The 277,270-nt window shown below is 47.5% G+C and overlaps 6 protein-coding genes across 10 annotated transcripts; 1 reads left to right on the top strand and 5 right to left on the bottom strand.

The window, feature by feature from the left end:
- Positions 1–14,204: 14,204 nt before the first annotated feature.
- On the bottom strand, positions 14,205–53,914 carry LOC144119610 (uncharacterized). The gene is made up of 15 exons (XM_077652185.1): positions 53,745–53,914; positions 41,776–42,097; positions 40,310–40,466; positions 38,589–38,762; positions 37,495–37,680; positions 34,727–34,911; positions 32,667–32,862; positions 31,034–31,037; positions 29,961–30,027; positions 24,761–24,964; positions 22,493–22,646; positions 21,379–21,552; positions 20,366–20,557; positions 17,832–18,016; positions 14,205–14,515 (listed from the first exon to the last, which is right to left on the bottom strand). The coding sequence occupies exons 2-15, from the start codon at positions 41,934–41,936 to the stop codon at positions 14,371–14,373; spliced, it is 2,184 nt and encodes a 727-aa protein (XP_077508311.1). The 5' UTR covers positions 41,937–42,097; positions 53,745–53,914; the 3' UTR covers positions 14,205–14,370.
- A 3,751-nt stretch (positions 53,915–57,665) lies between these two features.
- Positions 57,666–74,389, bottom strand: LOC144120958 (sn-1-specific diacylglycerol lipase ABHD11-like). Of its 3 annotated transcripts, none has more exons than XM_077653791.1 (6): positions 74,189–74,385; positions 73,935–74,085; positions 72,627–72,800; positions 71,317–71,505; positions 71,021–71,205; positions 57,666–57,922 (listed from the first exon to the last, which is right to left on the bottom strand). In XM_077653791.1, the coding sequence occupies exons 1-6, from the start codon at positions 74,314–74,316 to the stop codon at positions 57,778–57,780; spliced, it is 972 nt and encodes a 323-aa protein (XP_077509917.1). In that variant the 5' UTR covers positions 74,317–74,385; the 3' UTR covers positions 57,666–57,777. The 3 variants fall into 3 exon arrangements, with proteins under 3 accessions (XP_077509917.1, XP_077509918.1, XP_077509919.1); XM_077653792.1 differs by lacking the exon at positions 57,666–57,922 and adding an exon at positions 60,434–60,578 and having other exon boundaries at positions 74,189–74,389; XM_077653793.1 differs by lacking the exon at positions 57,666–57,922 and adding an exon at positions 68,981–69,080 and having other exon boundaries at positions 74,189–74,388.
- Positions 74,390–74,733: 344 nt separating this feature from the next.
- Positions 74,734–96,487, top strand: Arc42 (Activator-recruited cofactor subunit 42). 2 transcript variants are annotated; one of them, XM_077653787.1, is made up of 10 exons: positions 74,734–74,901; positions 75,415–75,557; positions 76,817–76,966; positions 80,766–80,877; positions 84,512–84,627; positions 85,900–86,106; positions 88,662–88,799; positions 94,421–94,516; positions 94,757–94,813; positions 95,951–96,487. In XM_077653787.1, exons 1-10 carry the CDS (start codon positions 74,847–74,849, stop codon positions 96,104–96,106), a joined length of 1,230 nt encoding a protein of 409 aa, XP_077509913.1. In that variant the 5' UTR covers positions 74,734–74,846; the 3' UTR covers positions 96,107–96,487. The 2 variants fall into 2 exon arrangements, with proteins under 2 accessions (XP_077509913.1, XP_077509914.1); XM_077653788.1 differs by lacking the exon at positions 75,415–75,557.
- Positions 96,488–100,232: 3,745 nt separating this feature from the next.
- On the bottom strand, positions 100,233–167,411 carry Traf4 (TNF receptor associated factor 4). Of its 2 annotated transcripts, none has more exons than XM_077653789.1 (4): positions 167,221–167,411; positions 103,309–103,467; positions 102,170–102,322; positions 100,233–101,402 (listed from the first exon to the last, which is right to left on the bottom strand). In XM_077653789.1, the coding sequence occupies exons 1-4, from the start codon at positions 167,332–167,334 to the stop codon at positions 100,785–100,787; spliced, it is 1,044 nt and encodes a 347-aa protein (XP_077509915.1). In that variant the 5' UTR covers positions 167,335–167,411; the 3' UTR covers positions 100,233–100,784. The 2 variants fall into 2 exon arrangements, with proteins under 2 accessions (XP_077509915.1, XP_077509916.1); XM_077653790.1 differs by having other exon boundaries at positions 102,209–102,322.
- Positions 167,412–184,349: 16,938 nt separating this feature from the next.
- LOC144119609 (uncharacterized) lies at positions 184,350–232,426 on the bottom strand. The gene is made up of 16 exons (XM_077652184.1): positions 232,051–232,426; positions 226,159–226,484; positions 223,898–224,054; positions 222,541–222,712; positions 221,422–221,534; positions 220,613–220,937; positions 219,891–220,170; positions 218,783–218,862; positions 201,935–202,226; positions 196,509–196,665; positions 195,633–195,804; positions 194,082–194,194; positions 190,047–190,338; positions 189,237–189,507; positions 188,275–188,390; positions 184,350–185,423 (listed from the first exon to the last, which is right to left on the bottom strand). The coding sequence occupies exons 2-15, from the start codon at positions 226,446–226,448 to the stop codon at positions 188,321–188,323; spliced, it is 2,784 nt and encodes a 927-aa protein (XP_077508310.1). The 5' UTR covers positions 226,449–226,484; positions 232,051–232,426; the 3' UTR covers positions 184,350–185,423; positions 188,275–188,320.
- Positions 232,427–234,570: 2,144 nt separating this feature from the next.
- On the bottom strand, positions 234,571–273,480 carry LOC144120955 (uncharacterized). The gene is made up of 14 exons (XM_077653786.1): positions 273,202–273,480; positions 262,950–263,238; positions 260,226–260,382; positions 258,294–258,468; positions 254,890–254,999; positions 253,022–253,581; positions 252,414–252,514; positions 247,741–247,999; positions 242,517–242,673; positions 241,782–241,953; positions 240,729–240,841; positions 238,438–238,738; positions 237,522–237,801; positions 234,571–235,557 (listed from the first exon to the last, which is right to left on the bottom strand). Exons 1-14 carry the CDS (start codon positions 273,245–273,247, stop codon positions 235,356–235,358), a joined length of 2,922 nt encoding a protein of 973 aa, XP_077509912.1. The 5' UTR covers positions 273,248–273,480; the 3' UTR covers positions 234,571–235,355.
- Positions 273,481–277,270: the final 3,790 nt, after the last annotated feature.

The raw sequence follows: 277,270 nt of genomic DNA, 5'->3' as shown, positions 1-277,270 counted from the left end.
GTGTTTTCCTTTCGTCGAATGGCGTCTGCTCTCGTTGGGAGTACGGCCAAGCATCGGGTGAGGAGATATGAGCTAACGAAGTGAAGGAAGAGAGGAGAGAATACGGGACACACCTCTAACCTTCCTTGTCCTTTTATCTATCTATTCAACACGCACCTTATTCTTTGAAAGTGACTAGTGCGTATGTAAAGTGCGCCTGATTTCGTGATTTTTTCCATTTCCTCTCCACGTTCGAAGAAATTTTTCTGGAACAAATGTTCGCTCACCACGCAACCGCAAGCATATTCTTATCTCTTATGTACCTTAAAATTGCCTGAAATTATAAAATTGCAGTCTACAGAATCTGCATCCCGAACTATCTCATGCTGTTGCACTGCTTTATTTTTATTTGACATTGATTTTTTCAAACCTCATTAATTCACCGAACTAAGATTCATTAGCTGCAATGAACGAATAAGTAATGAACGACTTGAGATGTGCCAGCTCATCACAGCTGTACATCTTTGATGATTTAAATCTAGATGGGCGGATTCTACTTCTCTCAAACAGAATAAAATTGATATTTGGTAAGACCAGCGTGGCGGATGGCCCCGGAATGAAAAGCTATGCCCCATAAAGAATGACCGTGCATAGATGTTTGAAATTTTATTTGCATTATGGGGCACTGGACTTTGGAGGGGAGGGGTTTGGTTTGGTTAGGTTTATGGGGTTTAACGGTCAGCAGCAGAGCATCATGTGGTAACCACTGAGCCACAGCGGCAGCAAGAAGCGGTCTTTTCCGGAAGATCAACAAGAGCTTCGCGACATTGGCTTACGGTGCAACTCCAAGCGACTGCGCGAAGTCAGACGTTTAAGGCACTTGATGGCGAATAAAATAACCTCATCAGAGACTGAAGCACATGGCCGGCGCACTTTCGGGGGGGCGCCAGCCATCTCTAGCCTCCCCTTGCCGTCTTCACTAGCGTCTTCACTGGTCTCCGCCTGAAAATTCCCATCTATTCGTGGCGCAATCCAGTCTGAACTGAAATACATGTTTTCTCCTGCAGAAGCCATTTGCAGTGCTTTCTTGATAAACACTGGGAGTTGGCGTGGTTATAATTAGAAACAACATATAATCATTTATTGGTCGCAACTGTGTCCCGGCAGGGTCCTGTTTCGCTTCAGTGGCTTAATTTTCATTGTTTGAGTACAAACCTATTAGCAACATAATACTCATATTCGTCCCTAACATTTGCTCTCTAGCCATGTTCTATTCACATATTAGTTTGGTTTGTAAAGGCAGTAAATGCACTGACAGCACAAATTGTCTGCGAACCTTGCGTGGCAAGCATCAGCAGATTTACTAGAAGTTCGAGTGGCATTCTTGAGGTCACGCAGACATCATTGTGCGCTCAAGATATACGCTTATAAGCCAGTATCTAGGTGTCAAGAGACGAACCATTTTCATAGTGCACTCCGTAAAGTTATCATAATTTACTCATTCCTGCTTAACGACATTCAGCATGAAATGTATCGTATGGCATATTGGGTTTAAATGCACGTGGGTTACGAGAGAGTCCATATTGGAGTTTGACTTCGACCATCTGTTTTTTTTTTTTTTAACGTGCACTGGCGTCACACAGTACACGGGAGTCTTTGCATTTTGCCTTCATCGAAATGCGGCTTCGGAAGCCTGGTTGACCCCGCGAATTCGGGCACAGCAGCTGAGCGTCAAAGCCTCTGCGTCAGCCCGCCTTCACTTCATATTTCCCTCTCAAAGCCTATATCTCCTGTCTTGTCATCTTGCCCAGATCAGCACAAATGAAGTTGTTGACCGAAATAAAACCACCAATCAAGTCTTTCGGGGCGTCGAAATCTTCCTGCACGCTCAAGGCGAGAATTTATCAAGAACGGCAGCTCGCATCCTGCACGGATACGTGCGTGAAAACGAGAATCATGCATGTTTGCTTGGGATCGCAATCTTTGGAATGTGTGCCCCTTCTGAGTTCGTACCGTGAATCGCTTATCTAGATATAGCGTCCACTCGACAGATAGGGTCGTAGAGATGAGGAGAAAAATGGATGGCGCACGGGGTAGTCAGAGCCACTGGAGCCCTGTAAACACGTCTGTCGCCACTCTTCCGGTGATAAGATTCTTTATGGGAGCGAAATATAGGCATCAAACAATGCGCGGGTTTATCAGGCCTTCAACCCAGAGGTCCTTGAACTAAAGCAGCCCTTCATTCATGTTCCTCAGAAACAAATGGAGACAATAAGAAGAATGTATAAAGCACGCGCCACTGAAGAACACATTACTCTGATATTGTATATGACGCCAGTCCTGCTCAGAATTCCAGCACTGCGTAATGAAGTATCTCGTACGAGTTCAGCTGACTGCAGTTCAGTTTATTAGCTTAAACGAACCCGCAGGAGTTTACAAAAGGGGCAAAATTCACAGAAAAATTGAAAACAAAGGTTGGCAAGTGATGTCAACGTTAACGATGATTGATTGAAAAGCATTTATTTCGTCAGAAAAGGCAAAATGCAGATGAACCGTGCTGGGTGGCTATCAGTTCACGGCTGACAGCGACCTGAGTATAGCCCATTCAATGGCCCGGGTTTGCACGCCAAGGTTTGAGCTGACCAAAACGGCCTCCCATTGTACGAGAGTATGAACTTGTGTTAGAGACTCCGGTGGGCGGTGGCAGCTCCTTTCTATGGTTACATAATATGTGATCGCAAGTGGCTATTTCGCCGCATAGTGTACATTCCGGGTATAGTAATCACCGGAATAGAATTCTGATGGTAAGTAAAGCGTCATGAAAGATCGCGCATGGAGTCGCCTCCAGGTGATCTCCTGCTCTTTATTTAATAAAAAAAATCACAAGATGGTTACGGGTATGTATGTTTGAGTTAGCTGTGGTGTGACAGCAAATGATTGTTCCACAGACATCTACCGTTTTTTGCTTTTTTTTCTTCTCGCGAATTCAGACAACCGGAGGTGAATCAGGACGTGTCCAGGAATGCAGCGATACTCTGAAGTGAACTTCTTTCGACAGATCCTGTGCGTCTGTTTAGACACGCTGGTTATCGCGTGCGCACTTGAACTTTAAAAGGTAAAAGAACCGCGACTTGAGGACAGGACGTAAGACGAGGAGGACAGGACAAGCGGTAACTAGCAACTGACGTTTATTAATTATGAAGAAACACGTAGCAGCAAAAAGTTGCGTCTGCGCGTGGAATGCCATGAAATAATAAAACACAAGATCAAATACAAACAATAAGATAAGATAAAATCCAAACAATAAATCACACAAGATGACAATGTAAAAACGACTGCAAAGGCTTGACACAACTGTCACTTGTTAATCAAAAAACGGGTCTCTTTATCTAGGAGAGCCAGAGAAGGCTCACTTACACAGGTGTCAAGGCCAAGTTTGCGCATGTGTGCTGCTTCTAAAATATCGCGCTCAATTCTAGACTTTCCCCTTCCTACGATAATTGTTTGATTAAGCTTGGGCTAACAACAATTACATTCCCTGTAATGTCTGGGGAGATTAGCGCCAATTTCACCTTTCAAAGAGCGGAAATGCTGCCGCAGTCTATCATTAATACATTGGCCAGTTTGGCCAACGTAAACTCTGCCACATTGCGGCTTAAACTGGTACACCACATCAGTGGAATAATGCACGTACTGCTGCTGCTCGTGCTTAGTGGTGCAAGCGGCGCTGCACAGACCATCCACCACACGCCTGCAAAGTTGAAACAACTTTGAGGGGGCAAAGAACACAAGACGGATTCCTTGCTTAGCAGCCACCTTCTTCAGGTAAAGTGCCATTTTATGCACATAAGGCATAACCTCTACCTGGCGCGGTCGGAAGCAAGATGCCCCCCTTGACAAAGGCCATAAGGTCGAATTTATGGTCTTACAGCGTGTATGCCATCAGTCACGCGATGGCTGAATCTTTGGCGCATGCGCCCGTGAAACGTGATATACTCCTTGCATGACATTGAACGGTTGTCTCGTGTGTAGGAATCCTGGGCAGCAGTATGCATGCCGGATGCACAAATTAAAAATTTCTTCTTCCAACTAAGGCCTATAAGCTGCTAAGTGGCTGTGGCGTTAGGCTGGCCGGGCCTAAGGTGGCGGTATCAAATTCTGGTCGCGGCGGCCGCGTCTTAATCGGGGCGAAGCGCAAAAAAAGTCGTGTGCTGTGCGATGTCACTGCAAGTTAAAGAATCCTCAAGCGGGCAAAATTATTTCGAAGACCTGCCTATAACTTAGGAGGGCATGATTGCGGGTCTGTTGAGTCCTTCAAGAAGTGAAGGATCGATCCCTCAATTCGGCTTCAGTTCGGCGCCTTCAATAAATGTTCAGTTGTTAGTACCGCCCTGCGTTGTCGACCGCCCCTGTTCCGTCTTTTTGCGGTTTTTATTCTTCATAACTGCACTATAAGGTGCTTCTCAAAGCCCAAATGCTGCGTATGGACGTCAAGTTGCACGTACCACTACGAATACTGTGACAATGTTTTGCCACAAATTTCCGCTGAGAATATAGACGGCTTTGAAATTTGCTAAAGGGCATTTATTCATGGTCCATAAGAAAAAAACCCACACCTTTTCCATTTTTCTGCCTTTCCATTACAACTTCTAAAAAATTGTGCTGAGAAGCAGGTTTCCGTGTTCTCTTCAAGGGTTCTTGAAAGCTTCCGTTGGGCTCTTTCACGCAGAATTTCCGCTCCAAAGTGACCGCAATTAAAATATAACGGAATTCAAGTCGCAGAGCTGAAGCCGGCTGGGCGCGCGGCAGCTCCACTGATCACATTTCGTCAACCGGCCCGAAGAAATCTCCTTCATCTGTAAGAATCGGGACTTTTGGGGAAGGCGGCGAAGGCACTCGCCAGTCTGTTACTGAAGAATGCATCAGCAAGCTTGGAACATGACATCGGGGCGGACAAAAATTTTAAGCAACTCACAGGGAGTTAAACCTGAAAAAAATCAGCGTTTTGCATTGGCACAAAGTCCCTAATGTAATGATGGTACGATACTGTCAAGATTAAGCTCAGAGATTTCCTGATCGTCGTCCGCATGAAATTGCGTCACAACATAGCAAGGTCACGTGACCAGTAGTTATCGTTCACATGACCGATGTGGCCAAAAGGTGTCACGTGACCCAAGAAACGAATCGCAGCAAGCTTGCATCTGAATTCCCGGACATACTTTCTTGTAACATTCCCTCCTCAACGGCCCGGGGCGTATAGAGGAGAGAATATGATTTTGAAGCTTGCTGACTTTGATGCTTGCGCCACATTAAGTAAATGCCCTTTCAACTTCTCTTTTTTTGAGAGAGGTCAACAGTCAACAGTTAGTTGGCTTTAAACTTTTTCGCCGAACCTAAACAGCATAGGTTCGACGTCACTTGCTGCCTCTGAGAAGGGGCTTCAAGCTGTTCTCTTTGTTGATCGTTCTTTTTGCGCGAGCACATGTAAAGTCATTTGCGGGCATGACGTAGTCATGAGTAATGACCGCACGCTTAGATGCGAGAGACCTTGCATATCCCGCGTCTCCTTCCCCGGTTCTGGGCGTCGCTCTGCCGACGTCGCGAACAAAGCGCCCCCTGGGGAAGACCCCGACGCGCAGCGAGCGCATGCTGGCGTGTGCTGTTCCCATTTCCCGGTCCGTGGCACCCCGCTGTTGCGTGGGGTTACCACGCCTCTTGACGCAAGACGCGTTCTGCTGTGAGTCACTCGATCGGCAAGTTTGCTGGTGCATGACGCGTCCGCCGTCTTAGGATACTATTTCGATGGATCTGACAAAAATCACACTATTCGTCGCTGCAGTGCTACGTACCCTTTGAACAGAGCCGGAATATGGTTTTATGTGGACAGCACCTATGTTATGGGGTTGATGTTCACCTCGGTCACGCTTTGCGTAAACTATAGAGCACATGAGGACGAGCGTACGATTTAGAACAAAAGCCCCTGACGTATCAACAAATGATTTTTCTTTGCCAATAGCATTTGCTAAATGCAGTTCTTTCTGAGCTTTAGAAGACTGGTTGTCGACTGCGTAATAATACTGCAAGGACATCACTGCTGCCTGTCACGTAAATAAATAAATAGCACTGTCCAGTCAAGTGTTGGTAACTTAAACTGTTTCTTTGTTCTTGTTTACTGTTGGCAATAAGGTTACTCTCAATTGCTTATTATGTCATGGCTGTCTTTCAATATCTTCGTCATTCACCGACTGCTGGCTACTGCCCTACAAGCCTTTGTGGCTTGGGCAGACCTGTAAACATGTTTTCTGGAAAATAAAGGCATTTATTATTATTATTATTATTATTATTATTAATATTATTATTATTATTATTATTATTATTATTATTATTATTATTATTATTATTATTATTATTATTATTATTATTATTATTATTATTATTATTATTATTATTATTTAAACTCGACTTCACACCCGGTCGCCCTTCGCCCAATGCTTCGACCCTTGCGAAGACTGAAAGCAAACCCATACAAAACAGTTAAAAAATTCCTCAAGTATGCTTCGTTCGTAGCATGCGCTCGACATACAGCAGTGTAGGCTTACACGTTTATTTTCGGAATTGGCCCACTTTCAATAAGAGTGGAGCTCGCAAATGCTACAGTGAAGATGTATAGTGACAGCCGCATCAAGAAACGTTCCGCAGTCATCGCATGTGGGTTACACTGTTCAAAGCCTGACTCCCGATATAAGAAAGTGATCGCATACAGCTGCCGCCACGATCAGACTCAACGCGAGCGCGCGAGGCTTTTCTAACTGCGCCACAAAGACAGCAAGAAATAACCGTCAACATTTCAAGAAAGAGGCTGATCTGGCTAACACGGCACCGATACTAACAGACTTGTTGTAAACTAAAGGGCATACAGTGCATACGGGCTCCAGGCGTGAAGGCGACTGCACACACAGACACACTGAAAAAGCTAGCTAGATATGAGGCTGCCTGTTTGCACTGATAACCGATAACGAGAGGAGCATCAGCGTAGGCAGTGTGTCCGTAGAATTCCATGCCCAGTGACGCAGCAGAAACTGCGCCTGAGCCTTTTTGAAGGCCTCAAGCTCCGAGAACGTATAAAGAAAAGCAAGCAATAGAACGGCCGTATGCTTGTGCATGTTCGCGTGCACGTTTGTGTGAATATCAGTGACTGTCAGTGACTGTGAGCACACTGTCCCACACGCAAGAAGAACTGCGCGAACTAAAGGTTTAGTTCAAATCAAATAAAATCAAATTTTATTTCCCATCTAACAATACAGATGGAGAAATCGTAGAAACAAACTGTCCTTGGGCAGCTTGACGCGCCTACAATCCTAATGGTCGGCAGGGAGGCAGCATAAGAGTTTATACAATTTTAAAAACAAGCCCATCAAGGAAACACCAAAGAATACACGAAACAGCAATAATAATACATAAGGAAACTTAAACCACGTTATTCAAAAACAAATTATGAAGTTCTCGACGTGAACAGGAAAACAAATCGAAATTAATGTGGATATATGCCTGTTTAGAAGAGATGAAAGTGGGTATTGAAAGCATTCTTTATCAAGATTTAGTCGGGGTGTCGGCACTGTCCATTCTTCGCCATGTCTTGTTGGATACACCGATTCTTTTTTCTTTAGTTCTGCTAATTTCTTAAGAATTGTTACATTATTCTTGATTTCTGTTTTGAAAGTGACACTAAGGCGATATTTATAAAGATTATATAAAGATTATTTATAAATATTAGTGCTCGATCACTTGGTTAGCATTACTATAATATACGCGAGTGTCACTAGCTCGTAGCTGTGCCAACCAAACTTCCTGCGACTGCTAACTCGTAATCAAGACGGCACTGCTCTTGTCACACGTCAAGAAAAAAAAAACATGTGCCACACCTTAGCGTAGCACTCGAGCAATTTGCCGGCGTGCACTAAAGCCATTGCTGCTGATGATGATGATGACGACGACGATGATGATGATGGTCTAAAGCATTTATTCGGTACAATAAGAAGTGTATCCCGCCAGGGAGGGGCCATCAGTCATGGGCTCCTACAGCGGCTGCTGTGCTCTATAGTTTTGGTTTGGGCTTATTGGTCTGTTTACATAGCGAGGGGAGGCAGTGCCGATCAAGCGACGAGACCGAACAGGAAAGGCAGACAGGACTGGCGCTGACGGGCATTAAGGACGCAGATTAATTATTCGTAAGATCCACCTGTGACGACGCAGTATACACTCAAGGTTTCATTTTTTCTGCTTTTTTTTCTTTATCTGTCATATCTAACCGATCGCGCTTTTCCAACATATCCACGATCCAATGTATATAGCTTGACATCGACAATCCGGGATGTGCCGCGCGTATGCGTTTCAATAACGCGCGCTCGTGTATTAGCGAGCTGTTAACCAATGACAGGTATCCTGCTAGTGAAGCTATTGACTGTTTTCGTTGTCGTATGTCGAAGCCGGGCAATAAAGGGAAAAAAAATGAAACTATTGACTATCGATTTGGCATCGGCTGGATGTGGCCAGTGTGGCAGGCCTTACTGCAAGGCTGACTGAACCTGTTTTTCCCTCTTTCTAAATAACCTTTTATCGACATAATTGTCAATCATCACCGCTATCGACTCATGCGCGGTTATTATTAAACCATGACGCTTGTTATTAGTCGCAGCCATCCGTCAAAAAAAAAAAAAAGAACTTGGCTGTTAGCGCACTAGTTACCGCCTTTCTGAGGAGTGCTGACTTTACGTTTTTGATGGCGCATTCTGAAGAAAAAGTGCGTATCTGAGCCCAGTACTTGTGGACATTTTCCCATTGCCGCCACCTGGAGCTGGTTAGTGGCGGTCATTGCGTAACGTTTAAAGAGCGGGCGTTTGAAGAGGGATCAATAAAAAAACTTTCCGACTCATTTGTATTTGAGGAAATCGCAGTCTGACATACGATGGTCCAAGCTCACTTTGCACAACGTACAGAAGTAATAATTCATCAAAATGCGCAAGTTCAAGAAGCGGTTTTCACCACTACGAGGAAACGCAAGGCACATCTTTCATTTTTTTTTTTTACTGAATCGCATTATTACCTCCGCAAAACGCGCATTTTCTTCTTATAGCTGAACTGTAGAGGAAAATCGTAACCCTCCGAACCATCTGCGTGTCGATGAAAGAAGAGTGGAATACGCGGGTTCGATCCCGGCCGCAGCGGTCGAATTTCGATGGAGGCGAAATTCTAGAGGCCCCCGTACTGTGCTATGTCAGTGCACGTTAAAGAACCCCAGGTGGCCGAAATTTCCGGAGCCCTTCACTACGGCGTCCCTCATAGCCTGAGTCGCTTTGGGACGTTAAACCTCCATAAACTATAAACTATAAAGAGTGAACTAACTATGTGTCCATATGGTGCCTCTGAAAGATGTCAATAATTTATTTTTCCCGTTTTTTAGAATTAATTTACATGACTGGAAGAAACTTCGGTGCCCGTTTCCGTCCAGCTGTTGGTTGGGTGTTGTAACCTGAACGGTTGAGTTTCAAGCTGCAGCGCTTGCGCTGGCTGACGTCACGTGTATGTTGCTCAGGCCGAGCGAAATACATAGACGCCCGTCTGTTGCCGTTGCACGGCATGTGTATGAAACTCTATCGTGCACTCATGCAAGCGAATTCAATGAGTCTCTTAGTCTCTTTTTTCCTTTCTTTCTTTCTTGTTTGCTTGCTTCCTTCCTACTTTAATTTCATTTTTTTTCCTTTGTTCGGTGCAACCTCACTGTGAAAAGTACACATCGATGTGCAACACTGCTCTGATGTGCGGTGGCAGCGGCAGTCAGAACAATCGGCTGACCGCGATCCCAGTTTTTTTTTTTTTTTTTTTGCCTCATAACGCACTTCCTAGATCTGGCCCGCACTATCTCGGAGAGAGCGGGCTGTTGACCTACTGCAGAGTATCCGGGTTCTCTCATATCACTGATATACAGGCGGACGTTGTAGGGTTTGATTTTTACTCCACAACCGTATAGAGTCGCCGTCGACGGGTGCGAGCAGCCCTTCTTGAAGACGACGGTATCGTAATTACTAAAAAGGGACAGCAGTGCTGCGCACAAATGTACCAATAAGTGTTTATTTAATCCGTGCAGCAACTTAGGAAAGCTCCAGGGGATGAAAGAAAAAAGAAGCATTTGAACGTACATTTTTGCTGCCAGCACATTAACATTGACGCCTTCGTGCACCGACTAAGTGACGGAGATAATCCTACGGAGTCTATGCTCAGCGGCTGTCAGACATCGTCACCGTTGGTCGTTTTATGGGGATATAAAATACACCTCGGGAGGAGGAGGAGGAGGAGGAGGAGGAGGAGGAGGAGGAGGAGGAGGAGGAGGAGGAGGAGGAGGAGGAGGAGGAATGATGCTCTATAGTAACTTTGCCTCTTAGCTACCCCTCTGTGTACATTCTTACCAAAGGGAATAGTAAAAATTCAAGCAAGCGCACGCCCTCAGCGTATGCAGTTCGCCTTCCTTAACTAGATGATAAATAATAAATTTTAACGCGCTACAGCTAAACTGTGCAGTAGGAAGAGCGCCGCCGAAGACCCGGCCGCTACAGCCCGGAATTCAAACTCGCGAACGTGTGTCCAGCAACCGTTAAAGGGACACTGAGGAGAAATTGAAGTTGGTTTGTATCGATAGAATAGCAGCTCCTGATCACAAAAACGCCACTCTTACTGAAAACAAAGCTCTTGTAATGTAGAAAATAGCAAGAACCAAAATACAGGTGTCGCCGCCACAGGCCAATCTCGCAAGTAGAAGCGTGATGACTTCCTAGGACAAGACCTTACTTCATGGAAGCCACGAACCTCTGAGGCTGGTAAAGGAAGGTTGCGCACCGCACCGCTAGCCGTCAAAAATCACGGAGTCTGCGTTTACGTCACGTATCACGTCACTCCGTTCTGAGACGTCATAAGAGTTGCCGTGGCGTCATAAGAGTTCCCTGAGTTTGAATCAGAGCGGCGGGAAAAACTTTTTCATCTTCGAATCCAAATTTCTTTGAAATAAATGCATCTTTCGCGCCCGGACAGCGGCAACAAAGCCATGAAATGCCGAACTATCAGATTTTGCTAACAAAAGAAAATGATAGAGTTCTCCTCAGTGTCCCTTTAACTAAAACATAGACGACATCTAGTCGAAGTGGCAACATCTAAGACGCGAGTGGGGCAGTGGGGGCTGAGCTATAGACGAAACGTTGGGCAGAAGGTTGGCTGTGGTATATTTGTAGCTTGCTTGCGCAGGGTTAGCTTGAGTTGAGGTCCTCTGAAGACAGCAGCAGCGTTTACATGACTGCGACTGTAGCGCATCCACGTCTTGCGTCAGGTCTCGCACTCTAACTGCAACGCCTCTTGATATAAAGTGAAACCTCGTTATATCGAGATATTGGATATAACGAAGGAATGACGATTCCATTTGGAAGCTGGTCAACACTGGCTATAACGAAGTAGTCACCGGGCCCTTTCGGCTTCGTTATAACGAGGTAAAACTGTATGTCCGAAATGCAGCTTGGTGTTACCGCTGGCGTTATGAGGAGGAGGGGGGGGGGGGAGAAGAGGACACGTGCTGTAGCCTTCACGCAGTATCCTTCTCTCCCCTGAGTGCAATGTTTTATGGCCGTATACTGCGTGAGGCGGCTCATCCGAATCTACCACACAGTCCTTGCTCGCAAAAGTAGATGACATCCAGTGCTGTCTCATGCATGCATGTCGATGCTGCTACTGCGAACGACTACTGCAGCATCGCCTTCTAGAATTGTAATCCTTTTTCAGCGCCAAACAACTCGCTCTTTCCGCGACAGACTTGCTCACGGCGTGCCTTGAACGACTGACTCGCGAAGCTTGGGGCAGTACATCCGGAGCGCTCGCGAGTCGAACAAACATTAATTGACAACGATGGGGCAGGCGAGCCAACAAGTTTCACTTGTGTCTCTGCACCTTCTCTTTCACTCGTTGCGTATTTCTTCGTAGCTCGTAGATTGCGCGAGCAAGACAGAAACAAAAAAACCGCCTCCAGCGACTTCCCGCTGACCATATCTCGTTGCAACGCTTCTTCGTGCATTCGCAGAGGCGCATTATCGCCACGCTGCCGCGTAGCCCCCGGCGACCGTGACGTGTAGCCGGCCTTTTGAAGTCCCCGCACGTGTCGCTGTGATGTGGCGCGACCTTAAGAAAGAAAAACAAGTACAAAACTTGCACCGCTCGACGTGAAAGAACTTGAGTGTGCTCTATAGCCTAGTCGAAACGGATAAGAAGGCATGCAAGAAGTAGTAACACCGGATCGGATAAAAAAATAATAAGGCACACCAGAACGTTCGGGGCATCCTGCTTTGGTAATGAGCTTTCAGTGAACCGCTCCAGTACGGAGGCTATAGTCGGGAAAGTCTAGCCCCTTTTAACAGTCCGAGACGGAGCAGCGTCCATAGAGCACAGAAGTAGCCAAGAAAACGCAAAAACGTCCTGAGTGTGACCTCAGGATGCCCACGTCACGATGTTCAGACGTCCTGAGGTTGTCCCTAGCTGGTCCACAAGCAGTCCAACTGGGATTCATTTGTCCGTCCGTTGCGATACTAAGAATGTCTTGAGGATCATGCTTGGTGGGCGTTGTTGGTTCGACTTCAGAATTTGTATTAAAGGTTTTTTTTTTTTTACATACGAGTGCCGTATTCAAAGCTAATATAAAAGAAGCTAACCAAAAAAAAAGCAAGAAGAAGAGGCACAGCACTGGTTTACCATGCCCAGGGCCGCAGAGAGTTATATTTCTCTCTGGAGTTGAATTCTGCTGCCTGAATGGAAGAGACGAGTAGCCCAAAAGTCTAAAAAAATTCCAATCAAATCAGAAGCACGTCACACTTAAGTCCAGGTTTAAAAGCAAAACTAGCTCACATTTCCTCAAGGTATATCCTTTTTTGAGTCGCAATGGTTTATATCCCTAGTGAAAAAAAAGAACTGTATGATGCAATAACATCATACATGTTTGTCATGCATATGTCATAGAATTACCATTCAACTGTCATACATTCTTACTAAATAATGCAGTTGTCATACAAATGTCATTAAATACTATTCGGGCCGCCGCGGTGGCTGAGTGGTTACGGCGCTCGGCTGCTCGCCCGAAAGACGCGGGTTCAATCCCGGCCGCGGCGGTCGAATTTCGATGGAGGCGAAATTCTAGAGGCCCGAGCACTGTGGGATGTCAGTGCACGTTAAAGATCCCCAGGTGGTCGAAATTTCCGGAGCCCTTCACTACGGCGTCCCTCACAGCCTGGGTACCTTTGGGACGTTAAACCCCCATGAACTAAACCAAATCAAATACCATTCGGATTGTAGACACTTGCAGGACATAGCCTGTAGGAGGTTATTGCATCATACAGCTGTGTTCAGTAAGGTTCCTCCATGATATCATTATTGTATATACATACCTTTTAATAAACCTGGAGTTTTTAAATGGTGAACGCCGAGTGCGCGAGGTAAAGCTGGTTCGATCTCAGCTCAATTCCACACTATTGTTTTGCGATAGGATGACTGCAGGACAGCGGTTATCTGTTCCCGATATTGCCGTGATTTCCGGCATACAGCCTGCACCCAGTTCATAGTCAGCAGGGTTCCAACATGGCTTTTTTTTTACTAGATTCTCCTCACCCGGTGCATTGTACTCAGAATAGCTTCAGGTATTTCATGGTACATCGGGCGATATTGAAAACAAAATGCTGTGTAGTCCGCACCTATAGATAGACCCTAAATCCCATCATTTAAACTTCTAAAGTATAACCCGAGGACTGTAGATCAGTTTTTACGGTACTCTCCTTTCAGTAATTTACGGTAAATGTCTTGCCCATGTCCATCTCCTAACTTTCGCTAAGATACCCGTAACTCGAGTTTATTCTTCGTGTAATGCACGCTGCCATCTTGGCGCCCTGTGATGGAATCCGCAACCACATATGATCAGCGAGTAAGCTAGCAATGGTGTCTTCAGAGATTTTCTCAAACGCCCATGTCATTTCGCCAGACAGTGCAAATATGTTGGCGGCAAAAATGACCTGAAATGACGTGGAGATTTCTCAATACATTTCCAAGCATTGGCGTAGCAGGCTGAAGCTATTATGCGCGATCTATAATGTAAGCACTGCGCGAAGGTTAACAGTTTTGATCCGGATGATGCCTCGGAGGCCCCTCCCACCTTTATTCCGCAGAATAAAGGAGTCACCGTTGTTGCTTCAGACTACTCATTAACGGCTCGAACGAGTCAAACCTTGTCACTTGTTAATTTGACTCGGTAATTTTCTTCACTGTGTGCACCGACAAGCAGCGCACCGACAACGACAAGGCAAGCGTGGACGTCGGCTACATAGGTGGTTGCGCCATGAAATCCCTGACCATCTCCAAGAACACAGCGGGCTTGTCTTTGTGGACCCAATGCCCTGCACCTTCCACGGGCATGATGCGAGCTTTGGGAAACGCCCGCCGGATGGCGCCATGCTCTGCGATCCTGCAAACGATGTCGAAAAGGGGGAGATTGGAGGGTGGGGGAGAGATACGCTTGGTAAACGTACTGTGCCGGGTACGGGTCCGGAGTTCGAAATGGTATGACGATATAACTGCTGTTACAGATGCGTGAACGCCTTTTGATAACTGCGTGTGAAGAGGGACCCGATATTTTTTAATGGCACCTGCGGTGACGTTTGAAACAATGGTAAACCAATATGTTGCGTTTTATTGAAGAATAATAGCGCTCAGTGTTAATGCTGTACCTTGCGCTGTATTATTGTATTGTTATCTACGCCGCTAAATGGGTGATGTGTAGTCTTTAGTATGATGTAGTTTTCAAGCTTATCATTCGTGTATGTATGAATCATTAAGTGTCATATCTTTTCGTATCGAAAGAGCAACAAGGCTATATTTTTTTACGTTGCCACTCCTGAATCTTGTTCTCGAGCAGCCGCCTTTGTTTAGACAGCAATTCATATTTCATTTTATAGTTTCCTACCACATACTTTAATCGCTAAATATGCGCCGGAAAGCCAGCGAATACATTTTTGAAGGTCACGGAGAGACATATACTGCTCAGTTGATTGAAGTCTATTTCTCTCTTTCAAAATAATCTCTCCCTCAACTCTGTTTACCGTCGGCGTCTAAGTACCTGCGGGGTAAGATTTTAAGCTTGATTACTCAGCCGCGAGCGCACTTCTGGCGCATATCTTTGGCCTTTCCACGGCCGTGAAAACCCCGGAGACGAGGCCATACTGACCAGGACACCATCTTGGAAAACATCGATTCCTTTGTAGTTAGCGCCTCTACCCATCAAAAAGCTCGAGTTTCCCTACAAGGTGCCACATCTTCAATCTCCGTTTCGAGTATTCGTTGCAGCACCGGTTTTTCTAATGCGGGAGTAATGGTTTTGCCTGTTAGCATGCTAATCGTACACTCGTTTTTTTTCTTTACTTCTGACGATGGTAGTACTGCTTGAGTTTCGATAGGCCATCGTGCGCAGTCTAAAGGCCCAACTCTGATGCAAAGCTATCTTTGACAGAACGTCAAGGGGGTGACCTCTCTTACTTAGCTTTGCACATCGTGGAAAAGTTTCCTTGTGCGGAAGCCTTTGCACCCTGTCTTTTCTATACCCGTGGTCCTTGACTTTTGCATCTCACATACAAGAACAGTCGCGAGCCTTCTCTAGCTTGCTATTCCGCACCGCCAACACCAACACCACATTTACTTCGGATGCCGATGGTTACAAGCGATAAGTCATTTCGAGTAGACTCCGCCTCACGCAGTACAAGGCTCTTGAGTCGGCCGTAATTTATGCTACCAGCATGCTTGGCTTTCCTCGATGAACTCGTCTAGCATACGCAAACCTTTCCTCCTTTCTTTTTTTCTCTTTATCGGTATCTTGACTGCTAACTTGGCTGAAGCACTGGAGTAGTTCAAGAGACGGGTGAAAAAAGGGACGGCAGGATAATTTGATGCGAGGTGCTGGAAGTAGTAAAGGTTTACTTAGGGCAGGTAGTGACAGCTGATCAGAATCATGAGAGGGAAGTAACTAGAAGGATAAGAATGGGGTGGAGCGCATATGACAGGTTCTCTCAGGTCATGAACGGCAGTTTACCAATATCCCTCAAGAGGAAAGTGTACAACAGCTGTTTCTTACCGGTACTCACCTACGGGGCAGAAACGTGGAGGCTAACGAAAAGGGTTCAGCTTAAGTTAAGGACAACGCAGCGAGCTATGGAAAGAAAAATGATAGGTGCAACGTTAAGAGATCGGAAGCGGGCAGAGTGGGTGAGGGAACAAACGCGGGTTAATGACATCCTGGTCGAAATCAAGAGGAAGAAATGGGCTTGGGCAGGGCATGTAATGCGAAGGACAGATAACCGTTGGTCCCTAAGGGTAACGGAGTAGATTCCAAGAGAAGGCAAGCGTAGCAGGGGCGGCAGAAGGTTAGGTGAGCAGATGAGATTAGGAAGTTTGCAGGCATAGGGTGGGCGCAGCTTGCAAAGGACAGGGTTAATTGGAAGACATGGGAGATGCATTTGCCCTGCAGTGGGCGTATTCAGGCTGATGATGATGATGAAACGTGTATCCTATAGTCGTATAAAGCGGCTGTTTGGGCGTGTTGGTAACACATGAATTCAATAATAGCTCAACTTCACACAAAAGCGGGAGAGAAGAACACACACGAGCGCTAACTTGCAAACTATTGCGAAACGTGGGGCGCTAAGTATACACGAAGCCACTAACACGTACGCGCCGGCTTTTCGCCTCTATAGTCGTTAGCAACGAGACGCCGTCACTGGACAGTATTCGGTTCCTTAATATAAGGCTTTTACATTTTGTAGCGATAGCTACATTACGGTAGCATTTCGGGCCTTGGGCGTGGCGGCGCCGCCACGCTGTCACGTGGTTGGTCACGCGGTGCGGAGCAGCTGCCGGTGGTGCGGCGCCGTGGCTGATCACGTGGTTCGTCACGTGGTTGATCACGTGACCAGCCACGTGGTGTGGAGCAGCTGCTGCTGTTGGCGCGGCGCGCCGGTGAAACCGAGCTGCAACAGCTGTGCGCATGCGCCGTGTCAAGTGGGACGAAGCTGAAGAAGGAACGCCCAGCGAAACGGAGCGGCGAAAGACTGACTTTGCAGTTAAACTGAACAAGTTCCACCCGGCCAGCTGTAGCTATCGCGACACTCCAGGTTTAACCAGGGCTATTTTTTTAGGACAACCAGATTTACTGGAAGTATGGACCACGTTAATCCATTGACGTTAACCACGTTAACCCGTTAACCCATTAACGCTATTGCGTCATGCCTGAAGAAGTGTTTCAGGTCCGCTTTAAGACGAAGCTCAAGTGTACCCTCCTTTTTTTTTACTAATAAAATCTGCTTCTTCATTGAAAGTACCGTTTTTGCAGCTAGAATTTGGTAATCTACCGGTGCAGGCCTTCTGTCCTCAGTTTCCCTGTGAAGGACCCAAAGTGGTTGGAAATAATACCTCAGTCTCCACAAATACGTCCATCCATGTGTTGCCCACGTACAGCGCATAACATAAGATGACGTAACATGACGTAACATAACACCGAAGTTGTCAACTGTGGACGGGCCGGCACCTTCGACCGCCCAGCGACTGTGTCGTCCTGCTGCTGAGCGTAAGGTCGTCGACCCAGCTATAGCAGACCGCACTGAAAAGCTGGACTATCTATTTTTTGTGTTCTTTTGTCAGAGTCATGCTTGGGAGTCTGCAGCTCAGTAATGTACGCTTCCATCCAAGTGCGAACCCCAGAGATTCGATGTACAGCAGCCAGTGTGAAGACTCACGTCACGTATGGGGAGAGTTTTCCGCAGACGAACAGTGCGGTGACGTCAGAGCTGCGACCCTTCAGCTGCTCGGCGTGAATCAGCTTGGGGAGGTCCTTCCTGACGGTCTGCACGTTCACCTTCCAGCCGTACTTGTTGTCGCTCTTGTGCAAGTTGGCCAGAATGAGCTCTCGGATGGACGGGTTCTGCCAGAAGGGGCGAACAACACCGTCAGCGCATTTTTTATGCAGGCGCGTTTCAGGTACTTCACGAAGGCATGTCGCCGGGCTAGTTGGCTTCGCAGGTTAACTTGTGAAAGAAGGCGCTACATTGACACATACAAAAAGACAGGCCGACAACCACGTAACACTGTCAGTGACGTTACAAAAATAGTCTTTTTGATTTAGAACGCTTTTTTGGGATGACAATGTCAGCGGTGCAGTGCATCAGAACACAGCTAAGACGGGCTAACTTTGTCCGCAACCTCCTCCCCATCAGCAGTTCAGAGGGGCTGTAGCTATTTTTCAGTGCAGTTGACCTGTAGGACAATAGGGTCAGGTACGTGTCTTGGGTCTTCTTCACTGAAGTTTTGGTGATTTATTTGCAACTGGCTTTTTAAACTAAATTTCATCTTTAGCCAATTTGGCCCTGTTCTTTTATTTTAGATTTGTTTTAAGCCTGCTGATGCTTAGCAGGTGCAGGCTGCTTCTTATTCCACTTTATTTTGCTGCTATTTTCCTCTTTTTGGCCGGGAATAAGACTTCCATTGGGGCTAACTAGCAAGCCGCTCAACTAATATTGAATAGTTAGCTTTTTAACTATTATTGTTAGGCACTTTATTGAGACGCTTGTAGCCCACCGTAAGTAAACAACCATATCTGTCAATGTATTTTCAAAATATCATTCTCGTCAACGCTGCAGCGTTAGCAGTTTCGGGGGCCATGTACCGGCGAACGCGAAACCGCGAGACTAGAAAGAGAAGAGCTCTAGCCACGCCCACGAGCGCGCCTCACGTGCGCAAGCCCTCTGTCCGCTCGCCGCTCCCAGTCACGCTGTCAAAAACGTGGGGAATTCCGAGAAAAATCTAGGGAAAATGTGTCTCTCCTCAACCAAACATGATGTCAATAAAAGTCACGTGATCGTGACGTTCTAAACGTGACGTCATTTTTTTTTGACCAATCAGCGTTTCCAGCCTACCTACCCGCAAACGCTTGTGACACTGACACTGCTGTGCGACCCGCGCTCGTAGGCGTGGTTAGGGCTCTTTCCAGGCGCATTTTTGCTTTCGGCCGTCCGCGATCCCCAAATTGAGTGCGCTGCAGAATGGCATTCTTGAAAATCTAAAGACTGAGATACGTATAGTACTGGCGGTGCGCTACAAGCCTCGCGATAAATACAGTAATAGCTCAGAAGTTGGCTATTCAACGTGCTAAAACGTGCTAGTTAGCACGTTTTAGCTCTATTCAGATGCGCTGCGAGGCTGACATTGTTATATAGGACAGAAAAAGCGCTCTTCCAACTCACAAAGCATATTTTGAAAAAAAATTCTGATATTCTTAGGGGAAGCCCCTTGTACGTCTATAACAAGACGTCGTTTATTTATTTTTGCCATTTCCAACGGCAGACGATTTTATCGGGTGCATTTTCTGGAAGAAAGTATGTCCAACGTGGATTTTCTGGAAGAAAGTATGTCCGACGGTTTTATGTGTGAAACCACGTATTCGTCAACGCAAGTGCAGGTTCTCCAATCTGAAGGTGGACTCAAGGCTCAGCTGTAAAGCATGTAAATAGGCGGCAAAAATTAAACAAAAGGTGATTGTACACCACGTTTAAAAACACGCCGATGTTGGGAAAGATTTCATGCACACGAACAATTATTACATACACCGGAGTACAGTCAAGTCTTTCCTATGAACGACAATTAGACAGTCATATGCGCAAACATAAAACCGACCAGGAGGACAGCTGAACACAAGGTTTGTTATATCAGTAGAACTCGATCGTACGGCTCTTTCTGGCTATGTCGATGTTTGTTTGGCAGCTTTATATAACTTAAACATAATTAGAACACCTTCTTATGACGAGAAACTCATAACGACGAGACCGAAAGGGACACCGTGATTACCAACGGGAACGAGTACATCCTGGCCTCAGGGACCCTCGTTAGTGGGCTTAGCGTCCGACCAGTTTGCTTGCGAAAATGGTCGATGGTGGCGACATCTGCATTTCATTCTTTCGCCTTTCCTTGCCTATAAATGCTCCGTTTTCAGTTGGGTAATCTACCGATACAGGCCAACATCCATTATCTTCAGAGTTAAACATGCGCCCAACCTGTGAGAGTAGGCCTGAAGATGAATATGAAAAGAATAAAGGGTGTAAACGGCTCAGCTTTCTGCCGCAGCCAGAACTGCTGCAGTAGAAATACAACTAAGCGGATGTGCCTGGCGCAAGACAACTATTGATTACTTCGAAAACACCTTCGCCCTGCAGTGCGAAGCAGGACCTCTGTTTCGAGGTCCTGTTGAAGATGGTGTACCACTTCAGGACAACTATACCTCGAGGGCTGTCCTACTGGCAAGGAAGCGATCGGCTTCTCTGCGAGCGTCCTGGAAGCTCATATGCGGAGAGAGCCGTGGGAGGACGGCGTCCATCGCGTCCAGCTGCAGCGGGACCAGGTAGTTGCCCACCACAGCCGGTATCGTAGACGGGCCCACGTCCACCACGACCAGTCGCTCGACAAGGGAGGGCTGCAGAAGCGACGGGGAACGAGATTGCGAGTATACTCATCGGAGCGTACGCTCCGACGAGTGCGATATGCGACCGCACTCGCAGAGCCTTAAGAACTCCTCTCTGAGAGTTCTTGTCCTCATTTTATCGAATAGAATTTCCGAAAGGTGTCTGTATACTTGTGTAACCCTCATATAGAAAAGAAGGGAAGAAATGCTCACTGGATCAGCATCCACTAATCGTAAGTGCGTAATTACACTTGCATTACTTTGACGATATAATTAAGACGAGGTGGTAATAGCAAAATAATATGCATTACAGTGCCGTTATATTGGTGATTTAATTACATTAATCAGCTCATCCAACATTATCCCTACTGTCATCGTCATTGGCACGTCGCAACGAAATGCAGCACGAAGTGAAAAGTATGCAGAGAAAAAGACGTTCCAGGCAATAGAGAGATTTAGAAGAGCGCAGACGTAACAGCGTAGACTTATTCCCGATTACCAGACGCCAACTGCGCATGCGCAATGACCCCACCTGGCACCGCCCATGCGCAGCCGGCATCCGGTAATTCCGCTGCACGTCTACATTAGTACGTCTACGCTATGCTAAGTCTCTCTATTGTAGCATCCTTCGCATCTGATCCTGTTTTGTCCGGAATACCTGAAGGACACCACCGCGCAGTGGTGAAGCTGCCTCGACGCCCTGTACGCCGGCATTGCCGCACCGGAAAGTAGCTACACCAGGTACAGTAGTACTGAAGGCCACTGCGCGCCTTCGCCATATAGCTGTTCCATATAAGGAAGTCGTGTCGAAGAGGGGACGCGGTTATGCTCACCGCGTAGAAGGCGAGCTGCATGGCCGTCCTTCCGCCCATGCTGTGGCCGATGAAGGCCGCCCTGGGCAGGCCCTGGTCGCGCATGAACTGCTCCACATCAGCGGCCATGAGCGCGTAGTCCAAGTCGGGGGTGTGCGGGCTGTCGCCGTGGTTGCGCGCATCCACCGCATAGACCTGGAAATGCAGGTGGGGTTCTTTGAGAGCTCGATTCTCTCTCTCTCACTCTCTCACACGCGCTCACACGCGCGCACACACGCACACACTCAGGCGCACGCACGCACACACACATACACACATGCAGGCAGGCACACACACACACACACACACACACACACACACACACACACACACACACACACACACACACACACACACACACACACACACACACACACACACACACACACACACACACACACACACACACACACACACACACAGAGAGAGATAGAATTAAGCAGCCTGTTAAGAACAACAATGGAACTACAAGCTAATAAGTAGCGTGAAAAGCGAGCAGTGAATTTGCGCCGGGTATAGTTACACTTTGCAGAAATAAAACCAGAGCAAAAGACGGAGACACAGAACAGGAACACAGGACGTCGCTGGACTATCGACTCGTCGTCCTGTGTTCCTGTTCTGTGTCTCCGTCTTTTGCGCTGGTTTTCTTTCTGCAATCATGTACCGACTCGCCCAGCTCTCCACTCTACTGAAAAGTCACACTTTGTTCCACATGATTCCGACGCCACATTTGCGGGCAAACTGAGTGCATGAATGCATGTTGAGTTACTAGCGAATATTGGCTAATGAAATGAAAATAAGAATTTCATTAACACCCATGCTTCGTTCCAGATTAGGGCCGCCTTGTAGCTCGATCGAGCTGCCTACCACCTTGGTTCACGGCGAAGAACTCGTTTCAATAAAGGTTGCTTCGCAGCAAAAAGTCTTTCCGTCATGCACAACCGGAATGGCTGCACTGGTGCCCGCACACATGCGTCAAGTTACTTCCGTAATCGACTGCCTCAAGAAATGAGGAACAATTTACAAAAATATACGAGAAGTAGATAACGTAAAGAAAACGCGTTTGGCGGCCTCGGTCGAAGCAAACAGAGCTCACCTTCCTTCCCGTGAGACGTGCCATTCCCTCGGAAAGTTCGCGCCAGTTGTCCCTGTTGCCGAACAGTCCGTCCAGAACTATTATCGGTGGTGCTTCAGACAAGGTGGCATTCCTCGGTTCATACAGCGTGTAAGCCAGCGGCACACTTTTTGATCTGCAAGACCAAAGCTCAGATCAGAAGCTCAGAAAGATCAGGTATACTCAGACTTGTTTAGCAGCGACTTTCAATTTTTGGTCAAGCCCAGGCCAGTATAGTATGCTTCTAGAAACGAAAACATATTATCCACGGCAGGTGCTCCAATGCGCTATACATTACATTCAAAGCTTTCTCCGAACATTTGTGAAGTTTATATGATCCCCCAGTTCCGAGCCGATGCGGCGCGATAACCTTTTCAGGCCTATTTCTGCTGGCGAACTGGGTTTTGGTGCACTGCTATGTGAGGTCGAGGGGGTGCTGGTGAGCACTCTTCAAGGTTAGGATACATGCAAAATAAATACCCTCGAAAGTAGAAGATTGGACAGCCGCCGCCGTAGCTCAGTTGGTAGAACACCGCACGCGACATGTGGAGGTCGTGGGTTAGGATCCCAACGGTGGTATGTGGCTGCGTTTTTCTTCTACTTTCTAATAAATTTCCTTTCCGGTATAAGACGCTTACACTAGAAATTTCCCATACATCAATACCATAAATTTAAAAAAAATAGAAATATTATCCTATTCTTTGCTTTTTGAGTGAATGTTGGCTACGACCATATATATATGTCAGACGGTTAGTTGCACGTCTCTTCTTATTCCGTGACAGCTCCGATCCAATTATAACAGTATTCTTCCAAGTTAAGTTCGTGCACCTTCCTTCCAAATTAGTGGTGTCTTCTAGCTTTACCGAAAGCCCCTCTTTACCTGGTTTGATACAAGAGCTTTATGCTTCGGTCCGTTTTTGGCATTTCGCTTTTGTAATAAGAAATTAAACTCTGTTTCGCGTAAAAATCTACGCAATGCATTGATATCAATGCTGTTTCCACCGCCACTGCATATTGGTGTCTGTTCGATAAACTGTCGTGCATGTGATTCACTGGAAACTATCGAACAATTGTTTACTGGCTGCAAAAATGCAATTTTATTGTGGCAGTTAAGAAATGCTGTTTTGAATTGCCGCCGCGTGCGGTACCTCATTACCACTCAACACGACTACGAACCCTAGAACATGATTTCTCCTCTTGGACTGCACAGCCTGAGGAAAACAACGCATGTTTGACAGGAATGATCAGCCTGTCGTTTATGCAAGAACACATTTTGGCCAGATGATGCTCCAGTTGAAGGACACTTACAATGAAAGAAACTTTCCGCCGGATTGGTTTTTGTTGTTGATGTGCTATCGTTCCCTTTCTTCCTTTTAGCTGCAGGTGTTTTTTTTGTGTTCAGTTCTGGATTTGTGTTTATTTATCTTTTGAGTTATCGCAGCCACTGGCTGGTTAAACTCTTAATAATCTCTGTATATAGCTCCTTCCTCTACCTAAACGCGTGTAATAAATATTGTGTTTAAAAAAGTTTTGGGGCGCAGCGGATTATAGTTGTGTTTCTGAACAAACTAGACAGCGGTTCAAATATCCTTTCTAGTGTCAGACTTTTTCTTTTTTATATATATATAAAGAAAGCATTAACAACAATCAAATCAATCATCATTTTGCCCTACGTGTAGATTGCCTTCTAGGCGGCATTCTGAAATGCTCTTTAGCCTATTTAGCCAAAGTAGCCTATTAAACCCCTCATCTGAAAGTTATTTTATATTCACAAAGCATGAAACTTGTACAGAGGGATCAGGAAATTATTTGTATATAATTACGTCACTTCAATACCGCTGTACCGAGAAAGAAAGTTGAAAATTTTATTTCATACGCAGCAAAACGCTGGGTGCGCCATCAGATGCTTGGACAATAACTACAAGGACATTGATACAAGAATGCCCGCAAAGGCGCTATCTACTGTTTCGTACACTACTTTTTCCTCCTCTTCTTCATCCTCTTCTTCCACGATAATCCGGATAACATGGATAACCCACTCTTCTACCTATGCGGCTCTGCAAACCGTTAACGATCTATACAAGACATGGCTGGCCTCTACTTTCTATCCGGGTGAGCCTTCAGTGCGGACGAAATAGGTTTAGAACAAAGCAAAAGTGTGTCTGCAACGATTTGGAATGCAAGCCCCAGAACACATTCCTGTCTAAAAAAAAGGCCCCACATAATGGCTTGCCCAGCGCAGGTACTTACAACGAAGCAGATGCCTCGCACGGCTTCGGCGAGACACAAGGCAAAGGCCCTGCAGAGCAAGCGGGCGCCAACATATCCAGGCCTGCACCACCGGAGTCCTCTTCAGCGAATCTCCCGTCTCGCACTTCGCTGCAAGATTTTGCTGCTCCTGGTGGTGCACGGTGCAGCCGGCAGGCGGAGCAATCTCGCAGCACGGGGCAACGTCTATCACAGAGTTGCGGTGTGTATATCTCAGCTGCAGGGCATACAGTGTCCTCATAGAAGGGCCCAGGTGTCACGTTGCCGCATGTTGTCGGGAGGGTCTAAATCTGGCTAAACGATACGGCAGCCCTTTTCAGCAGCAATCATCACGCACAACCAGAATTAGCCTAGACTTGAATAATGAACTGCGAAACCTAATGAGGTAGAGAAGCACGCAAACAAGTTAGCTGTACTGAGACAGAAAATGTACAGGGCTTCGCCAAATGTAGCTTCGTCGTTTTAATTAACTCTGACTTCTACCCCAGGCTGCCCGAATAGCCGATATGATAACGAATGATGAGAAAGCGACGTACATAGCAGGGTTTTAGGCTCACGTGACCTGAAGTCCAAGTGACTTGATATGCATCGTTGGGTGGTTGACACCAAAACAGCGCGAGGCAAGAAATTAGGTGATACGTTATGCATATACGGGGTATCGGTAAATTCCGGTGGGTGATTAATGTTAACTAATGACGCGCATCATGAGAGCTGACAAAAAAATCTATCGGGGACACTTAAGGCTACTTGCGTGCTATTAATGCGAAAGCACTGTGCACTGCCGCTTTTCGGCTGGTGCTTTTGTGCATGGTTTGTGTAATTTGCGTTGGTCACCAAACCGCACGCCATTCGGAGCTGAGTGGGTTAATGCCCATACATGCAGATTTGGTCATTCTCTACTTAACATTCACAGATGGCGGCGAGTCCTCACACCACCACCTGCGCAGTGGCGCAGCGGTTAAGAGATGCGCCACTGCACTGGCAGGTGGCTGTTCCTGTCACCTCCACCCGTAGGGATTGTGTGATCCATGTGGCTCCTCCCGAGCAATTTCTTGCGCAGGTAGCGCAACGCTCCTCCGAGCTTACCCGAGTTAGTACCCGAACGTATACTGGAGCTTCCTCCCATTGGCTGCACCTTGCGCGCCGCTCCTCCGAACTTACCCGAGCTTCCTCCCATTGGCTGCAGCTTGCGCGCCGCTCCTCCGAACTTACCCGAGGTTAGCCTATTCAGTACCCGAGCTTCCTCCTATTGGCTGCAGCTTGCGCGCCGCTCCTCCGAACTTACCAGAGCTTAGCCTATTCAGTACCCGAGCTTCCTCCCATTGGCTGCAGCTTGCGCGCCGCTCCTCCGAACTTACCTGAGCTTACCCTATTCAGTACCCGAGCTTCCTCCCATTGGTTGCACCTTGCGCGCCGCTCCGAACTTACCCGAGCTTAGCCTATTCAGTACCCGAGCTTCCTCCCATTGGCTGCAGCTTGCGCGCCGCTCCTCTGAACTTACCCGAGCTTAGCCTCTTCAGTACCCGAGCTTCCTCCCATTGGCTGCAGCTTGCGCGCCGCTCCTCCGAACATACCTGAGCTTACCCTATTCAGTACCCGAGCTTCCTCCCATTGGCTTCACCTTGCGCGCCGCTCCTCCGAACTTACCCGAGCTTACCCTATTCAGTACCGGAGCTTCCTCCCATTGGCTGCACCTTGCGCGCCACTCCTCCGAACTTACCCGAGTTAGTACCCGAGTTACTACCGAGTAACCTGGGTAAGCTCGGGTAAGTGTCCACATTTTCTGTTAGCACTTTCTGTGCACACTTTCTGTGGACGCCACGCTTGAGCAAATTAATGCTTACGCCTTACAATTTTGGTGTCTGCATTCCTTTAAACGAGGAAGACGAACCTAGCGTGCAGGCGATGAATGACACCTTGCTATTGTAATCAGGCCGTGCGCCAGGGAGGGGGGTCGGGTGGATAGGATGGATACTATAACAAGCTCTCCCAGAAAAAAAAGGTTCTGATTAAGAAACGTCAAAGCATGCAGCTAATGCATTTCATAGGGGCAGCCAACAGAACAGGAAGGGCAATGAGTGAAATATAAGCGACTTAAATAAATATAATACCGAGAGGACCGGATAAGCTCTAAAGAACTGATGAAACCAGAAAGCGGCGAAGAGAAAAACTACGGAAGGCACTTGAGACTTCTTAGGTGCTTTGCCTGCGAAAGTATTTTTTCATTATTTTCTTTCCCTTTCTGTTTTTTATTTTTCCTTTATTTTTTAAATATTTTCTCTTTCTTTCTGATGACACATCTGCTCATCAGCATACAGTCTTAAGGCATACAACGCATATACTAGGCCCCTCTTTATTCGACAAGATGCAACGCGGTATTGTGGCCTATGTGTTGCGTGCTCGCATCGCACTCTGAAAGTCCTGGGTTCAATTCCCCGCACCTTTGAAGGCAATTTTATGTTTCTTTGGTACCGCGGTGATGTCATCTGGGAGCTTGGGGTCCACAGCTGCTGATCAACGCCGACGCCAGGTTTCGTTGACGATAAGCCATGTAATGCTTTCGCATTAAAATAACAGCCTTAAGAGACAACGGAAGCAATGCCATTAGCAATATCGATAAAATCGTTAAAGTAGTCGAAATGTTATACACGGATTTGTACAGTAGCCGAAAAATCATGAAGTGGTGCCGAGGAAATGGATATCTCTCGGCTAACGAAGGAGGGAGTAAAGAAAGGCTTTTAAGCCGTGCAGAGGGAAAAAGCGACCGGAGAGAATCAAGTAACTGCACAGCTCTTGAAGGATGGCGGAGAAAATCTGGCAGAAAAACCTGTCAGACTGTACACACAGTGCTTCATGGCCTCGAGCGCATCGGAAGCATGGAAGAATGCTAACATTGTCCTGTTCCATAAGAAAGGGGACTTTAAAAGCTTGTAAACTCAACGACGAATTGCACGGAATGATGGAAAACTCAAGGCATAATTCCAACCGTGTTTTAGGCGCATTATTTCGAAACTTCGCTGGTTTCTAAATTCACTGCTGCCTAGAGTGTGGGCATTCTGATCTTCGACGTCCGCCGGGGCGCACTTGCTGTTATCACCCTCGTCGGTTTTTCTAATCTCTGTAGATACATATTCGCCTCAATAAAGTTTCCGTAAATAGTGCTCTGCTATCTTCGTGCCGGCCAGGTTGCTGTCACCATCCTGTGATAAAGTGTTAAATTGAGAAAATTATCGCCGCTTCACCCTTTTAACAGGCTCCCAATGAACCGGAATGGCAGCGAGTTAAAGAATAGCTACTGCAGTTTTTGGATGCCTCAAGTGACCTCAACTTTACCTTTGACGTTATAGTCACCGTTATAACTGCCGCATCTTAAACCTTAACCGAAACTGTATGGAATGCAACATATAAATAATTAGTTTCCGTGACATCAGCACAGAAATAGACACAAACACACGAAAGACGAAGCAAAACGCTGCTTCTTCGTGTGTTGACGCCTTTCCAGCAGCTATGTATCAAGCAGTTCAGGTGCAACCAGTTTTAAACAGTTATTTATTGGACGCAGGCGAATTTCATGTGGTTATCCAAAGTTAGTCATGTTTGGCGTACAATTCCAAAAAAAGAACCCAAAACAAAAGTTTTGTCTCCACCTTTCAGAACACAATTAGTATCAGCCCTTGCATCAACAGATTTTCCTGGTTCAAACACAGTGTGATTTGATGCATGCATCTTGCACGTACTCGCTAAATGTGTTCACTAAGTGTGTTCAGCCTGCATGAGCGCCCTGCTTTGTTGTTATCGGTCTATGGTACGGTACGTTATGTGTGGTTTAACACGCCAAGGCGCGCGTAGGCTAAAGGGGACGCCGAAAGTGAGGACTCTAGAAATGCGTGCCGTTGACTCCGAAGAACGCGAAAGGCCACCGCACAGACCTCCATCAGTAACGAAGAGTTCGCCCATTCCTGGTGAGCAGACTAAGCAACATTGTGTGTCTATTTGCATTTTGGTCATCGCGCAGACTTTCCCGCTTCGCAGGAGAAACCACCAGGAGCACGGAAAGCTCCAGAAACGCCAAGCTGAGAAACTAATTTCCTCGCATTAGTGCTTATCGCATTCAGAACGCTTTTATTTATTCGTTCGTCTTTGTTGACATCTGCAGCAGCTCTGTCACGTCAACAACGCAGAACCCACATGATAAGGCCACGCCCAAGTGGCAGATAATTCCACGAGACGACAGCGACCGTTGCCAGAAAGCAGTGCAGGCCGCTTGGAAGCTATGTTCTTTCGGTCAGTCGCTCCGCCTAATCTCGCAGCGAAAAGTGACCCCCTTCTCCGATGACCGACGCCGCCGACCGACGCCGCTGATAACGAGAACTTCTCAAGCTACGCACACAGAGACTTTAACTTTCTGAGCGAAAAAAAAAAAAAGAGCACGAAACCGCGGCGTGTGTGCTGGGGCTTCTGGCCTCATCTTTCACTCGGTGTTGACAGATATCTTGTGAGAACATGAAACAGCTTTCTCAGTGTATGTGTATGCAGAAAGGGGCGGAGGTGTGTCACGGGAAAAGGTCGAAGGGCAATGGTCGCATTGGTAGGAGTTGTTTAGATTAACAGCCCCCATATACTGAACTGGCGTCTACATCCTGTTGCCAGTGTCAAAAATACGTGAATTGCGCTACTCTCCGCACAGACACAGACTGGCGACAGTTCGCCGACGAAGTGCACGCTACGCACTACAAAAACATCTTAGGTGTCCCCTTACCCGTACCGAAAGTCGTTAAGATAACCACTCTGAGGATGTTCTGCGCGCCAAGATGCCGGCGAACGCTTTGAACAAGCTTTGATTCCATCACGGGTGCCTTAGCAGCAGCCCTTGATGGGTTGATAACGCTGGGTGCTTACGCAGGATGTCTCACGTAACGAGACCTAAAACTAATAAACCCAGTACATCCGCTAAAACAGTACTGTTCAAGCTTCACGGAGGTAATTAAACTGGAGCATACGCTTACCTACAACCCCTTTTTTCAATAGTTAATATTAAATTTTAAAAGCTAGAATGCGCAATTTTTTTTTGAACGCCAGAAGAAAGTAGCGATAAAGCGCTTCCTAAAAAAAAGCGTTTTCGTATTCTTTTTTAATGCCGCAGATTGCACGTCGAACCTCGTAGGAGCTGAAGACAGCTTGCCTGTGCTGATAGCTCAGGTGGTTGCGAGAGCTTGGGAGAGCCTCGTCGCCGGTCATGCATGGGAACGCTGCAGTTAAGTGGGGTACAGCAGGTCGATCGTTGCCACCTTATTGCGTACAGGAATAACTCCAATGCGATTTTTATGTGGGTTTAACGCCCCAAAGCGACTAAGGCTATGAGGGACGCTGTAGTGAAGGGCTCCAGAAATTTTGACCACCTGGGGTCTTAAACGTGCACTGAGATATCGCACAAAACAAGGGCCTCTAGAATTTGGCCTCCATCGAAATTCGACCGCCACGGCGGGGATCGAACCCGCGTGTTACGGGTCAGCAGACGAGCGCCATAACCACCGAGCGACAGCGGTGGCAGCTCCAGTATGAAAAGGACCAGTCTGTTTGACCCGCCGCTGTGGCTTAGTGGTTAATGTGCTCGGCTACTGATCCGGAGTTCCCGGGTTCGAACCCGACCGCGGCGGCAGCGTTTCTATGGAGGCGAAACGCAAAAGGCGCCCGTGTGCTGTTCGATGTCAGTGCACGTTAAAGATCTCCAGGTGGTCGAAATTATTCCGGACCCCTCCATTACGGCACCTCTTCCTTTCTTCTTTAACTCCCTCCTTTATCCCTTCCCTTACGGCGCGGTTCAGGTGTCCAACGATATATGAGACAGATACTTCTCCATTTCCTTTTCCCCAAAACCAATTATTTTTATTATTATCATGCAAGAACGAATTATGTTGTTAATTCTGCACTGCAGTTGAAAATGTCTCTTGAGCATATAATCTTTCCAGAGGAAAGCTACACAGGACAATAGAAAAAGGGTTGTTTTCACTCACTCTATCGGACGAAGGCGGATAATGTGCTCCCTTTCACATAGGACTCACTCGGTAAAGGCGAAATGAATAGAAGCATTTTTTTTCCTTTCTTGAGAAACATGGCACTTTGTTCTTGCCATAACACGTTCCACTTCCAGGTGGTTTCACTATATAGGCCTTTTTTTATCTTTTACGAATGCTTCTTTTTGTTTTGTTTCCTGCTCTTCTTCTTCCTATCGGTGTTTCGTGTCCCCAAACCCACTCCCCTGCACGCAGAATAGCACATCGGTGGTGTTCATGCATCAGCTAAAGGGATCTATAGCATTCATTAAAGAGCGCTATTTCTTTATGCGTGCCTTGCGTAGTGGTGGATGTGGGCGCAGCAATTTTAATCTAAATGTTTCTCTATGGGAAGTTTGCCTAGTACCCTCCCTGACCACCTAGAAAACCATTACTCGTTAATGTTTTTTTTTTTCTGTTTGTTTGCACCAGTCGACGCAAGAAAAGACGACGCTAGCAAAACTGCTGCGTTCGGGATGCGCGTAGTGTACGGAAGACAGCTTGCTGAGTCTTGGTGTCTTACAAATTATTTGCTGACTACCAACGAATACCACTCGTCAGTGTCGTCACTTCCGTCTTTTGCGGCAAAACTTCGATGCGGAGAAAAAGGACCACAATTTTTCTGGCTTGATTTATTCCCACACGCAAACAAAGCATTATGCCAAAGCACATGACAAGTAAAGAATTAGTACGCTTGAACAACCTTTAATAGCGTGCGATAAAAATTCAGACTGGTTGATTTATTGATTGATTGACCGGTTGGTTGGCTGACTGACTGACTGATTGATTGATTGATTGATTGATTGATTGATTGATTGATTGATTGATTGATTGATTGATTGATTGGTAGAAAACACTCCGTCAGATACCCTGGTTTTGCTGTCAACGATAATTCTAGGCCTAATCATAAATGCCCACATCAATTGCTGTGCATTTCCAGCGTACTAGAGAGATCGATAATGACACCTATGTTTGAAGGCGTCCCCTCGTAGCAGCCCCACTTTATGCGTTGTCCACTTGTACCGCATCATCAGCAAGTTTTGCTTTGTAAAATGTCATTGTGATATTAATAATATTGATATTACAGTGACATTTTCAATGAATGGTAGCTTAAACGGCAGTTGGGCGGTAGATTAAAAGGCAACTGCAACTGTCGTTGAGGGCTCAACGGCAGTTCAGTTCAGCCTATACGGACAGTCCCAGTTGCACGGGTCAACTGATGAGATGGCGGTTGACGGTCCCGCCATATCGGGAGAGTCGGCAAAATTTCCTGCGGCCACATGAGTTCTCAAACCTTATTACGTAAGGTTGCTACCGTGGATATAAAACTTGCATTAAACTCAAGAGACTAAAGGCATAAACGCGTGGGTAGGCATAGCAAGAAAAAAATTGATGCTAAGCCTTCAGTTTTTTTTTCTCCTATTTACATAATCAACGGTACAAATTTTTGTCACACCTACATCTACTGGATAGTCTCGGGTCCGTGGGGTATTCAGCCTCGGCATACCCAAAGCACAAAGCTTGGACAGAAGTGAAAATTTGAAATAATAACATGAAATTTGCGTTTAAGCTAGAAAAATAACAGAATACAAACCTGTTTTGGTTCATAACGGGTACCATGTGGCGTGATCACTTGATCGAGAGGTTGAGCTGAACTAAGTTTCTTGGAGAGTGCCATGTAAATGCGTCCGACTGCCGATATGTTAAATGGTAATCGAAACTGCATGCCCGTGTAATGAGACGTTAGATGCCTGCCGATTAAATCTTAAGCCTCTCCAGACCTGCCGACAAGACAGAAAATTCTCCCGTCTCTTTCCTTGACGCATTCAAGGTACGTGTCTTATCTTCGGCTCCTCAGCACGAAATTCCTCCTTTTCTTCGAATACTCCGCTTGAGGCTTCGGACATGAAGTCTCTGACCAAGTTCACGAACTCTTCGGGCTTGTCCTTGTAGACGAAGTGGCTGGTACCCTTTATGGCGACGACGCGAGCGTTGGGGAATGACTGCTTGAGGGCTTCGTGGCCTTCGGCACTGTCAGAAAGAATTGGGAGTGATATTTCGTCTCAGAGTAGATACAATGTATAACATGTCATCGACCGAAGCGAACATAAGAGTACAATTTTCGTATTTGCACAGACTCTCACTCGCACACCAAGTTGATCGCATATCCCAAACCGATCAAGACCAGATAAGGGAAGAATATTACGAGCCCAGTTAAGTAACGTCCATTTTGGTTACCAGAGAATATTGTCACGTGAGCGCTGGACATTTATGTAGACATCGTTGCCTTTCCTGCATTAATTTTCAGTAATAAATACCGTACATCATCTTGTGGAAACTGATCGCCCCCAAAGTATGGTTGGTGAAGAGTCAGCACTGAGTTTACTCGTTAATTGCATCAGACAGCGATAGAATGTCCATAGGTCCAGACTTTCGCAATACATTCTATCGTGCGAACGCGCTCTAAAACAGACACTAGTCAGCTGGGCGATGTGTAAGTGGTGACTGTCACAACGCCTCCTAGTTCTAGAGCTTCTGGTTTTTATTATCGCGTTTTCTGTTTGTGTACCACATGTGAAGTATTTGTAGATGTGTAGGTTGTACCAAATATGGGTGTCTCAGAAAGGCTGACGACGGTGCAACAGACGGCCTACCTTTGCCCATGCGGCCGTGACGCCTAATCCAAATATATACCAGTCCTTTTCAAGTACAGTCGAAACCAAAAGTCTCTGACCTCCGTTACAAACTCCGAACACTGCCGCGCTGCACGTGGGCGCCACCTATCGATGCACTCCTGAAGTCGAGCCCAGCGCATTGCGCCGGACTTTTGATCCTGGCTGTACTTCTACTTGCGTCAGCCCTACATACCTTCTGCGTTTCCTATTCTTTAGCTTTCTGCGAGGACCTTTCATGCGTTTCGACCTTTCATGCGAATATTGATCAGTAGCAAAGATATCATCAGAATTATCCGAGTACTGAGTTCGCAATGCGGTTGTTGGCAATGTTTTTTTTTTTGTTTCTGAATAGGAAAATTGTTTTAAAAAATCATGCTCTGATCATGTTCGCTTCCTCTAAATAAATGATTTTGTTATCAACTGTCAACAATTTGTAATCGTTAATAATAACACTTGCTCTCTATCTAACATTCTATCTATTGTACCGCAAGGTACCGTCTCTGGGCCACCTCCTCATCTTGATTTACATTAACGGCTTCCAAATATTATTTCATAAAGCATCAGTTTAATCGGTGACAATTGTGTCATTTACTTTACTGTTAGCAACGTTGCTGATATTAATAGGCTTCAACCTAAATTTTTAAAACTAGGTGGGTGTTGTCGCAGCTGGCTGCCGATCCTAAACGCTAACAACACATCGCTCGTTTCCTTTCGTAAGTGGTAAAATTAGCTTACAACCAATTAGTTAACTATCACATAGCTCGCTTATGTTAGGTATTTATGTATGTATGAACCCCTCCAATGATCCCACTTTATTAACACGCACAGCGCAGATGTTGAACAACTCTAATCAAGATCTTACCCCTAATATCATCCTCACTGCAAGCCGGGTTTGCTTCGAAACAACCATCGAATCGCTTGTATTAACATCTTTTTTAATCAGTACACTCCTCATGTAAAGCACTGAGCACAATTGTTATTGATATTCTGTAAATAAACAAATATGAAGGCATTCCTTTGTTACCACAAAAAAATTTCTTTGAATAGTCTGTTGACTCCGTTGAAAGTTTCGCCAGGATTCTGCGGGGAATCTTGGATAAACTGGCCTGCACTGTAAGCAGCCTGGCTCCTCGGTTCTTATCGGCCTTCGGAGAAACCTCACAGGTTTTCCCTATCACAACAGGATGGCGCATAAAAAGCAGCAGCCAACGTGGTCTTACTGTATGTAAATAGAATCCTCGCCGCTGATGAACAGTGTGTCGACGTCGGAACCTCCGTTGTCTAGATAGTCAAGGGCAGTCACTGTTTTCAAGTTTTGTTTGATGGCCTTAAGGTTGAGCTGCCATTCGAACATACGAGGTCCCTTCCGCAGATTTGTCAGCAGGAACTCCCGAACGTATGGTTTCTGTTCGGAAAATTGAAATAATGAGTAAAACCCAGACTGTACCTCCAATACAACCGAATCCCGACCGTATCCGCAACAGCCTCAGGCGCCCAGGAAACACGGCGGATATCGAGCACTTTGTAGCTATCAGGCTGCGATTTAAACACACGGGAAAGTTTGAAGCTACATCTCTTGAATCAAACCAAATGGGAACCGTCAGGTCACACTGGCTGTCCTTCTATTCAACAGCAACCATAATGTTTTGCCCCTCCAGCCGCACTCGTGGGGTACTACAACTTTCCTTTACAGTGCAGTTTCTATGTTGACGAGATTTTATTTCCCCTAAGGTCACTTTGTAAAGCACTAAATATCCCAAGATACGACTCTCGCACTTTTCATTGCTGTTATCAAGACAACAGAAGCCGCCGGTGATTAGGTCTTTGACCTGAGCGCATTACAGATGACGCCACACTTTAGCGATAAAGCAGTGTCTGCGCTCGGTACGGTACCCGTTAAGTTTTCAGGGCATAAAAGATAGCAAAGAAGACGGTTCTCGAAACACAAACTTTAACCGAAAGAGGGGGGGGGGGTGAGCTGTAGTCCATTAACCAACGTTTCGACAAGAGAAATAGTCTTGTCGGACTTGTCTTCGCCCAGACGAAGATAAGTTCACGTGCCGAAACGTTGGTCGGCGGAGTGAGGCTTCCCGTCTTTCTGCGTTTCTTCTGCGTTTCTGGTAAACATGTTCTGTTCGTCTCCAGGCCATCTCGACAACCGAAAGGCGAGAGCAAAACGAGATGGCCAACCCAATTGCTTACGGCGCTCTCCCTGTCTGCAAGACATCTGCACGTGCAGATAATTAAGTGCAGTGGAATATCGCTGCTTCGAACTCACTTTATTCTAGCACCCGGTTAATTCGAACTGATGTTTTGGTACCGTCAATGTAACGCGTATTAACCCCCTCCCTGATCAATTATTTCCTAAAAACCGATCAAAAATACCAGTTTTTTTAGTTGCTTTAATGGATTCTATAAAGAAGATAAAGACCCGAAACAGCAAGAAATCGAATTTCATTTCTGCATAAAATACTAAAATAAATTAATCCAAAAACAATTAAACATTCGGCTTCACTGCAAAACATCTGCGGCAGTTGGTCTTCACTGCGCATTATTTTCGGTAGTTCGCTGTTGTGCCTAAAGAGTTCGCCCGGAAAGTTCACTTTCACGGTTCGTTACGTATTCAAGAAAAGCGGTTGGAAGCGATAACTTCTTTGAAAGAGCTGGTTTGGTAGCTATGGGGCTGGATTTTGTACAGCACATCTCAAAGAAGGGTAAAGAGCACTCTGCCACAGCACGGTCCTCACACCACATCCGGGTTTCTTTTTCGGTTCCTCTTCTCGTCCTCGGACCGGTCAGAGAAAATGAAGCAACGACATGTATATCGGTGTACTCTAAATTAGACGGGACGCCAAATTGTCGGACACCCTTCTTTTCTAATTTTGGTTGCGAGACTGATTGTTTTCAGCACCCAGAATCTCCACTGCATTCGGCCTGAAGTCCGGACGCGTCTTTTCCGCCTCTTTCTTCCTCGTGCAGAACAAAGACAATGAAGGTTTCGGTGTCAGCAAGCTGGTTGAAGGTTTTTTCTTCTCTTGTTGTAGAAAACACTCTGCTGGTCCCGCAGATATAAAGTAGGAGGGATTCTGGACATATTTCACCAATTATGTGGCTGTAATCGGATACTAGCGGATACTGGAAGCACTGGGATCACCAAGCTTGTCCTCGGTAGGGGGTGTACGAACCTGCGCGAGCAACGACATGCCTGGCTCGTCTTCGGCTGCAGTGGTATATACAAGCCACGTGGACGAACTCAGCTCGTCTTCTGTAGCTAAAGTAATTAAAGGGACCCCAATCAGGCACCCCTTATTTTCAAATCTTCTAATTCATTCGAATGAGAAGAGTTGAAATAAAGGGGTGCCTGATTGGGGTCCCTTTAATTACTTTAGCTACAGAAGACGAGCTGAGTTCGTCCACGTGGTTTGTATATACCACTGCAGCCGAAGACGAGCCAGGTTAGAATGAGAAGAGTTGAACATAAGGGGTGCCTGATTGGGGTCCCCTTAACCACTTTAGCTACAGAAGACGAGCTAAGTTCGTCCACGCGGTTTGTATATACCACTGCAGCCGAAGACGAGCCAGGCATGTCGTCACTCGCGCAGGTTCGTACAAAGTGTACGAACTCCAAAGTGTTTTCGATTTAGAGTTCAGTCGCGGTGGCTCAGTGGTTAGCGCGCTCGGCTACTGATCCGGAGTACCCGAATTCGAACCCGACCGCGGCGGCTGTGTCTCGATGGAGGCAAAACGCTAAGGCGCCCGTGCGCTGTACGATGTCAGTGCTCGTCAAAGATCCCCAGGTGGTCGAAATTATTCCTGAGCCCTCCATTACGGCACCTTTTTCTTCCTTTCTTCTCTCAGTTTCTCCTTTATCCCTTCCCATACGGCGCGGTTCAGGTGTCCACCGATATGTGAGAGATACTGCGTCATTTCTTTTCCCCAACAGCCAGTTCAGTTCTATACTGCTTTGCTCTCATAAGCGAACACTCACTGTTATCTGGCTGCTGAGAAACTGGTCGGCCACCTGGCGAGCCTGGTCCAGGCTCATGTGCGGCGAGAGAAGCCACAAGATGGTCTCCATGGCCTGTATCTGCCAGGGAAGCCACTGCGTAGTGAGCGCTGGTGGCAGATAGCTCGGCGCGATGTCCACCACTACCAAGCGCTCCACCACGTCGGGCTGCACGAAAAGAGGCAATGCGTCGCGTTATTCTACGGGACCAACAAATAGCTCCGGGAACACAGGCGGCTCCTACTGGACACCCAAGCGAGGAGGACTTGATTCGGTCTCCAGGTCCATACAGAGCATAGATCTTATCAAAGCAGCCCAGAGGGCAAAAGGACGCCACCGGAATGTCAGCAAGGTTTGAGTTGCGGTGGTTTGAACCAAGTATTCGGTTCTACTTGTTTTGGGACAGAAATGCTGATTAAACTGCGAAATTGTGGCTGCACCGCATTTCCGGCTATTATATATCCTGAATAATGTTAACATGAAAACACTTTGGCTGCAGTTCTTAAAGCCTTCAGGATATTCGTGAATTTCTGAACGATACTCGAAGGTTCGCTTGAGGAAAAAGCATTTCTCAAGCTGAATCCATGTTTTTGATTAATTAGTAGACAATCCAGCACGAAGTTCATAACGCCCGGTATTCCCGCAGTGAATGTACAATCGCAGCGCCGATTTTTTTTAATTCCTTGGCAACTGTGTGAACTACGGACGTGAATGGCATTACGTTTTAATGCAGAACTGCATTCGCGACCACTAACTAGCAGTTTTTGAATCCGCAGAAAAGCATCCGGATGGCTGTCGCTCTAACTGATAACACTGTCTCTGCATGGTAACATGACGGGTTTGTATCAAGTGACATGACAGGTGGCCAATAAAATCTGCTGAAGAGAGGCAGCATATTTCTCTAATTACGAGAATAAGTGTTCCTTCATTCTGGTATAGCACTAAAAGACAAACTGCGTGTGACGCAAGAGCACTAGCTAGCACGTCAGCTCATGCGTTACTGAAACTGGTTGCTGAGAGGAACATCTCGCATGCATATTTTTCGGGGACTTCTCAGGCGTGTCGATTTCTCTGACCGTGTTGACGGCGAAACTCATGGCGACCCGGCCGCCCATGCTGTGTCCTACGAAGGATACCCTGCTGAATCCCCGGTCGCGGAAGAACAGCTCCAGGTCGGCGCGCATCAGCGGGTAGTCCATGTGGTCCGAGTGAGGGCTGTCCCCGTGGTTGCGCAGGTCCACCGCGAACACCTGCGCATGCGCGCCCACGCGCGAAGAAATTTCGATCTTGAAAGCCGGCACGAGGGCTACAAGATTTATATAACGCAGAATGAGTTACGCAAGTACCACGCCCCTCGTTTCTGGAACTGTAAGTGAGCGATGCAGTCTGTTCTATATACAACAGTTGATCATCATCATCACCATCATGTCTGATCAGATGTTTGACCGTCCCGTAATTCTTTCTCTCATCCGGCAACATGCTCTAATCTCACCATGTAAATAAATACTTGTACAAAACGGTTCTTTGTTCTCCTTCCTGAACGCGCGTACCTCCCCTGCCCCTATTGCCTTTTCATCGTCCTACTGCGAAACCTGGCTAACAAATAATAATAATTGGTTTTGAGGGAAAGTAAAGAGCGCAGTACCTGTCTCATATATCGTTGGACACCTGAACCGCGCTGTAAAGGAAGGGATAAAGGAGGGAGTGAAAGAAGAAAAGAAGAATGAGGTGCCGTAGTGCAGGACTCCGAATCCCGACCTCAGCCATAAGGAAAGTAAAGGCGCGGTAGCAGTCTCACGCTCTGTGGACAACTCCACCGTGTAAATTGGTTACGAGGAAAGGAAAGGGCGAAGTAACTGTGAACACATCAATCTAGACACAATATGTGGACACATCAATCTAGAAGGGATGAAGGATGGAGTGAGATAAGGAACAGGGTGCGTCCATGGTGCAGAAGCCAGTGAATGACAACTTCATTTACCCCAAAGGGAACGGGGTAGCGGGAGAGGGAGAGAGGTCTATACCACATCATGTGGGGCTGTGTTCGTTCGTTCCCCCCCCCCCTCCAAAAAAAATTCCTGAATATTAAATCAAAAGGAGCAGTGGGAGTCTGCCCTAGGCAGCCCAACGCCTGATCTCCAGGACTAGATCCTAAATTGGGTTCAGACCGAGGACCTCTCCATGATGCATTACGATGCTTTGAATCAGGCGTGCGTGTCTAGTCGTGCAGACTGCTTTCTTTTTACGCTTTATTATAGCATTGCTTGAGTGGGTGGACACCTGGAAGGCGCCGTGAAGAAAGGGATTCCGCAGAGGTTTAAAAAAAAACTACTTTTGCGCTAACTTTCGCTGATTTTCGTGATTTATACAACAAGCGTGAAAGCTGTCAATTTTTTTTATGCGCCGCGGGCGCCTGCTGCTGTCTTATCACGTAGCTTTGAGGAAGGCGTGTAATTTGGCCCCAACAAACTTCAAGGAAAAAGGCTGTACGTGGCCTTCAGTAGGGAGCGCAACGCCACCTGGTCACCCGCCAGGTGTCACAGCCGCGGACGCAAGCGCAAAAGGGCTGGTGTTCTCTGAACATAACGTTCTTCCTTCTTTTCCCTCCACCTTGCACTCCTATCCTACATGTTGCGGTTGAGGTGTGGACCCCGAGTGAGACAACTGTTATCATTGTTGTTGTTTACTTCTTGCTTAGTTACTGTTAAATCATTTGCAAGCAGTGCCGCATTCTTTAGCCCTCTTTCTACTGCGTCTCAAAGACACGAAAATAAGTGCACTTTTGGTGCAAAATTACATTCCGTCCGGTCGCCCTGGCTACCGCTGGCGACACTGCGTCCCAATTCCTGCGGCATCCGAACAGACCGTGCAGCACGATGATCGGCGGTAACGTGGTCGACTTCGCCGTGTCATCCGGTTTGTAATGTGTATAAGCAAGGCGCACGGCTTCATCTCTGAAAGGAAAGAATACAACACGATGTGGCAAAGCCGAAAATAATGCGCTGAAGCGGAATTCAGTGGACCACCCAATATACCATAGAAAGCTATCTATACCGAATAGATAGATAGATAAAGAGAAAGGGGTATGTTAACCAGAAAGGCTTCCGGTTGGCTAACCTCCACTGGGGAAGGAAATGAGGGGAATTATAGATAAAGACGAGGAGGGAAAGGCAGGGGTGTTAACCAGAAAGGGGTTCCGGTTGGCTACCCTGCACTGGGGAAGAGGGATTAGGGGACTAAAAGGAGGAAGAGAGAAGGGGAAAAAGGCATAACACACACACACACACGCACAACGCTGTCACAATTTGTCACTCAATCCAGTCGCTCTCAAGTAGGCAAAGAGTGCCTTGTATGCCTTGAGGGCAGTCGACTGCTGTGGCCACGGACCGAGGATCTTTTGCTCTGTTAATGGGCGAGGATCGAGGCGGTCCAGGGCACAACACTGTGTATGTCTTGCACTCGCAAATGCAGGGCACTCACAGAGAAATTAGGGGAATTAAAGCAAATATAAGCACCAGGCGTGGTGGCTTATAGTAGATGGCTAACGCTTTCAGCTGCTGAGCCCATGGTAGCGGGGTCAAATCCCTGCCTCGGCGGGCGCATTTCGATGGCGCTGAAATGCAAGAACGCCACGGTGCTGTGCGATGTCAGTGCACGTTAAAGAAGCCCAGGTGGCCGAAATTTATCCGCAGACCACCACAACGGTGCCTCTCGAAGCTCATATGCACGACTCCAGGACGTGAAACCCCAACCCCACATACCAAGTAGGTTCCCAACCCCCGTCTTCAGTTTACATTGATTGATTTATTATTTTCAAAGAATGAAGCGGAATAGTGCTTACGTTCGCGGGCAACTTCGCCAGCTTCCCGCAATTTAAGCATTTGTGCACAATTATCGAGTCGTCACAGTAGAAATAGATGATCTGAGGCATACAGGCGCATATAAGCTAGCGGATAGCTTTTCGTTGTCATGGTATATGGGAAGCCCGCTAATAATAATTGGTTTTGGGGGAAAGGAAATGGCGCAGCATCTGTCTCATATATCGTTGGACACCTGAACCGCGCCGTAAGGGAAGGGATGAAGGAGGGAGCGAAAGGAGAAAGGAAGAAGTGCCGTAGTGGAGGGCTCCGGAATAATTTCGACCACCTGGAGTTCTTTAACGGGCACTCACATCGCACAGCCCACGGGCGCTTGGGTTTCGCCTGCGTCGAAACGCTGCCGCCGCGCCGCGGTCGCGCGCTAATCGCTGAGCGGGTTACATACCTGCCATGGCAGCGCCGACGTACGGACGAATGACGATGGCATGACTCGGACGTTGTCGTCTTCCCAATGTCCGCTCTAGATGCAGCCGGGATGAACTCGGGGAGGAGACTTCGTGACTTCCATAGAACCCGCGACAGCAGGAAGCCTCGCGTTGCCGCCATGAGCGCACAGTCGATAGCAGCTCTCCCCTTATGGTTTGAAGGAGAGACAAGTGTGCCGCTTTCGAACCTTCCGTTTCAGTGTACGGTGTACTAGTGGAGGCAGCAAACGCGAATGCTCAGGTGGCACTGTGCAGTGTTGCTCCGGCCGCCGCTTACTCCGCCTGCATGCGAGAATGATTGAAAACGTTGTACTGCTCCGCCCGCAAGCGAAATGACGCTGGTTACTTCATTAATTAAACCGGGGAAGGAAACAGGTACGTACGCCCGACCAGACCGCTAACGGCATGAGCATCGAACAAACCGCTCTTCAGCGGGATATGATGACGTCAGGAGTGAAAACAGATGGGGATACGCACATGCCAACAAAGTTCTTGTCGTTTACAGCCTGTTTCGATGCTCGGCTTTGTCACAGAGCGGCGTATACACATCCGTTTTTGTCCGATGTTTGCGCGATGCTGTTGAAGAATTAGCCGGGTTTACAAAGCAGCTGCGAAAAAACAGTGACACACCGGTCTCCGACAAGGACGCCTTCGAAATGGGCATGAAGGGGGGGGATTTTACATCGGAAAACGAGGCTTAACCCTATTTTTTTAAGATGAAAAAAGTCGAAGAAATAGATGGTTGGAATGGGACCTCCAGCCCTCCTCCTAAGAACCTTTATCAAAAGTGACCCAAACATCCGCCCCTGGCTCGCGGAAAGGTTTGAACACGCTGCATCGCAAAGTTGTCAGAATTACCTCCACAGAGGCAAGCACAAGACTCGGTCCTTCTCCCTCTTGTTTATTCTTTCCTCGAGTGCGTGTTCATGCGAAAGAAACTTGGGAAAGAACAAACAACACTGGCGTCGCTAGCCAGTTCCTAAGCCGAAAATATGAAGCAAATCAGGCGCGTGATGTAATCGCCAGAAACATCTCAATTAGAGGAATAAACGGATCCCAGGGTTTGCTCCCTTGTTGGATTTTTCTTGGACGCGGTGCATTCGTACTGTTTTGGCTTTGTAGCGAACACTTGAAATGAACTAAAAGCAGTTCTTCTTTCCTGAGCTTCTTTCGTATAAAAATAGTCTATAGACTTCTGACAGACTCTATTTTATTCCTATAGATGTATATTTTGTCTATTCATAGTCTATGAACTGTCTATAAACAAAAGTCGACTAAAAGCGTATAGCCATAAATCTATAGATTGTCTATAGACTCTCCATACGATTTGTATTGCCTCTTGACTATACACTAGGATTCGTCTGTAGACAGTCTAGAAACTTCATAAACAGAAGTCTGTGGACAGTCTATAGGCTGTCTAAAGAAATTTTTGCAAGGGCTGTATTCCTTTTTTTCCTAAGCTTTCACCCTGAAGCTTGTGGCTGAAATGAAGGGCTTTGGATTTCATATGCAGTCGGGCAAGTCGGATTAAGTACGGGCGTCCTTGAAACTTGCAGTATGGCGCCCACTTCTGGCTGAAGAATAAGAAGCGAATTGCCTTCACTGTCCGCTATGGAAGAATTTTTAAGTAATTTCGTAATAAATGTGGAGGCAATGAAGTGTATGGTGAAGAGAAGAAAGGCGCTAATAAAAAAAATCCCGTGGCACCTTTCATTTCATTTTTCGTTATATTCCAATATCAACATTACAGATGATGAGCACCGTGAACAAAAAGCTCTAACTGGGATTGATCGGCTCCACAGCCCCTAAACATGGGACCAAAAACAACGTATCAGACATGAGGATCTGGTACAAAATCAAGACATAAGCAAGGATAAGCACAAGATAGACGAAGAGTTTAATGACTTGGCTTATGGTTTATTGGGGTTTAACGTCACAAATCAACTCAGGCTATGAGGGACGCCGTCGTGAAGGGCTCCGGAAATTTCAACCACCTGGGGTTCTATAACGTGCACTGAATCGCACAGTACACAGGCCTCTAGAATTTCGCCTCCATCGAAATTCGACCGCAGAGGCTGGTATCGAACCTGCGTCTTTCGGATCAGCAGCCGAGCCCCATAACCACTGAGCCACCGCGGCGGCTGAAAAGCCTAATGAGGTATAGAGTGTACGGTGAAATGCAGACAAAGGGATAAAGAGTGCAGGCATCGTGGCTACGACGTATTTATCAAAAAGAGTATTGTGGCTGTGAAACATTTCTCATGTTTAGAATTGATGGGAGCATAATGTGTAGCTTGTCGCAGCCATAGTCAGTGCGTGCTCGAGGTATTTTTCAGAGTTCACTACTGCGAGTATTACGTGCATATCTTTTACGAGTCAGGTTTGCTATGTCACCTGAAATGTTCCTGTTCTGTTTAATTCCATTAGTATAACGCTCAATGAGCCTTGTTTTATAAATGTTAGGAAGTGTGATAATATTCATTTCCTTGAAAAGAGGTCCAGTTTGGTTATCGTAAGCAGCGCTTTTAACTATACGAATAGCCTTTTTTTGTATGATGTAAAGTTTAGTAATGTTTGACAAAATAGTTGTATCCCACACTAGGTGGCAGTAGTTGATAAGTAAGTTAACAAGGCACTAGAAATTAGGCGGTTAATGCTAAAAGATGCGCAATATCAGAATTCGCTCATGATACCAGTAATGCGCGAAATTTTATGTGCAGCTACGTCTATGTGAGCATTCCAGGACATATTTTTTTCAGCACAACACCTTTAACTTCAGGCACTGTTTGAATATTTGCAGTGCCGGGATCAAGTATGGATTGTGTGTCCACGTTACAATTTTTTTGCCTGAAGAAAACAGCTTTTGTTTTAGTATTGTTTGTGGAGAGCGAGTTAAATGTAGTTTATATTTAGCAGCTGATTCGCGCTTGAAATACGAAGCTCGATATCACTGTTAAACGTATGTTGGTGTCATCAGCGTATGTTACAAATCTTGCTGTGGTATCAATGTTATCCAAATCAGATCTTTGTCTGTACCTACGGTTTTCAGGACAGTAGGCAGATTCTTATTTTCGGTAGCTGCAGGAATGCCTTTGATTTCCAGGTTCATGTTCCTTGAGTATTGTTCAAGCTTTGTCATTTTTTCTTCCTGCTCGAGTCTCTGCTTCCTCGCCGTGCGCACTCAGCGGACAGAGAAGCGTTCTCCGCCTTGAATCCAGCTTTGTCTTTCTCAAACACTTTCATTTTGTTGGCCATGTCCTCAAAGGTTTTGCTAAATAAATCAAGGCTAGCTTTCACCTCCCTGTATTCTTGTCTGAATTCTCCCTCAAGAACAGCGCCCATGTCTTGCATATCTTTTTCGCATTCTTTATGAGCTTATAGTTACATCAGGTGTCATAGCAGAACAACAAAAATGGTTCGATAACGCATCAAAACACAAGTCAGTATCTGGCAGCAGCAACAGCTGGCAACTAAACTGAGCACAAAGTGTTAACCTGTAAGTTGGAACAGTAAACGCTTGAGCCGGAGCTTCTCGGTCGCTGTCGCCGCTGCCAGTTATGACTCTGGGTGCCCGTTTCTTGCAGGACTGCACCTAACGGACCACTTTGGCTTGCCAGTTACGCAGGTTGTGAGGTCCAGATGGAGCCTATCCACCTCCAGTACGGTGGTCAGCGCTAATCTTGATGATGTGGCCAGCAGGTGATACGTTCTGCAAGTTCATAGAAGAAACGCTTGAGCTGGAGCTGTTTGGTCGCTACCGAATAATCCGAATAATGTTTTTCAGAGTAATCAAAATATTTGTTTCTGGTGTTTTCTTTTTTTTTCAGATTTAAAGCTTTTCGGGGAAAATCCCGCGTTGAGCGGTTACGCAAAGAAATGTGGAGGATCAGGCACAGAGGTCTTTAGCGCCGTGCATATGACAATGAATTAAGCTCTAGATTGCATCATGGCCAGTGCAGCGCTATCTCCATGAGCGCGCCTGGGTAGATCTGGCCTTTAGGTTGCTTCGGCCCTCCCCATGATAGAGCTTTGCGGAGGTTTCGTTTAACCTCCCTGCCTTTCCTCCTCCTCCTCCTCCTCCTCCTCCTCCTCCTCCTTTACGGAGGTTTCGTAGTGGTGGAAACGGACTGTGTAGAAATGGAGAGGAGGAGCCGTGGCCAGCTGTGCGGCCGCGCATAGTCGAGCCACTGCCTGTCGTGATATATAGTTGGAGTCGCTGCAGGTATAAATTTGCTGAGTATGCCGCATTCCTTTCCCGCGCTCCGCGAGTGGCTGACGCAGATCGCGTGCTCCTTTCCCCTCGTAATTTCAAAAGCAGCACGGTCCACGTGCCGCTGGAGGGCGCTTCGTTCCGTTTGCCCTGTCACTCTTTTCTTATGCTCAGTGTGATGCAGCGATGCGGCTGCATTGATAGTACGAACGGCGTGCATACGAACGGGAACGAACGAAATTCTTGCTAGGTTCCGATAGATGTCGCTGCTTTGAACAAACAATTTTCCCGCTGAAAACTTAACTCCATCGAATGCCGGAAGGCGCGCCGCGGATGATTTGTGAAGCATGAAAATATGCGAGGGGTGTAATTGTTCGTTACCGCATACAGGGCGTTTAATTAAAGGAGCGCGAACGCACAAGCGTCTGCTTGCACAAGTACCAAGGATGGCGTATCGCCGTTCTACTTCTTTGGTTCGAGCGCCACGTGACCACGCTGGCTTCCAACTCGGCGTATATGCAGCCGAAGTCTCAATACCGGTCCGGAGGACTCCGCTCGCGCAAGGGCCTGGCTGTCGCTACCCTATTGAAAAATGTGTACAGGTTTGAATAGGAGACAAATAGGATTATGCCACATTTCGGTTAACATTATAAGATGCAGCTTCCAAAACGATTCAGCCTTTGAGTGACTCCTTAGTGGAGGGCTCCGTGTAACTTCGATTACCCGTGGTTAATTACCGTTCACTTACTTCACACAGTGCATGCAAGTCGTGGGTTCGAACCCGCCCACTACGGTAGCACTTCGATGGAGGAAAATTGTGAAAATTCCGTGTACTGTGCATTGTTAGTGCTCGTTAAGAACCCCAGGTGGTAGAAATTATCCGAAGCCCTCCACTACGGCGTCCCTCATAGACTGAGCCGCTTTGGGATGTCCATCCTATAAAGCCAAACCAAATGTGCCATAATCCTATTTGCTGACCCGTTCAAACCTATATACGTTTTTCAGTAGGGTAGAGATAAATCGGACTGTTGAAGAGACAAGAACGGCACAGACGTCCATATATACGCAACAAGATGTTAAATTAGCATTGCATCCCGAGCGGCACTGTACATATTACACGGCCCGTCCGCACATTGTTATCGACACTGCTGCATGTGATAATAATAATAATAATAATAATAATAATAATAATAATAATAATAATAATAATAATAATAATAATAATAATAATTGGTTTTGGGGGGAAACGAAATGGCGCAGTATCTGTCTCATATATCGTTGGACACTTGAACCGCGCCGTATGGGAAGGAATAAAGGAGGGAGTGAAAGAAGAAAGGAAGAGAGAGGTGCCGTAGTGGAGGGCTCCGGAATAATTTCGACCACCTGGGGATCTTTACTTGCACTGACATCGCACAGCACACGGGAGCCTTAGCGTTTTTCCTCCATAAAAACGCAGCCGCCGCGGTCGGGTTCGAACCCGGGAACTCCGGATCAGTAGTCGAGCGCCCTAACCACTGAGCCACCGCGGCGGGGAGCTACATGTGAGGAGAATCAAGTTTAGCTGCATCTTGTTCCGCGCGGGTTACCTTTGTACTAAAGGTTCCAAAAACCACTTCGCGCATAATAATGCCACCAATAAACTACGCTCTAAACCCGAATACGCCTATATGGGAGTAAAAAGGGAGTAAACTGGCCTCTAGCGCGCTCCGTTTTCGGGGCAGGGCATGCTGCCCAAACCCAGGGGTAGATTCTGCGTCACGCAAAAGTACAGGATACTTTCGGTTGGCAAAGGAAACAAATTTCCTCTTCAAAACATGAGAAGTTCTAGCGCTTAGGAATATTTTAGCCGAAGTTTCAATCCTCTCTATTTGCTAACCTCAAGACCTCAAGGTGCCGCGTTTAAAAGCCTAGCTCCCATTGCTAACTGCATCACGATACCATGCTGTGCAGCGGGAATATCCCTCCGCTGCCACGAGCTAGCTTTCCGCATAAATAGTGATCTAAATCTACTCTGGAATTTGGGTAGAATACCGTGCCCCTAACTCGCTTTTCACTCCCATATAGCCTTATTCGTGTTTAGAGTGTAGGAATCTCCGGTAGGAGGAGGGCAAACTTTTCGGCCGCGACATCCTTCCCTTTTCCTTCAATTTTTGGGGCAGAACCCACAAAGGAAACTAGGATGGGCATGGAATGGCCCAAGAAATTTATTTTCAAGCGAAAAGCTTCACTACGCTAGTTACTAAAGCAGCTGTCGCGTAGGCCGGAGAATGACCTTGAACGACCTTCAGCCCAACCACGTTAGCCGTGTATGACCATATGTGCATGGCACAGTTATGGTGTACAACCAATGACCCCTGACCTGGACCCATGACCTTTAGCTTAACTTTGACCTTGGGTGACTTTTCGGTTGACCTTTGACCTTAAGAACATCCGATGAGGTGAAGCCACGTGATGACAACCGTTGGGGGTGTCGAACACCATGTGATACCCCGTCATAGCCACGTGGTCGTGTCGGTATGTATAGAACGGCTGTCGCGAGCGTGTAGCGGAGCTGCCACGGACGAGTCTCAGACGCTTAGCAAGCGTGCTTGCTTTTCGCTGAATTCCAGGGTTAGCCAAGTTAAGCCAGAGCCATTTTTTTACACCCGGGTAGCGAGCTAGTCGCGTTGGTTTCAATTAACTGAAAAATCGGCGACTTTCACAGAGTTGACAAGTTGAAGAACTGAATGCGAACGCGGAGACGAGACACACACGAGAAACCAGTGCTTGAGTGCGTGACCTGTAATGCTATACAGCGCACATTATTTCCCCTCTAGTCCCAACACGTCCGGCTGTCATCCACGAGGTCCGCCGCTCGATTCGCAGTTGGGTGGCAATTTTCTTTTCCGTGCGTCTATCAACGTCACACAGGGCAATGGAGGGCATCCACCTGCAAAGTTCTACGGCCGTTGGCTTTGGAATTTATAAACACGCGAACCGGCGTTCAAGAACGCGGACTTGGCCGACAGGTGGTGTAATGAATCACTCTATCCTGCGTCGTGTCCGTTACGAGGCCGCTGCCCCTCCGCCGAGCTCGGCGGTCCACCAGTGTGTTTACCGCTACTCTTCCAGAACGTCCAGAAGAAAAATGTGGAACTCACGGTACAGCGTGATAGCCACGCTCTTTAAGACGGCTGTTATTGAAATGAAACCTGTAAGAGATGCAGCATTCTGTTCCTCTGGAATGTGTAACAGCTGAGCGACACGAAACAGGCCTTCTGTGTTCGAAAAATGTATAATTTTGAAAATGCCTGTCGTGCTGTTTAAACATTTTTTGTGTGCCAGAAGTATCCGAAAAATTGGCTTCGATATCACATGCATGAAGAAAATTACTATTTGCTTCCAATTCACTTCTAACCAGAAAACCACTATTCGCACATGCGTACTAACAATCTGTGCCAATTAACCGCGGCCACGAGAAATCAGAACTATTCAATACTGCCCTTTGCTGTCATCCGTGTAGTATGCGTTGTGTCTCTACATGGAAAATCTGTACACCGCCTTCTTGATACAGCACAGAAAAGAGATAGGTGATCTCTGATATCGATAGCAAGGACATCAGCCATTGTGTTAACGTGTTCGTAACCTGTCAAACAAATCTATTAATGATTCAGAATGGCTGGTGATGTGGGTAGGGGTATTGATAAGATTCCAGAAACCATTAGAATTAGTGTGTCATTAAATATGCTAGACACGTGGGAAGATCGAAGCAGGTTGATGTTGAAGTCACCCATAATTTTAACTAAGTTTCAATGCAGAAAGTTTGTCTGACTTCTATTCAACAATCTTGTAGAATTCTTCGTGACAACCTGAGGGTGGTCGGTAAATGACTCCATACAAGCAGGCCGAGTCCTCACAAAAAGTGACTCAGTATTTGGGTTTAGAACTATGTAGTCAGATGCGGCCTCACAGCGAAGATTTTATTAATTGTAAATAGCAACGTCACTGCCTTTTTCAACCTTTCTGCATACAGTTTCAAATTTTTAGCTTTCAAAATGCACCATATCATCTGAATTATTGAAACACGTTTCTGGAAAACTGAGTACATCAAACTCGTGTTTCAAACAAGAGAAAAAGCTGTAAACTTATTCGTCCTTGTTACGCAAGCTGTACGCATTTAGGCGATAAAAAGAAAACTACCTCGACTGCGTTTTGTCCAACAAAGGAATGCTACGAAGAGATTATGTATCGTGGTAAACGAAAAGACCTTTGAGAACTGACATTCTACTGGAAAACAGGCAGCAGCAGAGGATGCATGCCACTTACCACGAATTTTTTTGTCCGGATCATGCTCGTTGTATATCCAAAGGGCTTTTCGCCCTCTGCTTCTTGAGAAAAAAAGCGCCTGTCTTTATCGCTCACAAAGCGCTAGTTCATTTCGGTTCCTTTGGAGCGGACTAGACAGAGCAACTGTTTGTTTTTGTGAGGGTTAAATTGTCGAGAAACTGCACATCTAGTTCCTTGGTCTTGAGAAGGGAGAGACATGACACCCATTTCTCTTTTAACGATGCCAAACGAAATGTGGCAGTAATGACCGGTTCCTTTCCAACTTTCGCTGGTAATCGATGCAGTGCTTCAAGATTTGAGTATTCCAGGGTTGAGAGTTTGAGCGAAACCTCTATGTCGTTCATTTCTTTTTCAAGCAGGTTTTCGTGCTGGTCGTGAGCGACGCCATGCACTTCCTATAGTTCACTCTGCAGCTGTATTGCTCTAATTCGTTCATTTGAAAGCTTTATTTCCCTGGTTTTCTAGCATTTTCCTGTTTCAATGTTTTCCACCCTTGTCTTTAGGGCAGTCGCTCTTCTGTTTTTCAAGACTATCTAGTACGTAGTGCAATCCCATGCTGGTCTGAAACTAACTGAATTGATTTTTCAATTCCATTAACTTTACAAAAAGTTAGCCAAGGGCGTCGACCTTTGCAACAAGTGGAAGAAGAGATTTTTTTTCGTTCAGGTTCCGTACGTGACGCTCTATTTTGCATTATCAGTTTTTGCTGGAGCCGAAGCACTTTTCCTTTGTGCCGAATCACAAGTTGCGCAATTGCAGGTCGACCTAAAAAAGTCATCCTTGTTGAGGAAGCTCATGGCAGACCAAGTATTTCGACATTGTTCGAAAAACAAGGGTCCACTGGAGACTATACAGCAGCAGCAGTAGTAGCAGCGGAGCGCAATACAGCGATTAGAAAAGGCACACAAAAATCAGCCCACCTGCAAGAATACTGCGTAGCGGCTAGAATGGGCTGATGTGTGTGTGGCCGCTGCCACTGCTGTGTGCAGGTTCCAGTGTATAGCTTGTGGCACCTGCACTACTAGGCACGGTCGCCGTCCCTCGATGCTCCGAGAGGCGACACACGTGCAGTGAAGTTAGCAGTACTTATCAAGAAGGAGACGTCACGGTGGAGACGAGAGAAAAGCACGCGTTTCTGCCAGAATAATTGCATAGCGGTCAGTACGGACTGCCGCGTGTGTGCCCGCTGCCACTGCTGTGTGCACATGTTAACCACGTTGGCCACAAGCATGTCTCTTGTGCTAGCCAACGTTATATTCCAATGACTGATTTGAATTTATTTGTCAGTGGTACACCCACAAACCAGTTCAGCCTCAGTTCGTCGATGCGGTCGTCTCATTGCTTCACTTGGCTGCATTAAATACTTAACGCGCACGCCCTGATCAAACAGGTATCAAAAAATGCTAGTCTGAAAGCAGACTGGCGGTAACGTTATACGCTGGGTGAGGCCTCAATTCCAATCGACAGCCTCATGCAAAGAAACTTGTGACACTGGGAAAAAATTTGCACCCTTAAGGGTGCATTGCCGTGTCTATAACTCGCACCCTTGCAGCCTCCCAAAAGGGTGTAAAGTCACACCGGTTGTAAGGGTGGGATCGCTACAGTTGCACCCTTTATTCGACTTCTTTAAAGTAGTTTCATAGGTATTGATTCCTTTAAAAGACGCTGATCGATTTTTTAAGGGGGGAGGGGGGGGGGGGGGGTTGCGCTTTTGGAGGGAAGCTAAACATTCCCTACAAAAATCTGCCGACGACCTGTCTAACTTTGCACTGCAGTTAAGGCATCCCCGACTATAATTATAATACCCAGATGGGTATTTCACGTTGTTTCTGCACCTGTTTGCTGTAAAGTCACATTTGTGATGTCTACACGATGTTCACGGCGTGATTTTTCTATTCAAAAAAAGAAAAAAGAGCTTGCTAAAGAAGGCCAATCTTCAGCAAACCAGCTCGCACAGTAACACGATGCTATAATGTGCCACATGTTTGCCAAAGTAACCAACACAGGAGTAAACATGGCTAGAACTCGTCATACAAAGCTACTGAGGTGACAGTTGAACACAGAAGACACCACTGCTGCGCGCAATACTTGCCATGACACGCATACTTTCTCCAAGTTTATATATGCCTTTTCAGCGAGCCCCTATTTGGAGTCAGTGATGCTTAGCACTTCAGCTAAAATAATTCAGTTAATTATTACATACGGGGTGCGCAAATCGCAGTCATAACTGCTCGCATCAAGGCTGCAGCTGTCATTTAATGGAAAGCTCGAATAGCTCACAACATTTTAAACACACGCACGATTGATTGAACTAATGCAATATTGTACAAGTCAAACACCCGTACACCCTTATGCACCCCTGCACCTTAAGGAACTACAATACCCGTGCACCTTTGAAGGGTGCATCAGTGCATTAAAGGTGCTAACGTGCTCATCGCACAAAAAACAATGAGGGTGTAGAAAGTGTGCCGACTTTAGCGTTACACCTTTAAGGGTGCATATTTTTCTACTGCGTGGTTTCTGGATAATTGTATGCGTTTGTAGATTTCTTCTGAATAAAAACCCCAGGCATTTGTTTGCTATCTCTCTGGCGGTTAGTGGTGATTCTTGCATAACTGAATATGGCTCAGTATGCGGTGATGAATTAAACTCTTGTATATGGGACGTATGTGAAATTCGCACTTATCATGATGGCATCAACATAGCCAGCTAGACGCACAATGAGTACCATTTTACACCATCAGGGCTAGTTTAATTGTGGTGTCTACAACTCGCACCCTTACACCACCCAAGAAGGTTATTTATAAACAAGAAAATCCCTGTACAATAAGCGCTTTAAACACAATTACACTCTCTTTTTAAAAGGTAATCGAACGGGCCACCACCCTGCAAAAAAGGTGTAGCAACATGAGTTTGCTTGGACGCTTGTCATGCGTCATTTCCGGCGGCATTATAAACCTGCAACATTAAGCAGCACATAAGCACATGGCACATATCTACTCTACGTTCATAGATCCAGGGTATCCTCATACCCATCCTGGCGCACTGGTGCAGCGGTTAAGCGATGCGCCAGGTTTGCTCATATCATGAGCGACCAGTCATCAACTGCCACGTGCCACGTTGGGCAGTTTGCTCACTGTCCGATGGGAAGGTTGTGATGACGCCCCAAGGTCACGTAACCTAGGTTGTCCACCTGCCTCCTAGGTTGCTCTGTGGTCACTACCTGCCAGAGCCATGCTCGTGATCTTTCGCTCATAACGCTGACACCGGATTTTCTGGTGAACGGCCGGGGCCTTTAACGCTATCGCGTTACTAAGCGCGATGCAGTTAAGCTCAGAGCTAGCAATATGTATAGGAGAGACGTAATGACGCAATGCATGCAAAACTACGCACCTGGTAAAGACTGCAGAGACTCTGCGAGCAAGCAACAGTACCTACGTCCAGTGCGACCAACCTCCCAGCACACGTCGATCGGAACAGGGAAGAGAAATTAAAAACGCCCTGGAGTACGTGTAAGGCACGTCCTATATGATCCAGTGTCCGCAGCAGATGTTTGCTTCCAGCGGATGATTGAACAGCGTGCCGCTTCTCGCAGCTGATGTCTCTCTGATATGCCGACAGTTATTTCACGCCACTCTCGCTGGGAAGCGGCCCCTTGCAACCTGCACTGGAATGCCAGCGGGAAGTTCGGAATGTCGCAGCGCGCGGCCGCTACGCAGCTGCCTTTGTGAGTTCCGAAAACCGCAGAACCAGAATCGTAAACGTTTTAACATTTCCCAGGTACACTTCAAAAGTCAGCACATCGCTAATCGTTGCTAGCGCACTGCTCAGCATTTTGGAGTATTTTACCTCAACAATCGGCGTTGCCCTCTGTGCATTTAGCTGTGTCCGCAATTCCTGTACGTCCGGTTCGACTAACGCCGTTTTCAACTTCATCTCTTCGGTTTGCTCTAACATTGTTTCAAACTGTTCAGTTTCCTTATTTCCTCACTCATCCCCCCAATAATTAATGCTTGGCTCCATTTCTGAAATGAGCTGCTCTTTCTTTGACCGCATTAATGTAATACGAAAAAGCGACAGCAGCGCGCTTCGCACATTAGCATGCCCCTGTTTGAGTCTCAGGTGCATGGCGTACACACATACCTCGTTTCCTCCGCCAGCCAGCAGCGAGATTGCGAACGCCGCAAGGCGGCGCGCGCGTGCCACCCGCGTACCCGGGAGCGGTGGAGGACACACGCGTTTCTCCACCCGTTTCTGGATGCCACCGCGGCGCCTCGGTGGCACTCTGGGCGCTCACGTGACGTAAGAGGAAAGGGGGCAAACACTGCACGGTGGCGAGAGCAAATGATTGCCACCTAGAGCAGATATCGGTGAGGTGTATTAAATACGCCGACTGCGCTGGAAGACCTCTCTCGCCATGGACTACCAAGAACCCGCTTCGCTTGCCCCTTGGCCACCACCCCTAGCCAGGAGTCGTGGGACGACCGACGGCTTCGGTAAGCCTCCTGCCTCCTTTTCTTGGTACCGAACTTTCATCTGCGTAGTGCCTTTCCTTTTATATTTGAGATTAATACATAGTTTCTAACGAGCACTGCCTAGCTCTGCTTATGTCGCCCCACGTGCAAACTTGTTGCTCCATGGGTTTGGGTCACACGGGTTGAGTACAAGTAACGCCCACGCGTGGTTGGCTTGCAGGCTCGTCTTCCCCGTCGGCTGCGCACAGAGGGACCCCCCGAATCTGGCGCCAAATGTGGGGCCTGCCCCTGGAACATTGGACGACTGCCTGATCGGTTAGAGCATTGTAATGGTTAGATGAACGTTCCTGTGTCTGGACTTGACAAGAGTTAGGCCTAACGTCAACACTGATCGCTAAGACCGGCGGTACGCTTCCTTGATTGCGAGATTAGTTTTATTTTCGCATTTTTGAAATCTTCGACATGCTCATTACATTTTATTTTAATTTGTGGAGAGATTCTTCAACACGGGAACCACGTGGTCAGAATCGAGGCATCGTGAGGCCAAGGACCGGCGGAATTGCCAAGCCCGAAGCGAGTGAGCACGGAAGCCTTGTTGGGGTCCGAGTTTCTTCTCTACATATTTTTTCTCCTGTCTAACTCGTCTGTCTCTGGGAGTCGAGGCTCTGGGATCCGAGTGGCTGCGGGCCGCGAGCGCCGCAGCGAGCTTCTGGAATTTCACCAGACGCTCCGACACCGTCCGGTACGTACGGTTTTCGCCGATCGCTCGGAAGCTGTTCATGCAGTGAACGGCGTACGACTATCCCACAGATTTGATGTTTCCTCGCGGCATCATGTATATGTCCTTTCTGTAATTTTGCTTTCACCAGTCATTGTCACTGTGGCTGTCGGATAACTTTTCGGAGCTGCCTGTTATATGTAGATGAAACACGGTATGTAGCACCGTGGTGAAGAGGGGGCGGGCATTGCTCCCCACTCGTTTTGTAGCGATAACCACATTAAGGTAGCATTTCGAGCCTTCAACGTGGCGGCGCGCCAACCTGTGGCTGCGCCGCCACGCTGTCACGTGGTTGGTCACGTGATGCGGAGCAACTGCCAGCGGCGCGGCGCCATAGCTGATCACGTGGTTGGTCACGTGACCAAGTTCCACTCGGCCAGCTGCAGCTATCGCGTCACTCCAGGTTTAACCAGAGCTAAACCACCGCCAATTTTTTGTAACCTCGCACGAGCTCAGCAGTCTCGTTCAACTAAGAATGGCCTGGTTCTCTTGCGAACTCTGCGCTTGCGCAGCCGCCCGTCACTTTGCCAGTGAGTTCAGCATTGCACCACGCGGCCGATGCGGACGCCGTTGCCCTCGATCCCGTGACCTAAATTAAAGGCATGCGAACAGCTTTTCGACAATCATGCAGATTCGATGAAGTCACCCAGGCTTGCTGACCTGCGCACCTCTTCTTTCTGCGGCCTGCTCCAGCGGAGCCGACTGCCAGGCGCATCCATTCGGGTCAGCCGTGGACAGACCAGCCATATATATTAGTCACCTCGGCTGCTGCTATAGTTTTGCTGTAAGGCATGCCGACTGACGTGCGACTGCTGCAGAGTACTGGCCTGCTGCTTTAAACTGACCTCACATAGTGGGGCCCACGGACACACTGTTAGCGGACAATGCAGTGAAGCCTGCGGTGGCCTTCACGCAATCTTCAGCGCGGACTCGCCGCCTGCCGTCAGCACCGGCGCATTGGACCTGACAGCGTGGACAGCTCATCGGCGCGACTTCCGCCATAAGCCCTGCATCATGTTCATGGAGAAGACCTGCAGAACATATAGCATGTTCCCACAGGAGACGTGGGAGATTTTAGGCTGGGGAGGATGTAGGGACTCATCAGGCGACCGACCCCTGGAGCTCAGCTTCTCCGCACAACCCTCTCGCGGCACCCTCGTCAGTTCATTGCTTAGTTATATAGCTAAGCAATTCTAGCTAGCAATCGAAGGCGCCTACCGAGAAGGCCTGGACTGGGACCTAAACGATGAATATAATTTTCCCTCTCTCTCGCCCTGTCATGTAGTGAGCGCCCTGTACGGTGCGAGAACCACGCCGGCACAGGAGAAGGGTGATCTTTGTTTGGTCTTCACGCTCTGCACCGCTCTCCGCCAGTGGAATGTAAAATGTAAAGCAGGGCCCGCCATAGTCGGCATGCAATCACAGGGCGGGGTGGCGACCTGACTGTCAGCCACGGACGAACGCGAAACACGCCCATATATTCCTCCTCCTAATTTCTAAAACCTCCCATCTAAGCAAAGCCAGTGCTGGTTTAGGAGCACCAGCGCTCCAGACAGCCCCCAGGACGAAATCCACCCCGGCGGGCCACAGGACCAGCTGAAAAGTCCGTTACAGTACCGGGCCCTTTCCATTGCAAGTCTAACCCCTTGTGCCTTATCAAAGTCTCCCACTCAATAATATTCGTCCACTTATATATTTGTACCATTGTCTTCTTGAATGCACGGCAATCTTCAACCATTCGTTTCTCTCTTCCAACGGGTGGCAACTTCAACTTACCCCATTCACAGCTCTCCGCGCAGCATGCAACTTCTGTCCCTTAGCTCTTCAGAGTAATGTTCTACAGGTTTGCATATTCTCTGCCATGAAAGGCGTTTTTTCTTCCAAGTTGGCATGTTCGATGCCTTTTCACATATTGTAGCTCCGCTTTCACCTCGCAAGCCAAGTCTCTTCAACATCTTAATCCTGTCGGCAGCGCCAGACAATAATATTTTAAGAGGCAAGAAAAACTTTTTTTTGTCTGTTCTCATTGAAGCTTGTAACCACACACACACATACAGACACTTTTTCAGTTTGTAGATAATATTTATTGAGCAATTTTTTTCGTTCAGGGAAACAGGGAAAGGAATCTATACATTTAACAAGCTAAAAATACAACCGCGGCAACGTAACACTACTACGTTGCAGTGTCCGCAAGAAACTTTTTGACCAGGTCCAAGAACTCTGCAGGCTTGTCAGCGTGAACCCAGTGCCCAGCACCTTTCACGTAAACGATCTCGGCTTTAGGAAACTGCTCCCTGATGGCGCTGTGATCCCGCTTGCTGAAAAAGTATAAGGCCGAAGTAAAATGTTGACGACAGACAGCAAGTCTTTCCAATCCTTGGTTGTGGACAGAGAGCTTCAATCCAAAGGGCTTCGATATGCAATAAGCGAAACTAGCTGCTACCTAGGGTCTTACATACAAGCATGAACGTACAAGCGCAAAAAGAAATGGGCAGGAAGCAAGGCGTAATTGAAAATTTGATTATGTATGCTACATATACACAGGATGTTTGAGCGAAGCATGCCACAAGTTTTTAAAACAAGCTTTTTGAATTATATAGATGGCCTCTGCGGCGTGGTAATACCAATGCTAGCGGCTTCAGAAAGCCCGTGAGTCATGTCAGCTGCTAAACTGGTAAACAAAAGTGCAATAATTAACTTGCTGCCGTTACAGTTAGGTTGTTGGGTGAAATCATTTGTGGCTGGCCATTAGCAATAATCACATCCCTACTTAGAATTTCGAAAATGCGGTTATGATTGGCGCTGTAACGCAACGAAGCCTGGCCGCACAGTGTGTCATTCGAAAACAGCATGGCTTTGGGGCACACATGAAATTTTACATAGGAAAACCACCCCGAACCCCATTTTCGACAAAAAAAAAAATCGAATAGATGGCTCAAATGAGGCTGCTCCCCCCCAACCGCCTTCCAAAGAGTGACTCAAAAATTCTCCTCTGCTTTTTTCTGATATCCGCCGCCACTGGTACTCGCAGCTGTCAAGAAAGCATAGCAGCCACGCGGTTACCTATGACACCACCAGAGAGATGATACCTGCGAACAGCGTCTCCCACCCAGCATCCTTTCAGTCAGTTCACTTGAGCAGCACCATTAGTGTATTATTGTGTTATGGGTTGCTTTTTACACATAGCCAAGGCAACAACTTAATATAATATCTATGTGCACATGTAAACCACACAGTATGGGCAGAAAACATGAAAGTAATCGCATTACCTGTCTGCCACGGTGCTCTAACAGTGTGGATAAAGGCGGGATATTCCCCTTTTACTTATGCCTTCCTTCTCGATCCTAGGCTCAATAAAAAATTTGTGCAAGCCATCGGTTACTCATTATGATAATTTACATCAGTGCAAAAAAAGACAAACGCCTTGACACGTTTTGACGCGTTTCCTTAAATTTTCAGCACAATGAAGATTTGTATTTAAAAGCCTATGACCAAAGCTATGACAGCGTGCAGTGTACATTTCAGCCCGGTGGTTTGTTTTGGAACACCACCGGTGAGCAATAATTTTGACCAGCGCAAACTGTCAACCAGCCTTGAAGTAAATTTTTTTCTGTGGTGACCACTTGACAGTATACAAATTTTTTGAGAAATGAAAAGAAAATTGGCTTCCGATTTGCCTGGTTAAGCTAAATGCGGCTTGGGTGTGCTAACAGGTTTGCCCTTGTTTAGCTCTGTTATATCTTTGTTTAGCCACTTTCGCGTAACAATTCGCCTTGGTTCTGCTTACATGACCATATATGCGGAATCGGTCATTCTCTACATTCACACAATGCGGGGAGTCCTCATACCATTCCTGAAGCAGTGGTGCAGCGGCTAAGCGATGCGCCACCGGCGGGGCTTGTGAGACCCAGGTTGCTCTACCCGAGCAACCTCTCGCGACCAATCATTAACTGCCACCTAGGTCACGTGACCGAGGTGGCAGGGTGGCCTCCTGCTTGTTCCTCAGGCTTCACCCACAGACAGGACGGCTTTTTCGCAAACGAGACATCTAGTGCTAGCACACTAAAACATCCGTTTCCAGCACAATGCTTGCAACCAGTAGTTGCCGGGCTCGCACAAAATCCGAGAGTGCAGACCATTACGGAGACGTGGAGCTGCCTCCTCAGCCAGTACCGGCAGCTAGCACATGTGGCATGGGAGGAAGTAGCAGTCGCAGCTTTTCTTTCAAGCTGTAGCCACTTTGCTTGTCAAGCGATCGAGGCAATTACAGCCAACTGAGCTGCCTCGGTGCATGTCACACCTGCTGCTCCTCACTGTCAGCAGCCCAGCGTTTTGCCCACCAAACCAGCCACACCTGTGTCGTGCAGTTTCTATCAGACACGCGACATCTGTGCCAAGGGCCTTTTCAATTTTCAATTAGTTTTATTTCCCAGAAATATTGTGACAGTTTGACAGTGCCCACAAACGACAGACAAGGTAGCAGGTAATGAGCCATGCAGAGTAGGACTTCAACATCCCAAAGCAACACATGGGCTATGAGGGTCGCCGTAGTGGAGGGTTTTGGATTAATTTACACCACATGGGGTGCTTTAAAAGAGTGGAGGCACCACATTTTTCGGAGTGCATTTCTGCTCTGGAATGATGTGCACGCCATTAGTAAGAATAGATCACAATGTGAAATTCGTCAGCGCTGAATAAATAATTTGTAATCAAATTTTTTTCCTCTGTAGTTTCAGCTGCCTGACGACAGCTGCGACATTACAAAGAAGTACGAGATCACGTGAGACAAACAAAAACCACAATATAACAGCTTATTGTCGTTTTCATTCACTCCAACCCTCGCGCTAAGCTGCTCCAAAAGCCGGAATGCCAGCAAGTAAACAAAAAGATATTATACTGTAGTTTACGCATGCTTCACGTGATCTATTACTCACCTGTGACGTCGCAACCACCTTTCGATTGCTGAAACCGAAACTGGATGGATGAATAAATTAAATGATAGGTTAGGAGACACTCAGCACAAGCGAATTTCACATGGTGATTCACATTTAATAACATCTTATGCATGATTCAAAACCAAAAAACACCACCTACGAAAATTCTGGTCTCTCTCAATTTAATGTGCGCCGACCACATAACATACAAGCGTCTTCTTATTTAGCCTTGATCAAAATATGACCACCGCAGCCTGGATAGAACCCGCCACCTCAGAATCAATAGCTTAACGCCAAAGCCACTGAACCATCGCGGTGGGTGCTCATGCAAAATAATTTTAAAAAATGACATAAGAAGAAATGCACCTGCTCATGCCACAGCACACAGTATGGCCCACACTGAGTTCTTTCTCGCCTTTAGCAAGGCAGTGCACTCTCATCTTAGTTGCACCATTGCTTTCAGTGTGAATGTACTCCAGTGCTAGAGGGCAAGTAAGCTACACAGACATTTTAATGCATTGCTGCGCAACACAACCTGCTGCGCAACACAAGCTGCCTGATCATCTCTCAGGCAGCCATTTTAGACTTTCAGTGGTGCCCCCTATAGCCCAAGAAAGCTGCAAGTTGCCACACCACAAAAGCTATCTCTGTACCTCAAAAAGCCATATTTGTTTTAAGTTACTTGCAGGCTTCACTGAAACACCCCGTACCTGTATGCTCAGTGTCTCCAACGCAAAACTATGCAATATTCCTAACTTCTCCTCCTTCGGCCCCATAAAATGTACTTACTCCTAGGCCCACCTGTATCACATGACCCCACAGTTAAAGTGACACTGAGGAGAAATTGAAGTTGGCTTGTATCGATAGAATAGCAGCTCCTGATCACAAAAACGCCACTCTTACTGAAAACAAAGCTCTTGTAATGTAGAAAATAGCAAGAACCAAAATACAGGTATCACTGCCACAGGCCAATCTCGCAAGTACAAGCGTAATGACTTCCTAGGACAAGAGGCGCCACCTTGGAGGAATTATCCTTACTTCATGGGAACACAAATCTTTGAGGCTGGCTAAAAAAAAGTTGCGCACTGCACAGCTAGCCGTCAGAAATCACGGAGTCTGCGTTTACGTCACGTTTTACGTCACTCCGTTCTGTGACGTCATAAGAGTTGCCGTGCCGTCACAAGAGTTCCCCGAGTTTGAATCAGTGTGGCGGGAAAAACTTTTTCATCTTCGAATCCAAATTTATTTGAAATAAATGCATCTTTCGCGCCCGGACAAGCGGCAACAAAGCTATAAAGTGCCGAACTATCAGATTTTGCTAACAAAAAAAAATTGATAGAGTTCTCCTCAGTGTCCCTTTAATGCTTACGACATATTACACCGACAACGCTGCCACTTATCCAACGAAATTGCTTCGTAAAGCCCTGTGAATGACAAAAACTCATTCCTTGATTATGGTAATGTGATGTTAAGATAAGCGACAGCTGAAGCCATTGAGGGTGTCATGATTGTGCAGCAAAATTTCTATAACCTCCATCTTTCCCCTATGTATCTGAGAAAGGGAAGGAACACCATGCAGCAGGTTTATTCTGAAGTACTGAGGTTATCCCACCTTACACCACACAATGTTGATGGTGCTGGATTACCTCTCTCCAACATCAACTACAGCAGGCTTCTGTATTCGTCACCCCTCTCTCCAAAAACCCTGCTTAGACCTACAGCTAAGATCAAATACAGTCTACTGCATTTCAAAATAAAATGCCCAACTAAACAAATTCCACACCTGTCGTGACCAGAGGTGGGCAAATGCCCTCATTTTCACTTTTCTTCACTCACCCTCACTTTTGAATCCATGGACCTCCTTCACCCTCGCCTTCATTTTGAAACGTTAACCGGCCCTCCCTCATCCTCACTTTGAAAAATTTGCTCGCCCTCACATCATGTGCACTCCCTCACTCTCACCCTCAGTAACAGTCGCTTTAAAACTCGAGTTATTTTTGTAGTCGGAAAATTCTGGCTATATTACCGAGTAATAAACATACAAGACAAGCCCTAAAAGCACTATTGGACGAGAGGCTAAATGCTTATATTGTTGTGTGCGTGTGTGTGTTGTTTAAGCTAAAACGTGAGACAAAACCGAGACAGTTACGAGTTGAACCCCAAAATATCACTCTCCCTTTACTTTTGGCCCGCACTGAATGCATACATGTGCCATGCAGACACTTATAACATTTCATTGTTATCTATATGGACTGCTAAAATGAGTCAAAGGGTTGATATGAGTGTGTACAAAAACCAGTGTACGCCAAGAATATTTAGAAAACAATGCAGTAGCGTTTACCACAATTACAATAAGTGCTAAACATATAATAAACTCAGAACAAAGAAATTTTGTAGGTCACTTAATTACCACAACCCGATGACATTTCACAGCATTGGGTCTTCTGAATTTGAGTGCTTCTAATCTCCCGCCATTTCGTGCGGTTTGCTGCATGCTCGTCTGATTACGCTTTCACGCACATGGATTAAAGATCACAAAGACCACGCTTTCAAACTGCAGCGTGAGAGACAGGCAGTTTAACAAGCATGAAAGCGGGTACGTGATGAAGACGGCGACATTACAAGCACAGCTCGTGAGCTCGGCAGCGCGTTAAGGCAGGATAAGATTTGATTTCTCCCAACTGATTGTTCATCTCAGGGAAGTGTATGAACTGACCGACTTCAAACCGGAGTGGCACTCCCTTTTGATGTGCTCAGCCATACCTTGTTCTGTCTTTCAGAGCGTTAAGTTCTACTTCTCGCATTTCGGGTCTCAGCGTTATGCGTTATAACGCCAACCGTAACCCAGTGGCTGCCATAGTAACCGAGGTGGCTACATAACGGAATAAAATAATAACAGGCGGCAGCGTGATGCCCAACCACCACAACTCAATAGGGGTGTGCGAATAGCACTTTTTCCAAACCAAACCATCCCAAACCAAACCAAACCACATACGAGTAGTGTAGCGTTGCTACCGAATCTAATACGGTTAGCTTGGCTGAAAACCGAATCGAATACGAATCGAATAATAAGGAAACCGAATCGAATACGAATATTTTGAATAATATTCGCTACTGGTATGAATATTTAATGACCAATCGTGAAAACTGCGACGCGCTGCCTTCGCAGTTATAGCTTATCTTTTAAAATTCTAAGCAACATTAATCTCAATCTCATCATCAGCCTTACTACACCCACTGCAGGGCAAAGGCCTCTCCCATGTCTCTCCAATTAACCCTGTCCTTTGCCAGCTGCATCCACCCTTTGCATGCAAACTTCTTAATCTCACCCGCCCGCCTAACCTTCTGCCACCCCCTGCTACTCTTACTTTCTCTTGGAATCCACTCCGTTACCCTCAAGGACCAGCGGTTATCTTGCTTTCACATTACATGCCCTGCCCAAGCCCATTTCTTCCTCTTGATTTCGACTAGGATGTCATTAACCCGCGTCTGTTCCCTCACCCACTCTGCCCGCTTCCGGTCTCTTAACGTTACACCTACCATTTTTCTTTCCATGGCTCGCTGCGTTGTCCTTAACTTAAGCTCAACTCTTTTTGTTAGCCTCCACGTTTCTGCCCCGTAGGTGAGTACCGGTAAGATACAGCTGTTGTACACTTTTCTCTTGAGGGATATTGGTAAAATGCCATTCATGATCTGGGAGAACCTGCCATATGCACTCCACCCCATTCTTATCCTTTTAGTTATCTCCCTCTCATGATCCGGATCAGCTGTCACTACCTGCCCTAAGTAGACATATTCCGTCACAACTTCTAGGCTCTCGCTGCCAATTGTGAACTGCTGCTCCCTTGCTAGACTGTTGAACATTACTTTGGTTTTCTGCAATGTTAATTTTTAGACCCAGCATTCTGCTCTGCCTGTCTAACTCATTGATCATGATTTGCAGTTCACCTCCTGAGTGACTCAGCAAGGCAATGTCATCAGCGAATCACAGATTATTTAGGTATTCTCCATTTACTTTTATTCCCAACTGTTCGCAATTCAGGCCTCAGAAAACCTCCTGTAAACAGGCGGTGAATAGCATTGGCAAGATCGTGTCTCCTTACCCGACGCCCTTCCTCATTGGAATTTTATTGCTGACTTTAAGGAGGACTATGGTACCTGTGCAGTTGCTATATATATCTTCCAGTATTTTGACATAATTAAAGGCTCTTCTACACCCTGATTACGCAATGCCTGTATGACTGCTGAGGTTTCCACTGAGTCGAATGCTTTCTCGTAATCAATGAAGGCTGTATCTCGAGGTTGGTTATATTCTGCGCATTTCTCTATCACCTGATTGATAGTGTGAATATGATCTATTGTGGAATATCCTTTACGAAAGCCTGCCTGATCATTTGGTTGATTAAAGTCTAAGGTTGCCCTGACTCTATTAGCAATTACCTTAGTAAATACCTAGTAGGCAACAGATAGTAAGCTGATCGGTCTGTAATTTTTCAAGTCCTTGGCGCCTCCCTTCTTATTAATTAAAATAATGTTTGCATTCTTCCAAGCTTCTGGTACAGTCGAGGTCATAAGGCATTGTGTATACAGGGTGGCTAGTTTTTCTAGTACGATCTCCCCTCCATCCTTCAACAGATCTGCTGTTACCTGATCCTCACCAGCTGCTTTTCCCCTTTCCATTGCTCCTAAGGCTTTCTTTACTTCCTTTTTCGTTACTGGCGGGATGATGCAATGCTCTGGGCTACTGTCTCTCTCATTAACATTACAATTACATTGGCTACTGTACAGATTTGTGTAGAACTCTTCGGCTACTTTAACTATCTAATCCATATTGCTAATGACATTGCCCTCCTTGTCTCTTGACACATACATCTGGTTTTGACCTATGCCTAGTTTCCTCTTCATAGCTTATAGGCTACCTCCATTCTTTAGAGCATGCTCGATTCTCTCCATATTAAACTTCCTTATGTCGGCTACCTTGCACTTATTTATTAATTTTGATAGCTCTGTCAGTTCTATTCTGTCGGTAGGGTTAGACGCGACGTTTCTTAATCAGATCTTTTGTCCCCTGAGATAGCTTTCCGGTATCCTGCCGAACTTCCCTACCGCCTACTTCTACTGCGCACTCCGTAATGATGGCTGTCAGATAATCGTTCATTGTATGAACATCAAGATCGTCTTCCTCAGTTAAAGCTGAATATCTGTTTTGCAGTGATATCATGAATTCCTGTACTTTCCCTCTTACCGCTAACTCGCTAATGGACTTCCTTTTCACTAGCTTCTTCCGTTCCCTCTAAGCTAATTCTAAGTGTAAGTCTAAGCTAATTCGCGACCTTACCATTCTGTGGTCACTACAGCGCACCTTTCCGAGGAAGGCCACATCCTGAACGATGCCGGGTTGAGCGCATAGTATGAAGTCGATTTCATTTTTAGTCTCACCATTAGGGCTCTTCCAGGTCCACTTCCTGTTCTCTCATTTGCGGAAGAAGGTATTCATGATCTATAAATTATTTCTATCTGCAAATTGTACTAATAACTCTCCCCTGCTATTTCTAGAGCCTATCCCGTGGTCGCCAGCATGCTTCTTGCCCACCTTCGCATTGAAGTCGCCCATCAGTACAGTGTAGTGTGATTTTACTTTATTCGTTGCCGATTCCACATCTTCATAGAAATTTTCAACGGTCTGGTCATCATGGCTGGATGTAGGCACGTAGGCCTGCACCACTTTCAGCTTGTACCTCCTGTTGAGCCTAATTATAATAGCTGCTAACCTCTCGTTAATACTATAGAACTCCTCTACGTTGCCAGCTATATCCTGATTAATGAGGAATCCCACACTTAGTTCTCGTCTATCTGCGATAGCACAGTATGTGTCCGTCCTTTAGTACTGTATACACCTCACCTGTCCTCCTAACTTCACTAAGCCCTATGACATCCCATTTAATTCATGCTAGTTCCTCGAGCAGCACTGCTAGGCTAGCCTCACTAGATAAAGTTCTAGCATTAAACGTTGCCAGGTTCAGAATGCAATGGCGGCCTGTCCGGAGCCAGAAATTCTTAGCACCCTCCGCTGCGTCACAGGTCTGACCGCTGCCGTGGTCAGTTGCTCCGCAGCCGCTGGGGACTGAGGGCCGAGAGTAAATTGGTTTGTTCATAGAAGTTTGTGGCAAAGTACTACACCTGGATGGCCAAATCCTGTTCTGGTGAGGGAGTGCATTGTCGGTTCTGGTCACCGAGATCAGGCCGCACCCCAGGCCTGGTTATGAAATTCCATCGACATGCGGATTTCTTTTTTTTTTTCAAACCCGGTGGAAAATAGCGCAGCACCAGGATTCGAACCCCAGTCCTCTTGCACGCGAGGCAGATGCTCTACCTCTATGCCATCACTGCGAACCCCCAGATCTCAATCTGGGGATTCGCAACAGAAAGTGTATTAACTTTGTCACTGACATGTTATGCGCATAGAAAAAGTACCTTTTGCTCTTCTTAACGGAAGATAATAAACTAGTGCCACATCGTAAGGCATGAGATGGGTGAGCCCGGGCTTAGGTATGAGGCATGGTCTCCGAGGTCAGGCATTAAGGCTGGATTTGCTGAATCTGCCTGGGCCCTGCTGTGTCGTCTAATCTCTGAGGCCATGTATAAGGATTACGAACACCGCCACGCGAACTGACCGCACCGTGGAGGTGAACCCTCCATCCCAAGCATACCAATCGTGGAAGCACAGTAATGCGGCGTGTATAGTCCCTGTTTTTCGTTCGAATAACCGAACCTAAGGATATTCGATTCGGTATTCCAAATTTCCGAATATTCGCATACCCCTCCAACTCAAAACTCAACTATGTCGATCCCGTATATATACCCCGTTCGGCTTTTCCTTCGTCTTCCGTGCCATCTTCGTTGCGCTGTGAGCAATATGAATATGCGTCAGGTCGGGCCACTTGATCCCGACATTCGTGTAAAGTTTGTGGGCCAACCGTTAGCCGCAGAATGTTCCGGGTGGTGTCATACGATTCAGCGTTTCGTACAACATAAAGTGACTAGTTAAGTTAGAACCTAACTAGCGGCAGGGATTCAAACCGGCAACCTAGGTACCCCTAATTCCACATCTTTAGGAATTTTCATATGACCATTGCGGCTCAACTGTTTGTCAGAGAGTTTTTGGAGTGGCATACGATTTGGCGTTTCGTGCAGCATAAATTTACTGGGTAAGTTAGTGTCTAGCTGGCGGCAGGGATTCGAACCGGGGACCTATGTTAGGTGTCTTAACACAAGATATTCGATCGCTGCCTCAGTATCGGCTCATTTATTTGCGATGTGTTTCGTGTACTCTCTTAAAACCTTAGTAAATAATTTAGTGTAAATAGGTAATATTTTCAATGTAATAAATACCGTGCTTTAAAAAAAGCTGCGGCGATGGCATAGTGGTCAGAAGCAGCGGTAAGCGGAACTGATTTTTTTAGCGCTGCCGAGGGTTCAGATCCCGCTCCCTCAGCTATCAAGGTTTTTTTATTTCTTTAGTGTCGTCACCCATTGCGACGCCGGCCTATCGCTGCAGTGAAGCTCTTATGCTTCTGCGTAAAATAAAACATTATTCAGGCCACTTTAAAATAAAAAGGGTCGCTAAAATGCAGAATTTGGGCTGATTAGTGGTAATTACTAACTCCCCGAGTCTGGGGTAAATGAGTCCTGTGGTTGCCATTGTAGTGCCCTAGCGCTTCCACTCCGTCGAAAAGCGGTTGCCTGTATGTCAGAAGCCTGCTTCTACCACGTGGGCCACCTTGGTCACGTGACGTTGTGACGTCATCACAAGCTGCCCACCATATTGTGAGCAAGCTGCCCACTGTGGCAGTTCAATTAATGATTAGTCGCGAGAGATTCCTCAGGGTCAACATGGGTCTCACGAGCCCCACTAATGGCAGCACCTGCCATCGAAGGGCAGTAGCGCATAGCACCTCTGCTCAGGAGCGAAATCAGGTCTCCAAGAGATCTGTGAATGCAGAGAATGACCAATTCTACCACAGTACACGTCTAAAATGATGCAATATCACGCAAACTTACATAATATGATATATCAACAAAAGTAAGCCAGTCCAGGTCAAGCAAAAGCATAGAAAGTCAGGACAAACCATGAGAAACCAGATGTTATGGTGCTAGCGCACGATAATTCATGGTTAACCCCAGGCTAAAGTGCCCATGATTTTTTTGCTTGCCCGTCTACGCATTACCCAAACGCTGAGTGTCAATTCCCTACCACGTCTCACCATGGACAGAAATAAACCAAGAAATGTTCCAGTTATTTGGAGAGCAGTACAACTTTTTCTTTTTTAGCACATCATACAATGCAAGGCCATGCGAGCGATGATTGAGACCATGGTTGTTAACCCGCTGCTTTATTTCCATGAAAATGATATCTATAGTGGTTGGCTTTGCCCACCACATTGCGGCACCACTTTCCTATACCCAAATTCCAGAGAAAATAGAAAGAAGATACGACTGTACTGAAATACTCACAGTGTGAATGAAAAAAGGCCGCCACCGTCTGGAAGACGTTCAAGTGACGAGCGTTAGCTGTTCAGTTTACTAGATGAAGAAAGCGAAGAAGAATGCGCCGCTCATCTCAAAAAGCGGAATGTAATACCCTTTGAAACAGGGTGGATTGCAACCATGCTCAGCTACGCGTGCACGCACGCCGCCTAGCACCACCTATCAGAGAAATTACAATGCACGTCTACCCGCTGTCGAGTTGCACCCCATCAAAATATGTCCCAAACGAAAATTGCTCTGTTTGGGGGGTCAGGGTGGGCCTAGAATTCGGCTTGCGGTGCGATAAGATAACACTTAAATTAGTAATTGCATGTATACAATGTTTACTTATTATTTAATTGTGGTTTTATTTCTATACCAAAACCCACAGGGTTTAATTTGCCTCCCAAATTCGGTAGACAACTGTCCCCGGATGGGTGCTCCTTGTTGTCGGAGTATATATCACGGAACGAATGTATACATGTACAGCGGTCCCATAATGGGACTGTTTTCCTACCCCCTTTAGGATATTTTTTGGTGAGGGGTGGAAGGAATGGGAAGGCACAACCAATTTTAATGGCCGCCATCTTGGATTCGAAAAACCGAAACTATGCCGCCATTTCGTCCCCTGACATCATACTCACATAGTCCCGCCTCTATCCACCATATTTGATCGTGACGTCATCATTGGCACGCGGCAGGTGGTTGTTTCTATAATGCTATTGTAGGTAGCGCTACAAGTCTCAGTGCAAGATGCGCTGTTTTCTAGTTGCTGTCACAGATGGTGCAGTGATCTCAGGGTGGTAGCAGACCCCACGAAATCTCAAAACGTAATGAGTAAGAGCTAACACTCTTAAAATTCGACACCCACGCCGCCAACTGGCTTTGATTTTACAGTGGAATTTCATAGGAGCATTTTTTTGCGCTGCAGCCAATTCCTTGAAACCTCACTGAGCCAAAATCGGACTTTGTTCCGGGAAACAAGGCTTAGAACTTCGGAATTCAACAGCCTTACTAGGTATAAATTTTACATGTTTTACTCTACACTCTGAAAATCTGACAGACTCAGGACAGATAATGAAAATGTTTGCTGCGGTACCATGGTTCGCATCGGACCGGCAGCCACCCGCACGGCACGGCCAGTGCCCCCTTGTTAGCGCACTATGACGGGTGTTTCACTAAGTCTTTACAGTTTCTAAAAAAACAAGCTTTCTCAGTTAGAAGAGCATTTTTTGCGGCAGAGTATTCACAGCAGTGTAGTACATCACGGTGACGGAGAAGACTTGCAGGTGAGGGTGAGGGCTCGCCATCGTGAGGATGCCCATCTCTGGTCGTGACGCACCCTCAGTTCCTGGTTTTCATGAGACAACCTTCTCCCTACATTGTGCTTGCTCAACGACACCCAAAAAACACAGAGAAGGAGTGCGCTGCATAGGAGCACATTACTTTCTAATATACTCCCCAGCAGTGGTGATGTGCTTCCGCCACTGGTGTGCTAGTTTGTGCACGCAGCAGCAGAAGAATGAGAGCAGTTTTTGACCGCACCAACTATCCTATGGCACAAAGCTAGGGCTGTAAAATGAGCGAGACAAACCCTCGTTTTTCTGTGACAGCATGAAAAGACAAGTGCACCCATAGTGGCATAGGTCTATACCAAAAGTGATGTGCTTCAGGGGAAAAGTACATTTAAGCTTTTATTTCAGTGAGCAACCTTCAATTCTATTCCAAATAAAAAAAGTCTGTATAGAAGGCCAGTCCTAATGAGCACCGTCGTACACTGCTCTTGATTTAACACATGTAGAATCACTGCACTAAGCTTGGACAATAACTAGAAGAACCCCAAGAAAACATGGAAAGAATATGCCTGAGCTAATCTCATTTTAACATGCCTAACAGTGTTGTATGACTGTGTGACATGGAAGCACGTAATGACAAACACATGTCAGCAGGCCTCACCTCACATACGGAGAGTCTCCACCGCAGATGAACAAGGTGTTCCCATCATAGCTCAGCCCCTTCAAGTCATGCATCTGAATGATCTTAGGAAGGTTCTGCTTGAGTGCCTTCAAGTTGAACTGCCATTCATAAAGGCGCTCTCCTTTCTGCAGGTTCGCCAACAGGAACTGACGTACACCAGCCTCCTGCACAACATGGGTTGTTTGCCTCTCAGGCATTCTTTTATCTGAATGACGGAAGGTGCCATTCAAACAGCTGCACTACATGCATCAGAATGTGACAAGCTGAACACTCACAGGTATGTCACTCGTTAGGATACGATCAGCCTCCTTGCGAGCTGCTGGTGACGACATGTCTGGCGATAGCTGAGGCAGAACAGTGTCCATGGCGTTCATATGGCTGACCAAGACATTGTCAGTGGTGACAATTGACGGCATGGTGACAGGGGAGACGTCTACCACCACCAGTCGTTCTACCATTGATGGCTGCATGAAAAGAGGTAAGACCAATAGTCTTCCAAAGGGAATTAATTAAAGAGATAAAAACAAGCTAGGGAAAAGGCCCTCAAGGAACAAAAAGCGTTGAAAATGTGCTGAGAAAAAAAGTTGTGCCTGTGGGGCTCAGAAAACTGTGTGACAGCTATAAGAATCATCAGACAAGATGACAGCAAAAAAAAGAAGGCCAATATATGGATAAAAAAATAAAAATAATATTCTTTGTACTGATTGTGCAAAGCGTTTGAGCCTGCTATCAATCAAGTTAAAGTAAGATTCTGGCTAAAAAAAGCTGCCTTTTAAATAGCAAGTACATGACCCAAACCAATATAGTCTTAAAGCAACAACAAACATTTTGTAAGATTACACGACACAAGAACAAAAGGCAAGTTCCCTAACCTAGCTGAAATGGTGAAAAAGCATGCTAGTCACTGAATAATGTCCAGGAAGGTTTCGGCATCACAAACCACAAATCCAATTTATTCCCAACTTAGCCTATACCCTGTGTCCTCAATCTTAAATGCGTGCGATGCATCCATACAGTTCTTGTTTTTTTATTTATCACCAATACTTAGCGTTAAATATTTAGGTTAGAGGTGATAACATGCTGAAAAATATGGCTTTGTTTGCACATTTATTAAAATCTGGGTTCAAAATCCAGGCACATAAGTAACGGTGAGCTACCATGCACCTCCAAGTGGTGTCATGGCAAAAAGCTAGCTGTGCCACTCTTTCACCTCATTTTCAAGCAGTGAAATTTTATTGCTTAAACACTGCATTTCAAATTTGTTCTCTTGAACAAAAAAAACGAGGGCAACGCTCTCTTCACTCAGAGAACAATGTGAATGGATAGAACATTTTTAAATATGGTTCTGAAAACCTTGTCATAGAAGAGTGTCTTGAATAATTCGCTGAGTGCAGATGCGAGAAATACTAATACAGTTTCAGCTTGCTGTAACTTGCTTGTACTAGATTCTTTGAATGCATACCACCAGCCTGTTATGCTGGACACTCAAATGCATTGGAGCAATAATTTTCTGTTTAAATGAAAATAAAACTGAAGAAAAAGGAATTCAATTTTCAGCAGTGCAACAAGAAGCTTGAGTCCTTACTCGCGTCAGTGCAAAAGTCATGGCTGTCCGACCGCCCATACTGTGTCCAATGAGGGCAATCTTCTGAAGACTTCGCTCCTTGCAGAAAAGGTCTACATCATTGGCCATTAGTATGTAATCCATGTCGTCCGTGTGTGGGCTTTCTCCATGATTGCGGGCATCGAGAGTGTACACCTGCATTCATTTACAAATATAGCCATGTACATGCACTAAGCAACGCTGACTCATATTTAGCACGAAGAAAACTATTTAGACCAACATCAACAAGTGGCGCTTGAACTTAATAATGAACAGTAAATGTTGGTTTGAAGCTAATTAAACGTTTCATTTCATGTTGTATAACACTGTACTATCAGGTTGAAATAAATTATGAACAGTTCATGTGAGCGCAAACTTCAGTTTTATGTTTAACAGTGAGATCGACAGGAAACATGAAGGATCACACATAACTGCACGTTAAACAACCTGTTATGCATTTGCACTACATCACAGGCTCAAAAATGTTCCCAAAGAGGTGTTTGTGGTTCAATAAAACCTGAATGCCCATATGCACCAAACAACCTCTCGAATTAGTTGAGGCACAGCACAGAAGAACTGATTCATTCACACAGAATGGCATATGCAAAGCGTATCATTCTTGCTAACTCAATGCATTTTCTCAGTAAATTAAATTCACTGTATATTTAGGGACATGCACAGTTTTATGTAGCCACGAAGTAATATGCACAGGCGTAAACAAGGAAATCTGCATGCATATAAAGCGTTATTGTTTCAGATATTGTGTGTTACAAACAGAGCATGGAAATACGTACAGCAATCCATGATACAATACAGCATGACAAACTTCAGCGCACATGCTTTGAAGTACTCAGGAAACAATAAAATGTGTTATGCAGTTATAATAGATATTTCATAAATTGCTTCAAGAGATCCAGCTCAAATACTCTATATTGAGCGACATTATTTGGACCCGGACCCACTACTGACGACCAGCTGTGCATTCGGGTTTAGAAAGTAAATGCGCATGCGGTATGCTGTTTTAAGGTTTCGAAGTCCAAGCAAACCTTCCGGATTTAATAAAGCACGAAAAAAAATTATGAATCCCTGCTTGACCAAATGGCGGTATCTAGCTCTGCGTCGACCCTTTCCGCGAAGTCGAGGCAGCGCAGCGGACCAAGCAGCGTGTGATGACAGCGGCTGCATAAATTTGGACACTCGAAGCAACGTGTTTACTTTGCGCTAAAAAGATTACTTTTCACCGCAAGTGCCGATAGCAGTCATAACCTCAAGCCGAACCGACCTTATTACCTTACGTTTCGTGGCGTTGACCATCGCTTTGGAGAGACTTTTCCAGTTGTTCTTGCTGCCAAAAAGTCCGTGGAGAATTACGATAGGCGGCTTGTGATCTTCGGCTTGTGTTGATTCGAATGATGCGAAAGAGAGGGAAACATCCTTTGACCTGAAACGATATCGGCATGGAGAGCAATGAGTGCGATGTGCCCTTTTTCGTCTGCTGCGAAAGCGAATAGTTCTACTTTCGCAGCACCAAAGTGAAGTCATACCCTGGCTGATTGCCGCAACTCGCAGCAGATGCCCTCACGAGTGCTTCTAAGCACCCACAGACTCGGATTCGCGGTTGAAGTGACAGACGTTTAGTAAGTAACCTACCGCACGACGCCAATGCATGCATTTCGTCGGGGGAGCCGGACTGAAAAGTTACCGTGCGTCACATCCTTTTTACTTCAGAAGCGAAACTGGATTGGCCAGTAAAAACAGTAAAGGTATGGCATGGCATAAACAACATAAACTACGTAAAACTTGTAAACTACTCGTACAAAGTGAATGAGCTTTAATTTTTTCAAAAAACCTAATAAAATGTGTTTGATGTAAATTTTATATTATATCAAAATTCATAGGTATATATTATTTTGCACAAGTGTACAAATGCAGTTCACTAAAACAGCACATCAAAAAAACTCTTTAACATTATACTTTAAAATCGCGTGTCGAAAATTTTTATTGTTGAGTTTATTAAATAGTTTGTTTCGTGGTTCAGTAGCAGCAAGAAGCATAACAGTTATGGCAGGAGCTCAACTTCAGTTCGCCACACTGTGTGCTGCAAGCTTTGAGGTGAAGCGCTCTTTCTGCGTTTGGACGGTTGAATTTTCGACATCGGATCTTGCTGGCTGCTTTTCATTCACCGACGAAGAGAAGTCAGCAATGTCAGCGACTATGCTTCGCAGGGCACTATCTAGGCCCCTCATACGATGCAACCGTGAGTTTTTATTACTTTTCTCTTCGTTGAAGCTGCGCGTCGCAGTTCGGTGCTAGCTCATGTAAACGAGCTGTTGCGATGGTTGCGATAACATATGATCGCTTTCTTGCATCTGTCGCTTGTTCAAAACTTTATTTTTCGTAACGTTTTTTTCTTCCTTTTCCTTTCTTTTGCGGGCATGAAATTTCTCATGGTGGATTATGTTAAATGAAGGCAGCCTTTTACCTGTCGCCGGGTAAAGGAAATTTGCGCAGGCATTGAATGCGTTGGCCTTGAGACGTATGTTTTGCTTTTTAGTTTGCGATAGTTGTGCCTGTTCGCAAAAATTGTTTTTATTCTGGTGTTGAGGCGGACGTCCGTACAAGTCTAATTGTGATTGACTCCCGTCCTTTGCGCGCACTTTGCTCTTTTCACATGTGCTGTCTGTCTGGTGAAATTTCCCAAAGTGACGGGCGTCCTTTTTGGCATTGCTACGCACAGTCAGTTTCTCTCTTACTCTCCCCCGCTTTGCAGGATGGCAGTGTGTCAGAAACCTTTTCGTTCAGCTACCGGAAACGCACGAAATGCTTCGGAAAACCTGCAGAGAATTTGCTGAAAAAGAACTAAAGCCCATCGCCGGAACTTTCGACAAAGAGCACCAATACCCTCGCGAGCAGGTTAGAATTAGATTGGCTTCGATTAAGATCTGTTCTTCTGCTGCCTGGAGGTCTACACGTAAACTGAAGAGAAAGAACTAACTTTTCTGGGACATGTGCCAGAATGTGAGTGAGATTTTGTTGCAATACACTCTCAAGGTGTACCACAGTCATCAGGCAGTAATACTAAAGAGTCGTGATATTCAACATTCTAATTTGTATGGTTCGGTTTACTCACCTAAAAAGTTCAGCAAAAAGGATTTTTCTTTTTTTTTTTCATATATGCTCAGTGTTCATAGCCTCCTCCTATGCAGAAACCAGTAACCATTTGTTAGTTACACAAATTTCCTTGCAGTTAAAAGTTAACTAATGTTCAGGAAATGATACTGGTGGTGTAGTGATCATAACATGCTATGGGATAGTTATTTAAGATAAACTATTTTTCTTCTATTGGGAGAATTAGGCATGGGATGACCAGTTGCACAAGGAAGATTAATCTTAATTCGGCACCAAAAAAACACTGCTAAAATCCAGATGGCAACATGTGATGGTGTCACTGCACCTTAGCATGTGACCACACATTGGTTATGTATGAGCTGGCAGTTGGTAAATGTGACAGTTATCTTGTTTTGAACGGTTTTTTTTTTAGTAATTTCAATGCCCTTTGGGCCTTTATCAGTATATCTGAGAGTTAAAGAAAGTTTGCGCTGAAGAGTAGTACTGCGTTCAGAATCAGCGAGGAGCACAGCAGAACATTGGCAGCATGCAGCTGTGCATTTGTGTGCATGTGTGCACAAAAATGCACAAATGTATGGGTAGCTTTCATTGACGTAATGCAACAGCCCTGAAGTTATGTGCCAAGGTTATGGCTGCATTCTTTCACGATTGATTGTGTTCTTTTGGCTGGAGCTGCATTTTATCTCCGATTCATAAGCCCTACCATTGCACTCACTGGTCAGAACATTTTTAAGAATCATTTATGGCATTTCTAATGCAGTCGTTGCAGGGTCAGACACATTAGAACTCAAGCTTATTGCTCTGGAAAAAATATCTGGATCTATCAGTACTCAAGCTTATTGTTCTGGAAAAAATATCTGGGTCTTTTAAGATGAGTTGTTGGTCACTTTAAAGCATTGAAATTGCATTGCAATGTTACATGCCTCAGCAGAGGCATGTAACAGCAAAGGCATGTACATGGACCTTGAGCAGAGCTGGTTCTATAGAGTGCAGTGCATCATTCATTTTTAATCTGGTTTTCTTCCCTCTTACTTTTTTTTTAGATTCGGAAGTTGGGTGAGATGGGCCTCATGGCTGTTGCTGTGCCACAGGAGCTTGGCGGTGCTGGCTTAGATTACCTTGCTTATGCTATTGGCATGGAAGAAATCAGTCGTGGTTGTGCGTCCACGGGTGTTGTTATGAGTGTCAACAATGTGAGCATTCTGATCAACTTTTCAATGTTACAATACCCTGCATCTAAAATTTCAGTCATGAACTGGTGTGGCAAAAAATATAATTGACGTTGCATACATGGGCATGCCCTTGCACATACCTGGCGCTGTTTTTATTGTTCTATAACTGTGACTATGTAGCACGATACCTTAAGTTTCAGTTTCTTAATATTCAACATCCACAATATTGACTGACTCCCTGATAAAAAGCTGTGAGGACAGCTTGTCGAGGTCAGGGAGCCGGTGACAGGTAGCAGTGACTGCAGTGCAGTAATTTTACACAAACATATGTTGGTAATAAAGGAACTAAAGTAGTTTTCAGCAGAGATTAAAAAATAAGTGAAGCAATTGTAACTTCATTGTGTGATATACCGTAAATAACATAACTACCATTCTAATACATGCAGCAATACAGTAAACCATCAGCGAATATACGAAATGCAGAAAAGAGCATCATTTTTAGGTTAAATACACATAATAGAACTCCAAGATGAAAACTGCAATAGAGCTCAGGTCAGTCTAGAGAAATTTAGTGCAAAATTTTACTTGTTAATGTACCATTGCTAAGATTGGAATGGTGCAGCTTATTTAAAGGACGGGTACATTATAGGTTAAAGACTGCAAGTGGTAATATTTTTGGTGGCATGGAATTGCCCATTTTTCAGAGGCACGTGTTATAGAGTTATTAGAACGTAATGTTGCACCCAATGGATACATTAAAAATTCTTGGTATTCGTAATTCAGAAAGTGTATGTGGTAGAGGAGAAAGTAGTTCTAAAAAGACTTAATATTAGTTATTTGATGGTTTTTTAGCTATTTGTTCAACATAGCTAACCCACGTCGTCTGGCTTGACAATGCTACACCTAATATTTTGTCCTCTTCTACGATATTGAGGTGATGATGACCTAATGTTAACTCGAGGCTAAGAGCCACACATTTGTTCTTAGGAGTGAGTGAAACTCCCTTTTTTGCATTTGTTTTTAGGCTATTTACTTGGGGCATATTCGATAGTTTTGACAACACGCTATCAGATGTCCTAAAGAAATCGGCTTTATTATCTGAACTAAAGAACAGTTTGGAGTCATCAGTATACATTGCAGAAATGGTCCAATGTTTTAGGTTAATGGCTTTACAGAAATGGCATTATCGATAAACATAAAGTATTTACATAGACATTCGATTAAAACGGCCCAAGGATGCTTTCCTCTGGGACACCACATCTGATCTGTTGGAAAGCGGAACGGTAGCCATTAATATCAATGCATTGGGAATCGGCCAGTTAGGCAAGTCTGCAAAAGCACATGTGTTGATCCATGAACATAATAAAGATCTTATTTATTAAGGAGAGTTTCCTGACAAATAGAATCAGATGCTTTACTAAAGTCTACGTAAACTCCCATGGTGAGCTTGTTAGCCCCTATATTTTAATAATAATTTCTTTCTACAATATAATAGCAGATTCAGTAGACCTGCCCTTTCAAAAACCATGCTGACTTTCAGATAAAATGTGCTTGGCAAAGAAGCTATTCAGTTGGGCCAGCGTAATCTTCTCGAAGCCCTTAGAAAAGGCAGGGATAATAGATATGAGTTCTGTAGTTGCTCAAGTTGCTTTTGTTTCCTTCTTTATATATTAGAGAAACATTATCTACATTTCATGTTATCTGTTAAGCTGCCTGGTGCTAGCAGAAAGTTGAGGATAGGCACTAGGTATGGACATATATGATCATGGACATGCTTTACAAGTCTAATCTGTATACTATCGATGTTTAGGGCTTTACTATTTTTGAGGCACCGAAATATGGCTTGCAATTCCGATTCATCCATCTGTTTCAAAAACATGGTCTCAGGGGAATTATACTGTACGGAGCTGGAAGCTTTACCAAGCAACGAGTCTTTCTTTGGTCTGTTGACAAAGCGGGAGTTGAAGCAGCCTGATAATGCAGACCCGGAAAGCGTTTCACCTTGAACAAGTTCGAGCATATCAGTACTAGTAGGGCACTTTCCAAGTGCGTCATTTTGAGCTTGGCGCATGATAGCCTTAGTTGCTAATGCGCCGTTAAACCCAACACAACACAACACACACCAAGTGCGTCATTTATGTGTTGCCGTGTTGACCCTGGTTGAGACATAGATATGTTACTGAACAGTGTTGATTGTACTGTACTTTCACTTTCCTTGTCTCGTTTGTCATCTGGTTGTGAATCCTTCTAAATGCTGCCAATGTTAATAGATTCTTATTTCTTAAAAATGTGCCATACGGGCTTTTCTTCTGACGAATTACTTGTATGTGGTTGGGATGAATCCAAGGTTTTCGTGCACGACTTTTAAGTTTCAGGGCTTTTACTGTAAAGCAACGAGCATAACTTTTCTGAAACATAGTCATAAAAATATTGTAGGCACCGTGGGCCATGACTTCCTTAAGGAGCGAAGTCTAGCCATTGTTCTTGATCTTATTACAAAACAACTCCAGGTTAGAACTACTTAATGCTTTGATACGGGATCACAGGCAGATGTGGTCTCACTCGGAGAGTGGAGCAAGGATAAGCTTATACGTGGGGCAGTGATCGCTGATATTGTAGCCAATGGTTTAAACTGCAACTACGAGTGTATCGGCTTTAGGGATGAAGAGGTCCAAAGTACTAGAAGTCATTGGGGTTACACTGGTAGGTGTATTAATTACATTTTGGAAACAACAGGATGTTTTTATGCTCATTAGTTCTTTAAACATAACACTCTCAGGAAGGTTTTGATCACCACCTAAAATGAGCCTTAAGCCATTAATAGGAGCAAAATCAAGAAAAGAGTTGATAAAATCTAAAGAACCACTAGTGTTAGCCAACGAGGGATGATGCACAGCACAGAAAGGGTGTTACTGTTTTGCAAAGAAAAGGCTTCATGCTGTGGGCTTATTACTGTAAATAGAGGCATCTCATCACAACAAATTGTCTCAGAAACATAGACTGCTACACCGCCTCTGCATTTGCCAGTTAGGTGTGTAGAAAAAAGTTCTTATCCATCCAGACTAGGCGTAATATTAGGTGTAGGGAACCATGTTTCGGTTAGCATAATGACGTTAAGCCTGGAGGTAAGCTTCTAAAGAAACAGTGGGAATTAATAATTCTTGTTGCAAGAGAACAAGCATTAACATGCATAAATAACGGCGCGACAGACGGGACAATAAGGAAGAGACACAAACACGAGCGCTGACTATCAAAGAAAATTTATTGCACTGACACAATTTATACTCAAGGGTCGCGCCCACAGCATAAAACATAAAAACTTAAAAACAAACAGCAAGATTCTCTGCGTTCTTAGCAATCAAGGAAACTAACCTTTTTTCTTTCAAAAGTGATAGAAGGTGGTGTAGGAACAGCGCTAAGAACAGGACAGAAGTCAAACATGGAAGCACAGGGACAGCGCCCGTCCCTGTGCTTCCATGTTTCACTTCTGTCCTGTTCTTAGCGCTGTTCCTACACCATGCAATACCAACTAGCCCGTCAACTCGCTCTGATAGAAGGTGTGCTCACGCACTTCACTCGTCTTTTATGAATGACATGCGCTTCGAATAATTCGTGCACAAGCTGTTCCTTATATCTCCTGAGGATTTTGCTATTGTCAAGATTTGCAGTGCACTTTGCCCTGCAGTGGGCGTAGTCAGGGTGATAATGATGATGATGAACTGCGCTTTTGGTGCTTGGTTTTCATTTTGGCACTCGCTTTGTCATGTGCCAGACAACTGTTAGAATGGTGCTTTCACTGTCGTTCCCACTTCACCGGCAGTCTTTGTACTTGGGTGGCATCCTCAAGTATGGCACGGAAGAGCAGAAGCAGAAGTTCATTCCACCTTTCACCACTGGCGAGAAGGTTGGGTGTTTTGCCCTCTCCGAGCCTGGTGAGTACAAACTCCTTCCTTATGTGGTTCGTTTACACAAATGAAAAGGTATTATTTCACAGTTATGTTATGTCATCGTCTTCTCAAAGATGCACTGCACTTTACTTGCACTCAGCATGGACCATATTCTAACTTCAGTCTCACAAGAAATTGATCCTTTGAAGCTCTGACTGATTGACTAAAGAAGCAAGAGTGCGATGTGCTGCTGAACTGTTCTGCAAGGTGTTGTTGCACCAGCTGTGAAGATAGTGATGTTGTTGCCGAAACATTCTTGATCTGGCAACCATTTTTCTTGTTTCATGGTTTCCAATACTTCAGATGGAGCTATAGTGTAGATAGTCTCGGAGGCATGCCAGTCACTCATTGCGTCTAAGTGACTTGGATGTTACGTAGTTGCGCAGGAGCTGCAGTTTTAAGCAGTGCCCACAAATTTTATTCTTTTTGCTAACAAGGAGAATTTCCAGGGGTATTTTATCAGGATGGTAATGTTTTCATCTACGTAGGAAAGTTTTTTTTTTTTTTAGTGCATCGTGCTTCTGATTTGAAAAAGCAATTTTGCTTAACTGCGGCACTATTCGGGCTTTTGAATCCACATGGACGCAGACGATCTAGCTGCCGCACTACATTTTTTTTGCTAGTGAGGCCCACAACTACTTCCACTGCTTCAACCAATAGGTGAGTGCTTGGGGGCCCTTGACGTGCTGGTCTCTCGAGGGGCTCAAAGTTAGAATGGGGACACAGGTTAGACACACTGGTGTTCATTTGGATTTGGACAGTAGATGTAAAGAGCAACTAAAAGAATTGCCCAATTCATGCTGACTTGATTGTAACTTCTTGTGCTTATCATTATAGTCTGATGGGCCAACACACAATAGTTAGCTTCTAACTCAGTACACGAGGGGTCCTTATCTCCTCATGCAGTGCTTCGATCTCTGTTTAAAGCTTTGTTTCGAAATCTCGGGAGTCGTGGTAGTTATGATCCTTCTGCTCTGCCTCTAAGCAGATATCTTTTTCACTGCATTGGAATGAGTGCTGATAAATGGAAATTCGCCTACACTCACTTCTGTAATCATATTGATGATTGTGCTGCTATTACAAGGGAGCAGTTTTCTTGCTCCAGGCATCTTTAACCAGGCCTTTTTTTTTGGGGACATTGTTGCATAACAACGTTGTTGTGGTACTGCTGCCTAATATATTAGCACATGACATTTTGCTCCAACTGCAAGGAATGGGCTGTTCTTTCTCATTTTTTATTCAGTGTTGTTTATGCACACCATTTAACCCAGTTCTAACCCGCCACAGTGGGTCAGTCAGTGACTTTGACATTCAACTGCTCATCCCATGATCATGAGTTTGATTCCAGCTGCAGCAGCTGTAGTCTAATGGAGGTGAAAAACAAAAGCACCCGTGTGCTATGCGGTTTCAGTGCATGTTAAAGAACCCCAGATGGTCTAAATTAATCTGGAACCCTTCAGCGTTGCATCCCCATAGCCCATATAGAGCTTTGGGATGTTAAACCCCCTCAATTCAGTTTTCTAACCCAGTTCTAGGCATGGTTATGCTGACAGTACTGTAAGAAACGAAATCGCAGTGCTGGGAATCCTGCACCAGTTGCACCAACCTGCATCATTGCATTAAACCTGGTACATACTGCTACAGATTAGTGGTTCTTGACGAAATTGTGCCAAGGTTCCACCAGAATACCATTACAGCAAAAGGCTGAGGCTACTGCCCAATGTGCACAGCTGCTACCTCCTGATGTGTAGAGTTATGACTGGTTCTTTCTCACAATATGTGACGAGAAAAGGGGCCGACGGAATCCAACCCCTTCCCGTTCCACGGTGAATGCACATGCAAAAAAAAGAAATTGCTTTTAAGACGTTCAAATAATGCTAAATTTTGGTCCTGCTGGATTTATAGGGCTTTTGTGCAGCACCATCACATGTCCGGTAAGGTCAGTGTAAGGCCACGATAAAGGTTTTGGACTCGCTTCAGCTGATCTAGCTCGAATCCACAGACCTCATTCGCTCTCACTATACTCAATTTCATGCATGGCAGGCAACACTGGAGGCTGTGGAAGTAGTGCATCTGCAAAACCATATTACTCCACCACATATCATTTGTTGTTCTTGAAGCCTCCGTGAGTGTTTGGAAGAAAACAGACAGCAGTGTGAAACGAAGTGGTATCACTGAAAATCGCGGTCGAAGCTGTGAGGCACTCGGCGTTCGGACCATCTGGCTATAATTTTTATTGGGTGTGAACTACTTTTTAGGCCTGGATGGAGTAAGAGTGATTCGCCCTACTAGCCGCATATCATACCGCCATTCTTACTTCTCGAAGTCTTGATGACTCGCAAGAGGAACTATGTACAGTTAAGTGTGTACAATCATTGTACTTAAGATTTGCCGTAACGAAATATGCCTGTGTTCGCTTCGGTTGTACGGCAAACTACTTTTTGAGCGCAGACTTAACCTGCACGTACAGGCACGCTAGCTTTGGCAGTGTTGACTGCTTTGCTTGAAATGGAGCATAAACAGTGCTGTCATCATCCGAGCTTCCGATTTGTTTTTTTGTACAATTCATTCAAAACTCCAGCGCAGAGAGTTCCCTCATATAAATAGGAGTTGTAACTAAATTGAGCCACTTCCAATGGTGGGATGGCATGCGGTGACCACATTGTGCACGCATGATCTCGATCTTTTGTTGTTGCTAGATGCCTTCGTCCACACGAGCCTGAATTGCATGTTATGGTTTGAGGAAGTCCGAACTGAGTCTCTTTATCGTAGATGCTGGAGGAAGCAGCGAAGTGCATGGTACGCACAAGGCAACACCGAACCCATCAACAGTGGAAAATAGCAGTGCTCCTTGACATGAGGACCGCACAAGCATGATAAAACGCTTCATCGCGAGAGCCGCAGCAATGTTGGGCTGTGAGAAACCTGTCATGGCCTTCTATGAGCCTGTGCGGGGCCCAGGCACTGACCTGTGCTGTACTGTGCTATGAAATGGGGACGGTGTGGCCGCGCTCATCTCGGTATAATTGCTTTGGCTGTGGTGTCCTCTTTATTCATTCGGCCTTTTCTTAACCGAGCTGGTTTAGTTGGAGCTCGTTTTGGAGTGCTAACATCATGTTGTAGTAGGAGCGCATTCACATGCTTATTTTCAAAATCTCGTAGACTTTCTTTTTTTTTACATTTTTAAGAAAGAAACTACACTGAAGTGACGTAATAGAAAACAAATAAAATGGGAGTTTCTCAACGTTCTCTGCAGCTTTGGCACAGAAATATTTTCATTAATGTTAAGAGTACAAAATACACTCATTTTCATTTGTTACACAATAAGTGAATTTCGGCTGATTTATAAAAATGCAGTGCTGGCCAAGATGGCTGCCTACATCCCTGCACCACTCAGATCTTCGTGCCGCGTGTTGCCATCTTTTAAACTGTGGCGTTCTGTCTATAGGGCTCATGCGACAAAACACGAGAAATCTACTCCAAATTGAATTTTCACCTGCTCCAAAGCCTGCTTCAAAATGCTGTCGGCCATTCCCACCACTGAGATTGGTTTACAATGTGATTTGGGCAAAATTGTATGTAGCATGCGGGAAATCTCCGGCATTTTTTGTCTTTACAGGCAATGGTAGTGATGCTGGTGCTGCTTCAACAACTGCTGTTTTAGAAGGCGACCATTACAGACTCAATGGCACCAAAGCATGGATAACTTCTGCATACGAGGGCGAAGCAGCTATTGTAAGCGAACTAATTACGTTCTACTATTTGTTTAGCTTTCAAAGTGAGTAGCCATTCTTGACTGCTAGACCTTCAGCAAGGTACTAGCTACTACAAAGTAAATTTTAAGCATCAATTGCTTGCTGGTAGGGCTCTTTGTCATGGGTTTTCGAGCCACATATGAGCCACATGAAACCAGTGCTGACATCAGAGGAGTATTTAATTAAAATTTGCCAATTATCGGGGCTCTCTAAATAGTGTTGAAGATTGATGCCTGTGTTTGATATGAACAGGTGGTATCTGGAATAGGAATTTGGTGTGTCCAATTTCAGAGCCTTTGATGAATGCAGTTGGAAGGGGCCTGATATAAGACAATGATGTCAGGTATGACATGACTAAGCTAAATGTTGTGTCCTTTTAAAATTTTCTCAAATAGACTGATGAAGAATAATTAATGTCGAAGCTATCTTTAGCACATATTCCATGCCCATAACTACTTGCATCACTGAGATGAATCAGCAGTTTCTCAATTCTCATATCTTGTCCTAGAATCGGGTCAAACTGCACAAACACCAAACTAGAGCATTATGTAGCATGATCAGTAATTGACTAAATAAATAGGAACAATGTATTGGGAAAAGTTTTGGATATTTCTTAAATTAGCTCCGTTGGCTACAATTCAATTTCCACGTGGTTGTTGAAACAGGCCTGAACTTTTTTGTGCCGCCGCGGTGGCTCAGTGGTTATATGGCGTTCGGCTGCTGACCCGAAAGACGCGGGTTCGATCCCGGCCGCGGCGGTCGAATTTTGGTAGAGGCGAAATTCCAGAGGCCCGTGTACTGTGCGATGTCAGTGCACGTTAAAGAACCCCAGGTGGTAGAAATTTCCGGAGCCCTCCACTACGGCGTCTCTCATATCTTGATTATCTTTGGGACATTAAACCCCCGTAAACCTGAACTTGAACTTCCTTCTGTAACATCTTTCCTTCACCAGCTCAGAGTAGACAGCATCATAACTTCAAAATCTGCAAGGAGTACTTCAACAGTGCGTTTGCTTGGACTAGTTGACGCATGTTCTAAGATCTGTATAAGAAAACATTGCGCCAGCAGACAAGGCACTGACCGATACCTCGCCTTGTCTCAATCTGTCATCCTGTCCCCAAGCTGTTTCCTTATCGTGGAGGTGAAAAATAATGAATTACTTAAGGTGCCGGTATACTTTAGCTTCACTGCAGCCTTCTCTAATCAGTAGCTTTTACATGGGTTTACAGCAGTGTGGGTACAACTTGTGCAGGTGATGGCCACGATCGATAAAAGCAAAAAGCACAAGGGCATCAACGCTTTCATTGTGCCAATGCCATCCCCTGGTCTGAGCCTGGGCAAGAAGGAGGACAAGCTGGGCATCCGGGGCTCATCAACGGCGCAACTGATCTTTGAAGACTGCTTGGTCCCCAAGGAGAACCGGTTAGGTGAAGATGGCGCAGGCTTCAAGATTGCCATGGTGAGCGGAACACCTATTGCAGGCACATCTAGAGCGCATGACAACACATACTCCCAAAATTAGTCGTCGTAAGAACACAAACCACAATACATGAATACATGATGTGAAATTTCAGCTAAACTTCCTTTAGTTCTTACTTCAGTGCTAATCAAAACGCTCAGATGCAATATTTGTTGCACTAAAACTGTTATGGCAAGGAATGAGTGCTACTGCATTTTTCATATACGTGCTAGAAAGAAAATTAAGTAGCCGTACCAGAATCGCACATGAACAGTTGCGTTCTTATGACACTCACCAAGCAAGGTGTGGTGGGAGCCTCGTCCAGAAAGTAATCATGCCTTGGTTGTTTACAGAAGTGGTGCATCTCACTCGCAACTGACAGAGTAGACTTTATCACACTGTCATGGCTCAGTTGCTATGAGGTGCAAGTAGCCCTACAATTGCCGCTGGTGCATTGCAAGTCATACTGAGCACAACGGTACACATCAGATAGTATTGGAAGTTTAGCTTTGCAGCAGGTGCGCACAATGTAAAAGTCAAGGTGGCATACATTAGCTGCCATTTGGAAATGCAGCCCTGTTGTTTCTGGAAGCACTGCAATAATTTCTGGTAGTGAACGGGCTATTTGGCTCACAGTTCTAGCATTTTGATGTCATACTTTTGAAACAGTGTGAGTTCTCATGACGTCCTAACCACGCAGTGCCATATTATTTGTTGCATATCCCTTCTTTGATAATTATTTGTTGCAAGCTAGGTGCACTGACGTTCTCTGGTGGCTTAATTTGTGGGATAGCAGTTACTGCAGTGAAATCACGTCGTCATGTTTATAAGAATGCCTTCTTTTGAATTGCTTCCCACCCTTTGGAGGATTCTGACTATGATGAATCTTTAAGAATGCTTTAAACCTGCCTATTTTGTCTACAAAAGTGCTGAGCAGTCTTGTAATAGTAACTTGCAAGTTTTTGAGTATGCCATTGTGTTATTGATCTAGTTTACTCATAATCAAAAATGTTTGTTTTGTGTGTTCTGGTCTACAGGTTTCATTTTCTGCATGCAGCTACTTATGACAAGTTGTTTCACTCTTTAATGAATGGGCCGTGTGAATGTTCTACAATGTGTATTTTAACATCCCCACAGCGTCGTATGCCACCGGTTGTTCACGTCATTTATTCATGCTGTGCGGCCACGAATACTGCGGCATGCAATCAAGCCGTAGGACATAGTTTATTGTGAGGCCCTCATTGTTAGGCCTCTCAAATAAATCTGACTATTGGGTGCGTCATGTGAACCAGTATTCGTGGCCGCAGAGCATAAATAAACGACATCACCCACCAGGGACCCAAGATGCAGTAAACATGTTACGTATGTACCATATCTGCTTGCGTAATTTGCGCATCCCCAACATTTTACCTGGATTTTTTTTTTTACCTTTACTGGCATATTTTGCGTTCTCTGCTGCACCAGACCACCAGCATATGCTGTTGTCAGCTTTATGAAAGGGAACATGCGAGCGCATGGCAGACAGCCTGGGACCCTACTTGTGGCAACGCGTGGTGGCCGCTTTCAGAAACTAAGTGGAAAGCGAGGTGCAATCCTCCATTGCCAGAAACAGGCAAGACGGTAGAACCGTTTGCACTGCGTTGCAAAATGCAGCCATCGCGTACCGCCACAAATAGGGTTCGAGACTGACTGCCATGTGCTCTCGCGTTCCTTTTCATAAAGCTCGCGACAGTACGGGGCTACACGCAAGGCAGGCTTGGACCGATCGGTGCGGCCGCATCACTGTATGCGGTTGCAATGGGCGCGAGTGGCAAGGGCACGAATTGTGTGCCATTTACCCAGCTCATTCGCACTGGTGGTCGCTTTCCCCGTACAAACAGTTGCGCATGCACCCTAATCTGAAACTGCCGAACTGTTTGCTATTCGTTTTGCTGCTAGTCAGCCAGACCACACCCGAGGGCACCGCTTTATTGCCCGTTATCTCCTTTGCCTCCCTCTGCTGGCTTCTCACTTGTATTTTTGTGCGTTTTGTGCTTTGAGCTGTGCACGCACCGTCATGTCATCCCCATCCAGTGCGGAACTACGTAGCATGGGGTGGGGCAGGAGGGGGTATGCATTTTATATTTGGAGGCAACTTTTCTGTTGGCCAGCAAGAGATGCATGATGGGGGGGTGTACGTATAGGCAGCATTATACAGTATATATTGTGCGTTATGACCTTTGTAGTGTTTGTTAGGACATGTGCAGAAAATTTTCGCCCGATTTGTACACCCCTTTTTGAAGCCGTAATTTATTGACAAAAAGTGTGCAGATTACCCGAGTAAATATGGCTGTTTAATTTTTCACTGTCAACTGTTTTATTTATATGATACTTTAAATATTATTATCACCAACAATGTAGCATTGAGATTTTTAGTTTTGGCTACATTCTCTACCACACGGTATCACTGCATAGCATTTTGTAGCTTAAGGTCTGCATGTGTACACTTATTTTAACTTGTTGGAAATGCAAATGGCTGGCATGCTCATTCTTCTGTGCAAACCCGTATTGTGCAGAGTGTCCTAGACTCTGGCCGCATTGGAATTGCGGGCCAGGCACTTGGAATTGGTCAAGCAGCCCTGGAATGTGCCTTGGAATACTCTGGAAAGCGGGAGTCGTTCAACCAGCCCCTTCACAAGTTTCAGGCTATTCAGGTACATTTCTTAGTAGACTTATCAATACATTTGAATGCCATTTCAACGAGATATTTCTAATTCTCTGTCAGCCTGCCATAGAAAGTAATGGAACAAAGTTCTCGCCACAACGAACCATCTTTCAGGTGCATGTCTGCTTCAATGAAATATTTGCTCCGTGGACCTGAGTTTAGAAATTTATTTGATGATAGAATAAGCATATTGCCACACATCTGTACACTTCCATAGGTCCACACTGCTTTGTTTCACTCAAAACTACTGCTGGTATCAATATGTGCTCCCGCTAAACCATCTATACATTGCCATACTTGTACGCGCAGTTTTTGCTGGGACAAGGGCCTGGTCAGGCGATCACTGTTATTTTCTTTTGCCTCTGCCCGATGACAGTACTTTTGTAATGTCGAAAGCACAGCAAACAAACAAACATGCAGGCTTCTATTGCTTGGTGGTGGTGGCAATGGGGTTGGCTGTCTTACAACAAGGCACAGGTGCAAGCTCCCATTTTCTTCCTAGGCAGAGCCACAATCAGTCTGTTTCCTACATCACATGATAGTATCAAAGAGCACGGGATGTTTGCCCTATTTTTTTTTTTCATTTGTGCTTGTGCACTGCATGCAACACTAGCATGGTGACCGGATGTAGAAAACGAAAGTTTCTTTCATTAGAAGACAAGGCACGAATAATCAGCGAAGCATCAAGTGGCAGGAAGAAAGGAGACATCGCAGCGGATTTCGGCATCATGCAAAGCATGCTTTCAACGATTTTGAAATAAAACGATGAGATATACAAAGCTCCTTTTTCAAGGACATCCACGAAATGCGAAAAGCTGGTGCAGCTGACTCACAAGAACCTTGAGAAAGCTTTATAAACATCGTTTCTCGGCATCCATGGCAAGAAAATGCCAATCAGCAGAAGCATACTGCTACAAAAAGTGCTTGGCTATGCCTGTATGCTGGGCATCAGCGATTTTAAAGCCAATTCAGGGAGGCTGACCTGTTTTAAGGCCTGACATGACATTGTTGGTAAAGTGCTGTGCAATGATTTGGGCATCTTCAGATGCCAGTGGTGCATCCGCTTGGATTTCAGCTGCTGTGCCAGAAGTTTCCTTTGTTCCCTGCCCCCGTCCCACGAGGTGGCGATGACTGAATGCGCCATCTTGTTAGGTTGAATTGGCAATGTGCTGAGGGACTCTTAAGAGGATGGCAACTGCAGCAAAACCAAAATTCAAGGTGATTGCATCATCCCCGTCACCCAAAAGGTGCTCGACGCGATAAACATGCTATAGGCAGTTTGCGAGCTCTCAACACGCAGTTCAATTTCACGTTCATACAAACAATGCATAATGTCATTGTTGGGGAAGAAAACGCACAAGTAACGGACCACTTCCACCACAAATAAAGGTTTTTCCTGAGGGTAATCTGGCAAAATGTTCTGGGAGATTTTTGCGGGCCGAGATGAATTTCTCTGTAGCAAAATTTCAGTGCAATGAAGTGTGGATTCTACTGACTTCATTAATATCGACTTTTAACTGTAGTTAAGGAACTGAAACCTGGGCTTGTGTACTGAAATACTTTAGGGGGCATCAACATATATTAATTCTCAAGCTCAAATTGGTTAGTATAATTAACCCAAAATCTTGTAGACGTTCGTCCTTCCGTAGAGTAAAGAAAATGACAATATCTGTGCCACATCCCCGCTTAATGAGGTAACATGCCTACCTGTGGGACATTCACATTGGCCAACAGGAGAGTTTGAAAGTTCTTGGTTACAACATACTACTTTGGACTCTCTCTAAACGAACCTCAATGGGGACAAGGAAATGTGTTTAATTTATTGTTAGTTTTGTTTGAGGGTTGTGACACCCAAAGAAGCTGTGCAATGTGGTTCACTTCAGGTTGGCGTGCTGCTCCACTAAATACGCATTCATCTTCGTTAGGCTGCACATGTGCTGCAATTAGCCCTCATGCTGGAGTACCTGGCTATCCTCATTAGTTGACACTGGAGAGCTCTGATTGTTCTCATTGTCACTCTCCTCTTTACTGTCATTACCAGTGGCTTTCTCAACTTCCTCCCGCACGTCAGCTACAGTGTTCTCACGGCAGGTGACAACATCAATAGCTTCATACTCATCCATTGTCACAGGGTCACACTTTGGAGCCAGTACACCAAAAACAGCTTGTGCTTGAGTAATGTCGTCAGGTTCTTCTTGGTCTGTGGCCATCTCTTTGGAAAAGCTCGCATGATGGAAGCATCGTTGAGCTGTTGTTGCTGTAACTTCCTCCCACGAGTGAGCCAAATTGTGAATGGCAGAGGTGCCTGTGTTGTACATTCGGGGAAAAAAGTCTGTGGACCACGTGTACATCAAACGAAGCCAATAGCTGTATTATTAGCCGGCGGCTGGATACCACACTTGTGGGGATGAAGGAACAGAATTTCACCTCCACAAGCGTTGTCTCCAGCTGCCGGCTAATAGCGGAACTATCGGCTTTGTTTGAGGAACACTTGGTTCACAGACTTTAGTCCCCAACTGTATTCTTTGTCCCAGTTCATACGCAGCATCATCCTTCCAAGGTCATGGTGACGGAAGAACACCTTCACATTGCTAATCACACCCTGATCCATAGGCTGGAGTACGGCTGTTGTGTTCGCCGGGAAGAACTCCAACTGAATTGAATTCATGCTCGCACTTCACCATACACTGGGCAGTTCACAAGAAAAAACAACCTTTATGCCTTTCCTAGTGAACTCTGCAGACCTCTGCCTCAACCAGGTTTCAGAAAAGGCCTGCATCATCCAGGCCATGGTATTCGCTTCGTACAACACTGGCAGTCCTTGTACACCCGTGAAAGCTCTGGGTCTGTTTGCTTTCCCAATAACAAGAAGCTTCAGCTTTTCGGACCCATCCATGTTGGCTCCCACAAGAACAGTGACACAGTCATTGCTGTGCTTTCCTCCCGTGCACTTCACACCTTTGAAGCTTAGTCTTGTTGGGAAGAAGATTGTAAGAAAGAGCCAGCAGGAATGACTCTGTCTTGAGATGTGTTAGGAGATAATATGCATTGCAGTGATGATGATTGCACAGTCTGAAATGCACAGATGTCACCAACGTCTTAGAAATTATTTTAGAGGCAAACATTCACCACTGTGATGCTAACTTGATTAGCGAGGTGAACGGCAACTCAGGCAGCACAGAATTTTCAACTGTCAGAGGAGTCGCTAGGCAGCTGTTACCTTTGACAGCTCGACAACTGCTCATGCCAAGGAACAGCTGCAGGGCAGCTGTTAACATAGGTTGCTCGAAAACTGCTGTGTGTGTGAAGTGCAAATGTGCAGTGCTGAAACCAGTCGCTTTACAGCTGTTAGCTGCTTGTGGTAAATCTGCCTTGCTCGCCGGCGCAGCTGCTAATATAGTTGGCCTAATGGTCATATGTGCTTGCCAGCGCAGGCTCTTATCGAGGCGGCTCAGATGTCACTGCATCGGTGCTTATCAGGACACAAGACTGGGTAAAAGCAAATTCCAGACTCTTAAATTTGTCCACCTTGCCTAATGCAGTTAGCACCGTAAAAAAAAAAAAAAGAAAGAAAAGCCGCAGTGGCTCAGTGGTTATGGCGCTCGGCTGCTGACCCAAAAGATGCGGGCTCCATCCCGGCCGCGGCGGTCACATTCGATGGAGGCGAAATTCTAGAGGCCCGTGTTCTGTGCAATGTTAGTGCACGTTAAAAAAACCCAGGAGGTCGAAATTTCTGGAGCCCTTCACTACAGCATTCCTCATAGCCTGGGTCACTTTGGGACATTAAACCCCCATAAACCATAAACTGAACAAAAAAAAAAGCATTCACACGAACAGTACTTTCTCACTACAAATAGACTGCCCATAGTGTTGTTCATCAAGAGACTCACTGAAAACAGTTTTACAGGTAGGAAGTCCACGTGCTTATGCTACATTTAGAAGAAAAACTTTTCTGTTCAGAGGGAAAACGGATCTGCTCACCTGTGATGGTCCTTTTAACCCCCTAGCGCATTTGGATGAGCCAGGCTCGTCATAAGCAAACTTTCATTTCTGGCTCCTGATGAGTCCGGCAACAACGGCGCTAGGATTTCATAGTGAGGTGGTGTGTAGCGTGTGTTTGGGGGGGGGGGCTTGATTAAAATGGTATCATTGCTTCTCACGATCTATCGGAGTTTCGCTCATTCGCTTACCAGCCATAATTAATGCACGGAGTGAGTTTAAGGCACTTTTTGGCGATTAAAATCGCCTCATCAGGGACATAAAGGAAGCTTCCTTGTAAAAAAACATTCCCTCTTGTAGTCTTTAAATCGACCATGATGGTAAGAGGCTTGTGACCCAGTGCATGCATTGTTCCTATAACAACAGGTTTTGTGCGAAATGATTAAACTTCGCACAGAAGTCTCCAGACAGATTTGTTGACAGTGCTGTTTATTAATCATATTTGAAACAGCACAAGGACGGGACGCAGTCTCCTTACTGTGTCTCGTCCTTGCACTGTTTCAAATATTATCGGTAACCAACAAGCCCAAATCACAACACTTGAAATGAAAATGAAAATTTGTTTTGGGGGAAAGGAAATGGCGCATTATCTGTCTATCATCACCTGAACTATGCTGCAAGGGAAGGGATAAAGGAGGGAGTGAAAGAAGATAGAAGAAACAGGTGCCGTAGTGGAGGAATAATTTCCACCACCTGGGGATCTTTGACATGCACTGACATCGCACAGCACACGGGCACCTTGGCCTTTCGCCTCCATCGAAACGTGGTCGCCGCGGTCAGGTTCGAACCAGGGTACGCCGGCTCAATAGACGAGCGCCCTAACAACTGAGCCACTGCGGCAGGTGCAACACTTGTGCAATTAATTGTACCTGTGAGGAGTTTAGGGAAATGGTTTGTACTAGTGCACAAAGTGCCAAGAGTTTTTTCCTCCTTATGCACTGATGTGCTGGCACTATTGAACTATTTGCGCTGGTCAAATACATGACTGCGGGCAAGGGTGTCGTTGCGATGCTACACTTGATACTTTGGTGAATTCCACTCAGTTTGCAGCATTTTCAGTTATTTAAAATTTTATCAGAACACTCTGTCCACTTCTGCGGTAACCCTCGCAGCTTTTCTCACCATCTTGTTCACTGTACGACCCGCATAGCTGGTGAAAATTACAGTGTGCTGGGAAACGGTGTCTTGTCAGCATAAAAAGCAGCACACACTGGGGCTTTTGTTTATGTTCATAAAGCAAAAAAAAAAATCCCAGTTTTGGCCTGAATTGTTCTTGTAGGTTTGAAGCAGTATGGTTAAGGTTTATGGTGACCAGTATGGCCACCCTGCTTGTCATTCTAACCAACGTCTCTTTGTTTGTGACTCTCTGAAAAGACATGCCACTGGTCAACAATGCACCAGTAGTTTCCCTTGGTAGTTTGTCTTGTACCTTTAAGTGCTGTGGCTCTTTTAAGCAGTTGGGACAGTAGCCGTTGAGTTTACGGACTCTGAATAAAACTTCAAGGCTGCAGGGCTCAAGCTATGTAATGAATTTTGAGAGTTGTACACTCTCGCCTAGCATGGCACTCAGCCATTGCTACTTGTTTCTTGTATTTCTGTGCCTCTTTTCAGATGAAGCTGGCAGACATGGAAGTGAGGCTACAGAGTGCTCGTCTTCTCACATGGAGAGCAGCTATGTTGAAAGACGCTGGTCTCAAGTTTACCAAGGTGGGTATTGCTTTGGACGAGGGTGTTTTGCCTGCTCACGATCTCTCTATTTGATTGCATGTAATTGACAAGTACTAGCTTCTTGCAACTTTCCAGACATTTTCCATGGCACCTGCTTATGAATGATGTGGAATTCTGATTACACTTGTGATTAATTCGCATTTATTTATTTATCATCACAGTTTTTGTTCTTTTGCAATGACAATAGTAATTTTTTTTGCATATTCGTGCTTTTCACAGGAAGCTGCCATGGCGAAGCTGGCTGCATCAGAGACTGCAACTTTTGTGGCACATCAGGTAAGGCTGGAAACACAGCTGGATATGAGCATATTATGAGAGGCCACGCGAACTGACAGAACTGCCTGCCAGAGCTGTCTGACAGTGCAGTGCCTGTTTTCGAGATATGCATAGGGTGCCCTCCCTAATATGCTGACCTACTTGCCTGCGCAGTTCTGTCAGGCAATTTTTTATACATTCATTAAGCTGGTGGGCAGCCCAAGAAAAAAATAATATAATATAAATTGACCAGCTGGTGCACTACCTATGGCTCAGTGGGCCAAAAAGACCGCAACCGCCACCATCTGTGTGATCTGTCTCACTTTTGCTCATGCCGGTACATAAGTTAGGGACATTGATTGTTGCCACCATCATACTGTTTTCAAAAATCTCTGAAGAGATGTTTTCACCAAAATGGAACCATGGCTCATCTGTCATTTCTCAGCGTACGACAGCTCTTTGCTGATGTTTACTGTTGCAGAACCTCACAAATATTCCTGCTTTTACGAGACTGCAGGGGTTTTCCTAGTTGACCATAAGCTATCCACTAATATGCTTGTCACAGATCACATATTGGCGTTAGGAAGTATCACTGTTACCATGTTTAGCACCATTCGTAGTAGTTACTGCTTAGCAAAATAGAAACTTGGGCTGATTGGTAATGCTTGTTGCATGGCGTATCAGTGCGAATTGGTACCAAATAACTAGAAACAGCACTGCATGACAGAAGCCAACATTCACTGTGTATCGTGTCCTTTGCTGTTGTGTCATGCTTCGTGTTCTTGGGTGGAGAAGTGGTTCACTAGCTAACTTATGGACTATGAATGATTGAACATGAAATGCACAGGGGTAGCAAACACAGGTTTCCAGGAGCAAATTTGTGACTAAACTTCACAGCCAAATTCAGCCTTCCCATATCCGAGGTAATCAGTGTTGCAATTAGATATGGTGCAAGTAATGGAGTCGAATCAGTGACCTGTGGAGTAGAAACAAACTTGACTCGTTCAAACGTTTGAGACATGAGGAGTGCAGGCTGAAATTGTGTCAGATATAATGCGCACACCAGTAGGTACCAAGCCGCCTGCTTCAGGCATTTCGTACTGAACATCTGCTTGTGCTAGCAAGATGGACCACTTTTATTTATTTATTTTTTCGCAGGCATTGCAGATACTGGGTGGCATGGGCTATGTGACAGACATGCCAGCAGAACGACATTACCGTGATGCACGTATCACGGAGATCTACGAGGGCACGAGTGAAGTGCAGCGCATTGTGATTGCTTCCAATTTGCTCAAAGAGCATGGCATTGTTTGAGCGATATGATGAATTTGTTACCTCTGTCTGCAGGCATGGCATTAATGGTAATTATACTGTGCACTGCTTTTTTTAAGCTGTAAGGTTACACAAGATAAGACAATATATACAGCAACCGCACCTTTGAGAGCCAGTATCTGCTGAGAGGGTGTGACAGTGCAGATTCTGTTGAGCCACCGCAAATCCTGGAGCAGTTTTTGTTTGCTCCCTGTTGTTCTGCTCAACAGTTGGTTGGGAATAGCTTGGAGAATGTACTATTGCTGAAAGGCTGGGAGGGGAGCTGTACAGTGGATAACGCAGAGACAGGAAGTGGTGGAACCTGTTGGGAGCATGTATATACATTTTATATGTGAAATAAACTGAGAAGTTTAGGAAAAGAGAGCATTGCGATTCAGTTTTTCTTTTAGGTAGTCATGCCAGTTAGTGTGGCTTTTCATCACTGATATCTTAGAACTTTTGTTATGCACTGAGGAGAGGGCGTTGTTAGCAGATGGCTCACATTCTTCGTGGGACTCCACTAATTTTGTCTCGTGTCTTTACAGAGTAGAAAAAAAGATGTTCTAACTTATTTCTCACAGAAAAATAATCTAAATAATGTGCTGCATTCCAAGGAGCTACAGATTCTTGAACTTGTGGACAGTTTCAGTGCTCCGTATTTTTTCGTTTCCTAGTGCCTTACTGCATGTCTGCTAGCTATGCTATCTGACCGTACTGTATATGTGTGCCTTAGTCATACTATTAGCATCGGTTTATGTAGCTGACTTGTAAGGCCTTTCTACGTGCACCGAGAAGTGAGCTGTAGTATTTTCTGTGTGCTTTCTTAAAAATCCTACCACTTCGTCTCTGTAGAGTAATAAATAATTGTGCAAACATGGCAAACATAAGTGATGCAGATTGTTTACCTTCCATGCGTTGAGTTTGCCATTATAATTAAATTTTTAAAAATGGCTGCTGAAGACAGGTAATGTGCAAGTGAACAAATACTGCTTGCATTTGGATGTTTAAAAAGGCTTTATTAAGGCTAGAACAGTGAAGGCACATGCATATTTCAAACATGACTACAAATCTACAGACAATGCTGATGAACATGATCAAGGACATGACTAGGAGCATACAAATAATGGTTTCATACAAACGTTCTCATGAAGAAATGCGTATTTATAAAGCATACATGTATATAAATTCTTTTTATATACAATATGAAGAAGAACACTGAAAGCATTATATTAGGGTGTATATATGCTATAATAAACAACTTGTACACAAAAATAGCAAGAGCGCTAAAGGCAGTTCCTGTAGAAAAGGGTTAAAAACTTTGGCCTGGTAAAAGTCTTAAGAAGAATGACATTTGGGCTGGCATCGTCACATGTTAAAATGAGAATATAAACTATGAATTTATTACTTTATGCCAAGATGCATGTGGCATGTAATGGGGGCCTGATTTGCTCTGGTCATGACAATTGCACATTGGTGGGGACACTTCCATGGTGTTTCATGGTGCCTTCTATGTGGCAGAAAGTGTTTTTTTTTTGTAACACTCTTGTGTACAGTACCTGCTTATTGCAGTATGATGGCAGAGATATGTCTTGGTGGTAATTAAGCAGAATGAAGATATTTCATTGAAATGTGCCGAAGAGATGGAAATGCAGAGCTGCAATAGAATTGAAAGTCGGTTGAGAATTGAAAATCTGAGTTTGCATGAAATAAGCATAATTGAAGTGTGAAGAAGAAAGCATATTATTAAGGCCCATGAGGGTAGAATCTTTGATGGTGGCATCTTTGTGCCCATGAAAGTTTTGTTCCTGAGATATCTTGTGTAGCATGCAAAAGCTGCAGCAACAGCGTGATTCTTTGACATATTCTACAGTGCATTTTTTTTTTTTCAACAACAAAGAGGGGTGGGTACTTGTTGCATACATACCTGAGTGTATAAGATTTTCTTGTTTTTTCTGCTTTCAATACATTTTCTTTGAAACTAAACGCATGTACACATCTTCTATGCTACAAAGTGGCTTTTCAGAGGGCTTCATATGTTTTGGTCCCAATTCTTACCTCCTATCATTTGCACCTTTGAAGAATGCTTGAGGTCAGCGTTGCACTCACACTGCCTGAGGCAGACAGTTGTATGCAGCCCATTGTCATTTGTGATGGTGGACAGTCCACAATGTGCCCTAGCAGACCACATAACTAAGCAAAATGATGACAATACAGTAAAACCTCGTTAATTCGAAATCGCTTAATTCGAACTTCCGGTTAATTCGAACTGACGGCCGGGTCCCGGCAAAGCCCTGTGTATTTCAATGGGTCAAAACTCCCGATAATTCGAATATGCCGGTATCCACGTCGGTTAATTCGAACTAGGCGCCGATGGCTGGCATTGCTCCTCGCATATAGAAGTCACCTCGTAGCAAATACAATGCGCTGAAAATTTAAAAAAATGCAGAATGATGAGAAAAAAAAATAAGCCAGCACGCATGTCAGCACGCACGAGGTGAGACGTGAATTTCGTTGCCCGAACCAACCCTCCGGTGCATGCCGTAGCAGGTTTTCGCTGCCGGAGCGTCGAAGCATTGGCTTGTCTATTTTTGGCTGACGCGCGGTCACGCGGGTAGCCACCCTACCGCGGGCGCCGCCTATGCTCCGGCCACGGTGGCTCCGGCGCAAGCCGTTGCAGCAGGTCAACTAAAGGACTACCTTGCCGATTACTCGCTCAGCGATGTGTTCAATGCAGATGAAACCGCGCTTTATTTTAAGTTGCTGCCGAACAAGAGTGTCAGTTACAAAGGCGACACGTGTTCAGGCGGGAAGAGAAGCAAGGAAAGAGTGACGGTGTTGGTGTGCGCAAACGCGACTGGCACGGAACGGTGCCGCTTGCTAGTTATAGGCAAAGCAGCGAAGCCTCGCTGCTTTAAAAGGCTAAAAACTCTTCCTGTTGATTATACTTTGAACAGAAAGTCGTGGATGACGCGAGCAATTTTCACGGATTGGCTGCGCACACTCGACAGGAAGTTCGCGGCACAGAACAGGAATGTTCTGTTGTTCGTCGACAACTGTTCAGCCCATTGCGACATCAGCGTACTGAAGGCGATCCGTCTGGCATTTCTGCCGAAAAACACTACGGCTGTGCTGCAGCCTATGGACCTTGGGGTTATTAAAAACCTCAAAACACTGTACAGGCGCCACCTCCTAGAGCGGATTCTTGTGTGTATGGACAGCGGCAAATCGTACGACGTCAATCTCCTCGGAGTCTGCCACATGCTGGCAACATCGTGGAATGCTGTCAAGGCGGACACAGTCGCGAACTGTTATCGAAAGTGCGGCTTCATTGAAGGCCCAGAAGCCTGCAGCACGGCAGAGCTGGATGCTCAGTGTGATGACTCCGTCGCGCTGCACCCTGCCTACGCTGCTTTATCGGAGGGTGTTGACTTCCAGAGCTTCGTAGACGTTGACAGCGGCGTGGAGACATCGGGGCCGTTAAGCGATGCCGAGATTATTGAAGCGGCCTGCGGTGACCAGATGCCGCACAACTCGGGCGCGGCGAGCACAGCTGACAGCGACGACGAGTCCGACGGAGGCGACGATCCATTGCCACCCCCGAGTGCATGTGAAACAGCGTCAGCACTCAATCTGGCTGCGCGCTACTTCTCCGCCGATGATAATTCGGACGCTGCGTTGGAGCTGTTGGGCAAGTTGCAGACGATGCTTGTCGAGTCACGGCAAAGAAAACGAAAACAAATGCGCATCACCGATTATTTTTCTCTTTGATATGCTTTGCCAATCTGCTGTTAATAAACATGTTTTTGAAGCATAGTGCCATATTTAATCATTAAGCTTGCTGCTTACGCGAATGCATTTTGATGTTAGCTCCAACCGCATAAACAAATTAACTTTATTTCCTTCGACATTCGGGCTCTATGATTTTAATTCGCGCAATCGCCCGCCGCAAATGTGTAGTAGCGCGTAGTAAGAGATAACGATCTCAGATATGCCTGTTTTAGCTTCGGCCCGTGCTGCCGGGCGTGATGGCCGCTTTTTTTAGCGCCCGCTCGTTAATTCAAACTCCGCTTAATTCGAACAATTTTCCGGTCCCCCTCGAGTTCGAATTAACGAGGTTTTACTGTAGCAGGGGTGATAATGTATGTGTCATAATAGTTTCCCTGAAGAATGTTTGTTACTGTAATGCCTAATGCATGTAGCTGCCTCGATCAGAAAGTATACCGCGATTTCTTGTTTGCACTTTGTACCGAGGTTTCAAGTGCACTTTAGACCACTGCGATGCAGGGGGCGTTCATCTCAACTGTTATACTGATTCTGACCTTCCTGAGCAGTGTACACTGAAAATTGTCATCGTGTCATTATACTATGCTGTAAACAGAGTGGGCAACATGTGGAATTGGGTGCAAATGCCTCCTACATCTAGACATTTTTGGGCAGTGTGAAATTGAGGGACAACAGTGACAGCAGCACCATGCTCAGCCATGTTGGCTCATGACGTCAAAAGGTAGCCACATTTCAGCCTTTACGTCTGCCTCTCATCAGCAATTTCATGCAGCGTCACAAGTGACGTTCGCTGAGGGCCACCTTGGCACCGAACCTCATCAAGCGCTGTGATTTATCTTTCCGCCATTTCGAGGTTTAATCTACACACTTGAGTCTGTCTCTGCACAGTGGCAAATGGTCACACAGCAATTATCTTGCTCTCGTCCACAGTGACCTTGATGAAGATGGCGTTGTCTCGGATGTAGTGGCACTTTTTGAGCATTTCGTGTGACACAAAGCGCGGGAAGCCGAAGCCCAGCGCATCCGGCTCGCGGCTGGGCCGCTGGAAGTTCTTCCACGTCGGGTCCGGCACGAAGCTCTCGACAATGTGGCAGGCCTTTTCAGGCGTTGACGGCTGGTCGAGCAGTGCGAACGACACCGTATGCGCGAAGGGCCAGGGCAGCAGCGAGTCGTACTCGCCCGGCAGCAGCTTGATGTAGACGGAGAGGTGTGTCGACTCCCCGGAGCCGTTTCCGTTGAGGAAGAGCGTGGCCATGAGCCGGTAGCCGTAGGGGCTGGTGCTGAACGGCGGGCTGCAGATCTCGAGGCCCCCTTCCTGGGCCTTGGCCTCGGCCATCTTGTGTGAGTAGTCAGAGATCTTCCAGAGCAGCGTGCCCGTGGTGTTAGCCACGAGACCATGGAGTGCCGTGCGCAGCGCCGATATCTGCTGCTGCTGTCGCGACACAATGCCGCAGAGTAGCCCTAGGTGGCTCTTGCTACTTTCCTCCAGATGCTGGTCAAGGGCGAACTGCGAACCCTGCGAAGAAGAGGAGCAGCAGATGTTAGGATGCTGCTGAATAAAGCTTCTGCACGCCATGCATGTATACAGAGATTATTAGCTTGGGCAGAAAAAATAAAAGTGCCCTGCCTGATGCCATGTATAGTCGGACACAAGTCAAGGACGCAGCGGCAAATGCCCCTCAAAGGAGACCCGTCAGCCAATGGCATCAACAATGATATGACATCGTGGTTAACCCCTTTACACCTGCTAGTGTGACTTTGCAGGTGGATGGTAAGTGCAAGACGATTAATCGTGACGTAACGATCGGTAGACTCCATTGGCTGGGAGGCCTTCTTTGAGGGGCATTTGTCACTGCGTTTTTCTTGTATCAAACTCTAGAGTGGAGATATTCGCGACGTGCCATGGAGTCGAACAAGAAAGGTGTTACAGTAAGGACTAACACCCTCCTTGCTACAATCGTGCAGCTAAGATGTCTAATGGCTTGCGTCTCGGGCAAGAGTCCTGAATGGCTAACTGTGTTTTAAACAAGCGCCAAAAGAATTTTTCATACGCTCACATACTTTATATTCACTCAGCGAGGATGCATGCTGCGAAGTGCAGGTTGCTTGTCATGTTCATTTCGTGAATGGTAGCAGTAGAACGTTACCATGCCGTTCAGTGAAGTTGCCACAGGTTTAGACAAAGGATTGTGCCCCCGAGAGTTCCATACAACATGCACAGTAAAGTGTGACCCACAGGACGGGATGCAAGCATGCATGCAAGGGCATGAGACGCGCCATCACCTTGAACTTGCAGCCCAGATCCTTAAAAACGCAACCCACAGCCGCGGCAGGGCAGAAGTCCTTGAGGTGGTGCTCGAGGTCCTCGCGCGGGATCTTGGTCGTCTCACACTGGTGGCACTGGACCAGGTACCGCGGGCACTTGGGAATGTGGTTCTGCAAGCAGCACCAAGAGCTCTTTTAGGCCTTTCAGGTGCACCATTGCTAACTTGCACTATATTCTCGCAATTTCCCTGTTTTAATGTAAGTGCCATGGCCAGTTGATGCAAAGCAGGAGGTTTTGCACTTCCATCGAGCAGCCGTGTAAGTGCGATAGATTCAGCTATCACGCAATGCAAAGAAAACAATTGGGTGCATTCTGGTTTTAATGTATGATGCAAGTTTGCTCATCTAAGCACACATTGAAGTTACAACGTATAGGGGTGTCGGTCCCATTTTTGGAACTATATATGCGGGGTCAACTGTTGAACAGTTTGAAGGTAATCACTTCAGGCTTACCCAGCCTGATTAAACTGCTTTAACATGATTTATTTACGCAAGAAGGCTGCAACAAATGCATAAGTTCAGCAAGCCGAAGGATTCCCCTATCTTGCACTGCCATGTTTGTAGCGGACTAAGTGACCATCACGGCAAAAACAAAAAAATTGTTCGTCCGTTTTGGCCGGAACGAACATAACCTTTAAATTGCGATAGACTGTACATACGCACAGTACGTCAACCCTGTGGCACTAGGCTAGATTCACTGTAAACTCCCCTGGTCTCATTCCAAAACTCGGTGTGGATAAATGGATGGTCTTTCCTCTACCTTTTTTTTTCTATTTTGCTCTACAGTTTTCGAGCGATAGCTACATTACGGTAGCATTTCGAGCCTTAAGCGTGGCGGCGCCGCCACCCGGTGGGTGCGCCGCCACGCTATCACGTGGTTGGTCACGTTGTGCGAAGCAGCTGCCGGCGGCGCCGTGGCTGATCACGTGGTTGGTCACGTGACCAAGTTCCACTCGGACAGCTGTAGCTATCGCGTCACTTCAAGTTTAACCATAGCTAAACCGCCACCAATTTTTTTTTAACAGACGTAGGGGGACCTTTCATGACGTCGCTTGTTCATTCTACGATCCGATCAAGTTCTGATGCACGAAACGAACCTTGAGTGTGTCGAAGACGAACTCCTTGCGGCAGTAGGGGCAGGGCACGAGCCGCTTGGTGCAGTCGTTGGTGCGGTGCTCCTGCAGCAGCCGCCGCGACACCTTGACGCCACATTTGTTCTCGCAGTAGACGGGCTCCAGGGGGCATTGGCTCGCGTGCTGCGCATATCGGGATAAACAGGCATTGCACGGAATATCAGTCTGGGTGCACTCACTTGGGGGAACATGGTTCACTATGGATAACTTGGCCATTGTCAGCCATCATAATTGGCATGGAAGGTATGCTCTTATTCTCTCCCAAGGGGGCTTCTTCCAGCTTATACTTGCTGGAACTGTATGAAATTTGCTTTCAGAAGCTTGGCTTGAAGATGCATAGATATGCCAATTCCATTTCCCAGTACTATATTCCGTTTCATACATCAGGTGCAGCGCTGTGAAAGGTACGGAAGTAGTCCGGACGGGAAAATAAAGTGAGGCGTGTTGCTCCGCGCTTGTTCTGTGCCCGGGTGGTCTATGGCACGAGGAAGCGACAGCGTGTTGTCAGCAATAACAGCGCATTAAATCAAGATCATGTTTCGCTCACCAGAAATAACGCACTACTTTTTGGTCGCGGATGCAGGCGGTGCAAGCAAGAGCGCCAGTTTTGACAGCGTTGCACATGATGTTTGAGCACCCTGGAATCTTAGCCGCCGAGTGACCGTAAACTAAAAAAAAAAGGGGGGGGGGGGGGTGTTGTGGTATAGCTAAAGCTTGATAGTATGGTAATTTAATAAATTATCCAGGAACTTCAATACAAGCTTCCGTTCCATATATTTTGCTGCGATATCACAAATTTGGGTACTGTGCGAACATGGCCGTTTTTTTGTTGCTGTCGTTGTTTTGCGGCATTTAACATACCTTATGACTGTCCTACATAGATGCGCACTGCTCGCGAGGCCAGCTCACGATGGAAATCGAGGTTTTCGTGGAGTAAAAAAAGCACGCCAAAGAACACCTTGCTAGGTCTTGACTGCACGCATACTTGCTGACGTTCCTTGTATACCGAAGTCCTCGTCTTAATTTTGCAGATGCAACAGCCATCATCAGGGAATGTTGTCCTATACTATGCTGCACTTCAATGGGTGCAAGTTTTTGCACATCTTTTTGTCGCCAGTGAAGCTGGAAACGTACCTCTCAGCCTTATGGAACACAGACTGGTCTGCCTATAGAAACGAGGTCTCCTATAGAGCTGGCGTCTTCCCTTCTTCTCTTTTAACGTACCAAGTTGCGCGACACACACTGACACGCGCGTGCCCACACAAAAGAACAGCACGGTGTCTTGTGCGCGCAGAAGATTGCCTTCAATCGGGGCCAACTTGACCTCAATCTCTACAATTCAATCTCGGCCTCTTAACCGCCTAAGAAGCGCGTCAACCTTGCGAAAAACGCTCGTGCATTGAGCAGCACGATTCTTCGTCCGCAAGGACGGACTCGTCTAAATGCTTGTTCCCCTGCCTTGTCCACGTCATTTCCCTCTCCTTCGTCCGCCATTTGGTGAGCGACAAAGGAGCCGCGAATAGGCTCGCGGTGCCTGTACTTTCATTCACGTACACGAGACGCACGCCGGGGCAGCGCGCATGCATGGAACGTGCGCGGCATTCCTTGCAGGACGAAACGGATACGCCGTGTTCTTCGCACGGCACTCAGTGTACACGCGCCGGTCATGCGTGTCGCTATAGCTTCCCCGTGTGTACACGAGAGCCTCTCGGCGAAGATGCCCACCGCGGTCGGAGGTAAAAACAGGGCCCGCTTTTCTGTTTGTTTGTTTTCCTTGTCTTCCACTGAACGCATTGTCGTCGTCCAGCCGAAAGAACATGTGGATGACAGGGGTCACGCAGCATCGGCGCTGGGCCCGCCCCGTGCCCGCCGAACTCCTTTGTGTTGTCCCGGGAACACACGGCGTCGTGACGCTACCGAGCGTTGACGAGGTTCGTCTCCTGGGAGAAAGCAACAGCGGGTCCATTGTGTGTCTATGAGCACACGTGAACGTCTCTCGACTGGTTGTTTTTCTTTTCTTTTTCGGTTGTGTCGACTAGCCAAACTGCTTCGTTGCCCCCACTCCCTCGGGCCCCCTCTTCCAGAGGTGCCAGCATCTCTACTTGGGACTGTCCCATTAGCGGACGTTCAACCTTGGAGTATATCGTGACCCTCATCATGGCTCAGTGAAGACGAGTAGATGGTAGTCAAAGGAGAGGGGGCAGTTTGGCGATGTCATCTGCATTGTTCCCGTGATAGTCTGGTGCACTCATTGTATCGGGCGTAATAAGCGTCGGACACGTGCGCACGCGACAGGACGCTTTCGCAGAATCGCCAAGTTAGCGCACATTCGCGCGGACGATGCTGTTATGAATATGCGCTTTGAGAAATAAAGGGTATAAAGGCGCACCATGCGAGCGTCCATGGTGAAACATTACCACGTGCGCTTCGTCTCTCCTTTGGCTCGATGATTTGCCCATGAATAATCTTCCTACATATACATGTATACCTTTTTGTGCACTTCGGCGTTGTTACTGCTTTCGCTCCGTCTTTTGTGCGGCTCTGGAGAGTGTCACGAATGAAGGAAGTCCTTATAAGTTCGCCGTCATTTGTTTGGCCTGCCGTGCGTTACAGTGGTCGGACCACATAGGACCACCGCGGTGGTTCCTGCTTACCGCCAAAAGCAAATAAGGCTGCGGCTATGGGGAACCTGCGCTGCCAAGGTGGCACTGCAATTGTTCCGTTCGGTGACTCAAAACTGCTTTTGTCAGCTGCTTGGGCAGCTGCAAACGCGATAACACATTCTGCGCGATTAGATACCCGCGTTTGGCTGACAGCATTCATTGCCTAGCTTCTATCGGCGTAGCCCAGATAGCTGACGCACGGCACGTGCACCTTCGACAGAGCGCGGAGGCTCACGCCAATAAGCGCCTGAAGGTGGCGCGGAAAAGTACTGAGTACTACCCAAAACTGCTTGCTTTTCTCGCTAGGCTGTGTGTTATGGCGCTGCAATCGGCACCGCAAACTTCAGCGCAAGTTCCCCATAGCGGACACGAATGGCTCGGGCGTAGTTTAAGAGAGGAAGTAAAACGAGAAATTGGGTTTTCCTGACAGCGCGAGACATATGCTGTCGTCCTCAGCTTGTTTGCATTGGAGTTACGGTTGTCGAAATAAAGCGCGCGCATGTGCTTTACGTTCGTTGTTACGCGTATACGCACCAGCGTTATCGTTCCCGTGTTTGTAAAGCGAGTCTCGCGAATCTGCCTGATATGACTGTCCGGCCACACTATCTTTAGCCGTGCAGTTGAGAGTGTAGCTGGACTGCACTGGGCTTCGCGGTGCTTTCTCTTACTGTGTTGCGTGTTTCCTTTACAGTACGTGCTGCTTGCGCGTTGCTTCTTCGTGGCACGCCACATTGTTGATTGCCTGCCGTTACGGCCAAAGGAAGAAAAAAAGCACAGAGCGAAAGATAGAAGGAAAGAGAAAGCAAATTTGGAGAAAGGCACGTCACGCACCGTTTTCTTGAATTGCGACGTCACGTATACGGCGGTCGCACGCGGTCGTTAACGGGTTAAGTGACGCGTGCAAGAGGCGAGCAGCAGCCGGGGGTCGCACGGTGCGGCCATAGACACGCGAATACGGCCTCCTCTTAAAACGCTTCGTCGTTTCTTCCGCTGACGCGCCTTAGAACGCACCCCGCGTGGTGTGAAAGGAGGATTCGATGGCAGTTCGGCAGCACTCATCGGCATAGGTGCCGGCCGGCCCGCTCATTTGGCCTCTAATCGGCGGGCCCATTATGGGGCCTCAGCGGCGGATCGCTTTTTTCGCCACACTATTCGGCAACGCCTGCTGTATAGTGGAAAGCAGCTGGCTTCACTCCACACTACAGCAGGCCAACACTTGTGTATAGTTCGGAGCATTGTGTGTGCGTGTGCATGCGCGTGCGCATAGACATAAAAGTAACTACTAGGATGCCAGATGTGGCGTATCATTAGGAAAAGTCTGCTCATTGTCTATCTCTTGCACCGAAATAGTCGGGTATCTAAGCTGGCCTCCAGCAGCGTTGTCTATATATACATGGCTTGCACTGACGTCGTAGCTGGGAAGCCTGGGATACTGTTCCGCCATGTTGGTGCAGTCGCAGCGGCCGTGGTGCACTTGATGCAATTCGCGCGTACGGTGTACTTCGACGGCGTTGCGATGGTTATCTGCGCTGTTGTTGGATGCTCCAACCGCACTTGTTGGGCGAAATCAACAAACACAAACTTTTTTCGTCTTCCAAAGGTCATCGAGCATCAAGGTGACCGTACGAAAGCTTTATGCGCGAAGCGACGGGAGGTGTGGCTGGCTCGTATAAAACGTGCCGCTCTCAACACCGAAAGGACGGGCATACGTGTTTGCGGCGCCCACTTCGTAAAAGGTAAGTTCGTTGCATATGCACAGTGTTTATTTAGGTGCATGACGTACAAGCATAGCGGAAAATCTCATTTTAAACAAATTTTTCTTGCACTTTGTAGGCAGACCATCAAAACTGTGGGAGGAGACGGGCCCGGACTGGGCCCCTACGCTTTTGCTCGGCTACAGCGCAAAACATGGTGATCCCGGTCGCCACGCTCGCGCGGCAAGACGACGGACCCAGACACGCGCGGCTCAAGCGGAGTGTCAGGCTGAGGAGTCGGGAACAATGGAGGCTACGAATCCAAATTAACATTGGGCACATCTCTGCGAAGGCACACGTCACTGTCGATCTTGTCGTGCTACCGGACCGTCGAAAACGGCAACAGCGATGAGCTTGATCACTTAATGCGGGCCATAGTGCGCGACGCGACAGGCGAGACCTAAATTGTTGGTCGACAAATCTGTAGCGAGCGATAACAATCTCTCCACGCATGACCGTTTCTTTTTTGCGCAATAACTTGTTGGGTTTCCAAACTAAGATAAACCAGCAACGGTTCCTTTCATATGCCCATAAAAATAGAATAACTCGTGATTTAATCTGAAGTCGTCCAGGTTCAGTACATATGAAGAAATGAATCACTAGCCTGACAGTTTGTAAACAGTTCTTTTTAAAACTTTACTGAGTGATTGCTTACACTCAGTCACTTGTGGATTTAATAACCGTTATTTCTTTACTCTAATCCTTACAAAGATCAATGCCCTGCGGCTTACCTCTCCAAGTAGAAGCACCTTGTTCCCTTGCAGCTGTTTTGCCGACAGTCCCTTCACCCAGCCGCTAGTGAAATAATTATGCGCCTCGGTGGACTTAAACGCCTTCATTTCTTCAAGGGTCAGAAAGCTTGCAGAAAAAACAAGGTAATTGACGATGTCACCGTAACAAATCTCTGGAAATATGTCGACATCGCTTGTGTCCGTTCCCGGCCACAGCATGAACGGGTCGATATTATCGCAGAGACGCACTTTTTCCGCATACCGAACGCGCTCCGACCCCGTAAGATCTAAGCGGTAGGTAGCGTCTAAAGGCTGCTTACTGAGAAGCGGCGGCATGCCACACAAAAGGCAACAAAATTGCACGTGTTACCACTAGCGAGGAAACGCGTGCGATACGCACTCCACCGACTCCGCACAGACTGCACCAACATGTCCGCCGCAGCGCGCGCCGCCGGACGTGACGTCACATGCAAACCATGTATACACTCACTTCTACTCCTTGGTAGACAAAGCATTCCGTGGAACAATGTGACATCACTCAGCAAAAGGAAAAGCGCTGCTTCCTGAACGAGGAGGTCTCGTATATAAGCCGCACCACGTACCCCGACCAACTTCATCATGGCAGCCCGCGGCAACTCCTCAAGAAGCAAGAATTGAGGCGCACGCCGCTGTGGACGTGTACATGATTTGTCTTCCGACCATCGTGTTTATATATGCTCGCAAAGCTTAGAGCGGCATCTTCTGACGCTGCTATTTGTACACCCTCGCGCACAGCTACACGTCGTATACACGGGCACCAGCAGCGGCCACAGTTGTTGCGTAACACGCGCGACTGACTGACGCGTCCTTCCTTCGCGCCGAGATTCATTCCTTGCCGAGTGCTGGCGCCGTCTGCAGCCCTCCGCGTGGCTCCCGCCATCCGTCTTTCTTTTTTCCCCTTCATGGGCGACTCACGAGCCTCAAGCAAGGGGGGACAGATGGAAGCGAGCGACTGCTTGAGGGCTTCCGAAAGCGGCAGCCAGCCGGCCACGCACGCCAGCAGCAGGCGACTGCGTATACTTCTGGGCTCGTCGCAAAGCGTCGCTGGGTCTTCGTCGTCTTGCGCTGCATCCAACCCCCTGCCTAGCGCAGCATCGTCGAAACAGCTGGTCGGCTTTCTCCTTTACTCTCTCCGTCTGGCCACGGCCAAGCCAGGAGGCTACGCGATTAAAAATAGGCGCAGCACCCGCCGCCATCGCCCCCTTCTGGGTAATCTGTACTCGCTGTCGCTGTTGAATGGTTTGGTGCCGCTTCGTTTTCTTTTTTTCTTTTTTTAAGGAATAGATGTACACATCGTTTTGCAGAACATGTCCTCCGTATACATGTTCGCGTGCATGGGATCCTGCTCTATACCCCGCATGCTGATGTCGAAAGCTAAGAGGCGAGCTCGAATGGCAGCATTCGAGTTTTACCGACCGAGTGGGCGGCAGTGAGCCCCTCAGAAACAGAAATCCTCTGTGTTTTCGGTGTGTCGTTGCGCCTCCTTAGTTAGGGTTCCGGGCGCTTGAGACAATGCTGAAATCGCCGTCTTTCTGGTGCACAATAAGTTTCATGCCTGTACCGGGGGAGGTATCCCGATGCCTTTTGACGCGTAATACGTATTACGGATAAGTACCCAGAGGTTCCGCACAGGAATGACGTTACAAACTGCCGAACGTGCAGCCGCTGAGACTTGCATCTCGTAAGATCTGAATTACGTAAACGCTTTCTTAATTGCGCACACCAAAATTTCTCGGCCCGCCTCTATTGGCCATATATTTACCATGTTATAATAAAAATTGATGAACACGTGACGAAAACAGTTCTTTTCTCTGTGCCATCAAGCTGCGCTGCTGTCTACCAGCGAAGAAACTAAACGGCTTCTAAAAAACAGAAAAAAAAAATTCGTAGCGGCGCGTCTCTCTTGTGCGGACAACGCCCCCGTGTGTGACCCGTCCCCATTCACAGTAAACGCCTTGTTACGCGAGAAAGCGCTCGCTGGCGTCTCCCTTCTTATATTAATCGAATGAGTCACTGTGAGAACACTTCGGAGCGCTTCTCCTTCAAGTTGCCGGCAGCGTCTGAGTGGCACGCAGACAGCGAGCAACGCCTTTCGACCAACGGGACCAGCCGTGCCGTTCGGCTCATGTGCATTCAGCAGGGAGCGTTCCCAGAGGAGCTATTCGCTGATGCTGACGGGCCTGTTGTGCATTGCTGGGAAGAAGAAAAACGGGCGCCATCTTGTGACATACGATAGCAGCCCTCTCGGAGGACATTAGGGGCGCAGGCATGCGCTTCCTCGTCGTCTGCTGCATTCCGCGCGTATACGATGTCCTCGGCGGAAACCTCCGTTCCCGGCTGCTGATTCATGGCTGCCAAATGACGCCGAGCCCAGAAATGTCTCTCTGGTGGTTTTTTTTTTCATCTGGGCTGGCGTGAAAGCACGGAGTCCTCTCAGACTGCAAGCGAAACCGAGCAAGAAAAGACGCGAGAGGGGGCTGGCAAAACATCCGAGTGTTACAGGGTGAAGAGTAGGATGTCAACGCTCGCACAGGCATGCACGCATTCGCGCTCGCTCGCTCGCTCACTCACTCACTCACTCACTCACTCACTCACTCACTCACTCACTCACTCACTCACTCATGAATGAATGAATGAATGAATGAATGAATGAATGAATGCTCATATGTATAGTCTTACATTGCTGTCAAAAAGTGCATCATGTGGTGAATGAATTCGAAACATCTAATACTGAACCTCATTACGCGCCTTTTCGAGCCCAATTATCGACGCTACGGCCATACGAGATGCAGTGCAGGATAAAAAAAAAAGATGCATCTGAAGAGGTGGAATGAGCAGATTTGCGAGCAGCGTGGAGACTTTCTAACGTTGCAAGTAATAAAGGCACATTCAATTCGTTATTCCGCACATAATATGCAGCTAAGACTAATCCGCCAAACCAGCCATTCTGTAATCTATTGTGTGTTCGTATTTTCGGGCAACGCCTGCAAGGGATTGAGCCAGGACGGCGCCCTAATTGCATCTGGAGGACAAAAAGGCTGGGCGAGCTGGACAAAAAGTATGGTGCGGCAGCCTAAAAAGAATGTAAACAATTAAGCCCCTGCCTGTGCCACTACGTATAACAGGCTGGGCGAGCTGGACAAAAAGTATGGTGGGGCAGCCAGAAAAAGAATGTAAACCAACAGGCCAGCTGGACAGTATGACATCTGTCTGGCGCTTCTTAAGTCAGAACAAGCCTTTCTCGGTGCACACACTGTCACATGCACATATGGTAAGCGATGGCCGGTCGGACATTCGGTCGTAAAGTTCTGGCCAAGAAACGAGGAGGGCGTTGCTGCATGGGTGAACGTTCTCGCACGCTTATACGCTCGCATGGCCGCAACAGCTGAGAGCTGCCTTGACTTCGAGACCAGCCAAGGGCGACCGACGTGTCTTCCTCTCGGAGCAGCGGCGCATCACAGGCCACTTCCTGAGCATCCTCAGCTTCCTTCCTTCCTCTCTTCCCGCAGCCTCATCACTGCTTCGTATAACACACTCCAGGAGTCACCGGCGCCCATGCAGCGAAACGCTCTGTGGAGCCGGTAACACTCGTGCCAGGGCAGGCAGGAAATTCATTACTGCCGCTTGGCTGATCATGCCACGGCAGAATTTTGCAAGTGCCTGTGTGTACTACGCTCATGGGGGACTAGGATCGCTGGTCGCACTAGCGTGCAGCCGCTGGCCACATGCGTATACGGGCGCGAAGCGTGTTAGCCGCTGGTCTCGCTTTCTTGGTAGCCAACGAACCGCTCAGCGCAGTTTCTGCCAAGGTATGCATCCCAGCCCCGCTGGACTTGCGTAGCAACAGCACGTTCATGCATTACGCGTCTCTGAGGTGCTGGTCCATATGTTTCATGCCGCTGCACGGGTGTCAGCTGTCTCCAAACTTTCCTATAAGACGGAGCCCCGGACTAGAAGCACCACCCTGGACATCACGTAGAACACCCTGTAGAAATAAGCTTGCTACTACGGTCGAACCACGCTATAACGAAACGGTTTATAACGAAGGAATGACGATTCCCCTGGGAATCTCGGTCAACACGCGCTATAACAAAGCTGCGGCTACAACGAATTGCCGGCACCTTCAACTTGGTTATAACGGTGTTCATCTTTACTACTACTACTACTACTACTACTGTTACTACTACTACTACTACTACTACTACTACTACTACTACTACTACTACTACTACTGCTGCTGCTGCTGCTGCTGCTGCTGCTGCTGCTGCTACTACTACTATACTACTACTACTACTCCCAAGAAATGCCCGAAAAGGCCCACTTGAGGACCCAGTTACTGCAGATTCCACGTGCAGCATTAGGTAAATAAGACTTCCGGAAGCTTCGTCTGCTTGCCCGTCAGGAGGGTAACCCACAGCCAAGGGGGCTCACATTGATGACAATCTGTCTCTCCCTGACACTGACTAAACCCAACATGGAGGCAGGAACTCGTCGCCCACGGAGCTATTCTGGCATTCCTGGCGGCACGGACGCCAGTGTTCCCACACACGCGACCACTATGCAAGACTCGAAGCACGGAACTTTATGGGTGGCGTGCGTGCTCTGAATTGTCCGCCTATACACGTGCGTGCGAGGCTGTTGCGTGTTCGCCGTGTCGTGGTGCTGCCCGTCTTGCCGAGCTCCTCTCTCTCCGTTGTAATGGCGGCCATCAAAGTAAGCAGTAACCCGTGGAGAGAGTAGCCGTCGTCACGACCGGACTACCAGCAACAGCAAGCAGCCTAAGCTCGGGCCATCAGGCTTTTTTCTTTGACCGAAGCCAGCGGCGTGCATCCGTGCTTGCACGCGCTCCCAGTCCAAAGCGTGTCCCGCGCACGTTCTGTGCGAGCCGCTGCTTGTCTCGTTGCTGATTGCGATGCATCGCTGCTCTTGCTCGCTTCGCGCGCACCTTCTTTCACAGCGGCGCCCTCGTTTTGGCGCGGTTTTTTCTGAACAAAGATTGCGTCCGAACTTTTTCTGCTTCCTCTTGACTCGCCTTGGGCAACGCCGCATCATTCACGGAAGATAGACCTATACGCGTACTACGCTTTCTCTGGCGCCTTCATTTCCGCCACGCAATTTATCTCCTCTATTTTCCTTTCATCCTTTCGCTATAAATTCTTGTTGCCCCTGCATCGTATACTTATTTTGGTTCATAACTGTACTTTTTTTGTTTACTTCGTTTTGCGCGCGGAGTTACGGGTTGTATAGGACCTGCAGTTGGCACACTGGACTGTTGCTAAGCGTAAGATCCTGGCCCTCCAAGTGCCCGCAATAATTATCTGCACTTCTGGCACGGCACTTCCTAGCCCTATCCTCTGTATCGCCTTTCTTTTTCAACTCCTTTCGCTGTAATGTAGTCATAGTCACTCTTTTCGTTCACCGACATTGTTCTGGCATTACTACTTTAATTCCAATATTACTGTCGCAGCATAAATTTTCGGTATCATGCGCCTCTTGCACGCACACCGACTGTACCCCATCCTTTTCGCTTTCTGTTTATTTGCCCCTTCACGCCCGCATTGGAGTGTCCAAGCAAGGCCGCGTCATGACGGGCTAATCACCTATTATACTGCTTTTTCTTCTTCTTTGCAGCAATACATAACGCGGCACACGGATGCACGAAACGGTCTCAGCCTTCACGCTCGCATTGTCTCGGGCTCGTGCAAGCGGGCAACGCCATCAGCGCGACCTTCGGAGCGTGTCTCCTCCCGACCGAGGCCTCATTAAGACGGAGCACCTCTGGAGCCAGCGAGGAGCAATGCGCCCTTCGGCCGCCGGTCCGGACGCATCTCGGACGCCTTCTAGCGAACGCCAACGGAAGCGCTAGTTGGAACGCTTTTGCTTCGAACAAAAGCGAGATAACTGCTAGCGCAGCTCCGGCCTTCTCTGTATAGTTCTGTGCAGCATTGTGCAAGGTGCGGCGGTGTCGTCAAGGGCTTGACGAGTGCTTTTCTGTGCAAGGTCGGTTCTAACAGGGAAATTACAGCTGCATGGTCACGTCGTGGAATGGAAATGGCACACTGGAGTTCGAACGGGTATTCTGTGGATGACAGCCTGCCGTCACTTGGGACGCCGAGAGTTGACGCTATTTGGGCGTGGCACTCATTTTTAAGACATTTTCATTCACGGCGGATTCGTTCGACTTGGGTCGCGGCGGCCGCATTTAGATAGAGGAGAAGTGCAAAAGATGTCCCTGTGCTGTATGATATGCTAGTCCACTTTAATGAACCCCAGGTGGTCGAAATTAACCCGCAGCCCTCTAATACACCGCCTAATTAACCTGCACTTCACTGACATCCGCAGTGTTGTTTTGGCCATTAGACTTATTCAGCTTCAGCTGTTGAACGAGTTAATGTTGTGACGGTAAACAGATGGCATATCAGTGGCGACATGTCAGTTTCTGTCTGAAAAGTTTATACCTGTGAACTATTTAATCAGAGTGGGCCGCGCATATCCGACGGACTGCATATCGCCTGGCTCTTGATACGTTAGCGTTGTGTCTACTTCAAAGACGCGGTGCTAGCTTCCAAGATAGTTTCCTAATGAGGACTGCTAATTTTTCAGCGTGTATACTTAACGATGTAGTGAGTCCACGTAAATCCGCGCTAGCCTATAACTATATTGTTGCTCGTAACAGAACCAGCCGAGCCGTTTCGCGTTTCTAGGTTCGGCTAGTGCTGCACAGAACTACAAAGTGCACGGTGCACGCGCCTCGTGGCGCCGCGGCTTGGTGCGGCTCACGGCCTCACGCGGTGTGCGAACAGTGCGCGCGCGTGAACTTTCGTAGTTGCGGTCATTAGCATGGCTATCTCAACTCGAAGCCTCAGCCCTTTCGTCGCGCGACTTTTGAGCAAGAGTACCTCTACGTCGGCCATTCCACTGTGTTCTTTGTGTTCCCTGTTTCCGGACTCTCGAGGCTGCGGAACAAAAGGATCTGATTGCGAGCAGGGTGGACTCGTGTGTAGTCAAGGGTATGCAGCACGATGTTATAGTTACGCTTGTTAAGAAAGTCCAAGGACCCGCTGCTGCGTGCTTCAGATGAGGGAAAAACGCGCAGGCGAGTCGCGGATATTTCTCGGCCAGTTGGCGCAATCCGCTCTGTTCCGCTGGCGTGCCTAAACGGTGGAAAGGGAGGTCTCCCTCGAAGCACGGACGCACGCGACGTCAAGGGACGATTTAGGAAGCGCACGTGAGCTGGAGGCGCGTTTGAGGAAGCGAGCGCTCACGAGATATACCTTGCGGCTCTACACATAATCGCTACTTATTTGGTCTCCCTGAAACCGCGTATACATTAGGTAGTTTTTGCTCCGGTTCCAATGGCTGAAAAAAAAAAAAAAAGAAGGTCGTTCGGGTTCGTGAGAGATAAAGCGAACAGTCGGGCAAATACATAAGTATAGTCCACTGATATAAGTAGCCTCCGTCAAAATGTCCCGTATGATATAACGTTTGAACTATAGTGATAGCAATGTTAATCAGATTTTTAGTGCTGCTTTATTTTATTCTAATGCGGTATGCGTGCGCAGATGAAAGTCGCTGCAGGAAATCTGCAGCCACGCACAGACGCCAAGGTGTCCGACTAAACTGCGTCCCTCAAGTTGACTCCGTTTAGTCTCCAGACCGGAATGTCTTGAGCTGGTCTAATTACTTGAAGTGTGTAACGAGTTCCTCTCAACTGAACAAAGGAAGTCCAGTTTCCATGTTAGTATGCATCGAATGAGTTCGCTCCACCGCCACACTTTGCCCAGAGTTTCTTCAGAAATTGCCGAATCCAGAACTTCCATTGGAAACAACACGTGCGTTACCCGCCGCGGTGGCTCAGTGGTTAGGGCGCTCGACTACTGATCCGGAGTTCCCGGGTTCGAACCCGACCGCGGCGGCTGCGTTTTTATGGAGGCAAAACGCTAAGGCGCCCGTGTGCTGTGCGATGTCAGTGCACGTTAAAGATCCCCAGGTGGTCGAAATTATTCCGGAGCACTCCACTACGGCACCTCTCTCTTCCTTTCTTCTTTCACTCCCTCCTTTATCCCTTCCCTTACGGCGCGGTTCAGGTGTCCAACGATAAATGAGACAGATACTGCGCCATTTCCCCCCCCCCCCAAAAAAAAAACAATTATTATTATTAAACAACACGTGCGCCGTAATCTACACGCCCGAGACGGCATGCGCAACTGTATACAGTTCGACGAAGCAAGCACTACTGCTTTAGCAGAGTAACGTTCCAGCTCTTAACATTTTACGCGGCAGTTTACCGCGTTATGTTCGGGTCATGGGTGTAAGGGGCCTCTGACAAGTGCACTCCGCGAAGAAGAAAGAGGCCGCGAGGTCCTCGCAGCTTCCGAAAGCGCTCTCCAGGGGACCTCAGCAGCAGCGCGCAGGCCGCCGACTCGTGACAGGCGTGCGCCATCAATCTTGTTGCGTCCGCAAACTTTGACGGCTACGCGCCAACGCCGACAGCCGCGCCACAGCTCAAGCACATGCTAACCGAAAGTGTATTAGCCCCGTTTCGCCTCAGTGGAGTTCCACTGTTTGGCCGATCCACTTTGCCTTCGTGTCCGTGCTGTTGCTTTCTTCTTTCTCTTCTTTTTTTTTTCTTTCTGTTCTGTTAGTAGACTGACTCGTCGTTTACCGATGATGCACGGTGTTCGTTTCGCCGCATGCATTGTATTTCCTCGGCAGGTGCAGATAAGGCGGTTGCTGTCTTTCTGCGGCGGCGAGCGTCGCTTGCGTGGCGTGCTGCACGTGAGAAAGACATCACCTCGAGGCGACTCGATTCTGTCTGCCGGGCTCGACCGTGGGAAGCGAGCAAGATAGAGGTGAACTGTTGGGAGCCGTGTGAGACGTTGACTTAGAGGGAGCTTTCTCTCGGAAAAATGGGTCATTTCGCTGCGTCTCCACACGATTGTATCCTAGTAGTTGGCAGGCAACTAAACACGCTATAATGCCTTGTATGCGGCGTCTGCCAGAAGCCGCAATTCATGTGTTTTTGCATTAGTACTTCACAGGCGCTCGTAGAATGTTGACAGCGAACGTACACCCTGGAGTTTTTGGTGTCTTGATATACATGAGCATTTTTTTTTTATGTAGAGCTTAGTGCACATGCACTATATACTCAGCGCTTCTGCTTAATGCACCGCCTTAGGAATGTAGTACTCATACACTTTCAAATTATGTTTTATCAGATCTGGAAGGAACTGCGCAGTTTTCGCATAGGCCATTGCCATATGCGCAAATAGAAACCAAGATGAAACAAGCCTGCCCGGTTATACAATGGTCAGCTACCACCCGACTTACGCAATACCACTTCCACGCCAGTCTCTACTGCTGTAAACCATTGCTACAGACACGCAGTATAACGAGCGATGTTGTGCTGAGGCAGAGTCATTAGCCAAAACAAGACAATTTAAACGCGAACAGCAAAATGAGAAGAGTTTTTTACTTCAGGACGAATATGTTTTCTTGGTTAATCACCACTTTAAAGGCGACGCATATCGCAGTGACTCATGCTAGTAAGGATCCTTGATTTAGGTCCCACGTTCGAGTAGAAGGCATAGCGATTTCGATAAGTGTAGTGCTGCTCTGATTCTTATGTTTTTAAGGCTGTCTCCAGCAAAGTGTTTCAGACGCCACAGGTTCTCGGAAGTTCTTGCGAGAGTGCGGGGGCGTTTTTGTGCACGTTCTCTTGTACACTCATCCATCCACTCTGCTTTTACGCAAGATTTGCTATTAGCCTTTCTTGTATTTTTTTTTATATACCAGCCCTTGTTTTGGGTTGTTCGCCTTTGTGTGTGTGCGCCTTTTTTTGGCTGGCAAAAATCTCCAACATGCCATACCAACAGGCCTACCATTCAGCCTTGCTTCGCAATTACAAGCCGAGATGCGTAACCCATTGCTTCTTGCTCCGCCAAAGGCCGCACCCCAACCTTGCCTCGCTCTGTTATTTACATCGCTTAAACGTACGGCACCACTCCGCTTTAGACATTGTTGCCTTATCCCTGACCTTCAACCTCTCACCCGCGCCGATGTTTAGTAATTACTCCCCACAACACAACTATAACTGGTATCCACGATAGCCTAGCGTTCTTTTTTTTCTCTTTCTCGTTTAGCCAGCAACTTTCGCTTTCTCCGCGGCCTCCATGCGGTGTCCTCGCTCAGAGCAGTACCGAAACGCGCAACCAACGCACGCACGCACGCACTCACGGGCGCGCAGCACACACGAACGAAGCCGGTCCGACCACTCGCGATCTTCTTCGCGCTATCTCGCCTTGGCATTGCGGCGGCGACGATCCCCTTTCTCCTGCTGCCCCGAGAGAGAGAGTTCTCGAGCAAGTTTTCCGCGCTTTTTCTGCTCTGCTGCTGCTCTTCGGCTGCCCGCTGCCCCTCCTCTCTTGTCCTCTCAGCGGGTGGCGGGGAACGCGTAAATGCAGCTGCTGGTCTCCTCTCTTGCGAAAAGGGCCCTCGTCGACCCACTGGGTGCCGTGTTTGTTCGCGCGTAAGTCGGGCGCGAATAGACATAATAAGAGAGTTTTAGCACCGTCGTACGGTAAATACTACTTACTACAACTACGGTGACTGTGACTGTACCGAAAATGTGGTTAGGCAAGCCTGACAGCGGCAGCAATGGCAACACGTTGCCGTGTTTGCCATACGGCTGTCACCCGCCGCGGTGGCTCAGTGGTTAGGGCGCTCGACTACTGATCCGGAGTTCCCGGGTTCGAACCCGACCGCGGCGGCTGCGTTTTTATGGAGGAAAAACGCTCAGGCGCCCGTGTGCTGTGCGATGTCAGTGCACGTTAAAGATCCCCAGGTGGTCGAAATTATTCCGGAGCCCTCCACTACGGCATCTCTTCCTTCCTTTCTTCTTTCATTCCCTCCTTTACCCTTCCCTTACGGCGTGGTTCAGGTGTCCAACGATATATGAGACAGATACTGCGCCATTTCGTTTCCCAAAAAAACCAATTATTATTATTATTATACGGCTGTCAGGCTGTGCTAAAATTCTCTATAGAAGCTAATGCTTCTACGCCTCACAGTGTCATGCGGGGAAGCCGTTCAAAAGGCGATTAGAGGTGCTACACTTGACTTAGAGGGCGAGGAGTGGAGAGCGCAGTAGGTACTACCCTCTAATATAAACTCCTGTAGCCATGTACAAGTTAAAATAAGCAGCAGTTGGCGACAACACCTCACGGGCGGCAGTATGTTACGCCCCATTAACCAAGTGCGGCAAAACGAAATCAACATTTTAATACTTCACTCTCTCAAAAAAAAGTAAGGGGCATCCGAATTCTCGCACTTGTAATTTCACCTCGCTTTAGGATTGAGTTAACGAGAAAAATTCCAACACCGCCATATTTGCGCATGATTGCGAAAAAAGAGCGGACGGCGATCGCGGATATGGGCGGAGTTTCAATGCGTCCTGTTAATGGGCGCGAGCTTGCTGTTTCGACGCCGGCCCTGGCGGATGAGTTTCACTGCAAAACCTGCAACGTACTGAACTTTCAATGGACGTTAAAGGAACATTGAGAACAGGGTGAAGTTGGAATATACCGAGAGATTATCGTGTTCTAAAGGCAGAGACACCACCTTGACTGAAAACGAAGCATTCATAAGCTAGAAAAAAAAAATAGAATACAGGTGTCGTCACCACCGGCCGATTTAGCAAGTAAACTGGCGTGTCGACATACATTTAACGCGGATCCTGGAGGCTAGGCTACACCGTCATTCAGTTAATATCGGTGATCATGGAGTCGATTTCGGTGTAGGCGTCACGAGTTAGAACCGAGTGGCGGTAAATATTTGAAATACGTTTTTCTGAGTAGTTAATGTGTATTGCTGCCGAGCACACATTAACATACCCAGAGATATTTTTACCGAGTGGACGGAGTCGTCTTCCGTTTACTGGTGATTTTATGTCGTTCGTAGCCATCCACAACGACATGCATCCGAGTCGCCCTGGTTTTGTGGGGATTTTTTTTTTTTGCAGCCCATTATTTTCACTCTTCGTCATTGGTTAGACCCGCCTTTAATGCATGTGCCGGGAATAACATTGCTAGCTATCTATCAGTCCTGACGTCACAGGTGAAAGCCACCAACGAAAGAAGAGCAAAAGAATGGATATAGAACGAAGAAGTCTTGCGAAATACGGGCCCTGGAATAGTTCGCGTGCACTAAAATCCAGCAGTTCATATCAAGGGTATATAGAACCCCGGAGGTTATTCTGAGGAGTTGAGCAAGCAGCTCGCGACTTCCGTGACGTCGCAAACCTCGTCTGCTTTCTAATTTGTGCTGCAGAAAGCCACACAGCTGGCTCCATTGCAACAGCAACCACTGCAGAATCTTTCTGGCCATGCTAGCTGATTCAAGTACAATTCCTGAGATCTTTCAGAAGATCACTGTAGTAGCGGTTTGGGCTAGTTGATGATGAACCATAGGCAGGGTTATACTCATGTCATAGCGCTCGTCCGCTTCTCTCTAGAGTATTTGGGTCCTCCGTTCAGGAAGGTCGTTTGCTTTGTGGTTGCGGTGGTGGCTGTGGTAAACATTGCATTCAATGAACCCTTAGACGGCCTTCGCTGTTGGTTGTGCCCACTCAACCAGCTGTCTTTGGTCCTCTAGGGTTGAGCTGTACAGCACGGCCTCCCACTGCTCAGGCTGTGGATAGTGTTTCTTCTCTTTTCATGTCGGGACAGCATAGCGTTGCGAACAACAGCATAATGTCCCAAGCAATTGCGGAAATCGCTCGCTCGGACTCAGAGGTACACCTTCGCGGCTACGAGGGTGGCACCATGGTCATTTGTGAGATAGGTGATCGCTGTTAAAGTGGCCAGGACTGTGACGTAAGAGAACGCCCCCTATACGGGGATGAATGCGGCACCCGGAGCCCACCAGAAACAATCAGCGGCTGCGGCGCACGTGTGTTCATCGGGCGTAGGGGCTTGTGCGACCGTCCGGGGCCGGCCCAGTCGATTAGAAACGCGGTCGTTCCCTGTCCGGAAGAGAGAGAGAGAGAGAGGGGGGGTGACCGCACGGTATATGCTGCCACTGTTTCTCTCCCCCTCTTTCGTTTTTTATATATATATATCTGCGCGGGAGGAGCCAAAGGGCAATGTAGATGCACGCTCGTTGATAGACGAGTGTTGTGTGCGACATATAAGCACGCAGTGGCGCGACCTAGCGAAAGCGTTCGTTGAAATGTCACAGAACAGCCTTCGACAGACTGTTCTACGACAAGAGGTGGGGATGTGGACGCAGCAAGTCTGGCAATGGGACAGGAGAATAAAATAACAAAGAAACCTATCAGGTGGTGTCCCAATTGCGTCTTCCCGAAAACTTTTTCTTCGGGTGCTGTTGCGAAAACGCATGTGTCAAAGTCTGGGTTCATAGGTACGAAGAGCTTACACAGAGAGACAGCATCTAGTGGTCCGTCCTACTACGGACCATAAGCTTCACCATTGTACCGTTCTGGACCATAGGGCTGACACCCTATAAGCTGTAAACTGGCTCAGGGCGTCTCCGAGTACTCTTTACTGCTCAGGTCCTAAACCCTGAGCGGTAAACCGCGCCCAAGAGAATTGTTGTCGAAACCATTTGCACGCGCTAGTCTTGAGACGTTACCAGTTGACACCCTGCGCGCATCCTCCTCTCTAGGCCCGCTATTTTCCGTGGCATTTAAGCAAGGCCTTCGCATGTGATGGCATCTTCTGTAGTCCCTGTGGCGAAGGTACTCCACGAGACTGGCTAATGGCTCGCTGGTACGGGAGTTGCAATTTCTCTAAACGTGCTTGCTGAGACTGCACTGTCCTCACTTTCCGTTTCGTTTCAATTCCTGCACTCTTATACAGGCAAGATATATACTTCTCTGCGTCTGCACAGACTGCACGTATCGTATGTGAAAAACATATTTTGTCTCATGAGCGACACGTGCGGAACGCCACAGATAAACGTCGCTGGTAGAAACGCAGTAGAATTTCAGCGTACAGCACGACGAGCTGGACGATTATGCGACACACGCTACGCGCCCTCGGCTACAGCGCGGCGAGATACCGCAGCACGTTTTTATCGTCGTCCAGGTGTGCCACCGCAACCTTGTTTAATTTCCTCACGCCGCAAGTTTGTACGCACGAGAATTCTTAGAAATCCCCGCAGCCATCTTTCGGCACCTATACAACCCGCATACCTCAAAGATGCCAGGTGGTTGAGGGCAGAAAAAAAACACACACAGCGCAGGCAGCAGCTGTTCTCCGGCGGTTGCGCAAAAGAAAGAACATCGCCGCCGCTATACACAGGGACCCCGAGGGTCTTCATCAAGTAAACCTGAAAAACGCCAAAAAGCAACGAAGATACATATGCTAGCGTTATGATAGCCTGTGTACTAGCGCCCTCTATGGCACTCGCCAGCAGCCACTCAACCTAGGGGTCCCATCTGTGGGGGCCGCTGATCGTCGGCGGCTCCGACAGAGGCCCCCAGTGATGGAGCAGGGTAAGAGCAGGGCATTGGCTGGCAAGCAACTTCGCTCTATGCACTCTGTCCAGCCTAAAACCGTGCAGTGGAATGGAAGCTAGAGCTGGTGGTGCAAGCCAACCAGGAGCGGAATCCATGTTATAGCGGTCCTGATTGGCCGGCCCTTGACTATCGTGATTGATCGTGAGTGGTGATGAGTACTAGCCAATCATGAAGCAGTTCTACACGCATGAACGTCTTTGCTCGAGAGTAAGAAGCCGGCTGATCGACCGACGCCAGATCGCGAACTTCAACCGCACTGCAAGGTTTTCAGGAGAGAAAGCGTAAATGCCGTTTTCCGGAGCACGCTCAAAGCTCCCCTGTCGAAATAGGCAGAGCGGTCGCGGACGGCCGGAAACAAAACGACATGAAGTCTGCCCACCGACGAAACAAGAATCCTGGGCAGACGACTTGCACGGCTGACAGCCGCCAGGTAAGGAAAAGGCGCGCTCAGGTCGGAGGAAGCACACTCTGTTCGCGTTTCAGAGAACGAAAAAGAGAACGAATAGTAAAAGCATTTAAAAGGAAAGAAAGAAGTACATACATGTACCCAAGGAAGAAAAGCTCAGAGGAAAAACAGAAGAGGCAAGAACGTCGCGACGGGCGTAACAGCCGTCGTGTCGATGGATGCAGGAATGCCGACGAGAAGGAAGGAAGGAAGCAAGGCGGGGACGGTTCTGGAAAGGAGGAGCGGAGAAATGGTTTCGAGACCGGGCGCGCGCCACCTGTCTCCGGCGCTCCGGTTTTGCATCATGCCTTTTTTTTTTTTCTTCTTTAAGTGCATAGAGTCGGGCTACAAGGATTGCTTGTCTTGCGAGCGGCGGCGGCGGCAGATGGTCGGTGCGCGCGCGGGCGACCGGCGGCGCGCGCGACCCCTTGTGTTGTTTATGGGGCGCGTGCCCCCCTGCCTTTTACCGACATTCCTTTCTTTGCTTTTTCTTCTTTCGGAGAGCGAAACGTTTGATTTCAGATACTTGTGTTAGAGGCATCCTGCATTTCTTCTTTATTTCTGGTAAAGTATCCAAGGACTCTGGTGATGGGGAGCTTCGGGGCACAGTGAACCCGAACCTGTGTAGTCGAAACATAGAGGGGAGTAGAAGCAAGGCAATACATATAACAAGCGCGTTTCCAGAAGGATGGGGGGGTATCTTGGCAGTAGGATCCGTCCTCAACACCTGCGGCCGGCCCGTGCCTGCCACGCGCCTCTCCGTGCAGATGATGCTCGTGCGTGAAGGCACGTGAAGGCCGGAGGCGGCCTGCTGTTCTAAAAACCCTACGTGTTGTGCCTGCGCGCCTGCCAGCTGCGTAGTGAGGGCGTAACATAGCGGCATCGCCTCCGGGTCATCGCCAAGGTCGCCCTCGCCTATGCTAGAGTTTACCCGAAAGCTGATGACGGCATTGCCCTGCATGCGTTCGCGTGGATTTTGGAGCTGGCGATTCAATGGGGATGTCTCTCAGGGCTCGTTTTGACCCGCGCGTTCTGGAAACAGCGAGAAAGTCGGCTGTGTGCGGTTGCTTCTGCGGGCATGGTGTGCCTGTACGGATTAAACGCTGAGGGTAGCCTGCTAACTATAAACGCTCGACCTGCTTCAAGAGCTGAAGAATACAGAAAGAAAGGTTCTGTGCCGAGGCCAATCACCTCAGTTTGTAGTAGCTGTCGTGCCGTACACTCGCAATTGATGCCTGAAAGGCTGAAACCTTCGCTTGAAAATGAAAATTAGTTTTTGGTCGAAATTATTCCGGAGCCCTCCACTACGGCACCTCTTTCTTCCTTTCTTCTTTCACTCCCTCCTTTATCCCTTCCCTTACGGCGCGGTTCAGGTGTCTCCCGAGATGCGAGACAGATACTGCGCCATTTCTTTTCCAAAAAATTATTATCGAGGCAATAAAAGACTCATTCACTGTTTCTCTGCTCGGCTCGGTGGACACCTGTACTGCGCCGTGAGGGAAGAGAGGAGGGGAAAGAAGGGGAAGAGAGGCAAGAAAGAGGTGCCGTATAGTGGACGGCTCACTGACATGTCACAGCACATGGGCACCTTTTGCGTTTCGTCTCCCCCGAAACGCGGCCGCCGCGGCAGGGTTTGAACCCAGGTCCTGGGTTTAACCTGGGCCGGGTCTAACTGAGCCACCGCGGCGAGTTGATCCAGCTCCCGAGGAGTGAGTGAGCGAAATGTATTTTTTACCTACATCCTCCTACATCCTACCTACATCCTCTCTGTGAAGGTCTTTGCGGTGAAGAGACGAAGTTATTTCCTGGGACGGTCCATACACAACACCGCGCCCTATAGAAGGACGATGCAGTCTCGCACATATAAACATGTGTCCGAGGCATGGCCGGAGAACAGGGCAAAGATCCTATGACAGAGCGACTCAGCTTCCCGCATAAAAAAAAAGATACATGATAAAGAAGGCGGTGTGTCCATAGCCCGGCGTAGCAAGAAAGAAAGAAAACCGGTACTGGGGCGGTAACGTTCATCGGTAACGTTACGCTATCAGAGAGCAATTTGAACTCGTTTTGACACACACCCGAAGCGCAGCGCCTTCTTACAAAGTGCGAAATCGTCGCGAAAGTTTTCGATTCGGTATAAAGCGCTCCATTTGAACCTCATTCGCGAGCAACGCGTGAAAGCCGTCGCTCCAAAAGCGATCGACTCATATCACGAAGAGATCGTTCCGCCACCTCCGTTTCCTCTACTTCGCGGCGTAAGCAACGCACGCAGACACAGTGTGTATGTATACACCTGGACCACACGCTCTGTGAAACATTCTCCGCCATCCGTTTCCTCAACCCGACGCTCTCTGCTTGCACGCCGCTATAGTTCTGCTTACCGGCATCACGTTTATTCCGTTTCCACGAGTCAGCCTCGTGAGTGGTCGCTTTTGCGTGTACTCGTATATATACGCGATTCGCAATTCACCCCGAATAATGGCGGACTGCAATCTCACCTCCAACGCTCGTTTTTTTTTTAATATTTTTTTTACTTTGCGAATGTGTTGAACGATCCCCTTTGTCCGGCGTTGCGTGCAACGGTCACGGGTCTCGCCCCGTTATAAAGGTGCTGCATCCGTCTCCAGCAGCACGCGTGGAGCATTAACCCGGTTGGCTGTCGTGACGCGCGCGCAAAAAATCCTCGCGCGCAGAGCGCAACAGGAATGGAGCGAAGGAAGGAAGGTGTAAGCGAGACGCTGCGCATGGGTAGAGGGAGAAAGAGCCTGAGAGAGGGAAAGAATAAGAAAAGGATCTTTTCCGCCCTCTGTTATGCAAGCCTGCGTTTTATTCCGGCTTTTGAATGGCGTCCTCGTGCGACCGAAAAACGGAGCGGCGCGATTTCGAAACCACGCGTACGCAAGCACTGCTCCGAACGAGCGAATTGCGCCGGGGAAACGGGCGGTATGCGAGGAGGAAAAAAAAACAACACAAGCTGCTCTATGTGACACTGTCAAAGACTGCGCCCCCTTCTCTTGTCGTCAACTCGCACGCGCGACTTCATAAACTAGAATAATTAAGTGTCTCGTAGTGCAGTGACACCATCCTCCAAGTGCATTTTGGCAAGGGCTGTCTTGCTACCGGGTTTCTTTTCTCTGATTCAATTACTGAGCGTGTGAATAGACAGAGTATGCAGGTCTGACCTTGGTGTAGGCGCTCTCAGGAACGTGACATGAGCGGTCACGTGACAAAAGTGGGCGTGGCGTACGCCGACCCTTAAGCATGTGCTCCGATGAGGGTGTGGAAAGAAAAAAAAAAGGGGGGGGGGGGCACTACAACTTTCTCTATCACTTCTACCTTGATAAGCGCGAAAAGTGAAGGTGTCGGTGGTGGCGGTTACAAAACTTTATTGCCACAAAATAGAAGGGATTAGTTTGGGCTGGGGCGAGTCCAGGGAGGCCTCCAGTCGGAGGCGACCTCTTGAGCTCGCGTGATGAGGGCCAGCTGCGTTGTTTTTCTTGTTCTTTTGTTGTTATTTTTTGTCGTGCTCACACGGATATACTGACTCATAATTAATCACCACTAGAGAAGGGGATGAATGAGCTTCCAGCTGTTCTCTATACAGGTTACAGCATCTAAAGCGTTTCTAACAGAACTGAACAGGGACCTGGGAACTTTACAACGCGCTGTAACGTGTACAATCCCGGACAAAATATTATATACCACGCTTCGACGGTAAAAGTCTTCTAACTTGTTACCTAGCGATCGATCGAAGCATGATGCATGTTTAATGGATATGCCCTTGCGCATAAAGGCAGCAAACATTTCTAATTTCCCTGCGCAACGCGACAGAAAAGTCTGAACGCGGACACGACTGTTTCACTTCATGTTGTTGCAGTCTGCGCGTGGGAACAAAAAAAGGGGGCGAAGTCAGTACTAAGCCCTGCTATTAATTTGTATTACAGTGAGAGCGTTTTCTCATATAGCGAATCACTTTCTGGTACACAATACACACCTGAAACATAGGCCGGGCGCTCTGGGAAGTAGCAACATCGATTGGCCACCTAACACTTTTTTTACAGCCTCCTATATACAATGAAGGTTTTACAGCCCGCTCATACCCTTACGGGCTCACGGTGCAATAAAGAACAGGCTCTCGAGAAAGACGTTACGCATATAGAGACAACATGCGCAAAGCAAGCCTCCCTCCTACTTTCCAGTTGCTTTTTTTTTTTTAACGTATGAACGTACATCGCCGCACCGGATACGGTCTGCCGCGCATGTATCGAAGAATGTGTTCTTCACAGGCACTCTCGCTTGCCCTGGGAAACGCGGCAGCACTACACACAACGCGTATATGCGCGCGTCCGTTGTTCTCGAAGAGGGGGGGGGGGGGGCTGAAACGCGAGCCGATCGCACGTCTCTACCTTCGTGGGTGGCCTCGTCGGTCGCCTCGTTTGTGCGCGGCCCCTGCGATGATTAGAAGTCGCCGCTCGCTCTTCTGTGCGCGCGCCACGGGTCCGCTGTTGCGAGGTTCAAGGTCACCATTCGAAACATGGGCTCCAGAAGCCCAGCGCGATCCTCCACCTCCTCTTCATCACGGTCACAGCTCGCAGTACTGCTTGCCAGCGGTCGATCCCCCCCTCACACACGCACACACTAGGGGAGGCGACAGTGGCGTATATACGTCTCTATACATTAAATGGAGCAGAGTATATACTCCCCCCTCTCGCCCTCCCCGACCTCCTCTCTCTGGTTTCCCGCAGCGGCAATCAACGTCACGGCTTAATTCGCGCTTGCGAGCGAGCCGCTCCTCTGCGCTGTTCGCCGAGCTCTGCAACTTGTGAAGGGCAGTGGGAAGTGGGGGGGGGGGGGGGGGGGGGGGGGGCAGAGTTCGGCGCGACCATCACCAGGCGTGTGTGCTGCTCGATGTCTTCGCAAGTCTTGTTACATGTGTAGTTGCATGAGCTTGCTTGGCTTGGCTTGGCTTGGCTTGGCTCAGGGGTGAGTGTGCTGTTTTCCGGTTCGAGAGTGACAAGCAGCGTCGGCATTTCTTCCTCTTTCCTCGAAATCCGCCGCAGCAGAGTGTATACGTCTTGTGCTCGCGAAAAGTGCGCGCGCGTGACAGAAAGGGGTTTGTGTGAGGGATGCCCCGTTCAGTAAAGTAATACGCGTTGAGATAATAACTGTGTGGTGCCCATGCTACTTATTGGAACATTTTCCAAAGGCTGAGTCGGCAACAAAATGAAGCGCGCCAAGAACATAACTTTCAAAACGAATTGTGTTCATTCATCAGAGCGCATATACACGCTTACCATATAATTGTGTTCGTGTGTGTATCTGTGGGGAGGGGGGGGGGGGGGGGGGGTGCAGAGACACTTGTCTGTATTAGCGTATATCCTACACATCGGTGCTCGAAATTGGGAGTTAGCTGTACAGCGGTCACATCTACGTTGCACACGCTGCCATGCACTGTGCTCACAAAGCCAGGTTGCGAGGATACAGCAAGGGTTGAGCAGCACAACAACAGCGATGGAGGCCGTGGCATATTGCAGCGTGTGGCGACCCGAAGGCGCATTGTGACAGTCATCTTGACACGTACGCATGCATATACAGTACCTTGGAGTTATTCTCTGCTATTTTATTGTTTGTTTTTCTCCATTGCTCTTTACTCTGTACGTGGAAAGAGTTGGAGCTGCACCGTGCCTGTGCGAATAGCTGTCGCGAGGTTTGCAGCAGCGGCGTAGGAGATTCTGGATGCTTATTCCTTGCTTGGCAACGTGGACGCGCATGCATAATGTACGTGGGTGCAGATGGGCGCCAGCGAAGACTGATCACCTCTGGAAGCGACGACGGTCAGCCGACTTTGGCGCATTCACCGGGGGGTCACTGCATTCGGCAACGTCAGAGTGCGCGGATATATATTTATGCCAGCCGCTCTCTAGACGCCTGTGACATCCCGTGACGCGTCTCCCACGTGTCTCATCCAGGTTGCCGCTGATCAGTTTCTTGCGATACACCTTGAATGCTTAGTATGAAAGAAGCCAACAGTCATTGAAACCAAGCAAAAGGAGAGGGAATATTTGGTGTGGCGTCGATTACAGCGGAAAATTAGTTGCGTAGTGATTTTATATGGAAGGCAATTTCAGAGGAAGCGGAACAGAAGGCAACATCGCACCGCAGGAGGCATCCGAACCCGCGACCACCGCACGAGTCCCGTCCATAGCGACGGAAGAGGAACGTCCTGTAATACCGCAGGTGCCACGTAGAACGCAATGCAACAGGGAAGGTGTGCAGCTGCGCGAGATGTGTGCTTTACGAAACTTCGCGATACATATTTTTTCATGAGAGAAACTCCTTCGGCACCAGTGTTCACGCTTTAAGCACTGCGCGATTCGCATCATCTCCGTTGCGGTGCTTCACGCTCTGTACTGACTCGAAGAGCCTATGCTTGGCTCAGAGTCATCTTTTTACGTTCTTATTTCTGCGTCTGTTTCACAAGTACGCCGAGCAAACCTTGCAGGAGTATCCCGGCCGCATTTCGCTTTCAGCCTCATTTCATTTTGTCCCGCGTTTCAGTTTGTCCCGCTCGTTCAGGCGAATTGTATGTGCTACCCTCAATAGCTCCCGTCACTTAGAGCGGAACACGCCCACATCAGTCGCACTATCCTAGCCCCACTAATGCTTTTCAACTTCAGGTGGCATGAGGCAACCCTCCCTAACCCTAACCCGGGCCTCCCACTGACGCCGACTCCAGACCCGTACTGCTCCCTACCTTATTCTCCTTCATGCCTGAAACCACGCTCAGTTCCTCTCCTCCTGTAAGCTCTGCGGGAAACCGGGATTTCGAATTGGAAAACGTTTATTGTCAGCACTGGACCCTAGTGGGCACTAAACTAGATGACTTCGAGCCCATGGCTCTCAGCGACCTTGTGAGCCCGCTCAGTGGCCCGGACTTGCGTCAGCGGGCTTGAGCTCGACAGTATATATAGCCTCCCACCGCTCTAGAGAAGGGTGGCGCCTTTTTACAGGTCCATAGAATGCGATCGTATCCGGCCATCTCGCCGCATTCTTTGCAAGTCGGATTGTATTGCGTTGGATACATGTGTGCTAGTCTCGACGGGCTGAAGAAGGCTCGCGTCTGGAGCCGACGCCACCTTACCTCCTGGCTATTGTCGAGCTTTCTGTCTGGTGGCGGATATATCCTCCTTTCCAGTTTAAGCTGATTGGTGTAGTCGTTCACGTCCTTCTCACATGTCCTCCCTTCCCACATTCTCCACCCCCAACCACGGCAGAGTCATACTGGGAGACTCTCCTGGCCAGCTTTGCTGCTGCTGACCAGCGCCGGATAATTACCGACGCCCTGAAGCGGATAGCCCTCCAAGGGCTGTCCTTTGCCCTGTAAGGACAGGGTTGCCTCGTGTCATGCAAGGGTGGAGGAGCTGCCTCCCTCTGCATTGCTTGGCAATAAATGTTTTCACAACCCACCTGTCCGCAGATCAAGGACAGATACAGAACAGCTCTAACCTCATGTATGTGCCATTTGCCTCCCTTCGTTCCCCTTACCCACCAACTCCTTCCTGGAGTGCTTCTAGCTAAACATAAATACTCCCATATGAGAGTAACAAGGGAGTAAGCTGCCCTCTAGTGGACAGCTTATTCCCTTTTCACTCTTTTCTGTTTAGAGTGTTGGCTTCAATCTAGCTCGGCAGATGACCAATAGGCCATAGCAGAACAAACGCTCCTTTTCAGCTGAGCCGACGCAGGACTCGGGATGGTCCAGGCAAGCTACACAGCAGATCCAACGTTAAAGATTCGTTAAAGATTCGTTGGGACATTCTGTGACCCATATGGAAATCGTGTATAAGAAGTATATATATATATATATATATATATATATATATATATATATATATATATATATATATATATATATATATATATATATATATATATATATATATATATATATATATAATGTCGGCGGAATGTTTCCGAAAAGGTGTGCAGTATAATGAAGGGGACGAGCGGATGTGGTGGCCGCTCGCAGCTAGTGGGGAAGTTTCATAAAGTGAAAATGCTTACTGATGCGCAATGCATCATCGCAGAGTATCTCAAGCCGCGGATAATGCATGCATGCGTAAAGAAAGCGGTCGTTAATATAACTCTCGTGCATTATGATGAGCTGAACTTTGACTGAGGCGCGAAAGGACGCTCATACTGCGGAAAGGTAAAGTGGAACATCGTAAAAAACAAGCGCATATATGTAGGAAGAAAGTTTATGATTATTTATGTGTTGTTGTCTTTTTACCCCCTCATGTATATTCCACATGCAAATGACGAGACGCAGCCAGTATAAGAAGCTGCTCTGGCTCATTCAGTCACGCCTGGGGTCGAGTCCACCCCGTCATTGCGTGCCGTAACCAAAGATTTGTATACAAATGGGTCGGAATTTGACCTTCGCTGAGCGCTTCCTCGAAGAGGCTACGCATTGAGCGAGGGAAGCGGGAACGAGCTGCTTTCCAGACTGAATTGAGTCAGAATGTATTCGCGCGGTTTTTTTTCGTTTTGTGTACTACTACTTAGCTCATGACGCAACGCGGCGTCACTCCTCGGAATTTCGACGTCCCCCGTGTTCTTTGATTCCCCATTGTCGATGTTTGCTTCTACTTCGTGGCTAAGCGGCTTGGCATCGCGGAGACATGGATGGAACAGCCGTCAAAAAAAAAAAAAACGCGAAGTTTTGAGGACGCAGAGGCTGGGGAACGTGGCAGGGAGCGCGGCTAATGTGTTCATGCTTGCAGAGTACTATATGTTGATCCCAAGTCAGCTCTCTGCCGTTTTGTGAACGTCCCAAGAATCGAGTGGCGAGAGTGAAAATGCATGAAGAGAGAGAGGGGGCAGATGGCGTGTGGAAAGAGAAGTTAAGCAACAGCGGCACAAGAAAATGGCGCGCGGCGGTGACAGGTGCGGAATGCGTTCCAAGTTCGGCGCGCGCGCTTTCGTGCTAGCGCATCATGATCGAGAGTGCATCCCGCTCCTTTCCTTCTCGCATGCCTTCGCCCGTCGACGAGACGCCTATCTAGGTTTTTCCCCAGCTATGTATATTACTCTCCCCACTACGCTTGCATGGCTGCCTTTCGCTCACGTAAAGCTGGTGTTGCCCAACGGAACGCAGAGCGCGGGAGAATCTTTAGATCTTAATGCGCCCGAGGGGAAAGGGGGGGGGGGGGGGGCAAGATCTCGGCTTTCGCCCTCTTCGCATCCCCCTCCCGCCGTATGTCGCAGTCGCTCCTCGGAAGAGAGAGAGAGAGAAACTCGAACGAACATTACTTGCCTCTGTCTAGTCGATCATTCTTCCTCCCTCTGCCCCCGTCGGGGTAGGTCAGACAACAATGGACGTCGCCAGCGCTATTCAGTGGGCAAGGACGCCGGTTGTGGGTGGGTGGGGGCCCCGCGAAAGGGCGGCGAAAAAGAAAGCATGGCGCGGTCCCCGCCGCCAACCATCTGTCCGCGAGAGGGTCCCGAGGGTCACCCAGCGCGCGCTCATAAAGCTTCGCTCGGGCGCCGAGAAGCCGTCGTACGAGGTGCCGCGAGACACGCAGTGTGTGCGATCTCTTTTACGCTACATCACGGCGTAGTGCCCTTTCACTCGTCTCGCTCGATGTACTGAGCGGGGAGGGGGGTATCGGAAACTGGCCTTCTGCCGTTTGTGCATGTTTGTATGGCGTGGCGGCGAAGCTGTTTACACGCAGGTCTAGAAGGCGGCCTGGTGTAACGCTGCTGTCGTGGAAACGTGGTACACCGGTCAATGAAGGCCCCGTCCGCGCACAATAGCGATCGGCCGGGTATCCCCCGTGCTGCTTCTTTCCCGGCGCTTGCTCACTCGGCTTTGGGCGACAGTCATGCCACGCCTAATGGCCACGTCTAATGGCCTCCAGTGTCAGCGTGGTGCACAGTCTATGGGAAGTGTGTCGTCTGTGCAGTATCGCACACGCGAGACTTACGAGAGGGAGATATCAGAGTACGGTATTAGCGAAAAGCCCGCAGATTTGAGAAGGCAATATGCAAGGAACTTGGCGAGCTTTGCATATTTTTTTTATTAAGGTTACATAAAGTAAGCTCAGCTTACCTTAACCTTTCGATCATTGAGTTTAATCGTCACTTAACGCGGGTGAACAAGTTTTAACTGAACGTGGACCTGGCTGCAATGGAGCGTGACGTCCGCAATAACTCTACGCAACGCATTTTACATAACAGATAAGTGCCTCCGGCTGCAACGCACAATACTCGCCGAACCACTACCCGCGGTAACATGGCGAAAGGTTTCAGTGGTTCGCTGTCGAATCAGGCAATAATAATAATAATAATAATAATAATAATAATAATAATAATAATAATAATAATAATAATAATAATAATAATAGTAATAATAATAATAATAATAATAATATTAATAATAATAATAATAATAGGTCTTGGGGGAAAGGAAATGGCGCAGTATATGTCTCATATATCGGCGGACACCGGAGCCGCGCCGTAAGGGAAGTGATAAAGGAGGGAGTGAAAGGAGAAAGGAAGAGGTGCCTTAGTGGAGGGCTCCGGAATAATTTCGACCACCCGGGGATCTTTAACGTGCACTGACATCGCACAGCACACGGGCGCCTTAGCGTTTTGCCTCCATAAAAACGCAGGCGCCGCGGTCGGGTTCGAACCCGGGAACTCCGGATCAGTAGCCGAGCGCCCTAACCACTGAGCCACCGCGGCGGGTATTCAATCAGGCAAGTGGCGATCCTGATTCCTCACCAAGTTTTGGCGCATCTGTCCGCTGTAGTTATTAACTGTGGTTGTTCCGTAAGAAGCTGCAACAATTATATTAAGCGAAAGCTGAGGCAGACAGCACATAAGACTTGCTATGGGTTCGAGCAGGCTTTAGGTATGCAGCATCGCCGACTTTCAAGACGTGGCGTGCACGCATTCGCTGCAAGTCCTACGGCGCAGCCACGCGTTGTCTACACGGCGAGGTCACGGGGCGGAGGAATAAATGAAAGGGAACGCGGAAGCGATCAGCGCAGCCGCCGCCGACTACTGATCCGGAGTTCCCGGGTTCGAACCCGACCGCGGCGGCTGCGTTTTTATGGAGGAAAAACGCTAAGGCGCCCGTGTGCTGTGCGATGTCAGTGCACGTTAAAGATCCCCAGGTGGTCGAAATTATTCCGGAGCCCTCCACTACGGCACCTCTCTCTTCCTTTCTTCTTTCACTCCCTCCCTTATTCCTTCCCTTACGGCGCGGTTCAGGTGTCCAAAGATATATGAGACAGATACTGCGCCATTTCCTTTCCCCAAAAACCAATTATTATTATTATTATTAGCCGCCGCCGCCAGCGGGACGACTAGCGCTGACGCGGCAAGCAGGCATGCGCGTGCTGCGTGCGTAAGCATTGTGAGAGCGAGTGAGTGCGTCTGTAGCGGCGTTTACATGAATGCGACGGTGGCGCATCGTATTTCCTAGCGTATTTCGCGGAGCCGACACGTCACATGCTTACATGTACCACATAAAGTCAGGCGGGCGGTGACTCTTTGTTATCACACTGAGGAGCGCCTCCGACGCTGTTTCCAGTCACCGCGGAAGTCGACTCGCCCTTCTGAATCTACCCCTGACTGCCGGATTAGCGCGATACGCGCTTCTGGCTAATTTTTCCTGTTTACATGAGCGCGATGCGCCAGAAAGTTGATACGATGCGCTTCTGTGGCTTCCATATAAACGTGGCTTACGTGTGAAGGTGAATGAGTGCGTGATATGAAGAGATTGGTTAACAGAAAAACGTCTCTACGATTACGCTTTTATGTTAATGCGTTTGACCGCGGCACAGCTGCTTGTGCTTGTGCTATTTGCGATGCAATGCACAGACTCCTGTGCGGAGCGCGCTCGGACGGTTTCACGCTGTCGGTGACGTCACGGTCCCGAGATTCACGTGGCACCTCGTGACCAATCACGATTCGCCGATGTCACGGTCAAGTGACGTCAGGTGACCACGAGATTGTCACGTGATGTGTTACGCCAACGACGACGCTGCTCACGCGCCAAGTGAGCTACTATAACAGCTTCGCTGCAAAACGAAACCATCCTCGGTGTTGTACTTTCATGTCGAGTTAGTTTGAACTCGACAGCGTTCTGTCATAATAATAATAATAATAATAATAATAATAATAATAATAATAATAATAATAATAATAATAATAATAATAATAATTGGTTTTGGGGGAAAGGAAATGGCGCAGTATCTGTCTCATATATCGTTGGACACCTGAACCGCGCCGTATGGGAAGGGATAAGGGGGGGGGGGTGAAAGAAGAAAGGAAGAAATAGGTGCCGTAGTGGAGGGCTCCGGAATAATTTCGACCACCTGGGGATCTTTAACGTGCACTGACATCGCACAGCACACGGGTGCCTTAGCGTTTTTCCTCTATAAAAACGCAGCCGCCGCGGTCGGGTTCGAACCCGGGAACTCCGGCTCAGTAGTCGAAGTTCCCGGTTCGAACCCGCGTTCTGTCATGGACATTGAGAATTTTCCATGTTGACTCACACCTTCTTAAATCAGTTCGAGTAAAACTGTAAACGCGAATTAGGCGAGAAAAAAAGAGAAGCAGGCCTTCGTAATTCTCTGTCAGTAATTTCCGAATCACAACGCATCGAGCGTCCCCAGTTGCTCAGCGGTTACGGTCGTTTGCGTCGATAGGAGCAGTGAATCGAGCAAAGATGCGTTCATTGGCGCTAATAATGAATTCGAAGCGGAAAGTGAGTCACAATATTTAAAGAAATACGTAGACAGAAAGCGGTAATAGAAGACGAATACTGTGAAAGTTTGGCCTGATAAATTTAGATATAGCCAATTGCTCAGCATTCAGGAAAGGGAAGAGAGGATTACGTAGTAGGAGAAGCGGTCCCTTACAAAAATTTCTTTAGGCAGTCTATAGGCTGTCCATAGACTTCTGTCTATAAATCCTATAGACTCTGTATAGACAAACCCTTGAGAACAGTCTATAGGCAATACAAATCCTATAGACTGTCTATAGACAACCTATGGATTTATGGCCGTACACTTTTGGTAGACTTTTGCCTATAGACAGTTTATAGACTATGAAGAGACAAAAGGAAATATCTATAGGAAGGCAATATAGTCTATAAGAAGTCTATAGACTGTCTATAGACCATTTTTGTAAGGGGTGATAGAAACGAGGATGACAGAGCCTACGCTCACAAGAAACAAGAGTTACCTTGAAAATTTCTACTTATAGGGACGATGTTATTAGGGACGACACAATATCCTTATGTTTGCGAGCACACTGTCTGTCTGGGACATAAACCCGAGGGCCCACTCTGTGCACACGAAGACAGGTTGCCCTGCAGAAAGCGCTGAGGGAGTTGCCGATATGAGTCGACAGTCACGTGAACGGTCCACGCTTCCTGTCTGCTGGTTCGAGGCGCGCAAGATTAAATACATAGAAATGCAGGCTGATTCGTCGATGCAACGGGGAAGCGATGTACTAGGTGAAGCGAGGCGCAGTCACTGGATCGTGACATACAGCGACGCGGACCTAGTCGACACACTGTATGCGACGCAAGTCCCATTGAGGCATCCCTCGCTTGCGGTCGGATGTGCACGATTCCGTGGGGACGTTTTTTTTTTTTTGTTCTGTCCGGTTCGCCAATGCTGAGCATCATGTGTTGGGCAACATTTTTAAAAAGTTGCGAAACGAAGGCTTCAGCCGCTCGCTGCTTCAAATACAGGAATATTTCTGTCATCCACAACATTTTCACGTACAAGCTGCAACTCCGCTTCAATTATAAACTCAGGCTATCATTATACTAAAGAAACGGTAAGTTAAAATTATCATGGAGGCCTTTTCACGTGAACCCAGTCTGAAATGCAAAGAGCACTAGACAGATGATAGAGGGAGTTTGAGTTGTACACGGGGGGAAGTGATACACTTAGACGCGGAAACTACACACCACTCAGGCAAATGCAGGCAAAAGAACGGGACGCTTCGTAGAGCACCCAGAAGATTAAATTAAGAGCGCAACAGAAATGGCGATGTGCATGCCTGAAGAAGCTTTTGGAACTTACACCAAGGATTAGCCATGATCAACATCAGCCTGACTACGCCCACTGCAGTTGCAAAGACCTCTCCCATGCCTCTCCAATTAACCCTGCCCTTGCCTACTGTGGCCACCGTATCCCCACAAACTTCTTAATCTCATCTGCTCACCTAACCTTCTGCCGCCCCCTGTTAGGCTTGCCTTCTCTTGGAATCCGCCCCGTGACCCTTAAAGGGGCTGTGAAGGGGGCTCTAATACCCGTGTTACACGGGCGTTTTCAACGACAGTTCAGTTAACCGCCAGTTGAGGATTTCAACTGCCGTTGAACTCAACTGGAATCGCCAGCTGTTACACGAGCACTTCGCGTTCAGTTCAGTTAGCACTATAACCACATGTCCTCGCGTCTAGAGCGAAGTTTAAATAAGAAAAAATGCAGTGTGTGCATTTTTTCTTGTTTTAAATGATCGTAGTGTATATATTCTTTACTATAGTCACAATTATTTTTGTGTACTTTTTGCTTTGCGGTAGAAATTTGCGGGTTCGAAGCACACTGAGCCAAGACAATCCAGTAAGAGGGCAAGTTTTTCGGTCCCTAGGTCGCCATCTTGTCAGTTGGCCGTTCAACTGGGGTCCCCGATCTCAGTCGAACTCAACTGCCGTTGAGATTTCAACGGCAGTTAGCACTGCCGTGTAACACCGCTAACTGCCGTTCAGTTCAACTGAGAATCAACTGAACTGCCGTTGAAAACGCCCGTGTAACAGGGGTATAAGAAAGTTGCGGCATGCCTGGGATATTGAAGCATGCCACTTCACGAACAGTGTCCAACAAGATTTTTTTTTTAAGTGCGCTTTGTAGAAGCTGAGTTATCTCTAATAAAAATTTTAATTTCAGCGTCTTTGCGCCTTTCCCTCTCCTCTCGTCACTTTTTGCACGCTGGAAGGTTGGCGCTCCTTCGCTGACCCCCCTCTGGGAGCGGAGCTTCCCGACCCGCCGGAGCTAAGCGGCTTATTGGCCGTGGCCACGGTAGCTGCCTGATGTCTGAAAGAATCTAACCAATGGCCACCTCTCACCTTGTCTACGCAGATGCGGGGGACGGAGGAGGGTGCGAGCATGAAAATGTCGCCAGGAAGGGCTCGCCAACTTTGACGCGTGATTGTGGGTCGTCTGCTGCGTGTAGAAGAGTGTTATTTGGCTCTGGTTTTCATGGAAACAGAGTTCAGCGATTAAGTGAGTTGTGCTCTCCTCGGAAGGCGTTTCAGAGCCCCTTTAAGGACCAACGGTTACGTCGCCTTCTCATTCAAAGGAGTGGCAACCAGGAAAACGATCACTGTGGACTACTTTAGTGACGGACTCAACCGATTAACATTCTCGGATTTCCTAGAAGTTTCATTTCTTCTTAAGTTCAAGAAGCCGGAATTATCTTCTAAGCTCGCGTATATACACGACGTCTTCCCAGCAACGGCATCCCTCCTAAATGTGTTGCTGATGCGGAGCACATACACGTACAAGCTTCCCCCTTTCCCGCGTGCTCTAATCGCAATGCGCGGCGCTGGTGAGTCAATTAACTTGACAGCCTCCTTCGCAATTAGGCGCCCTCGACACACATCCACAGGACAGCCCACGCGGACTGCCTATTGCTGCACGACGCACTATAGGCGGTGAGTATGCAACGCGTATTCCATCGACAGCCAAGCGAAAGCAGCACAGACTCTTCTGCCGATGTGTCGCCTCGCGATTCCTCCGCCAGGTGTGGCTGTCTGTGGGCGTAGCTAGACAGCGCTGCCTGCGCCTTTGCCTGGCGCGGGCGCCTGCACGCAGCTTCATCGCCGCGGGCATGTGGCCTTCGTCACGGCTCGAGCGAGGCATTCTGTATTCGCATTGCGGAACACAAGACGGCGGCATCCGGAGTGAATGCGAGTGTGTGCAACGGAGCGGCACTGTATAGTACGTGTATACCACTTATATAGTATATGCTCAAAAGCACGTGGCACATGCATCCGCTATATCTAATCCCCCCCCCCCCCCCCCCAATTTTCTGCCTTCGTTTCTCTTTCTTTGGGGGCCGCCGCGGTGGCAGAGTGGTTATGGCGCTCGGCTGCTGACCCGAAAGACGCGGGTTCGATCCCGGCCGCGGCGGTCGAATTTCGATGGAGGCGAAATTCTAGAGGCCCGTGTACTGTGCGATGTCAGTGCACGTTAAAGAACCCCAGGTGGTCGAAATTTCCGGGGCCCTTCACTACGGTGTCCCTCATAGCCCGAGTCGCTTTGGGACGTTAAAAACCCCTCTTTCTTTTCTTTATATCTGTAATTCTTTTGCGCCAGTGCAGATCGTTTCGACGCGTGGGACAGATGCAGCGCGCATAAGGAGGCCTTTAATTCGCCCTCAGTTTTACAACTCTTTTAGAGTTTTATTGCTTGGCAGCTCATTGCATAATTAAGTGCTCGATTGGGATTGGATTCAGTTTTAAGATATAAGCTACTTGCGGGGACACCCGTTAATCATTCGCGACGCAATTAAGTGTCCCGTCTCAATGCTATCGCGCCTATCAGCCCTTTCCTGTTTTCGCGTGTGAGCCGCGATCTAGCGGGCTAGACCACTCACTGCGATCTGCGGCATGGGAGCCCGGATCTGCCGGTTGCGCCGACATATGCGGCGACTTTCCCACGGAAAGGAAGCTGCCTCTCCTCCTTTTTACAGGGGCGGTGACGAGTGATGATACAGTGGCCAAGGACGGGCTGCAGTTTTATGCACTTGTATAGGAAAGGTTGCGAGCTGCAGCTAGGCTGACCGAGGACCGACCCCATATGCTCGGGACTTTTTTACAACGTTAGACGAGATTAACGTCGTTTATGCTGAACCGGTTAGCAGTGAAGATCTGCGAGATTAAACACGGCATAAGAAATGAAACGTCATTTCAGTCAAATCAACTGGAATGTTGATTATGGTTTGGTTTGGTTTATAGGGGTTTAACGTCCCAAAGCAACTCAGGCTATGAGAGACGCCGTAGTGAAGGGCTCCGGAAATTTCCACCACCTGGGGTTCTTTAACGTGCACTGACATCGCGCAATACGCGGACCTCTAGAATTTCGCGTCGATCGAAATTCGACCGCCGCGGCCGAGATCGAACCTGCGTCTTTCGGGCCGGCAGCCGAGCGCCATAACCACTCAGCCACCGCGGCGGCTGGAATGTTGATTATATTCTGTACAGTTAAGCGTATCGCACGAAGTGCAATGTCACACAGGTTCAAGTGGCAAGTTGTTCTGGAATAGTTTAGCACTTCGATAATTGCAAGTTTATTAAGTTATATGAAAGAACGAATGAAACTGCGTTTCTTCGAATGTGGCGATGATCGCCAGGTTCAGTCGAACACTGAAATCACAGGTATATACTGAATATGATATGCGCGAACCTCATTTAACTAAAAGTACTTATAGCAGTTAGGCCATTAAGAAGGCTGCCAGGCCATGCACCGTCGACCAGTGGTACGGGCTTAGCATCCAGAAACAGATGCTTGTACGTATACGCGCTCGCAAGTAAAGTAAGGGGAGATAATAACCCCCAGGCGGGTTCCCGCGACCTCGTTGCCATAATAGGCTGCTGTTAGTTAATGCGCACAGTTCCACCGGAAGCGGGGGGAAAGGGTGAGGAGGGTGGGGGGCGCTTGATACGGCACGTGCCCGCGAATGCGTGGCGCGCCATGCTCGCACGCAGGACAGTGGACTCGGCGGCTTCGCTCCGATGCCCCGCGTGGTCTGTCCGCTTCAACGCCCCCTTCCCTTCCTACCCCCCCCCCCCTTCCTTCCCGGCGCCAACGCAATGGACGCGCTTTTTCTGGCCTTTCCGGAACTGTGTTGCTCGCTGTGGCTGACAACGTCTGCTGAGTCATACAGCCCTTTCAGGCGCGTTGTACACACAATACTGCACACAGCGAACTCGAGGCTTTTTCTGAGAAGTTGCTGAAGCTAGCAGCGATTTTATTGTTCCAGTCGGGTTCGAACCCGACCGCGGCGGCTGCGTTTTTATGGAGGCAAAACGCTAAGGCGCCCGTGTGCTGTGCGATGCCAGTGCACGTTAAAGATCCCCAGGTGGTCGAAAAGATTCCGGAGCCCTCCACTACGGCACCTCCTTCTTCGTTTCTTCTTTCACTCCCTCCTTTATCCCTTCCCTTACGGCGCGGTTCAGGTGTCCAACGATATATGAGACAGATACTGCGCCATTTCCTTTCCACCAAAAACCAATTATTATTATTATTATTGTTCGAGTCCAGTTTAGCCTCCTCCTTGTCGCAGTTTTTTGTTTTTTTTTAATGACACAGCGAACGCAGTAAATAATATTTCATGAAACTGAGCTGCAGCGGGGTAGCATGTCGTCCGCCATTTTTATGCGGACGTATTTTGGCACCATGCAGTTGTGACGTCGATTGTTTTTGCTCAATGTCGAGTGTAGTGTTCATCTTCGAAACACAGCGCGTGATTCCACGATCCCTCGAGTGCTTCCTACTTGCCTATTAAATCCGAGCACTAAGGTGTTACTATTTTTTACCAACCTGACTGTTTACACGGAATTCTGTGCATCCTTCCTTGTGGAAACTTACCCGCTGATGATTATTCGCTCTGCAAAGCTAAGATATTCCATGTTTTGAGGCCTGCATGTATTATTTAGGCGAGAGGTGGTCGAGGACCATACTGAGCGGCTCTGCTTTTATGGCGTGCGTGCACGAACTGCTGTGCGGGACTGCAGGCCCGCATATCGACAAGCGCACTAAATCATGGCTGAAGTTAGCTGGGACACCCTGTATATATGACAGGCAGGGGCCTATTGGTTTACATTCTTTTTTGGCTGCCCCACCATACTTTTTTTGTATATATGACTGTATAAGCTGATCCGCTGGTTTACACACCAGAATCTGCGGCCGTTTAGATACATTGGTAGAGAATGTTACCTTTAATGATTTTCAGTGAGGACTGTCCAAGTGAACGCAGGGCAACTGGAATTTAATTGAAAATTTCAGGTCTTTCAAATAGGACCGTACTGGTCTCCTGGCTTATTCAGGCCGGTCTACCTGACGCACTATGGGTGTGGCTTGACCATGCTTCTCTTCCGAAATCGAGTCCAGTAATGATTAATGACTACTCGCGATCGTTTGCTATTGTCTACGCGTCATAGATAAGACTTAAGCACGTCGATGAAGTGTAACTTCGCTATAGAAGGGGCATTCACAGAAGCTGAGGTGCCTATTAAAACTCAGAACGTTCAGTTGTGCGAGTCGGCACAGACGCATTCTTGCAAAACAGCGCGAACAGATACTTGTTCTTGTCAGTCGTTGTCAGCGCCGTTTTACAAGAATGTATTAAAAGTCAATAACGCCCTTGCCAGCGCTGGCAAAATGCGATTTCGCTGGTATTTATAAGAATGACAGGATAATCATAATTGTCGTAGACGAGCCGCCGCGGTGGCTGAGTGGTTATGGCGCTGGGCTGCTGGCCCGAAAGACGGGGGTTCGATCCCGGCCGCGGCGGTTGAGTTTCGGTGGAGGCGAAATTCTAGAGGCCCGTGTACTGTGCGATGTCAGTGCACGTTAAAGAACCCCAGGTGGTCGAAACTTCCGGAGCCCTTCACTACGGCGTCCCTCATAGCCCGAGTCACTTTGGGACACTAAAGCCCCAATAAACCAAACCATAAACCAATTGTCGTAGACGGGCGATCAGCATTTCACTATAAGGACGTCCAACTTCTGAATAGGAGAAGTAAGCTATTTTATCAATTTACTTCCTTAGCGCGCCTCTGTTTTGTCCACGACTGCAAATACGGCTTCATGGCTGATAACTAGACACTTTAGTGCACCGTATCATGGCGTTATAGTGCAGCGCGCTGTATATGTTCCGTATAATCTAGCGAGTAAAAACGCATTACGCCGGAACCAGCTGTGTCAGCATACTCCTATTTTGGAAAAGAAGAGCTGCTCATAGCTCCATATGTATCAGAAGCGCGAATGCAAAACAGGAAGAAGAAGATAGGGCAGTGCGCTGACCTATCTAGCGCTCTTTCCTATCTCCTTCCTGTTTTGTGTCCGCGCTTCTGATACATATGGATCGCAACAGACTAGCCCGGCAGATGGTGCTAACAGCTGTAGAGCACATATCTTGTGGGACAATCCCAAAGCGTAATTCTCCATGGGCCACGTCTTCTCCCATACATTTCCTTCGCTTAATTAACGCCGTGAACACCACCGCTCGTCTCCATACCGGCTGGGCATGCCAGTGGACACTTGACCACTCCTTGTCGGACACGTAAATGGCATCCAAGGGCTAAAGGTGGCGACACAAAACTGGGACTACCTGTTTTGGCGCCAACAAAGAATGCCTGATCCTTCGTCGACGTCGTGTCCAAGGCTCCCACAGCAGTCTTGGCACATCCGTGAGAGCGGCGATCCGTGCACAGATTCTCGCTTAACCCCGACATTCCTTCGGGAAAGTCGCGCGCTATCTTGCCTCTCTATTAGGACCTCGTGTGTGTGTGTATGCACACAAGGATGCGCTCAGATGGGCGCCAATTATGACCTCGCTAAGGAGGAGAGAAGGAACAAAAGCGGATAACTATACGGAGGATGGCGGCGGGGAAATGGCTCCAGGAGCGACCGACCACTGCGCTGCTATACTATATACTCCGGCTGCCGGACAGGGAGCGAGTCGTGGTCCGTGCGCGGCGGACGCGATTCCACGCCTGGCTGCCCGCCTGCCGACGGCGCCATTGTTCTTGCTCGGCCCTGAACCCTCGCGAAACGGCTGCGCACCGGTGGCGGCGGCGAGGCCTAATTGCCGCGACCGCTGTGGCCTCCCCTCGGGGCGCAACCCGCGGTGATTGTCCGCGTCGCGTCTGTCTTGCCCAGCGGTGCGTTTGCCTTCGTCCGAGCTGTAAGGGTTCGGAGGGCAGGTCGGGAGGCCAGCGATGTCAGCCTAAAATACGTTGTCCCCTGTAGCTGATCAGCAGGATGAGGAGGCAGGAAGAGCGCAGTACGGCAGTGGAGCGTTGCAGGCGTATTCTGACACTGTATACATTGCCTCTGTGCCCTGCAACGCGGCCCTTTTGAGCCTGCTTTAGTCCATAGAGGATTGGTAACTAAATATAGATCGAGAGCAAAGACTCTTAATCCAGAGCTGGGACAACGCCTCCCCGCGGGCCTTTTGCACTTTTGGCGTTCGTTGTGCGTGTAATCCATGTTCCTACTGATACACCTGTCGCACAAATTCACCGAGGCAGGTTAGGCGGCTTAAGTTGAAGACTGAGCTGCAATGCCCTTTGTCAAGCGTTCGTAGGACCCAGAGTGACGTCAATATTCGCCTGGTATGCATTCAGCAATGTCCTATAGTTCTCAGCACTTGAGCTGTATAGTACCGCCGACTAACAAACGCCGCCGCAGACCAACCTCTACGTGTTTATTATCCGGCAGCCTAGCAAAATGATGCAACAATACAACAGCATCTATCGCATTTGTATCATTCGGCCAAGCTAAGAACTAGCGCTCAGGTTCCGAGCTGTCTGCGACTTGCAAGACTGCGCAGTCACTTCTAACCCACGAAATACCTGCATATATAGTTTAGAAGAATTTGTATCTGGGCTAGACGGTTCATTTCGATCCAGAAAGGAAAACAGTAGCGCCGAAAAAAAAAACACACACACAGTAGAAGAACGACGTATGACAAGCGCTTGTCCTACGTCGTTCTTCTATTGTGTGTGTGTGTTTTTTCGGCGCCACTGTTTTCCTTTCTGGACCTGCATATATCAGCGACTGTGATGCAAACTGCTCACGCATACCCCGGAACCGAACTGCATCTCTTTCCTCGACAGGTTGAGTATAGAGGAGGGAGCAGAACCGGACTGTATACACCATGCAAGCCGGGTGTAACACGGGTGTAACTCCACCTCCGAATCCGTCTTTCTACGCCAGACTCTATAATGCATAAACCATAGGCACGTCCTAACGAAATCATGTACTACAGGTCAGGACGAATGAACCCGCCAGCCTGGAGCACCACTTCCGGCTTCCCAATAGACACGCATGCGCAAGGCTCGCGTTCTGAGAGCGATAATAATGGTTGGACAGGTCGCCCGGCAGCTATTCTTGTAGCACGTCCCAGAGCGTGCGAAAGTCACGATGTGTACGTGCCTGCGCTTTAATTCGCCCCGAGCACGTCAAGATAGGCCGCGCAAGGCGGCCAAGAAGCCGTGTTCGCGAACCAAGTTTCTGCAATGCTGTGATTAGAAGCACCGGGTAGCACGCTTCGCCGTGAGGCATGAGCAAGGAAGTACGTACCCGACATTGCGTTGTATTTTTTTTTCACTTCATTCACAAAGGACAATGAAGGGCACGGCCTTGACAGCCTCGTTTCCGCCTTTGTCTCGATCTCATGCTTATAACTCGTGCGAGGCCAGGTCAGCGGGCACAAAATGCCGGCGCTGATAGGGGTAACAAGCTCATTGTTCTTGAGTAGGGAAAGGTCAGCCCGAGTTGCGTTTCTTTGTCGGGACGAACTGCGTTTAAACTCACCTGGCCTCACATTCGTGCGCAGTATCGCAAAAGACCCGAAACGCACATGTGTTACTAATGAAGGACTTCGTCTAGCGCTTGAAAAACGGTGGACGGAAGTACCAAGTAATCTGCTAAGCTAACCTAACTGGCACTTCTGGAAGCTTCTCCTTCTTCTTCTTCTTCTTCTTCGGCGTCCTCTTAAAACATGGCACATACCCACGCGGGGGGATTGGCTTATCTGCGCCACTTTTCGTTTTCTTTTCCTTTTCTTTCTTTGGTTATTTTCGTCTAGCCTTCTTTTCCCGCGGCTTATCTCTCTCTCTCATTTTCTTTATTCTTGGCTAAAGGCCTCCGCATAAAAGTAAACACCGCTTACAGAGGCCTTCAGACAATTATCGGAAAGGTGGTAACTACTTTTCGTTATTTATTCTCTAAAGTTGCTGAAACGTCATTTCCACTTCGTATTTCATCATAAACTAGCACAGTCGTCAAAAAAAAGAAAAAAAAATGTTTTGCTTTCAAACAGACCCTTCGCTCCTTTCTTCTCTGAACTTAATTTTATTCGATTCACATTTTCTTATTTTCACCGACGGTGAATCAATGTCCCTCGCAGTACACGAGGAGAATAGATATGAGTGCTTACGGATCTCCGCTTAAGAAAGCCGGACACATAAATTGCAGACCGCGTTAGGCGTGTAGCATGCGTAAATGCGTCAGACAATGTTAGGCGTGTAGCGTGTGTAAATGTGTGTGTCACACACACACACACACACACACACACACACACACACACACACACACACACACACACACACACACACACACACACACACACACACACACACACACCTTCATTCCGCACTGTTGCTCAGCTATATCCCATCAACCGAGCAGACAACCCACGGCGAAAGGGCTGCAATACGCGGCGGTCTACATAAACCAGCACACACACACACACACACACACACACACACACACACACACACACACACACACACACACACACACACACACACACACACACACACACACACACACACACACACACACACACACACACACACACACACACACACACACACACACACACACACACACACACACACACACACACACACACTCCTTCATTCCGCACTGTTGCTCAGCTATATCCCATCAACCGAGCAGACAACCCACGGCGAAAGGGCTGCAATACGCGGCGGTCTACATAAACCAGCTCGTTCCTTCAAAGTGGTCGGGGGATTATCACACACCATCGCCGCCGGCCTTGCTCCTCGTGTTTCTTGCTCTGCTGCTGCTGCTGCTGCTGCTGCGCCGTCAGCGCGAACGACTCGGAGGGAAAAGGCAGAGCGTCGCTTCCGTGGGAAAGTCGCCCTGGGAGCAGCATCCGTTCTTGCTCCTCGGCCACAGTGAGCCCCGCTTGTCTCACCGCCGGCCACGTGAGGAGGGAAGACGGTTGGTGCGTACGAAACACTCGCTAACGCAGGTGCGCACTACGGTGGGGGAAAGGAACGGATAGAGCCGGATGGAGAAGAAATGCACTTTGTTTATGGGAGAGAAATGAGGATTCGCCGGAAGTACTCACAAGCGTCCACTCACAAAACGGAGAGGAAGAAAAAATAAACGAAAAGATACGTGTTCTGGGGCCAGTTCTGTTACTGCTCTCGTGAATAGGACCCCCCCGCCTGCCCAATAGATAAATAAACGCCACCGGACACTCTTTAGGCTAGAATAGCTCCATACACTACGCATCCAGCTAAAGGACGGACAGGAAAAACCGTCTTAGTCGAGTGCAATTTATTTTTCATCAATTTTCAGGGACGTATCAGCTGTATCTAAATTGCTGGAAGCGGATTTATGAGCGACGAAATAATTACTTGTGAACTTCCGAACTTAATAAGAATTAGATATAGTAGCGCGTATATATATGGCAGCCATATCTTTTTCAAGATATTCTGTGACTGTCGTCAACGTTTGATATCTCTGCGGTGACGTGTCAGAGGTAAAAGACATGCGAAAATCCAGTGACAAAAGCCGCTAGTTATCTTTTTATTAATTACTGAAGCTAAAAAAGCCGGATCGCAGAACTTTTTCTCATAGACTGACCAGCACCCTTTCGCGGAGAATGTACGGGGGAGCTAGCTGTAGATTCATTTCTGGGACGCTGCATTGCACGTTCGCGCTAAGAAAGTTACTTCCCTGGCGTTCGTCATGCCGCAGTACTTCGGCTCAGAGAGCTGCCGATATAGGCCGGGACTGTTCATTCGCTGCACTGACCGGATCAATAAACACAGTGTCCCGGAGGTTTATCGAAAATCTTCATCGCATGGACCCGCGAAAACCACGCAGTCACGAACGCGTGCACCTCGCGGCAGAACGTTATAATCTCGAGAGCAGTAATACACAACAGCTCAAACGCACGACGATATAGGTAACGAATGTAGTCCCCGTAAAGCCTTTCAGTCCGTGAAACGCGGGTTCGCTTTGTGCACGGAACACCACGGATATATTGCGGAAGCCGAGCAGAGCACAAAACGATAAAACAAAAGAAAAAGCAAGCTCGCGATTCCCGCTCTCAACGGCGACCGCACGCGGCGAAAAGGATCGTCTGCAGCGGTTGCGGAAGAGAAATTCGAACATCTCACTGCGAGTAAGCGCGCAATAAATGTAATAAATAAAAGAAACAGAAGAAAGGAGGAAGCGTGCAAAAGCAAATACGAAAAGACGTGAGGGAAGCGAAGTGTACAGAGGAAGTAGCGCAGCCGAGGTTACAGAGAGCTCTCCGCAGTCCAGCGCCTTAGGCACACATAACTGACACCTTTCTCCGCGGACGGAGAGCGCATCTAACGGAACCTTTCTTCAAGTTTGCACGGGCAGCGAGCGATTTCCTCCGGCACCTCCGCTACAGACACGCACTCACTCGCGCGATCAAAGGCGCTTCTCAGACTACAGCACCTTCGACGCACGATGCGTTGGCTGGCGCGCATAACAGCGCACTACGCAACATCGACGAGTGATCGTGCCCCTTCGGTCGGAACGACTCGGACAGTGCTGTGGCATGTTGCAAGTTGCGCGTCCGCGCCATAAGTGTCGCCACGGTCGGAACGATTGCAGCGATCCTGGTATCTGGCAGCAAACGCGGCTGGAGTCAATGACACAACGCGTCTGCGCCGCCAGTGCCGCCGCGGGCAACGCTGCAGCGCAGTGGCAGCAGACGACAGCGACCGGCGCAAGCATAGCGAGCAAAGTTTTGAGCAATTTATGTTTTTACCGCCAACTCCCAGGCACCGCCACCGTCGCATTTCAAAATCGTCCCCATTGGCTCTACGGGAATGTCACACCCTTGACTCGGACGACGAAACCAAATAGCGAAAAAGCGAGACGGCAACAACGAACCAACCGACAAAACAGGACTCGTCTGTCTTTCGTCGTGCAGCTTGCGCGGATAATCAGACACGCGTGAAGCAGCTCACACGCCGCGCTGGTAGGGGGGAGAAAACGTGACGCCAAGTACAACACGAACAAGTGGGAGAAAGAACAACAAATAAGCAAGAAACGAAACGACGACTCTGCCGTAGTAAACGCGTTCGGAACTGCTCAGAGGTGATGAGGAAAAGGGAGGGGATATTCAGAGCGGGATCGAAGAAGCGTCGTGCCCACGGGAGGACAACAGCGCGTGTCCTTCATAACACGCCGACCGCGCACGAACACAAACAAAAGGTTCTTCGTTGCAACACATCATCCGCCGCACGACTAGGACTTACGACCCCCCCTCGTACCCGTGCTCTACACTCAAGCCGTTGCGTACAGCTCGAAACGCCGAAACCCTCCACCCACTCTCTCCCCTTTTGCACCCAGTTCGGCCGTGAGGGGAGGGTGGCATCACATTAGAGGCGCGTTGCAACCAGTCGGGACGAGAAGTGGAGAGGGGGTGGGGACAAGGCGTGAGGAAGTGGCGGTGACCCAGGGGGATCGGTCGCACGGACGCTGGCTGCGCTCGCGTGCTCCAGCTGCGAGCGGCCACGGACCGATGATCGGCCCTGCTTCGGTGGTGGCCAGAACGGAAGTCGACTCGACGGTGCAACCGGCGCCTTCTCTCTGGACAGGCTGACAGCCGCCGCGCCGCGCTCCATTGTGCGTGCGCAGTTAGGTGCAGCGCGTTCAAAGTGGCATCGGTGGCCGAGGCCCGCCGTAATCAGGGCAGCGAGCGGGGCACTCGAACAATGTATCACTGTCTTCCGTCAACCCTGCCCGCGGGGTCTTTGTCTCAGTTCCCTGCACGCGCATACAATGCGTCGGGCAAGCCGCTTACAGAGGGAGTCACGTCAATTGTGACCGGTTGCAGGAGCCACATTTCATAAATGAGGAGTGTCCAGCATTGGATGTTATCGAACAGCAACCTAACAATACCGCATCCGCTAAAATGTCTGCGTTGATAGGGTAGTGATCGGCATTTCGGACATCCAACACTGACCCGATGGAAATACCGGCGCAAAATAGTTCATTTTCCGCGTGGACAGTGTACCTGCATTCTACCCCCGTGTCTACTGCAGTTCTTGTGAGATCCATCACATTTTTTTTTTTGCGCATCAAAATTGCCGGCAGTGTGAAGCATACAGACAAGTGAGCGTGTCCGAAACTAAATGAAACTAACGTACAAAACGCTTGCAAGGCGGAAATTTTTCAAGCGCCGACCAATCGTTTAAAAAATGACGTTTCGGCCCATGCTTACGGGGGCACTGGTGAACAAGGTCCCCGTAAGCGGGGCGTAAGCGTCATTATTTAAACCATTGCTCGGCGCTTCAAGAATTTCCGCCATGAATATGCCCGACCAGACGTGTTTCCGTCAGACCCTGGATTTCAAAATGCTTGCAAAAATCATTTGGCCCCCGTAGAGATGATTCGTTCCGCACAAGTCACGCCTGTCTTCGTAGACACGCCACCGCTTGATTTACACTTCACTTAAGACGTCGATTTTTTATATAGGGGAAATGTGGGCAGACGCTCTCCTATGTCAACGCTCCCGAACTCAAACAGTGCTGTGCGACCCACAAAAAATGGTCTATAGAAATTATATAGACTTCTTATAGACTCTGCTGGCCTCCTATAGATATTCCTTTCTGCCTATGCATAGTGTATAGACTGTCTGTAGACAAGCCTATATACTAAAGCTGTATCGCCATAAATCTATAGATTGTCTTCAGACTGTCTATAGGTTTTTTTATTGCCTACAGACCGTTCTCAAGGGTTTGTATATAGAGAGTGTATAGACTTTATAGACAGAATTATAAAGAAAAAGGAATGCGGTCATTGACCATGTCATGAAATTCAAAGACGTTTCGGAACCTCGTACGGGTTCCTTGATCACCAAGCGGAGACAGAATTCTATGGACAGTCTATAGACTGTCTAAAGAAATATTTGCAAGGAGATGGCGGTGCAAGCCCTTAGCAGGGAACAATGAAGCCCGCACCGACGCGTCGTGCACTCGATCTGATATCACGCCGAGGAAGAGGGAGATACTTCTGGACGGGGCCCGGGCCGACCCCTGTCGAGAGAGACCGGCGAACCTGAATGGATATAGAGACATTCAGAGGGCTCGCGTCTTCGAAGCGTGGCCGCTCTGTCTGCATAGAGCTGGACTTATCCTTCCCACGCCGCACGCAGTGACTACAGGGTGGCCGGAGCAGACGGACCCCCGGATTGATTTACTCGCACGGAAGAAAGGCTCGCATGAATATGCATGCGGGAAGACAATGGCGCTGCATGCGAGACCGGAAATGACGCGTTTGGTATCGAAGGAAGAGGCGACCGTCTTCCGGTTCGTGGCTTGCCACCTGACCTGCACGGCGTGTATACGTATATATAGCCGATGAGGACGTCTCCCGGTTTCCGTTGTTAGAAAGCTTGGGATACACGGTTTTTCTCACGGATAAGTTAAGACGCTCAGCCTCCTGAAATGGAAGTGCACCTGTTGCGTTGCCTCTCAGTACTTTAGTCTTTTTTTCTTTTATTTTTGAGAGCGCAAAGAGATCTCGAGAATTTCTTCTTCTGACTGCCCAAGCGGAACAGAATGCCTAGGTTCGCCAGAAAACCGCGTAATGTCACAAATAATTAAAAAAAAATGTTCATCCGGTGTGACCAAGCTCGTGTGATGGACTGTGTTTTCTATACGTGTTCGAGGTTAGCCGCATGTCTTAATTGCAGCTCTGTTATTCTGGGAACAATGTAGATATGTGAAACTTCCTTCAGCCAGTCTTCACATAGCGTAAGCATAGACGCTTTCTGTTGTATGCATACACGGTGCCCCCAGCATTGGCGGACGTATGCAACCACGAGCGGAGAACACGCAACCGTTTCTCCTGTCGTGAACTGACATGATTTCTTTTTTGTTTGAATGTCTTTTGGTGATCGTCGTTGAATAAAGTTACAACATGAGCATCAACATGAAGCTTTTAAATATTTCTGTAAAACTTCCGTGCCCCGCACTGTACACTCTAAGCAGACAGGAGTAAAAAGGGGGTAAGCTATCGCACTCCACTTTATAAAACGGAGTGCGCTAGAAGATAGCTCACTCCCTTTTTGCGCCCATACAGGCGTATTCGTGTTTAAGTATATCTGAAGACAAATTGATCATCAAGGCACCCGGCGAACGTAATTATTTTTCTGGTGTTCCGGAATTGGCTATGATTTCCAACAAAATAAACACAGCACACGACTCGTAACAAAATATATGGCGACCGGTGAGAGACGACGCTTGCAGAAAAAAGTACAAAATAACGAAATGCATGTACATGTGCACGTATGTGTGGGTAGAGTGAGTAAGGCTGGGGTGGAACGGAGTGCACAAAACCGGTGGTACCACGCGTGTTGGGTTTGGCCCGACAGTGTTTCACAGCCGTGGCACGAAGTTGTTCTATTATTATTCTTTTCTCGAGCTCACCTAGCCAACCACCTGGCGCATCCTCCAGGCGTATACAGGCCTTCCATATATATACCCACGAACGCCTATATACCGTTGCTTGTTGCTTACTCAACGCGCGCTCACACATTGAAGCCACGTCCGCGTGGTGGAGCAACAGCTGTTCCCCAGATAAGCCAGGGGACTGCGGGCCACTCGGTCGATCGAAGTGGAGACACCCACACGACACGAACTCGACGTGTGGGCGCGGAAGCGCGCCTTGGACGACGTGAGGAGCGCGCCTAAATGGTGACTCGATCACGGCGACGCGGACCGACTGTACTTCCCGCACTGACGCACGCAACCCGCTGGAAACATCTGCGATGTTTGACCCGGCCGCACCGGCAGCCCGATAGGAATGTATGCGTGCACGTTTCTAATGGATCGCCACTGCTGGCATACCGCGCGCGGTGTTGCTTCTTGCTCGCGTTCGAGTTCCTCCAGTAAATACGCTGCTGCTGCACGCGGCCTACTTTCTCCTCATTCGTTTGTTTACACTGCGTCGACGGTGCCGCGCGAATCGGTTTGTGCGGAACGCCAGAAGCCTTGGCGTGCAAAGCGAACATGCTTGGCTAGGCATGCGTTCGCGTAGTTGCCTCCGAGTGCGTGTCAGATTCTTGGAACGCCACAGTATAGTGTACAGTCTGAGCCTGCCAGTGTGTTTGCCCGTGCGAACAAGGAAATGGTGTTTGCGCCGCTTTCACCAAGCGCGGACGGAAAGACGAAGGGCTTTTGTGAGCCGCGAGGAACGCGAAGCGGTGTCAACAGTTCTTTTCCTGGATGCCAGACAGTTTCGGGCGCGGTATACGACGCTGTATCAATACCATAGTGTGAGCTGTTTCTGCTGCTCTCTCTCTTTCACGGGTCCGTTCTTTCAATCTCTTAGGCTGCGGACCCGATTGTTGAGTCATGCTGAATCACTTTCCGTGAAGAGCAGACGACTCCTCCGAGTGCAGCCTGGTGTGGGCAGAAAAAGTGTCGAACCGAGCACTCTGCGCAGACGGCCTCCCGTCTTGGCATGCCACAAATCAAAGACAAAGAGAAAGAAAGAAAGAAAGAAAGAAAGAAAAAGAAAGAAAGAAAGAACTAATACGCAGGGGACATCGGTTTTTAGTTTCGCCAGGGAGCACTCCGAGCGACTTGGCCTATTCTTGGAAGGGGCCGAGGTATAAGGGTTCGCTTGCGACCCCGACCGCCAACGCACTGTGTATGAGCCCCGTAACGAAAAAAAAAAAAAAAGAGCGGAAGCTTGTGTTTTCCCAGGATTCTTCGCTGAAGCATAATAAACAACCTTGCCGCAGCAGCGTCTAAGGACAAAGCTTTGCGCGTTTCATGAAGAAGCGAAGCAGAGGCAAAAGCCGCGCAATGTGAAAAACCCACGCGCCGTGTATACGAAAACAGCGGGGGGGGGGGGGGGGGGGGGGGGGGGGCGCCGCTCGTGTGCTTGTGCACGTGCGTGAGTGCGATGTGTGTGTGCGTGCGTGCTCGGGTTCTCGGTGCCAGGTGAACGAGGCAGCCAGCATGCATGCGCCAGCACGCTCGCAGTGTGGGCGACCTATCTCCGTCGCCCGCTTCACTTGCCGATGCGTGCGCCGGAGCGGCTCGTCTTTTGTTTGTTGTTGTCTTTAAACCGTTCCCAAACTCGCCCACGCAATATCCGCCTTTCGCGGACTCTTCGCGGTTCACGAGGCAGGTAACAATTAAATGGCGGGGCCTCGGCCGGGAGGTATGCGGGTGCGCGAGGTCCACGGACGCGCTTTCAACTACACTGAGGCGCGATGGCTTCATATATTTTCGACTCGGCGTAGAGTAAGCAAAGAGATACGGCGTCTCAGAGGAGCATGTTTATGGTCACGCCGTTAGGTCATCGTCGTTCGTGGCGCAATTCAAGGCCGTCCGTTGAAATACATGCCATGTTTTTGCTACGATGGTATCAGCAGCTTGGCGACCTGAATTTGAGGCCCCATGGCACCGTAGGAGATCACATGCGTATCAAGGTGCTTACACGAGCTTGGGCGCCACGATAACTGCGCCAATTATCGTTGGGTGTTGGAGCAAGCATCGTGCCATTGTTCGGCTAAGGCTCGAGTGTAATGTTTTTGAGCATACAGGATGGTTGACTGGGGGCGCTCAGAACACTGTACTCTTGTGCCTGATATTCAGCAGAGTGCGCCAATTGATCGATAGAACAATCAATCAATCAATCAATCAATCAAATCATTGGAGTGTTATGCCTCAAGCTTAGTGCTCTGTATGCTCCACACCTATCTTCTGTGAAGCAGTGCAAGAGATTGGAAGCTGCATTCCTGTTGCCTCTGACTTACAGCTTTCCTTTTGCGAAAACGTGAATACTCAGCCAGTTTCGTGCCACCTGTGCTGTCGCTCCAGTATCGGTTGCCGGAAAGCAGCAACGAGAACCAACTGCGAGAATCAAATTTCGGCTCTCCCATGATCCTATATACCGAGGCTTCGCATGGGGTTAATTGCTCTGAACGCGTTTTGTAGAGCAGCCATGTTAAATCGTCTTCAATCCGTGTATATTTCACAACATTACCGTTGCATTACGAGCAAAGGAAACTATTTCCTTTCCCTTCCTTCGCTGCTTACATCCATTTCTTTTCGCTCTGCTGCTGGCTCACAGAATGGATGAAATTGTTCGGTTCACGGCAGTGGAAATTATGCAGTCTTGCCGAGCGTGACACTCCTTGATACTGTTTTTGCCAGCTACTGGCTACGTTGTTGGTCCAATATAATATAATTGGTTTTCGGGGAAAGGAAATGGCGCAGTATCTGTCTCATATATCGTTCGACACCTGAACCACGCCGTAAGGGAAGGTTAAAGGGAGGGAGTGAAAGAAGAAAGGAAGAAGGAGGTGTCGTAGTGGAGGGCTCCGGAATAATTTCGACCGCCTGGGGATCTTTAACGTGCGCTGACATCGCACAGCACACGGGCGCCTTAGCCCCGCCGCGGTGGCTCAGTGGTTAGGGCGCTCGGCTACTGATCCGGAGTTCCCGGGTTCGAACCCGACCGTGGCGGCTGCGTTTTTATGGAGGAAAAACGCTAAGGCGCCCGTGTGCTGTGCGATGTCAGTGCACGTTAAAGATCCCCAGGTGGTCGAAATTATTCCGGAGCCCTCCACTACGGCATCTCTTTCTTCCTGCCTTCTTTCACTCCCTCCTTTATTCCCTCCCTTACGGCGCGGTTCAGGTGTCCAACGATATATGAGACAGATACTGCGCCATTTCCTTTCCCCCCAAAACCAATTATTATTATTATTATTATTATTATTATTATTATTATTATTATTATTATTATTATTATTATTATTATTATTATTACTCCATAAAAACGCAGCCGCCGCGGTCGGGTTCGTACCCGGGAACTCCGGATCAGCAGTAGAGCGCCCTAACCACTGAGCCACCGCGGCGGGTAAGAAACCAAAATTTCCTTCCAGAACTGGTACTAACGTCCCCTGGCACGAGCAGGCCAAAATAACACTTCCAGTTATCTCTCCTCATCGGATGTTTTGCAGAGTCCTAAAGAATTCGTCCTTCAGCGACTCTCTCGCAGAGAAGTACCACGGACAGAATTGGCGGGCAGGGACGGACACGTCCTCATTGTAACCGATTACAGCGCGGCAACGTCGGACTGGGCTGTTTCGTGGGAGCCATGATTACATAGCCTCTTCAGCTCTGAGTCAACAGCACTGTCCTTGCGAGTGTCCTTGGTGGTGCCGCGAGCTCGCCGCAGACGGACCGCCATTACGCTTGTCAGGCACTGAATGGAATCCGCTGTTGGGCGCAGTTCTCGGAGGTTTGTAAGGCATGTGTTCTGTAATTAGAGAGCCCCTGGTTGGTGATTCGTCATTCACCTGCTTATTACAAGACTGTCTCCGTTGACAGTTTATACATACACGCGAGAAGTCGTTAGTCTTTATTATTATGTAATTATCATTTAGTGTGCTTAACAAGAATGGCGAATACTTAGCGTTATATGAAGGAGGTAGTCTCGGACCCAGCGGATGAAATGGGGTGTACTTATGACGAAATTTCAAGAGGTTAAGACGTCGACCTAGAGCACAGCATAAATGCACAAGGTAAGAAAAAAAAAAGATACCTTCATAGCTGGCTTTCAAGTTTATCACCACGATGGTAGTTCTTTTAATCTCACCCTTTCTCTCATGAGAAATGCAAGCAGAATGCATGAACCATCTCTTTGATGCGGAGGTATGTCCGGCATGCTTCGACTCCCACATTGTTTTCTCGGGAGGATCGCCCTCAGGAAAGTAGGCGCGTTGCAGGAAGGGCACTTGAGTACACAGAGCGAGGAAGTACTTCCCTGAAAAGCAGAGCGCATTACATATACCGTTCAGTTCGCAGGTTAAAACTGGCAAAGAACAGTGCCCAGATCTCCGAGAAGACCAGGGGGCAATCGGCATGCGAACGCTAAAACAGACAGGCCGCCAAGTTACGCTTCGAGCTACATGAACCCATCATCGTCAGGCCGTACACGACTCGGTCGTCACAACTTGGCAATGCCATTGTCCCGTACAGCTCGTCCCAAGCAGCACAAGTAATTGGCCCAACATTGGAACTGTATTGGCAAAGCTGGCCCTACAAGGGACCAGGATGGGACCATCCTGTTGCAATATTGGGCCGATGACCTGTGCTGCTTGGGGTGCTGGTAGAATGGTCTGTACACAGTAGGTAGGTAGGTGAAAACTTTATTGTTGATCCTTATGGATGAGTTACTGCCTAGTGTTGGTCTGGCTCTTCATCCCGGGTGGTGGCCAACAGTCCATGACGTGCGGCGACCTGTCCAGCCCACTCTACCAGCCGCCTTTGCGAGGCCGGTTCGGAGCTGAGGACAGCGATCTCCCAATCCTCTTTGTCCGTGAGGTTCCAGCGAGATGGTCGTTGGAATTCTCGGCACAGATATAAAATGTGGTCAAAGTTGGCTCTCGGAGCCCCACAAAGAGAGCATTCGGGTCTGTGTTGGCCTGGGTGGATAAGGGCTAACAAAGCCGGTGAAGGGAATGTGCGAGGCTGGAGCTGTCTGTACACAGTAAACTGCAACCGACTCGATGCATGACTCCTAGCCTATATGACCTATAGACCACGGCTATCCGTGGCTACGACTATGGCGGCTGCGTTCGCAATTGTCCTCGTGAGGATGGAAAGATGGCACCAGCCACTGTTATGGCTCGGGCTGAACGGGAGGAGTGTCGACAGTCTCCGAATTCCTTTTCCTCGGTGGTCGTACTATGCCCAAGTGTAACGACGTCGTACTTGCGAGTTACGTCACAACCATATAACTATTGTTCCCGCTACAAGAAGGGGGTCACCGAGCGGCCGATTCCATTATCTTACAAAGCAGCAGCAGCAGTAGTATAGAACACGTCGTGAGCTTAGAGCAGCGCTGCACATGCCGCACATACGCGCGTGCCACTTCGAAAGGGGTCCATTGTTTTTTCCACACCAACCCCCCTCCCTGTTCTTCTTCCGTCCGCTTCCTTTGGCTTTCCATCAGGAGGATACTCGGAAGGGGGGGGGGGGGGGGGCAGTATAATGCAAGCTCGCACACTGACTCGCCGTATAGAGAAGACTTCCTCAAAGCGAATTGGTGGCAACCTTTTGTCTAGGTTCCGCCTTCACTTTGAGCAGCCCCTGCTGCCGCCCGTCACCGAGAGATAAAGGGGATGTATAGCAGCGAAAAACGAGTGCATGCGAGGGACAGAGGCTACCGTTATGGAATTTTTATTTTGGAAAAAAGAGGAAGCCACCGCAATAATGCGCGCGAGTTGCTTCCGGATGGATTGTCTCCCCCTATTTGTCTTTTTTTTTTACATTCAGAACCCGGCGATCCTGTATAGAGGCGGTTACACACTCATGACCCACTGAATAGGACGGTGTATACCACGGACTGTTGATGCAGGATGCGTGACTGAGACATCAGGGCGAAGTGGGCGGTGTGCATAAGCGCGCTATATCGCGCAAATGGTGATATGCATCCACTGACGTCGCGTACTCTTGCGCGTATTGCATCGCCTTTTTTTTTTTCGACCGTATTATCGAGCAATAAACCGCTCTCGTATCGAGTCACGCAGCTGTAAGGCCGCTTTTTGTGCGTTAGGAAACGGGGATATTAGCTGTATTTAGCTGGGCCCTTTCGCTTTTCGTCACTCCATCGTTTCTGTTTCTTCAGAAGAGGTTTAGTTTTGTTTTGCCTTGTCTCTTTGCAATGAAAGCTTTTCGTGGAAGTATGCTCTAAACACAAAGGAGTAGAAACGCAGTAAGCTGTCCAATAGCGCACCCCCTTTTATAAAAGGGTGTGAACTAGAGGACAGCTTACTCCCATTTTTACTCCCATACAGGAGTATTAGTGTTTAGGTAGTCTCGGCATGCGTTGCACACAAGAGAAAGTTTATAGACCGTTATGTAGTGGTGTATTTAGACGTTCTGCGTTGCAGCACAGCACAATGATGTCGTGTATACCGCATGTTTTCGACACACTGGCCTATAATAATAATAATAATAATAATAATAATAATAATAATAATAATAATAATAATAATAATAATAATAATAATAATAATTGGTTTTGGGGGAAAGGAAATGGCGCAGTATCTGTCTCATATATCGTTGGACACCTGAACCGCGCCGTAAGGGAAGGGTAAAGGAGGGAGTGAAAGAATAAAGGAAGAGAGAGGTGCCGTAGTGGAGGGCTCCGGAATAATTTCGACCACCTGGGGATCTTTAACGTGCACTGACATCGCACAGCACACGGGCGTCTTAGCGTTTTCCTCCATAAAAACGCAGCCGCCGCGGTCGGGTTCGAACCCGGGAACTCCGGATCAGTAGTCGAGCGCCCTAACCACTGAGCCACCGCGGCGGGGCACTCTGGCCTAAGCGACCACGCGTTAAGCCCTTGTGCGGCAGAAATTCAGCAGGCGCGCCTGACCTTTTCAAAGACGGTCAGGCCGCGGTATACGAGTGATTCCGGTCACTCGTCTTTTTTCATCGCTTTCACTCTTGTATGAATGCAATAGCCGCGCACTCGAAACGAGGCCGAGTAACGCTGCATGCATTCAGCCAAAACTCGGCTCTCCCACTCCTTCGCGCAGTGTTTGACGAGACGAAGTATATTGACGGTTGCCGTTAGCCGCCCTCTTTCACGAGTGCGATGCAGGAAAGCGAATTCTCGAATGGTATACGTGACTGGAGGTGACGCATGACTATAGGCTAGACAGCGCACGCCGGCGTCATCACGCCGTATACTTCCCGTTGTGCGTAGCCCCCTATTATCGCTCGTAAGTTATAGAAAAATTTCCGGCTACGAGACCATATTTTCCTTCACAAGTAAAACTATACAAAAAATTACGTACTACCTCAGATGTGGAGAGTAATAGTGATACGCGTTACGCGTTGTTTCCCTGCTGTGTTACCTTTTCGGACTTCAGTAAATGAGCATACTATCGGAGTAGCGAGCTATGTTCCCAGTCGTGCTCACAAGATAACCGACGTCTCACTGTCGCCTCTACCGTCGGAGTCGACATGCTTTTGCTGTACACTTACACTGTATATGGTACTAGTTTTGTCATTTATATTATTCAATGAGTTGTCTTTTGTATTGGTCTGCATGATGTTAGGTGTGTAACCATTTTTCATTCAAATAAGGGTTGGCATTATTTCTCGTATTTCACTCACTGCTCATTTATGATGCCAAAAACTTTAATTTTTTTTGCATCTGCTGTCTGTAATTAATTTTTACAATTGTTCTTACAGGAGGTCCCGTCCACAGTCTCTGACTTTGGGACCTCCTTCTGTATTCCAATGTTTTTCTCTAACCTTGTACCATAAACATGTAATAAACGAACCCTGAACCTTGTCGCGCTCGTTGAAAGCTGTCAACAATTCAGTTTCGTCATTGCTGAGAAACTGTATAGTGTACGTTAGCTCTTAACCGTGTAGTGGCTATAAGAACCAAACTTCTGCAATACATTACAATTTCTGCAATAAAGGCATCAGCGTTTACCTTAGCGAGAGACTGCCAACGTATTTTCGGCGTAGGAAATTGTGATGACGGAAACTCAATAGCTTCCCCTGCATAAAACCGGCGACCTAAAAACATTTTAAGCGCCGAACAATGCCTGCGATTCGTTTATTACATTCTTACTGCGAGAGTCGGTCACCTTTCCGAACGGAGCAACACAGGTCGCAGGGTAAACTGAGAAACTTCATCGACCCATATAAGCAGCGACGATATACGCCTTTCTTTGTTTTCGCCATGCACATGACAATGCAGAACGACAATGAACACACGACCACCGCCTCACAAGAGATACGTGCCGTTGTAATCAGAGGACAGGCACACACAATAAATCTTGCAGCGTTTTCGTATACTGTATAGTTATCTGCGCTCTCGTCAGTATGTTATTGCTTGGCTCGAATGTCACCGCCTCTTCTCGGGCCGCCCTCTAAATGCAGAATCCATGCCGTCCCGCCTGCGCCAACTTCTCGATCCATGTACTTTCGTCCGAACGAAGGCTGTAATCCCCGCGTGCGCAGCCTAGAAAGACCCGTGTTTACCCGGGGCTCTCACGACGTAAGAACGTTGAACCCTGGAGGCCCGCACGGAGGTCGCAATTTATACCGAGCTCGTATCGATTGCGTCGAATACGCGAACCACCGCAGACATCCGGTGCTGAACCGGCGGTCAGCGGCGGGAGCGTGACGTGCCGTTTATACAAATCGCAAAGGAAATGAGTCCTCCCCGATCCCATCCGTATTATATCGAAGTGCGCACGCGATGGACTTGTGCGCTTATAGTTCACGCCGATACGGACTATTTAAGTTCCGGTGCTGCCGTCTTGAAAATTATAGTCAGCGTTTCGTATCAAGAAGAAAAGAATTGTAAGCGGTGAAATTCGATATACGCTAATCTTTACGCGTTCCTGCAGACTAAAGGAGTTAAAGACCTTAAAAGCACTTTACCTGTTCTAGGCTGGCCACAGGTATACGGTTGGAATGAGAGGTGTAGTGACAATACTTTCCACTTAATTAATCATTACGTCTGCGTGGCCGAAGTTGTGGCGTGCCAAACTATGCGTCGGAGCGAATCACGTTGAGTTCGAAGCGATAGAAGGCGCTTCGTTTTCCAGAAGACTTTATTTCGTTCAATGCTCTATTTGTTTTCTTTCTGAGCGCAAATATAAGAAAAGTCAAATGCCCGGCATGTGTTTTTTAATAATAATAATTGGTTTTGGGGGAAAGGAAATGGCGCAGTATCTGTTTCATATATCGTTGGACACCTGAACCGCGCCGTATGGGAAGGGATAAGGGATGGAGTGAAAGAAGAAAGGTGTCGTAGTGGAGGGCTCCGGAATAATTTCGACCACCTGGGGATCTTTAATGTGCACTGACATCGCACAGCACACGGGCGCCTTAGCGTTTTTTTTTTCGACCGCGGCGGCTGCGTTTTTATGGAGGAAAAACGCTAAGGCGTCCGTGTGCTGTGCGATGTCAGTGCACGTTAGAGATCCCCAGGTGGTCGAAATTATTCCGGAGCCCTCCACTACGACACCTCTTTCTTCCTTTCTTCTTTCACTCCCTCCCTTATCCCTTCCCATACGGCGCGGTTCAGGTGTCCACCGAGATATATGAGACAGATACTGCGCCATTTCCTTTCCCCAAAAACCAATTATTATTATTAAAAAACACATGCCGGGCATTTGACTTTTCTTATATTTACGCTCAGAAAGAAAACAAATAGAGCATTGAACGAAATAAAGTCTTCTGGAAAACGAAGCGCCTTCTATCGCTTCGAACACAACGTGATTACGGTGATGCGGTAACGAGGTACGAAACCTGTATTGGAGGAAAAAGCAAACTTAGCAGAAAGTAAGAGAACGCGCGAATATACTGTGGGCTTCATTACCAAAGTAATTGCGGGACAATTACAGGTCCCGCTAAATGACAAAAAAATGAAAGAACAGGATACGGGAGCTGGATGGAGAACGTCATTAAACGTGCTCTCTACCTACAAGCCAGGCTACGTCACATTAACAGTCCAGAGTATACACTTTCAGCGTAGATTTATGTCTTTTTATACCCCATGAATACAGCTGGTAGGCGTCGTCCCGCACGTCTCATTACCAAGATTGACTCAGAAAGTACGGGTGAACACTCTTCGTCTAACAACGCGTGCTGCAACTTTCAGATTTCTTAGAAAGCGTGAAACGAAAAACGACGGTCGTTAAAAGAGACTCTCGAGGTGTCCAACCACCGACGTGAAAAAAATGCTTCAGTCCATTTTCAAACTGTCACTCATGACACGCGTCGCCATTAGAAAGTCAAAGGAGAGTGTCTTCCGCAGCCTGGCTGCAAGGCCTAGGAGCACGTGCACATGCAACGTGCAGACACCACCGCCACGCGGGTCACACTTTTGTTAACGAGCGTTTCGGCTGCCGAGCGTGCTGCTCAGCAGCTGGCGCGTCGACCCTGTCATTGGCGCGCAAAAAAAAACGCGCTAATGGTCGTCACGGCCGCACGTGCGACGGCCCGCAGATGACGGGAAGAAAAGGGGGAGAGGAGAAGCTGGAGAACCGTAGGAAGCTGGGAGGAAGAGAATAATAAATATTTTTGCTGGGCCCGAAACTGGCGCCGGAAGTGCTCGTTCTCGCAGCTTCCGGTCGTCACCGCCGTCTTCTTAAAGGCGGCAGGCGACGTGTGGCGGGCTTTCAGAAATACCCGGCTTTGTCCGACATCCCCCCCCCCCTTTTTTTTTCATGTTGAACACACATCCAGTGTCCCCGGTTTTTCGCATCTTCGCGAAGACGAAGCCCAGCGCTAGCTGCATTTTGAGGTCCAGAAGCAAACGAACAAAAAAAGCTTTTTTTTCTTTCCGGAATTCTGAGAAACACTTGCAGCCAAGAAGACAGGACGATTTGTGCATCGTTGACAGAAAATGTCTGCGACGAGGAAGTTGAGCGCATATATAGTAACTACAGCAGGGCAGATTTGATGGGAGTTGTCTTTATGCTGCAGTCGAAGTAGATGGGCTGATGATGAGTAACTACAGCTAATCAGCAGTAATGGGTGACTCATGGGCAGTAGCCGGGCCCTACTACACGAAGCAGCACATTTCCTTCGCAGCATAGGAAGCAAACAGGCAAGACTCTGCAGGCGACATTTTCTTTTTCACATCAAGTTGTCAACACGCGTCAACAGCAGCCACGGAACGGCTACATCCCTCGCACACTGCAGCGCGGTTTAAATCTTCGTGGGACGTCGATATAAACGTCAGCTCACGACAACGCCTAAATACGCATCTTTTTCCCATTTCTGTTGACTTTTGTTTTCATTTTTAGACACACACACACACAAAAAAAGCCTAGAAAAGCGCGCCGAGGCCCGACTAACCACTACCATCAACCGCGGAATGCACACTTCCGGCAGCCGCGTATGCGACGGGCGGGCGCGCTCAAGCAACGTCTCGGCTCCCTCTGCTAGAGCACGACGACCAGCCTGAAAGCCCGCAACAGCAGCAGCAGAAGGGCGCGGCGCCGATCGCCGGCGAGCGGGAAGTGCAGGTCCCCCGAAACCATACAAACAAGTCCGGGGGCTGCCGAACTCTGCTGGCTCCCGCGGCTGCACACACAGACAGAGGCGGCGCGTGTCGCGTGCCCGCATGGATGGATGAATGTACTACGCGAGCGCGCGAAGCAAGCACAGAAGCGAGCGAGCGCACGCACGCCGCGCAGACCGCCGCGCCCTCTCTTCTTCCTGTGGGCGAAACAACCCGCCGCCGCTGCAGCAGCAGCTGAGTGTTGTACATACACCAAGGCTCCATCCCCCCCACCCCCCTTCTTTCCCTTTTCTTGCATGTTAGTGCTTGCACACCGCTCATAAATTTGTTTCCAAGCAGCATAAACAGTTGTGCGCATGCGCATGATGAGAATGCCACGGTGACAGACGGAGGAGAAGAGAAGATGCTTCCCCGTTTATGTTTTGGCAGACGGATGCGAATGAAAGCGCGAGTGGTGAAAACCGCGCCGTGCTGTTTTTGTTTTATTTCGTTTTCCTTCCCTCAGGCAGCGTAGTTAGCGCGTCACTGGTGTATGTAAAACAGCCGCGTTGTTGTTCTGCGTACCGTCGTCTGTTTGGAAAGGAGCGAAGCGATCTCGGATGCCTAGCGGGGGTATGTATACATTATGCGCGGCTTGTAGAGGGTTAATTGATGCCGGATGAGTAGTCATTCCCAGGCGGGGGTAACACAAGGCGGCCATCTGCGACGACTGTCCGGGGGCGCTTGTAAACACGCCCGTTGAGAACGCACATGGTTATGTTTACAACGCCGGATGTGCAGTGGTGTCAAATTACGGCGCAGTAGTTCTCAATCAGCGATGTAATCAAGCGCATTACGATCTGCATGTTTGTATTTTCACAAACATTTGAGAGAAAAAAAAAACGAGGAGCGAGTAGTTACTAACTTAAATTATGAGCACAGGTCAGAAGTAAAACAAGCATAAACAGATCAATCTTTCAATTTTCGTAATTAGTCTTTTGATGCAGACCATCAAAACAGTAATGGCAAGGCCGGCTTTGCTTGCCTCGACATGCTCAGTCTCGAAACGGTACGAGGCACGACTGCCCACAGAGGTAATAATTTCTTAGGCGCCTTTGTAAGAGTCTTCTTGTGTGGCCTTTAAGAAAGGCGGTACTCGATGGCGAGTCCCTTAGTTGGGTGCGGTACTCCACCTAGGTTATAGTAACGAATGTAGACTGCGATCGTGGAGTTAGAACATCCACTAAATCTGCAGCGTGTAGAGGTGAACGAACAAGAGCAAGTCCGGACTTGTCCTAGCACGACTTAAGTTGTCCGGCCGCTTCCACGAATTCCACAACTGAGTGCCGGCTGTGAAGCACGGTGTAAGAGTAGGTTCTCTGAAGCATTCGCAGCTCCGAAGCCGATTCGAGTGTTTGACGGTTCTAAACGTAATGGGTATTGCGAAGGGCTCGACGCGCCGCCGAACAGAGTGTATGATTGATTGCACACACGTCTCTCTTTCGGCACGCCGGGAGTAAAAATTTCACAATCGACGTCTTCAAACTCACTCGGAGCTGAAGCTGCAGGTGATTAACGTTAGCTACTGCTCCTCTGAGCGGCAGTCGCATAGAATGCATGCTTGAGATAGTCTCTTTATATTGATCCCTGTCCTCTGTTATAGTTTTGTTATAAACGCCTCCGACTGATGACAAGGCAAAACTGTTACTTTCTTGTTTTGCTTAGTAGTTTTGTGTTGTGTAATACTCATATTAGCGACGACGGGCCGGTATAGTAATCGCGAACTGAATGCTTTAAACCCACGCTAAATAAGAAAGAGTAGAAAGAAAAAAATAGCAAGGCGCGCTTAGCGTATATGTACACTTTAAAACTCACGACGCAGCAAAAACGAGAAATCATATTAGCAGCGCGAAGCACAAATGTCAGACAGTACCATTCAGAAGCAAGGAAAGGAGTCTTGGCACGAGCGCATTCGCATCTGGCAAATTCAGTGAACGACACTTGGTCTAAATAACTTCTCAGTGAGTTTATAAAAGATAAGGCGTGGTATAATAATATCATCGGGGATAAAATTACGTGTAGAATGCTTTCGAGGCTATGTAGAATAACGTTTCATATATAGCCTTTGACGAGAATACAACTTTGTTTACTCACTATAGCAAGGTACAGTCGCGAGCAATACGAGACAAAACAAACTTCTTGCACAAAATTGCGAATTTTGTGCTAATGACTTTTCGATATTATGCGCCAAGAGGAAAACTAGTTAGAAACCAGAAAAAACTGTTTTTAACGCATAATTATTGAGTAACCATTAAATACTTTGCTTCTTCATATTGCCCACGGCTGTACTTCTTGTTAAAAGAATACAGCATTATTTAACAGGATAATTCTTTTTAAGTTGCTTATTTTGTAATCTACTCATTGCTAGTAATGTCAGCTAAGAATCCACTGCGAATCAACAGATTCCGGTCCTGAAACAGGAGTGTTCTTGAGACGGTCATTGACGCAGATCGTGCGCCTAGCAATTAGCCTGCCACGATTGGATGACAGCCGTGAGAAGGGCTCACCTGCATCCGCTCGGATCCGAAGGCCTTGCACACGGGGCACCTCTTGGCGGCCGGCGGCCTGGCCGGCAGAATGAGCTGGTCGTCCAGCATGGGACCCCTGCGGGACGGCATCATGGGACAGGGACGCAGAGTGGCGCGAAGTTCGCTCGTGGCAGCACCACAGTGTCAGCAGCGGTAGTCCTCTCGCGGCAGACAAGATCACCACCGAAGAGGAGTAGGCGCGGCGCAACGCCTCAGCAGAGGCAATGCTTTCAAGAGCGCCGCGTCGGACGACCCGTGGCACACGGCATCAGCGGAACATCTGCCGTCGTCGGAGGAGCGGCGGCAGACCTCGGAGGTGGAGGGGCGGGGAGGGCGACCGACGGACGACGACGAGCCGCCGAGCGACCTTTCCTCCTCACCCACTGTTTCGATTCACTCTCCAGCGGCTCTTCCGACAACACCCCTCTTCCCCCCCCCCCCCCCCTCCTTCGCTCTCCCAACTTCCTCCCGGCCGAGCCTCGGTTGCCTTGGTCGAAGTGGTGGCGGCACATCATGCAGCTGGAGGAGCGAGCGATTGTTGTGGTGCGCGACCCGCCCTTCCCCTCGGGCGAAATGGAGAAGCAGGGGGCTCCGTTATAGCGAAGTCGCTGTTTTGTGAATTTTTCGCTTCGTTTCTCGTTTCCTCTGGGCTTTCTTTTGTGAGAAGGCACTCTGCGCTGTTGCAACGTTTGGACATGGGTGTAATGACGTGAACGCGAGTATAGGTGGGCTTAGGAAATTAACGCGGGATAAAAAAAAAAGAATGACAGACACTGAAAGGGTCTGATGCGGCGATCTGCGTAATAATAATTTAATAATTGGTTTTTTGGGGAAAGGAAATGGCGCAGTATCTGTCTCATATATCGTTGGACACCTGAACCGCGCCGTAAGGGAACGGGTAAAGGAGGGAGTGAAAGAAGAAAGGAAGAATAGGTGCGGTAGTGGAGGGCTCCGGAATAATTTCGACCACCTGGGGATCTTTAACGTGCACTGACATCGCACAGCACACGGGCGCCTCAGCGTTTTTCCTCCATAAAAACGCAGCCGCCGCGGTCGGGTTCGAACCCGGGAACTCCGGATCAGTAGTCGAGCGCCCTAACCACTGAGCCACCGCGGCGGGGAGCGATCTGCGTAAGCAGAATGCGCTTTCATGATGGTGCTTTTCCATTCGATTTTTTCCCCTTTTGCCGCATCCCATTGCCTGAATGTTGCGCCAATTTATTTCGCTTTACCTTGGCTGGCTTTCATGGCTCGCTAATGATTTTATGGTTTACACTTACTCCACTGAAACTTCGCTTTACTTCGCCTGACTTTATTGCTCGCTAATGACTTTCTTATGCTTTTACATAGCTTACCTGGCGCGCCGCGTTGGATCAGCCGATGGCGCGTGCTAGATAGACCATTCGCACCAAAAACGGAGCTTTCACAAGTTGGAAAAGGATAAAAGAACGAAATACATGCGTCGCCACCACCGGCCGATTTCGCAAGTGAAATGCTTACGTCGACACCAGTTTTTGGGTGCCGATCTCAGAGGCCACGTACGCCACACCATCGTTCACTTCAAAACGATGGCAACGCATCCTTTTCTCTAAGGACGTCACGAGTTCGAATCAGAATCAGTTTTTGCTGCGAACAATAATTGTATGGAGTTGATCTCTGTGTCCCTTAAGCCTGCTTCACATGCCAGAGAAATCGCTCGCGATTTCTGCCGCCGGGGCGCAAAAAGCTGTTTCGAGCGGCCGCAGTGGCTCGAGTGGCCAGAGCGACGATGTTGCGACAAGTTGGATATTTTTCGCCGCTTGTCGCAGAGTTCGCTCAGCCGCTTGCATGTGAAACAGCCTTTACGCTTACGCCTCTGGCGCTGCAGATTTTCGCTCTCCTCTCGCCAGGGGGCGGTTCTCGCGCTCGACTCGCTGCAAGCACCGAAGGACTCACTCGGCGGCCACGCAGACACACGCCGGTGTTTTCGTCTAATCGATAATGGAATAGCAAAATGCATATTACTTACGCAGCAAAAATAAGAAAGGTAGATTAAGAAACACACTCGAAACGATAGACACTATATACTGCTGCAGACATGAGTTTTCGCCGATTACGCTTTCTACTGGCGAAGATTTACAACGGGTTTCCTCTGATATTGATCATCCTGCGGGAGCTCCTTTAACAGTCCATGTATTGTAATGAGGCTTCATGTTCATCTACAACTTCTTACCCTTTCTCCAAGCTGACCCGAATAACATGGAAACCTAACATTGCATTAAGTTAGACCCCACTCGACTCAGTCAAGATAGAAAGTGCCCGCATTAAAGCGGCACTTGTTCAATTCATGATTAAAGCAGGGACTGTGGTCGTTTCGTTGAGGAGTGGATTATGGCTCTCTCTTCTGCGTGGATTCTTTGTGAACTGCAGAGGACACCGGTAAGAATAGAGAGGGGGCGATAATATGGCAGACGCCTGCCACCGCTGACGAAGTTGGTAAGCGTGTTTTTTCCTGTCTTCAGAGACGCGTTTCAGGCAAGAAATAGTGCAGTTGGTACTTTGAATATTCTATTTAACCACGAACTATAACAGCTGCGGCTGGCACTCATTGCCTGTAGCTCTCTAACTTATATTCGCGGGCTGAGCTTGCGTCTTCAGTAACAAACCTGCTGGCGCATCGCCAAGTTTAGCATTTGACTGCGTCAAAAACTGTAAACACTGAGTGACAGAATGAGGTCGTGACGATTTCATTACTACTATATTTACTACTACATTTGGTAGCAGTAATACTGATGTAAAAGAGCAGAATATATAACAAATCTTTCTCAGAATATTGTATAACCTCCCCGACCGTGGGGGCTGCGTTTTTATGGAGGCAAAACGCAAAGGCGCCGGCCGTGTGCTGTGCGATGTCAGTGCACGTTAAAGATCCCTAGGTGGTCGAGATTATTCCGGAGCACTATACTACGGCACCTCTCTCTTCCTTTCTTCTTTCACTCCCTCCTTTATCCCTTCCCTTACGGCGCGGTTCAGGTGTCCAACGATATATGAGACAGATACTGCGCAATTTACTTTCCTCAAAAACCAATTATTATTATTATTATTATTATTATTATTATTATTATTATTATTATTATTATTATTATTATTATTATTATTATGATCTCCCGATCCAAACAAACACGAATTCAATCCTTTACGCCAGGAGCAAAATATACCCAACCGACTAGGCCCAAGTGCCCCTGGAGTGATTGATGCCTGCCCAGTCCTTTACCGCATATCATGGGGGTGCACAGCCCAACTACCGAACCTAACGCACAGCACACTCACATGAGCAGTAGGAGGCGGCGCTTTCCAGCGAGGTCTTGGGCGACTAGCACCGGATAGTCCAGCTGTTTCGCGAAGCAGCCTAAGCCAGCGCAGCCCTGGACTAGAGGAACCTACTAAACTGCTCTTCACTCCCTCATCGCTTTCCCTTTCCTGAAATAAAGTTTTATTCCTCCGCGGAAGGAAACAATAGCCAGCGGCAATGAAGAGGAGGATGTATTTCCCCGCACCATTTTCAAACTGCATCGCAGGAGAAGCAGTTTTCGGGTTTGACTTTGTGCACTGCTGTCAGAAAACGAGTTGTAGTAAGAATAGCCACATGAACAGAATTTCCGGTGGACTGCATCGACGGCCTTTCTTTCTAATTATGATGATGATAATAATAATAATAATAATTGGTTTTGGGGGAAAGGAAATAGCGCAGTATCTGTCTCATATATCGTTGGACACCCGAACCGCGCCGTAAGGGAAGGGATAAAGGGAAGAGTGAAAGAAGACAGGAAGAGAGAGGTGCCGTAGTGGAGGGCTCCGGGAAAATTTCGGCCACCTGGGGATCTTTAACGTGCACTGACAGCCAACAGCACAAGGGCGCCTTAGCGTTTCTCCTCCATCCTAACGGGGGCCGTCGCGGTCGGGTTCGAACCCGGGTACTCCGGATCAGTATACTCCTAATTAAAATACCGTTACAAATAAAAAGGAACAAATAATCTAAAGAAAAATGTCACAAAGTGAGGCGAGCCATATATGTAGACGCATATGTTCAAAAAAATGCGAGTACCATGTTTGTAGCCGCCGCGGTGGCTGAGTGGTTATGGCACTCGGCTGCTGGCCCGAAAGACGCGGGTTCGATCTCCGCCGCGGCGGTCGGATTTCGATGTAGGCGAAATTCTAGAGGCCCGTGTACTTTGCGATGTCAGTGCACGTTAAAGAACCCCAGGTGGTCGAAAATCCCGGAGCCCTACGGCGTCTCTCATAGCCTGAGTCGCTTTGGGACGTTAAACCCCCATAAAACCAATAAAAGCAAGCAAGTACCATGTTTACCTATATCCTCCCTTTAATGCTTTTATTAACATTTGTAGGATCTAAATCGTTCCAGCTTGTTATGCTGCAGAGTGAAAAAAAAATCCCTCAAACATTGACGTGCAAAGTGTGTGTAGAGAGATATGCTTTCATTTGCCTTGAAGCAAGTTAACAGCCAAACAGAGCCTGCTAGCTCTATCCTACTGAGATCCATGCAGTTTAGAACCGTTGTGTCCTTTGCACGTCGTACAGAAGTAGAGGCCTTCACGATGTCAAATCGCAGGCTTCACCTCTCAAAAGGGATGACACTGACGCTGTTACCGGAAGCCGAGAATAATGCATAGTGACCTGCGCACCTTTTTGGAGTCGCCTTTTTGACCGGCTCTGTCGGGTAGGTGGTACAAGCTGTACAGAGAGAATGGTGCCTCAGTGCTATAGTCATATTCGTCTCAGCTGATTCGCTCTCATCATTTGGCAGTGCTGCGGAGTACAGGCGGAAAATTTGTGAGGTCGAGTGAGACGAGCTGTAAAGTAAACACATTGGACGCAGACGGTGAACACACACAATGAAAACGATGTTTATGTTGTAGGATGGGTGCGCATTTATGTCAGAGTAGCGTGCATGACAGCAGAATCAATAAAGTAAATGACGGGAACGGATGCATTGATGGTGGCTGAGGTCACATTTTAACCAAGTTCTTAGTATCTGTTAATTATGCCATAACATCAACGAAAATTGACCGATTAAAAAGAGCTGGAAGAGCCCTTTTGGCTCTACGGGGATTGTCGCTTGCTGATGAAAATGGCAATCGCGCAGCTTTCCGACTTTTGCATCGTGCTCTACACAACGTTTGGTAAAGGCTACCATTATTTTTCACTGATTGATTTTTAATTACAAAGCAATTGTGTCTGCTATGAGGCACGCTTTATTGGAGGAGTACTGACATTTGAGCTAGTTGGTGCAGCATCTTAGAGAAAAACAGTGTAGGGCTCTGGATTTTACGTTCATATATTTGCATAAGAGTGTCCGTCATCCCGCTCCCCCCCCCCCCCCCCCCCCGCCCCTGCCTTCCTGCTTTTTTACTTTGTATTTGTGATTTCTAATTTCGGAGTCGAAAAAAAAAAACGACAGAATGAAGTGTCGAAAATACGACAAAATATTTTGTAGTTTTGTCATAACAACAAATTTTCCTGTTGTTTTGTAGTATTTTGCCGGAGTACTGCAGTTAAATTTTTTCTGTACTACTTTTTCTGTAGTAACTACACAAAAATTTGCTGTTAATACAAAAAAATTTGCTCTTACTACACCTTCTTTGTCAAAAAATTATCTAAAATCTGTTGTGACGACAGCTAGAATCCAGAATTGCATGTAAATATAATAATTGCAGTTCGCCGCTCCGAGCTAACGTTGCGCTGCGCGAGCTCCTCTTCAAGTTGATTGAGATCGTACCATGACTCGTCACACACCTCTTGCTTGTTACCGGTTTGTTTTGATAGTTTTGCGAAGTTGAGCGCGGTGCTTCGCCAGGACATCGTCTACTCCACTTGCGAAGCCTTCCACTTGCCGCCGACCGTCGTCTGCCAGCAACGGTGGCGCCGTCTGCTAGGGAGGGAAGCAAATAATCTCTGCGTTACGGTCGGTCTCGAGGGGAGCGCGCGGCAGAGCGGCCCGGCCGTATGCATCTTGGGTTTAGGAGCGCACGTCCACTGGTTGAAGTTTTCGGCTGTGCACGGATTAATGAAGGGGGAAGGGGGGTGACTTCCTGTGTTTATTTGTTGTAGCGGGGTTTCAGTTTTTTTTTTTACTGCAAGGTTCTTAAAAAGAAAATAGAATGGGGGTGGGTGGACACACGATATCACTTGTTTTCAAGCCCTCTTGTGGGCGCCCATATTTGCACCCACCGGTAAAAAATGCATCTGCCACCTACAGGCCCAACGCCTACCACCATCCAGGCCAGGCCATCCATGGCCCGAGCACGGCAAACCAGCACGGGCCGTGGTTGGGGATTGACATTGGCCTTGCATGAGTCCCTCCTTTATCCCTTCCCTTGCGGCGCGGTTCAGGTGTCCAACGATATATGAGACAGATACTGCGCCATTTCCTTTCCCCCCAAAACCAATTATTATTATTATTATTATTAAACGTAAGTCGGAATTCGTTCGCAGATTATGTGCAGAAATCTGTAAAGGGCTCGTTGTAAATATACCTGGTGCTTGAACCTTCTCGGCGCCGTCACCCTCCTCCCCTGCCCGCCAACCCAGCGTGATTGTTATTTTTTTTTATGACGTGTTGCCGCGCAGGCCAGCCTAGTGAGGAGGAAACGTGAAAGGGTCGGGGGAGGTAAGTGGCGTGATGATCCCGCCCTCTTCGATCACCGACAGAGGGGCGCCAGAGTCCTGACTCACCCGCCACCGCGGCGCGGAGCCCCCGGTATAAACGGACGGGCAATTACACCAGCGTCTGGCGGCCTCGATCGCTCCAGCAACGGATGGGAAAGCCCTGCACTACCTGTACTGCGAACCGCGATGTGCGCACTGATTTTTGTTTTCTGATCGAGTCAGACAAGTGAGCAGTAATACTTGCGCTGCAGGCAAGTGTTTTCATGGCCTTTTTTCGTAAAGAAAAAGGCGGGTCATTCAGTAATACTACCAATATTTCCGCCCTCCTGCGGTGCGAAGAAATGACCCGATAGCTATGTCCCACATGAAAACGGAGGCACTATTTCCAACTTAATATAGTAATTGGTTTTTTGGGGAAAGGAAATGGCGCAGTATCTGTCTCATATATCGTTGGACACCTGAACAGTGCCGTAAGGGAAGGAATAAAGGAGGGAGTGAAAGAAGAAAGGAAGAAAGAGGTGTCGTAGTGGAGGGCTCCGGAATAATTTCGGCCACCTGGGGATCTTTAACGTGCACTGACATCGCACATCACACGGGCGCCTTAGCGTTTTGCCTCCATAAAAATGAGCCGCCGCGGTAGGGTTCGAACCCGGGTACTCCGGATCAGTAGCCAAGCGCCCTAACTACTGAGACACCGCGGTGGGTAAATATTTCCAGCTGGAGAAGCAATTTTTAAGTTGAATTGCCAGCTGGAGTGGCTGGAAATGGAAATTTCATTTACAATTCTAACTAGAAATGGAAATTTTCTGGCTGGAGCTAGCTGAAGAAAGAAATTTTCCAGCTGGAAGCAAGAAATATTTCAGCTGTAAACGATTTCCAGTTCCACAATCCAGCTGAAAATGGCATTTTTCAGTTGGAATTGAATAGTTTCCAGCTGGAAAAGGGCATGATTTCCGTTTCCATAATCCAGCATGGAAATTAACATTTTCATCGGTGGCTAAGTGGTCATGATGCTCGGCTGCTGACCCGAAAGACACAGGTTCGATTCCTGCCGCGGCGGTCGCATTTCGATGGAGGCGGAATTCTGGAGGCCTGTGCACTCTGCGATGTCAGTGCACGTTAAAGAACCCCAGGTGGCCGAAATTATCCAGAGCCTTCGCTCGGCGTTCTTCATAGCCTGGAACATGGTTACTTGCGCTAAAGAACACAAGGGACAGCAAAAAGCCACAGACGGAACACACGCTAGACACCGAAGTTTATTCAGACATGTGTAGGTGAAAGATTCACAATGCGCACGCGCACGATCGACAGACTCGAAAATTTTAATAGTGAATTTTGGTGTTGTTTTTCGTGTATTCGACAATTGCGTGCTATCGTAATAAGAAAAAAAAATCGAGTTTCTCGAGCATGCGTGGATACAGTGAACACAACCGCTCACTATGGCTGTCAGGATGGTGGTGGTGAGATCAGTAACCTGCAATAGTGCGCAGTTTGCCGAGCCAACCCAGTAAAAAAAAAAAAAAAAAACATTGTAACCAATTGGATATTCAACTGGTTCCAATTAGACCTGTTCAATTTCCACTTGGTTCCAGCTGGACCAGCTCACTTTCCAACTGGTTCCAATTGAATAGTACAAATGAACTAACCATTTGGACCAACTGGGATTCCAATTGGTGAGCCCAATCGGTCTTCCCCATTGAATCCAATTGGTCTGCTCAGCTGCACCCACTGCATCCATATGAATGTTTGCATACTTGACAAACAAGGCAGGACTAATCTGGTTCTTATAATAAGAGCTATCAGCAGCTTAACCTACTAATGTGTATTCATCATCTCCATCACCACTGCGGTCAAAATTAAATAACTGCGCTCAGTGGGCAAGCGCCACTGGCCCCAGCATGAGAGCCTCATAAATGGGGTATATATATGTTGGAGCAGAAGTGTGTTCTCTGGAAATACATATTGAGCTAATATATGATACTAGAGTCTGAATTTGCAGTGTTTCTCGTCTGTGATGTATGAGTGCCTGTTGGCCTTGATTTCCATTAAAGTATGCTAATTTCAATTCCGCAGTAAAAAAAGTTGATTGGCACCAGGCACAGTGTCTCCGCGCAGTCCTCACAAATCAGTTTTCCTTTTGCACATTAATAATATGTTGTTGTAGAAATAAATACTTCTCACACTGCGCATTTTGGGAAACTTAACTGTGAGTTATATCTTGTGATTATTACCTAGGTACAGTAATTGCCTGGCCTAATGGGTCGAATTGGTTGGTACAGTTGGGTCCAACTGGTCGGGTGGATAAAAACACAACTGGAACCAATTGGAACCAGTTGGAATGTCCAATTGGTTAAATGTTTATTTATTTATTTATTCTTACTGAGAAAAGCGCAGTCTGTTTTTTAGCGGTCTGTTTCCCTAAAAGCTACAGCCACCCATGGGCGTCGGAAGGGTTGCAAAGGGTGGCCGCTGCCATAGTCGAAGCACTCGAGGAGCTCGCGTCAATTGAATCAAGTTCGAACGCTGCAGCTAGGCAACGAGCTCACATCCTCTATTGCGCAACAACAAGCTCATCTTTCATGTAATTTGCTTGCACATTGTAGCGAAGTACAGCGCTCAAGTGGGACCAGTCACGAATGATCTACAAGGTATATCCATGGACTTCCATTCTGTACACGACCAAATCACTGAGTTGAATATTTTTGCGGCCACCGGACTAGCGCCGTAGAGCAGTTCTCTGGCTTCATGGACGCAGCAACAAAAATAGCCAATCGCTTAAACGTGTTGATATTTGTACCAAGACGAGCCTCTCGTCAGGCCCACCGAGACAACAACGGTATTCAGTCGCCGGAGGCATATACTATCGCGTGGCAATATATCCAAGCAACCGCAGATATCCATCGGACGTCCGAACTAGATCCGAACGTCCTGTACTGAGATTGGACGTCCGTCCGTCGGACGTAAGAACAGAATCCGGTTTCGGATATCCATATCCGTACGTTCATCGGACGTACGAACAATGCCCAGTTTTGTATATCCGCATGCGAGACGAAGCGTACGTCCGTGGTATCTACGGCTGAGTATTTTCCCAGGACAAGAGTATGGACGTTTATTTTTCGCACATAAAATTTGCGCCTTTCGTGTATGTATATTCTGAAGTTCTTTTTTTTATCGAGAAAGACTTAATCCGGAAATAAATTTTGTGAATTTTATGGGCAAGTCAGCTCGAAATCGTATTAATTCAAACTGCATATCTGCTTCGGATGCTTGAAATTATTTGCATCAGCTACAGGGTTTGACGCGAAGACGTTTGTAAATTCGAGCGATTCCACAATCTTTCCTGTAGTGCAAGGGTCACCAATGAGCCAACAATTTGAGGGCAGAAGCAGTTTTGCACAATTTTAAAGCACCTTAGTTACTGATTCTATGTTTAGAAAACTTCTACAAATTATCACAATTGTGCGATATCATGTCCACTTTGCTCGTTAAACTTGGAATGAATGAATGAATGAACTTTATTCCCGTCATCATGGGGCCTCACGGTCGGGGCGCAGCAATTAGGAGGGGGTGCCTCCCGACCGGCTCTCAGCACCGGAGACCGCGGAGAGAGTTTTGTAGTAAGCTGTCTCCGCCTGACGGATGAGGAGACTTTGCTGCCCCTGATCGTGGCTCCGGATCAGCTCTTCCCAGGTGGCAACGTCTGGGATGCTTTGTGATTTAGCCCCAGGAGAATCCTGACAATCACAAATTAAGTGATTTTGCGAAGTCATTCTGTGGCAGCTACTGCAGAGCTTAGTCAGCAATAGGAGGAGAAAATAGAGAAGTTAATACGAAATACATACAAAAGAGCTCTCGGCATCCCACCTAACTCCTCAACGGAGAAACTGCTTAGTATGGGAGTCCACAATACCTGTGCGGAGATCACCAGGGCAGTAAGAGAAGCGCAAATTTGGAGGCTTAGCTCCTCAATAGCAGGCAGGCAGATCCTCAATGAGAGCGAGAGGAAACCCCCGTATACTGCAAAACTAATCCTCTTAGACATACGGAAGCTTCTCAAAATTGTAAATGTACCGAAGAACATGCACCTAGAGCATGATAAAGAAAGGAGAAGACATAGAGCTCGAACAATAATGTACAATCTTGCCCGGGACCCGCCGGGTAACACAGCCTTTTGCGATGCAGCCTGTGGGTCCGATGGCACCTCCGTCATTGCCGTCGTTAAACTTGGAATTGAAAACATTCGTAAATTCAGAACTCCCGCCAAATACAGCTGTCATCGTCATAATGTATGTCAGTTTGCGGTCAGTCCAATCCAATACAACAGTCAACAGTGCTGCGCCGTTGTCAATTTGTTGTGTAGCGTGGTGTAGTTTTATATCTTTGTTATTAACAAAGCGTGGCTTTGTTTGGCCTACGGACAAAAGTGGTGCGTCACTTGAGAAATTCGAAGGATGCAGGAAGCGTCTGAAGCTCTTTTGGAACGCTGGAATGCCGTACTGCGCTTACTTTGGATGAAAGAAGGCTTAGTGTGAATGCCATAGGTGATTGCCTACGAAGGTGAGTAGTACACTGCTTGAAAATTACTTTTGGGCAATGCAGCAGGATCGTTCATAAGAGAGTGGGGGTTCAAAGCACGAGGCGATGGCTTTCACATGCGTGCTGTTCTCATGCTTTTTGGAGCCTACACACCGCTGCGGGAGCCCTCAACTCGCGTTGCTAATTCTAACTCTCCTGCAGTTGTGGGACAGTATTTTCGCGAGTGAATTTTAAGGCGAACGCCTTTAATGGCTCATGCTCCGTCCGTCCGTTACGCTCTGGCCTCCGAGATCAACCACGCGCATCGCATGATCTCGGATGCCATGTTGCGCCATTGGTAGTTCACTGTGCATGTGCGATGTGGCGCCACCGGCGCGCGCGCCACGCCAGAGGCCTCGTAGCTGTCGACCGAGTCGGGTGCCGCGCAACCTCCCTCCTAGCGGTCGCTTCAATAGATATATTTAGTATAGGGTCACCCTATCGCTTTGGGGCATAGGGGAATAGCGGAACGCTACTGCGCATGCGCAAAACGCTAACGGCCCTTGGGTGTTTGGGTCAGCGGGCGGATAGCGTGCATCGAAGCGGGGACCGCTCGCTTCACCACCGATTCGTCTCTGCCGCTACGCTGTGTCCCACGTTCTCGGCCAACAAAAGGCGCACGAAGCTTTAGCTTTTTATGAGCTTACCTGAACTACTAAATTCGAGCGATAAAACAGGCCAAACTTTACACAGCTGCTAGGCTTAGCGAGTACGCGTCGTTTGACGTCAGAAAGCGCGGAAGGTTCAAAGAGGCGTGCGCCCGTACGCAGCTCTACATTCAGGCAACATGGCGGCGCCAGCTGAAGCGGGGCCTCTCGCTTCGACCACCCATTCGTTGTCGCCGCTATTCTGTGTATTAAGTTCACGGCAAACGAAACGCACATGAAGCTTTCCCTTTGTCTGCAGATGCCCGCATCATAAAATTTTAGCGATGAAATGCGCCAGATTTTCAGATTGCTTCCATGTTTACAGAGCTGCTAGGCTTAGTGAGTACCGATATCATGGAGAAAGGAAAACTCAGGAGAGGCCCTCGCCATCCGAGCTGAATGCCAGAAATTGTGCCGGAAGCCACGCGCTTTCGCAAGCTCGCTGAGACAGCAGCCAAGTAGGGGGAACGCTGGGGAGAGCCGGCTCCAAAAAATGTGACGTAACGTAACCGCCTCTCCTTTTTTCCCCTTCTTCCATGACCGATATTGTTTGGTCGCCATGGAGATGTCTTGGCTGACCGATTTCGCATCGACTTAAAAAAAAAGGCTGTTTGAAAACACTCCCATTTTATCATTTTTGCTCTGCAATAAGTTTGTGATGAAGAAGTAATCGCATATTTTAAACACTTTTTTAAGAGTATCTTTTTGGTTTGCTCTAGTGGCTCTGCAATCGATAAACGCAGAAAGTAAATAGAATACTCGGAGAACTTCAGAACAGGTTCAGAAGTGGTAGGTGCTTAGATGATAGCCTGTTCGTGCTTACCCAGTGCATGGAAGTAGCTAAGGTGGGATACAGACCTCTGTAGCCTTCCTGGACATAAGCGGTGCACACGACAATGTGAACAGGGAACTCCCTGTGGAGCATATTAAAAGATGAAGGTATCGGTGACAAGGTATTTGATTTTCTACAGGAAATATATTGAGAAAATAAAGTGATACAACATCTGAAGGAATTAAGAGTACGACAATGTCGATCGAGGTACACAAAGGATTAAGCCTGAATTCCATGTACGCGAAGGGCAGATGTACACGGAAAAGCATGAACAGTCTTTCATGGCAAAAGGAAGATATGCCGGGATAATGAAACATAGGACATTGTGGGGGTACAATAGGTATGAAGAACTGAGAGCTAGGCATTTGGAAAGGAATAATGGTGCTGGGGCTCACTTTCAAGAATGTGGTTCTGTGCTTAACGGCTGAAGTTCAGTCGAGATTAGAAGTAAATCAGAGAGCTGCTGGAAGATTAGCAGCACTAGATGCCTACGGGAAAACCACAAATGAGGCAGTGGGGTTATGGGCTGGGCATCGTTTGAAGCACGGGAAGCTCAGAGTAAAATACTATACGAAGAACGCCTGAATAAATTGATGATAACAGGTGGGCAGCTAAGGTATTTAAATACCTGTATATAAAGAGAGTTGACTAACACTGGTGGAAAAGAACTAGGAAGCTAACCAGTAAGTATGCCAGACATGAGGACAAAGAAAGTGCATTAAACAACAGGTTAAAAACACAGAAGGTAAAAATTGGACAGATTCAATGGAAAAGAAGCATAGTGTAGAACTATATCGATACTGGAAAAGGCAGATCAGGAAGAAAGCGTTTTATGATAACTCAAGACAGTGCCCTACTCTTTGAAGCTAGGTCAGGATGTCTTAGGATGCGCAGCTACAAAAAGAAATTTAACAAAGAGGATGACACATGTGCTGCGTGTGATAAATCTGTAGAAATAACAGAACACCTCATACTAAAATGTGATGGTATCCATCCTGATGTCGATGCAGGCACAGTCACCCTTCCTGAGGCCCTGGGGTTTAGAGATAACTATAGTCATGTAAATAAATCTGCGGTGGACATTAGCAAAAAGCGATTGGAAGATTGGTGGCTCAAAAGCAGAGAGGTGACATAAGGTTAAAAGTGTAGGAAGACGTATTTAAAGAAAATGGCGAATTTTAATAGCTTACAACACAGTTAAAAAAAATAAAGGAAAAAAAAGCTGACCATGCATGGTAGCAACTGCCATCACTCTGTTTCAAAGGGGACACTCCTACCTTCCATCCATACATCCAGCAAGCCTGGCCCCGCTGCGTAGGGGAGACCCTTATCGCCCCTATTCTAAAACTCACCATCACCGTAATACATAGCGCTGGGGCCCGCTATTTCCTTCGGACCCCCAAGCACTGGGGTCCCCTATTCTAAAACTCCCTAATGGAGTATCAGAATGTGGGCAAATGCAAGTACTTAACATCTTAACCACACATCAGTGACACAAGCAGCAACACCGCGCTAAAGGCTTTTGTCTCGCCGCACTTTAGGTCAACAAAGAGCCCCCCTGAATTTTGGAGGCATTGCCAGGTTCATTGTTCCAATAAAGAGGGCCAGTGCACGAAAAGCAGAACATAGGTTGCATGCGTGGTTTGCAGTGGTTCGCAACACAAGTTTAGCGGCTTTCTGTGCACACGCATACAGTTCTAAGCAGGTCAGCACCTAAAGGCCGTGAATATAAAACCGTCAAATGAAAATATACATACATTGTCAGTTATACTGTGGAAAGGTGAGAACTCTCATTGCACTAATTGCTTTTTGTGGAAACTGGTTTTGGTTGATTCTTCCATCTTTATTAGCAGAAAAAAGCAGTTACTGTTGAAAGGGACCATTGCAAATTAATGGAAAAAGAAGAACCCCTTAGGTGTACCCTTATGTCACATCACCGTTTTGGGAAGATTTCTGTGCCCTTTGATAACCACGAACATCACATTCTTGCTGCACAAAATGTGTGATATTCTGTGTCAGTTCACTTTCTATCATTGTTTTAGATAATCTGATTTAGGTGGACTTTTTGCTCAAAATCTTGTTATCATAATCAGTTTTTTATACCTCATTCATCAGCTACATTTCATGTCATGTTTTATGTGTTTAAAAAATGAGTGTTATTTCACTATTTCCTGTGTGTTGTTTTTCCATGGCAGCATGAAGGCAGCATTGTTGTTGCTGGCTGTGCTCAGAAACTTGTTGAATACATAAATGCATTTGTACTCCTGTCACACTCGATTTCAAACAGTCGACATTCAGTACATGAGGTGCTATTCAGCCTCCTTCGGTGTTATATCTGGTAAAACAATGTCATTCTCTAGTGACAGCAGTAACGGTAAGAAACATGCATGATATGAAAGGTATACTACGCACCTAAATTTTAATGTCAGTATATTCCTTCTAACTCACTTAAAAGCCATAAATTTTTATGTAAAATGCTTGTTTGATGACTTGATATGTAATAGGAGTGCTCCGTAAACACTTCTGTTAATTGGTTGCAGATGTTTCCTTAGGCTATTACATTTTTCCATGAGTTTCACAAGACTGATGCTTGTAGCTTTGTCTTTTCAGAAATCCTGTGGGTGGGGAGATTATGGACATGCTTTCCAGGCTATATATATTTTACGTATGTAGCCTAGTTCTCTGCTTAGGTACATCAACAATAAAATATGCCTGGTATGCATTAAATTGTTTTGCATTTTATTGCCTCGCGGGAGTGAAAAAAGCATGCATGCAAATGTCCGAGAAAGATCCAGCAACGGCCGCCGTGAAATGGATGTCCGACGGCAAGACAAACGTATACCTCTGGACTTTTATTGGACGGCCGACGGACATCCACTGGCTGTTTGTGGATATTCAGCATACGTCCGGAACATTTGTAATGGACCTCCATTGGCCGTCTAGTGGATATCTGTGGTCGCTTGGTGCCCTACTTGGACTCTCTCACTGCCTGTTTGGCTCTTAGTGGCACGGGCAGGGACACTTTATTTTTCGTTCTTTTTATGGTCCCACAATAATTTTTGCCTCTTTGGCTCGCCTCTTTTCTATAAGCTATGCGAAGAGCTTCAAACTTTTCCAGCTGCACCCAGCAAGAATGAAGTACTTGAGCCATGTTGGGTTTGTTGCCCTCGCTAAAGAACTCCAAGGCTTTTACTGTATCAAAACTTCTCGTGGTATGAGATGTGGAGAAGCAGAACTAGGGGCTCGTCAGAAGTAACATACTCCGAACTTCTGCTTAAGGCCAAGGCATTCTTCCCCACTGCTGCAGAAGCCATTGAGGTGGCTCTGGCCTTGCCAGTTACCCCTTGCACTGTCGAATGCTCCTTAAGTACAATGAGGAGAGTGAAAATGTGGTTACGCGTGTTACACTCAATAATGACAAATAACAGGCTAGACAGCCTTTGTATGATGGTTGCGCATCGAGAGCATGTAATGAAGCACAAGGATGACTTTATCACCCGTGTCATCACGCAATTTGACCAGAAAAACCCGAGACGTCTGCAGCTGCTGATCAAGGAAGACTGACGGACTGCAGTTACATGCTGGTCAACATGTTGTGCAGTGTGCTGGTCATCGGTTCATGTGAGTCAAGAACCCGCACACAGCGTGACTGGCCATTCTTCTTCACAAAGTGATAGTAACTTTTCGCATTTTGCTTATTAAGTTTAATTCTTTGTTCATTAATAAAATCCAATTTATGTTCTCCAAGTCTAGCACTGATTTTCCATTTATAATTTTTGTTTCATGTGCGTAGTTCAGACCACAAATAAACCTACCGCTTCCCCCATCCCTGGCCATCGGGTGAACCCCCCTGCGAAAAGTTCTGCGGACGCCCCTGCTGCCACCCCAAAATTCAGTGTCCATTAATCCGTCTGAAATTTCAGCGTGCAATGAAGCCCCAAAAGTTTGCGTTTATACTACCACCATCGGCAGCATTCCAGAAGAAAATAGGATACGCTGTTTAGAGACATATCAGTGCCTGGAATAAGCAATTTAGAAGAGCTGAGCTCAATATGTAAAACTGGCAAAGTCCTTGGCCATAGGCTTGGTTGTGGAGACGGGTAGTGGGGCACTTATGGCTACAACCTCAGCCCCAATTCCTACTCAACATACAAAGCTTTAGAGGGGGACAACAGCTCCCCTCTCCTCCAAATACTTGGAGCTTTAGGCATCCCTCAACTGTCACGGCTCACCAGCAGACCCTGCGACCTGAAGACTTTTAAACAAGTCTGTGTCTTAATTCTCTGCTAGAGAGAACACAGGCTTGTCTGCTGACTAAATAAATTCACAGCATGTTAAAAGTCCCATAAAATATTTATTAGCCAGCGTGTTATTCTTTCCACGAATGACAAAAATATACAAGTGTCGCTGGGCGCCAAAAATGCACACATGTCTTGAGAGTGCAAAAGATAGCAGTACGAAATAAAACGGAACTGTGGGAAAGCACGCAAACGTTTTGAACAGTTAGGAAGTGCAAAATAACCTGAACTGAAAATCTATACTATCTTTGGAAGAGTCACTACTACACCCTGGCAAAGTAGTGACAACCAGAAAGAAAAAAGAAACGAAAATGTCAACATATCTGAGATATTTTGTTCTTTAACCGCAGGAATGAGAGTGCATAGCACTTAACATTATAAACGGTTAAAGACATTGATGTTTTTCCTTCTCATTTTAATCACTGCACATACACACAGGACAAAAAAAAAATTGAAATCTAGTTCTCCGGGTTATTTAACGAACTGGCGATACGCAAAGATGTGCGAAATTTTAATGTTCACTGCGACTCAAAAGTTTTCTCCGTAAACATTCAACTTGATAGTTTTCGTGGAGCGACATGATGAGCACCTGCAGCTTCACTGCAATGAAGATAACGCAAACAGTTATATATATGAACAGATGGCTAAGAGCAAAAAGAATGTGCCATGTAAAAACCTGCTCAACTGGCAGCCACAAAACAATGTGCAATACAGAGACAAAGCAGCCCGGAAATCCGAACCCGATGCACCATCCCGCAGGGTCCCATACCTCCACATGTATACACATGGGCCTCTGAGATGACAAGTAAAGACAGCACAATGAGATTTGACCAGAGAAAACATCTAGGCGTGTTCACACAACACCACATAGACACTGCATTTCCAGTGTGCCATAACTCTCTGAGGAGGCACAGAGAAAACTGTGTGGTACACAACAGAAACCAAGAATTTGTGCTAAGCTGGCACCCACAATCATATATCTACCAATATTTCACTGTTGCAATGAGCCACGTTTCCCTCTCGCCACATCTCCCAGCGTCTGCGGTCACAGGCTCGTGCGGTGATGAGGGCGTGACGAGTAGCCACATGGTCCCCGGGCTCTGCTGCTACTGAGGCATCCCAGGGCTCATGTATCCCTTCTGTGCACAGGTGTGGCGGCTGACCCTGCGAAATATTAATAAGCGAGGCAGAGAGCGACATGTGCAGTTTCTGTCAGAAGTCTGCAGGCCACAGCACTCACGAACCATGGACCCTGCGAAATATTAATACGAGAGGCAGAGAGTGACATGTGCAGCTTCTGTCCGAAGTCTGAGGGCCACGGCACTCGGGAACTGCGGTCACTGCCACGGTGTGCAGCGAATCATTTGTGGGGTGCATGTTGTTACGAAGCTGTGGGTAATGGGAACAGTCCTCCTCGCTCTCTGCCTATCATCAGACAAAGGGGCCCAGCGTGAGCGCTGCTTATGAGAAGTAAATGTGGCGAAATAAATTTTCATGACGAACATAATGAACACTGGAACGGCAGCAAAACACAGACATATATGTCTAAAGCGTCCAACCTGAATGAACCCAACCCTTAAACGAGCTCTGAAACACCTTCTGAGGAGAGCACATAAACTCTCAGTCTCTACATTATGTTTTCAGAGCACCTGAGCCAGGTAATACACTTCTGGATGCAGCGAAAAGAGCCCACAATTGTGCGCTAAAGTTGGCAAGCCCCTTCCGGCGACTTTTTCATGCTCGTGCTCTCATATGTCTCGCGCTCCTGCGTATTTATGTTTGGACATGGCTATACTGGTTAGATTCTTTCAGATGTTACACAGCTACCATGGTGGCGGCCAGTCAGCCGCATCGCTCCGGCAGGCCGGGAAGCTCTGCCCCTCGGGGAATTCCCGCGCGCGTTAGCAACCAACAGCGGGGCCGAGTGGCTATGGCCGGTGAAGAAGCGCCAACCTTTGAGTGCGCAAAAAGTAATGAGAAGAGAGGAAAAGGCGCGAAGACACCGAAATTCAAATTTTGACAGCAGATAACTCATCTTCTACACGACGCATTACAAAAATTGAATGGTACGACGAAACAGTGCTGACGGACGGGATGGAAGAGGAGACAGACACATGCGCTGGTGTGTCTGTCTGCTCTTCTGTCCCGTCCGTCAGCGCTGTTTTGTCGTACCGTTCAACATGAACCAACCAGCCCGACTGAGCCCTCTCCTTGGATTACAAAAATTCCTTGCTGGAGAGTATCCATGAAGCAGCATTTTTTAAGGTGCACTAAAGAGTATTCTGGGCTCGTCTTTTTACCATGGGAACTCGATTTGCACACTCGAAGCATACCTAGAGACTTCGAATTATTGTCCTGTGGGGCCGATTTCCCTATTAAATCGAACTAAACGCCCCGGCTCCCGCCTCTTTATTTTTTAACTTGCCTCCGAAAGCAAGAGGAGTCAGCGAACGTGTGAATAAAGTGGCTTTCAGCCAGTCGCGTGGTGGCTTGCCACTCTGCCATCGGCGGAGTGATACGTAAAGTAAAGAGCCCATATATATTTTTATTTCTGTGCCTAACTGGAGGCTATGTTTGCGACTGAAACTATTTACTCAAGGAAGCCCAGAAAACAAAATAAAAGTGAAAGCGAAGCTGCCATGTGGCTTGCTAAAAGGCACTTCATGCGTTAGCTGACTCCTCCTACTTTCGGAGGTGAGTTCCAAAAAAAGGGTGGGAGTCGGGACGTTTAATTCGATTTAATAGGGAAATGTCTGCACAGGACAAAAATGGGAAGTTTCTAAGAGTGCTTGGAGCGTCCAGATCGAGTTCCCGTGGTAAAAAGACGGGTTCAGAATCCTCTTTAGTGCACCTTTAACATCCCATGAATACTGCACCTTTCTTGAAAGCCCTTTAAAGACTGTGACAGTAGGCGTCAGCATGAAATGCTTTGCAGGACTGACATATCACATGCTAGGGCATGTCATATGTTGCCCTAGAAAAGCACTCCACAAATAGGTCTAGGCCCCGTCTTACAGCTAAGGCAAGTTGTCTCGGCTGGCTTACTGTGTGGCCACATAGAACTTCCCGATCAGTCGAATGCTTCTTGGTGCCGACGCCAAAGCTGCGTAGAGATCCCGATCGTGGAGACGCTTTCTAGCACTACAAGAAAGGCAGAATAGATGCTTCCACCCGAGCACCCCATGGCGCGCGGAATGGATGTGCCATTTTACGACCATCAGGTGACGGTTGTGACACAGCGATGCATCTGAGCCAGCATCTGCACGTTTTGGGTACTTCTGCCCCAAATAGTACAATAACAGCTGAATTCTTCCATTGCTTGCTAATGTAGTGGTGCGTTAAAATTTTGGGTTACCTTTTGCAGTCAGTGATATTTTCCCATGCCTTCTGATCATGTTCAGCTGACGCTAAGACTCTGCTTTTAAAAATATGGAAGGAAATGTGGTTCATCCAATACTACGAAGATTCAATATTCTTTTGGAAGCACAAAAAATTCTTGTTTCGCACTTTACATATCACACAAGATGTGCAGGGCATTACAGGGTTAAGATACTATTGTGAGCAAAAATAAGAGACTGCCCCACCCGCCAGCGCATTCGAAATCATGACGCATCGTGCTGGCGTGGGGTCTCTTATGTTTGCTCATTACAGAACTTGTACTGTGTGACTTTAGAGTGGGGTTCATAACGTAATCTTTCAAAACCACCTGTACCGTTTAGGTAACGTAGAATTAACTTTTATTGAATGTTTCGGCTAAAGTTCACGTTTTTGCACCACACCTATCACGGGCACCTGGACAATGCAGTGAAAAGTCATCGCATTCAGTACCTTCAAAACTCTTCCCGAACATGTATAGTCAATGAGATGAAATAGCCTCAACTGCGCATTGTATGCAACCCTGTCATCACAGGTTCCAGACATGTTCTTTTTTTCTTTTCAGGCAAACAACACGCATCGAGAAATTTGTGACATTGCACTCCTCACAGTAATGTTGATAAGGCATGTACACACAAACCTTCGCAAGTACTGCTGTCGGAAAGTGGTGCATGGTGCTGCGGAGCCTACTTGTTTCTGGTGCCATGCATCTCAGAGGGCACATTTCGAGTCTGCGGCAAATTCAGCCGGCTACCCCTGCAAAATAAGAAGGCACAGATACACATATACAGCCTGTCCCAGAAGTCTGAGGGCTACGGTATACCCCATTTGCGACTATTTTGATAGACGCATATGTGCTGCTTAAACATGCAGTTACGTATGCGGAAGGCATATGGGGTTCGATTCCCTGTGCCACTGGGTATCTACAAGTTTCCCAATGGGTAAAAGCTTTTCCCTGGCCTGGTGCTCCATCTCAGTTAGATGAAAACACCTTGTGCAATGGCACTCTTTAGCCACGGCTGACCGTGCGCCATTAAAATACATTATAACCAAAAGCTCAGTGACTCGATCTGAACGGCAACTTCCCCAGAAAGTGTACTCTGTTTGCGCCTCACATATACTTTGATTAGAAGTGCCATGCCAGCACATAATCTACATTTCAGATGCCATTGGCACTATGGCTGCGTTTTTTCATGTCACATGGCAGGCTGCAACGGCCAGACACATGGCACCATGCCTAGACCTTTACAGTGAGCGCATCCTGATTACCGCCATATTGCTCACTGGACAGTTGTGCTCACCTGGCGCAAGCACTGCAAAAGCGGCAGTGTGAGCACTCGATCTGTACCTGTTATCGACAATTCGAATAGCAAGCTTTTTCACATCTGCATGTATACCCCATGGAAGTCTACAGATGCATCAGGATGGATGGCCACCTATTGTTAAATTTCATTAAATGCTAATTACTGTTAAATACAAGGATGGAACACACAGTGCCTGGACGAATACGTAAACATGAGTGAGCTTTAAGAAACAGATCAGTGACCCCACTTGCAACAGCAATGCGACAGTGATGGTTGAGAACAGAAAAAATAGCCTCACGCAGTTGTGTAGGGCTGGTAATAGCCTGTGAAGACAACATCCATCTCCACCGCCAGGTCAACAAGAAGGACGACGCCTTCGATTCTTGAGCCGTAGACATCAATGCCAGCGACTGTCTTTGCGCAGACCTTTCCTGCTGCTGACTGTGTGATCCAGAAGTGCAGCTTGGAAGAAAGCAGCCTCCACGGAGCGGCCACAGCTCCGGTGTAGGTGTACTTGGTCCCATCAAGCGAGCCAAGAGGCATGAAGGTAATCCTTGACAGCGGTGTGTCTGGGAAAACGCAGTGTCAGAGCTTCTGGTTAGTTGCGTACTCAGCACAGTCCGCTTGCTTAGCAAACTGTACAGTCAACAGAAAATGTAAAGCGGCCCACCATCATTCCTTTTTTACACAAGTAAGTGGTACTCAATACTAATTGGGTCTTATTTGCAGCTGTGAGCCAGCTAAGTCTACACCAGAGAGTTTTCTCATTACAAAAGTTTTGCTAAACGTGATCCATTACTTCCTCCACATGTAACTTCTCAACGCCAGCACAAAAACATAGCAGCTTCAAATCTCTAAAATCGTTTGCTATGACATTCACCTGCGAATCCTGGCCAATCTCGCCTAGTTGGTATGTACCATTTCAGACGAGGTATACAATGACAACAGTATGCAGAGAGCCAGTTACGACCTATTATCTTCATCGTGTTGTTCACAAAGCTCCTGATTTCAAGCTGAGGTGTTCTTTGTGTTCGTGATAGCTTGAAAATTAAGGTCACAAGCGGTAGCGGTTGGCTGGCATTCCACTACCGGCCTTTTGAGCTCTTGCCTTTCAGCTTAATCCGCTTGTCATCACGGCGTAGCCAATCCTCTTGGCGACTACCGCCACCACCTTCAGTCGTGAACTTGGCGATGTCGACTGTGCAGGGCACTTCCTCCCACGTCCTCATCCAGCCAGCGAAGAGGTCGCTGTCGGCTCTGTGTCCGCAGCCAATGCCATCAGGGCCCGTGGTCAGCAAAGCCTGGTCGTCGCTAAGCTCCACCATGGCAAATACAAAGCCTTGAGCAATGGCATAGCCGAACACACGAAGCGTGTCGCTTCGCCCATAAGCTTTTTTCACCTGCGAAATCAGTGTGTTCGATTGCAGCATGAGTTGGGTGTGCTGAGATGACTTTGTCCTATAGCATGGAAAGGCAACCGTTGGACTGTAGGCGTCACACCCCTGACGCACCATCTGTTCAAAGCAAAGCAATCGCTTTAAATGGCACAGAATCCTGCAGGCCTCAAAGTTGTATAACACATGGAGGCATTAAGGCAGCATAGGAATCTCACAAGTGAGAGGTTGAAGTTGCCACTGGCTGGTGACAGAATTCCCCTTGCATTACATTACCTGCAGTGCTGAACGATGCAAAGCTTCTTGAGTAATTAAATCACAGTTTATAAGCAACGCTTGTTGTGTCTGATTTATGCTTGTGATCTGCAGCCAGCGCTGCATTTCACACATGCGTGTTCCTCTTGAAACCATTTAATTACCAAGCGTAAAATGAATTGCAAGTGTGTGAGGCTTCGCGTTTCAGCAGTGCTCTTTCAATCGAATGGCACTTCCTACTAATAATATGTGTACAGCAGGGCCCCTCAAAAACATGGGCATAACTCTCTAGCATGACCTAATTACCTCCTTTTTTACAGCAGCGGCAGCTCCAAGGGCAGCACTCAGCAAAAACCGGCGGCGTTTGCATCCGAAAACCGTACATCGCTTCTCACACATTCATGCGCTGTCACCCCCACCCCCCCCCCCCCCCCGTCTCTCGCCCGGACCCCTACGCCAAAACCGTTGCCACCATGTCCAAGTTCCGCAAAGGTTAAGCGGCAAGGCTAGTAAAAGTTACGCAGTACTTGAGCTACTCCAAGTAAATCGCCAAGCTGAGCGTTAGCCGAATGCCTGTTCTGCGTGTGGTGCATATTCGCGATGTTTTGTGGTTTAAAGTTCCACCTGGTGTTTAACTATACAGTGGATATTCATCAGCAACTTCCCGGGTTCAAACTCGGTCATAGCGGCCACGTTTCTGTGGAGGTGAAACGCAAAGGCGCCCCTGTGCTGTGAGATGTCAGTGCACATTCAAGATTCCCAGGTGGTCAAATTATTCCGGAGCCCTCCACTACAGCACCCCCTTTTCTCTTTCTTCTTTCAGTCTCGCCTTCCTCCCTTCCCTTACTTTGCCCATCAGGTGTCCATGGAGATGGAAGACAATTACTGCGCCATTTCCTTTCTTCAAAAAACAATTTTCATTTTCAAGTCTGCGTTGGGATGTTTGTTTTTGTCCATTACTGCAACTTTCGGGACATATGGAAAGAATGCCGTGTGACAGCCATGTTCTTTTTAGGCCAGCTTAAATGCTTATTCTGAAACGGTGACAACAGCTTAGGTTACGTCTGCCTGTATAGCTGGCATACGACACCGCCCAATTGGAAAGCAGCAAGTTTGGAGAAGTTTGGCGCAATCTTCTCAGTTTTTATCACGATGTCATAGGTTATCTGGTTTAGCATATTTGATGCAATGATGGCATCACTGCTCCCTTTAACAAAATTGTACGAACCTGCTTCAGCGGCCTAGGGGCAGCATGTCTGACTAGGGATCCAAGGGGCACACATTCGATTCCATTCTCACCTCAATTTTATTTTCATTGCGATTAATTAACCTTACATTCTTAAATTTCATAATGATGTTTAAATCATGTTGCGACCTTATATTTACACACAATTTATGAGATTTCTTACAATTTTCAAATCTCCTACTCCAATCTGACGCCATTAGCAATTTGCATTTTCTCAACACGACACGGGCGCTGGCATCGCTGGTTTCTCCGCTGAACGGAAGGCTTAACACTATCGTGTGAAAGACGTCCTTGAACGCTTTTTAAGTTGGCTTTCCCACACTGAACATTCATCAATTAGCATCGCTTCACGCTTTGTTGCCACATAAACAACAACCACTTCTACGTCATAAAACACATGAATGCATGAGTGTTTTCTGCATTAAATATATGAGTTGTGCCATATAATCAGTGTGCAATGTGGAAAATCCACTCCGACGCATATTAAGGAGCTTTTTCGCGCTCAGTATGCGGAACTACAACACCAATTCTGACATTTAAAAACTTTGCTTGTACAACTTCCATGTATATGGTCTTCAGCTGAGAAATATAACCTTGGACCCGAAAGACAGAAATTAGGCAGTTCAGTTATATTAGTTAATTAATAATCTTTTAATTGCACTGAAAGAGTGCTTTTCTACCACACAATTTACGTGTACACACCGTGCCGAAGTAACCTTCACGGTGTTTCAAAGAGAAGTCTGTGCTCAATAATTTAAAACACTTGGCAGAATATGCCTGTGTGGTACAGGACTCCCCAGAAAGTTATTTATTCGATATCCTGGAACATGTCCAAAGCAAACCCTGCTAGATTTTCGTGTGGGTATTACAACTTTTAACAAAGACCATCTCGTTTGGACCCCTTAACTACCTAAGTGCAGAAAGCACTTTGGATTGAAATGTATTGTAATATCTATTTTCAAAAGATAAAAAAGACTAGTATTTCTTCCCACCATTTTGAATTCGGGCAAGTTGACCATATGTGGACAATTCATGACACTAAAGGTTGGACATATGTATTTAAACTTTTTTCTTTTTCATATACGATCAGTAACTGGAACAGATAACCCACTGCCACTGTTGAATGCTCCATTGAAGAAGGGTTTTGCAGCTTCCTGATGTATAGCGCGGTGCGCAGTTGTGCTTTGCTGTGTGTTTTGTTAATCATTTTATTTTTTATTTTCAGTTAACTGGTATGATATGGTTCTTTCATTCCCTCGCAATAATGCCTTCAAGCGCTGCAGGTATGTATAAAAAAATTAAGAAAATAAATAAATAACACCTGGTATGAATGGATAACACTAGTTGTCCATGGGACATATGTCCTTCGGGTCACATGGCATTTCTCTGTGATGACATTATTTCAGGCAGACGAAGAAGCTCACATAGTAAAATATTTACATGATATTTTCGGTTGCACTATGCTCTGCTTTATATGTCAGGTGCAATGTTGTCAAAGCTAGCACTTTCCCTGCGCTGCCTACATCCGCTATCAAAGAGTAGTGCTTTTCTCGTGGTCAGCGAAAAGTACTGAATTCTTTGCATGCATGTCTATTACATGATACATTTGTCATGAACTTAATTAAGTGCGCTCTTTTTGCTGATGTCATTCTATCGCTTTCTTGTGCCTTAGACCACTCGGCCACAAAACAAGAGCGGAGTAATGCTCACCCCTATATTCTTTCATGTGGACTACTTCCGTACCTTTCACAGCGTTGCACCTAATGCATGAAACGGAGTACAGTTGGTGGTGGTGCATATGGCACACAACAAGACAAAAGCCTTCCTGTTGTCTCTCTAAACCTTTTCCAGTGGTGTACTGCCCGATGTATTAAAAAAAAAAAAGTGAACGGCGTTGGTCAGATGTTTAGGGGAATCCCCCAAGGTGGAGTAAACTTGCAGTAAGGGAGCAAATTACTCATTGGCATCCACCCATGTACAGCGATATGGCTACAGATGAAAGCTATACAGCTTTCTCATAAACTTCGTAAAGAAAAATTTTTTTTTCTTTGAAAGCTGTATAGCTTTCCTTTGCAGCCATATGGCTGCGCTTGGGCGGTGAAAATGAGTCCCTGTAGGAAAATGAACTCCAAAGCGACTTTTTCTACCATTGAAAGTTGGAGATTAAGACAGCGGGACAGCGGCTTGTCCTAATGCACAGGGCATTGCATAGGTGCGCTGCACACTCATCTCACAGCTACCAATGTACCTGCTCACTGCAACAGTAGTCCTTGTCCACTTTGGTTCGTCCAAAGAGACACAACCGTGCCAGACAAAAAGGAAACACGCAGGTGTCGACCACGCTTTTCCGATCCAGGGAGCCTGAAAAAAGATGGAAGAATCACAGGAAAAAAAAAAAAAACCCAAACCTAACAGTAACGTATGGGTCTGGGCTAGTTGGTAAATCATGATTAATGTAACCCCTTTTTGTGCATTACATTAACTATGATTTACCAACCAGCCCAGACCCAGAAGTTAGCCACATAAGGGCGAGTCAAATGAAAGTGAGGCAATGCGAATATATGACAAACGGGATAGTTTATTTAAAATTAGTGTCCATGAGCGTTTAGGCATTTGTACTACTGACTAACCAGTCATTTGATTCCTGTCTCATAAAACTCCTTCGGTTGCTGCTTCAAAAAGTCTGTAACTAACTCTGTCATATCATCATCCGACACAACTCTGGTTCTGTTGAGCTGTTTTTTGAATTGCCCGAAAATGTGGACGATCTGGGCTGTATAGCGGTTGTTGCAGCGTTGCCCACTTGAACTTTGCCAATTTTGTGTTAACCGCATCAGTGACGTGGGGACGGGCATCGTTGTAGAGTAAGATGACCCCATTCGTTAATTTTCGCATCGCTTGTTCTTGATAGCGACACGCAGCCGATACAGCGTTTCACAATATCGGAAACGAATGACAGTCTCTCTGGGTTTAGCAAATTCGATCAGTAATGGCCCCTGATAATTGAAAAAAAAAAAAGTCAACTTAACCTTTCCGGCAGCTCATCGACCTTCGCTATTGTGTTGGAGGTGATTCAACGGTGGCTTTGGCCCTGTCTCGGATCGTCTTTGCAACTTTTACGACCCTCTTTGAACCATTTGCTCTAGCGCTTCACAGTGGCCCATGAAATGCAATGTTCACCATACACGGCGGCCATGTGACGACTAATTTCCTGCTGGGAAACACCTCCAGCTGTCAACAACCTCGTGACACCATGCTGTTCAACTTTTGGAGCATCAATTATGTCATGCAGCCGTGTTCAACCCATTGTATGGGAGCATTAAAGAACATTTATCCCCACATCTGCATGTCACTTTCGTAAATTAGAGATGCCTGTATGCTACGCAGATGATGGACTGAACCATTATTGCACGGGGTGGGTTGGCTGACTTTCATTTGACTCGCCCTTGTATCAGCACTTTTTTTTTTCTATACAAAGAAACTGTCCTCGTCTGTGCGAGTGCTACGTAAATCAAATGTAACACTCCCATTTTCTCATCTCCCTGACTCTCAGCATTTAAAAACTTGAGCTGTCTCTTTCAGGATGACACAGACTAAATTACAGTCGAAATCATGTGGTCAAATTCACTTTTCATGGAGATACTTATAGTATGTACCACTTAATGTTTTTTTTTTAGGTGATCGCAGTCTCAGCAAAAAATACATCAAAACACACCAGAAAAATGATGTAGTCGCTTTTCACATTGCTTTCTCTAATTTACTGTGAACACGAAGCCCTCGTACAATTTCGGACACTCACAACGTTTCTTGAGCAGCACTAGCCTCAGCTGCCGGAACCGTTCCAGGAGCCTTGCCGCGTCTTCGGGTCTCGGGGACCAGCCTGTGGCGAACGGGTGCACCTGTTCCCACTGCTTCACTCGGTTGATGAAGTACGTCTCGTTGAGGCCCTTGTTGTTGGCCGCCGTTAGATTCTGTGCGAAGGCAAACCGAGTGGGCTTTCTGCACCTTTGATCTGGCAGTCATGGGGCCTAGCTAGAATAAATTCTTCACAATGAAACAGCGCCTTGCAGCTTAAACCTTCCCTCTAATGTACAATACCTCTCCAGAGGTATTTGAGCAATAAATAGATGACTATTTAAAAAAGAAGACATTCCTAACGATATCCACGACTTCTCAAGGCTCAAATTAAACATTTTTAGAAGTCCTATATTATGATCTGTGTTGTCCAGTAATGCATTTCTCCTCGCATTCAGAGTAATTCGTCAGGTAGAAATATCAAACTGCACTCTGTGCCATGCGTCCTTCGGAAGCACCTATGTTACAGTGTACTTATGGGCCACTCATCTGTGTATGCAAGTGTCGTCACCTGCCGGGAAGAGACGGAGCAAACAAACCAAGGACTGCTGGTTGTGGTTCTTAGTAGCATATTTTCCCGGCGAATGTCAAAATAACTTAACTCAGTTCAGCTGGCGTTACAATATAAACTCGATCTGAAAAACACGCAATTTGCATAGGCATTCATCCACTAGTTAACGAAATTTGAGAAATAGGTGGTCAGTGATAAACGTTAAAAAATTTTAAAAGTTTTTAACAGAAGTGCAGTTTGGTTGCAATATTATGGCCTGAGGTCACAAGAATCATTTGAAAGCAGCAATATAATCAGTGGCTACTGTACCTTGGGATACAAGGCGACATAATTCGGCATGTCGATCAGAATGACAGTGTAGCCGTACTTAGATGCCAGCTTCAGATACGGCTCAATTTCCCACACCATGACATTGGTGCTCTTGTTTATAATCACCGGCACGTTGTTTTGCATGAAACCTTCGATTCTGGAACAAAGAAAAAGAAACAAAAAATTATCGGAGAAACTAGGCTATTGCTTATTTAAAAGATTCGATGAGAGCCGCTATTGGCCACAGCTGCTACGGTGACCCTGTAGCAGCTTTGGAGGTTCATACTTAATCTGGTCAACAAACACTTTCAACAAAAACAGTCGTCATTGGTCGCAAATCTGATGTGGCGGTGGTGGCTGCTTAGCGCTGACAGCTCCTAACTCTGTTGCACATACGGCATTCTGCAGGGTGTTTCTTTTTACAGATTTTTATTTTAAAAACTGTGAGAGATATGTTGTTGTGCTCTGTACACGTGAATTGTACAGCAAGGTGGACATTATGCACCTGATATGGACAATAATTAGGCAATTACCTAAATTAAGAAATCAATTTTTTATTTCTGGCTTTAATGGACAAAATACATTTGCGAAATTGATGGCTGTCGGCATTGAAGGTGAGCCCTGTTTTTAATTCAGGAATGCGGTTCGAAATATCGAACGTCAAAAATATGCCTTCGAAAGCACACTGAGTAGGACTTCCTGCATTGCATATTTATAAACTGCTGTCGCTTGCATTTCTTACGCATCAAATACAGACCCCATCGGTATTTTTTATGGTGTATTGGTGATGGTAACACGTGCAGCAACTTCATTTTATAGATATGCAATGCAGGAAAGCCAACTCAACGAACTTTATTTTTGACATTCATTATTTCGAACTACATTGCCGATAAAAGTAAATTTAAAATTTGGCTCACGTTCGATGTTTACGGCCTTCAATTTTGCAGTAACATCTTTCCCCCTAGGATCTAAACTAAAAATGTTGGTTAGTTCATTATCATCAAATTATTTATTTATTTATTTTATTCAATACTGACAGCTGCCATTTGGCATGAGTGGAACTAGCATACATCGCTGTACAACGTGATGCAAAAAAAACACACACAAAATAAAAAATAAAAGCGAGCACAGTAGCAAGAACAAATACTCTGCGCTTCTCAAGAAAAAAAATGCACAAATTAAGATAACGAACAAACACACTGCAGCTATAACAGAGACACGAGAGCAGAAAAGAAAGAATCTTGGTTTGTCAAGCTGCACCACGTCACGCGGAAGCCCGTTCCATTCTAATATTGTTTTTGGAAAGAAAGAAAACTGGTAAGCTTTAGTTCGGCATCGTGGCACTACTATTGTCGAGTTGTGTTTGCCGCTTGTTGGATGAGAAGTATTATATTCCACGTAAGAGTCAAAATTAATGTTTGTTAAATTATTAATAATACCATGCAGCAGTTTTAAACGGTCTAACTTGCGGCGGGATTGAAGCGTCTGGAGTTCATATTGCCTTAGTGGATTAGTGACAGACACGTGTCTACCATATGTGTTGTAGATGAATCTTAGTGCTTTCTTTTGCACACTTCCGACGCGATTTATATCTACTTGGTTGTGCAGATCCCAAGGAACATCTGCATATTCCAGCAATGGGAGTATTAATGCAGTGTAGGCTGTTAATATTGGTTCAGTTGTGCAGTGCTTTAGGCGATTTCTTAACAGCCAAAGCCTGTTGGACGCCTTTGGAACCGAGGTAGAGCTTCGTAGAGCATCCGTTAGGTGGCATCGTGACCTAATCACGTGGACACCAAGCAATGATGCTCTGCCATGGTCGACAAGTCGACGCTGGAACTCTACCGCGCACGAAAGCCTGTACCAGAATGTCTGCCTTGCTGTACAATCCACCTGCAAAGACTGCACCAAATCTCTCTCGAAGTTTTATAAAAGAAAACCACCAGGTATAGCACGAAATTCGTCTGAGATGTCAGTTTAAGGTCTGTGATCCAAGCACCCAATCTGGTAGCTGGTCATGGTTAAAGAATGCAGCATGAAAAGACAAGGACAAACGAAGAAGTGGAAAGTACTGGCACTGATGGAGGTGGGTGGCAGCGCTTCAGGAGAATGGTGGAGAATGTATGGGCAGCACACCCAGCGCCCCTTGGGGATTGCAGAGGAGCGAGGTGACTTCCGAGTACTCTCCAATCCCAGAAGTTACCCCGAGGTGCTTCCACCACAGGGTGACCAGAGGAGGCACGTTCTGGGCCCGGAGGGTGCCGAGCACCGTCCAGTCGGCGCACGTCCGGGCACCTACCAAATTACTGACTACGGCTTCGCAAAGGTTCAGAGTGGGCTCCGTACAATGGCTCTCGCAGTAAAAGTTGCTGATAAACACGCAAAGCGATGTGTGAAACTACTGCAGTAATACCCTCCCACAAATTGACTGTCCACATAAACACCTGTATGCAATAGAACCTATATGTTCAACTTTGTCTACTACGTCTTCCTCTTCCATGCTCACCTGGATACTATGGACAACCTACCTACCTACACAGTCATGCATATGTAAATGGCCACGAACAAGGAGTAGAGGTTCTTATAGATTCAAAGAAAGCTAACAGTTATCCAAGCGAGCTTGGGCGCAGAATGCTTCTCAGGTGAGGCCTGCAGTACAGACAGAAAAGCGCTGAGGCGATGCGTGAAATTCTGGTGTGCCAGGGACAGAATACGTTAGTGCACTAAATATTGGACAGAAATTATGCAATGATGCGGCACATTCGGCCAGAAGGAAGTAGCCATATGTTGACCCAGCCATTCGGTTATTCGCCGAAGCATTGGGCACCTATTCTTAAATTTACAACAGTTGGTGCTCATTTAGCAACCGGAAAGATGACAAAATCCACAGCCTTACAGCGAATTCAGTAAATATTGTGCATCTTGGTTAAGTCGACCCCAACGCTCTTAAGCACTTAGAAAAAAATAAAAACTGACAAATGACTGCGATAGTTGGTAATGCGAAACTTGAGCGCAGCTCTTCAGGTGGCGTGCTAAGCTGCTAGCCATCCTTGGGATCTTGCCGTGGATGCCACCTCCGGTTGTCCATTGTTTCACGCTCACTGTGGTAGGTAGCGTTTCGTTTCTTCTACCTGCCATGGTTGTCAGGTGGTGTGTTACGCCGACTACGCAGCCAACTCCGACGATTAAGACGTGGAATCCACGAACGGGCAGCTAAGAGCTACGCTGTAAAAAACTCACCAGAATTTCTGCTCTCTCCTAGGGACAAGTGACAACGGCTTTACCCACAGAGCAAAAGTTGATAGCAAAACCAGCTGTGCTGGTAAAAACGTGACCAGTGCATCATCGAGGTAGAGCTTCGTAGAGCATCCGTTAGATGGCATCGTGACGTAATCAAGTGAACACCAAGCAGTGATGCTCCGCCATGGTCGACAAGTCGATGCTGGAACTCTACCGCGCACAAAAGCCTGTACCAGAGCCGAACTTCTACAACAATGACACGGGGAGTGCTCTCTTTGAGGCACGCGCGGGAGCACTGCAGACTTTGCTGTATCGACAACGCTTCGACAAAAGCCCGGCAATACAAGATGGTCTCTGCCGAGCATGTGGAGAAGCATAGGAGTGTACGGAACACATTGTGGTCCACTGCGCTGGGTTATTTCCTTGACCCCCAGAGGGCACTACTACCCCTCAAGCGCTGGTGGCTGAGCTTGGCAGCAACTGCCACCACCATTATCATCACCATCAGCCTATCTACGCCCACTGCACGGCAAAGGACTCTCCCATGTATCCACGCAAACTTCTTATCTCATCCACCCACCTTACTTTCTGTCACCCCCTGCTGCACTTGCCTTCTCTTGCAATCCTCTCCGTTACCCTGAAGGACCAGCGGTTATCTTGCCTTAGCATTACATGCCCCTGCCCTTGCCCAAGCCCATTTCTTCCTCTTGATTTTAACTAGGATGTCATTAACACGCATTTGTTCCCTCATCCACTCTGCCAGCTTACGGTCTTTTAACGTTAAACCTATCAATTTTCTTTCCATATAGCTCGCAGTGTTCTCCTTAACTTAAGCTGAACCCTTTTTGTTAGCCTCCACGTTTCTGCCCCACGAACAAGCCAATTAACTGGCACCATCTCATTTCAAAGGGGGCACTCCCATCTGTCTGTCTGTCTGTCCGTCCGTCCATCCATCCATCCACATGGAGAAAGGGTGAACATCGTAGTTTTAGGTGACAGCATATTACGCCGACAGACACACTGGTACCATTTACCCCCGGGAAAATTTGTTCGAAATAGCCAGAATTCGATCTATACGTTCCCGAATCAGAAAGAGGAGCTGATGCATATGCTCACGCATGGTTAACTACCATAGCTTGGGCCCACCACGCATTTAAGCTCGGTTTCAGTTTGATCTTGGGAGGTACTGAAGGTCATTGTCTCACCCATATCGAAATTGGAAGTTGTACCCTGAGAAGTAGAGCTCTGCTCTAAAAGCTGGCGACAAGCTGCGTGTTTTGATGGTAAATGGTGTTGGAGAATAACAAGCTGCGCGAGCTCATGACACCGGAAACATCACGGTAACCATGCGCTGAAGGCACTCGCACGATCCGTTTGGCACGGTTACTACTGTGCTCGGCTGGGTCACGGCTGAAGGAGACCGCCTCCACGACGTGTTTGCGAATTAACCGTTCCGTGCGCTCATGTATTCGGATTGGTGGGCGTTTTTACATCGAAAGTTGTTACCCAGAGCCCTGTCTGGCGACAGCACAGACGGTCAACATGTGGACACTGGCAGTCGCGTGTCATCACGTGTGTGACCACAGAGCGCACATGTAGGTAATGAGCCAAAAACCGACCGACCAACCTACCGACCAAACATGCAGCAGTACGTAGACAGCTTTCGTTCCATTCAGCGTGCTATGCAGCAGAGCGTAAAAGTACAGTTGGTGTATTTTCTCTTAATCGCCTCGGTGGCTCAGTGGTTAGGGCGCTCGGCTACGGAGCCGAAGTTCCGGGGTTCTAATCCGGGGCCACGGCGACCGCACTTCGACCGAGGCGAAATGCAAAGGCGCCCCTGTGCTGTGCAATGCCAGTGCACATTAAAGATCCCCAGGTGGTCGAAATTATTCTGCAGACCTCCAAAACGGCACCTCTTTTTTGTTTTTTTTGTTTCTTCTTTCACTACACCTTCCTCTCTTCTCTTACAGCGTGGTTCAAGTGTGCGCCCACATGTGAAACAACTACTGCTCCATTTCCTTTCCCCAAGAACCAATTTAATTATATTTGCCCAATGCGATACACGTGAGCTTGACAGAATTGCCGCAACAGTTAAGGTAAACCTGAAGTTCGAATATGAGATTCCACTTTATCTTCGCAGGGTTTGCAACCTGTACGCAGCTCGCTAAAGCGCATAGAAGACTCACTTGCTGGCACAGAGGACGTGCGACTTGTGCATTGTCTCCTTGTTCCTCTCGGGAGCCATGGGTGAGGTGAACAGCTTGTCAGACCAGTAGGACCGGCTATTCGGGTAAAGCTGCTCCAGCTCGTCGACCACGATGCCCTTGCCCATGCCGGGAGGTCCACGCACCAGGAACAGCAAGCGCCCGTGGGTGCGCAGAAAGTGTTGAGTCTTCTCGACCTTGATGCACGGCGCATCCACGTGGTGCAGCAGCTCCGTATTGTTCACCGCCCGAACCGAGCCACTGTCCCCCATCACTGCACACGGCACAGTTAGCGTGGAGGAAAAAAAAGAGAAAACACTGGCAGATACACTTAAACTCCTTAGGGTATAACGTGACAGTGTAACGGATTAATTCCCATATATGCAGAAGGTCATTCTCAGTTTTACATTCACAGATCCCTGGGAGCTAGTCCCCACACCTAGGCCTCCTGGGGCAGTGATGCAGCAGTGAAGCACTGCGCCACTGCCCTGCTGTGGCAGATGCTCCTAGTGGTGGGCTTTGTGAGGTCCAGGCTTCTCTTCCCATTAATTTCCCATTAATCATTAATCTAACTGGCACCTGCCACGGTGGGCTGCTTGCTTACTATCCGGTGGGCAGGTTGTGATGACGCTGCAAGGTCACGTGACCTAGGTGGTGGCCCACCTGCCTCTTAGGTTGCTCTCCCGGGACCACCTGCCCGAGCCACGGCCATGATTTTTTGCTCACAACATCGACAACGCCGCCGCCGGATTTTCTGCATAATGGGGCCATAACGCTTTCACATTAAAAGCGTGGCTTAGCAAAGGAGAAGGGAAACGAATAAGCTGTGGTCGAAGTCATCACAAAGTGCTTTAGAGGGGAGCTAATTAAGGCTCGTACAAACAGCTTCACTCACGTGAAGTGAAGCGGCTTTGTAATGACTTTGACAACTGAACCGAAAACACATGCAATGTATGATGGCAGGCAAATGAGTGAACCCATGCCATACTTCACCGGGATACTGTGCCATTACGTAAAGAGTGGAATGAAAACTGTGGAATTTGCGAAATTAAGCAAGAACTCTAAAAGGGATTACTGTGACTATCCCCACAGCACAAAAGCACCCTTTTCCAATCCTATACACAAGCCGACCCGAGGCGATCTAGATCAAATCACAATACAGCGTGTGTTGTGTAAATAGTTTTTGAGTATACATTACCTCTCCCCTCTGTCCTTTCTTCCTGTACCCTCACCTCTTTCATTTCATCTCTCCATCCTGCCTGCTATCCTTTATTTCCGCTGCCTCAGCTCAGGTGCTTCAGTGTCCATGGCAGATGCCGGGGCTAGCAAAAATCTTTTCCTTCCTTTTTTGTTATTACTTTTAATAAAATCACTTACTACTACTACATTCTCGAGAGTATCTGCATAACAGTTCTCCTTGGTAATATTCTCACTGACCACAGGGTCAACAGGCGGTTGTCGGCAACGATGTAGTACGACGGTGGTGCCGTGTACGTTAAATAGATGACGAGCCTGGTGGCAGCAGCCCCCACTCCATTTAAAACGGGATGCTCTTCGCATTCCATCGCCTGTATGGTCGTGCGTCTATCTCCACCTATCCACCCACCTACACTCATACATCCATCTATCATCACACCGTTCTCTCTAGCCGGCCGTGAAAATTAAAAATTGGTTTATGAGAAAGGTAAATGGCGCAGTATCTGTTTCACATCTCGGTAAACAACTGAACCACGCCATAGGCAAGGGATAAACAAGGGATTGAGAGAAGAAAAAGGTGCCGTAGTGGGGGGGCTCCGGAATAATTTCGACCACCTGGGGATCTTTAACGTGCACTGATATTGCATATATAGCATACAAGCGCCTGAAGCGAAACGCAGCCGCCGCGGCCGGGTTCGAAAGCGGGGACTCTGGCTCAGTAGCCGAGCACCCTAACCACTGAGTCACCACGGCGGGTAGTAGTAGAAGGCCTTGGAAAAGATTCTGAGGGCACTTAAGCCTGCTTACGTGGAGGAATGCGAAAGCATATGTTTTAAGAATATAACTGGTCGCCTCTCTTTGCTCCTCTCTTGAAGCGAAAAGCTTCATTATGCCAGCTTTTCGAGCTGTCAGAGGGGCCCCAAGTATGACCTTGAATGTAGCTAGAGGTCAAACAAGGAAATGACACCTGTCTAAAATTGGTTTGGTTTTGGAGGAAAGGAAATGGGGCAGTATCTGTCTCACATATCGGCCAACACCTGAACTGTGGGCCCTAAGGGAAGAGATAAAGGAGGAACTGAAAGAAGAAAGGAAGAGGGGCTGTAGTGGAGGGCTCCGGAGGAATAATTTCGACAACCTGGGTATCTTTAACATGTGATCGCACAGCACATGGGCGCCTTAGCTTTTCGCCTCCATCGAAACACAGCTGCCACAGTCGGATTCGAACCCGGGTACTCCGGATCAGTATGAAATGAAATGAGAATTGGTTTTAAGGAAAGGAAATGATGCCTGTCACATATCTCAGTGGACACCCGAACCCGCCGTAAGGAAAGGAAAGTGAAATGGAAGTTGGTTTAAAGGAAAGGAAATTACGCCTGCCTCACCTATATATCCCAAAGCGCTGTAAGCGAAGGAACATGAAAGTTGGTTTTAAGAAAACGAAATGACGCCTGTCTCACATTGCTCTATTTCCTTTTGCCAAAAAAACCAATTTGTTTTTCAATTTGGCTTTGTGAAATTATCTGCAGGGTTTGCGCAGCTTCGTATGGAACCGGATTTTGTTCCATATCTCTGCATACAACGAACAATAATACAGCTATAAATATCACTGAAGCTATATTAAATATATACTGTCTTGTGTGAGCGCCTTTAATGTCGTTTCAAAAAAAGCAAGATGTTTAACAAATAAATAAACAATGCCTACTACTGTGTGTGTGTGTGTCAGTATGGCTATCTATGGAAACCACCAGTCCCTGACCACAAACGTAGCCAGGGAGACGCAGCTTTTCGCTTTCGACCAGGGTTAACTAGAGCTAAACCACCAGCAATTTTTTCTTCTGGTTCGCACAATTACTGTAATTAAATGCCCGTTTCAGCTCAATCACACATTTTGGTATTTCAAATTTGGCGCCTTTTGGCGCTTTCCTGTCCGCCTACTATATCGCCGTACAGCCCTTTCGGCCGTCCAACGACTTTTGCTTATACTTAATTAACTAATTACTGTATGTCAAACTTTCAAGACTGAAAACGGCGCGAAAAACGGGACAAGATGGAAAGAAGCAACACACACAGCACCTCTATCTTCTCTCTATCTTGTCTCGTTTTTCGCGCCGTTTTCAGTCTTGAACCATGAGCCAACTGGCCCAACAATCCTCCCTTTTGCAATCAAACTTTTTGTTCGATTAATTATCACTCGTTTGATCCTAACTGTTCTGAGAACGAGACAACGGCTGCCGACACATTTTGCGGACACGACTTCGCCGACATAGCCAAGCAATGCTTTCGCATTAATAATTTCGACCACCTGGGTCTGGGTTTAATGGGACACATCGCACAGCACACGGGCTCCTTTGCGTTTCGCCTCCATCGAAACGCGGCCGCTGCTGCGGGGTTCGAACCCCGGCTCTACTGAGCCATTAACCGCATTAACCACTGAGCCACAGCGGCGGGCACTTCGTCTACGAGCGTCACAGTTTTTGCAAGCCAACGGCAGCCCTTGGCGACTGACGTCACGCAGGCCACGCGAAGTCACATGGAGAGATTCGGAGAGAGACTGGCATCGGATGTCGCCGCGAAGAGCGGGAACGGGACTTTTTGAATTGTACGCGACATGAGCGCTGATTAAACTCTGCATAATGCATGCATTGTACAGCCGCTGTTAAAAACCTTTCCATGAGCCGTTTCTTTAACACACTGTCCAAAGAGAAGAAGACCGCTTCATATGGCTGCGCGTCTACCGCGCGATGCGCTCGCTAACTTCTCCAAACCATCCATACCCCCCCCCCCCCCCCCCCCCCCACACACACACACACAGACCTTTACGCAAAAGGCGCCCGCGTGCTGTGCGATGTCAGTGCACGTCAGAATCCCAAGCGGTCGAAATTATTACGTAGCTCTCCACTACGCACCTCTTTCTTACCTTCTTTCACTCCCGCTCTTCCCTTCCCTTACGCCGCGGAAGAGGTGCTTACCGAGAATTAGTGCGACAGTTACTGCGCCACTTCCTTTCCTCACAAACCTCTAAAAATCCAAGATTCACTTCCTGCTCCGCCAGAGGGAATGGCAGGCCCACCGAGGCTAGATCGAGCCACTGGATTACCGCACGATTACAGAAACAGACGCAAGACCCCATATACGACACATGAGACTGGGTATGCGCCAAATATACACACATCTCATCCATCACCATCTCATCACACCACACGTCGTGAAGAGCCGTCGTAAGTCAGGTCTACTAAACCGAATCTCCTGAACCAAATCTCTTCACGCACAGCTATAAAATTGGTTTTTGGGGAAAGGAAAATGGTGCAGTATCTGTCTCACATCTAGGCGTACACCTAATAATATGCCAAAAGCAAATATTCTAAACCACATCTTTGCAGCAAGTCGGAGAGCATCCAAAGAAAATCGGCAAGATTTATATTCAGTTCCTATAGCTGGCGCACTTCACCAAGCATACTTGTTAACAGGCTGGCTTAGAGCCACTACGAATCAGACGCTGTAGAGAAAGGTTGAAGTTCATGTATTTACTGTACCATGATAAACTAGGAGCACACAAGAATAGGTACACTGAACCAGTCACTAGACGTCCAACGCGATCGCATCGATCACAAAAAAAATATTAGAGGAATTTTCTAGTAAAGCTGATGGTTTCAAAAATTCGTATTTCCCACGAAAGGTCCGAGATTGGAACTTGCTATCTCCAGACACAGTGGAAAGTCGGTCGGCCGAGTCATTCTGCGGCGCGCTAAGGAAAAACAAAGATATGCAAATCTTTTATTGGAAACAGATAAAGGGTAACCTGTTTTGTTTATTTGTTGTCATTTTCCCTGTCACAGCGATGGTCTACAAGTAGCACTCATGCGCCTCCATTTTTATCATTTCTGCATGAGCAAACTATGCTGAAAATGTCTTGCAATGCGTTTATGCTGTTCTGTTTGATTGTATCTGTATTTCCCACTCCCGCCTAAGGTCCCAAATGAATGGTGGCAGTATCTTCGAAATAAATAAATAAATAAATAAATAAATAAATAAATAAATAAATAAATAAATAAATAACCCTGCACACGTCTGCATCATTCGCAGCACGTGCACTTCAAGGGTTTGTACGCCAACATTTCCACGGTCCCATAGTGTAAACACTTGTGTAAACATATTTCTGAAGGTTCTCTTTATATATACAATGGTAGCGCTTGGTAGCTCGCAGCGGTCAGCATTCATTACATAATTTCTGAAGGAAAGGTTGCGCCATCCACTGGTGTGATTTTTCAACAGGCGATAAACCGCTGCCTGCAAGTATGGGCTATAAATCAGCTAGCAGGTCACTAAGGATGCCACGAAAATCGTCGAATTTTCCTTTTCTGAACGCTGCTGTCTCACACGCTGCCCTCTATTTACTTTTCGCACTCTAGTCCAAATGCTACAAAAAATAAAGCACTGCACATTAAAATCTAGGTTTTCCCGCCAAACGCGCGCCAAAACAGAAGCCGCATTTTCCGAATACACTTAGTAGTTGCAAATGACAATTATGTATTGTTGTTTCTTCGTCGATGAGAGACGCCCGTGTGCTCTCAAGCTAAGCTGCAAAGTCGCGCACAGACTGAGCTGTGAGTTCAATGACGAGACACTTACTTTTCTCTATCCGTGAAGTCTTGATGTGGTTTGTTCCGAATAAAGCAGGCGAGCACGCAGTTCACCGGAGCTGTCGGACGGCCGTGGTAGCTTAACCACAGTGAGACTGGCTGACGCTTTTGGCTTTTCAGCAGTTCATCTCGGGACGAAGAAAACGAACGGAAGAACGGAACCTCCGCAATCCAAATACTCCGGCAAGGAGAGCAGCGAGGGAAATGGCGGGAGTTCAGCCAGGCTCAGTTTTGTGTTATGAACACTAGAGGAGGATCTGGCGCTGCAGTCGTTCAGCTAGCCTAAGCGGCTGCACAAGCACGGTGTGCACAAGCTTAGTGGGGATTCTTGGAATTCTACAAGCTGCGGGTCGAGGCCGTTGAAGGCGTAAGGGCGTTTTCGGTCAACGGATATGAGGACGCTGCGGTCCCTTTCTCGATAGAATCACTGGAAACTTTCCCCAGTGACTTTATTTCCCGAGACCCGCGGTCGTGAGCGTCGTGAGAGAGTTTGATACTGGAAGAAAAACTGGCGCTGCAATCGCCAGTCATGCTGTGTGGCTGTACGATTGCTAGTATAAATACTGGAGAGTGGGAACTGACATGACATCCAGCTGAGGCGCTTTTGAGCTACGAAGCGTACAAAGTTGATGCTGCTATTGTGGATGTAGACGTGCAGTCGCGCCAACGCTGGTCGACAGAACTAACATAAATACAAGTACATTTGTTTGGTTTGGTTTGGTTTTTGGGGTTTAACGTCCCAATGCGACTCAGGCTGTGAGGGACGCCGTAGTAGAGGGCTCCTGAAATTTCGACAACCTACGGTTCTTTAACGTGCACAGTACACGGGCCTCTAGAATTTGTTCCAACATCATGCGTGATGTTAGGGGTGCTTCCAAAAAGCCTAATATATTGGAACTTCCTGCCTACTGTATACATACGGTTTCCCCTCTTGAGAGCCGGTTCTGGTCAGGGAGTAGCGCCTGAGAGCCGTGCGGTGCTTTTAGTGCACATTATACGCCGTGTTTCTCGGTCTCCCATTCCATCCGTACCAGCTCGCGTCAGCGCTCTAGTATTCAGTATCGTAGATATAATAATAATAATAATAATAATAATAATAATAATAATAATAATAATAATAATAATAATAATAATAATAATAATAATAATAATAATAATAATTGGTTTTTGGGGAAAGGAAATGGCGCAGTATCTGTCTCATATATCGCTGGACACCTGAACCGCGCCGTAAGGGAAGGGACAAGGGAGGGAGTGAAAGAAGAAGGGAAGAAGGAGGTGCCGTAGTGGAGGGCTCCGGAATAATTTCGACCACCTGGGGATCTTTAACGTGCACTGACATCGCACAGCACACGGGCGCCTTAGCGTTTTTCCTCCATAAAAACGCAGCCGCCGCGGTCGGGTTCGAACCCGGGAACTCCGGATCAGTTGTCGAGCGCCCTAACCACTGAGCCACCGCGGCGGGTAGATATGATGAACGCGATTTTTTCTTACTGCTCTACCCTAGCGAAAACTCTATTACAGTTATGTACTCGTCATGTCTGCATGTCCTGTATAGTTTTCCTATTAGCCTTATACTAATATGAATCAGTCAAAGATGGATTAACACGTACAATTTTAAACAGGAAAAGCACAAACTTACTTGACGTGTTATACAGAAACAGTTAGTCCAGTAGAGACTCTACTGATTCGATCACAGGTGGAGAGGGGAATAAATAGGGAGAGAGAAAGCGGCCGGCGAGCTGTTTTAGACATTGTGTTATACAAAAGGGAGTAATCGTTTTTTAAGGTCCTTGTTTGTTCAGTTTATGTAACAGACCTGAAACAAACGATCCTCACTCTCTGCCAGTGTGCTCGTTGTTGTTGTGCGTATCCTTGTAGCTGAGCGACCAGCTTTGGACTGACTCGTGGTGTGATGGCATGGGTTCCCCTTGTTCTACCACCCTTTGTGCAGTTTTGTCGACTTTGAAATTTTTCTGTCCAGGGTTTTAGAAAATGTGTTAATAATTCTTACTAAAATTTAGAGTGCAATTTTCGGAACGAGAGAGCAGAAACGTTTAGACCGACCCTGAAAAGAAAAAAAAAGAAATAGTTGCTTGCTTCGGATTCACGTATTCTTTACATTCTTGCGCGGGGGGCCTCAGATCCTTGCCAGTATATGTGCGGGGGGAGGCAGGTGTCGGTGACTTCCCGAGACCGTGCAGGTCACAGTCTTCAATTAACGGTACGTCACAGGCAAACCTGCTAAGTTTTCCTTTTCACGACGCAAAACGAATGCCTCCATGGTTGTAATATTTATTTAGATAGCATCGCTGATGAGCAGCTCGCCATCAGTACACGTGACTCTATTGCTCAGGGGCCTATAAAAATAGTGAAGGTTTCCTTTTATATAAAGGTTACCTGCCGATTCTAACCGTTCGAACTGCTTGAGAAGCTGAAGAATACAGAAAGAGAGGTTCAATACCAAGGCCTAACACATCCATTTGTCATGGTAGCCGTCGTGCCGTGCACCTGCAGCCGCCGATGCCTGCAAGGCTGCAAAAAAAAAAAATTGGTTCTTGTGTAAATGAAAGGCGCAGTAGCAGTATCACGTCATGGTGGACACCTCAACCGCGCATTGAGGGAATGGAGGATGTTAGGAGTGAAAGAAGAGATAACGATTTGCCGCATTCCATACACGAGAAACGGATCCAAAACCCACGTGACCTGATGATTTCTTCCAAAGACAGGCCGGCGCGAACAGATCACCTTCGTTAGCCACTTAATTAGAGCAGTACGCAATTAACAAAAAAAGTACGCCATCACCGAAATACAACACACCGCGCGCTATACTAGCAGTCTCTCGCACTGGGTTGGGGTATCGTCGTCTTCATCAACTTTAATTCGGGCGGCGAAAACAATGCAGCTTCGCTGTCTACTACATAGAGTATAGTGAGCCATCGCCGCAGCCGAACACCCCGCGTGCGTGCTTTCGCATTCAAGACACGCAAGTATAGTCTTAACTGCCCCTCGTAATTTTGCGCATTCGCAGGAGAGCGGCCGCCGCAGCCGGGTTCACACCTGGGAACACCGGCTCAGTAGCCGAGCCACCGTCATGGCAAAGATGCAGGACGGGTAAAAGTAAGGAGTGAGAAAAAAAAAGGTGATAACACATTGTGATACAGCATTGCTACGTTGACAGTGTGCTTTTAATATTGAACGCGATAGCTTGAAAGGTCCCGTTGTTCAGAAAATGTTGTTTACCTCAGTAGACATGGCACATACACACGCGGGGGGACCGGCAAGAGCATGATGGTGAATGCCAAGGAAAATAATATAGTATTAGGGAAGAAAAGAAAGGCACAAGACGGAGAAGCAGAATAGTGGAATGACTGAACCTAGAAAAGAATAATTTTTGAAAAATTAAATTAAATGGAACAATTTTGAAGAGCCAGGAATAGAAAAAAAATAGATTTTGCGCCTGCGGAAGAATTTTGTATACAGTTAACAAGGTAACCTACCAGCTGCAATAGTGTAATCGCCCTGTTTTGCGTTTCCGCGGGCACACATATTTCCGTGTGTAAATATTACTAAATATGTATGTATGTATGTATGTATGTATGTATGTATGTATGTATGTATGTATGTATGTATGTATGTATGTATGTATGTATGTATGTATGTATGTATGTATGTATGTATGTATGTATGTATGTATGTATGTATGTATGTATGTATGTATGTATGTATGCGGCCGCACAGCACCATTCTCCTCTCTTTGATACCCAGGGTGTAGCTTACACGGATGCCTCCTTCGTGGCTCCTCGAGGTTCCTGCGGCTACGCCCTGTACCATCCACACCTCCCTGCTCCTGAAACCCACACCAGCGGGCCGTATCTACACCCTCCAGACGCATTGTCCCTCGAGGTCCTCGCCATTGCGCATGCCCTCCAGTCATTTGCCCTCCTTCCCTCTCTCCAAGAGTACACAGTCTATTCAGACTCACAAGCCGCTATACACCACATACAGAAACGCACCCTGACCCCTTCTCTCCAACAGGAGGTCGAACGAGCGGTCTCCGCACTGCAGCCTTCCATCGTTTTCCTCCGCTGGGTCCCTGGGCATTCAGGGATTGACGGCAATGAGCTGGCTCATCAGCTCGCCCGCGACACACTTTTCCGGGCACCGTTGATCCCCTGGCCCAAGCCCTCGGAGAACGGTGGGAGGCTCACCCTTCGCCGCACCATAAAAGAGGTCTACCTTGAGCTCCGCCTCGACAAACGCCTTTACCCTCCTCCTCATCCATCACTCACGGTGCCGGAGACTCGCCTTCTTCGGCACATTCAGATGAATGCAGTTATCACCCCGTCCCGCCTCTTCCTCTATCGCTATCGATCGGACCCTTCCTGTCCCAACTGCCCCTGCATCTATGCGGACCTGGCCCATTGCCTCTTCTATTGCCCGGCTGCTCAGCAGTCGGGTTCCTTCCCCCCACCCTTTCTATCCATCACCACCTGGCTCGACTGGCTTGGCGCTGAAGGGGAAGAAGAACAGCGGCTTCTGGTCGCCCAGGCGGTCGACATGCTCGGCCTATAAATTATGGTCGAATAAACGTCTTTACTACTACTATGTATGTATGTATGTATGTGTGTGTGTGTGTGTGTGTGTGTGTGTGTGTGTGTGTGTGTGTGTGTGTGTGTGTGTGTGTGTGTGTGTGTGTGTGTGTGTGTGTGTGTGTGAAGGTATCCGCAAAACATACTTAACGCGAATCCCTTGGCGCTCGCAAGAACTGGAAAACATACAGGGAATCCTATAGCCTCGAAACAGAGGCCTCCAGGTCGGTCTTCCTATGAAATTAGAACCGCCGGCAAGAGAGGAGAAAATGTTCTATTGTTTCAACTTCACCACATGAGCCACAAAGGTTTGTCGTAGGGAACCCGCAGTCTCCATCGCAAACGCTAGAACACGGCTAAGGGAGAGCGCTGGCGTGAGCGCTCTAGTTCCTTGCGTATTGTTTCTGCGCACCACATCTCCACTTCTCTCGCACTCCTTCACTCGCTCCGACAGTGGTGCTGATGATGCTGGTGGACGCTATTGCTATGCGCCTCTTCTCATTTTCTCATCCCACTCTTGTACTTCCCCCTTGCACTCCTTCCGGTCACAAAGGCCACAACAGATTTTTGGAAACGAGTGCCATACCGCTAAAGCAGTAAAACTCGCTACATGGAAAGGAATAGCAACTATAATTTTCCGTGGACACGTCAAATGCGCCGTAGGGGAAGGGATCGAGAAAGCAATAAAAGAAGGAAGAGGAAAAGAGAACCCCGTACACCAAGCATGACCGTTTTACAGCGACAGCTGTTATTGTTCTGACTGCCGAGATGGTGGCGTCGTTGGGCGTCCGCCGGTAGGAGATGATAAGAGATGGCGAGGGAAGGCGTGCCAAGGGGAAACGGAGCAAGTGCCGAGGAGGGGATGGATAGAGAGGGGAAGGAAGGCTTACGGAGGGGAGCGCATGTGGTGAGCAGCGTTGAAGAAAGTTTAAAAATGCTTCCACGATTATGGTTTCAGTGGGTGTCACCAGCGCAGCAGCTGCATGTGTTGCGGCATCCTGGCGCCCGTCACAAAAATGACTCTCGATTTTCGTAGTTAAGCCAAATGTGAACCAGGTGCGTTGGCGCTGTGTGGCCATTGTTTTGCATTGTATCGTGGTTATGCTTTGAACTTCATTACATTGCTGTGTGATATATCAAGTGTATTCTGTGTGTTGCATGTGTTTGCATGGCAAGGAAAAAGAATAGTAGGCACATGACACAATGTTTGTTACAGTCGTTCGATTCATGCATGTCAGTCGTGGCTCCCGTTTTGCAGAAAATCCGGCTTCGTCGGCGTTGTCATCGCTGGCGGCGTGGCGAACGTAAAAGCAGGTGGCCCACCTACCACATAAGTTACTTGACCTTGTGACGTCATCGCAACCTGCCCGCCGTGGCAAACACCTGTTAACTGCTTAGTAACCAAAATATAATCGGATGACACACACACACACACACACACACACACACACACACACACACACACACACACACACACACACACACACACACACACACACACACACACACACACACACACACACACACACACACACACACACACGCGCGCGCGCACACGGCCTCTCTGTGTAGGGCTAGTTGTTCTCCGTATGCAAGTGCGGTGACCTCAATACCGTCCAAATGCCTTTCCATATCGCGCATTGCGGGGGCTACGGCCAGGCGTGGGCTGGCCAGGTTGACAAGTGCTCGTGCATGCTTATGTGCGGCGTCATTAACCCACCCCAACCCCCCAAGTCAGGTCGCAGGTGACCCACCCGGGAACCACACTTCGGTGGAAAAGATCGGTGGTCGTTCGGTCATGAGATTGAGTGCAGTTTCGTGAGCTGTCGCACTCAGCAGACTACGGCATGCGTTTTGAGAGTGTGTGAGGATCGTTGGACTCTTTGGTTTGTGGTTACGGCGAGAGCTATTGCGGCTTCTTCCTCGTGACTAAAACACTAAAACAGGAATTTTTTTTTCTGCTGTACCATCATACGTATCATCACGTGTTGATCATCCGCATAAAGTGGCCATTCGAACCTATAAAACAAACGTGCTTTTTAATTCTTTCTTACCGAAGACTAGCACTGAGTGGAACCACCTTCCACCCCATATCGCATGCATTGAAGACGCATCATCTTTCAAGCCACTTATCACCAGGTATGCCCTTGAACAAGCATCTGCATCATGATTTTTTGCTTTTTTGGGCCTTTTGCCTGTACTTTTTATGTATTTTTCTTTTTTCACCCACCCCCTCTATAACGCTCTGCGAGCCCTGAGGGTATTGTAATAAATAAATAATAATAAAAAAATAAATAAATAACTCATGTCCATGGTTTTGATCGCGTCCCACTTGATTAGGTCCCCATTCGTGGTCGCGACCACCTTGGCAGTGCACCCTGGGAAGTTTAGATTCCAGTATGAATGTCTGAATGAATGAATGACTAAATAAAAGTATGAATGAAGTATGAATGTCTAAAAGCTCTGCGCAGAAGTGTGGATGTCTGTTGCTTCTGTGCATCTACACTCGCATTCGCCCTACGCGGTTAAGCTCTGGCGAATGCCTTTTTCCGAGTGTATACATTGCAGTAGCCTGGAGTAACTAGTCGTGGTATTTTGGGAGTATGCGTCGGGGGTGGGCGTGCGCTACGCTCACGATGGCGGCCGCCGATACATCCATATAATGGCGCATTCTAATCAGCAATTTGAAGCAAGTTTTCTTGCCAAGAAGAGCGTGTTTCAGAGTGCGATTTGGATTCAGATCATGAGTTCTGATTAGTACGCGACGGTGTTGTTCCTTGATTCCCTAGACGTCTTGGTCCCTCACGAATTCGGAGAGCTGCTCCGGATCGCTGATTGGAACGCGCCCTAGAGCGGGCCTCCGGAGCGACAGGCGCAGAGAGGACAACGGGCGAGGATTGAGAGCAAAGGGAAGTGGGCAAGAGGGCTACGGTAGAGGGAGAGAACGCTGACGTCATTGTTGACAAAGTTGCCATTTTTGTGAACGCGCCATATAGAGGTGTCGCGGTAGTAGTGCTCAACAAGGTTAGTCTCGGCCCTGCAGAGAAACTATAACCCGTTCTCGTGAAGATTTACCATTTGGCATAATAAGAGGCTGACAATAAGCCGTAGTAGGTCGTGGAGCCTATTCTATTAAAAAAAAAACAGTAGCAGGCTCGGACTCTTGGCGTTGTCCTTTAGCCACAACATCGATCTTCCTACCTTGCAGCCATAACTCCGACTTCAAGTAATCGTTTTCTTCTTGAGTGCTGCGTTCCCGGGCGAAGATCCACAAAAGGTGGCGTAGATACAACCTCAGCGGCCAGCGTGGGACACTTGGGACATGTGCTGAAGTCTAAATATTCTCGAGAGCCCCGTCGGCGTGTCACCGACGGGGCAAGGGCTGCCCCAGCCCTTGTCCTTCTAAGGGATACCTCTTCCAATCTCGTTAAGTTACAGTGAGGGAGAAGGGGCTCCTTTTGCTTCATGCAGTTCAAATACCTCGGAGGTGAGAAGAAATCGCTCACCCCTCATAACCTTAGGACACCCAGGTGTGCTACAGCGCCAAGCAAAACCCTTGACAAAGACAGTACATATACTGCGACTCTCCCCGTGCAAATATGTGGGCTTCTTTGCAGAGCAAATTAATGAGCGCGCCATTTTGGGTGAAAGATTTCAACTTCGCGCTAGGGCACTTGTGCGGCGGTACCCCTACTTTTGCGAGAAAGAAGGTTACGAGAGGATGGAAGGCGCAGCAACAATCGCCCGAGGCGCTCGCGAGATTGGCCGCTTTTAGCTTATAGCAAGGAAGAGAATATTACGAGTAGAGGAATCAGTTGCAACTGTAACGCAAAATCCTCCGCCTCTCCTCGCGTGGTGGTTCGCGGAGCTAGTAGTAGGGCCACTGCGGTCTTTCTCCAACTAGGGTGCCTTGATGTCTGCGCCTCTGCTTTAAAGGGTTCTACCCAACCCTAGCCTCCATATTTTCCTTGCGCCGCCATATTGGGTGCCCCGCCGCGGTGGCTCAGTGGTTAGGGCGCTCGACTACTGATCCAGAGTTCCCGGGTTCGAACCCGACCGCGGCGTTTTTATGGAGGAAAACCGCTAAGGCGCCCGTGTGCTGTGCGATGTCAGTGCACATTAAAGATCCCCAGGTGGTCGAAATTATTCCGGAGCCCTCCACTACGACACCTCTTTCTTCCTTTCACTCCCTCACTTATCCCTTCCCTTACGGCGCGGTTCAGGTGTCCATCGATATATGAGACAGATACTGCGCCATTTCCTTTCCCCCAAAATCAATTATTTATGTTGGGTCCCCGTCACCGGCCGCGCTACGAGTCGTGTGGTGCGGATTCTGGGCTGTGGCTTGGCGACAGAAATTATGTGAATGAACTGGAAAGAGGCAGCAGATACTTTGTTTTGCTCATCGCAGTAATGCTCAAGCTGCTTGCGGAGTTTTATGCGCGGTGCATTCGCTGCGACTGCAAGGCGGTCGAAAAATGATCACGGACTGATGGTGTTAGTGGAAAAGGGGCCATCAGTTTTCTTGTCTCTCTCTTCGTATTCGTAAATTAGTGTGTCTGGATCACCGCACTGCGTAAATTACGTTACCTTTGTTGCCAGAAGGTAACGACTGCTGACAGAAGGCACAGAGTCTCTCGTCAGATCAGCTCAGAAATAATAGCTGCTTTGAGCAGCTATAACTCCGATTCACTATCTAAATATTCTATCGTAATAATTTTTTGTTACAGTTCTAAACATTCAGAACTGCACGGAGTAACCGCCAATTTACCTGAAAAATGGTCATCCGCAGAACTATGCTTAGTGCAGCCAAATTGGAGAGTAGGACACAAGGTGCAGGAGGGTGCGGTGTCTCCACCTTGAAAGCGGCGTTGGTACTTCGAGGCACCCTAGCACCAACCTGCTCGAATACGAAATCCCGAGGTTGTAGGCATGCACCTATCGCTGTAATAAGTTGGCTACATGTTAAAGCGGAGACGAAACTTTCAGTAAGATTCCCCCCCCCCCCCCCCGAGGTTATTAACAAGAACACAGAAGTGAGAGCGTGAGTGCAGCAAATGTATCTTTCACGCGACCACATTTGTTTTATTGCGAGAAGCAAGACACGGAAAGATATCACACACACAACATGGGGTATAATACATGAGCAAAACATCCAAAACAGATTTCAGAGTGCTTATGAAAGCTTTCCTGCACGTGCCATTAAAAAGCACCTCCATTTTACTTTTTTTTTGTTACAGCATATATTCGTGCAAAACATAACACCAGACATCCTAATGCACGACTTCCGCATGTCGCGTGCGTGGCTGCTGTCTAGCGTTCATTTTTCGAATGTATTTATGTTGCGTGTAGCGCAGGCTTGAGAGCCAAAAACGCAGCTCCCGACCATACTACAACGGCAGATGTGAAAGCCCTGTTGATCCGTAATCATAAGCTTCCACCTGAAGTCGACGTAGGAGAGCGCGTTTTTGCCATTAGTTGCAATAACAGCACTATCAAACAGGAAGCAATGAAATTGACAAACTTCACGAAAACGCAATAGCGAAAACTTCTGCTCAACTTCCGAGCTCTATCAACGGTACTACTGCCGTCTTGAAAAATCGAACACTAGAGTACAACTCGGACTTCGAAAGCGGTGTGCCACGACAAGTGAAAAGGTGGGGGAGAATGGAATTACCCTGTATATGCTTCGCATATAAGGCAGAAATAAATGACAAAATTGAGAAGCGTACGCAAATGCTTGCTTAAGCACCTTAGAAATATTTGTACTGAGTTTACGGGGACAGTGCACCGTTATCCTTACTTAATGTTATATTTTCAACGGTTTATAATTTCGGTGCTTTATATTCTTTGGTTGCCAACCCGCTCCAAAAAAAAAAGACGTGAGGTGGATTTTCTAGGTTTTGAACGTCCAGAAAATGCGTAATGATATTAATACCACCACATAATGTCATCGGAAGCATCTTATGTGGAGGACTTCACAAATCATCACATTTAGCAGCCGTGGCAGCGTTTAGATGAAAAATGATTAAACAGTTTTATTTCGCGGTATGACACATGTAGAAACAAAGGTCTTGCAGGAACTGGCTAAGTTGGCAGTGTCAACATTTTATTGTTCAGTCTGGAGTCACAGCAGCCCAGAAATCCAGAACCGGTACCGCGTTTGGTACAAGTGCCGACGAACCGCGCACAAAGAGAAGGACCTCCAAGATGCCTGGTATGGCCTACAGCAATGCATCTCGGACCACTGCTGCTAGGCACGTTGGGCCGGGTTAACTCTGTGATAAGGCACAAGGAAAACTGAGCGACACGCAGTGACAATCAGGAAGCCACGTGAGCACGTCCCCCAACATCCGCGACCACAGGCACGCGTACTGCGGCGACAGCTCATTGGAAGTAATTAAAAGGTCTGCGGGGCCCACTGCGCCTCGGGCGTGCCCCGAATGCCAAGTTCCGAGTCTGCGACCAGGTGTTGCGGCTAAGCCTGCGAAAGGTCAACAAAAGAGGCACGGGTCAACATGATGCACTATTCACTTTCGATCACGACTCCGCAAGCGACGACACTTATGACCGGGACCGTCACTGAAGCGCACTGCCATGGTGCGCCTCTCACTCCGATCTCTGGAGAGTAAAGAGAACACTTGCAACACAAACGGCACCAGGAGTGGCGCACAACGGCATAAACGGTGTCGCAACTAGATGAAATCATGTAGAGCAAAACAACCGTCCGCTGCGCCGACCTCCGTACATGTCTCGTTCAGGGCTTGCAGCTATACAGTGACCGTCAGAAAGGAGGACTGAGTATAGAAAGGTAGAATGAAGGATGCATACGCCGGAGGAGGTGGAGATGAGCTGTTTACAATCTATGTGCAGAGGCGAACCCATAGGCGAAGAAGCGACACCAACAGCTGTGCCTATACCGCCCTTCGAGAGCGCCCACTGCCCCTCCCGAGCGGATAGCGTGACCACAGATCAATAGCACGGGGCCAGGCATTAAGTGCCGGACCCCGTTCGTTGTGGGCCAGGAATGTCCTGGTCTGTGGCTGCGGATGACGGAGATAGAAAGGCTGCACATGACTCATTCTCTAGAACACCCGCTCATCACATTGCACAGCCCTCATCACTCAGGGCTGCATAGATAACATCCTTGTGCCCCAGAACTACAGGGATAACATTCTTTAGGCCAAGGATTACACAGATAACGTTCTCACGGTCCAGGACAACACAGATAACATTTTGGCCGAAGACTGCACAGTGAACATTTCTATGACCCAGGGCTACACAGACAACATTCTTCTGGTCAACGACAACATAGATAACAATTTTGCGGCCCGGGACTTCAAAGAATAAAATTACCGCGGCCTAGAATTACATAAGACAGTATGCCTACTAGTCGGTAAGCGGCCGCGTGCTTTCACTTACTGCGTGCGACGACGGCAATGTCAGTTACTCTGCAGGAATTCTCTACATACCTATCATTGTAACAAAAAAAAAAACGAAAATACGCCTCACGAAGTTGTGTGGGGCTGGTAGTAGCCCGTGAAGACGACATCCAGCTCCACCGCTGTGTCGCACACCAGGAGGCAGGCTTCGTCAGCCGAGGACGCAGATCCGTAGACATCGACGCCAGCGACCTTCTTCGTGCATACCGCTCCCTCTGTTGTTGACTCTGTCCACGAGCGCAGCTTCGATGAAAGCAGCTTCCAAGGAGAGGTCACGGCTCGACTGTAGCTGTACTCGGTTCCCTCCATGGAGCCAAGGGGCATGAAAGTGATTTTCGAGGGATGTACGCCTGGGAACAAGTGGTGTCATTGCTTCCAACCGGTTGCGTCAAGAATTGCACGTGCTTAGCGTTTTACACATCCAGCATCGCACCTAAAAAGGCCAACCTCGCTTCAGTTAGTTTGATTATATGCGATAATGTAACCGCATTGGACTCGGCCTGTTCACATGTGCACATAACACGCCGACTGTAGTTTGGCTTGGCAGATTTTTCCACAGTTAAAAAGGTTCCATTACGAAGAAATTGATTCTCCCGCACACAACTACGCACTGCCAAAATGAGGGGTAAAGGGTAGCTGGAATGCTCGAGGTGTCAACTACGACCTCGCCGCGTTGTTCCCTATAGTTTCGATTTCGCGCTCGGAACTCCTAGCATTTATGGTCACCTGGAAAACCATCACCACAAGCAGTAATGACGGGTTAGTGTCCTAGAGGCAGCCCTGCATTGTTACCTTTGAGATTAATCCCTTCGCTAGCGCTGCGGAGACCATCCTCTCCGTCACCGCTGCCACCATCTTCTGTCGCGAACTTGGCGAGGTCGACGATGCAGGCGACTTCCTCCCAGTTCGAAGGGCTGAGGCTCATCGAAAAGCGAAGCGTAACTGCGTCCATGTCGTCATCGGCCCCGCCCGCATTACCAATGCCCTCGCCGCTGTCTTGACCCTTTGTCAACGACGCCTGGTCGTCGCTGAGCTCCACCATGGCGAACACGAAGCCTTGGGTGATGGCGTAGCCGAACACCCGAATCGTGTCGCTTCGGCCGTAGGCTTTTCTGACCTGCGTGAGTGCATTCGATGCGAGCATGTGTTGTTGACATCATTAAATTCTCCACAGCTAAAAAATGCAGTGACTTCGATTAGTGAATTTTATTGTGCGGGTTGATCAGGTTGCGGCGTGTAAGGACATAAAAAAGGTGGTGTTCCAACGCGATCCCAGGGAGACCTTTTCATCATCATCATCAGACTGACTACGCCCACTGTAGGGCAAAGGCCTCTCCCATGTCTCTGCAGTTAACCCTGTCCTTTGCCCCCCAAACTTCTTAATATCATCCGCCCACCTAACCTTCTACCGCCCCCTGCTGCGCTTGCCTTCTCTTGGAGTCCACTCCGTTACAATTAAGGACCAGCTGCTATCTTGCCTTCGCATCACATGCCCTGCCAAAATTTGCGCCCGAACAAAACAAATGGAAAAGCAACTCGTAGATGAGCACATGTAATTGAAGAAGTGCATTTGATACTCAAGTGCGTGTCTGTCAACGAACCTTCTCGCTGCAGCAGTAGTCGCTATCCACTTTGGCTCGCCCAAAGAGACATAGCCGCGCCAGACAGAAAGGAAACACGCAGGTGTTGGCCACCGCTTTCAGGTCCAGAGCGGCTGCACATGAAAATGGCGATTACACATTAGCGGTAATGCGGATGAGGTTTCCAGTCGTGCTTTCGAGAACAATTATTTTGCGGTTTATACTTGCGAGATTTATGCTTTAGCTACTCCAACTGGCGCGGTTCTGACGGATGATGACTTGAGGGCCCTGACGTATTTCTGGGTGGCTTCTGCTCGGCGACCCCGTACTTAAGGATATTGCCTTCTTCCACGGGCAGCTTGGGGCTCGTACGCGCCCGCAGCTCGGTTTTCGCACGAACAAGCCTTACGCCTGGTCACGACCAATCTCTTACAAAAATTTCTTTAGACAGTCTTTAGACAGTCTATAGACTTTCCATAGACTTTTATCTATACTTTTATCTATAAAGTTGATAGACTCTATAAACAAATCCTATAGACTAGTTTATAGGCAATACAAATCCTATAGGCACTCACTAGACAATCTATAGATTTATGGACACACACTTTTAGTAGACTTTTTATAGACTATGAATAGACAAAATAAAATATTTATATGAAGACAATAGAGCCTATAAGAAGTCTATAGACAGTCTATAGACCATTTTTATAAAGGACTGCTCTGGGCGCGAACGCTTAGCTGAAATGACAACCCATGCTCCTATTCCACCTCTAAACCGACAGCGAGCCCTGGCCACTCGTTTATGCGCCGTGTCCTTTGCCCTATATATTCTGCATGACGTTGTTCCTCCTAGTGACTGACGCGAGCTTCACAAACACATGGCAACTCCACAACTGGTAGCGAAATGGCGGCGCTCCCAGGCGGTGAAGTTTTCCAAGCCGATGGCAGCGCCCTAACACACAACTTATCGACGACAGAAGCAACTAAAGCGGCCTCACAGCGGTGTTGCGACGCCACCAGTCATAGCAGAGGTCAAGACAGGAGCGTCCTAGCCTTGCAGAGGCTTCGGTCCGGTCGCCTAAGCAGCGAGGGACGCTCGAACCTGCGGTAGCTAACCCTTCTATGGCGAGTTGCACTCACAGTCTTCCTCGCGCAGCGCCGTCCTCAGCTGCCGGAATCGTTGCAGCAGCAGCGCCGCGTCCTTGGGTCTCGGGGACCAGCCCGTGGCGAACGGGTGCACCTCCTCCCATTGCTTCACTCGGCAGCTCAGATACTGCTCGCTAAGTCCCTTGTTGTTGGTCGCCGTCAGAACCTGATAGAAAGACAAGACAAGCCCAGTTCAGGGCTCTGCTAAGGCGTCGCTACGCTAGTCATGAGATGAAAGCTTCCAGACGTTTCGCGTCCTCCTCCGACAGAAAGAGGGGACAGCGTCGGCTCTACCGCAGACCATCTTATCGCCATTGGGGGCTTGAACCCAACTAGCACATGAGCGCCCACTAAAGGCCCACTACAGGGTAAAGGGGTGAGTGCCTAACTAGAACCGTACGCCAATAGGGACACTTTATTAATGCGCTGGTATTTAAAGGATCTGTGCAAACGGAAATGGCGACCGCCGTCTGTCAGTAGCCAGTGGAAAGCAGGTCTCCCACATCCTGCTGGGCAGGTGGCAGTATGCCACCTCGGATATAATGAGCGTTCTTGTCTGGAACTCGGATATAACGAACCTAAGTGTACCATCTTGGATATAACGAACTTGCAGTGTGTGAACGTCGGATATAATGAAGGTTTGGCTGCTAACGCATTCAAACGATCCACCGAGGACAGCCTGAATTTTTTTTGTTAAAGAGTTTTGAGAGCGCATAGCAACCTCTACGTCAGCGCTAATGGTACGCGCGGTACGTTCATGTCTGGGCGATCGACTTGAAGAGCGAACGAAATTCGCCATCGTCGATTTCACATTCGTTGCGGCCGTTCCGCCGGCAAGAAGGAATGTGACGAAGGCAGTGAAAGTTGCCTGGCGTGTTCTTTTGGGTTGTACGAGCTGCTCTCCCCCGAGAGAGACGCAATATCATCCTCTCATTTCTCTTGGCCAGCGGGGAAATACCCGTTTTTCAGCCAGATTAAATCGGCTCCCTATCGATAGCGCTCGCCAGCCAAGCTGACAGTCGCCATCTGGCCGGAAGAAATGGAAACAGCGGCTCTTCCTTTCAGTCGTAGTTTTGCTCCTTCCCGACAGATGGCAACGGTGCTCAACCCAATATAGCAACTCTAATTTCTCTCTGTGAGAGGTTGGTTTGCAAATGTAGTATTTTGACTATACCGGTTAGGCAACAAACACAAATATCGGTGCGAAATCTGAGCGCTAGAAAGCCAGCGATAAACGTGAGACAATTTCTTACGTTGTGTCAGAAATACGCAAGTGTCGATATTTCGCTTCAAAACCACCGCAATAATTTGTAAGCCGCTGTATCTATCAACAAATTAGTGAATGCAATACCTTAGGGTCCAAGACGAAATGATGCGGCATGTCGACCAGAATGACAGTGTAGCCGTATCTAGATGCCAGCACCAGAAATTTTCCAATCTCCCACACCATGACATTGCTGTTCTTGTTTATGATCATCGGTACGTCGTTCTTCATGAAACCTTCGATCCTAGAACAAAGCAGAAGAAAGCTGAAACATGAAAACCTGCAGCGCACCTGCCCACAAGGTGCTTATATCGAGCAATCCTCTAAAAAGCTACCTAAGTTCCAGGAGATTGTTTCCGCAGGTGTTCACATGAAAACCGGAAATAAATTGATACCAAAGGACTTATTGGCGCTTCTAGCGGTAACGAGCACAATTATAAAATACGACAAAAATTGGCAGTGGCTTAGCTCGGCTATGCCAGGATATACGTAGCGCGAGGTATACGTTTCCCTGGCTGAGCTTGTTCTTCAGAAACTCGAATGGTGTGATCAGTCACACGACGGGCCTTTATATTCTCTTCGGTTGGTTCCCTTTGACTGACGCCTTCCATAGGCTCCATATCGGCGGCTATGCGCAGTCTATTACGCTCGGCAGTCTGGCATCTCCGTATGGCAAGGCTAATAATTCCTCTCTCCGTTCGGGCGTCTCCGCTGTTGTCTTCGCCTTCTTACGCTCATTCTCTCTTTGCTGAGTAGCCAAGTGCCGGGCGACAACCTCAGGATCGGAAGAGTTAATCTTCTCTTGTCTATACCACCGTTTAGCAGCGGCTGGACTCGCCTTCGCTGCATGTATGTCAAATGTTATGATACAGACGCCCATTACATCTCCGCCTTTTATACGCAATGCTGCGCATGCGACGCGCGGTTCGGGTGATAGAGCGGCGTGCGGCAAAGAACGCGGCACAGCTGTGGGGTCTCTCTGATTAGCATGATACGGCGCATGCGCACAACTGCTCATCCGCGTGATGTCACGCTCGGCTTCGACGGTGGAGCGGCGCGCGGCCGCGGCGAACCGCGAAATGCTCGACTGGTAGCCTAGAGTAGCTCTCGCTACAACACACACACACACACACACACACACACACACACACACACACACACACACACACACACACACACACACACACACACACACACACACACACACACAAACAAACACACACACAAACACACACACACACACACACACACACAGAAATCATGGTTTGTTGCTGTCCTACGTATTGGGACTCTTGAAGCAACCCAGGAATCGCTGGCAATTCTGGAGGGGCGAATAAAGGAGTTCCCCCTTCTCGGAAACTCTGGAATGAACAAACTACACACCACGCGCGCTCGGGAAGCGAAAAGAAAGGGGGAGTATTCTTTAACAAAATGTTTGGGCTAAGATACGGCAGATGGACACGGTATATTTATATATTTTCGTGTACGTGGGACAGGTCCAATGAGCATTTTTTCACAGTCCGACGTATCTCTCACTTTCTCGTAGGTTCGGTATCACGGACACCACGGTGTGTTTCCGCCCACTATATTGCTCGTAACAAGGCATATCAAGTTGACATGACTGCAAAAGTGCCGGTCACGGGGTGGCATAGCTGTACTCCAGAGGAAGCGCCTTCATTCAGAGGCGTAGTGATGTGTAACTTTTTGATACGTTGCAAGTGCTAACAGCCACCTGCCACGAATGGTACACGGTACAGCCACCTGCCACGGTTGACGAGTGGCAAACGGAGAGGGAAATCCCCCTCTACACTTGTAGGGGAGAGGCAGGATGATGGTCGGCACGGGAACAACACACAAGAAATGACTGCAACATTGATAATAACATAATGACCATGAATGACTCAGAAAACAGCACATCAATGTTGCCCAGCAAGGTTGAGCAAAGAACCTTTAACGAGGAAGCAATTACAAGGCAAAAGATACAAGAAAGCATAAAGAAGTAGAAGAGAACCAAAAGCAAAGAGAAGGCCTAGTATTAACGCACTGTGATTGCATAATGATAATTAACCACCCCCGGAATGTTTTTGTTTGACCGGAATAGAGCAGTGTTTTATCCTTTTCTTGCGGCGTGTTACTCGTCGGGTGGTTGAATGGCCTTCGAAAGAAAGACACTGTAAATGCGACGACGCTTAACTGCGCCCTTTAGCCTCCAGCCCAGACGAATAAGGGACTGCAAACGGGAGGCTTCAAGCCTAAACTAATCACGCAGACGCGGCCACCACCAGCACGCACACGGACAACGCGTACATGAACATGGGCACCGTCGCCTTACGTGCGCATAGACTTACTTGCTGAGGCAGAGATCGTGTGACTCGCGAATGGTGACGCTGTTCCTCTCGGGAGCCATGGGCGAGCTGAACAGTTTGTCTGACCAGTACGCGCGGCTGTCCGGGTACAGCTCTTCCAGTTCGGCGGCGATGATGTTCTTTCCCGATCCGGGAGGCCCGCGCACCATCAACAGCAGACGTCCGTGGGTGCGCAGGAAGCGCTGCGTCTCCTCATCCCTGACGCAGGGCGCGTCGACGCGGTCCAGCAGTTGCGTATTGTCCAGCGTGCAATCGGCTCCGTCGTCCCCCATTGCTGTGCTAGGTGATGTCGTTGCTGTTCACCTCAGCTGAAATCGCGCGGCGTTAGGCTTAGTTGTTGTTGTTGTTGTTAGCCTATCAAAAGATGGCACATACCCACACTGGGGGATCGGCCAAGAATCGGGTGGCTATTCACCTGAACGCAGTTAACAAAAAGGAAAAGCACGTGGGAGCATAACACCGGTGAATTTTTCGTCATGAACAGAAAAGGGATGAGTGTTTTGATTTTAAAATTTTAAGAATAATAATAAAGAGAGTGATAAAATATTATTGACTTAGTCAAAATGTAATAATTGATAGAAAAGAAAAGGTTGAAACACTTAGCAAGGCAGTCGGTGAGATTCTATCAGGAAATTTTGAACAGCGGTGCAAACAGATCTGTGGCTGAACCCAAATGTGGTGGCGCCAAATGATAGCAAGAGCGGGCTGCTCAAACTAAGGCCAAGATGCTGCAAGGGCTCCTCCAGCAACATTTTTCTCAGTGAGTTGAATCGGCGACAATACAGCCAAATATTTTGGCTTAGTTGTGGTTTCAAAACAAGGTCGCGCGACGTGGAAGAAGGAAGACGAAAATCGTGCGTGCTTACTGCGATGAAATGGCGATAATGCTTCCTTGCTATGCAATTCCGCCGTACGAATTCCTCCTCCGTATGTGACCGTAGCGGCAATGTATGCCTCTGGCTAGAAACATCAGAGCTGATACCCTCACTGAGGGTGGCCTTCTAACCCTGAGCTCTACCGCCACTACGCCACATGCCTAGAAATATCGCGTCTCAACAGGTACTTATACCCCCCACCCCACAGACGCCTTTCTCTAGAGGAATCATACTTTCTCCGGCGAGTTCAGATACTCACATACCCTAATCTCCACCACCTCCATCGCCTTCATTCAACATTATACGTAGGTGAATGTCCTTGGTGTGGCGACACCGCTACTTTCATCCATATCATATGGACATGTCCACACGAACTCAGCCACCAATTAAGCCGCCTGATGGGCACTTGAAGCAGTAGCGAAGCTGGCCAGCGTCCTGCTCGAAAACCAGGAGGTGCTGCTCGCCATCGCCAAGAAGCCAGCAGAAGCCACGGGCCCTGAACTATGGGCCCCGCCCACCCGCAAGAGCTCTATATATATCCTGTCAATAAAGTTGATTCACTCTTGCCTCTGCTTTCCCAGTGGTGAAGTCCAGTGAGCCGCGTCGATACGCTGCGCTTCTCTTTGGTTGATGACTTTAATCGCATCGAATTCATTGAATGACACGCGGATGATACTGACACATAGCTGAGAAGTGGAGGAAGTAGAAGAGGTTCAACAGCTTGCTTACGCCCGTTCGGCAGGCTGGAGCAGTTCTTCTGTCCCCGATTGCCTGTCGTGGAATATTCGTGACAAATCTGGGTGGAGGTGCTGGGTGCGCTTCCAGACCCGCGTCGGCTACCGACTAACACGGATCTCACCAGCGCCGCGGCCGCCTCTGTAGAACATCTCCTGAATCCTAACTCCTGCTGAATTCCTTGACACGCCGCGGTGGCTCAGTGGTTAGGGCGCTCGGCTGCTGATCCGGAGTTCCCGGGTTCGAACCCGACCGCGGCGGATGCGTTTTAATGGAGGAAAAACGCTAAGGCGCCCGTGTGCTGTGTGATGTCAGCGCACGTTAACGATCCCCAGGTGGTCGAAATTATTCCGGAGCCCTCCACTACGGCACCCCTTTCTTCCTTTCTTCTTTCACTCTCTCCTTTATCCCTTCCCTTAAGGCGCGGTTCAGGTGTCCAACGATATATGAGACAGACACTGCGTCATTTTCTTTCCCCAAAAATCAATCATTATTATTATTCTGATGAATTCCTCCACTTCTCAGCTATGTGTCATTCGTGGCAATATCATGGGAAACGTGATAACGATGACCACTGTGCGATCAAAGCCAGCAGCTAACTCTTTTAAAACAGCAGAGCGAAATACTATAGCACTAGTAGTAATAATTTAATTTCGATTCATTGATATCGACATGATTTGAAGTTCAAGCTCCACTCATTCGATCCGGTGGGAGGGGCCCCTAATCCAGAGCTCCTGTGGCTTTGGATAATCGTGCTTCAAATGCCCTGTGCTCGCTCGCGTCAGAGGATCCCCGCTGATTTTGCTTCGCGTTTCTAGCCCTTACGGTTCTCAGATGCGTTAAGTGAAACGGGCTTCCTATGGGGAACTTGCACTGAAGTTTGCGGTGCCGATTGCAGCGCCATAACACACTGCCTAGCGAGAAGAGCAAGCAGTTTTGGGTAGTACTCTTAGTACTTTTCCGCGCCACCTTCAGGCGCTTATTGGCGTGAGCCTCCGCGCTCTGTCGAGGGCGCACGTGCCGTGCGTCAGCTATCTGGGCTACGCCGAGAGAAGCTAGGCAATGAATGCTGTCAGCCAAACGCGGGTATCTAATCGCGCAGAATGTGTTCTCGCGTTTGCAGCGGCCCAAGCGGCTGACAAAAGCAGTTTTGAGTCACCGTATGGATCAATTGCAGTGCCACCTTGGCAGCGCAGGTTACCCATAAAAGTAGCATCATGGTAAAGAGCGGCGACTTTCACACCAACGGCTGCATAACGGTCTTCGTCACCGCGCGGTGGTTGCACGAAGCGACGATGCTTTTGACCTTCTTCAGGGATGCATTTTAGGTTTGAGTATCACTTAATCGCTCACTCGAAGCCAACACGAGGAACAAAGTAAAATAAAGTTTCCCATGCTGAGTGCGCACTGTTAAAATCTTTGTGTTGTCTCTAAGTTGCTCTTCTTTTTGTTTGGTCTTTCAATCGCTTCCTACGTTTCGACTGCTTTTCCTCGCATAGTCGGTTAAAACTTACGTCTGCAGCGAAGCCCCGCCCATACACACACAATGCTCATGTGCGACAAGGAAATAGACTAAAGAATTTCTTACAATCCTAGCAGAAAGCTAATCGCAGGATAATTTTTCGGCGTACAAATTTTGACGCTCTTGACTTGTTTAATAGAATTAGTATTGAAATAATGATTTAGCTTGCTGCTGTTGGTGGTGGTGGACCATGGGCGGCTGTTGCCATATCTGAGTTTTTTTTCTTCTTAAACGTGTATCCCGCTAGACACACTGCGCTCCATTTTCTTAATTTTTTTTTTCGCGCTGCGAGAGCAGTGAAGTAACACGGACAATTGAGCTGCGACAGGGGACACTTGTCCTTTGTTTTCTTTCTCTTGGTGTCCCCTGTCGCAGCGCTTTCGAAAGTTTTAAAAAGAAAGCAGTGGAGTAGACCGTTCTACGTCCTATTCTTTCACTCTCCTTCTTGGCTCGGGAAGGGAGGAGTTGTGTACCTCTTAATGGCATTTTGCAAGCTTTTTCCTTTCCACATTTTCACGTGCCCCTCTTCAAACCAAATTGCAAAAATAAAAATTACCAGGGCACTTAAAGGGACACTGAGGAGAAATTGAAGTTGGCTTGTATCGATAGAATAGCAGCTCCTGATCACAAAAACGCCACTCTTACTGAAAACAAAGCTCTTGTAATGTAGAAAATAGCAAGAACCAAAATACAGGTATCGCCGCCACAGGACAATTTCGCAAGTACCAGCGTGATGACTTCCTAGGACAAGAGGCGCCACCTTGGAGGAATTTTCCTTACTTCATGGCCGTCGCGAATCTCTGAGTCTGGCAAAGGAAGGTTGCGCACCGCACCGCTAGCCGGCAGAAATCACGGAGTCTGCGTTTACGTCACGTGTCACGTCACTCCGTTCTGAGACGTCATAAGAGTTGCCGTGGCGTCATAAAAGTTCCCTGAGTTTGAATCAGAGCGGCGGGAAAAACTTTTTAATCTTCGAATCCGAATTTCTTTCAAATAAATGCATCTTTCGCGCACGGATAAGCGGCAACGAAGCCATGAAATGCCGAACTATCAGATTTTGCTAACAAAAAAAAATTCAGAGTTCTCCTCAGTGTCCCTTTAAAGTCTGCTTACGTGGAGGAATGCGAAAACAGGGAACTTTCTAGAGCGCGGGTTTTTTCCACGTGCACGACGCCAGTACGGGACCTTTCTTTGTTTTATTTTATTTGTTTTCTTTCATTTTCTGTTCATTATTTGTTCTTTTTATTATTTTTATTTTCACGCGCTTTAATTTTTCTTGTTATTATCTTTTACTTTATTTATTTTACTTTTCACGTCCAGGTGCCATGTCGACGTCCGCGGCTATTGTGTCGTCGAAGTGTAATTAAGTGATTATAATTCATGAACCAAATGTTTCCCAGAGAAAGATGTTATCACGTACTATCTAACACAGTCAAACTTTTGCACATATATCTTTACAGAACGACACAATCCTGCGGAGAAGAGACGTTGACGTCCGTGGGTATTGTGACGTCGAAGTGTAATTTTCACTTTTAGTTAACTAATTACACCACATCGAGCAAATTTTTCCCACAGCGAGATCTCATCACGCACTATCTAACACAACCAAACTTTTCCCCCTTTATCTACAGTTTTGCTGACACGAAACTCAGGACATATAGCCATCGGATGCTTTCGCATTAATAAACATATCAGTGCGTTTACCGTGACGTAATGCTTGTGCCCAGGCTACAACAACGCCTCTGGTTTAATACGAAGGCATGATGCGAGTTTACAAAAATCGCGGCTCAAAACTTGGAAACAAATCTCATTCCAGCACGAACAGAAATCTCAAGAGTGTAAATCGGAACTGCGCGACCGCTCGCGGACGACGCAGCTGATGTGATCCGCATCGCAAAGGTTTAATGTGCAGCGCGGTAACCCGAGGAGAACGAGTTCTAAAGTCGAGGGAGACAGTGCTCCGACTGCGAGAGCAAAGCACAGCTAGCCTTTCACTCTCGCAGCCGGCCCGTCTGATCATGTTGCGGAAAGGGCGATAACAACAGAAATAGAGAGCAGTGGCCCCTTATCACTCTCTCTTCGAGCTGCTGACACTCACGCTGACTCAGTGAACGAGAAAAACATTTACAATTTTCTTTTTTTTTCATGAAAAGAAAGGATATCCTTTTTCTCGCTGCTTGTTTTTCTAGCATTTGCCGAAACCAAATGAGGCTTATTATGCTATCGCTGCTGTACTACAACCAGAGACTTCAACAAAAACAAAACGATATAGACACACGCGATAAATAAATCTAGTATGGGACACTGATTTGCTGCATGCAGCATATAGAGCTGAGAACATTTTTATTTCATACATAACGGTGAGGATTTTTTTGAATTTCTAATTAGCACTTCATAATTAAAATTTTCAGCGAATCCAATGCTCTTTTACACTATACTTGCAACCTAAGAATTCCCAACGATCACACGGCTGTAATCCGGCGTTTCATGGTTCAGGCATTACTCGGATAAAAAGAGAAAAAAAAAACGCTATTTGCCATTGGCATGCTACCTGCCTAAAACGTTCCCTATTGCTTACATAGTTTCACATTCATTAACATCTGCCCCAGCAACAACGCTGAAAATGCAATGTAAACATTTTCCCTGCAAAGGGGAAGCAGCGAAGCGGTCAGCGAAATGCATACGCTGTCATTTTTCGAGCACGATATCGATGGTAGCAGTGAAAAAAAAACACCAACATACCCTTGCTACTTGCACAAAGAACGACGTCTGATGGGTTCACAAGTTGCGCAGCCGACGCTGGCGGGAGCCTTGCGCGCGCAGCACAGACAGCAGTCAGTCAGAGTCAGTTCTGAAACTATACACTTGCCGTTCTTTCCAACGTAGTACCTGAGCTTCGCGCCACGAAGTGTGTTGCCTTCAGGTTGAAGCACTGCGAACGCGTAGCTTATCACCGCCGTCGGAACAGCGAAGCAGCACAACAGGGCCGCTAGACTACGCGGCTTGGCACTTCAGTTCGTGTCGTGGAAAGGCAGTTCTTGCAGAATTCGAACAGGGCGGCGTGCTGGGTGGATCGGAGACTAGCGGGCGAGCGGCACGCGCTTTCGAAACCTAGTGGAGCGACTCTACGCCACACGGCTTCTCTTTTAATGCTCTCCCACATAAAGAGTTGGCGCTGCAGTCGTTTGCGATCTCGGGCGTTGCCGCGTTTGGCTGCTAGCTTCCTTTTCGAGTTGAGCCGCCGTTTAGAACACAAAAGCCGCTAGATGTCCAAAACATAGAGAACATCTTGCAGCAGGACCTTTTGTGCGATGGGGAGCCAAATATTTCCTGAAAAAGGGTGTAGGAGATGGCGAGGCTACCGTGCACGCGATAGTTACTGTGGTGCAGGCAATGCAGGTACAAGACGAACGTGGTAGCAAAAATCTGGGAAGTGCCGTGGTTTCATGATGCACATGAATAGATAAACTGCCTTACATATGCACGCTATTGTTTTCACCTCGCTATTGCTTTCACCTTAAATGCGCTGCCTCTACACGATCATGTACGGTCGTGAGCAATGTAAAATGGAACAAACTACTATTACAAAATTGCGAATTTTCGAGTTATTTGTTGCCGAATTGCCAGAATGACCTGGAGATTATGCGCCGAGATCTAAAATAGCTAGGAAACGGTAAAAAACTGTGCTTTTCACACATATGCATAAATAAATGCTCAAACATTGTTCCCTTTCATATTGCTCACGACTGTACCTTTGTTTCCCGTTGCAGCAGCTGCTTTGTACTTTTTGCAGGCCTGAAGAAGGTATTGGAAGAGTTGAATTTTATTTTGATGTTTAAAGCTTTCTGCCTAAAAAGTAGTGGGCAGCCGGCACATTTAGGCAATGCAAATATCTGAATGTATGAAAATTGCGTACTGTCTCTAACCGCTCATAGAAAATATTCTTATGGTATAATTTGACGATTATAAACATTTTTCAATTCTTACGGCCCTGGACATGACTTTACTTAAAAGAACTGTGAGGACGATTCCGTGACAAAAATATAAGTATAGTCAGGGGTCCAAAATGAATAACTGCAATCAAGAGACCTTGAGTAGATGCCAATGGCTGCCTTTTCATTTTGCTGGAAGGCGTCTGTAAAAACGGAAATATGGTTAGAAAAATTATCCAAACACTCCTCAGTAAGCCCATTTAATAACTTGGCAGGCGTCATGTTTTTGTTGTTATGTAACATGAGGCATGAACGGCTGCGGCAATGGCATAGTGCACTTGTGCAGTGGCAAGCAAAGCTAATCTGTTCACGCCGCCGTGGGGTTCGAAATCCAGTCGTGGCAACATTTATTTAATTTCTGCAGGCACCTGAGAGGCTTCAGAGAGACCGGCAGATGGTGATGAAAATATCGATTGTAGTACAGGTAGAGAGTAGGGGGAGAGAGGAGGATGGTGTCCTTAGTCCTGGACTCCATTGGTGCAACTGCTGCCTTATGCTCGTTCGATATAAGGTGACATTGAGGCCCATCGTCAGAGCTAGACAGTGCTGCCAAACAGACATCGCATTTTTAAGGATTGCTAGTTAGGTAGCACTTTCGCACAAAAGAAAAATTGGGGTAATTAGTTGGCACCCGCCGCGGTGGCTCAGTGGTTAGGGCGCTCGACTAGTGATCCGGAGTTCCCGGGCTCGAACCCGACCGCGGCGGCTGCGTTTTTATGGAGGAAAAACGCTAAGGCGCCCGTGCGCTGTGCGATGTCAGATGCGATGTCAGGAGCGATGTGCGATGTCTTTAACGTGCACTGTTAAAGTGCACGTTTAAGATCCCCAGGTGGTCGAAATTATTCCGGAGCTCTCCACTACGGCACCTCTTCCTTTCTTCTTTCACTCCGTCCCTTATCCCTTCCTTTACTGCGCGGTTCAGGTGTCCAACGATATATGAGATAGACATTGCGCCATTTCCTTTCCTCCAAAACCAATTATTAATATTAATTAGTTGGAAAATAAGCCCCTTGGGTAACGAGTCAGACTTAAACGGGGCTTTATATGTATGCAGCGTGGTCTTTCACATAATATGGAGACCGTGTTCCTTCCTGCGTGGGGAGAGTAGCCGCTTCCGGGAGTCATCCCATCCCATCATACCTAAAAGACGGAGGTTAAGTGTCACCCATTTTTTTATTTATGTGGCGCATAGGCGGATAGGGTATCGCAAAAAAAAAAACACACATACACGCAGGGTTAGAAGTGCCCTGTTGTACTAAAGGACTGACAATACTAAAGAAGGTTAGAATTTATTGGAAACGAAGAGAGCAAGTGGTGTGATTGACAGAACAAACAAGAAATATTAGTATCACGCAGTGTCAATCAACAAAACGTAAAAAAGTTGGGAGAGACACGCGATGTGGAGATAAGACAATCGACAGGGCAGCCGATAAGATAACCGACCAAATTAACGTAAAACTGATTCCAAGGAAAATGAAAAATAACGTGGCGGCAGAATGTTGCAGGAAGATAAGGTACAGAATTTGCTAAGATATTAACGGTGGCTATGGCTGGCGAAGCGCTGGGCTACTTCGAGATTAATGGGAGTGTTCAGTGTCCTACAGCAAACTTAATCGGGTTGATCGTATTACAACGGCGTTGTTTCTGCGCACGTTGGCTTTTTAAAAATCCAATCTGTAACATTGCGAAGGACCTTGATTGACCTCGTTCCTTTGTTTTTTAATCTGGAAACCGTAAGGCGGCCACTAACACAGCGGTTTTTCACAGAGTGTTGTATTGTCTTCTGCAAAGCTTATTTTGGAACGTCAGTTTTATGGATATTTTATTCGACTGCGCGAGCGTCGCAGTTAGTCGTGACCGAAAACTGCCGCTTTCGCCTGCTGTCATTGAGAATAGTAATAAGTTTCCTTGGCACGCCGGAGTGGTGGACGGGGGAAAGTGGTACGCCTATGTCGCCGTCATTTATCTGTAAAAAGAGCGCATGTTATTGGCCTGAACTGCACTGGTGTTTTTCTTCCGTGTACGCGAGTGAACTCTCAGCAGCAACTTGTCTCTTCAGTGTCCACCGCGTTGGTTTGGACGCCAGAAAAGCTGCCGCTCCTGTGAGCACTCCTTCGAAAGCTCCAGCGAGCGTTCCTGTTGTGCTTTACGCCAGGAAAGTGCGCCTTCTGGGGGGCCTCCTTGATTTTCTTGTCTCCGAGGGACGCGTTCCGGGCAGGGGCCTCCTCTTGGCCACACTGAGCAGCGACCACTCAACCTGGAAGACAAGAAAGAAAAAAAAGTTGTACAAGATTCGAGATTATAGCACGGCAGTGGTTAGAGCGCTCGGCTACTGATCCGGAGTTCCCGTGTTCAAACCCGACCGCGGCGGCTGCGTTTTCATGGAGGCAAAACGCCAAGGCGCCCGTGTGCTGTGCGATGTCAGTGCACGTTAAAGATCCCCAGGTGGTCGAAATTATTCCGGAGCCCTCTACTACGGCACCTCTTTCTTCCTTTCTTCTTTCACTCCCTCCTTTATTCCTTCCCTTACGGCGCGGTTCAGGTGTCCAACGATATATGAGACCGATACTGCGCCATTTCCTTTCCCCCAAAACCAATTATTATTATTATTATTATTATTATTATTATTATTATTATTATTATTATTATTATTATTATTATTATTATTAGCACGACAGATACATGCTGTTTTTTTTCTGGAGAAAACATTATATTTCAGGAAGTCTTGGATGTAGCGGACCTCATCTTGGAAAGCGGGTTGCCCTCTCTGTTGCAAACTTCACAATTATAAAACAGAAAAAAATCGCTTTAACTAAATTAACTCAAGAAACCACCTTGAATGCTGCGCTTGACTGCTGCAATGTAAAAAAAAAGAGTGCTGCTCTTCAATGGGCAGTGCAATCCCACATGTAAATTATGACATCACGGTAGCACTCAATAATAACCAGTTCTTGCTATTGCAATCAAATGCACCGAATGTTTCAACCAGTCAAACCAGCTTAATGAATCCTTAAACAGCCACGAAAGATGGATGGATGGATAGAAGGTAGGAGCATCCTTTGAAACGGGGTGGTGGCAGTTGCCACCATACTCACCTTTTTTTCTTTATTTTTGTTTATTGTTGTAAGTTATTAAAATTCGCCATTTTCTTTAAATACGCCTTCCTACACTTTTAGCCTTATGTCACCTCTCTGCTTTTGAGCCACAAATCTTCCAATCGCTTTTTGGTAATTTCCACCGCAGATTTATTTACATGACTATAGTTATCTCTAAACCCCAGGGCATCAGGAAGGGTGACTGGGCCTGCATCGACGTCGGGATGGATACCATCGCATTTTAGGATGAGGTGTTCTATTGTTTCTACAGATTTACCGCACACAGCACATGTGTCATCTTCTTCGTTAAATTTCTTTTTGTAGCTGCGCGTTCTAGGACATCCTGACCTAGCTTCAAAGAGTAGTAGGCCTCTTGAGTTATCATAAAACGTTTCCTTCCTGATCTGCCTTTTCCAGTATCGATATAGTTCTACACTATGCTTCTTTTCCATTGAATCTGTCCAATTTTTAATAATAATAATTGGTTTTTGGGGAAAGGAAATGGCGCAGTATCTGTCTCATATATCGTTGGACATCTGAACCGCGCCGTAAGGGAAGGGATAAAGGAGGGAGTGAAAGAAGAAAGGAAGAAGAGGTGCCGTAGTGGAGGGCTCCGGAATAATTTCGACCACCTGGGGATCTTTAACGTGCACTGACATCGCACAGCACACGGGCGCCTTAGCGTTTTTCCTCCATAAAAACGCAGCCGCCGCGGTCGGGTTCAAACCCGGGAACTCCGGATCAGTAGTCGAGCGCCCTAACTACTGAGCCACCGCGGCGGGTTCCAATTTTTACCTTCCGCGTTTTTAACCTGTCGTTTAATGCTGTTTCTTTCTCCGTCCTCGTGTCTGGCATGCTTACTGGTTAGCTTCCTAGTTCTTTTCCGCCATTGTGAGTCAACGGTCTTTCTGTATATCGGTATTTGAATGCCTTATCTGCCCACCTGTTATCCTCCAATTTCCTCAGACGTTCTTCGTATATTATTTTACTCTGAGCTTCCCGTGCTTCGAACGATGCCCAGCCCATATCCTCCTGTACTGGCTCGTTTGTGGTTTTCCCGTGGGCACAGAGTCCCACAAACAAAGCGACGCATACGGCTAGCTGAAGAGATGAGAAGGTCACTCACTCGGTCGTGTGGGGATGGTAGTATCCCGTGAAGACGACGTCCAGCTCCACCGTCGCACTGTCCACCAGGAGAAGGACGCCGACTGCTGGCTTCGCATAGCCGTACACGTCGATGCCGGCGACTGTCTCTGCGCAGTCCACGCCCTCTGCCGACTGTGCGGCCCAGGAGCGCAGTCTCGAAGACAGCAGTGTCCACGGGGCAGCTGCGGCCTCGCTGTAGCTGTACTTGGTTCCCTCGACCGAGCCGAGAGGCATGAAGGTGACTCTCGACGGTACTACGTCTTGCAGGAAAGGCATAAGGACAGGAGTGATATGTATTTTAAGGCCTGGATACTAAATGCATCTTCTGAGATTCGGCGCGATTAAGCGTGACCAGTGTCATTGTGAAAAGACGACGCAGGTTGCTGGAACTAGAAGACGAGTTGTACTTATTACGGTCTAGCGGTGTAGCTATTACTGTGATTTATTTTTGCCCCAGAAAACGTCTAAAAGTGTAGAAGTCAGTTCATTCATCACCTCACCACGACCAACAGCGGTGTAGTACCTTGAAGCTAAGCCTGAAGCTGCAGGTTTTAAATATACATACTCTAGTGCAGGCATGTGCGTCAGACAAAACATCACTGCTGTCAAAAAGTTAACCCAAGCACACGAGGATGCCTGAAGGTAAGCCTCTAACTTGTAAATGTTAAAAAAAGCGTAACGAGCGCATGGCATGAGGGCATGCTCGGGGATATCATTTTACACGTGTGTCTTCCGTCGCTTGTGCAAATCTTTTTGCACGAGTTTGATTTCAGCCGTTACATTTCAACTCACCGCGGAATTATAGCAACTCAAACGCTTTATTCTCTGACCTCCGGGCATTCCTCTCAGTAGGCCGAGGCATACAACCTCTGCTATAGGGACAACTGAGTTCATACCTTTGAGGCTGATCCTGCGGGCAACTCTTCGTAGAGCGTTGTCCTGGTCATTACCATCTTCCTCGGGCAAGAATTTGACTAGGTCGACGATGCAAGAGACTTCATCCCAGCTTTTCGGACTGAGGCCCACTTCGAAGTGGCGTGACAGGGCGTCCACGTCACTAGTGTCAGTGGCGCCACCATCGCCCCTGGTGAGCGAGGCCTGTTCTTCGCTCAGCTCTACCAAGGCAAACACATATCCTCGGACCACAGCGTAGCCGAATACGCGAAGCGTGTCACTCCGCCCGTAGGCTTCTTTGACCTGCGTCAGTCGAATAACAACGTGGGTCAAATACAAGTGCGGCTCGAGAAGCACGAGAAAAGTATCGACGGCCGGCAGCCAGTGGTCTAAAAGAAGCTTTGTGCACATCTCGGAAACAATAACAGCGAAATGGGCACGCGATAATGAATAAAAGAATGAATTCGCTTATAAACTGTCTCAAGGTTACATAAGCAACAAGGGAGAGAGGGTGCAAAACAAAAAAGCTGCTTTGACGCCGCTTGAAAGTCACCCTGCGCCCTCTGCCGCAGAGTATATAGCTCCAGCAGCTGATCACAACAGCTTTTTAAGAGCCCACTCACAAACAGGAAAGAAATACAACCACTAAATGCCTGAATCTAGCAGAGTTCTATGAAATTTCTACTCTGCTGTTATTGGATCAAATCACAGAGCGCACCATTTCACGATGCTGAATTCAGAAACTCATTTGCAATGAACACAAATACACTGCAAGTAAAACAGAAGTGTACAGACAGTACATAATTGTTCCAATCGCGGTGTCCTTTCTATGTATATTCAAACATGTGAATAATTGTGATTAATGTATGCCTTGAAGCCTCTTCATGTTTAATGTCGTTCTTTTGAAGAATATTGTGGCAACGTGTTAAATTATATATGTCAGTCATTGCTTAGAATATCTAGTGCTGCAGAAAAGTATGGACCATGCTATTTGGTGACGTACATTGTAGGCTGAAATAGAACGAGTGAGGTTGAGTCCTAATAAAGTAAATTTATTCTTAGTTGAGAGCGCGTTTTTATACTGATAAATTAATTTTTATGAAAATAACTGTGATTTTCATTATATTCAGCCTCATGAAGTAGATGAAGTAGGGATCCATGTAAGCTGCTACATGTCCGTTAGCATTGATTCGTACTGCTAAGCAGCGTGTACGAATCGAAAAAAAGAACTTGCCGCAATGACATTAACAGTCTTACAGAAAGGGGCACTGGGGTATTTTTTAGGCAGCAAATTAATGCTTGCCAGCGGGTTCTTTCCGCTACGCTGATACCCCAGAATTGAAAAATACGAGAGATAATCTTCTAGTTTTTAGGGGCCTGGCCTCGTTTTAACAAGATAATTTTTTCTCATAACACCAGAATCTTTTTTCTTTCTTCATAACGACAGCGCCTTCTGCAGCCTTCGCAATCGTATCTCATTGCGAGGAGCCGACGCAGTCGCGACAGGCGGCTTTAGTACTGGTTGATGAGTACACAGAAAGCATAGAACATAATTTTTTTCCTGCACTAAATTCTATAGAACAAGTCGTAAGATACAAAGACCACGCCAAAGCAATCACAAAATAGCGGAAGTTATGTTTTACCCATGTGTACTAAAAAAATGGTTGTGGTTTAGCTCTGGTTAAACCTGGAGTGACGCGATAGCTACAGCTGGCCGAGTGGAACTCGCTCAGTCGAATTGCAAAGTCTCTTTCGCCGCTTCGTTTCGCTGGGCATTCCTTCATCTTCGTCCCTGGACGTGGATTCACTCTCTCACCGTCTCTCCCCCCCCCCCCCTAACTTGACAGGGCGCATGCGCGCAGCTGTTGCAGCTCGGTTCCGGCGCCGGCAGCAGCAGCTGCTCCGCACCACGTGACCAACCACGTGACCAGCCACGGCGCCGCCACGGTGGCCACGGGGTGGCCACGCTGAAGGCTCGAAAAGCTGGCGTAGTGTAGCTCTCGCTTCAAAAAGGAAGCCACCATAAGCCGCTTGCCTCAGAGCAGGAAGAAGATCTCGAGCCCTTTAAATGTAAAATACACCAGTTTCTGGGCTACCATAAACTTTGAAGCAGCATCGAATCCCGGACGATGCAAAACAATAAAATAAAACATAATGCACTAGTTTAGTAGCAGGGTACGTTTAAAAAAATCAGATTGGCGACGAGTTTGACGCCTTCATGACTCTGTATTTAAAGACGAAGAGCGGATACAGCGTTGAGCCCAGTACCTTGTTCGTCGATATATATGCATACCTTTTCGCTGTTGCAGTAATCCTTGTCCTCCGGGGCGCGACCGAAACGGCACAACCTCGCCAGGCAGAAGGGGAAAACTTGACTGCTGGACACATCTCTTGGAGTGAGGGTCCCTGAAAGGCAAATTGTTATGAGCAACCAAGAAGCAACCTTGTTAAACTCCATTTCTCTCTTCAAGGTAACAGAAAGGTACATGAGGGCTTGTTTTACCCAGTTCTATTCTGTCCGCTGTCCCCACTGTTCGCGGTCTGTACCTGTTTAAAGAAAGGACCAGTTCTAGGATGCCTCGAAAACTGCACGAGCGACAGCCGAATCCCTCTCGTTTTCGTTTTTCAGTAGGAGAGCCTTAACTTGGGGCGCCTTTTGGACGACCGTTTCAAAACTGCGTGTGCGCAAAAAGGCAGGGCAGTGTGATGAAAAAACTGCTTTTCGCTTTGGCTAGACGGTCTAGACGGCGAAACTCTTGCAAATATTTCTGTAGTCATTCTATAGAATGTCCATAGACTTGTATATAAAGTATAGAGACTCTCTATAGACAAACCCTGGAGAACAGTCTATAAGCAATACAAATCCTATAGACAATCTATAGATTTATGGAATACACTTTTAGTAGACTTTTGTCTGTAGACAGTATACATAGGCTATGAATAGACAAAAAGAAGTACCCATATGAAGGCAGCAGAGTCTATAAGAGGTCTATAGACTGTCTATAGATAATATTTATAAGGACATGAAAAGCCCCATGCTGTGTCTCTGCAACACCGTGGAAGTCGCGCAGAAAAGTGAACGACCAAGGCGCTTGACGGTATCGTGAATTTAATATGAGCTCTCGCCGATTGTTTTACTGAACAGCGAACAACGGATGAGTGTTATAGTATACGGCTTTATACCTGGTTCGAAAATTTGTCCGTCCGTACATTCGTGGAGCAATACGTGTTTATACCGGAAAAGCCCAGCACTGGAAAGAGCTTCCTGCGATGGCCTCACTGAACGGGTCTTCGGCCACCGGGTGCATTTATAGTATGCCCTAAACATAGAGCAAGTCGCACTCACTATCTTCCATATGAAGCGCCGTCCTCAGCTGCCGGAACCGCCGTAGGAGCCGCGCCGCGTCTTTGGGTCTCGGAGACCAGCCCGTGGCGAACGGGTGCACGTCTTCCCATTGTTTGTCTAGGGTGGCAGTGTTCGGCCGGCCTTGTCCCTTGTTGCTGGCTACGCTCAGAACCTGGGCACACAAAGCGAGTCATGAACGACGTGACGCGCGGATTGTCTGTGATATTGTAAAAAAAAATCGGCTCGTCGCTGGTAGGCTAACCACTTATTTACTTATAATATGGACAAGACTTGTTTACAGTATGTGACTCTCTGTACACTATCACGAGGAAGAAGCCATTGGAATACACTTCGTATTCAACCTGCCCCTATAAAAATGGTCTCTAGACAGTCTATAGACTTCTTATAGACTCTATTGACTTATGGTAGATATTTCTATTTATCTACTCATAGTCTATAGACAAAAGTCTACTAAAAAGCATAGCCATAAATCTATAGATTATCTATAGACTGTCTATAGGATTTGTATTGCCGATAGATTGCTCTCTAGGGTTCGTCTATAAAGAGTCTATAGACTTTATATATAGACAGAAGTCTATGGACTGTCTAAATAAGTTTTTGTAAGGATGGCGTTTAAAAAGGCCATTACCTCGCGACAATGTAGAGTGGAAAGGTCTCGGAAATCCTTCAGGATTATTTGTGCGAAGTAACGTAAATGAGAACCGATGCCCTTACCTCGGGATTTGAGGTCAGCTGCTGCGGAGCGTCGACGATAATGACTGTGTAGCCGTGTCTGGATGCTAGCGTTAGGAAATTTGATACTTCCCACACCATCCTGTTCGGGTTCTTGTTTATTATCATTGCGGTGTCACCTTGCATTAGGTCCTCGGTCCTGAAAGAAAAATGGAAAGGTAAGGCGAAGGAGGAGAGAAGCGCTCTGATGTGCAGTCTGACAACTCGAATAGTGATGTCGATTTTGCTTTCAAACCGCTACAGCTTGTCTAGCCGTGGCAAGTCCTTCCTGCACATGGCACCCGATTGCAAGCGCATTTGTAGGTAGGCCTGTAACCAGCATGGTGAGTGAGCACGAATGCGTAGTAAGAGGGCAGGGTGAGACAGAGGCGAAAAAGGCGTGAGGGAAGTAGACTGAGCAGTCTCGGAACTTCCGTGGTGTCGAATAATTCATTAGCCAGTGTTTTCGTACCACTGCTGCCCCTTGGACTACATAGCGCGGCGTAGCGCAGGGCGCCAGTTTAATTTCGACTACCCGAAGTTCTTTGATGTTCACTCAAGTATCAGTGCACGAGTGTCTTCACGCTTGGCCTTCATCGAAATGAGACCACCGCGTATGGATTCAAACCTGCCACCCAGTGCTCAGTAGAAAAGCGATATCCGTTGAGCTAACGAGGCGGGTTTAAGAGTATACCGGAATTTCTAAGCTGTAATGCGCACTACTCAATTGTCCTTGAATAAAACTTATTGACCAGACTATCAGCTCCTGTTACATTGTCAGCAGGGGCCAAATGCACAGTTCTTGAGCTCGTAAGGACGCCGAAACGTGTGTGTTTTCTCTTTCTGTTGAGGCAGACACCAGGTCTGAGCTGAATATCCCACCAAACACTGCCCAGGCCGATCTGACATCACCTACGTGGACGCGGCTCAACACACCCTACCAGGCTATTATGCCGCTGTCGCCGCCTACGAGGATGACATCATCGGGGCCGCAGCCACCCTCCACGCCAACAACCCTATATACGGAGGCTGAGGGCGCTGCCATCGCCTTTACGCGCATACATGCTACACTAGATCTCAACGTCACTGAAATCTGCACCTACTCCCAAGTTGCCTAGTGCCACTATCAGCAAAGCATTATCACACGAACAGCCCGACGCATTCTCGCATCCGAACACACGCCTACACGAGAGATAACCCTCACGTGGGTTCCTGGGCATGCCTCGATCCCCGGTAATCAGCGCGTTCATGCGCCATGGCTCGAGAACTATCCCTCCGGGCCCCGGAAGATCGGACAACCAAACTCACGCAGGAAACTTGGCGGGCACTACTCATACCAACACTCGTTACAAAAACAGTCGCTCCTCCCACCACCTCACCATACACTGTAGATTCAAAACACTGCAGTGCGGTCTGGCGGTAACTGCTACATCTCCCCTCATCCCCTTCAACGCTACCACCCTACCTTGACCCTCCCTCTTTGCTTAGTATGTGCGGCGGATAAGGCCACCCCCATGCACAACTTGTGGGAATGCCCCCAACCCATGGTAGTTCCCCCGTACCCAATTCATCCTCCTCCTCATGGGAGGCCGCTCTGCGAGCTGTTCAGCCAGCTGGCCAAACATGGCTAGTGGACAGAGTTCTCCGTGAAGCCCAGGCCCGTGGACTCTTGGACTAATATAGGAGCCCACCCATAAGGACCTTATGTTCTTTTCTTAAAATAAAGCTGTTCCTCCCCCCCTCCCAATTCTGTTTTATTTAGCGAGCGTTCGTTTTGGTTTCCAATCCTTGCTAAACGCTATGCATGGTCACGATCTGCCATGACAGTGTTAACCAGGCCACTGAAGTGAACAAGGTTTATCGTTTCTACGTATATAAACAAAAGACTCGTCTTTGCTGCTTTTTCGCTCTGATCTCCTTTTTAGAAGGCAGGCTGACTTTACGGCGTTCCATCGTGCGCGGTGACACACACGGCAGACTGCGTTGCCCGGTTCCGATATTAACAAAGTTACGCGTATGCCTTCTGATCTCAAGCACCGATGGTCGGTCACGTGATTTGTTATGTACACGGGTCGTAGGGAGAAATCTCGGGAGATATGTTGAATATAGACGGCTGCTAGTGCCAGTAGAGTCGCTTAGAACCAGTTCAGCTGGTGAAATGTTTTAGGGGAATCCCCCAAGGTGGAGTAAATTTGTTATAAGGGAGTAATTGCTCATTGGCATCCTCCCGAACGCAGCCATATGGCTACAGAGGAAAGCTATAGAGCTTCCCGGGTGGATGCCAGTGGGTAATTACTCTAGAAGAACTGCAGATTAGGCTAGTTGGTTATGCATAGTGGTGGTTCAACAGCGCAAACACACACACAGACCAAGTAGGAAACGAGACACTCCCTTAATAATTACTCCCTTAATACAAATTTACTACACCTTGGGGGATTCCCCTAAAACATTTGACCAACACTGTTCCCACTTCGAGTTATTGATCAATTCGCTCTCGCTCTACCATAAGCTTCTTAACCCAATTAGCTCAGTTGGTAGAGCGACTGCTCCGGTGAAGCGGGGGTCCCGGGTTCGCACCCCGGACCAGGACTAATTTTTCTTCAACTTCGAAGTTTCTGAAAAAGCTGTATAGCGTTATTTTGTAGCCGTATGGCTGCGCTCGGGTGGATGCCAATGAGTAATTACTCCCTTATTAACCAGTTAATTTCACGATAGCAAGAAATATTCAGTATTTCAATGTTATTTCAAAGAATTCATCATTAGTTCACCAGTATGCTAGTTAGCACGCTTTAGCTTTATTCTGATGTACTTCATCGCTGACAATGCTGTGCCAAAGAAAATACTCTTCTAACTCAAAAATCCTATATTAAAAAATTTTTTTCATGTCTTAGGTGGAACACCTTTTATGTATACATATATGTAAAGATTTCATTATACAGTAGGATCTCGATCATTCTTCAATTATTTTTAGTTTCCTTAATTTTATGTTTTCTTTTTGTACTCATCTGTTATATTAATGTGCGCTTATGGAAGTTTTTATGCTTTCTGTGCACTATTCATATGGATGAATGTGGTTATGAATTGTGTGTAAAAACTGCCCACTTGGGGAGGGGGGGGGGGGGGGGGCTCCGAATGCAAGAGTGAAAACAGTGACGCTTCGTCAGACAACTGTTAGCCTTTTCGTCGCCTCGTCGGGAACCAAGCGTTGTTAGAAATAAGCTTTGAAACAAATCTCACGGTGTAGCGAAAAACATTCGTATCGATCATCCGAAGTTCGTATAATCCACAACGAACAAAATTATACGCGGGTGTGTTCGGCTGACGGGGCTTAGTTACGTGCGCGCGCCACGCCGATTTGCGATGTCGGCGGTGCGCGACCAGCAGAGGGCGACACTGGCGATCGCGACGTCGGCAACGTCGGGTCACGCGCTTCCGCTCACTACTCGTGGTGCACCGCGCGAGTGTGATCCCAGCGTCGGTGATCTAATAATAATAATTGGTTTTTGGGGGAAAGGAAATGGCGCAGTATCTGTCTCATATATCGTTGGACACTTGAACCGCGCCGTCAAGGAAGGGATAAAGGAGGGAGTGAAAGAAGAAAGAGAGAATTAGGTGCCGTAGTGGAGGGCTCCGGAATAATTTCTACCACCTGGGGATCTTTAACGTGCACTGACATCGCACAGCACACGGGCGCCTTAGCATTTTTCCTACATAAAAACGCAGCCGCCGCGGTCTGGTTCGACGATCTATACGCGCAGCAAGTATTTGGTGCTCCAGGGTGCGGTCGCGGCAGGCGCGTTCGTATAATCAGCATTGGGACAGGGGTTGCTCGCAGCACCCGAGTTTCCACCCTTTACACGCAATGAACTTTCGCCAGGGCATTTTAATCAATTCGTATCATCCCGAAATTCGCATCAACCGGGATTCAAGAATCTTGAACAGGCATGTAGGCGTCGCGACTCGGTTCGGCCGAGAGGCAGTGCACACCCACAACAGGAAATCGAGGGATAGAAGAGTAGCGCTCGTTCAGGAGGCCGGCTTGCAACATTGGACCGGGCGACGAGCATGAAGGTTCTCTACACTTCGAACCAATGCGCACCCGTTAGGAGTGCTTTGTAGAGAGGACAAAAAAAGCATTTAATCCAGAAGCTTCCCTTTTTGAAAGGTGTTTTTATTGATTAGCAAACAGCATGGAAAGAGCAAACAGGTGTTTGAATTCGTTGCCAAGAAGGATGCTTAGCAAATTTATGGCTTGTACAGTTTCCAGGCATTAGAAGTGTATAAAAAAATTTCCTCGAAATTCCAGCTGGAGTGCTTGAATGACGCCCTTTAGCAGCCCATATGAGATGTAAACCAGCAGAACAAAAAAAATCCGAGGCTATTAACTAATCAGAATTAGGCGCACTATACTCTTGAGGAGATGAAACAAGTACATTTTTCTGGTCACACAAAGTCTGAAGACCCCGGCCCACTAAATAAAGGCAGCACAAAAGCAGTGGGCTTTATATGTTAATATATATCCATAATGCTCTTCCGTTTTCAGAGTATATATATATATATATATATATATATATATATATATATATATATATATATATATATATATATATATATATATATATATCTGTTTACACGATGTTTTCTTTAGTGTCCAGTGCCTACTGGTGTAATATGCTTACTGCTGAACAGCTGCGCTATTTTTTGCTGCCGTCTTCATCATATGTATTACCTTATTGTGGTCGGGGCACATAAACAAATTTTGTTAGGTCCCTGAATTTGTGTGTATTTCTAGCCTTTTGCTAAATAAATACACTTCCATTTTTCCTTTCTTTCTTTCTTTCTTTCTTTTTTTAGAACTTTTTGTTGGGCTAGATGGTGCATGTCGTAACAAAAGAACTGAAGCCCAACCAAGACGAACACAAGAAAGGGGCACACAGGACTAGCGCTAGTCCTTAGGGGCACACAGGACTAAGGGGCACACAGGACTAGCGCTAGTCCTGTGTGCCACTTGTGTTCGTCTTGGTTGCGCTTAAGTTCTTTTCTTTCTTTCTTTCTCTCTTTCTTTCCTTCTTTCTTTCTTCCTTTCTTTCTTCCTTTCTTTCTTCCTTTCTTTCCTTCTTTCTGTCCTTTTTTCTTGAAGCCAGTCACTATACTCGCGCCCTACATTCCAGGCTTTCCGACTCGTAACTATACCCTGCCTGTATGTCCGGTGCAAACCTGCACTCACTTGCTGAGGCAGAGCTGGTGCAATTCTCGGACGCTGGCGCCGTCCCTCTCGCGAGGCATGTAGGCGCGGCTGACCGGGTACAGCTTCTCCAGCTCGGCGACCACGGCGTTCTTACACGGGCTCGGAGGTCCGCGCACCAGGAACAGCAGGCGACCGTGGCTGTTCAGGAACAACTGCGTCGCCTGGTCCTTGACACACGGCGCGTCGATGCCGTCCAGGAGGTGCTTGCTGTCCGCCGCGTACCAGGTGCCACCAACAGCTGCCAATGCACACGAGTTTCGGCGCGGTTCAGGTGTCCAACGATATATGAGACAGATACTGCGCCATTTCCTTTCCCCAAAAACCAATTATTATTATTATAAGCTTGGGCGACTATCTTATTTCGTGCATAGTGGGCCGCCTAGTATTAAAGTGAGGCACCATGCATTCAAAGTTTCGATTGCATTCATGCATTCAAAGTTTCGATTGCATTCATGCATTCAAAGTTTCGATTCTATTATTGGTGGATAAAATATGAAAGATAAGGAAGGTTGAGAGATAGCGGTTCATCGTCTTGAAAACACCCTTGACGATAAGCACGACCGCGGCGGCTGCGTTTTTGTGGAGGAAAAACGCTAAGGCGCCCGTGTGCTGTGCGATGTCAGTGCACGTTAAAGATCCCCAGGTGGTCGAAATTATTCCGGAGCCCTCCACTACGGCACCTCTTTCTTCCTTTCTTCTTTCACTCCCTCCCTTATCCCTTTCCTTACGGCGCGGTTCAGGTGTCCAACGATATACGAGACAGATACTGCGCCATTTCCTTTCCCCCCAAACCAATTATTATTATTATTATAAGCACGAGGCAAGCTCGCTCACTGACAACTTCGGAGCGAGACGTTCCAGTTCCGCCGAGCAACAGTGATTTTACTCGAGAAAGCTGCGAAAGCATCCTGACGAGAAAGCGCTCGGAGGGACCATTGGTAGAGGCGGACTATGCGACGAATAGTCCTACGGTCTCGACACAAGGACGGTTCCGAGAATACTTTGTGTAAGACGTATATTTCCTCCATATATTAGCTCCCTAGTTGCGATTCCCCGGTATGGCCACGTTTCAGTGGACGTCTGAATACCAACAGATTCGACCTTTATTTCTTGGCCGTGATATAAGACATCTGGATCTATACGAGACCATGTGAATTGTCAGCATATAGACAAGAAATAAAAGGCGAATCCGCTGTCTAGACGTCTAATGGTACTCAGTGTCTAATTGAAAACATTCTTTCAACGCATACTCCACGCAAGAAAAAGGAGAGATATTATTTATTCCCTCAAAGAGATAGCTGCATAAGCCCTATAAACGCGCTATAAACGATAACGTATACGTATACGGGACAAGCGTGGCGCGCCCTTGTGAGAGATTTACAGGGACAGCTGTATAAAAGACTTTCCCGGATAAACAGCAGGGCTTCGGTGTAGTATGTCGTAGCAGAGAACTGTCTCTCCACACTTCACTTTCGCGCTGCCACACAGATGGCTATCCGATCGGTATGCAGGGTGCAGGGTAGACTACGCTAAGAGCGAACGCTTGATCACATGATACTGACACTCTCACAGCGTGGCCTGCTGGCGTTCTTTTGCAGTGTCTTGTCCCTGTATCCCTGCTTATAGTTACGCTGCCTACGCGAGGAGTTAGCAGCTGCCGCTGCGCAAGCCTCAGAAGGTGGACGAAAGGTAAGGCGAACGCATCTGCGGTAGAATTTAGTAAATGAAAACGCACGGTGCATTGGAGTGGGGCAGTGACCTAGAAATAATAATAATAATAATAATAATAATAATAATAATAATAATAATAATAATAATAATAATAATAATAATTGGTTTTTGGGGAAAGGAAATGGCGCAGTATCTGTCTCATATATCGTTGGACACCTGAACCGCGCCGTAAGGGAAGGGATAAAGGAGGGAGTGAAAGAAGAAAGGAAGAGGTGCCCGTAGTGGAGAGATCCGGAATAATTTCGACCACCTGGGGATCCTTAACGGGCACTGACAATGCGCACCTCAAAATACAAGTTCAAGATCCAGAGTTGTCATCGTGGTCGTAGTGTAAACGGAAATGACATTTGTATTTAAGGAGTGGAAATTTCTTGATACATAGTACTTTAAATTTGAAAAATTGGTTCAAGAAATATAAAGAGAGAAAAATATCGAGCCTCGTGATGACCTCGACCACTCCGTTTGTAACGAGGTGCTCTTTGTATCAACTAATCTTATCACGAGCTTGAATGTTGGAGCTAAGTGGGCTCCACCCTGTACACGAGAGCCAGGAAGTGGGGTCTGGAAAAGATTTCACCTCTATGTGCTCATGTGGCTCAGGTGGGCTTGAGAATGGCTATGTTTGGGGAGGTTAGTGAAAGGGCCGTTGGTACTGCACAGTTATCGAAGTTTAGACTTCTTCCCCTAGAAGTTTCGTGCCCTGGAAAGCCCAGCACGTTGCTGAAGGACCTGTCCTTATAAAAAAAATGGCTGTGGTTTAGCTCTGGTTAAACCTGGTGTCACGCGAGAGCTACATCTGTCCGAGTTGAACTCGCTCAGTCGAGCTGTCTGCAAGATCTGAGACTGTGAGGCAGATATCCACCACCTGTTGTGTGTTTGCCCGGCGCTCAAGCCGACGAGAATTCGGCACCTGGCGGCGGTGCACCGGACAATCCGGATTCCTATATTGCCTGGACACAGGGGCCATATCATCGTTCACTACTTGATTTCATTAGATCAGCCCACCTTTTTTAATTTAATTAAGCATCTTACTCCTCTCTCATTTCATAACCTTTATGCCCTGGGGCAATAAACATCGCTTAAAAAATAAACTGCAAATTCAGCCTTTCACCGCTCCGTTTCGCTGGGCGTTCCTTCTTCATCTTCGTCCCTGGACATAGATTCACTCTCTCACCCTCTTTACTCCCCCCCAATTCGGTTCGGCGCGGCAGCAGCAGCTGCTCCGCACCACATGACCAGCCACGGTGCCGCCACGGCACCGCCACGGAGCTCAAGAGATGCCACGCTGAAGGCTCGAAGTGCTAGCGTAGTGTAGCTCTCGCTGCAAAATCCGACCAAAGACTGGGTGGCGATTACCAGCCGCGGTGGCTCAGTGGTTAAGGCCCTCGTCTGCTGAGCCGGAGTACCCAGGTTTGTACCCGACCGCGTCGGCCGCGTTTCGACGGAGGCGAAACGCAAAAGGCGTCCGTGTGCTTTGCGATGTCAGTGCACGTTAAAGACCCACAAGCGGTCAAAATTATTCCGGAGACCTGCACTACGGCACTTCTTTCTTCTTTCACACCCTCCTTTAACCCTTCCCTTACGGCGTGGTTCGGGTGTCCACCGAGGTTTGTGAGACAGTTACTGCGTCATTTCCTTTCCCCAAAAACCAGTTTTCATTTTTTTTTACACGGTGGCGCCTATCCAAACAAATTCACACCTTTGGAAGCGACCCGCCGCGGTGGCTCAGTGGTTAGGGCGCTCGACTACTGATCCGGAGTTCCCGGGTTCGAACCCGACCGCGGCGGCTGCGTTTTTATGGAGGAAAAACGCTAAGGCGCCCGTGTGCTGTGCGATGTCAGTGCACGTTAAAGATCCCCAGGTGGTCGAAATTATTCCGGAGCCCTCCACTACGGCACCTCTTCTTCCTTTCTTCTTTCACTCCCTCCCTTATCCCTTCCCTTACGGCGCGGTTCAGGTGTCCAACGATATATGAGACAGATACTGCGCCATTTCCTTTCCCCCAAAACCAATTGGAAGCCGGACATTATCTGTGCAGTCTAAAAAAATCGAAGGATTTCAAGTCGTATTCAGATTCGAACCCAGAACCTTTCGCATATACAAGGAAAATGTTCTAGTGCTTCACCAATGTTGCATTTAGGTTGAGCGGGAGCCAGGTATATACCAAGTGCTTCTTCTCTTGGAAAGTCAAGCATCTGACCGGAGGTCACTGCACTTTTCAAGAACGATAATTAATCGGACCCAGTACCTTCTGCACGCGAGGGCGGTACGTTTTGCCACAGAGATTCGACAGCGGTAAAAAGCGCTCTAGTGTCGGTAGCTGGGCGGAAAACTGGGGTCATCGCGAGAGCGAAACCTCCAGATCGCAGCGTGGCTTAAATTCACTATAGTGGAGCTGCACTTCGAGTGGGGCGCTCACACCCACGGCAAATGCTGGATCCTCGGTACAGGAGTTAACCCGCCGCGGTGGCTCAGTGGTTAGGGCGCTCGACTACTGATCCGGAGTTCCCGGGTTCGAACCCGACCGCGGCGGCTGCGTTCATATGGAGGAAAAACGCTAAGGCGTCCGTGTGCTGTGCGATGTCAGCGCACGCTAAAGATCCCCAGGCGGTCGAAATTATTCCGGAGCCCTCAACTACGGCACCTCCTTCTTCCTTTCTTCTTTCACTCCCTCCCTTATCCCTTCCCTTACGACGCGGTTCAGGTGTCCAACGATATATGAGACAGATACTGCGCCATTTCCTTTCCCCAAAAAACCAATTATTATTATTATTATCGGTACAGAAGTTCAGATGACTCCCTGCTGTGACATATTTGGTGTCCGTGACGACCCTGAGTGTATTCTAGTTGAGCGGTGGGCATAGCGATAGCACCATGTAACCTTTCATTGACCATGCGAAGCCAAGTTCCATAAAACTCACTCTGCTGGTCAGATCTGGCACCGACTCGTTGTGGTGCGTCCGGGAACCCGCGCTTCGTGGAGCCACCGCCCGTTGACCACGTTTCACAACGAGGACTGTCTCTGCAGTATAAGCGTGATTTTCCTTGGGACCGGAACGAGGGAACAGAAATTACAGGATTGCAATTAAGTTTGCTTACGAGCGGAAATGTGAAAGCCTTTCCCTTTGCTCTCTTTCTCCCTCCATTTTTTACTGCTAAATCTTTGTTATTCTTGTTTTTGTTTCTTAATTCTGTTTCAGTCGTTTAATTTTTAATTTCTCTTCTTTTTACATTTTATTTTCTTTTTTCATTCATTTTTACTTTTTACTTTTGTTATTTTTATTTTTACTCTTCTTTTATTTTTTAAATTTTTTCCCATTTTTACTTCATTACATATAAGCAGCTTATCAACTGTTGATTGACAGTTCGCGCGGACAACTTCCGTCCACAGACTTCCGTCCGCGCCACTCACTGAGACAAGAAAGGCTTACGCCTTAAAAAGCGCGTTGGAATGGAGGGCTGACAAACACGTTGTAAATTACTTTCCTCCGCATGCAGGAGCAGGTTAAGGGCGCAGAAAAAAACTCGCCTAGTTGTGTGAGACTGGTAGTAGCCAGTGAAGAGAACGTCCAGCTTCACCGTCTTCTCGTCCAGGATAAGAAGAGGGCAGCCATTTTCCGAGCGCGCACCGTACACAACGACGCCACCTACGTTAGCCTTCGCCTCTGAAGCAGGCGTGTCCCTCCAGGAGGCTATAGCATCGCGCAGGCGGGAAGAGCAGCGGCGCACATCCTCGCTGTAAGTAATGGACTCGGTGCTGGTGGAGCCCAAGATGATGAAGCTCGTTCGCGAAGACTGCGGAAGCTCGTGGTATGCGGCCGCCTCTTCCAACGCCTGCTGATGCACGTCTGTAGTGTCCAATGCGTCCAGGTCCAAGGCGCACCGCATTTCGTCAAACTCCAACCTCGAGAAAGGTGAATTTGGCGGACCGTCGTGTCTGGCGCTATCTCTGGCCACGGCTGAACGCTGGCTGTCACCCGTAAGGACTGCCTGGTCATCTGTGAGGTGGACCATTGCCGTGACCATATCTCCAAGTACGGCGTAGCCAAAGACACTGATAGTGTCCTTGGAGCCATAAGCTTTCGTCACCTGGGTGAAAGAGTTCACGCAGGAGCCTGCGTCACGTACTTACGCCGCCTATATACAAATTAGCTCTAATATAAAGGCCTGCGGGAGTTCTTCAGGCTCATATTTACGGCCACTTTAATGGCGGCATATTATGTATTTCGGACGGAAGCCGTCCGAGGCGTCGACTCGAAATATAGATCTCTACCTGAATGAAGCATTCCTCAACCTCGCCTTTTACCCCTGCTGACAAAGTGCATTTATTTCTGTCTGTCACAAACAAACAAACAAACAAACATACATACATACATACATACATACATACATACATACATACATACATACATACATACATACATACATACATACATACATACCTAAATACATACATACATACATACATACATACATACATACATACATACATACATACATACATACATACATACATACATACATACATACATACATACATACATACATACATACATACATACATACATACATACATACATACACACATACATACTTAAATACATACGTACGTACGTACGTACGTACATACATACATACATACATACATACATAAATACGTACGTACGTACGTACGTACATACATACGTACATGCATAGATAGATACATAGCTTCTGTCCTCGCTGCTCGACGGCGTTCCCTGTCGCACCAGCGGTAATACAGAACGTACTACGTCCGCCGCTTATGGACGACGGTGACGCTGGCGAACTCTCATGGTTAAGTCACACGTAAACATAAATACCCCCGAAAAACGGAGATTTGACGGCCGTCGCCACAGGTCAGTTGGTAGGGCACCGGACGCGTAATTCGGAGGTCGTAGGTTTGGTTCCAACCAGCGGCATGTGGTTGTTTTTTATTCTGTTTTCTAATCAATTATCTTTAAGCGACAAAATATTCACTAATAATCTCCATTGATGAACACCACGAATTAAAAAAAAAATCCCCTCTGCTCCTCGGTTTCTGTGGCTGTTGGCTTCTTCACGCACGCACACACGCGCGCTCGTGCTCATATATATTACGAAAAGAGAAACGACTTCAAATTTAGCTCGCTGGTAACAATTTTACTGAATTATTCTCAACCCCCTCCATTCATGCCACATCATACTGAAAATAGGCAGCCCAGTCTGTGTACTTATACAAAGCAACTGCAGAGCCCTATACACAGGAACCTGACCGCCGTGGCAGGCGTACAATGCCAGTCCAAAAGAAGAGCCAAAGCAGCATACCGACCCTATATAGGGCGGCATGCTTCACAGGCCTCACTCAAGGCCAAGTCAAAGAAGGGGCTCAGTGCGCACCGGCTCACTGCAGCAGTAGCTGCTGTCCTGCTCATCCCAGCCGAACCAGCAGACACGCGCCGGACAAAAAGGGAAAACTCGACTGTTCCGGACCGCCTTCAGCTCCAGGTCTGGGGAGGAAAAGTGGTTACTTCAGTCTTCTCGGCAGTGTAACAGCATAGTAGTAGAAATGCGCACACTGCATGCAGCACTGTATACAGGGTATTTCATCTAAGACTTAACACAATATTTAAAGATAGGCTTTTTGAGTAAGAAGAGCGCTTTTTTTTTTGGCATAGCGTTGTGAGCGGTGTAGTACGTCAAAATACAGCTAAGACGTGCTAACTAGCAGGGTGGTTTACCAATATTGAAAAGTTGAATTCAATTCAATTCTTTATTTTTCCAGAAATAATGGATCCTGGAAAGGGCTAAGAGCTAAAAGCTGCCTCGACAGCTTAACTAGGCCCATGACCCCTTCTACAGGGCAGTAGTGGTTTACAGCAACAGGTAGTGTCCATATTAATCTACATCAAGAAATGCGAAGAACAATGAGTTATACAGTAGGAGAAGTGCAAATTAAATGATTAAAAAACAGCATATGATTTCAAATTGTGTCTACAATAACTGTACCTATATTTGTGAACACATCGAAATACCAACAAAGGAAGTTAAGCAGACAGAATATAAAGAAAAATAGAATACATACATGTTCATGAAAAACAGCGCTTGAAAAAAAAAGAAAAGGCAAACACACAGCCATTCATGCTTTGGATATAAAATACATTCTCAGTTCTTTTACGCCGTAACTGGTCACACATTTATGCTCATTTATGCTCCTTAATTATTGAGAGGCGTGTAGCCCACCGTAAGTAATATCCATATCAGTCTTTAGAACTTCAAAAACGCGGTCATCCTCGGCGCTGTGGCCGCACAAATTCTGGCTACATGGCGCCAAAATACACGCGCTTTAGAGAAGCTTGCAGGCAAAGCAACCTCTCTACTGCACGTAACTCGTCGAAATACCCCAAATGTGTTGGGCCACAGCGCCGCGGGTAACAGCGTTTTTGAAATTTGTCCCATGTCTTGAAAATACAAGGCATGGGAGTTTTAAACCTACGTCGTGCTCTCCTACGACACCGCCGTATAGTAGACAAGCCGCCGAGCCCATTCCAGCTCCTACTGCGCGTGAAAGAACCCCGACGACTTGTGTGGCTACGCAGTGAAGCTCAACACAGCACCGACACCCGACGCTACAATCTAAGCTCGCGCTTCGCTGAGTACAATCCGGGTGACCACGTATGGCCAGGATGCGTATTCTCCGCCGCATCTTTTTTAATCGCTGTTATCTTCCATGTGAATGAAGCAGCTTAAAAAATGCTCTGGTTAAACCTGGAGTGACGCGATAGCTACAGCTGGCCGCGTGGAATTCGCTCAGTCGAACTGCGAAGTCAGTCTTTCGCCGCTCCGTCTCGCTGGGCGTTCCTTCTTTATATTCGTCCCTGAACGTGGATTCACTCTCCCCCCCCCCCCCCTTCGCTCTCCCCATTCGGTTTCGCTGGCGCGTCCCGCCGCCGGCAGCTGCTCCGCACCACGTGACCAACCACGTGACCAGCCACGCCGCCGCCACGGTGGCCACGAACCACAGGGTGGCCACGATGAAGGCTCGAAATGCTAGCGTAACGTAGCTATCGCTACAAAGCTTTTGCGGTGCGGTGAGTAGTGGTGGAATACCAATCGCCTGTGCGCTTCTCTTCGCCTCAGTAAATATAGCATTTCATAGTCCCTTTAATGGACGCTTTGTGTTTGCATCCCTAATGTTCTTATAGTCTTTCTTTTAGTTGCAAAGCATCACGCCTATGGTTCATTTAGAGGAGGTAATGCCACAAAGCTTTCTTATGCTTGATTTTTCATACTCAAAGCCGCTAACACACGGCTTTGTTTGCGGCGAAAGATACGACGAGATTTGTCCGAAATGTTTGTGTCCGCGCGCAACTGCTTCTATATCGGTTCGAGATTATAGTAAATGCTTTCCGCGCCTTACTTCGAAACTTCTTCGTCTGCTTCAAAATTGGCTGCGGCCGAGAACACCCGTGATTCTGTTCTTTCGACGAACGCCCATAACGTTTGTTGCTAACTTCGCCGCCGAGTTCAGTTTTTTGTGAGCGCAGATCGGCCCAATAAATAAATACTGCTTGTTAAAAGCCTTTCGCTGCGTTCCTGTCTGCCGGACTGCCGGCATCGCTACGTGAGAGTATTATGATGCATAGGCTTAACATCGTAAACTCTCGTTACAGAATGTAGTGTAGAATCCTGGCCAGTCGTCACCGAAAATAAAGGCAGTAAAAAGTAGGCAGGGGCACCCAAAAAGAGCAGACGGGAGGCTCATCGCGTATAATGGCCTGCCCTTTATATGTACTCGTTCATTTCGCTCCGGCTTGATTCGTGGTCATACATATAAGAACACAGAAGTGAATATAAAGTCACAAGCATGCTTATCAAATCACAAACATAGCTAAAGTGTGCCACCCTTATGCAGCGAGGCTTAAGTGAGAATTCACGCTTGTTGAACACCACCACCTCAGTTAAGCATGGCTATACTCAAAGCTTATATGCATCGTGTAGCTTAGAAGGGTGTAGAAGGAATACATATAACGCACCCTTCTACACGCCATTATGAGAATTGTCCAAGGATGGGGGTGTTCCTGGCTCCTGGCAAAGAGTATGGGAATGCAAGCACAGGGAAAATTAAGGACCGAATGCAGGCGTTACGTTTGCGGCACACGATGCGCAATCGGCGCCGTCGGAGAAGGGATAAAACTCGTGAATAGCGGCTTATCAACTCGCTTGTTCACAAAAACGCACATTTATCGCAAACTATATGGGCAGCAATGCCGCATGTTCGACATGCAAATGATGCGGACATCTCTGTGCCCAATGGCAGTATGTACAGCCCCCGTCAGAAGTATGCAGCCCAAGGGGTTTGCTTCTAAGCTGTTTAGCGTGGCTCCCTGGCACATCTACTAGTCCAAAGCTTGGGACGGCAGGACTGAGGACGCATAGCGATTCCTCTTTTCAGAGATTATGGTCGCTGAGTATGCATAACGATGCCTGTTGCAGGACTCACAAGCAAACCCTTTGGGCTGTATACTTTTGCCGGGGTGGAGGGGGGGGGGGGGGCTGTACACACCCACACGTTTTCATAAGACCCCTCATGTACTTTTGTTATCCTTGGGCTTGTCCCCTCTCTCACTTTTCGTCTGAATTCGAACCAGCTATATAAAACCGTTTCGTCATAACGTGGTTCAACTGTAGTCAAAATGTATTTGTTCCTCTAACAGTCTCGTCCCATCTTTGTCGGCTTGCAAGTGCGATCTTCCAGGCTTCACGATGGACCTGCACAGGCTTAGACGTGCAGTTCTGCTCACGAGTGCTGGCTGTGCTGAGCTGGGCAGCGATCTCCTTGAAACGGCGGAGAAGCGACGCGGCGTCCCGAGGCCGTGGACACCAGCCCATTGCGAAAGGGTACACGTCCTCCCATTGCCTCAGTCTATTGTTCATGTAGCGTACGCCCAGGCCTTTGTTGTTAGTAGCTGCAAGAACCTGCACATGTGAGCATGCAACAAGACGTGAGCAGGCACGGGAAGATATGTTCATTTCTGCCGGTTCTCCAGCTACACACGGAAAGTGGCGTATTAGAGTGTAGCGCAACCGGTTGTGACCGTTGGATGAAAAATCTCATTCCTCTGCGGCAGAAACGCAGCCATTGCAACTAAGTAGACATGTATACTCATTGCCAAAATCTTTTATCGAATGAAGGCGAAATAGGGGGCTGTTAACCTGAGGTTAGTGCGGCTTTAGAAGACTCATCACAGTATCCTGCGTTCTCAGACGCGATTTTTATCTCCTGGAACTGTTCGCCGCAGACTGGCCTGAAGAGCAGGCACCTGAGCAGCGTTACGAGGACTACGGAGGGAGATAAAATAAAAGCAGGTCTGTAAATTTGGTTCACCAGCAGGGATCACTGAAGCGGCATCAGCATATGGATCATGATTGATTGACGTTTTCCACGCAAGGCATAAAATTGAAAGGCAGAGCCTAATATAGACCGAGGGGAAGAACAACAAAGGAGAACATGAAACGTGTGAGCTTTCTAAACATTACATTGAAGGGACAATGAGCATAAATTAAACTTCTGTATCGATATACAGTCGAACCTTGTTATAACGAAATAATAAATATAACGAAGGAATTCACAATTCTCTTTGGAAGTTCTGTCAGCACTGGCTATAACGAAGCTACGGCTAAAACGAAGTAATCGCCCAGCCCCTACACCTTCGTTATAACGAGGTTCAACTGCAATGCTGTCTAATGAGAAAGAGACCACTCTCACAAAAAAAAAAAAAAAACCGGGAGCTCAGTGGTTAGCGCGTTCAGCTACTGATCCGGAGTTCCCGGGTTCGAACCCGACCGCGGCGGCTGCGTTTTTACGGAGACAAAGCGCTAAAGCGCCCGTGTGCTGTGCGATGCCAGTGCACGTTAAAGATCATCAGGTGGTCGAAATTATTCCGGAGCCCTCCACTACGGCACCTCTTTCTTCCTTTCTTCTTTCACTCCCTCCTTCATCCCTTCCCTTACGGCGCTGTTCAGGTGTCCGCCGATATGTGAGACAGATACTGCACTATTTCCTTTCCCCCCAAAGCCAATTATTATCAGCTAGAATAGGAAAAAAAAACAGATGTCGCCAGGCCCAGAGGCCGATATCTCTTTAATTTATTTTCAATTTATTCAAAGCACCCTAAAAGACGTCTTCATAGGCTGGATAACTGCACACCTTAAGAGGGTGAAGCGTACAATAATAGTTACCTTAATACAAAGGGGCAGTAATTAAATTTAAGCATCAAAAGCATGTGCATGTGGTTACGTCGTATAACAGAGAATGGAAATAAATGTTTTGTGCAATTTTAGGCACCCTCTCATCTCTGGGGGGCTCATAGCAAATATACTACATATAATACGACAAACCATTGTTGACCTGTGGCATCGTAGAAGAAGGCACCGCACTGTGCAAAAAACACGAGCAAGCAAGCAAGCAAGCCAAAGTGCACATCTTTCTCACCAACGCAGGAGCCGGGACCGAGTAAAAGCTGATTATCGTTTTTTGTCGCCAAGCTGGGAAATTATATACTGTCTCTTATAGAAGGGCGGTGTCGGTTATGACCCTTCACCGCTTGCTGAGAGAAGAGGGGATCCAGATAGAAAAGAAACTGCTCTGTGTCAGTAGAGAAATCAGGCGATTTCAGTACAGTTTGGCACTCAGTCGAGTGCACAACACATACAGCACACATCAAACTGCTCACCTGGGCCTCAAAAGAAAGATGTTTGTCATTATCAAGGATGACCATGGTGTAACCGTAAGTTGCAGCTAGTTGCAGATACGGGGAAATCTCCCACACATTTAGGTTGGCGTTCCTGATGATAAGAAATGGCGCATTCTGCTCCATGTACTCTGCCGTCCTGCAATGAATGCCGGAAAAAAAAAAAGAGAGGAATGAACGGCGAGTCAACATTGGCTAAGCCAATGATCACCAATGTTTGCAGGGGGCAAACGCTAAGCCAAAGCTGCGAATACGGCGGAAGCCTGTCTCCCCGTAAAGAAATCATTGTTAGCAAGCAGGCTTCACCTTCCGGTTAAAGTGGACTATTTGATCACTGACAGAAGCTCACAAAATTCATTGTGATTTACGTACTACGGCGGTGACTACAGTCACATAATCAGTGTCCGACCTCCCTGAACGTCACTCCTCACTGTTATCTTTGCCTCGACTTGCATGCGTCTTTTGAAGCCACGTCTCCCACAGGGTCTTCGGTCTCTTCTCAAATTTCTGAGCATCGAAAGACAACGTATCCAGGTTGCTTCCTGGAAATTGCATGCATGACGCCGCCACTCAGCAGACCAGAGGAGGATAAAGCGCCACCTAGAATTTGGCTGCGGTTCAAACCGGCTGAATCTAGTAAGAAGAGCGTAGAGCTCGGTTACGCCATTATCTAGTCTCTGCTCTCGTTCTTAATCCGTCTCTGTGTTGCACGCCACACGTTTTCGTTGCAACGCAACTCGTCTCCGAGCTATATCAGCCGGATGATCCGACTCTGCTTGCCTTCAATCGCAAACTGTTTGCAGCGAGTGCCCGGCCCGCTGTTTAGCCATGATGTCGTCTAGCGGGGTCTTGCCAGACAGCCACTTTTGAAGCGAAAAGCTTCACTACGCTAGGTAAAGCAGCCTTCGAGTAGGCAACACAACGACCTTGAACGACCTTCAGCCCAGCCAAGAAAAGCCGTGTATGACCATATGTGGTGCAGTTACGGTGTCGAACCCGTGACCCTGACCTTGACGCATGACATTTAGCTGAAATTTGACCTTGGGTGACCTTTTGGTTGACCCTTGACCTTAAGAACATCTGATGAGGTGATGTGAAGCCACGTGATGACATCCGTTGGGGGTGTCGTAGACCATGTGATACCACGTCATAGCCACGTGGTCGTGTGGGTATATATAGAACGGCTGTCGCGAGAGTGTAGCGGAGCTGCCATCGACGAGCCTCATAGACTTAGAAAGCGTGCTTGCTTTTCGCTGAATTCCGGGGTTAGCCAAGTTAAGCCACTGCCAATTTTTTATTCTGTCCCTCTCCACTCTGAGCTCGTGATTCGGAGAGCGGTGGCGCAAAATTACCACATTACTCATCCATGCTATCAATTTCCACGAATTTGTCTCCATGGACATCTAAACAATCCTTGCGAGCTACTTCCACTGACATGCACTCTGCTGAAACCGAACCCGGCACTGTTTCGTTCCATGGCCCACTGCAGTCGACGCAGATATACCGGCGCGCTCTGCGTGCAGCTCGACAATGCGATGTTTCCGAATTTCCTGCCTTCATTGCATTTTTTTCGTTTTAGTGTAACAGTTGTTGCTCTTTCTCTCCAGCCTTGAATGGGTATGTGATTTTGTTCAATTTGCAGCGTGCAAACGCGAGGTTTCTGAGGAGGTTATACCCAACAATTCTGGACAAAAGCAATTTTGATCAGGAAAGAGTTTATGACCGCAATTTTTTCATATACTGTAATATTTCTATATAACAATCAATATATTTGCAGATCTCCCGTCGGCAGGCTTGAATTTTTTTGATGTTAAGCTTTTCGCTATTGTTCGAAGCATTCCCCATTTGTTTTCTACAGCAGCCTTAACTGCTCGATGCGAGTGACGGAAACACTATAAAAGAAAAATTTTGCTACATATCGGTAGAATGGACCCTACTTTCAATACTTCTATACCAATACCTAATAGTTTCTCAATATTCAAAATTTTTGTCCAAGAATGTTGGACATGTGTAGGCCAGACCGAACAGAGCTTGCTGTATTGGCGCAATGTGTTGCACAAATAGCTGTTCACGCCCGACGGACAGAGTGCGTCGTTGAGATTCGCAAGCGTTTTTATACAGCTTCTGCTTTTCACATTCTTTCGTTTTCTTTGCTGTTCCGTAGTGGGCGCCTTAAAAGAACACACACACACACACAAAAAACTCATGCCACCGGCGCTCCTCGCGTCTCTCCAGAGCTTTCTTTATTTAATTTGCGCAATACTCGGCATTAATTGTTTTCCTTTTGTGCGTTGATACTGTCCTAGAGGGCGGTAAACCGCAGATAGAGCTTTAGAGCATGCAAAAAAAACAAACATTACATGCACTTTAATCTGTCCAGAACATCACAACATCGTGTTTTGTCTCACATGTAGCCTGCTGCTGAAATAATCCTTCTACCTGAGGAGCCAGAATTGTCCGCCTTTGCAGTTAAGAGCAATAACTAGTTGTAATAACTAATAACTTGTGTTAAATCTATAGGGAGCCAGGATGAATGAGCTGCAGAAGTTTGAAAAACCTGCCGTGCAGAATTTCGCGCTTTTTCGACCACTCTGTCGTTCACCGAAGCTCAGAACGAAAGCCGCATAGACAGCAAAACGGAAGCTCTGGCGGGGAATCGCTATAGTGACGTCAGCGGCAAGAGAAAAAAAAAAGTGGCGCTCATACTTCTCCCTGCAGACCTTGTGCGACTCCTGCAGGGCCTCCTTGGTCCTTTCCCGAGCATTGGGCCCAATGAACATCTGGTCGGCCCAGTAGAGGTGACTTCCCGGGTACAGCTCGTGTAGCCTACAGGACACCGGTCCCTTGCCGCAGCCGGGCGGACCGCGCGAGATGAAGAGTACGCGGCCGTGGCTTCGTAGGAACTCCACAGTGTCTTCGTCCACCAGGCAGGGAAAGTCAACGACGTCCAGGACGTCTGTGTCTTCCGTGAAACGCGTCTTGCTCCCGTCGCCATCTACGAAATCACGAGGTTTTTTTTAATTAATTGGTTTTGGGGGAAAGGAAATGGCGCAGTATCTGTCCCATGTATCGTTGGACACCTGAACCGCGCCGTAAGGGAAGGGACGAGGGAGGGAGTGAAAGAAGAAAGGAAGAAGGAGGTGCCGTAGTGGAGGGCTCCGGAATAATTTCGATCACCTGGGGATCTTTAACGTGCACTGACATCGCACAGCACACGGGCGCCTTAGCGTTTTTCCTCCATAAAAACGCAGCCGCCGCGGTCGGGTTCGAATCCGGGAACTCCGGATTTGCAACAGCGAAATGTCGCGCAATACGAGTTGCAAAATTTTGCTTTATAACGTAAAGACTTCCCGTGAGACCCTCATCTGCACGTGCTCCTCATCATCGGTGCGCGCTCGACTGCCATGCTCTCTGGGAGCTGGTGTGCTTGGACAACTTCTGAGTCGCGTGAATTTGAATGAGCTTTGCTGCGAAGTGGAGACAAGCTTAAAGGAGTCCTTTCCGCGGATTTTGTCAAGGCATTTAGTTGTCACGTGAGAAAATAAAGCCGCCAACTATCGCCAGTAAATGCTGAATTTAACATGGACAGGTAATAATTGGTTTTTTTGGGGGAAAGGAAATGGCGCAGTATCTGTCTCATATATCGTTGGACACCCGAACCGCGCCGTAAGGGAAGGGATAAAGGAGGGAGTGAAAGGAGAAAGGAAGAAGAGGTGCCGTAGTGGAGGGCTCCGGAATAATTTCGACCACCTGGGGATCTTTAACGTGCACTGACATCGCACAGCACACGGGCGCCTTAGCGTTTTGCCTCCATGAAAACGCAGCCGCCGCGGTCGGGTTCGAATCCGGAAACTCCGGATCAGCAGCCGAGCGTCCTAACCACTGAGCCACCGCGGCGGGTAAAAACATGGACAGGGACGCAAAAATAAACAACGAAAATATCATTCCTGAAAACATCTAATTGAAGAATTTTATATTCCTAATTTGATGAAAATATGACTAGGTTTACATAGGTTTATTTATATCTCGTAAAATGATCGTTTTGATTTATTTTTTTTAATTGTAGCACGCGCGGTACTCGGGTGGAGCGGACCAGCCATAACTAATTGCATTCCCTTAAGATACTCATTCTTAGCCGAATTCAAAACTTAATGCGGCGGATTTGATAGCGAATATTGTGCATCTGATGTCTAGAAGGCGATCGGGCTGTTTTAATTGCGACTGGGGCAGGGGCGGGAAACTCAGAGAAGCATACTTAGCATACGCTAAGTTATTTAGTGCGTAGCATGGCAGAGTAAGGACAGCAGCAACAAGAAAATACAAAAAATACAAAATAATGGCTGTGAAGATAAGATTACACGCAAGCAATTTGTGATCTTGGTCCGGAGGGTGTTGCATGGTACCTTCTGTGAGCGGCATGGTACTACAATGTTTCCCGCGTGCTGACCTCTTCCTCACTTTCCTCATTTACTTTTTGATTTTTTATAGTTAGTCCCATAGTTCTGGATAGTGCCTTCAAACGTGGTGCAAATAATGGCCCATCTTTGGAAGCAACGCGCGCATGTAGCTCCATCCGCAAATGTTCGCCACGTGATAAAAGGTTCCAAACTTCTGGGAGCAATAACACGAGAGTGCGGTGTTTCCGCAAATGTGACAAAGGTGGAGATGATTTTTTCTCGTCTGTGGAAAGATGCTGTTTTAAACTTTCTCGGGAAGGGAAGAGGAAACGCGGCCGCGAGGATCGCATACCGTTGTGAATGAAGTGTCTGCCCACTCACAATAACGTCTTCTGCTGCGTTAGCAGTATAGCCCACTTTCCCGCAAAAAGTTCGTGTTCTATGTGTGTGTGGGGCCTCCAACTACCGGAAGCACCCTCCGGCGGATGCACCTCCGATAAAAATGCATGTCCCTCATATGAGACTCCACCCAAAACCCACACACCTCCACCGTTGAAAAGCCAGAAATAGCCATACAGGAAACCAGCGCCACAAAGTGCGATGTTTATCCTCTACTAAGGTTTGACGACGACCTGGACAGGCTGCACGGATCTCACTTTATCACTACGTTGGACACGAGATCGAGATATATACTGGCAAGTTGCATTACACGATGGCAAGACGGATGAATTGGTGATACATACTTAAGCGGAAATGGCATGGCGAAAATTTGTAAGCGAAAATAGCACAAAAAAACTTAAGACTTCGGCTGCTGTGACTGGGTCAGACAGAGTGAAGGAAAGGAATACGGTTGCAGTTTTCCCTTATGTACACCGCCTTTCGCATAACCTTAAAAAAGTGGCGAACAGGTATAAAATAGGGGTTGTCTTTTCAGCTCCTAAAAAAACTTAAAAGGTTGTGTGCTATGGTGGGAAGACAGGCTGAAAAACAAAATGAATCCCAAAGTACCTGTGGAATTAAGCATAAAACTAAGTATGTTCCATGCTCTGAAGGACTTGTTTATAAAATTCCTTTTTCCTGCGGACAAGTATACATTGGCCAGACGGGTCGTTTTATTAACACGCGCCCAACTGAGCATGCTAATACATTGGAGGCTAATAAACCTACTAATCTAGTCGATCATGTTAGAGACTGCAAATCTTGCTTCCCTACTTTTCATCACAGTGATGTATTGTACAGTCACCCAACGCAGTTAACTAGGGAGATCATGGAGGCTTTTTACATAAAGAAAAAAAACTAGATTGTGCGTTAGCAGCCCGTCGGTTTGCCTGCATGATAGTGAAGTTCGTTTCCTCGATTCCACGTAGCTACACGTTTGTTTGCTTTGTTGTCGTGTCTGATTGCGCTGTTTATATTCTTTACTTCCTGTGAATAAACCTTCAGTTGTGAGTTAGCGCTGGTCCTGTTGTATTCTTTCCTTGTCCTCATCTTTTGCGCTATTTTCGCCTAAGCATTACTCGATGCCGACGCCGAAAAAAAAAATGTCTTCGCCACACCAGACGACTTCTTCCGGTTCACAGGCCACACATTCGGTTTATGCAGTGTGTCTCCCACGTTATAACGCCTCATAGACCGAGTAGTCTAGGTCACTGGTTTTCCTTAACGAGATTTTCACTTACGGCCCCAACTTTGATGATCACCACTTACCCCCCTTTACAATGTTCAGCGTGCCTTATTGGATGCTAACATCAAGCTGAAACCCAGCAGATCTTGCTTCAGCTTCAACGATGTATTGTACCAAGAACACGTTGTCAGCAAGGACGGCCTACTACCCAACCTTGAAAAAAAAAACAAAAAACGTGCTCTCGATGTCAACCCAACTCCCGCTTTTGCCAAAGAACTTCGAAACTTTTCGGGCTTGGCGTCGTAGTTTCGAAGATTCGTTCCGCTCTTAGCAGCGCAGGCTGCTGCTTCCGTGTGCGATTTCCTGAAGATAACCCCTGGAGAGTGGAGCGAAGCCACTGATCAGAGCTTTCAAAATCTCATTCCCACAAGTAGTGCGATAGCCCTTTTGAAGGCGGCCTCTACTTTGAAGAGGCTCTCCCAAGAGTTAACGCAAGATACATCGTACTATCTGGTGTATGGACCTACAACGGTCCTTACTGGAGAGTCCACACTAATAAATCTGTGGCCCACACTAGGACGTAGCTACCTGGACTACTTCGGGGTGAGGCTGTCCTAAGGGACACTAATTGCTATGAGACGTACAATAATCCCCGTGAATTACACCTATAATGATGGAAATACATGTGGAGCACCAGCTGACAAAAAACAAAAAAAAACGACATAATCGTGCCAAAAATACGCCACAATGTTTTGTAGCGTTTTTCTGGAATTCTATCGCTATGACAAGAGACGACGCTGTACTAAAGAACATGTTGTTACTACAAAAATTCTTGTCGTTATTAAAGGTTCATGTCTCAAAATACTAAAAAAAATGTGTTGTGACGACAGAAACTTTTCTGTTGTGGGGAATATGCCTGGCAGTTCAGGGCCAAATATGAGATCCTCCTTCCCCTGAAGCTAGCGGCGAAGTCAGCGGAAACTTCGGCGAGGAGGAAGCCGCCACCCCCCACCTCCTGCTCTTCTAGCTGTATGACGCTGCATTTTGTTAGCGCAATTTCCGCAATACACGTACATACTCGCACGCGCACGCAAGCTTTCGTAACACGTTTTTCGTATCAACTGCTCTTTTCGCCAGGAACACGAAACACGAGCGAAATCCGCCCTTGCAACAGCGGACACATGGATTTTGTAACAGCGCACAGGGCTGCCACTGCCGTTTCCTGTGGCGTGTTAATCAAGCTCTCTGTCACAACTTGTTGGCAATGTAACGGGAAGCTCTAACATTTGAGGTCATCGCGCGAAGGCCTAGCTTAAAAATGGCTGGAGTTTTAACTCCGCTATACTTAACGAGACGAGCGAAGGACCGTGGCCTCCAACGCTCCGCAGAGTCGAGCCCCGAATGAAGCGGACGCGGCGAGGCGCGCACTAATCACGTGGTCACGTGGTCACGTCACGTAATACGGTATATCGCGTGAAAAATGAATGAAACGAATGAATGAATGAAATCCTTCCCCTATTTTTTTGCTTCGTATGACGATTCGCTCACTCCTAGGCCAAACGAGGCGCATCGTTGGTTTGTTGGCAACGAATGGCTCAAGCATTGAACTCCAGGTGACGCCACTGCGGCTTTTTGCTACCATAGCGTCAAGCGTTTTCGTACTGGCAACTAAAGTATTGATTAGTTATACAGCCTAGTGCACCTTAGTGCACCCGTAAGCGTGCGTTCACTATTCTAAAGCTACCTAAATTTTGTCTGCTAGAAGAAGCACCAGCCTGGCTTCACCCCATGGCTAGAAAGGAAACCCACTGGAGAGTGGAGTGGGGTCTAGCCGTTTGTAAAGCGTTCAGCAGCTTTACGCCGATGGCTGTCATGTTAACATCAAAGATCAGTTTGTTTTTGTCAAATTTGGAAGGAGCAAAACGCCAATTATAAAATACAGTGAAGCAGCTCGGGAAGTGTGTCGCGCATGGGAGGAGGGGGCGGGACGATTTAAATCACTGGGAGTGAAGAAAAACTGTCCCGCTCCTATCGGGGAGAGGTTCGGCGGGGCTCGTGCTCCATCTACCCGTTTTCGGGAGCCCACGCTTGCAAGACCAGATCGAGCACATAGTACTCCTATGATGCGCGGCGCAGCACCCCACATTTATTTGCTATTCTGTATTTGTACATAGTGTATATTAGCCCCTACCCCTATCCTTTCTCACTGTCGCTCCCTCTTTAATTTCCCTCTCCCTGTCATTTTATTCCCGCTAGCCGCAGCTCAGGTGCTCCAGGTTTCGATTGCAGATGTCTCGGCTAATAACATCTTTTCCTTCCATTGTTACTTTATCAATAAATGGCCACTAGTAATAATAATAATATACGGAGGGCATCCCACTCACCTACTGACCCCTATGATCCACCTATATTCCGAACTTCCCGCAGAGCATACCCACCGCCTCACAAAAAAGTTAGGCAGGGTTTAACCACGGTCATACCCACTGGTCGAACGATAGGTCTGGCATGGCTAGACAGACGGGCCCGACTGCTCTTCTTCCATGGCTAATGAGGCTAGCGGGGCTACGCGGCGTTTATGTACGCGTCATATATTGACGTACAGAGGCGCCACCTTCGCGAAACTCATTTATAGTGAAGTGCCAAAGGTCAAGGGTCAAAGGGCGAGTCGCCATGGTGTACAAGAGGCACCATGGTGTACCTGTCGTAGACATGGTACACCATAGGCTTTTAACCTGGCTAAACGTATTATAGTGCGGAAACATTCGGAAATCGCCAAGGTGAAATTTTGGTAATGGCCCGCGCCAAATCTGGAGATCGTTATCTTGTACGGCATGCTAAATTATGGTTGGACATCGATTTTGGTCCGAATCGGCCAATATCAAATTTCGCGGGTGGCCCGGACCAATTTTTTCGAAATGCCCCAGGCCTAATTTGGAGGTCACCATCGTGTCCGGCACGCTCAATTATGGTTGGACATCGATTTTGGTCCAAATCGGCCGAGATCAAATTTCGAGGGTGGCCCGGACCAATTTTTTTTGGAAATGACCCATGCCTAATTTGGAGGTCGGCATCGTGTCCGGCACGCTCAATTATGGTTGGGTGTCGATTTTGGTCCAAATCGGCCGAGATCAAATTTCTAGGGTGGCCCGGACAAATTTTTTTTGGAAATGACCCATGCCTAATTTGGAGGTCGGCATCGTGTCCGGCACGCTCAATTATGGTTGGGTGTCGATTTTGGTCCAAATCGGCCGAGATCAAATTTCTAGGGTGGCCCGGACCAATTTTTTTTGGAAATGACCCATGCCTAATTTGGAGGTCGGCATCGTGTACGGCACGCTCAATTATGGTTGGGTGTCGATTTTGGTCCAAACCGGCCGAGATCAAATTTCTAGGGTGGCCCGGACAAATTTTTTTTGGAAATGACCCATGCCTAATTTGGAGGTCGGCATCGTGTCCGGCACGCTCAATTATGGTTGGGTGTCGATTTTGGTCCAAATCGGCCGAGATCAAATTTCTAGGGTGGCCCGGACAAATTTTTTCTGGAAATGACCCAGGCCTAATTTGGAGGTCACAATCGTGTCCGGCACGCGCAATTATGATTGGAAATCGATTTTGGTCCAAATCGGCCAAGGTTACATTTCGGGGGGTGGCCCGGGCCAAAGCCTTTTGAAAGTCACACTAAGTTCAGATTTATGCACATCTCGGAGATCGACCTTTGTATCTAGTAACGCTATCGAACTAAAAATATTCCCCGTCGAGAGAAGGCGGCCTTTTGGTGGCGACAGCAGAGGAATACCCCTGTCGAGCACGCAAAATAAAGTGCAGTTACGAAGACTGTCCCTTCCTAAATGTGAACTCTAGAACAGCTAGACGGCGCAGCAAAATTGCATTCGTCGAAGAGCGCCCTCGGGTCGGAGTGCGTTCACTGCAGGACTCACTTCGAGGGCAGAGTACGTGGTTTCGACGGCAGTGATTTTTCGGGCATAAAATGTGTAATATATGACAAAAAGCGCGCACAAATTAATTTGACCTGTTATATGCGTTTTTTTTTAATTTGTGCAATGCTTTTATAATAGCGCCCAGCAAAATAACAAATCACTGAAACGACCTGCAGTCCGCCACGTTGTTTGTTGTCCGAATTCTTGATGCGCTAGAAACTTGCTACACTATTGCCATAAATAAATTTAACGCGGTCATGGCCGAAAACTCAGTTATGTTCATTTTCATGTGGTCTATGCTCTAAACGAACATAATTTTGAAGGTTAGTCTTACAAATCGACATTTAGAAAACTTTTGTTCTTAGGCAGCCGCCATTTCGGTATCCAGAGCGCACTCTGCTGTGCCGTTTAGCACCCAGCGGCTTAAGCTGCACTTGAGGGGCTTAAGCACATTCCCCGTAAGCGCACTTTTTTTTTTTTGCGCGCTTGACAACGGTATAACACTTTTCTTCATATTGCGCTCAGCTGTACTCCTTTTACCTTACAGGCTACCCCACAAATTTTTGTTTTGCGGTGGATATCGTACCCTCTACCACTCAACATAAGGATCCCTAAAACCTCCCTCATTACGTCGCATATTCCCCCCCCCCCCCCCCTTTATCCCTCTAACGATTAAATGGTACACTTCGTTGTCTAGCACAGCTCTAGACGACCAGCGTGACAAGATCGTCCGAACAGCTACAGAAAATGTGGCCCTAGACTAAGTGCTCCACCCCCGTGGGGGCATCATCATCATCAGCCTGACTGCGCGCATTGCAGGGCAAATGCCTCTCTCATGTCTCTCGAATTAACCCTGTCCTTTGCCAGCAGCGCCCTCCTTATGCCTGCAAACTTCCTAATCTCATCCGAGCGCCTAACCTTCTGCCGCCCCCTGCTACGCTTGCCTTCTCTTTGAATCCACTCCGTTACCCTTAAGGACCAGCGGTCACCTCGCCTTCGCATTACTTATGCCCTGCCCAAGCCAATTTCTTTTCTCTTGATTTCGATCAGGATGTCGTCAACACGCGTTTATTTCCTCACTTACTCAGCCCGCTTCCGGTCTCTTAACGTTGCACCTATCATTTTTCTTTCCATAGCTGGCTGCGTTGCCCTTAACATAAGCTGAACTCTTTTCGTTAGCCTCCACGTTTCATCACCATAGGTGCGTACTGGTAAGATACTTTGTATACTGTAAAAGTATGCTGTTGTATACTTTTCTCGTGAGGGGTATTGGTAAACTGCCATACACGATCCACCCCATTCTCATTGTTCTAGTTATTTATCTAGTTGTCAATATTACCTACAGGGAAAGCAGACGACGCTGCACTTCACCTATACCATTCAGAGTCGCAGGAATGCTGGGAAGATAACATTTCGTATCTGGCTTTCGTATCTAGGTTAGGTTAGGTTGAGTACGAAACGTGATTTTAGCCGTAACAATACATACCACATTTGGCGCGGCAAACCTCGAAGAAATGCTTTGTAAGTTTACACACAAGCGTAACACTTCTGTTAGAAACTTATTGAATAAGCGAAAAACACACAATTGAAATAATTTCAGCTCAGAGCAGACGAGAGCCTCGCGGTGCAGCTATGGATTCAAATGCAAAAAATCCTTGTTCTGGGCCCAACACACGCCAAAACAAATAAGAACCCCCCCCCCCCCCCTCCTCTCCGGAACTCCCGCGATGAAGTGCTCTTTAAGAAACCCGCATAAGGAGTGGCGCCGTCTTTATCTCTAGGTAATACTGAGAAACTCTTTGCCTGAAGGCATAAGCTACGTTTATAATAGAGGTTTCTTTCTATTTTCTCTATAAAGATGAAGATAATGATCGAGACACCCTTAAGACGACAAAAACGACACCTGAAATTCAATATCCATTGCTTGCACTTCACTATTTGTACGCTTTCCACATTTTCTCTCTCAATCGTATCAGTTATTATCGGCGCTTTCAGGTTTGCCTGCAATAGCAGCGACTGCAGGGAAAGCGTGCACCTAGCTTTGTAGCACCGATAACATATCGAGCAGGTACCCAACGGGATTCCAAAGAGCGGTTGCACCCAGTCAACCGTAAGATAAGAGCCAGGCGAACGCCAGGTGCTGGATAAGAGTCTTTCTTATTTTATTCCGCACTGCCGCAGCCTCTGACAGCGAGAACACGGCACGTGCATCAGGGTAAAGTGCTCTGCGAACAGTTGCTTGCAGCCGCTTGTGACACTCATCCTCACAGTCATCTCAGTAAGCATGAGTCATAGTTTCGGTGTCGAGACGTGACTGATCTGTTCCGTATGAAATGTAGAAGAGCAGACGTAAAGAGGAAACGAATTTTTTTCCGTATTCTACCCCCTTGGAGAGAAATATTAGAGAGAAAAAGAAAGCGAAACTGTTGAAACAAGCACCTCGCTACACCAAACAGAGCTCTTTTAAAAACGTTACACCTTCATTAATGCTTTTTTTTTACTTGATCAGCTAGTATTGTGGTCTATGATTCGGGCCGCAGTGAAAGGCAAATTGGGAGAGGGGGAGGGGAGCGTGACATTTTCTGACACCACTATGGGTCCATATTTTCGATTAAGTTCAAGCAGTGTAGTGCGCATATAATCTACGCCCCCCCCCCCCCCTCCCCCCCATCCTTCATCCTAGAGTCTCCTCCAATAATTGCCCACAATTTCACCCCCGAGTATAAATGCTCCAAAACTCCCGGCACACAGACGTTCCTGCGTTTCACATCACTCGAAGTGCGCCTGCCGTGGCCGGGATCGAACCATCGAATACAGGGTCGCCCGTGGCTGCTTTATTTATATGGAGGAGAACTGTTAGAGCAACCGTATACCGAGATTCCGTAATCAGCCCGGAATGGCCTGAGCGTTTAACCGCGCAAATGGCGTATAATCAGTAATACGGTGTCGCGCCCGCAGCATAGACGCATTCAAGGACAAAGCAAACCAGGCATACGTACCAGAGGCCGGTAGCTTCGCCGTGAAAGTGTCTGCTCTGGAAGCCATGTAGCTATCCCTGAGATGCCTTTGGAAGTAACTATAGTCAAATCAAGTACCCTCGCGACCTGATCAGGGAGCGTGGGATAGCGGTGCCGTATTTTAGGAGCTACGAGAACCCGGACTTCACCTGGCGATCTCGGCGCGTGACAAAATGGAACTATAGGTATACGTCCGCCCCGTGCAGGGCTCGCTCGCGCTCCAGCTGTGCGACTTCTGTCAGATTAGCGCATGACGACTCCCCGCGTACATGTTTTATTCCGGTTCGGAGCAAATGCCGTCGCGCCATCTGGGGAGCCTAATCTCTCTCCCCCCTCTCTCTCCCCCCCCCCCCCCCCTTGCCTGCTCGTCCGTTTGCGCGCTCTTTCAATCTTTGAAAGATACGGCAGCTATTGCGTCGGACGGCGGCGACTGTGAAAGGGGGCGCGGACAGCTGTAGCACTCCACCTTACGCACTGAAAGTTGTTCGCATTGCCATTGAAGGAACGGTCAGATTGTTTTCATTGCCGTGACCAGAGAGTACGCGATCTGTTCTCTTTGTTCCTATACTGAGCACTCCGCGTGGAGACCTTTCTACATCAGCGCCACGCATATGGAGAACGCACGACAGTCCGAAGCAGGATATCGGGCACTGCGACGTACTGTCTTTTTTTTTTTTTTCAAAATTAACTAGGCTGCGGAGTGGTTTGCTTCTGAGTGGTATTGTGCAGCTATTATACCTCCACCCCCCCCCCCCCCCCCGATCTCTGTCAATCCCTCTATAGGGTAAGAAGAAGGCTTGACCTCATATTTCAAGACCATTTCATATTTAGAGAAGCGTAAAGACTTCAGGTGTGAGAAGCAAACCATGCGGCCTGGTTACTCTTTGTAAAGAAGGCTCTCGCTCGATGTACTTGGGTGGTGCTCTAACGCACAATTAAACAAATAGTTCTGGATTGGCTCGAGCGCTTGCGAGGTAATCATGCGATTAACGTTCGAAAGAATGCCAGCAAATTCCAGCGATTACGGAAAGTGTTCTTGGTTTTTGGTCATTCGGCTCATTCTTGAACGCACAGACTTTGCCTGTGAAGCGTGAGTAGTGAACTTTCAATCAGAGAATTTTTACTTTTTCAAGGAATTTTAGGAGCAGAACTTACCAGAGGGTCTGGACAATCGCGTTTTTGAACGCGAAGTTGTTTATGAGCGCAATTTTTTCTAGTAAGATTCTACTATAGCAATCAATATTTTCGCCGATGTTTCCTCGGCTGGCTTGATTTTTTTTTTTTTTTGCTGTTAGCGCTTTTGTTGTGGTGAAAGACATTCGTCATAAAGTTTTTACGGCAGTCTTAACTACTCAATGCGATTGACGGACAAACTTTGAAAGAGAGATTTTGCTACGCTTCGGAGGAATGGGCCATTACCTTCAACATTTCCCAAACAGTTCCTTACAATATTCCACAACTGCCACACAATTAAAATTTCTGGCAAAGCATCCTGGACTTGTTTGGCGAAGAGGGAAGTGTCACGGAGTTTCAGAAAATTCTAAGAACCTTAATTTTTTTTTTCTTTTTCTGTATCGCGTCATTTTTCATGCTGCTGGGATGAAAAAACGGTCAAAAGTAGGGATTTACGGGTATAATTCACGCAATTTTCTCTTACGGCATGGAACAAATCACTTAGCCTGTGTGGATGCGAGTGAGTCCGAGTGAGACCCTGCGAATGTATGTGAGCTTGAGCGGGCTCCTGTGATTGAGAACAATGCCTGGTATGAGAGGTGCTGGAGTCATTTCATTTTTTTTTTTCGTAGTACTGCATTCGCCCTCTGGATGTTGCTTCCCAACGTTGCCGCAGCATTAACCCATTTCGTGGTGCCATGTGCACCTGCCTTCACAATGCCGTTATTAGAGCGAAACGCTGTCATATGGAGCTGACCCGCGGTGTTCTTCACGTGACTGATTTCATTTGTTTTTGCTAATGGCGCAAGGGCAGCTTCTTAAAAGATAGCTCCTTTGAACAAGGTATATGTTGGTGTATAATCAAGGTGGGGTCAAAGTTTCATTTTTTATGCATTTCACCCACTAGGCCAGGGGAATTCACTTGCCCATTGCAAAAAGGTAGGTACCCGGCGTCACTGGGGATCGAACCACGCACCTCCGGCGTAAGAGGCAGTCATCACGTGATGCGTCAAAGCGCCGATAGAACGCGGTATAAAGCACTTCTTGCGCTCCCGTGGCCTCCTCGCTGTCTCAGCGGCTCAAATTTGAGAAGGTCGTGCTGTTAATGGTTCTTTTTCCGGTTAAGCGTCTGTGCTGACTGTGGTGTTACATCTACGCTGGTGTTGCAACAAGATCACGTGACTACGCCGAGCGCTCCTCTAGAGTCCCCCGGTCATATCGTCGTCGTTTCGGCTCACAGAGGTCGAGCGGAGCTAGGCTGTTATAGGCTGTTAATGGTTCGTTATCCGGTTGTGCGTTGGCGCTGGCCTTGCAGTAGGATCACGTGACGAGGCCGAGCGCTCTTCACGCGTACATGGGGCACTTTGTGTTTTTTGGGCTGTCGCGCAGAGTGTGCAGCTCCTTCGCCATGACACACACGAGGCCGTCGTATCAGCCGCCGTCAGCAGCTTATTATGATGGTGACGATATTAAACATTTATTGGGACTAATTAGAAATATGCCCAGTCCGGGAGGGGCCCTCCGTCGAGGGCTCCTGCAGCTGCCGTCAGCCTAGAGCACAATTCGGCGCGCTCGTGACCGTGATACGAATTAACGTCCGCCACTGCTAAACAAAGCCGTACGTGAGGCGGAACGCCAAGCCGCTAGGCTATGGAGCAGCGTTGTAGGCGTTACCGAAAAAAAGCAACTAAATACGTTACTCGTTACGCTAAGCAAAAAGGAACGCGTTACCGCCCTACGTTAGCTGCAAGAAAAGTTAACGCGTTACAGTTACCGTTACCGAGAAAGAGTACCGCACGTTACTTTGCCGTTACTTCATGACCATAAATTTTAATTAGTGCGCCTTCGCCTTAAGAACTCACGATAACAAATGTATAAAGCTCATATTTCGCATAAAGCTTCTAGCCCAAACAGCGACTTTACGCAAAGTCTTGATTTAACGAGAATACTTTGCGCAAATGTGCAGGAGCTTAGCAATGTTATAGTGGCCTAAAGTTGCCTGTAGAGTTATATGTGATGGCTTGTAACTCTGTGGCATATGGTGAAGCCATTTTCTGAATGTGAGGTTAAACACAAAATGACAGTTTATCATCAATTCTAACTTCCCGAAGAAAACATCGCTGAACTCTCAACAAATTTACAGTAATTCTGAAAAATGTAATGTTCCAAAATGTTCGTCGTGCTTCCACTCTTTAGAGAGTTGTGTGTGTGAGTGATTTGGGAAGGGGAGGCAGGCGAAGACAAGTGTGTTAATGCGTGTTCGTACACGTGCTTCGTGCTTTTTGGCTATTCTGTCTTATTTTTTAGTTGGGTGCTTCGTCAAGAGCGGGTATTTTCTAGCATGCATGCGGGCCGCAACAAAGGTCGTCGAGAGCACCTGTACATTTTGGTTATTTGCGACATCCCTTTAGTGCTCTGCGCTTTTTTTTTCTAAAAAGGGGCGGAATGGGGGACAATTGGAACAAAAAGTAATTAGTAACAGAACACCTCTCGTTACCAATAAATGTTAACGTAGGTACGTTACCCGTTACAGTTCCGAGCGAACGAGCTTAGTAACGTGTACGTTACTAAGTTACCGAAAAAGTAACGCGTTACAGCCGACACTGCTATTCAGTCACTCCGAAATTACGTCGACACCACATCAACTAGCATATATTCGGGAGTATCGCCAGCGTTGGAGGTAAGCATCCAGCCTAGTTGACGTATCCATTGGCCACGGCCACGGAGCAAGACTATATAGGAGGTGAAACTCCCGTCTGCGCGAGCGAGCGCAGGAGACCAGATAAAGCCGCAGTTGTATGAGCCGACGGGGGCGCATGCAGTGGCGGCGCCTTGCGGCGCCTCGTAGAAGCAACAGGGAACAAAATAAAAAAAAATG

Source organism: Amblyomma americanum, chromosome 2 (genome assembly GCF_052857255.1).
Source record: "Amblyomma americanum isolate KBUSLIRL-KWMA chromosome 2, ASM5285725v1, whole genome shotgun sequence".
Classification (NCBI taxonomy): Eukaryota; Metazoa; Arthropoda; class Arachnida; order Ixodida; family Ixodidae; genus Amblyomma; species Amblyomma americanum.
This window is presented reverse-complemented; position numbering and strand designations above follow the sequence as displayed.

What these genes read in the sequence shown, in the direction of transcription:
- Arc42 (XM_077653787.1), top strand. Translation starts at nt 74,847, where the DNA reads ATGTCAGCGACTATGCTTCGCAGGGCACTATCTAGGCCCCTCATACGA. An exon ending in ACCAATACCCTCGCGAGCAG is followed by an intron (nt 75,558 to 76,816) that starts GTTAGAATTAGA and finishes CTTTTTTTTTAG; the next exon opens with ATTCGGAAGTTGGGTGAGAT. An exon ending in TTTTGCCCTCTCCGAGCCTG is followed by an intron (nt 80,878 to 84,511) that starts GTGAGTACAAAC and finishes TTGTCTTTACAG; the next exon opens with GCAATGGTAGTGATGCTGGT.
- Traf4 (XM_077653789.1), bottom strand. Translation starts at nt 167,334, where the DNA reads ATGATGCCGTCCCGCAGGGGTCCCATGCTGGACGACCAGCTCATTCTG. An exon ending in TCGGATCCGAGCGGATGCAG is followed by an intron (nt 103,468 to 167,220) that starts GTGAGCCCTTCT and finishes CGATATGCGCAG; the next exon opens with CACGCGAGCCAATGCCCCCT. An exon ending in ATCTGGGCTGCAAGTTCAAG is followed by an intron (nt 101,403 to 102,169) that starts GTGATGGCGCGT and finishes TCTTCTTCGCAG; the next exon opens with GGTTCGCAGTTCGCCCTTGA.
- LOC144120958 (XM_077653791.1), bottom strand. Translation starts at nt 74,316, where the DNA reads ATGCATGCATTGGCGTCGTGCGGTAGGTTACTTACTAAACGTCTGTCA. An exon ending in TGACTTTTGCACTGACGCGA is followed by an intron (nt 71,506 to 72,626) that starts GTAAGGACTCAA and finishes CTTTTCATGCAG; the next exon opens with CCATCAATGGTAGAACGACT. An exon ending in GGAGACTCTCCGTATGTGAG is followed by an intron (nt 57,923 to 71,020) that starts GTGAGGCCTGCT and finishes ATACTTTTTCAG; the next exon opens with CAAGCGGGATCACAGCGCCA.
- LOC144120955 (XM_077653786.1), bottom strand. Translation starts at nt 273,247, where the DNA reads ATGGCTTCCAGAGCAGACACTTTCACGGCGAAGCTACCGGCCTCTG. An exon ending in GCTCAGCACAGCCAGCACTC is followed by an intron (nt 255,000 to 258,293) that starts GTGAGCAGAACT and finishes TTTCCTCCCCAG; the next exon opens with ACCTGGAGCTGAAGGCGGTC. An exon ending in CACCAGCTCTGCCTCAGCAA is followed by an intron (nt 242,674 to 247,740) that starts GTGAGTGCAGGT and finishes TTTTTCTTTCAG; the next exon opens with GACCGAGGACCTAATGCAAG.
- LOC144119610 (XM_077652185.1), bottom strand. Translation starts at nt 41,936, where the DNA reads ATGGCGGCAACGCGAGGCTTCCTGCTGTCGCGGGTTCTATGGAAGTCA. An exon ending in CACCTGAGCTATCAGCACAG is followed by an intron (nt 24,965 to 29,960) that starts GCAAGCTGTCTT and finishes ACTCTGTGATAG; the next exon opens with ACGTTGCCCCGTGCTGCGAG. An exon ending in CCAGTAGGACAGCCCTCGAG is followed by an intron (nt 18,017 to 20,365) that starts GTATAGTTGTCC and finishes CCCTTCTGGCAG; the next exon opens with AACCCGTCCATCCGAGAGCT.
- LOC144119609 (XM_077652184.1), bottom strand. Translation starts at nt 226,448, where the DNA reads ATGGGGGACGACGGAGCCGATTGCACGCTGGACAATACGCAACTGCTG. An exon ending in CACGATCTCTGCCTCAGCAA is followed by an intron (nt 224,055 to 226,158) that starts GTAAGTCTATGC and finishes GCTTTGTTCTAG; the next exon opens with GATCGAAGGTTTCATGAAGA. An exon ending in ACTACTGCTGCAGCGAGAAG is followed by an intron (nt 220,938 to 221,421) that starts GTTCGTTGACAG and finishes GCACTCACGCAG; the next exon opens with GTCAGAAAAGCCTACGGCCG.